The sequence below is a fragment of the Haliotis rufescens genome, unplaced genomic scaffold (assembly GCF_023055435.1).
Source record: "Haliotis rufescens isolate VD_foot unplaced genomic scaffold, xgHalRufe1.0.p SCAF_1, whole genome shotgun sequence".
NCBI lineage: Eukaryota > Metazoa > Mollusca > Gastropoda > Lepetellida > Haliotidae > Haliotis > Haliotis rufescens.
In genome coordinates, this window is record NW_025963779.1 from 72,625,131 (window position 1) to 72,913,488 (window position 288,358).

Genomic DNA, 288,358 nt, shown 5'->3' on the forward strand with positions numbered 1-288,358 from the left:
CGTGCGGCTTTTTTATTTGAAGCGTGGTAAAAGGGATTAATTTCGTCTCTAGGAAATGTCACATGCAGCCTGACTTGCTCGTGGTGGGTACAAGGGATTTATTCGCCCGCGGAAAATTTTATTCCCCTACAAGGTGGGATACGTCCTATTAACAAGATCACGTTGACAATCGGATCACGTCATTCTGACATGGAGGTAGATGATAATAAGTGTGAAATACCGTGATATGACTCATTTAATGCTCACAGCGGGGACAAAACCCTTGGTATGATTGCAGATCTCATACAATGAAATGATAGTTCGGGGTAATCGTCCTTTTATCTTACTCGTATGAAATGGTACAAGGAGGAAATGTCTATGATGTGACATTTTGATACGTGGTAGATTATCAACGACAACATTCGTTCAGACAACACAACGATATCAGATCATAACATGACATTTGATCGGCTGTTCATGATCCTTCGACTTCAGGTCTTCAGCAACCCATTCTTGCCGTAAAAGGCGACTATGCTTGTCGTAAGAGGCGACTAACGGGGTCGGATGGTCAGGCTCGCTGACTTGGTTGATGCATGTCATCGTATCCCAGTTGCGTGGATCGATGCTCATGTTGTCAATCACTGGATTGTCTAGTCCAGACTCGACTATATACAGACCGCCGTCATAAAGATGGAATATTGCTGAGTGCGGCGTTAAACAAAAAAACAACAAATCTTAGAAAAATTCCTTCATCTAATTTTCTAATTTAGGACACATCCCACACCTAACATCATCATGAAAATGTGATGACATATCTTTGATGTAACTTCATCTTGTAAATTTGTAGAATCATACTTTATCTAACATTTTCATGAAAATTTGAAGACATCCTCTATGTAACTTCAGCTTGCAAATCTGAAGACACGTCCTTCCTCGAACTTCATCTTTCTAATTTAGGACATATCCCTCATCTATTACTTTGTTTCTGACATTTGGATAACCATAATGTTTATTTCAACCTTTAGACACAATAGCAAACACCGACATCTGTACCATAAACAGGCTGTCGTTGATTTGATGCGTTTTGCCGCTTAATACTGTAATTTGATTTGGTTCCGTCACCACCCAGACTAATAAGTATGATAATTGACATTACGACTGTAACATATGTCCGAGAAATGATTGACAAACTAATTGGATTTATTAATAGAGATTATTATACAAGCATATGTGTCGTACTGATTTTCCTAAACTCAGAATTCTTGTATTTCCCTAGCCATGGTGAGGTTAATACATCAATTCTTACACGAGTTTCGCAAAATCACATGCGAGTGTAATAATTTCTTTATTACCTATTATTTCTTAATCCTTTTGAGTTCCCCAATAAAAACACGCTGTGATGACAGTGTGCTGTCATTTTCACCTTACATAACAATAATAGTTGAATGACGTCAACAATGCAGTCTGGATGACGGAAACAACAAAACTGTTAAAAATCAAAGTCCATTGTAAGCTTTCGACTATATCTTTGTTTCAGTGTGTTTCAGGGATCCTAGACGAGCACTGTCTGTGTACTCAGCCTGAATACACGTCGGCTACACGTACATTAACTGCACCAAAAACTACGGCTGACATCGATTGTGTTATCAAATTCTCAGCAACACCTGAAGTTGCTTCAACAATTTGCATATGAACTGACATTCGCAGCATATTTCAGAATCCATTGTCCAGAGAAATGCTTACTTGCCAATACGGTATTCACAGCCAACACTGCCTGAACATCTGAGTGATGCCAGAGCAAACTGCTCTGTAGAAAATCCTACACAGATTCAGATAATAGTGATTGTGACAGTGATTCCGACTCTGCATCTGATGAGTATGACACAGAGTAGGATGATGAACTGTGCACTAAAGTAAGGTTAGAAAAGCATTTCTGGACAATGGATTCTGAAATATGCTGCGTTATTGGCCAAGGATCCTGTGACTTTGCTGAAGCATTACAATTCTTCGTGCAGCCAACCATTTCCGATTTTCAAGGTCAAGGTAACCCTTTTTACTTTTAACAGTTGCTTGGTTGAATTTGTCATGTCAGAAAACATATTATTAGACACTAAAATCATGACTATCGGACAATGTTAACTGTGTTAGTGAATTTCACCGACTGCCAAAAGTGCGTTGACCTTTCAACGTTTTTGGCCATAGCTCCCCATTTAAGGTCGAAAATATAACAAACTATATATTTCTAGGTTCCTTATGACTTGACGAGTAATTTGATATGCATATCGACACAATTTTGAATTTTGACCCCTGTTTGACCTTTGTTGACCCTTCCCCACAATGCCCGGGATTTTCAACCGGGCAGCCCAAGTCAAAATTGTTCAGTATACATCAGGAAACTCACAACACTTTCAAACCTTTGTTTCAATGATTTGGTCACGGGACCTACAGGTTGGTCCTTGACTATCCCACATCATCAGCCGCCTCCTCAAACAGCAAGCCAATATTGACACCCACTTCCACAGCTCCAACTCCCTCAACACCCTGCTAAGAGCCAACGGCAGGAACACAACCAGCACCCAAGACACCCAAGGGCCTAAAGATGTAGTCTTCAAAATTGAGTGCAGCTGTGGACAATCTTACGTAGGTGAAAATCCCGCCCCATCAACACCCAGAATCAAAGAGCACAAAACTTCAACCATTAAATCAGACAGTAAATCAGCCATCACGGACCATATCAGCAACTGTCCTAATCACAACATCAACTGGGACAACGCCCAAATTATCTCCAACTACCTCCATGTTTTCACTAAAAGAAAACTAACAGAAGCAGTCCACAATCGCCGCCACAAGCCATCAATCAACAGACATCAAGGCTATTTCATCCCATCCGCCTACTATGAACTCATCAAGCAATAATCACTTATCCTGTTTAATTGGCTTCATGTCCCTATTAGCTTCCCCCTATGTGTTCTCTGTCCATCGTGTTGTGACAGTATATTCCTTCTGTTGTCAACATTTTACTCATGTTATCCCACTCATGTATGCAATTGTTGTTACTGTTAATCCCACTCACGTATGCTGTTGTTGTTACTGTTATCCTCTACCGTTAATCCTTCACCTACTATATATATTCTGTACTTTGTCCCTCATTCAGTCCTGCTTGACAACGGTATAAGGATCTATACGTCGCTTTTTACAGCATTAATGAAGTTGTTATCCATAAAATTGTGTCTACCATGTAGATATTTCCAATGAGGAAGTCCAGCATATTATGCATTGTTTTCTCAGTTATATTCAGATAGCAGTCTGTGTCACTTTAATCTTTACGCATATGATATACTAGTATATATGAAACATTTGAAGCGGCCTCTCTGGTCTTCTTTATTTCCAGTTCAGATGGGTATATCAGTGAAAGGGAATTGGCTATTGGACTGTTATTTAACAATATTTGATCATCCATATACCGGAACCTTAAGTAAAACTTCTTGGCCTTGTTTTGACTTTGCCAATCCGAATCTTCAAAGGCATAAAGAAACAGATCAACAAAAAGAGGAGCACAATTAGTGCTATTGGAGATGCCTACCTCTTGCCTAAATGTCTTACCATCCAATTTTACATAGATGTTTTCAATGAGGAAGTCAAGCATTTCACATGTCCTTTGCTCAGTAAACTTCAGGTGACATTTGCTTTCATGTTTTACAAATTGTCCCGAACCTCTGAAGATAGATATGTAACTTTACCTGTGGTTACTACGTTTGGTCACAAATAATTCTTTTTCTGTAGTATCACCAACCAACTTAAAGGGGGTCTAGATTTATTTTTGTAAATAATCATATTATTATAAGGTTACATTGTAAATAATAATTGTATCATTTTTGTGGTTATCAGATTTCTTTGCCAAAAGTACAGTGACAGGGATACGCTCTTCATACCCGTGTGGCTTAGCGTCATCGGAACGATTGCTCTAATAGCGTTTACTGCATTACTCGAAATAATCAGTTTGGAAGTAATATTGAATCAGAAAAAGAGAAATAATGTGAAGCGAACGAACGGTTTTATATTTCGTTTCCAATTAATATTATTATGAATCCCATTGTGTACAGATTTCTTGCACAATAAATTCGAACCTTAAATTATGTACGCTTTAGTGTTCACGTGTTTGTAATTACGTAGGAGATGGCGACAGATACGGACATAAGAAAAGTAATAAAACCATTCTGTTATTGGCAATAGCACAGCACGGAACATTTCGTGGCTAAAAAGTACCACATCTATTACTTTGATATCGTCTTGGATACAGGGAACAGCGTCTCATGGTTCAATGCAGGTGTAGGCACTGCTTGTGTTTATGTCGTTTATTGTAGTATGTGATATGAAAATACATCGATTTTCAGACTTGAGTGAGCGAGTATGGGTTTACGCAAATTCTATCCATATTCCATCTGTATCACAAGAGAAACACAAGAAATTGGCTTCACACTTTGTACCCACGTAGCAGCCAAACCCGGGCCTTCGGCGTGACGACGAGCGAACACTTAAACCACCAGGCTACCCTCATCGCTCCTTTCGGACTTGCATACAGCCCGCACCCTGTCACCTGTCCTGTTCCATTCATCATGGATAATGTCAAAATTACCTACTAAAAGATGTAATCATATTCCAAAGCAAGCAAATATGTCATAGATATACTGAAATATAAACGTAGTGTATTTTTAAAATGGATGAATGTCCGAGGTACATGGTTAAGAATTTTTGTGTTTAATACCCTGAAGATAAGGAGTTGACAATTTTCCTGTCATGATATTGCCATGGGGTTTGAAAAAAACCCCGACCCACTCCTGAAGCAGGATACAGGATAGAATGGTTCCCCTGTAGCACATGATTGTCGAAAGAGGCTACGAAAATGAATCAGGTCATCAGACTCGTACGTGAACTGGTTGGTTTGGTGTCATTCTCCCCGGTCTCCATGGTGATAACAATAGTACTGGATTGTCAGTCGGGTCAAGACTCGGGTATCGGCAGGGTGCAGTTATATAACAGGAATATTGCTGACTGCAGCCTTAAAGAATATTAAAGCACACTGGTGATGGATTGATACAGTAGACTAAGTGATTGTTGCTTGACAAGGTGTTGATATAGGAATAACATAGGATTGACGTACATGACGATTGACAGTTTTATGTGGGATTGATATAATTTTAACATAGGATTGACATGCACATGGTCGTCATTTATATTTTACGTAGGCTTTATATAGAACATTGGAATGACATAGGCTTGATTTAAGATTGAACTACATGTAGGGTTGATGTGGGATTGGCCTTTGTGTACCTGTAGGATTTTGAATCAAAAGGCGTTAGATTTTTTGTTATCTTTACTAATATTATAAAGCCAAGCTTAGGAGGCATCCTCATAAACATCAGTCTCCCAATGCAATGTGTTTGCGGGTAACTTGTAGATATTTACAGAAGCACTATATAACCTCACAGCACCAACGCTCTGGGAAAGGGAATTTGAAATACCGTCGATGATGTCATGAAGAATAGTTGTATGTAAATGTATACCTGAACCGATACTAGTCCTTAAGGCAGTGACAGATTAATCTATACCTAGTGTTGTTCATACATCTGATTTCCGCATGACAACTGTGTAAATATTCACGATAACTAAAAAGATGCGAATGTTGAATATCTCCATCTATGCAGCGTTCCAGTCGTGAAGTACTAAACATATCTGATGAACAATAAAACATTTAACAACCAACAGCAGGTGGTTATGCTGTAATTGTAATAAACTGATAGTTATTACATAGCAACGTTTTATGGCACATTTTCTAATGTTGTCATAATATATATTTGTCTGTCTATCCATCGAGATGTTTTCTTCGGGAAACTTAGAAAGTGACACTTCTTTGACATATATGTTTTATTACACTTAACAATGTCATATAAATAATACGTTTTATCACAGAATAAATACTTTAACAACGCTACTGAACAGTTTAACGTGACAAACAAGCATAAACTACACAATATCCCCGACACGTTCTCACGTATTGAGATAACGATCAATATTAGAATACTCATTTATTTCTATTCCCGTAACATCTCAGTTGTATAGATAATAGTACCACAGACATGAACGAACAACCTTTCAATTCTGACGAAGCAGATCATAAGTTGCGACAATATTAATAATCAATAACTTAAATAATGAGTGAATTATTTGGGTTTAACGCCGCTTTGAACAGTATTACAGTTACATCACGGCGTGTCAGCTTAATGTGGAAGGAAATCCCGAAGTGATGCAGGTCTTTGACGTTTACAGCTTTGATGAAACCCACGAGCACGGCTTGGTGCTGACAAACCTAGAAATATAATCAGAGCGATTTGGGATTCAAATCCATGATCATAGGTTTCCCTGCACACTAAGTGGCGTCAGTCTGCATAGCAAATTGCGACGGCTTAGAAGACAGCATGTCCCAGTGTTTAATGAAAACAGATGCGTGTACTATAAGGGTAATTTTGCGATTAGTGATACACATGATGTTGGTCAAATGAGTCTATTTAATAAAACTGTACAAACCAAATATCCCAATTGGACGATATGGCATTATTACAACAATGTGACAATTCAGTACTTTTACCATAACCTTTATTTAAAAACTCACATAACCTTACGACATTCATACAAGTAAGTGAAAAAATGTGTTAAAAAATTAACCAACAGACCTGCCGTCGGAGGAACACGTACAACCATAACATAACAGTAGCAATCATACGTATCTCGGATATGTAACACAAATTCATAACATTTATAGGCAAAACATTAGGAGGAAACCTTGGTGGCTATAACTCTTCATATCTTATAGCTGATACTATTTACCAAGCATTAACAATTTCGTGTCAAATATATGTAACATATTTCAGAATAACATGTGTTATGATATTATTAATACACACAATAAAGTACACATTGTATATATATCTACAAGAAATGGCAATTGACATGACACATATTAATTATGGTATGAATTCGAAGAGATAGAGGTTCCATCTATCCAAAATTAACATTTCAATGACACATATTCAAAGTGGAGCAAATGAAACATAAGTGAACCAACGAGGGCTGACTGATAAGTTCTGAACCTCACAAAGAAGGAATTGCGTAATGGTGAATACGCACTTTCCTCATGTTTGTCCATTTTCCAAAGGACACAGACCCTGCTCATTTCACTGACTTGTCACAGCGAAACAATTTGCTCAATTGAATGACTTTTTGTGTAGATGTATATAGCTCTATGACATCCTACAATGCCCACAACAAAAGATTTCACTATTAGGCAAATCCTTCCATGTGAGGCTATGTTACAAATAGTTCACTCACTCGAATAGGGCTTGTGTACGTGTGGCTTAATACGAGGTTCACTCAAATAGCGAGTGAATTTACATTGAAAGAGGGAATGATTGTTGGGATTGTGTATCAGTGACAGATAGTGAGTGAATTTGCTCAAATAAATAAACAACTTAGAGTATATAGGCAGCATTCAACGTGAATGTATTATCATATTCACTATGACGAATCAGCAGTTTGACTATAAGTTTCTCCAACTTGAGGACAGCGTTACAACCCACTAGATTGAGGAAGACCATTCGCTGTCCTCCTGGAATCATTTCGAGACATCCTGTCCAACAAGGGTGAAGGGTGAGATGGGCAACCTTAGAAAGTCCTCGCCAAAGCACATTTAACGTGTTCGAGATGTTAACATACATTCAAGTAATTCGTCCTGTTCAGTACACTGCTGGACGACGCCTACCACCGAAGAAAAGGAAGTTCTTTGATCTGGAACATCGACCCACTGACTTGAAGCAGAATACAGTGGCAGAAGAACGGAGTGTCTTGGAATATGATGACGAAGCGTCATGTGTATTGAAACACAAGTGAAACGTGACAAGATTGTTCTATTGTGTGAATTGTGCTGAAGTATTTGAATTAAGACTATGGTGATGTTTGGGCAGGAATATATTGCTACATTACATTGTGTTAATAAATATAATGGACTATATATCTTCGTTTCACTTTCTTAATGTGCATTGAGAGCGCAATACAAGTTATTATTTTGTTTTTATTATGTATGATCAAATGTTATGTGCATCGATTCACGATATGATGATTCCTGATAGTACTGATGTTCGTCTATTTTACCGTTCACTATTTTAAACTCAGCCAAGCCCTACAAACCTTGTAATCACACTTAACACCTATTATTCTAAAGAGGTAGTCGACAAGAAAATCCGTTTATGCTTCATTGCTTTGTTTTTTTCAAACAGCACAAAGGAATGAATTACCCTATCCCGGTGTTTCAATGAAAAACAAATGACCGGACATACACAGATAACATCTTAACCAAGTCAGGTTGTAGCTGCCACTGATCATGTCAATCGTAATAACTACAACTATTTCTGTTTCCATTTTTGTCAAAACCATCATCTCAGATCCATGTGAATACACAATGTATTGGATACAATACGTGCACACTTATCAACGTCACTGTTATGGGGATATTCATATTCGTTTTTTAAGCATTAAAAAGTAATGATGCAAATAAAAACATGAACAGGTGGATTAAAGAATGACAACTGGAAGAGAAGCATGAACTAATAACTTGATGTGCATTCTATACACATACACAGTTAAACTGATCTGTAAAACAGAAGAAATAGAAGTATATTTCTTTTGAAAACAATGAACTATTCCATGTATGGGAATGGTTCATACTTCGATATTAAGATCTGGTACATATATGGTAAATACATAAATGCAAAACAGTTCACATCCAAAGAAATATTGGAAGATTAATATTTCTCTATTTATTAGAGACAAGAAGCACATTTTGAAGTAGCTTGGGAGTAAGAGAACTTGGGTCAACAGCTCATGTTCGCGACAAACAAGACCGAAAAGAAGCCTTCAATCAGGACTGAAATATTCATATAGGTCTGGATCACTGTCTAAATTAGAGATTTCGAATGACAAATAAGTATTAATGGTTTCCCCAGAGAGGTATAATTAGGACCTTCCCCAAATTCACAAGCCATAAACCTGTGCTGTGTGCTCTTATTACTATACCTAATGTTGTAACTAAAAGAAAAAGATGTAATAAATTAGTATTATTGTAACAATCATGACAACAAACAAATGGAATCGTAGACACACATATGGATTTGAAAAATATCTGATTTAAGTCGCTGCTTCACATGACTTGCTAGTTCACCAGACACAGAACAACTATCAAGTTACCGAAGACGCCAGCATCTTCAATTGCATTAAATATGGAGTCCATCAATCGGCGACTATGCCTTTATTGAGTCCTACAGCGAATGTAGTGAATTATTTATGACCATATCGCAAGTAGAATGTGTAGAAGCGATAATACTCAAAATGCACCCTGCAATAATCTGTGCAATACGAGATCAGAATGTGCTTTAAAGAAAATTAGACAAACCTTTCACAATTCATTTTTTCATCTGAACCATTTTCTTTTCTTTTTTTTATGGTAAATAACAATAAATATGTTTCAACCAAAATAGTTCGTAGAATAAAGACTCGCGTATAAGCATAGTAATTTGAGTCGACTGGATTAAATATTGATCATATACAGGTGAGTAGAAGCGGCACCCCCTCACTGTAACGCGACCTGGGGAGGTGAACGGAATGTCCAAATGACAGTTTTGCTGCATGTACATCGGGAACAGGTTACTTTGAAGAGAAACGAACTGGGCGATCGATGATTAAACAAAATATCATAAATCCTCAGTTATCCAGGCTATCATATCTTATTCTATAAAATAATATACAGCCTGGACCCATTCGCCATCTTAGTTTTGTTTTGGAAGTGACGGACGTACCTCCATCACTGTTATCACTATCTTAACATAGAATTCTTCTCCTCATGAGCATCAAAACAACAACCAATCAAAATACCTCCTCTGAAACTGGGTTCTGTATAGATTTACATTCAAAATAGCGGCATCATACGAACGGACCCTCGATGTTATAAATGACTTTATGCTTGGAAATTGTGTTTTCCTGAATTCTACGTCGGGTGATGTCCTTATGCTACTTTACCTCCCAGTTGTATTCGCTACGACACGCAAGGGTTGAGGGACTATTGGAGAAAGTGCTGCTTGTTTAAATCCCGAAAGAGCAGTGTGATTAGATTGGATGTCTATGTTTAGCTACCTGTAATTCACACTGGCCAAACGAAGATAAGTTGTCAAATGGGTCATGGTTATTAATAATAGAATGGAGATATTCGAGGTTGGTCATAATTGGTCTTCACGATTTCATCCGTGACCCCATCCTACTCCACACCAACTTTCACAGAAGTCCGACCCTTCATCTTTTAACGCACCTGCAGTTTCCCATCCCTTGTGTTTAACGACCCCAAACTATAGTTTTCAAAATATTGTTCTACCCAGTAAACAAAAACATTAACATATTTGCTTTATAAGCGCAAGAAATGGAAACACATGTGTATATTTCTACATATTCGATTGATATACAAGAAACGTTTCAGTGCCAAAGGCGAAGGAAACAGAAAAGATCGCGTCACGTTATACTGATATGTTGCATTATTCCTGTCAAATCATCCAAAAGCACTCCCGAGATAACAATACGCCAATCTTAGTGTCAAGGAAAGTATGACTTAGAATAGGTATGATTCCGCCAAACCATTACTTTTCTGGAATCTAAAATAACAATAAATCGAGTGTACTGAAGTAATTAGTAGATGAGCACTTCCATATGTTCCTAGTGTATTTGGGAAGACAAAAGGATCTTACTTTTTTTCTGCAGATCGGTTGTGATTTGTAAGAGATGCCAGGGATAGACCATTGTGTTATTTGTCCTTGGTGTTCTAAGCATTGTCAACATATCGAATTTAAGTGAGTGGGAGAGTTGGTTTTGACGCTGCTTTGAACAGTATGCTTTAATGTTTGAGGAAACTTATGCAGATTTACAAATAATTTGAAACCCGTGATAAAAGCCCAAAGATCATAACCAGCTAATTCGGGATTCGAACTCATGACTGCGACGCCTTAGACAAGTGGGCCACTTGTACCACTACATTGAATCTTAACTGTTACTTGTATCGTGTAGTTGGATAAAGTGACATGAATTGTAAGATTACAGTTTTTGCATCTCTTTCTGTGGGTAGAAAATATACAACATGTTGTATACAACATATACAATTGGAGGACGTCTCACCAAGTCATTACAATCCGTCGCTTGTAGCAATTGTTGCAATAAAATATCACAATATCACGTGGTATACACAGCATATAAAGCTATACAATTTCCTTTGTTTGCACAACACGAACTGGACGCAAACAAATAGACACTTTGTCAAACCCAAGACTGAGGCGTGGGTGTGTTTGAATTGTTCCGCGAGTATCTCCCATATTCCATGTATCTTTTATTCCTGTAAACGAACAACATCCTCAGTTCTTGTCTGAAGTAGGCTCCAGTTATGCTATACAGGAAGAAGTTAATACAATAGTTCATGTAGAATATGACTCTGGTAATGAGCAGAGATCCTTGGAGTCCTGGAAAGATCACCACTTCCGATGCGGACAATAGGAATTGTTTACACCACACGCAGAAGAAAGGGAGATTAAGCATGATGAAAACAAAAGACACCACAAGCAGGATGATGGTGAACTCTAATCTGATGATACTCTCCTCCGTGATGACATTACACTGCTTGTGGCGGCGATATCGCATGTACAGCTTTCGGATGATCATGGTGTTGAGAACGGTGATGATCATAAATGGCACAAGAGTTATGGAGACTGCAAAGATACTGTCCAGGGTGAAAGATACAAATTTAAGGTTAGGATCAGCCGTGCATCGCTGAACATTGGTCGGTTTCAGTGTGTAAACACCACTTAGAATAGGTTTATACATCATCAGACACATACCGATCACAACGAGGCTCCCAATAACCTTTTGCGCGCATCTACTTCCGCAGATATCCTTCCGCCGCAACGGATGACACACGCCGATGTATCGTTCCACAGTGAACGTGACGATGAACCATGCCGACAAAAATCGACAAACATAGGACAGATACAGAGCTATTTGACAAACGCCATGCGTCTCTAAAAACACCGGTTCATGATTCCCCGAGAAAAACGGAAGTCCCCGTCTCAGCCAATCAACAAGAACGTAAAACACGAGCGCCATGATGTCCGACGTTGATAAGGCAGCAAGGTATGTGCTCGCAGAGAGTTTCCGCATATTTCTGGAGACGAAGACACGGAGGGACAAAATGTTTCCAGTGAGTCCGATGATGAGGATGACGGGGGTGAAGTAGGAGTAGAAGGCCTGGCTGTAGGTGATGAAGCCGGGTTCCTGGCTGTGACAAGATGACCGGTTAAAGGTCACGTTCATTTTCAGGAAGGCCATGACCTCTTCCACCCCTTCTTGGCGGCACGGGTCGTCTGTGGTGTTATCCTGAAAATAAGAAACGCAGCATTACATGATAGTATTATTTTCATACTTCAAATTATTGCATTAGTGACGTGAAAACCGGTAAAGTTCCGTTTTCGTTGCGATTACTATAAGCAAAGATCTAAAATGTTACAGTCAATGTGTAAAATCAATCAATTTGAAAATATTCATATTCGTATTTTAATGCAAGGAAAAATAAATAGAATTAGAGCAGGGGCAGAACGAAATAGAAATGACGAAGTTAAAGGCATGTAAGTAAACATCATTCATACATTCATACATTCATAAATTACTAAAAATGCATAAACTACATAAAGGTATGTTTCAGCAAGTGCTATCTGATTTCTGACAAGTGACCAATCAAATTGCGACCCTACGTCGGTAAAAATGATTCTAACGTTTGAAAAACCTATCAAAGATCGCGATAATTGTATCACTATGCATATAGCTCCAACAAGAACAAGCAATGACGACAAATCATAATGAAAACAAAAATGCCGAAAAATAAATAATCAAAGAAGTGAAGTAATTTTATTTAGCATCTTGAAGCCAGTTAAAATGAAAACAAAAAATAAAAGAAAAAAATCGTTACGACAAAAAATTGTCTGAAAAACTTCATTAGAAATTTAAAGATGGATGTATTCAACGAAGTTAAAATACACCTAGACAGATGTCATTGAAGTGTGGTCATATGTTAAGCTCCTACCATGATGGTGCAGATTTGTCCAAGGCACTCTAGCTGTCATTCATACGTCGACTACCTTCACTAGATTCCACTGCCTACTGTCGCCACTGCTAATGGTCTCGCAATGTAGCGACAGGCCTACACAAGAGTTCCTCAAAACATCCATGATGATGGAAGTCATTGTAGGATGTTACCATGGTAACTAACTCATTGAAACAAGTGTCACATGTCGCTTCTCTCAAAGTGAACAGACTTTGATTGCGTTTGTTCATAAGACACGTGACATGAGGTCGATATAGACAGGTTATGTATGCAGGTGACATGATGTTACTGATAAAGATCATTCCGGTAACTGGAAACATATATTCTGTATAATGCTGTGATCGTAAGGCAGGGTGTAATATTACTTTTCATGAGAGATTCGGCCAGGGAATATATCTCTTTGACATTAGGAGTTAGGATTAGCTCACAAATAGCCACGACGCCGAGGTTTGTCTCAGTCGATACATGAAACATGACAATATCAAACGTATAGGTATTTTCTTTCATTAAACATTCTTAAGACATTAAAGGCTCAATGTACTGTCTGTCTACGTATAGTCTTATTTTGACGTCGCGAGTCTTGATTGCTAATGACAGTGACAGGAATATTCCAAATATCTTTGTTCCCGTTCTGTCATTTGTCATACCAAACATAACCATCCATTATCTTCAATTCTCGCGGATTCCATAAGATAAGATAAGATAAGATAAGATAATATTTATTGCAGAAACGTTCCATTATGGGACAGATGCAATTTTAAAAGACAAGACATTATGATTCATATATACATATATACAGACATACATAATTTACATTCCTGTAGACACATACAAAACAAAACAATCAATATTACATATTTGATGATATTGCAGTTGATATTGACTGCTTCATTATTTGACAGGATGTAGTGAAATAATTAGTCTTCATGACTTTGGACATTTACATTAAATTTTACATTTTGTCTGGATAATTTTTCAAGGAGTATATTTCTTTCTTGAGTGTGTTTAATACAGTGAAGTAAGTAGTGTTTTTCGTCATCAATAGTTGAACATGTAGAGCATAGCCTCTGATGTAGTGAGGTTGGTGGCTTTGTATGTCTTCCAAGTTCAATATTTAATTTATGGTTACTTAATCTTAGTTTAGAAAAGTGCACTCGATATTTTTTTACTTTACAGTGACTGAGATAGGGTTCTTATTTTATTTCATTTTTAACTATCCTGTATGTCCTCAGTTTGTTTCCTGTGCCTCTTGCTGCATTTACATCTTGAAGAGATTCCTTGAAGAGGGAGTTGAATTTAGATTTGATTGTCTCTTTGAATATTGGTGATAGGAAAGCTGAAGTACTCAAATTGTGTTTTCCTAAGAATAGATTGAGCTGGTAAACCCATCCTAATCGTTTTTTCACCAAATATGTACTTTCTGTAAAAGCGTTCTGAAGTATTATGTTTTTGGAAGAACATACATGGTGATAAAAATTTGCTATTTTGATTAATACTGTGTACATAAGAGTCCTAGTTCTAGTTCCATATTCTCGCCACTCTGCTCATTTTCGCTATCCGCACAACCTGATGATTGTAAACCGTGAAATAAGATCAGTAACACATATTTTTCAACATTCATTAACCAATGATGTGACAAGCGACATAACATCATTTGACCTCATGTACCCTCTATTCATCAGTTGTCAACACTTACGAAGGTATGCCGACATTCGTGTTTACCAAGGTCATAAAAGAACATGGAGATCATTACAAAGGATAATGAATAAATAAAAGCGAAAAAAAAAACTTCCCATATTCATTAGAAATCAATGCCAAAAGCAGAGTCGATTTTACGAGTTCGTCTATATCATGACTATATATATATATGAATCACTATGAAACAGTGATGATAAGAGGTGTTCGCGAAAATGGGAGCGTATCCTGCCCCACAGGTGGCACCCGTCACAAACACATGCAAATACAAGTCAAAATAGGGATCACTTCGGACATCATTTTTGTCCTTGATGTAACAAAATGTGAAATGTCCTCCACATGTCTACCATTAAACGTTTGAATGTTGTAACCCTGTTCAAACAACCTTTGTTGACTATTGAGAAGTTGAAGTCATCCTTCTTGTCATACAGTCCTGTGACGAGTCTTTGTCACTTTAATCTTAATAAACGCATATGATATACTAGTATATATGAAACATTTGAAGCGGCCTCTCTGGTCTTCTTTATTTCCTGTTCAGATGGGTATATCAGTGAAAGGGAATTGGCTATCGGACTCAAGTCTGTTATTTAACAATATTTGATCATCGATATACCGGAACCTTAAGTAAAACTTCTTGGCCTTGTTTTGACTTTGCCAGTCCGAATCTTCAAAGGCATAAAGAACAGATCAACAAAAAAAGGAGCACAATTAGTGCTATTGGAGATGCCTACCTCTTGCCTAAATGTCTTACCATCCAATTTTACATAGATGTTTTCAATGAGGAAGTCAAGCATTTCACATGTCCTTTTCTCAGTAAACTTCAGGCGACATTTGCTTTCATGTTTTACTAATTGTCCAGATCCTCTGAAGATAGATATGTAACTATATCTATGGTCACTACTTTGCGTAACATGTATCAAGCATTGAAGCCTTTTCTTATGTTTGTCGTGTGGGATAGTTGTGTACAAAGTTGAAATATCAAATGTTTTGCCAGAATGGGTTCGTATCAAGAACCAACGTTAATCTTTGAGACAGGGATTTTGGAGGTACATCTGCTGGCACCAGGAACATATGTATCTTTGTACGGATGGTTATGGGGTTATGGAATCGACTACAAACGCGGAATGGACAAGTTTTAGAGTCATGTCAATAGTTGATAGTACTGATGCATAATTTTATCAGATTTCTATCTCAGTTAACATGCTGATAGAAAACACTAGTATTTACATAACGAAGAACCACAAGTTTTTACAAAACGCAAAATTCTTCGGTTTCAAAAGTAACGCGAGAACAGTGAATCGAAAGAATCCGATAATTATATATTTTCCCTCCCTCTTTGCGCGTTCCGAATGCATAAATACTTTTGTTTGATTGCTTGTTTAATGTAACTTTATATGTTATTTACATAAAAATATGGAGAATTTGCTTGAATATACATGATGTTACCACTGTTTACACATATAGCTGTAGCTGTACAGCACGACAGGCTGACATTGTCTGGAGCAGACACAGAGAACACTTCAAGAGAGAAGTCTAGAATGACAGAGTAACACATGCGTTGTGGTGTTTAGACCACTCGTTCTCCGCGGACTTGTAGGCGGCGTTATCATTGACATTGATTGATATATGTACTGATAGTGTGTGATTTTGTCGATTCCTTTTCCAGTTACGTGAATGTTCCTATGTGGAAAATAATAAATTGTACATGAAGTTGACGATGAATATACCAACACCAGGAAGTACAATATGATAAATTCTAAGCAGATCTGTTGGTTATGACGGAACTAAGAATTATCTAATGTGTTGTGTTTATATGAGACGGTGGTGCTGACTGGATTAGGGATGAAGATGAGGTTTCTATTACAATATAACACCGTTAATACAGTCGCAAATATCTGGGTTGACGAATCTGGAAGACATCAAATGAACAACTGGCAGACAGACAAACTACTCGTACTGACATCGTCGGTTGCAAGTGAAGTGGTAACACTCTGCTGACCCCTCCCTCTAGATTATCAAGGGTATTTAGTCTGAGCGCAGATTCATTCCGTCTCGTGCAACACACCCTGACCCTCGCTGCCATTGATCATACACGCATTGATCTTACTGCCGAAAACCCATGTTCCAGTTCCACACGGGACGAAGGTTCATATGAAAACACCCATTTATCATAAGTTTGCGCCTATCAGATTCATTGATTTTACGAAGCGTACCACAAAACATTTCCATCCAAGACAAGTATTTTTAACATACATAAATTCAAAACTATTGCACACACAACACGCCTGAAATTTTGAACAGTGATGGCAAACTCTAGAAAAAAACACAACTAAGACTCTGATATATTTCAGGAAATATCACCTGAAAACAAATCTGCTCCGATCCATCCAAAAGTGGCCCTAAATATAAACTCTAAAATATATTGTTCACCTGTATATACGAGGGGCGTTCAATACGTTTTGCAACTTCAATATCGACCATGTCGCAGAATATCTTTTGCACTTTCATTTTTCAATATAATCTCCATTCACCTCAATACACTTATTCCATTTGTCCTTCAAGCTTTTAATAACACTTTTATAGAAATCCGCAGATTGTCCCTCTAACCACGCCTCTGTGGCAGCCCTTATGTCCTCGTCAACCTGGAAACGTCTTCCAGGTAGGGCAGATTTCATTTGCCGGAACAGGAAATAGCCACTGGGGGCTAAGTCTGGGCTGTAGGGTGGGTGATTTAACTGTTCGAATCCACATTCACATATGGCGGCCACATGCGATCATGGATTTCTTTTGCTCCCTCCTTGGTAAAGAACTTTATCACAGCGCGTTGTTCATGTCGAGAGAATCCATGATTGTGACCACCCTTAGGTGAATGAAGCCATTACATCTAACTTATTGTTGTTTCTGGAACTTGTTATGGCACGTGTGAACCTGATGTTATGACTAGTGTCACACCTGCCACAAGTTGACATTGTTTGTTTAAACATAAATGCCCAAGTTGCAAAAATTATTGAACGACCCTCGTACGTCTATCCAAGTCCTAACACTATTCTGAACATAATACACATTTTAAATTTGGAAAGCTATTCCTTTTGTAAAAGAGACGCATCTACGCCAAGTGGTGTCGACATAGAACATAGAACTACCTACATCCATTGATGTAGGAGCAGGCGGGTTTCTGGTTTAAAATGATTATTCCATAAGGAAGAGAATTTATGGATGTCTACTTCTTTATTATGAGGAACACAACGTTTCGGTGTATATGCTTACACCTTCATTAGGACCACTTCTAAATGCCTTTCAAAGACTTGATTACTCCGTAGTCTTCATCAATGTATAAATGTATTTGCATGGACAGCCAACTGGTGTGTTCGTAAGACAGCGTAATGGAACCAGGGTACCAAACAACACACATCCCACTTCTACAATTGACATGTGATGTTTACAGAAATGATCTGAAAATGCGCCTGCCATGTTATAAATCCATACTTCCTCCCAGCCATTTCCCAAATGAGCCAGCATTGAGGGATATCCATAAACAGTCTGCTGAAGCTCTTGAAGACTAACTTTACTGAATGCTTTTTTAACCCGAAATTGTTCCATCCCATACCATTAGCAGTGATGATTAACGTCATCACCGGTATTACCGCCAGTCCTTATAGCTCAGGTATAAGTGAAGGCATATTTGTGGACGTATTATCGGGGAATGTCGCATATCTCAGCTTGGAGATTAGAATAAAGAAATTTTTGGAAGATCATTATCATCAGTCGTTCATGTTAGAGGCAAGGTGATAAGGAACTTCGCGATGTGACATAGGGATGCAACATTCGAGTTCAGCCTGAAAAATGATCAGGATAGATGTCAGCCTTCAACATGTTGCTTTCCATATATAACCGGTCTACACGTCAAATACAACGCACGTTAGAATTATTTAGCTTTATGGGTTTACTATTTTAAAAACTGATTGATCACGAAGAAGAAATAAGAGTATACGTAAACAGATACTTGACAGTGTGGAAATGTTCTCAATGAGAACGCAAGAATTTGTGCCAATGACGCTCTTGAAGGTGTAAGACTTCAAACGCTAAGTAGATCAATAAGTCGACCACAATTAGCGTCCAGACGAAGCGAAGCTCTGGGAAAAAGCTCAATTGAGATAGAAATTGTGAAAAACATGTGGCTTCTCAATGAAGCTGTGTTGTGGCCGTCAATCAGTAGCCGACGTGTCCACCTGCAGGTCGGATCCGTCTAATTTGTTCTGTAGCCAGAAATGGCCAAAGGAGTAAGTGGATTAGCCGTTGTCAAATGTGACGTTAATCGCCCAGCTTGAGATTTATTGTTGATCGAGAACATGGATGGAGAGCTTTAACGCCCTATTTTTTATTTGCAGATCCGTCTTCAGTGGGGCTTCCGTGATTTCCGCGTAAATCCTTGTCTTAAGATTTCCACAACTACGATAAAAACACGTTTAACAATATTTACAACACAATTTCGCTTCAAAAATCCTTGACGTATAGTTTTATGCGGCACGGTAAATACGTAAAAATCCATGTCTGTTATCCCTTTATGTTGATATTAAAATAGAGAGTATGTACGTGTTGTTCGAGTACAGCGATACATGCGTCTTGAAATGCTGTTTGCTATTCAAACCATAGTGATGGGGTTGTATTCGTGAGTTACATGCTGTTATAATGCTTAAAAGTATATATTTCATGTATTCGCTGATCCTTGGTTCGAATCCCGGGTTTAACCAGATTATGATCCTCGGTCTGTCACATGAAATGGGTTTGTCAAGGTGGTAAACCACCATAACATCTGTCATTTCGGTTTTCCCTTCACTTCAATGTGACTCACCGTAATAACACTGAACTACTATTCAAAGCGGCATGAAACCAAATTTACTCCATATAGTAGACAAATATTTGCGTTTACGTACCTAGCACTGAGGATGAACATTAAAATCACGTATTCCTCTGAGTCTTCACTGCCTCTAATTAAAGTCAGTCATGCGCATGGTTTGTGCCATTCCAGAGCAAATAGCTCAACATATGCAAACACGATACCCGTGGCTGTACATAAGATATAGGATATATATGGTGATGCGACATTTGCAATGACAGGGATTCCTATGATCTCCGACACCAGGGAAATGACCTATGTGCGTTACATGACGCTTATTCACGACGATGAACGCAACACGAATACCGCATTCACATAACTCATTCTACGACCTACTTCTGGGTTGTTAATGTAATCATGAATTGGAGAGACATTCAGCTGGCTCATGTTGCACAGTTACGGTGAGATTTTACAACAACCAAACGACGAACACAGACTTTATTATCTATTGTATATGTGACTCACTCTAAACGCGCAGATCAACTGTTGAATATCTTTTCGAGAAGGAGTCAGGACAATCGGTTATGGATCGACATGGCTTTCTGTAATTTTAGTCAAGATAACATGGGAGGGAGCCTTTTTGTATTGTTTGCCATAAGAGGAATGGGCATTTACTGGGTGATCTCGGTGACTTGGTTATTTGCATGTAATCGTATCCCGACGATGTGGAACCTTGCCGGGGCGGTCGGGTAGCCTAGTGGTTAAAGCGTTCGTTCGTCACGCCGAAGACCCGGGTTCGATTGCCGACATGGGTACAATGTGTGAAGCCCATTTCTGGTGTCCTCCGCCGTGATATTGCTGGAATATTGCTAAAAGCGGCGTAAAACCATACTCACTCACACACTCACTCACTGGAACCTTGCCACTGGTTTGTTTGGTAAAGACTCGATTAGTTTCTAAATATCTGGAATATTGATGACAATGGCGTTAAACGGTTTCACATCCACACTTGCAGCCTCATTGCCTGACTGCAGTTATGAGCAAGATTTTTTTGTGGTACCTACTTTGACAACAAACGTAAATGTCAATGCTAACTGTATACGGTGTCTGTGTCGCGCATATTATTGGTTTGATTGTTTGTTTGTTTGTTGTTTAACGCCGCACTCAGCAATATTCCAGCTATATGACGGCGGTCTGTAAATAATCGAGTCTGGACCAGCAGTCCAGTGATTAATATCATGAGCATCGATCCACGCAATGGGATCGATGACATGCATCAACCAAGTCAGCGAGCCTGACCACCCGATCCGGTTAGTCGCTTTTTACGACAAGCATAGTCACCTTTTACGGCAAGCATGGGTTGCTGAAGACCTATTCTACCCCGGCATCCTCACGGGTCGTCGCGCATATTAAGACAGGCAGACGGAGACAGGGATGGTTGTAGATTATTACATAACAATACTTGATATTTACATGTCTAGTACTGTACCTGGTAATGTAACATATTGTGCCGGGTTCAACGACTTACAGGTCACGTGTCAGCGTACGACTGATCCGTGTGGTGCGATGTACCGAATGAAATGAGTTTCCGTTTTTATCAAAAGACAGAATTGACATCGCGTGATTGTGGGAGAGGGTCGGATAGACCGAAAACCGGTCAGAGAAAGTTTAATTAAATACGATATTATCGGTAACGATTTTATCACGTGATCGGGGATTTTACTTTTGACAGTCTGTGGAAGACTCAATTAAGTCGAACATATTAGTCAAGCGTTCTGAAATGACTTCAAGTTGATATCTCTGCGCATAAAACTGTCATTACCTTATCGGACACTGACATGGTGAATTACCCCGATACAGGTTTTAATGAAGAGTCACTCTATCAGAAGAGCAATATGCTAATAATGCTAATTCAACTTATTCATGGTCCTTCTAAACAGCGTCCAGACACGGCGTGTGGCGGAATAGCGATGCAGGGATCCGTCGTGCTGTTTGTTAAACTCGTTCAACGAACCTAATTAGCTTTCTTTGAGGCTTCTCAGAAGCGAACAACATGCTGTTTGTTTCGTGTCCATTGCGGAAGTTAATGATGGACTCAAGGGCGGTCAGACAAACCCTGACCCTCTTGTTTTCTACATGGTCATGTCTCGATGATACAGTTGACAGTGCACAAAGTGACCTGCTCTAATATTTCTGATACGTTAAATGTATACGACTATCTATTTTAATGAACATACCATGAAAACAACCGAAGGCATTCATGGGAGGCCTTAGAAACAGGAGACGTGCTGCGTGGTATTGTGACTGCAATGTAGACTTCACTTTGCCCACCTTGCGGCAATGTCGTATCAGAAATGGTGATGAGGAGAACCAATAGCACACCGAGAAATTGAGAGTACTATTAGAGGGGTTTTTTTATGGCATGAATCGTGGAAGTTCGAACGACTGATAGGAATTAGAATAAAGATGTTTAATTTAAAAATGCAAATACTTAAAATGTGTGCATCTCAAATGACGAGATGTCGACATTCGACAATATATATTAGTTTTAGAGACAGTTAATAGCCATCGAAGCGGCGTTAAACCTTACTCACTCACTCACCCACACGCTCACTAATTTTTATCGTACACAAAAGTGGTTATAAACCTTACGAACAAACAATGTACCAAATATATAGAACGTTAGAACTGCTGTCCATAAGGCACTATCATGGAATTATGACAGATATGGAATTATGACAGATAATAAATACACTGAGGCAAATCTGAAAAAATAACGTGAAACAAATTTTGAATCGAATGAGTGTGATTGTTAAGTGATTGATTGATGAGTGTGATTGATGAGTTAGCGCTGCACGATTGGTTTTCAGACAAACAACTTGAGACAAGGAACAACAGTTATGTAGGTTTACATTCAAGATCTAGGTGCTAAGGCGGTTGTAACTTCCATACTTTGACATATACACGACCTGGATGCTAAGGCTTTTGTAGAATTCGACACTTTGACATGGACAAGATCTGGGTGCTAAGGCGGTTGTAATTTCAACACTTTGACATGAACACGACATGGGTGCTAATGCGGTTGTAATTTCAACACTTTGACATGAACACGACATGGGTGCTAATGCGGTTGTAATTTCAACACTTTGACATGAACACGACATGGGTGCTAATGCGGTTGTAATTTCAACACTTTGACATGAACACGACATGGGTGCTAAGGCGGTTGTAATTTCAACACTTTGACATGAACACGACATGGGTGCTAAGGCGGTTGTAATTTCAACACTTTGACATGAACACGACCTGGGTGCTAATGCGGTTGTAATTTCAACACTTTGACATGAACACGACATGGGTGCTAAGGCGGTTGTAATTTCAACACTTTGACATGAACACGACATGGGTGCTAAGGCGGTTGTAATTTCAACACTTTGACATGAACACGACCTGGGTGCTAAGGCGGTTGTAATTTCAACACTTTGACATGAACACGACATGGGTGCTAATGCGGTTGTAATTTCAACACTTTGACATGAACACGACCTGGGTGCTAATGCGGTTGTAATTTCAACACTTTGACATGAACACGACATGGGTGCTAATGCGGTTGTAATTTCAACACTTTGACATGAACACGACATGGGTGCTAATGCGGTTGTAATTTCAACACTTTGACATGAACACGACATGGGTGCTAATGCGGTTGTAATTTCAACACTTTGACATGAACACGACATGGGTGCTAATGCGGTTGTAATTTCAACACTTTGACATGAACACGACCTGGGTGCTAAGGCGGTTGTAATTTCAACACTTTGACATGAACACGACATGGGTGCTAATGCGGTCGTAATTTCAACACTTTGACATGAACACGACCTGGGTGCTAATGCGGTTGTAATTTCAACACTTTGACATGAACACGACCTGGGTGCTAAGGCGGTTGTAATTTCAACACTTTGACATGAACACGACATGGGTGCTAATGCGGTCGTATCTCTCGTACTTTGACATTGACCAGACCTGGGTGTGAAGGCGGTCGTTACCTCTAAACTTTGACATTGTTTGTCACAGTTTGTTATGGAATGAAAATAAATAACGAAGACATAGCTGCTTAGTTCTTAATATATTCATTTAGTATGAAGTTCTGTTCCACATGCTAGTACCTTTTATTTATTAAGCGCTTGCATGAGACAACTACACTGAACAACAAAAGTTCCTGTGACATTGAATTAGATTTAATGCAAAGTTATGTTTTTTACCAAATCTGAAACAATTTCGGTTTGCAACAGATAAAAGACTCCTGTAAGTGTTCAAATGGTTTAATTTGTCATACTGACTTTAAAAATGCGTGATTTCTTAAATAAAACATGAACGTGCCAACATGTTAATTTACAGATCAATAGCGTGTGTGTCCACCTCTGGTTGCGATGCAAGCAACACATCTTCGTCTCATGGAATGGACCAGGCGTCGCACAAAGTCCTGTGGGATATCTGTCCATATCTGCTGGAGCATGTTTCGAAGTTCCTGGAGTGTCTGTGGAACACGTGGTTGACGTCGAAGGCGCCGATCCATCTCATCCAACATGTGCTCGATTGGTGAGAGATCAGGGGAGCGAGCAGGCCAGGGGATGACATTCACGTTGTTTTGTTGAAGGGAATCCTGAACAAGTCAAGCAATATAAGGCCGGGCGTTGTCATGTTGAAAGGTAATGCCTGGGCCATGACGACGCAAAAACGGTGGAACAACAGGGCCGATGATCTCGTCGCGGTAGCGCTGTCCATTGAGATTTCCCTCTACCACTCTCAAACGGGTCCTCTGTCTTGCTGTAATTCCAACCAATACCATAACGCTGCCGCCCCCGAACCGATCTTCTTCCATGACACAATGATTGAGGTAACGTTCACCTCGACGTCGGTACACTCGAATCCGTCCATCGCTGTGGCTGAGGTGAAAACGAGACTCGTCAGTGAATAGAACGTGTCCCCACTGCATGGCCGTCCAGCGTAGACGCTATCTGCATCACTGTAGACGTGCTTGACGGTGGTTTCCTGTCAAAACGGGACGTCTGTCGGGTCTTCTGGCGACAATCCGTGCACATCTGAGGCGACGACGTACGGTTTGTGAAGATATTCGTCGAAGGCCATGAATGCTTCTTGCAGTCACTGTTGCTGGCTGGAATCGATTTCGTAGGTGTGTTGTTCGAATCAAGTTGTCTTGTCGATTATTAGTTACGCGTGGCCTGCCACTGCGAGGATGGTCTCTGCATTTGTCTCTTGCCAACGTTGCAATAAACACCAAATGGTGTTTCTGTGGACGTTAAATTGTCTTGCAACATCACGTTGACTCGATCCTTCTTCAAGCATACCAATGACTAGCAGGCGCTCATTTTCGGACATGCATGGCATTTCGTAATGTTGAATAATAATTTTATTGTTTTTCTGAGAGGTTGTTGTTAGCAAGATGCTAAACAATACACATGGAATCCCGTTAACGCACATGTTTTTTATACCCATTCTTGGGTAGTGAAATGCATGGGGCTTGCATTAAAGTCAAATTTTGCATGGAATGCATGCTTTTCTGTAGCAGTTGCGTTTTTGTGACTTGATTCCATACATGTACCAAATTTTACTTGTTTGAAAAATACACTTAAATATTGGAGTATCAGGAATCGCCATTACCGAATACGATTTTTGCTCCAAAGTAAAGCAAATTTTTCGGTAAGGTCCGCGATTTTTTCTGAAGACATAATGGTTTGTTATCGCGAAGACCTAATCAGATGCCTGATGTCTTTCAAAATGTTTTTTTACTGATAAATGCATCTCCATAAATATAGGCTTAATTGCACGTTTTTCCCAAACGTTCCACTACCAACGAAGTGTGATTTCCTTAAACATTCACGTTGAGCTTCTACTGTTAATCATTTAAAATATGGACATATATGCCGTCGGCATGATTTATCACTATCTACGAAGCACGACAGAAGAGAAATTGCTTACCCTCGAACCATCCTCCGACAAGGAATCATCCATTTCCCATTCAAGGACGTGTCACAACTGGTGTATTGCAGGACAAGCGTAGTCTCGCGGTTAATAGTGTTCTAGATAGTGACTCATACTCGACAAAAGGGATGTATGTAAACAATGATTTTTCACCTGCGTCATATACAACTCCATCATTGATAAAACTTCCGTGAAAGACTACATTCACATAAATTCGTACTTAAATTTAAAGCAAAAGTGACATCTGGTGTTGTTTTGATAAACATTACAATAACACAGATGACTATGCCCTCCCGACACGTGCCGAGCTAGGGTAAAACAACAATTGTACACAGCTCATTGTTTCCCACTGACCGATAAACCAGCTGTTTCGGAGATAGAGGTTGCTTCAAGGTTAAATCCCCTTGTCATGCTCTATCGCCGTCAGATATTATCACCCATTTTGTGGAAGGGACAACAAACAATAAAACCACGAGGGAGAGGGTGCAGATATACAAAGTATGGGTGTAGGTTAACTGGGACATAAAAGAGCGATTTCGGTTCTCAAAGCGTTTGTTCATACGTGAACAATACGGCACTGGTTGAAGATAACGTGAGGTTCATGTTTGGGAATAGACTTCAGTACCAGTTGAACAAACAGAGAAACGAGCAGGTAGAGCGTTTTAATGACCTATTGTTGAAAGTATTGTGAAAATATTACAATTGAGACCACAAATAACCAAAGTATGTTAAATTTTGGAAATCGAACACTGGCCTTTTACGTGAACTGTTCGAACGCATTCTCCATTAGACTAACGTCCTCCCCATATATTTATTCGTGTTCTGAATTTAAACATATCATTATTTTGAAAGTACAGGAAATTACAAGTTTAATGCCACTGTAAATGATAATAGATGTGTTTTGAAACATCTGGTGACATTCATCTACTCTGCAATACATGTGATAAATATTGATTGTGTATTCACAATATATTGATTGACATTAGCTTATATACTAATGCTAAATAAAGCAGAATAGGGAAATGACATTGGGACTAATACGCATCATTATCAACAAAATGTATTCTCATATTAAGCACAGACAGACATACGGACAGATAATTTATTTGAGTCGCATCTCATATACACATGTAAAAGAACATGAGATTGTAATAATATCATACATGAGCCACTCTGTAAGTGTAATGGGAGCTTGTGTATATATAAGTAGAAGTGTATATACACCACATAAAATACAAGGGTAACATACATGAACATTCAGTAAATATAAAGCGGTATTACCTACAAAGAAGACATCTACGTCTCTTGAGAATATAAAACAGGTTTTTACACATTTACACATTAGGTGATTATTGGTAAACAGTTCTGAGAGCTTGTCAATATCTGACCACGCTTAACAATCTTGACAGGTGGCTCTGGTTTCTTGGTGTAACTCATATGTGAGGTCGTCCTATACAGGACACTGTAGCATTACATGCATCTCGTCTTTGATACATACACAGGGGGCACACGCATTTTTCAAAAGGGAGATCTTCATGCCGGCCTGTTTCCAGTCTCATTGGTGCTACACCACACCGGAACTTCGATAAGGCACTAAGGTAACACCCGGGGGGTCAAGCTGGCCCCCTAGACCTCAGTACTGTGGGTGCGGTAAGTGCGGAATTTCCCTGTGGTATTTGCGACCCGGCGGCTCCAGTCACCTGTAAACGAAGCTTCCAGGTGATCGATAACTGCTCTTGTTGCTGATAGTGGAACTTGATCTTGTGAATAGAGGTGATCACCATTGTTCTCGGGGAATAACCTATGGCCTCTAAGAGTCCAGTTTTTGCAGCGGGGAGATGAAAGGTTGCCATCCCACGTTCACATCTTCTTATTGAGTCTCTGATCATTCATGTTCTTGAATCTGCACCATTGTCGTAAGACTGATTGGCTCTGATTTATGCCATCCCAAATCTCCAAGTACTGCATCAGTGGATGTATATCTTCCAACTCCCAAAAAGAAACGGCATGCTCGATTCTGAACTGCATTGATAGACGAGAACTCTCTTTGACCCTAGACTGCCGCTCTATATGTTATTACTGGTAAAACCAGAATGTCACACAATTTTGTGAATACATTGCAGGCAACACCTCCTATCCCGTTACACCTGGCAATTACAAGACCTAGTGCTCTACCTGTTGCTTGGGCAACAGTTGTAGCCGTAATATTGTAGTCTAGATGGTCATCCAAAAGTAGAGTGAGTGAGTTGGGTTTAACGCCGATTTTATCAGTATTACAAATATATCGCGGTGTGTCAGCTTAATGTGGGAGGAAAGCCCGAAGTGATGCAGGTCTCAGACGTTTACCACTTCAATGAAACCCACGAGCACGGGTATGGTGCTGACAAACCCAGAAACATAACGGGGCGAACCGGGATTCGATCCCACAATGATAGGTTTCTTGCGTGCCCAAGGGACGCAACGCTGCACAGCGAATCGCGGCGCCTAAGACGACTGGGCCACCCGTGCCCCCTCCAGAAGTAGACCCAGGTAATTATATCTGTTAACAGTTTCAATAGGTATATTACCGGCTGTAAAAGTACCTTGGGATCTCGGCTCAGAAGGGTTACTGAAGCGCAGAACTTGGATTTGTCGGCATTGATACCTATATTATTAGTTTTACACCATGAACCTAGGTAGTTGAGATGGTCTTGCAAGCCTTATTCTGTTGCTGCCATCAGGACAATTTCGTCGGCATATAACATGCATACTAGCTCATTGTCAATCTGGACGCCGATATTGAGGCTCATCAACATCAGTTCTAGGTCGTTCATGAATACATTAAACAAAAGAGGAGATAATAGACATCCCTGTTTCACACCGCTGTGCTCGCCTTCTTCTTTTTTCTGTTTTCCACAATGTTACTCAGACTTTTTAAATGATCTATGATGCTTCTCCTCTTTCTGCATCCATTTTGCTCCTCAACAAAGAGATTATTTGCCTCAGCCCAACTGGGGAATCTGCCGTTTAGAACATGTCAATATATTTTAAATACACAGGATGTCAATGTTATACCCCGGTACGCCACAGGGTCTCTCTTGTCCTTGGTATATGGATTGGGTACTCGAGGAATGATACCACGACTCCAGAATTTAGGCATTCGTCCACTGTCATAACACATATTCAAAAACTTGTGAGAAACGGTACAAGACTATGGGGTTTAAGAATTTCAATGGGTAGCTCGTCCTCTCCTACTGATTTACCATTTTTCATAGATCTGACTGAGAATTCAATTTCAGCCCATATTTCATCTCATATACCACAAGCAGACACTGCTGACATCAGTCTACGTTGTTTCACCACAAACTTCAAAATGCAATGAAAACAAAGAAAACAATCGTGACATCCACCTATAAGATGGCACCACAATCTATAATTGTTATCAATCCTTGTACAGATATACGAGGAAGAGATTGAGGTATCCGCCAATACGATGTCACCACAATCTATAATTGTAAGCTATCCTTGTACAGATAAACCAGGAAGAGATTGGGGCATCCACCTATACTACGGCACCACAATCTCTAATTGTTATCAATCCTTGAACAGATAAACCAGGAAGAGATTGAGGCATCCACCTATACTACGGCACCACAATCTATAATTGTTATCAATCCTTGAACAGATAAACCAGGAAGAGATTTTGGCATCCACCTATACGATGTCACCACAATCTATGATTGTTATCAATGCTTGTACAGATAAACCAGGAAGAGATTGAGGTATCCACCTATACGATGTCACCACAATCTATAATTGTTATCAATCCTTGAACAGATAAACCAGGAAGAGATTGAGGCATCAACCTATACTACGGCACCACAGTCTCTAATTGTTATCAATCCTTGAACAGATAAACCAGGAAGAGATTGAGGCATCCACCTATACTACGGCACCACAATCTCTAATTGTTATCAATCCTTGAACAGATAAACCAGGAAGAGATTGGGGCATCCACCTATACTACGGCACCACAATCTCTAATTGTTATCAATCCTTGAACAGATAAACCAGGAAGAGATTGAGGCATCCGCCAATACGATGTCACCAAAATCTCTAATTGTTATCAATTCTTGAACAGAAAAACCAAGGAGACTGAGGCATCCGCCAATACTATGTCACCACAATCAATGCAATGAAATGGCTTATACATCTTGACTCAATGAAACCACCAGTGGCAGGTGTATGACTTTCAGGCTATTCACCGCCAGTTGCTTGTAGTGTTGGTTGTTAGAGTTGGTCCATTGTGTTGGCTACCACAGTTATGTCGATAGAGTTTGCCGGTAAAGTTAGTATATATAGTTCGTTGAAATAACTGGCTGATAGCGTTAGTTAATGGTGTTGGTTGTTAGAGGTGGTTGATAGTGTTGGTTGTTAAGTTGGTTAACTGACTAAGTGTTGGCTCTTAGATGTAGTTTTTAGGGTAGGCTGTTGGAGTTGGTTTGATATAGTTGGTTGATAGTTGTGATTGTAAGAGTTGGTTGACAGTGTTGACTGTAGGAGGTGGTTGATACAGTTTCTACCATGGGCCGTAGCCAGGTGATCAGTTCCAATGCAGTCTGCAATGACTCACATTTTTGCTTCTCAGCGACCAATTTTCGTTTTTGATTATTTATCAAAACAACGGACCCGATAACGTTCCAAGATATTAGGAGGAATATGTCACGTGAAATTAAAAAGTAGAGACCCATCTTTGTATGTTGTTCCACCGCCTACACGAGAGCTGTATGCTGGTCCGTATGGCATTGGTTACCCACACGATGAGGAGACTTGTATAACTGATGTTAAAATATAGGGGCCCAGTCGTCTAAGGCACCGCATTTCGGTGTGTTGTGTTCCGTTGGCACGCCAGAAACCTATGATCGTGTGTTCGAATCCCGGTTAGCACCGATTATGTTTCTAGGTTTGTTAGCACCATAACCGTGCTCGTGGATTTCACCAAAGTGGTTAACGTCTGAGACCTGCATCATTTCGGCCTTTCTCCCACATTATCATTTATTATATGAACTGGAATACTGTAGTAGTAACAGTTCAAATCGACATTAACCCCATCTCACCCACTCCATCAAAGGCATTAGGAGAGCGTGGCTGTGTCCATCCCTTTAGAAAGACATTTTCCAGGGACTATTAAAGCATTTTACATAGTTTTTACATGATAGTAATTAATAAACAAATGCTTATATGGTCGGACTGGTACAGTTCATCTTCTTTGGCAGATATTTCTTATAATTGTGAAAAAGGTTTGGTCGGTTTTCTTGCTATGATCAATTAAGAAACGTATCTTTAAATTTGTATTTCAAACCATCACGAACTCCGGCAAATGTGATGATTGTTTATATTCTCAGAACAAAATATCAAATACATTTCAGTGTCGTATTACGAAGCTGACATTTCAGGTAACGATGAAGATTTGAGCTGCTTTGAGTCAGACATTCTACTCGACTGGCATTTATAAAACGGAACATTACCAGCAATTCCATTATCTTAAAATGCATTCCTTAAATGATTTCATATTCATGGGTGTACTAGAAGGTTTATACTGAAAATATAAGGTTTTATTTTCGAAAGTGACAATAAGTCTTAATTCTTAAAACATAATCGTGACAGTTATATGGATCGTGAATCATGTGACCTTCCATCAACACTGCCCACGTCCAAGTGTAGATACACTTTACAAAATAACCTTGATATATACAGCGAACTCACAAGGACCATCGGATATGTATCGAGTTATTAATATTTCGTGACAAGCTGGGTACCGATATTAGACTATAGGATTCTGTCAGGATAATAAAGTCCCATCGTCCTAAACGATATATGAAAACAAAGGATTTGATTTGAACGAAATCTAATTATAAAAATTTAGAGTGACATAGAATCCTAGCAACAAGACTGTATGACAAGAGGGATTCAACTTTCCCTTTATGAAGAGCAACATGACAGCAGCTCCAGCCGTTTGTGTCTACACTTAGCAACAGTCGCAGTCCGACGCAATTCCTTATTTCGACTTCTACCATATTTTCCCATGTTTTTTGCAGGTGAACAGTTGACTTGCCCCTTAATGTGTTTGTTCATTATATAGTGGGAATCGTACAGTCTACTCTACCTTTTGTAGAGATTTCATGTGAATATGGAAAGGGATCTGAGTAGTAATCGTATGATGCTCTTTGAAATCTTGGCAGAAAGAGCATGCTCAGTTGTACCTCAAAGGTTTTGAAATGTAGAACTGGAGCTGTAGGAATATTGCCCGACCGAAGGGAAAGTTTACTATTGTAAAGCTGAAGTCATCTCTCTTGTCATACAATCATGTGGATAGTGTTTTGTCGCTCCGAATCTTTATGCATTGATCTAAAGATGAAACAGATGAGGCGGCCTCACTGGTCTCCTTTATTCCTAGATCGGGTGGTAAATCAGTGAAAGGGAATTGCTGATGGGAATGGGAAACGCATGCTTAATATGCTTTCAGCCAAGATTTTTTATGAATATGGAAAGGTTGTTGTCACTTGAACCTAACATTTGAACAAAATATTACAAACGTTAAGAAAACGTTACTAGGCTGAAAACAGTTCAAAACACAACTGATACCCGCATAGAAAACATGGCCATGAAAGAACTATTTTCATTTGTAGCCACTATCAAACCTGAGTACATACTTTCTTCTGCCCGGCAGTTTACGATGTCACAGAAGGCGAGCCTGTTCAATTCATATGGCGTGCGTCCAGACAAAAGTGATAATCGTCTTACTCATAGTTAACACAATAATAGCACACATTTAATCACAATATTAAGTTAAACCTGCATATAGTAACGACGCTTATAATGATAATATCCTTTGGTGTGCCATCCTACAGCTGTAAATAGTGAACAACGTTCAAAATATATTAAAGTAACCATGCACAATTCATCTAATTCCTTATTTTGCTGTCGCACACTGAGCGCATAAAAATCGGAACAGAGATAGTAACAGAGGCTAAACTAAAGCGGATGCAAGCTCGAGAAATAAGCCGATTTATCTAGGATTGGGAGCAATAATAGCTCACCAGCTGGTTGTCGACAAAACAGATGCGACAGTGTCAATGTTAAATGTATCAAATGTGTACTGCCAAGGTGCAAATGTCTGCATCGAGACGGCAGAGATGTTGTTGTTTGTTTGTTTGTTTATTGTTTAACGCTGCACTCAACCATATTCCAGCAATATACGGCGTTCTGTAAATAGTATAATCTGGACCAGACAGTCCAGTGACTGACGTCAAGAGCATCACAAGCATCACATAATCAACCATGACGCAGATTTAAATGATCGTATAAAAAACTTTGGTAGCGGTATACAATAATCTTTACATGAAACGTTATACTTCCTGTTTTGTCAGTTTATGTTCACAAACGATTTTTGTGAAAGAACTTTTGACGCTTGTGACATGTTACGATCATAAGTGTCATATCAATTCATGAAAGATAGAAGTTATAAATGCCTCATGAGAGAGAATGAATGTCCGTATAGTGAGTGAGTGAGTTGGGTTTAAACACCGCTTTCCTAGTATTCCAGTTATATCACGGCGTGTCAGCTTGATGTGGGAGGAACGCTCGAAGTGATGACGGTCTCAGACGGGTATCACTTTGGTGAAACCCTCGAACACAGGTATGGTGCTGTCAAACCTGGAAAGATTATCGGGGACAACCCGGATTCGAACCCATATTCATAGGTTTCTGACGTTTCCAATGGACGCAACTCTGCACAGCGAATTGCGGTGCCTCAGACGACTCGGCCACCCGTTCCCCCAAATGTCCGTATATATACTTACATGAAGCCGCATGTAAGGGTTGTTCTGTAGGGTAATACGGACACAAAAAGGGATAACAAGTTATTACGAAGCATGTAGATAGGACATGTAGAGTATGCATGTATTCGAGGCTTAAAATGTCAAAGGGCAACACTGTTGATACTTGTTAAAGACACTGTCATACTTTGTACGCTCATTCAATCACAAACTATCAACATAAAATGTATACAAATACTGTACATTATACACAGTTAGTCCCTTGCAGGAGACAGATGGAATAAATATATATTGATAAGAACTGCCATTATTATATACTATCAATACAACCTGGACCACAAGATGCAGACAATTATCAATTGCGATTCCTGACCATCATGCTCTATCATCATGGACCTGAACAATCAAACACGCCAACACAACAAATCTAGAGTAAACTGTTGACAATGATCAATGACAATGTAAGGACATTTATACAATGGCATGGAGCAAAGTCCATGGCGAATTATGGTAAATAACTTAGATCTGTCCTACTTGTTCGTTCGACAACTGCGTATTTCAACATGCCTGCCTATTTTTATATCTTATTAGTATTGTTAGAAAAATATTAAAAACTTTGGTAGACTGATATATGACGTTTATGACAACCGGCGGTTGATAAGATAGAAATAACTGGGACGTGAGGCAACGAGAAATATTAACCGCAATATCTGTGTTTCTTCTAATATAATATCTACTCAGATTACTTTCTATTGAACCAGTCATCGCTGGCTGTCACAGACACCACAGTAATGTGATCACTTCATGGTGTTTCTGAAATAATGGAAGCTAAGATATATGATTTAGCCAAAGAATGGGTTGTCTGGCGACACTGTGCGGCTTTGTGTTTAGACAAACACTTGTTTAGTCATTTTAGAAACGACGAGAAAAGAATACTGAATGATATTAATACGTGTCTGTTGGGAAATCATAAATATATTGTAATTAAATATTTGATACTACATTCGAAGTCCCTGTAATTATGTCGCTGTGTCAAATGATTTTAATGATATTATTAAGGTTTATAAAATATCTATTAATTCCCTTTAGTCACACAGGCATGAAACATTAAACAAAGTTCTGATGAATTGCGGGGCGGTCGGGTAGCCTAGTGGTTAAAGCGTTCGCTCGTCACGCCGAAGACCCGGGTTCGATTCCCGACATGGGTACAATGTGTGAAGCCCATTTCTGGTGTCCCCTGTCGTGATATTGCTGGAAAATTGCTAAAAGCGGCGTAAAACCATAGTCACTCACTCACTCACTCTGATGAATTGCACTGTAGTAATGTTTGCCATTTGAAAATGCTTGTTTCTCCTCAGGTCGGGTTCATCATAGCAACCTTGACATTTGATACTGCCACCTTTGATGAGCAATAACATCCCTTGTGTGTCATGAAGATACTTATTGTATAGGGAACATATCACGTAAAATTGGTGCCGAAGCACAGCGCAATTTAATGCTGTGGGACTAATGCTGTTATACAGTCCTCAATGTCCCAGTCTCGAGCGGAAGGCAATAGACAGTGCTCTGTTCACACATTTGGCATCTTAACGAGGACATAAAGACTCCCCGCAGGTATGACCCCTGGTACTAGATAAAAGGGGACGGCAAACCGATACCCATCATCGGTCTGATAAGGAGTTTATGCTGTATTTTGTGTTAGTTGGATCAGGTACAGACGCTTTCTGTTTTGTGTTATGAATATACTCTCCAAAAATACGAGGGCGTATTCGAAAATAACTGATGATTACAAAAATACAAAGTGGTATCAGTGATTGTAATGGCTGGATAAGAAAAGAGAAGACTGTGTGTAACATGACAATCAACATACTGAACATGTTGGCGGGGTATTGTAAGTTTGCAAACAACCAAGACAGCTGAAAGGGCTGTGCAGCAAACAATTTAAAGCTTGAGATGGCGTGATAATGGTCATGCCCCAATAACTGTTCAAACATTCGTTTGTACGGCGTGGCATAGTTGGTTGGTTGGTTTGTTGTTTAACTCCTCACTCTTTGACTTTGACACTCAGCAATATTCCAGCTATATGACGGCGGTCTGTAAATAATCGAGTCTGGACCAGACAATCCAGTGACTGACATCATGAACATCGATCCACGCAATTGAGATACGATGACATGCATCAACCAAGTCAGCGAGCCTGACCACCCGATCCCGTTAGTCGCCTCTTACGATAAGCATAGTCGCCTTTTACGGCAAGCATGTGTTGCTGAAGTCCTATTCTACCGCGGATCGTCACGGGTGCGTGTCATGGTCTGAATCAGTCTGCCAATTTGAGGGATTCGTGCCCACTGCTTTTTCAGCGCCTAGTCCAGTTTGGTTAACGTAGCGGGTGGCCTTTGACGTCGGCGTACACGTTCAGTAGGGCTCGGGGCGTTCGGGTAGCCTAGTGGTTGAAGCGTTCGCTCGTCACGCCGAAGACCCGGGTTCGATTCCGACGTGGGTACAATGTGTGGGGCCCATTTTGGGTGTCCCTCGCCGTTATATTGCTGGAATATTGCTAAAAGTGGCGTAAAACCATACTCAATCACTCACTCAGACGGGCTCTATCGGACTAAGGCCAGGATTCATTGCTGGCTATTCTATTCTGGTGGTGTTTTGCTGTTGCAGATAGTCAGTTTCGATACATGAACGGTGAGCACGAGCGTTATCGTCATGAAAACAAGACGTGGACCAGCATGGTTCGCAAACAGCACAACAATTGCCTCCAGTGTGTTGTCTCAATAGTGCTGTGACTGTCATTGTGATCCCTTCCCATATCAATACAGACAAATTCCCAAATGTGTTATGGTGCCTTACGTTGACGTTCACACGACGTTCGTTATGACGCCCAGACACATTACACAAAACAATCGGCCATTCCCCCAGTCTAGACGCTCTAAACGCGATTGGCGTCTGGCATGAATGCAGATTAGCTGCATGCAGACGATTTCTTATCGCCTGGTCAGTAACTTGAACTCCGATGGTATGGCGCAAGTGGTCAGCGACTTGATTGACTGTTTGGGTTCAATTTCTTTATGCCTGGTTTCTGATTAATCGATCCTGGACTTTTTATTGTTGATCTAATGCGCCCTGTTGAGGATCGATCATTAACTTTTTTTTGAGAATGCAGAATCCTTTCCATAGTCTGCAAATCACTGACTGAGAAACATAGAACATAATGCCTACATTTCGCTGAGTTCGACCAGTTTTTGAAGCATGTCAATAACCCCTATGCGTTCATCACGTTGTAGATGACACACTCCCAATCTGATCACAAAGTCTGCATTAAAGCAGGTGCAGGTGTAGAGAGTTCACGTGTCACTGCGGATAATGAAAATGAAAAATACTAATGGCTCGCAGCGATTTGACGACCTTTCACGAAAGTGTCAAAATAGGAATGTCCCCCAACTCACGTGCACGGTGAATTGCATGATCAACGTTCAATGTTTCAGAAGTGTTGGATGTTACATTTTGATCAGAAACCGTTCTCTCCGGCAGTCATCTTTCAAAGCTGATCTTTTTTCTGACGACCGACCTTAACATGTATATTTCATGATCCCCTACATTTTTTGAGAGTATATCTGGATTTAGGTCAGTGGTAACTTGTACAGATAATATAGACTAAATTTAACGTTATCAAGAGATAGAAGGTCGGTGATACTCGTACTTTTAGTTTTGGCGTATGGTTGTCTCAGCTTAATACAGAAAAGGTCAACATAAATATTAAAGGTTATTTCCAACAGTAACCTTTAAAAGAATGAAACTTTGATGTGTAAAATGATTATCATCTTGAGGTAATTTGAATTAGACAACTGTAGTCAGAATGGAGGTGGCGATTAGGGGAAGAGGGTGGTGTGCTCTTCTGAGGTTAGATCGTTTTCCGCCACACATTAATTATAACGATGTTTGACTGCAACTAGGGTTCCATTTCTGGTTGGTTTCAGATAGCATAAATCTGGCCTCGTCGTCATGAACGTGGCTTTAGCTCAATTCTTGCTGTGCGTGAAATTTATATTTGTCAAAATTCGGTCTTAAACTGGATCAGAAAACGATCTCAGCAATATCTCACGTTATGTCTAAGTCTAATATCGTCGTCCCAGGGATACGTGCATTTGGTATTGTGTACCACGCCAATCGCAGAGAGATGCACCAGTTGTAATCAATGTCCTCGCAATGGTCTGCTCGCATCTGTCAACGATGCAGGACAAGAACGGATTTAGGCATCTTTCTCATGCATACATGTACGCACTACAATTCAAAGAAGACTTTGTCTATCGTTAGAATTAACGATGCACTGGATTGGAGAAAAAAGCTTCCGAATTAACTATCATCTATAGATACGTACATATGGATTTTCCAACCTTATTGCTAAATTGTTTGAAACAATGAAAGGACGCTATTTGAATAGACATGTGTGTATAAGATATAGGTGACATTTCAATTGTGAAGGTTTATAAGGCGACTGTGCTATAATCAGTAAGTAGTGCTTGACGCAGCTTTTAGCAATATTGCCATCACTGAAGGGTCAATCAGAACCAGTATCACCGTTAACGAATGGGAAACACTTTAACCATACTTTTACCTACTACCCGGTGGTGCCTTAGAGAAATTACGGTATGGATTGAAAACGAGTTAAAGAGTTGCTTTATTCTATAATTGCACAAGCGCACCGCAACTCCTTGTACGTCCCTCATATATCCGATGAGCCTATAGTTGCCACTTGTCACGGTTCTGATAGCAAGTGGATTTCTCCAATCTTTGTGCTTTAAGCAAACAAGTCGTGATATACTGAAATACTGTTCAAAACACCAATTTATTTAATTTATTTATGACTTTGATTATTGACACTCAGTATCATCATGACTCAAGGCAATCAGATGCACAGTCACACGTTCCTATTTAATACAACACGTACTAGTACGCTGTCCGCCATATTGAATAGCCCTACATTCATTTACTCGGACAGAGCTAAGTCTTCCGAGAGAGCATGATAATCACACTGATGACTTTCCAGATAGTATGATCGACCCATTTCGCCATCCTGGTCTTCCCTAGATCTACATATTTACCTCACCATTACACACATTAATACACAAGTCAAACAGAATACCATAGCTATTTTCTAAACCGTTTCCTGTATTGGTTTCTTAACGTAACACAATTGTTGCTATCTACAGAGTGACATACCAGTATTGAAACACTATACTCAAATCGATTAGTTAATTAAATGTTTTATGTTCACTGCTTTTGCGAATGTCTGGTATCATCACTATTCAGTAGTGATTCAGACCCTTGACGATCCAAGTTAGAATTGGTCTTCAGCAACTCATGCTTGCCTTCAGAGGCGACTAACGGGATCGGGTAGTCAGGCTCGCTGACATGGTTCATACATGTTACCGTATCCCAACTGCCTAGACCGATGCATATGATGTCAGTGACTAAATTGTCTGGTCCAGACTCGATTATTTTCAGATTGCCGTCATATAGGAATATTGCTGAGTGCGGCGATAAACAACAAACGAACAAACAAAAGTGATTCATAACACATGCTCATGATATAGTCGGGATCGCCTCTGCTTTTAGCAGAGATTTTTTATGAATACGTTTAAGGTTCTGTCGCTTTTATTTTTATGTGTTTTACGGTAATAGTTATTTGAATTATTAGAATACCCGATCACCTTCCTCCTCTGCTTCTGTTTCATCTGCTACTCTGCATCATATGCTATGACTTGGTCAGTGTGACCTTTTGAAAGGACATGCAGTCTTATCATGCCAACCTAACAACAGGCATCGGTTGTATTTTAGATAAGATCAGATCAGATAAATGTTATTTGTAGATGCATACAAGCTACAGCTGTTCGGGATATGTGAAAACAATTAATAGTGTTTCACTTTTTTTCCAGGTGTGTTTATACATGAGCTGGTGGCGGTAATAGAAATGTAGTTTATATGTTAACACACATAGGTATTACTTGATATATATATCACCTCACAGCCGTTACCTCTGTAAAGTAGTGTTATCATTTCGATTAGAAAAATGTTTTTTTTGACTGTCATGCGAAACCTATACAACCGATAATGTTACTAAATAATCACCAGTTCTTTGAGAATAGCACGTAGAAGTTGTCCTGACTTCTATTAGTTTTGAAAGTAGGACATTCTATTGTTTTACCATGTTGTCCTCGCAGGGAGTGATGAGTCACTGAGCAAAGTTCGCCACTGCTCTGAAACCAGCGCGTGTATTTCAGATACGTCAAGGCGTGTCAGATGAATATCTCCCAAGGGCAACAGGACAGTCGAAAGGTATCATAATAGTAGTTGCAGGCGTAGGCCTTGTCAGTCACTGTCGGGTTCGCTGATAGTCATACACGACATACCAGAATAAAACATATCCGGTGAATTTGAACAATGAACACGATTTAACAATCATTGAGACAGACATTGTACGGAAGGCGTTTAGTCATAACAAAATACAAAGTAGACGCAATTTATGGATAATAACTTCTTTATCATACTGTAATCGCTATGAAAGTAAAACTAGCTGTTATCCATAAATGTGTCTACTTTGTCACCGGTCTACAAGAAATGCCTTTTAAACAATTCATGACAGAATAGATTTTGATATTTCAATGTTATAATATTCGTGTTTGACTTTGAAACGTAGTAACTTCCAAATTCCTTCGAATCCTCGTGAAAGTTCATTGCCTGGATCCTTAAAATTCAAGGCAGTTTTCTATTTTGATCTATCCCGTTTGTTGTAGATTTAATCTGTGACATTTGCCTCACAGTTAGATGTACACTTGTACCTGCTCTTTTATGCTGTATCGTTTGTTCTCGGTGCAACATGGCTGAAATATTGCCGATGTGACGTGAAGCATTAACTCACTCACCCAATCTCCCACTTGAAACTTGGAACGATGAGCACCATTCTAGAGTCATCAGTGTCACTCTGTTAAGGAAATATACATCCCTTTATCACCACCATCCCGTTACACAAGTAGGTTGTGCTGCTAAGTATGTTATATGGAGCAATAAACCATCAAGAACTTCATGTATATTTCAGACGTAGGGTGGTGGAGAAAGGAAATTGTATGTCTGGCATATGCTGCTGCTAAGTGAAGTCAATTAAGTGTCTTAATGATTGGCCTTTATTGTGAGCCTCCCTTGGCGTCCTAGCTTGCTGAACGTCAATAGCAATAAGCATACATAAGTCTTTCATTCTACTTAGAACGCACACACATTAGAACTATTAGCCTAGGATAATTGTCTGTCAAGCGAATAACACCGTTTAGACTGTTGTTTTCTGGAATGGTGTTCAGTCTGCCACCTCTAGTCTTCGGCAGTTAGATATAATTTAATATTCCTACTCAAATGTCCAAAAACGATTAATCCAAATGTCACTTGATAAAACGAGTAGATCGTATGCGACAAGTGGAGCTTACCAACTTCGACGTAACTTGCACCTGTCACCATTGGCGGAATCAGATACTTGTACGTTTCATTAATGATATATGAATGGCCAAATACCACAGCGGTTCAATGTATCAACCGAACTGTCATAGTGATGGTAGCCTTATTAGGTAGTAGTAACCTTAGAGTGATCAGAATGGCTATTCTGATACCCTGATGGCTTTAGGTAAGCACTCCAGAACACCACTCATGATACGTTTCTGACAAAAAGGTCAAAACGGGATTAAACCTCTTCTTTCGTCAAACAGAGGGATTTATACGACTGAGACTCTAGATGTTTTGCAGGTGTCCATTGGCTAAACATTAATGATAAGGTACTCTATCGATAATTGACACCGGTGACGCACAATAACGCTTGTTTGGGATGAACAAAAAATCGCAAGGATACAAATAAGAGTCACATAATGATACTTTAAAGACATATTAAAATAAGACATCAATGCCAGGGTCTCGATTATCCGACGAAACAGATTCTATTGGGCGTAAAAGGCAAAAAAGCTTGGATGACACCAGGTGTTCACGAAAAGGGTAGGCATGTCCTACCCTACCGGTAGCATCCGCCACTAACACATTATGCATAAAAAAGTTTGTGTTTGTTGCCTGACACCGCATAACAGTACTCCTGCCATGCAAACAATGAAACTCCCCTGTTTGAAAAGACATACAAGTATCCATTTTGAATTTGTAATAATCAGGGTACAACCTCCTTAGAACATACCTAAATATAAAATGTCAACGCCAGAGATTTTCGAGTATCTGCCGAAACAGATTTCACTTGGTGTGAAAGGTAACATAGAAGTGAAAATGTTAGTACTGGTTTTGACGATAGTCACTACAACTGCACCATAGGAAGGTGAAGGTATCGCATCATTGCTGCAATAGGGGTACAATTATTGCAATAGTCATCTTAATTATTGAACTACCATTGCAAGACACGGGATATCCAGTCGTCCATGATGTGTCGAGAATGCTTTGCCCCTGATTTCGAATCCAAGATTGGCCTTTATTAATATTCCTGGTTTGGCCGCACCATATCCTTCCTTGTGGGTTTCACGAAAATGGTTATCGCCTAAGATCTTAATAATTTCGAGGTGTCCGCTCACCTTAAGCTGACACGCCGTTGTGTAAATGAAATAATATTCAACTCAGCTGGTCACAATTGTGGAATTGAGATTTCAATTATGAAGATAAGATGTATATGAATGAGTGAAATGAGTATGGTTTTACGCCGGACACAAGAAATGGGCTTCTCACATTGCATACACTTTGGGATACTAACGCTTTAACCACTGGGCTACCCCCCCCCCCCCCCCCCCCCCCCCCGCCCCGTCAGATGTGTGTACCTATATATATTCGCATGGATGTTTATCACTCTTTTGTCAGTGTCAATGCCACATATCATATTTCCTTACATATCATATTTTGACAAGGATTGGAAACCAGTCTTCGGCTGACACCGACGAACATTGTTCACGTATGATAAAAAAACGTCAATAATGCAGGTATCATGTACAGAGTGTCACTATGACCGACATAAGAGAAAAACATGGACTTACCATAGATAAGAACAACCAGGAGCGACCGTACAGACTGACGTAACAGGGGGACAGTGCATGGGACTCTTCCCGATCTGAACTTCTATATCCCTAGACCAACGCCTAAATGTCATAGGAACATCACACGACTTAAGACTTATCAATATTTAAAGAATTAACGGAGACGAGCGCACGTACTCAAGCCTTCCGATAATGGTATTTTGTGCAACAGCTGTAATGTGTAATGTACAATCCAATCGATCTAGTATTCTAGTCGTTTACTCTAAAGTTACCAATGGTTTCTCAAGTCAGACAATATATCATTTGCGGTATTGTTTAACTGTTAAGCTGATACAATAATATCTGTGCACACATACAATACAATTTATGAAAATGCGCATTATCATTGATTTGAAAACAACTGTATATGATGCATTATGTTGGAGCGGGAAAGGCGGAATGATGCATTGCGTCTATGCATGCAACACACAATGATACATTACGACCGTGCATGCAGTGCACAGAGTCGGGATGAAGCCTGAATGGTAACGTCAACTGTTTTTTCTGAAAACAATTCTGGTCAATGGAGTTATTCAAAATGACTCAGAAGGGTTATACATTTTTAAAGTTCTCTTCAAATCGTCAATAGATTTTACTTAACCTTCTTCTGTCACTGTCAGTAGGGAGCTGTTTACAAATGAGGCTGTCTAGAATCTGGAATATTTAATGCAAACATGGAATCTCTGCAGCAACGGTTGTTGATAAATCATTCTGTCTGGCAAGAAGACGAACATCTTATTTGTAATCATTCCATGTGTTGTGTAATGTTCTTTCGGGGGACATCACCAGGTGTCTATAAGAAGCTTTATATCGTGTGGGAAAAGAATTTATATCTAATTCATACTGCCTTAAAATAATTATGTGGTTCTAAATATTTGCCATTTACGCACCTATCTCTTCTGCATGCATTTGATTAAAATGACACGTAGTATAGTATGCTAGTATATGAAGCACACCTTGTCGACAATGATATATTGCAAAATGGAGTTGCTTTCGACGTAGCGTGGAAACTAAATACCCTTTTAACACATATCAAATCTCTAAATATGCCAAAGATTATATTACAGAAGAACCTAATGTGCCAAAAGGGCGTTTTGATAAGCCTTTAAATCGGAATGTACAACGCCTGCCCCTTTTTATAAGGTATCACATTCGCTTCAGGTATTTTACTTGCCATTGCATGTGTTTGTGACGGGTACCATCAGCGAGTCAGGATGCGCTCTATTCGCGAACACCTGGTATCATCACTAGATGGTAGTCATTCATAAACACATGCTCATGTTACAGTCGGAATCGTATAATTGAATCGTTTTTTTATTAATATGGAAATGTTGTTTTGTTGCTTCATTTTGGCAAAAGTCCCAGTAAGATAACACTATCAAACACGTACAGATTTCATATTTCTTCCAAAATGACTTTCTGATAATTATCAATCTATTTTAATACCAATTAGATTCTGACAAAACGCTTACCAAGATACCCGTGAAGATTCGGAGTAGAATAGGTCTTCAGCAACCAATGCTTGCCGTAAAAGGTGACTTAGCTTGTTGTAAGAGGCGACTAACGGTTGAGGCATGTCATCGTATCCCAACTGCGTGGATAGATGCTCATGAAGTCAATCACTGAATTGTCTGGTCCAGACTGTTTGCTTGTTTGTTGTTTAACGCAGCACTCAGCAATATTCCAGCTATATAACAGCGGTCTGTAAATAATCAAATCTGGACCGGACGATCCAGTGATTGACATCATGAGCATCGATCCACGCAATTGGGATCGATGACATTCATCAACCAAGTCAGCGAGCCTGACCACCCGAGCATGGGTTGCTGACGACAATCCACGTACTCGAGTGTTCAGCTGACATGAACAACTCAGCCCAGGTCAGCCACTAGTTCACACACTGACTGAGGAGCAGGTGCTCATCTGTTGGAACACCTATGCACGTTCAACTGAATACCTGGGCCTGTGCTACATCTATTCTAAGACAGGTGATTCATAGATATGAACACCTGTGACAAACAATAGAGCCAGTGTGTAACCCATGATACAATCTAGTCATCGTGTAGTCGTACGATTGGCCTGCCTTCAGCACAGATGTGTTATGATTATAGGAATGATTTTGTCGCTTTTATATGCATCACTTGGGAAAAATGCAACTTGTAGCAGGAGCCTGGACGACTGATAAGGTGTACCGTGTATGCCAGTCGGTATATCATATATCAACATACACATTAAAGATACGGGGTAGAATAGGTTTTTAAAAACCCATGCTGGCCGTAAAAGGCGACTACGCTTGTCGTAAGAGGCAACTATACTCAACAACAAAAAATCCTATGACACCAATATTTTAGTGTATTTTTCAAACAAGTAAACTTTGGTTTTCAATATTGTAGTACATGTATGACATCAAGTCACAAAAACGCAACTGCTACAGAAAACCATGCATTCCATGCAAAAGTTGACTTTTATGCAAGCCCAATGCATTTTAGTACCCAAGAATGGGTATTAAAACATGTGCGTTAACGGGATTCCATATGCATTGTTTAGCATTGTGCTGACAACAACCACTCAGAAAAACAACAAAATTACGCAATTCTTCAACATTATGAAATGCCACGCCTGTCCGAAAATGAGCGTCTGTGAGTCATTGGTATGCTTGAAGCAGGATCGAGTCACCGTGATGTTGCAAGACAACTTAACGTCCACAAAAACACCATTTGGTGTTTATGGCAACGTTGGCAACGGACGAATGCAGTCAGAGACCATCCTCGGAGTGGCAGGCCACGCGTAACCAAAAATCGACAAGACAACTGGATTCGAACAACACACCTACGAAATCGATTCCAGTCAGCAAAAGTGACTGCAAGAAGCATCCCTGGCCTTCGACGAATATCTTAACAAACCGTCGCCTCAGATATGCAAGGATTGTCGCCAGAAGACCAACCCGGCGTCCCATTTTAGCAGGAAACCACCGTCAAGCACGTCTACAGTGGTGCAGATAGCGTCTACGCTGGACGGCCATGCAGTGGGGACACGTTCTATTCACTGACGAGTCTCGTTCTCACCTCAGCCACAGCGATGGACGGATTCGAGTGTACTGATGTCGAGGTGAACGTTACGTCAATCATTGTGTCAGGGAAGAAGATAGGTTCGGGGGCGGCAGCGTTTGGGTATGGGGTGGGATTGCAGCAAGACAGGGGACCCGTTTGATAGTGGTAGAGGGAAATCTTAATGGACAGCGCTGCCGCGACGAGATCATCGGACCTGTTGTTCTACCGTTTTTGCGTCGTCATGGCCCAGGCATTACCTTTCAACATGACAATATTGCTCGACTTGTTCAGGATTCTCTTCAACAAAACAACGTGAATGTCATCCCCTGGCCTGCTCGCTCCCCTGATCTCTCACCAATCGAGCACATGTTGGATGAGATGGATCGGCGCCTTCGACGTCAACCACGTGTTCCACAGACACTCCAGGAACTTCGAAACATGCTCCAGCAGATATGGACAGATATCCCACAGGACTTTGTGCGACACCTGGTCCATTCCAAGAGACGAACATGTGTTACTTGCATCGCAACCAGAGGTGGACACACACGCTATTGATTTGTAAATTGACATTTTGGCATGTTCATGGTTTTTTTAATGAAATCACGCATTTTCTGATGTTATATGGCAAATTAAACCATTTGAACCATTACAGGAGTCTTTTATCTGTTGCAAACCGAAATTGTTTCAGATTTGGTAAAAAACATAACTTTGCATGAAATCTTATTCAATGTCACAGGAACATTTGTTGTTCAGTATAAATTGCTGAGTGCGACGTTAAACAACAAATAAACAAGCAAAAAAACAAACGTGTGTCTGGTCAAGAAGCGATTGTTTCAAGGGCGCCATCGCATGGCAGGAGTACATTTGTGCGGCGTAAGGCAACAAACAAACACTTCTTTATGCAAATTGTATATCTCGAAATAGAGCTGCTGTGTTTCTATACATGTTTCCATTATTAGATCGGGACAATTTTCCTGAAGGTTGGTTAATTTGAACCCTGGAGAGAAATTCCAAAAACTCGAAAAAATGAACTGTACCGTAATGGGTAGAATGATATAAATGATTAATAACCACGAAACATCATTTATATTGTCCGCCTATCTTGACGAGATCTGCAAGGTGTTCTCCCTGGTTTGGTGTGTACAGACAATGACGTGATGCACGCCTACCTGTCCAGGTCTATGGTTATTGATCGCTCAATGTATCACTGACTCTAAACACAGTTATTTCAATATTTTTAAACGAGCCTGCATATTCTAATAGCACATCCATGACTTTATATGTTGTTTATCCAATTCTAGCTTGTGAACATGTAAATGAATAAAAACCATGATTAATATCTTGCTGAAAGGTTGTTTTCGGTTTTAGAAACGATGCACGTAAAAAGGAAATTTATTACAAAGGTGATCTCAGACACCGCGTCAGGAACTGACATATATCACCGATTAATCTATTGTATGATGTCATGCGCCATAATATGTTTTATGTTTAGTATTTCGTGGGTGATTGTTTCGCTGTACACAAATCCATAAAAAAAATTAAAAAAATTTGTGATGTGCATATATTTCAATCACAGTTTTTACTAAAACATAAATAATATTTAATCAGGATGTTCCATATTTCTGTTTGAGGTTCACACTTGTTGGGCTAGACTAAAGTTCTTGTATTGCTTCGCTGAAAGAGTCGGGATCATGTCCCGATGTCAGCGAGGTGACAGTTTGACAGCGGAACAAAGAGGATAATGGGTTCTCAAAGCCTACAGGACCACACATGTAACAACGAGCGTTTCGCTGGCATGTAAATGCTTCACCATGTAATTGACATCGTTACTTTTAATTAAATCGTATCCGTGTGACCTTTTCAAGAATCCAGTAGCTGTTAAGCTGAAGCTGTACATGATTTTTCAAAACACGTTTCAAATGAGGAAGTTCAGATAATAGTATCAGTTTTCTTGGTTGATATAACCAGAAACAGTTGTACACAATGTATCAACAAATATACATTTTACTTTACAGTGTTATAAAAACAAACAACTTATGTTATATGGTTATGAAAGCGAATGAACTTTGCGCATTGCAGTACTATTTAAACAAACCACAAGAACACATGTGATGCAGGTCTAAGACTTTGATATGGGCCTGACATAGCACAAAATATAATCATGGGGAATCTGGGATTCGAACCCAGGATCCTAGGCTCCTGACGAACCCAAACCTGTACGGTAAATTTCACCGTAGATGACAGGGCCACACGTCCACCCCGCCCTTTCCAAATGTATATTTGTACATTTGTAAACATAGTAAATGAATAATGGAAATATATCTTTGAAAACGCAAGTATATTAATACATGGTTAAGTTAATTGAAATGAAATTACGCATTTCTCATGTTTGTGTTTTTAATTATATTTCAATTGTCGACATTCTTTATATAATTAGGGTTTGATGAAGGGCTTCTAGGGTGAAAAAGGCACAGACGTAAAAGCAGCAAAAATACGCTGAGGCCGTTTGTTTGAAGTGGAACCTTGGCGTTATTACTGAAAGTTCTCATTTCTAGGATGCAACACAATATTGAAAAACAAAAAATCTGCAAGCTGTCGCCACGACGTCATCGCAAACAGTTCCAATCTGTAGTGATAGATCCGTGAAAGCTAGTCACTTTAAAACATTGATCAATCATGTTCTTAGTACAGTGTCAAATTTGAGTCATTTGTCTAAACTAGAAATCTATTAGACATGAGACATCAGGACGAACATGAATGGCGTTCCTTCCACACGACATCCGGCTTGTTGCTATACCAGTAACAGATTCATTACTAGCTACACAGTGGCGCCACTCGCACCCCTTTATTGATATGAACGGGAAAATAATTACAAAATGTATGAAAGACGAGTGTTTTGTCGACAGCCTGTTCTACAGGACTCCAGTGCCAGGTAACGTCGACCATGACTGACGGAGAGAAACCTTCAGGCAGAGCGTATAGATAGCAACTAAATGGTTTCCATCAATCCTCATTACAGACTGTCAGCGGAAATGTTTAATGCCCGAAGTCGTTGGTGTCTACATTTCACTACATTTGAGATACAATCCAGCATGCTCTTTCTACGAAGATTCCAAAGTGCGTCATACGACTCTTTCTCAAATGTTGTTTGATCAAAGTTACAACATTCAAGGCCTCATTAAAACCTTCAAAAGGTTTTATGGTAGACATGGGGAGGACATTTCTAATTTGAAGCATCAGTGACAACAATGATGTCCGATGCAATTCCCTATTTTGACTTGTACCATATGTTCACGCGGTTTTTTTCAGGTGAACAGTTGACTTGTCTTTGCATGTGTTCGTGTCGGGTGCATCCGGAGGGGGAGGATATACTCTGCTCGCCCTTTCGCGAAAACCTGGTATCATCTTTGTTTGATAGTGATTTATAAACACATGCTCACATAGTCGTACAATCGACTCTGCTTTTGTTGCACAATATTTTGGGGATCTAACTACGCATTGTTAACAGCACATACAATGTATATTGATGGATTACAGTGTGTTTATTTGCTGCTTTGGCCAGCATATATTCCAGCTATATGGCGGCGGTCTGTAAATAATCGAATATGCACCAGACAGTCCAGTGATTGACATCATGAGCATCGATCCACGCAATTGGGATACGATGACATGCATCAGCCTTCACACCCACATTGTGATTGCGTCTTCAGACAATGTAATCTATAAGTATGCAAAAACCATTGATGGATGAATATAGAAGAAATAAGAAGAATCGGCAGATCGAAATCACATTAATCAATTAGCTTTCATCGCAACCTGGCACCATGACACGCAATCAATTGAACTATCGGTAGAACTGTCTTAGTTTGTGGGAGTTAAACGGAGGTAAACATTCAACCAGAATATCTTATCTTTATGAAAATATTTTTTGCCTTGAAAAAATCACTATATATGTATTCAAAGAAATGAATACAGTAAACTACGGTTGAAACGAACACGCTTATAACGAGCTGACGGATATAACGAACTTACTTTTTGGTCCCGACTATTTGCTGTAGTTATGCTGTATATATGTTTATAACGAACTACGGTTATAACGAACTAAAATTAGTAGTCCCTTTGAGCTCGTTATAACCGTAGTTTACTGTACTTTTAGCTAGATACGAGGGCTGGCTGAAAAGTTCTAAGCCTAACTGTGAAAGACCCGTACCAAGTCGATGGTTTTCATTTATTTCTCCACATAGTCCCCTTCCAGGTTTACATACTTTTGCAAGCGATGCTGTAAGGCCTGGATGCCGGTCAAGAAGAAATTTTCTTTAGCCACCCTAAAAAAGTCATTCACAGCGGAAATGACGTCACTATACTAGGAAAATGGCGACCTGCTAGTTCCTTTTTCATTTTGGGAAACAGGTGGAAGTCTGACGGGGCCAAATCGGGTGAATAAGGGTCAATGAGTTCGAAGCCACAATCATGGATCGCTGACATGGCAACCACCGATTTGTGAACAGGAGTATTGTCTTGGTGGAACAGGACTCCTTTAGTGAGCATTCCCCGTCGCTTTGCTTTGATAGCTTTACGCAACTGTCTCAGTAGGTCAGCATAATATCTTCCATTGATAGTCTGGCCTTTCTCAAGATAGTCAATCAGCAGAATACCCTTGGAATCCCAAAAGACTGAAGCCATCACCTTTCCAGCAGAAGGAACCGACTTGGCTTTTTTGGTAGCTGGTGATTCCGGATGCTTCTATTGATTAGGCTGAATTTTGGTTTCTGGTTGAAAGTGATGAATCCAGGTCTCATCCATGGTTATAAATCGGGCCCAAATATCATCGGGATCTGCTTCAAAACGGTATAAATTGTCACGGGACGTCAGGAATCTGACACGTTTCTGATCCGCTGTCAAGAGCTTTGGCACCCATCTTGCAGAAACTTTTGTCATTCCCAACTCGTTGGTGATAATGTGCTCAACCCTCTCACGAGAGATGCCCACAACACTGGCAATATGTCGAGTGGTCAATCGTCGATCAGCCATCACCATGTCATGCACCCGGGTAATGTTTTCCGGAATGGTTGCTGTGGAAGGCCTTCCTGGACGCAGGTCATCGTCAAGGCTCTCTCTGCCACGCTTGAATTCCGCAGCCCCCTTCTTTACAGTGGAAAAGGAAGGGGCATCATCCCCTAAGGTGGAGACCATGTCAGCATGTATCTGTGTTGGGGTAAGCCCTTTCAGTTGCAAGTACTTGATGACTGCCCTATAGCCAGTTTTGTCCATTTCTGGTGATTTCAATGGGTAGGTTCACCAGATGATCTGGTACAAAGACAATAATAACACTACAGTTGCAGTTCTTATGTCTATGATTCATTAAATGATTGTACTTGTTGGTGGCAAAAGTTTGTTTCAATCCGATTGAGATATCCCACTTAGGCTTAGAACTTTTAAGCCAGCCCTCGTAGGTATCATCTAGGTGAAGATGCGTGTTCGTCCTAGGTTGACAGACACGCATGGGGACGCAGAGACAGACAGGACATTACAGAGAGAGAGAGAGAGAGAGAGAGAGAGAGAGAGAGAGAGAGAGAGAGAGAGAGAGAGAGAGAGAGAGCGATACATTATGCCTGTCTAAAGGATACAGTCAACGTTAGACAAACAGAGAGACAAAACAACTAACATTATCATACCTCCATGTCAAAACGATAAGATCTGATTTGTCCAAATGATCTTGATTCATTGGTTAGGGGGGAGGGGATAAATTTCTCAGCGGTGGAATAAATCTCTTATACCCCGCCTCGAGCAAATCAGGCTGCACTTGGATGCCTGAGAGACAGAATAAATCCCTTATACCCCGCTTCAATGCAAAATACACCGCAAGGTACCCTCAGCTCATTCAAACAGCTGTTTTCTATCAATTTTGAAATTATTTGAGTTGTTTTACAGTGTCATATTAAAACATGTCGGTAAGATAAATTCGTTGTAGCAGGTTGTATCCGACCCTCGTTAGGTTTAATGCCACTCGCCTCCGGTTCGTGGAATAAGAACCTAACGCGGGACGCATAAAACTCCCTGTAACCCTCGTAATCCTGCTACAACTTATAGTGTCCACTGCACTCCACGAGAAGTAATTAATGGCCGTGCCTACTCAAGCCAAACCGATGTACATTCATGAGTACCACACACGTTCCCTGCTACCATCGATTCAACATAAAGGCGGATCATGGTCCGTGGAGCTGGAGAAGAAACAGCCATAATCAATATGCGGGTGTGATCGAATACGACAGGGTCTAGCTATCAGATGCTGCCTGGAACATCCTTGCGGTAAATCAAAGTAGCACTTGAGACTCGGTAAGCCCATGCACAGATACTGCCACTGACTTACCGGAGTCAGCAATATCATCCCACTGAATCGTGTCATTGTGTAACTTGTAATATTAACTACGATGTTAATTTGCCACTTCAGTTAGTGTCCAAATACTTTTATCCAAACCTTCTTAGGTGCTTCTTAGGTTACAGTCAATAAATGGTAGGAAACGTTACTGTCTAACAACTGTCTTGGATCGCTGTGATTTCCTTCTGAAATTGTTTCAATGTTACCTATATTAATGATCGGGGGCACGGGTGGCCCATTCGTCTAATGCGCCGCGATTCGCTGTGCAGAGTTGCGTCCCTTGGGGACGCCAGAAACCTTTGATTGTGGGTTCCAATCCCGGTTCGCCCCGATTATGTTTCTAGGTTTGTCAGCACCATATCCGTGCTCGTGGGTTTCACCGAAGTGGTAAACGTCTGAGACCTGCATCACTTCGGGCTTTCCTCCCACATTAAGCTGACACGCCGCGATATAACTGGAATACTGTTAAAAGCGGCGTTAAACCCAACTCACTCACTCACTCACTATAATAATGATGACGGGTTTGACATTGGGACTTAAGATTAAAGCAAATGACGACATAAACCACAAACCTTCCAACAAGACCCATGTAGACTAACATTTAGTCTCTGAAATCTTACATTACACAATATCCTTCTTGACTCTAAAAATAAAAATAATCCCTCTGCGGATTTCAGAGAGCTAGCTTGAGCTGGCTAGACATGCTGTTTATGCGTTTCTAGATATTTGTTTTATAAAATAAATATATTCCGCGGTCATGGTGTAGGACTAAGACCCATGTAACTCAGAAATATACGTGTATTTTAACATATACATGTATATGTATAAATTACGTGTATTTTAATTAACTACTGTTGGTACATGTACCAAACTAAACGGGCATGAAGTGGGTGGTAAAGCGACTTAACGGTATGCACGTATGTTAAACTGTCACCATGTGCACGTGCACTCAACTGCAAAAGTGACTACACCCAGTTAACGTGTGTTCTTAAGATCACATATTTGTTTGGTTATTATTTACAGTTTATTCACTTAATGATAGAGTTTACCTTATTAAAACAAAACATTAAAACAGTACCAATTTCAACTGCGTGCTTTGGGCTGAACAATTACCTGCCCTTTGCGTGAAATGAGCAAGCTGGTTGTCCATATTGTGAAATATTTGGAGAATTATTTTTCATTCACAACTATTGCCCATTGCATGCAATGAGCGACTACACTCGGTAACGGTATGCACGTGCACTTTACTGTCACGGTGTTCATATAGCACAGTGATAACACTCAGGTAACACGCATATGTATTCAACTGTCACGGTGACCACAGTCAGGTAACACGTGCACACACAGAGTGTATTCAACTGTCGCTGTGACTACTCTCTGGTAGCGGTATGCATATGTATTCAACTGTCACGGTGACCACAGTCAGGTAACACGTGCACACACAGAGTGTATTCAACTGTCGCTGTGACTACTCTCTGGTAGCGGTATGCATTATGTATTCAACTGTCACGGTGACCACAGGCAGGTAACACGTGCACACACAGAGTGTATTCAACTGTCGCTGTGACTACTCTCTGGTAGCGGTATGCATATGTATTCAACTGTCACGGTGACCACAGGCAGGTAACACGTGCACACACAGAGTGTATTCAACTGTCGCTGTGACTACTCTCTGGTAGCGGTATGCATATGTATTCAACTGTCACGGTGACAACAGGCAGGTAACACGTGCACACACAGAGTATTCAACTGTCGCTGTGACTACTCTCTGGTAGCGGTATGCATATGTATTCAACTGTCACGGTGACCACAGGCAGGTAACACGTGCACACACAGAGTGTATTCAACTCTCATGGTGACCACAGTTAGGTAACGTATGTAAATGTGGTCAAATGTGTGACTGCTTCTAGACAGGTAACACTGCGCGTGTGTTCTAGTCGTCTGTAACATTACAACAACCACATAACGATACAGGCTCTACTGTTACAGAGACGATAGTCAAGGACTACAATAATAGACATGCAATGCGGTTGGGGAAAGATAGCGTCTTCTGCCTATGAGCACGAAAGACTCCTGTGATCAAGGGTTCGAATCCCAGATTCATCTTTGTTTTTCGGTATCATACTGTTCAAAGGGTTGTCATAGCGACTGATTAGGGACAACCATTGCCTGAAGAACATTTGATTCCAAAGGCTAATTACCCTGAAGCAATACTCCATAACTTAATTGTCATTACTTAGTAGGCGCTAATCCCGTTGTTAATCCTCACCAACATTTCATTGTATATTGACTGTCAACCAACCTGGGCTATTATATCGCTTCCCGTCCATAACTGTTATTTATAGCATGACATTTATTGCCTTAATGGTTCATTCCCTGAGCTGTGTCGGTTCCTCATCCCCATAAGTCACATGTCCAGAGCAACGTCATTGTATCTTTGTCTGTCCATTGTTGTCCATTACTATATCAAGTATGCCTGAGCTGGAAGGTCCGCCCATCGCTGTGTTTGTGTTGTCAAAGCAGGTATTCCGCTCATTGTGTATTTGTTGTTTATAGTTTATATGTGCATAAAACGTTCCGGGACAGTGATGCCAATTTTGTCTTTGATTCCCCCAAGAGCCAATACTCCGTTAACATGCACGTTGACATCGTTATTGAACCTTATTCCAGTACTTGACTGCCCAGATATATCTGCATTAGTTGTAACAAGATCGGCATATCGTGAGTTCGAATCCAAGATTCAAGTCTAATATGATTACTAGCTCTTGGCTTTCCCCTAACAAATTCATCCCACATTGAACTGACACTCCATAATTATGCATGTCAAACTGACTCACTCACTCCATTGTGTTTCTCATAGCGTATTTGTGTAGTTGAGTTTGAATTAAGCAAGCGGAAACCTGCGCATGGCACCTAGTGGAGGTGGTTGTTAGTGAAAGGCCCTGCTGGTAGATAAAGTAGTTTCGCCCACCTGTTTCAATTATCAAGTCTCTAGAGGAATGCTTATAAGCTTATCAAGCTAGGATTTCATGGCAAGAGATTCTGTAAATATAGCTACTCCAAACAGGAACAGCTGCTAGAGGTCAACATGGTCCCGTTCATCAGTTTGTAAACTTTCAAACTCATTTCTAAACATTACAATTTGTTTGATGATCTCCAATGCCAACTGGTGTCAGTATGTGCAATACATCGATAAGCAGGATGATGACGATGATGAAAGTTACTGTGATATATATAGCGTATAATTCCTACATGTTAAATGAGATGTAATTCATGATACCTTAATGTCTGATGAGGACTAAGTTCTGATACCTGCATGAGGATTAAATAGTATAAATGACACCAGCGTGTAGGATTAAATAGTATTAATGATACCTGCATGTAGGATTAAATAGTATTATTGAAACCTGCATCTGAGATTAAATAGTATAAATGACACCAGCGTTTTGGATTATATAGTATTAATGACACCAGCGTGTAGGATTATATAGTATTAATGACACCAGCGTGTAGGATTATATAGTATTAATGACACCAGCGTGTAGGATTATATAGTATTAATGACACCAGCGTGTAGGATTATATAGTATTAATGACACCAGCGTGAAGGATTATATAGCATTTATGATACTTGCATGTAGGATTAAATAGTATTAATGACACCAGCTTGTAGGATTTAATGGCATTAATTATACTTGCATGTTGGATTAAATGGTTGGAATGCATGTGTATGAACAAAATGATGAAGGGATTTTACCGAAGCACAACTTGTACCAACGATGGCACTGTGCAACTCCTATGGCTTCCATACTTGAAAATAATCATGAAAATGAGAACTGTCGAATGTGCGTTGTTTTAACAATGATCGGATGAGCGATAACATGTATACAAAGGAATAATATGCTTGAAAACCTCAATATACCTTAAATATGAACCCCCAGATTATCGGATATAAGAGCCCGTCTTGGTTTACAGTAATGTCAAGTTGTAATGTTGGGCTGTCACATCAAGAAATCAGGATACATTGTATAATATCCCGCTGTGACGCGGATGGCGGTTCTTCGGTATAGTATAACACTACTGTCGAAGCAAATGCCACTCAGACATTTGCAGTAACGACTGAAAGGAAAGAGACAGCTGTTGTTTTCATTTCTGAGAAAGAGTGTGATATTTAATCGATAGATATCGTGTCAGTTTCTCCTTCAAGAATCCTTGTCTGACAACACTAGGCTGTTAAGCATATGTTGTCCCTGCAGAAGCTAATGGCTACAAATAGGTACAAGGTTTACATTGTTCAGTAACATATCAGCACCATTTGTACTCCTTTCCTTGCTGACCTGGTGCATATTAAAATTCGGGATTCAAAACATTGGGAATTGTCCATACGAGAAGACCCAAAAGTTTCCCCATTGGTTAATTTGCCAATTCGTTAATATTTATGAGATTCTTGGTTGGAAAGGTATTCCCAGTTGAAATTACAACATGTGATTGGGGTTACTTTAGGGATATGCCATTTAGGCAAGAAGTGGGCATCCCCTTGGAAACCAATTGTGCTTCCCTCCTTGTTGATCTGTTTCTGTATGCATTGGAGTCAGAGTTTCTGCTCGCATTGGCAACATTATAACAACTACAAGGCCACCGGTGGGGCACCGGTGGGGCAGGATACGCTCATCTCGTCATCACATGCTTATGATATACATATAGTCGGAATCGTGCAGTGGACTCGAGACCAGATATATATTACCATTATGGAAATGGTTCGTCGCTCTTACACTTGTTCCATCAAACTCATTTGGCATTTAGAAAGAACTTCTGGAAACACTGATACTTGATATTTGTTGAAGGACATTTCAGTGTTCACGTGTTCTTGCGACACGAGGCTGGCAGTCACATAACAGTTTCACTCTAGCTATAGAAAGGCTATAACTTTCTTTATATCGCCTTTACGAAAGGTTATTTCATAGTTTATATTTCCATTATGGATAGATAACTGTTTTGGTCGTATACGGAAATATTATTACACTTTTTCTATCATCATTATAGAGGAATTATTGAGATTATCTATCAACCTTAGAGAAAGGTTATAAGTTGTTTATGTGAACGATGAAAAGGCGTATTACCTTTTGAACGGCACCATAGCAGGCGGTTTTACATTACAGATTGTTTTTGTCCCCACTGTAGACAGATGGTTCAGGGAATCTAAACCTTTACAGACGGGCCACTACATTGTTTCCATCACCATAAGAGGATTATTACAGTTTAATAATACCATCACTGAAGGGGAATTACACAGTTCATACCACCATTACAGAGTGGTTGTGTAGCATGTTTGACTTACATAAGGGACATCACGTTGGTTCTGTACCATTAGACGAACTATTGTCGTCCACTAATCTAACTTTGAGGTTGGGATTTTCGTTATCGTGGAACATGCGATGAAATTTGACAATAACATACGTCACATCGTTGGTGGGAAAACTACCAGAGCGGGTGATTCGATTGCTTCGCGAGTGGTTTTGTTTGGTCACGTAAGAGAAAGTATATAAACTTTATGCTGAAAATTGTGCAGCATTCGCCAGCTACAGGAACATATTCACGTGCCATCGTCGAGAATCAAACGTTAGAAAAAATGGAGTTAACTGTCAAAATACTTTTGTAAGAAGGCAAAGTTAAAGCCATAATGAGTATCGTGGGTCAAATGAGAAATGTATTCATGATATACAAGTCTAAAGCTTGAAGTCTTGACTTGGCATTTAGAAGTTGAAAAGAAAATTTTAATGAAAGCTTGTGACGACAAATGTGTGTTTACTTTAAACTAATAAGGACGGAAAATACTCATAGCTCTTTCAACAGATGATCAAATGGCGAAGAGCAGCAGTGACATGTCAAAAGAAAAGAACCTCCATAACGCTGCCTGTCGTATCTATTGATCCATTCTGCGACAACTCAGCGATGGTAATCGCATCACGTTTTGAACAGTGGAATGGTTTCATGTTTGGTAAACATACGCACCTAGAGGCGGCTGGTTGATATATTTACTTTAAAGAAATACAAGTAACAGTCGTCATAACAGCTACCAATATGTATTGGTAGCCATACCTCACCTAGTGTATCAGGTGTGATGTAGCCTCAAGAAGCTTCTAGATATTGACAGTAGAGAAAGAACCACTCCCCCTTATATAGTTAATGCTAAATACCGAGTGTGCATTATGACTGTGAAAATCATTTTAAAGACATGTTATTGCAACAGTATTGAGGTGAGGTGAGGTGAGGTGAGGTGAAATGGGGTTTAGCGTCGCGTTTCAAGATTATTGCACTTATGTAGCGACGTGCAATATGTGGATACTTTTTCAAATTGCAGCGTTATCAATAAGATTTCGGATACCTCTTATTTCGTCAAATACAGAACAATATCATACCTGAGTAAACTGGGAAAGCTAACAAGTGTTTTCGTCAGCTTCGGCTTGTTGAAACAAAGAGAGTTCGTTGTTGTTGACGTATGGATAATAGCGATATTATTTGCTAAATATAAAGATAAAAATTAACAACCATTCAATATTTAATAGAAGTTTGAACGTCATATCAAACGTTAAAATCGTAATAGAATAATATTTCGGACTGGAATATGTACACCACGTAATAAAATCAGTTATGGATTCTCTGTTTTCCTTTCCCTATTGTCTCCCACCAGCTTGGACCAAAGCATGGGTAGGGGACGCAACTCTCCATGGCAAATGGCAGCACCTTAGACCACTAGGCCATCTGTGAACATTAGACCATCCGACAACACATTCATACGCTGACCAAATAGAACAATAGGACCTGTCCTACAGTCACAAAACTAAACTATCTAAGCAAAGCGAATGGCATTCGCCGATGCAGAGCGCTTGATCAGCATAAAATTGATATGCGAAGACATATAGTTTACCTTCGTCCGTCATTTTTTGGTTGCGATGAAGTCCGACAGAGGACGACATTCCTGCTGGTAAGACGTTTTGTAACGTGCGCGATAATCTCGTTCACGGATATTGTTCGTCATGTGATATTCATTGGAAAACCTATTCTCAATGTTGCAGTGTTTCCAACCTTCCTAAAAATACTAAACTATTTTTATAAAACAGCCTTGCACAGACACAATGGTTGTAAAATGCAGAGGCGTGCAGAGGTGACTCTGTATTGAGGTAAACATGAACGCAACATCCGAGTGTACTGACATCACCTACAACACCTCCTTGTGCGTATCAAACGTTGGCTCAGCTTTTGTGAGAAGCCATTATGTCATTGGAAAATCATAAAAGTACACCTGAAATAACTAGTTGGCCTTAGAATGCCACAATCCGTTCATATTTGTATCTCCGTGTCAGGTATTTAATTTCACCACCTCTTGTCGTGCATGACTCCATTCCATGTTATGTATTTTCGATGTCATTATTTCCACTTCTACCCCTTGCTGTGTGGCATTATGGAATATCTCGTGCCACTCGGGACCCCTACGAGGGACATGGAAAGGGTGCTGAACTCGCTTTGATGTTTGCTGTAGAGATGGCGTGAGTGACTTCCGGTCTGGGAATAAAGGGATTAACTGTACTACCGGAGGTTCTCCTTGCAGCACAAAAGCACGCACTCTAATTGATAAGGTTATATGGTGTTTTAGCCCCAAGATATTAGAGATGTTTTACATTGGGGCAACTTGTTTCTTTGTTCATGACAACGAAACAGCAGAATCCGTGTTCATGTGTAATGTACTTTTTTTCATGAATGCGAAAGCTCTCCTACTTAATTAGTAGTATTTTACAAGCTTATAGCCCTAGGCTAGTATGTTTAATCAACACGAAACGAGAGTTAAGTGATTTAACTGCTTTTCATTCTCGGGAATCAAATTAACATATTTGTTTTATTTGGGGGGTTTACCTCAACGTGTGCCTTCAAATATAGGCAATAAAGTAAATATGTCTATTCAAAATGAGATAATTGTAATCATCATTCCATAGATAAAAATCTAGTTTGGTAAATGTTTCAAAAATGTTGATAAAAATTAATTTGTGATTATTTCAATTAGATGACTGGAAGATTATTTCGGTCAACATAAAAATATATATTTCTTACGAAGGCAATTCCATATCTATACACTATTCAATCTGAAATCTATGCTAACGTTTATGTTCAATTGTATGTTATTAGGAAATATTTATTTGAACAAAAAATATTTCTAATAAATGACAGATTTCAACGCTGCAAAACAATGTACGTCCAAATATTCTACAATACCATGTTCATGAATATATATAGAATATTAATAGAATATTTTTATACTTACATCCTATTCACTGCACGATCAGATTTAAATTGAAGCATACAAATGCTGGTAAGGTCATTCAGTATTTGTCAAACACACGGTCTTCCAACATAAGTAAATAGAATACAGTCGTACATTTCTACTTTCCACTACTTTCAGTGAAAAGCTCAAGGATGTTAATAAGTGGAAGGTCTTAGTCAAGCCTAGCCAGCTAATTAATTTGCTGCACTCCCTCAGGCCCATTATGACAGTCGGTTGCTGTCGGGATGAACACTCTATGTCTCCAAATGGAGTCGACATTACTTGACACAGTGAATGTTGACCCACAATGACTGTCAACCGACACTTCTACGACTATTGTTAATGGTGTGCCTGTTCCTTGACTATTAAATTATACTCTTTTTGTTAATTTAAAAAAATGGTTCCATTTTACACTTTTAGGTAAAAGGTTGGAAAAAAGAGTCAAGAAAAAAGTAAGTAGCACTCATTTTGACATCCCTTTGATGTAAGTGTGCATGTGCTGTTCACAAAATCCTATTACATTGTGAATGGTAAATCAAAGGCACCCAGACATAGCTGTTCCTGTTGGGAGACATCTGGTGGCAAGACGAGTGAAACAAGCCGTCATTAACGGAACGATTATATGACATCAGCTTCAGGCTGTTCGAGGTGGATGGGGAGAAATTGTCATACATCCCTCCTCACCTTACAAGAATCAGAGATGGATACGACTGTCATTTATCCAGTGATGTACATATTATCTTACAGCACATAAGAATATTTATTACTTGCCCGTGAAGAGATCACCCGTTTAATAAACATACAGCTGTATTACACATTGTGTAATACCAAAACGCGTGCTTATGTACTCTCGGAACACGTTTCCCAAACAAATATTGAAAGCTCTCAACATACCTTGGCTTATTCAACGACATTGTGTGTGGAGATGATAGATCACTGAGAGGAGCTTATGCACGCTCGATGACCCCAGCAACCTTGTTGCTAGGCTGACGTCACATGACATTGTTTCGCCGAAGGATCTTGCAACAAAATTCCACAAATTACGTCATCGGGTATTGTGACGTGATTGTAAACTTTGAGGTGCAAGGCCCCGTTCCACAAGGCGATCGTACTGTAGCGCAACGACAGTCGTTGGTCTAAGTTAAAGTTTGTGAGTTGCGATAACCTTAAGGCTACGATAATTTTGTGGAACGGACGCCTGAATTCTAAAGGTGGACCGTTGTATGGTATTAAAGTCATACGTTTCAACTTTTGACGTGTTTGAAGTATTACTCAACTCAATCCTCCTCAATTGGATTATGCCGTGGATCGTGTAGGTGTCAGCCTATTCACATTCGACAGTATAATTCTAAAAACGTTATAAATGGTAAGTAATAAATAAAATACTAAACTCGCTCCCGTGTAAAACCAGTTTTATGAAACTCGTGAATAGTTGTGGTATCTAACGAAGGTATGCTTGTGGCAACTATTGAGTATGTTTAGGCATACATTAGGATTATTCAATATGCGAGAATCATATCCATCCAACTAACCAAACTGATTCTGGCACCGGTAATCATTATGATGTATCCTTCGCGGTGTAATTGCTACTATATGCAGCAGGCGCGTGTTATTCACTGCAGTCGGACTCTGTTTAATGGAATCTGTTTGGGCGGATAATCAAGACTGGTTAATTACAACATTTTATACTTATATGTTTTAAAGCATACTTCACTCTCAACTGAATATTTCTGCTATTATTTCCGGCAGCTCTTAATACCTGAAACTGAATCACAGATTAGGATATGGGTGTCGTTTGATTGCCATCCGCCATCCATCGCTCTGTTCGCTTCATTTTCTGTTACGTTCTTGAGTACAGTGTCGAAGAACGTTTCTTTACATGTAGGTTCGTAGTGCGACAATTGTTTCAACTTTCTATTTAATCAACTTGCTGCTTAAATACGCTGTACGTTGTCAGTCACATAGTTTACATAAGTTCTTAAGGACCAATATGTCACGTTTGCTATGTAATAACAAAATATGGCACGTTCGTACCAAAGTGACATACGCTACCCTGGTAAATAATTCGTGTCTAATGTATTCCTTCATTGGTCCTGAGTCTTCACAGGCAAAGCACTAGAGTGTCACTGGCCACGGAGACAGTTTTATGGGGCAGTATATATTGTCAGGTTATAGTGGGTATGGGTAGCCCAGTCGTTTAATGCGCCACAATTCGCTGCGCATAGTTGCTGTCCCTTGGGAACGCAGGAAACCTATAACACGTCCTATTTTAATTCTGGAAACCCAAAAGTCCAGAAACTCTACGGTCTTTGCCCAGTCTCGGTTAAAGGTATTTACAAAATTAAAGATGCTGTTTTCATGGGAACATACCAAGGAAGAAAAAATGAAAAAAAAATTGTTAAAAAACTCAATATTTAGACTATGTCGCCCATGGGCCTGCCCATGGGCAAGTCTGGCCCATGGGTAGGCCCATGGGCGAGAATATGTTCCTTTACTTAAAACTCATGTTTTTGTTTCGCAAATACATTTAATGTATTCATTCAAGTATCATGACACAAAATTTAACTCATTTTAACTTAATTCAACTATTTTATAGCGATTTTGAAATATTTCGCCCATGGGCGAGAAAAAGGTTTGGCCCATGGGCAGACCCATGGGCGAGATTATGTTCCTTTACTCAGAACTCATTTTTTTGTTTCGCAAATACATTTAATAAGTATGATTATGGGATCGAATCCTGGTTCACTCCGATTATGTTTCCAGGTTTACTAGCACCATACCCGTGCTCGTGGGTTTCACTAAAGTGGTAAATGTCTGAGACATGTTTCACTTCAGGCTTTCCTCCCACATGAAGCTCACACGCCGTGATATAATTGGAATACAGTTAAAAGCGGTGTTAAACCCAACTCACTCACATATGATTGTTAATGGCATCATTTATGACGAGCGCATAAAATATCGAGCCTTGATTCCGGTATCCTACACCCAGAATACGGCCAGTTAATCGCCTTTGAAATAAATTCCACGAACTGACTACATCATTCGAGCTGTTTCGCAAAGTAACGGTTTCTAGAAGGGTGGTTGTATATATTAGAGCCAGACGAGGATGACTGGGCACCTTCCACGGGTCTGACTTTAGACTTATCTGCTTGTCCAATGTGGTCGTTTACCGATTTCACAATTGAGTTCTAGGTTAAACATCGTGTTTCAACTTCGGAATCAACTCTTAACACAATATACATGTATATCGCTTTCAACTGACCCGCAAGAATTACACGATCTGAAAGAAGTCACTCCGATCAACGATCTCCGAGTGAACGTCTTTAAAAGCTTACTGCATAATTATGTGAGTAATGAATAAATTCCTCATATCACGGCCAATCGACTCGTAAGAATTACACGATCGGAAAGTATCCAAAAAACAAACTTTAAGACCTTTAAGTGTTTCCTACATAAAGATGCTCTTGTCAGTTAACAATGAGTTCCTCATCCTTTTAAAGCTAGTCCGATTACATTCTCTGACAAGAACACAATGTATTACAATGGGGCTGTACTAACAACAGAACCTACTCAATAAGATTGCCATTCCACTTCCTGGCGCAGCACTGCGTCTTCGGTATAAATACCTAGATGGCCGCACTGTAACAATGGCATGTTGGCCTTAATATCAGGAAATTCAGCACCTGAGTGTAACGACAAATGACAGCTTGAATCACCTCTAATATTCAGGGTATAGAATACTCGTGTTATCATTCAAGGTTTTCACAAATAGTCTTATCTGTCAAAACGGGTCATCTCGGGGAACATCAGATCCCCATGACAGGCACTTGGGTGATCATAGGCCAGGGTTCTAATCTAAATGCTAAAGAGTCAGTTTCTTCTGTAGCAATTATGTTTAAGGTTAGCCTGTATTCATTTTGATGTTGGCTTACTTCTTTCGGCAAAAAATATTGCTGAGGAGCGATAAGGAAATTGTCGAAAGTCTTACCATGAAGGCGTCCAGTAATTAGGAGCGTTGTCAAAATATTTCAATATTTTTAATGACTTTCCTGGCTTTTGATTTACATTGAACCGTGCATGATATGACATACATAGTGTGTCATGCGTCTGTACGAACTACCTTCTAACGTGACTTGTAATTCTCCTGCGTCCGTACTTGACACAACGTTCATGCATCTTTGTGACTTAAGATTGACATCAATTGACAACAAATGGCGTTACAACGTGTGTTGCAATGGTTTGAATATCATTAAACGTTACTTTGTGTCTCCCTTAGCTCGGAGCAAATATTTCTGATGACAAACGGTGTTCCCTCCAGCGATGTAATGTTGCCAGCAGAACGCGCCATGACTGTTTGTGGTCTGTTAATTAATATCGGTTTCTGCTTGTCTTAAGCAAATATTTTGACCAGTATTTTGTATTGAGAGCTATAACGTTTCGCAAACCAATATTGAGAACCCAGTAGAGAATATTTACAGAACCCAGATTGATATTAAATATTGTTGGAAATTAATAATAATACGTATGCTTGTTTGTTGTTTAACGCCACACTCACCAACATTCCAGCTCTGTGACGGCAGTTTGTAAATAATCGAGTCTGAACAAGACAAACCAGTGATTGGCATCAACGAGCCTGACCAACGATCCCGTTAATCGTCCTTTAAAATAAGCAACGGCTGCTTAAGACCTATTCCAGCCCTGAGCGTCATGGCTCTAATAATATGTAAATAAATGCATTTGGGAAAGATTTCAAACAAACAACATATACCCGTGGGAACATAAAATGGATTGTTACTTATTCACATTTCAAAAGTCATGTCAGTCATTTTCGTAGATATGACTGATAACGAATACTTTTCTAACAACTATTACACACTTAGAAATCCATGAAAACGACATAGGCTCAATAATACCCTTCCTTTCAGAAACTGGTGCGTATTGTCATATATGTACATATGTGTATGGTCCAAAAACATTTCCATAATCATAAGAAATCTCTACAAGAACAAAGTTCATTGTACGAACCCGAGTGAGTGAGTGAGTGAGTGAGTACGGTTTTACGCCGCTTTTAGCAATATTCCAGCAATATCACGGCGGGGGACACCAGAAATGGGCTTCACACATTGTACCCAGGTCTTCGGCGTGACGAGCGAACGCTTTAACCACTAGGCTACCCGACCGCCCCTGTACGATTCCGACTATAGCATGTACATGTACTATCACATAGTGAGGATACCAGGTGTTCATTGCAAGGTTGGTTGGTTGGTTGGTTGGTTGGTTTCTTGTTTAACGCCGCACTCAGCAATATTCCAGCTATATGACGGCGGTCTGTAAATAATCGAGTCTGGACCAGACAATCCAGTGATTGATATCATGAGCATCGATCCACGCAATTGGGATCGATGACATGCATCAACCAAGTCAGCGAGCCTGACCACCCGATCCGGTTAGTCGCCTTTTACGACAAGCATAGTCACCTTTTACGACAAGCATGGGTTGCTGAAGACCTATTCTACCCCGGAATCTTCACGGGTCTCATTACAAGGTAAAATGTGGTAAAGGTAAAAGCTGTTCACCGGAACAAACACGAGAGCATATAGGACAAATAAAAAGAAATACAGGAATGGCATCGGGCATCACTGTAATAATCCTCTTTTGGTGATGAAAACAATGCAGCGGCCCGTTCTGTAAAGTCTACGAATCTATGCACTTTGATTATAATCTGCCTGTAATGGTGCCGTTCAAATAGATGATTGTTTGTTGTTTAATGCCGAACATGACGGCGGACTATAAAAAATCGAGTCTGGACCAGACAATCCAGTGATTGATATTATGAGCATCGATCTACGCAAATGGGATCGATGACATGCATCAACCGAGTCAGCGAGACTGACCACCCGATCCCGTTAGTCGCCTCTTACGACAAGCATGGTCGCCTTTTACGGCAAGCATGGGTTGCTGAAGACCTATTCTACCCCGGATCGTCACGGGTCGTGCCGTTCAAAAAACTTATAACACTTCTCTAAGGATGATAGATAGTTCTAATAATTCCCCTATAAGGATGATAGAAACAGTGTAATAATAGTTCCGTATACGACCAAAATAGTTATCTATCCATAATGGAAATATAAACTATGACATAACCTTTCGAAAAGGCGATATAAAGAATGTTATACCCTTACTGCAGTTAGAGTGAAACTGTTTAATGACTGTCAGCCTCGTGTCGCACGAACACGTGAACATTGTAATGTCCTTAAACAAATATCAAGTATCAGTGTTTCCAGAAGTTCTTTCTAAATGCCAGTTGAGTCTGACGGAACAAGTGTAAGAGCGACGATCCCATTCCATAATTGTAAAATATCTCTGACGCCGTCCGTGTCATACCAAAAGACGTTAAATGAGTATACTTGTTGTTACCCTGCCTCACGTGGCTGTATAAACGCAATAGCAGTAAGTGTTTGCTGCCTAGCGCCGCACCCAACAATATTCCTGTCGAATAACGACGGCCTGTTAACAATTGAGTCTAGATAAGGCAATCGAGTGATCAGTATCATGAGCAATGATCCACGTTGTTGGGTTACGACATCACGATGTCAACCAAGTCACCAAACACTACCACTCATTTTATTGGAGTAAGTGCTAGTGAGTAAAGTGGCCTCAACACTCCCTGTATAGGTCATAAAACATGAACATATATGTCATTTAAATTTCAGTTTTTAGGTTGCAAAGGGGCGCGGGTGTCCCTGACGCCTAAGTTGATGCAATATGCCGTACAGAGTTGGGTCCCCTAATTGTTCCAGGATCCGTTGATTGCAGGTTCGAATCCAGATTCGTCTTGATTATAATTGATTTGTCGGTATCATAACTGTGCCCTTGGTTTTCACCTAAGCTTTAGACGTCGACAACCTCAGTCACCTTCGGCTTTCCTGTCACAGTGAGCGAAATAAAAGCAACAAAAAACATTCCCGTAATCGTAAGATGCGTCAAATTCAAACATGTCATCCACATGTCTAACAAACTTGCACTTGAAAGTTTTACTAAGGCTTTGAATTTTGTAACCTTGATGAAATCGTCCTCCAGCATAAACATGCTCTTGTACACAGTGGAAGTGACAGCTGGTCAAGACAGGAAGTCAGGGGCCCTGATCAGCCAGTTGATGAGCCGTCAACATCCTCTCGACATTTCAAGTTGTATTATGACCAAAGAAAGCACCACCAAACTGTGAGTACCCAAGATTCATGGCAAGTAAACCCATTCACCTGCCGATTTAGAGACCTTCTTTTAAAACAAGCTTATTTTATTGCCTCGTTCACCGTAGCCGCTCGCGATAATGTATTCTTTCGGGCGAACTTTAGTATTCGTTTCAATGTTCTTCTGTCGCTAGAAAGGATTTGCCTGCAATAATGTGGAACAAGTCAATAAACATTTATCGAAAAATTGTATTAAGCTTATTAGATACGGCCATTCCCAGCTACAGCGTAGATTATGTGCTGCAAAATGAGATTTCTTGTTTAAAACCGTGAAACGTTCTTTTCGATTGGAACCGTCGGCCATAGACGGTGTTCATCTAAAACGTGAAGTTTACACTCTTATGTGATGTTATCGCGTATCTTGGGCACTGATGGCATCGTGTGCAGGAGATTCGCAACGATTGTCAACTAAATGGCTCCTCGCACAACGTTACCGTGGCAGCCAGTCTGATTTGGTGTTCTTATCTAACCAATGTGAACCTACAATTACTAGAATGGCAATAATATTAAAATGAAATGTAGGATGGGTAACTCTGTGGTCGTTGAATATAAATATTTATCATAAGTTAGACTTAAATACTTATCTTTATATGACGTAATAATTAGATTTCCCCGTGTGTATACCTGATAAGGGTTAGCGAGATTCAAAACGTCTCGTTTATATGCCGAAACAGATTCCATTGGGCGTAAAAGGCAAAATAGTGATGACAAGTATATGAATGGATCATAGAAAATCAGTGATGGCACTATGTTTATACCAAAAGGTCCTGCTCTACCGGTAGCACCCGGCCCAATTTGTCTGTTACCTAAAACCGCACTCCTGCCATACGACGACGACCTGTTGACAATAGAGGCACGATCCTGTCACAGTACGCTAAATAAAAGCATTAAAAAACTTTCCCGTAAACATAAGTTGCGTCAAATCTTGAAATGTCCTCCACAATTACATTTGAAAGCTTTACTGAAGCCTTGAATGTAACCCTGATCAAAAAACTTTAAGCAAGGGTGTATGAGGCTTTGTAAATCGTCGTATGAGGCTCAAGAAGCATGCTCGATTTACCTCGAACGTTGTGAAACGTAGACACATAGAGCTGCTATAATATTGCTTAACATAAAGGGATAGTTGACTACTGGAAAGTTGAAATCATCCCTTCTGTCATCATCATGAAATACCTGGCATACTGTTAAACGTAACGTACTCAGGCATGAGCATACACGGCACGACCTCTATATTTACAGCCTCTCTATGAAAAACAGAAATTCATGTTGTCCATTTTCTATTCTAGAAAATTTGTAATAGTCCCAGTTACCAGGCGTAGTCAGGCAGTATTATTTGATTCGAGTGACATCTATGTTGGAAATGTGTCACAAACACCAGGATCAGACATGGTCCGAACAGGAAAATAGACTTCAGATTGTTACAATCCAGCAATACATCCCTGCAGTACAACGTAATAGGACGAGACTAACACAACAGCGGGACATGTCCACTTCTGTCGTATGGAAGCTTTAAGGTTGGGTTTTCTTACTTCGGAATGGAAACTTCAACACCTGGCACCTCTATTTAATACGATCACATTCTCCGCCACGATCATGAAGTTGATGTGTTTTACTCTTAATAAGGAATTATGATTTTTGTCTGACATCGAACTTTTGAACTGTTCCTTTATTTAGAGACGTGCACGTGTGTGTGTAGTTGCTTGTTCTAGCTCTGACTAATGCCGGTTTTATTGTTCTGGTCTACTGAGATACCATTCCACAGTTTAACATGGATACCCTACTTAGACACAGAAATACCAGCTCTTAACGTCTTTTAGTATCGTGCGACTGGGGACTGAACTATCGACCTTCCACACATCTTTAGCAGTTTAGGCTGACCATGATGACATACAGACCAAATCAATGTTTCATTATTCATTGCCTTTATTGCACATCCATCATGAGGAAAAATGTTCGATCATGGATAGGAAATATGTTATGGAAGTGTGAATGCAGCAAGCATCCGAATCCTGATATGGATCTGAGTCTTATATATATATATATATATATATATATGTGAACCTTGGCTGTATATGTCTACATTATTCTACTCTCATGAACATGGCCTTGGACTAGGACTTTCCACAAGATCATCTTGACACATACACATGAATACAGCGTATTGTTCATGTATAACAATGTATGGTGATGTAGGCTTTATTGGTTTGTTATAACGATTGTCATTAAGAAGATATTTCAAATTCAAAGCATTTGAGAGAGACAAGTAAAAGTGCTTGTCATTCGTTCGTGTGATTTTGTCACTCAATAGGGACCAATTTCATAACGTTTTAAAGAAAAAAATACCCCTACGTCAATCAAGATTCTTTTCGAAAATACATTGTCAACACCCTGTGATGTGTTACAATAGAATCTGATAATGACGTTTACATCAAACGCACAACTAATCGCATTCCCACACTCAAAACACTTCTCCCCTTCAGTGAAGCAATGACAAGGAGAGTAGTTTATCAAAATAACAAATAAACCAAGTAGAAAAATGCGTTCAGTTTTTTTTTATCACAAGCTGTCTCAACTTCATGTACAATTATAATGAGTGAAGCGCATTTTTGGTGCCCCCCTAAGTGATACTGATAGACTATTACTAAAAGTGAAAGAAAACCTTACTCATCCTCCCACCTATCCTCTCACTCACTCACTCACTCACTCACTCACTCACTCACTCACTCACACATTAACAAGTACTCATTCAAGCAGATAAGCACTCACTCAAGCCCCCCACGCAAGCAAGCAAGAAATATTAAACGTAAAATCAGGTCCATTTTCTACAGTAACAGTTGACTTCACACCTCTGCATCATTTTTGTCCATGTTATAGACACGTCAGTATTTAATGTAGGTGAAAAGTGCCAGGGTTTCACTTGGCTTAAAATGTGTACTTTATGACTTTATCAAAGCAGAGTAAAGTTATATAGATGTGGTATGAATTAAAGAAATGATGCTGTGAAGTAGTAATGGATGTCTCTGAGGGTTGTGTTTTTGGAAACCTGGTAAACAAATTCAAGTGTTTATTAGGTAAATATTGAAGCGTCATATCAGGGATGGAGAGCTATTACTCACATTATTCAAGTGACTTTTAACTCATGTATTTCATACACGCGAAGTTGTGAATAACATGTAGTCAAGTAGGATTAAGGCATTAAGCAATGAATTGTAACCCTTGGAGCCTGTAAGACAGCGAAGGCTTCATTGAGGCCCTGCGTCAGCTCTACACGAGGACCATGTGGCCCGCATCGAGAAAAACGCACTGATAATGACGGGCATCTATCGTCTCTGATAGATATCCGCTCCTCACTACACAGAAGCATCATTCAAGCTGCTGGGTGTTTACGAGTAGTGAGCTTTAAATACAGGTTTCACACAAAGACGTTTAACAAGTGCAAAGGGGAATATGTATAAAGCCATTTAGTGCCCAGAATAAAGAGTTCAAAGAAGAGTCTAGTGTTTGAAGGTATGTGCTTACTGGGAGACAGAAACAATTATATTGCCAGCGTCTGCGATGCTGGATTACCATGGGCTATAAATGTACTCATATAGGTACCAGAGCAACGAAGATGTGCCCAGAAGATGAACAATGATTTCAATGGAAACGTTTTTTTTTAGTTGTTTGGTGTGAACTGGAGATGACAACAGAGGACCACGTAGAGGTCGCTGAGAAATATGACCACGACGATGGCACAAGCACATCTGATATAGACACCCACAAATTAATAAATAACCTCAAACTATGTATCACCATATATATTATTCATGCTGTGTTAATGTCCTGACGACACCCAACTTCGTGTTTGTTTACAAATTGACATACCCATATTGATATACGGAGACCGAAATCAAATGTGTTATTTATATGGATATTTCGAAACTAATCTAAGGCAATAGATGTTTAACCATCCTTTCAAAAGGTTCCTCTGCTCCTTTGTATTATATGGTATGCCCCAGTTCTTGGAACCATGTTGAGGAAGATGCAGGTTTCTAACACCAACGTTTAAACAAGTATCTTAGACAAAATGTAGTCAACGTTCTGTTAATGTTTCCACCTCGGAATATATAAAAATAAAGCAGAGATGTAGTGTTAGTATTGTTTCTCCTAATATTGTCGCGGCGATGTAGCTTGGAGATTTAAGCACTTACACGTCACGCCGAGTTCTCCAATTGTGAACAATTTCTGAAGACTTTGATTAGCGACCTGGTGCTAAACGTGGTGTTACAAAATCACTCACTCACCTGCTCTCATCTTATTCAGCGTCCGGTCGCCTGCAGACCACACAGCACATAAACACCTGCTTTCAGCAAAGGAGGTAGTGAGCTGCTGTGGTACATTCTCCGCGATTAATATTTACCGGAACAACATTATTTTACTTTGCATTCTGCTTACCAGACGGTCCTGTTGTCTTGGTCCCCAACCCCTTATGAAATGACATCACGTCTGTCAAAAATAGTGGCACCATTATCTTAAATCGTGTTGATAAAAAAATGCTTTTCGCCTCATCACATATGTGGCAGACAAGTCTGACAATCAACATGAAAAACATAGCTCATCATTCATATTCATCATTGGCTTTTTTATTAACTTTGTAATATCAAAAACACCATGACAACCTATCATCCATCAATAAAAATAATGGTGTTTTCCATTTCTGTACATAAAAGAACAATCCATCATTGATTTAGAAAAGGCCAAGTAATGCATAATGTATAAGCTGTTGGGTGAGATACAATAATATCACAAAATATCCTGGGTATACATATTGCTGACGGAGGCTGTCCTGGAATGGCAAATACCGCCACACAACGGTGTGCGAGTGATCAGCTATGCAGGGTGAAAACAGGAGTCGGCTTGAAAAGAAATACCTTGAATGTCAGAACGGAACACGGTGATCAGTCTACATTATATCACAGAAATCTAAATGTTACTCCAGCCACGATTTGACATCAGCTGGCACCGGATAAAGTCACGTTGTACGCAGCTTGACGAGTGTCGACTGTGAGGACACGGGAATATAGTATCTAAATACATTAGTTTTTTGCATTTGACAATTACTTTTGTTCAAATTCTTCATAACGTCTTACACACATGAACACATAGTTGTCAATTTACTTATGCTTATATACGACGTTTCGGTGAGAATGCGAGTAAGATTACCAAGCCATCAAGGCAGACCCAGTTGTTGGACAATTGCTTACTAGCATCTGTACCGAAACTTCACATTAAAGAATACAAATACTGAAATCCCAAAGTCAACTCAACCAAGTTTTCATTGGTACTTATGCTTATACTTCCAAAATTGCCATCTAAAGATTTTGTCTTCCACAGAACACTTTGCCCTGGATTTCAGTTGTCATTTAAGAAACATCACAGTTTAGTATGTCTTCAGTATCGACAGGATCCAGATTAACAGGACGTTTGTGCAGAGAAGAAAAGTGTCATGACATTAGAAGTATCGTAGTGCCCTGTTTGAGGTACATTCTCCGACAGACAGACACTGATTCTCAGTGATTACACACTGACACAGAACAATAGATCATAGAGTAGTAAAACCTACACCAAAACCATCCAATTCCAAAAGCCTGCTGCATTGGGTATTAGCTTGTATGTTGAATGGGTTAGAGATGACTTCACTAATCTGTTTGTAATTGTGAAATTCTGTCTAGCAATGAATCAAGGTTCTCTAAACCGCTTTCGCCAGCATCTGTTTCCTCACATGAAGCCGTTATCTCTCCTTTCAGAGCACCGGAGCAATGCTATTGTAGCAGTCTGTTTGTGTCATGGTGTGCTAAAATATTGACAGTAATTATGTATCAACATTGAGTATAAATTAACCGAACGAAACATCGTCTATCGTTAAACAAAGATAAAGTGAAGAGTTAAATCATAATTGAAAGGTAAAATCATTCTGGCGGCAGTTGAATATGAGGCTGAACACTTACATGTAATTGCTTCATGAATATTTACAAATGTACGTTTCTATATGTATGTACACAGTTGGTAAATGCACGCTCTAATGTGTACATACATGGAATTGGAACCAACACGAAAAGTTATAATTCCTTTATATAAATGGGTTGTGTTAATGCCGAATAAGTGTAACAGTTAATGTTATATATACATATTTACAGGTTCAGCATTACATACTTAGGATCGGACTTGTTGGAGCTCAGGGAAATGTGCTTCTATGACTTAAAACATTTTTTTATGCCATAAGACATTCACATCTACTTAAAGGGACGTATGGGCACCAGGCCCGAAGGGAAGCTATAGGTATTAGCATCTTACTACTTTATCACTTATGCAATATACATTTATACGTCAAGAAAACAGATGCAATTTTTTTCTGAAGTAAGGCAAGTACATATGTCGTTAAATGACAGTTTATGACCATGTGGCAAATAGCTTCTGGAGTAGGCTTAACGTGCCCGCCACTTGAGGTTGTAGTTAAGTGGACCGGAAGTTTTTCTCTTCATACCTGAGCGGATGAGAGGACTTGCTTGCTAAACAGCCGGTTTACATGAAGACGCTCCTATCCTGACTCCTTCATTAAGGGGAGTGGTGATGTTTACATGCATTCTGTAATTTAAGATCATTCCAGGTTACGGCGTCGTAAACATTCAGAGTTATTTGCCTCTGGTGCTACATCATCGTTATCTGGCCCACTTCATAAATCCATTCTGGTGTTGTGTAGCAGTACCACAAGTAGCATCAGTATAATGTCACTTTAAAAGGGAGTGAAGACTCCCCATTTGCAACGGAACACAGTTCAAAATGTTGATATTTTTATCCCTCAAACGTCCAGGGAACTATCACCAAGAAACATTACCAGTTTTACAGATTTGATTGGTAAACTCAAGTGAATTCGATCAGTTACAGACAGGTCATGAATACAATTTACAGTGCAATTTCACACTATTCTTACTTTCATATAGCGGAATATTCATGTATACATGCATCAGTGCCCACTCTCAATGACGCGATCACAAGTCTGTTGATCAAAATTGATTGTATGTATTTTATTTATCCGCGTCCGTGGTTTCATCAAAGAGGCAAACGTACAAACTGCACCACGTTGGGTCTTCATCCCACATAAAGGTCATACGCCTATGTACACTGAATAGTGTTCAAACCAGTGTTGAGTCAAAATCACTCCCTCACTCCACACGAACCAACTTTCCCCAGTGGAATGTAGGCTAACACTGAATGTATTATGATTTAGGTGTGCTCCTTTCGGTATAAAAGCGTAGATTATTAAAAATGAAGAGACTCATTGTTCTAACACATATCTACTGTAAACATAAATGTGTTATTCTAGAATGAAAAAATCAACCAACCGACCAACTAACCAATAAACCAACCAACCAACCAACCAACCGATTAACCAACCAACCAATAAACCAACCAACCAACCAACCAACCGACCGACCAACCAACCAACAAACCAACCAACAAACCAACCAACAAACCAACCAACCAACCAACCGACCAACCAACTAATTAACAAGCCAACCAACCAATTAACCAGCCAACCAACCAATTAACCAACCAGCCAACCAACCAAGGATCATTGTATATGTTATGTACTGTCAAGGGCAAAGAAATATCAGTCATATGCAAACTGTACAGTTCCCCATAGGATACAAGTTAAGATATATTCATTGTGAACAGATTATCGTGGTAAGAAAAGCGCTGATCCTCGTACTGCGTCAAGTGGCCTGTCGTCACTGGGTAAGTAATGTACATATAACATGCACGTTGTGCGTGCTTCTGTAAATAGTGAATGAATACTTGCTTGCTCTTGTCCTATGTAATAGAAACAAGTTAACTGTTTTTGCCTTTACAGTAGCCATCTCAGTACACGACACGACTCTCTCGATAGGCAAACGCGATCCTACAGTGAGGTGAAGACTGACTCTTTGTATTACCATAAACTCTATGTGTGAAGAAACTATTCTAAACTACAGGCGTTCGATTTTAAACTACAGTAAACTACTTTATAACGAACATGTACGTACACGAACGAACTGACGCATAGAACAAACATATAATGTGTCCCGGCCATCTGCTGTATATATGCTTACAACGAACTACGGTTATAACGAAATAACGTTTGTGGTCCCTTTTAGTTCGTAATATGAATGAAAATCATGATTACCTCTTTTCAAATTAATTGTGTTGCACGCAAATAACAGTCGAAAAACGATTAAGCCGAAGAATCATCTTACAGTATTGTCAACCTCTCCATCATTGTGCGCGAAGGTCTAGTTCCTGCAGCATTAGTTCAAACGTACTTGTATCTCGATCTGTACTATCGATTCATTTTGGATAAATTAACCCAAACAAATGCAAAGTATACTTAACCAGATGGTCGCCGTGGATACACGCCATGGTCTAGCATGTGCATGTAAGAGATCTAGCAATCCTCCAGTGTCCTCAACCAGTCAGTCAGATGACAGTTGGCTATGTCGTTGTCATGCTCATGTTAGACTTAATATTGTAATGAGAGGCACGGAGGGGATACACATGCATGACTAATCCCTCAGTGAGGTTCTATCACACTCAGTTTATCACAAATAATTCCACCGACTAAACGGCGGAGGTTTGCAAACAGGGTGGTGAAGAAGCCCGACGAATTTCTGTTCCAGCTGAATAGCCATCTGTCCACATTGTCCATTGATATTGACTCAAGTATTACTTGTATGACGCGCTTTTACATGATTGTTGTCAGCTGGGACTGAAATATACCCAAGTTGTTTTTTGGGGAATGTGGGGAAGGAACAAGCAGTCAAATAACGTTTCAGTAATGGCAAGGGATCGAGCGTCCTTCAGTGTGCAACACTATAATTTGTTCCAGATAATGCTGGAAACATATAGTTTCAGGTATAAATACCAGTGGTCACTGGGTGCACTGTTGTGCTTACATGGTGCCACCATCCTCTCATCATCATCCACATCCTTCCATGTATATATTGAAAGTGACTGGTCATTTACTGGATTAAATATTTAGAAGGTCGACGTGTGGAGGACATTTCGAAATTTGACACATCGATCAATGACAAAAATGGTTTCTCGATTTTGACATTTACCAGTTGTATGGCCCAGTTGTGTTTTTCAGGTGAACAATTGACTTCGCTTTGAAGACCAAGTATCCTCACGCGCGATGGCGCGCATTGATGTCACCTGGCATCTAAGTCGGCAGGGGAGACATTATCTAAATCGATGTGATTGATATGTTATATGATGCGCCTGCGTTCAGTAGTCAAACATGATGTCATGTTTCTAAAATAACTTGAAAAATTCCTGATGATCATGATCGTGATCCTTACCAATCCCTATTGTGATCCTTCTTGAACAAATAAAGCCAAACGTCAAACGAAACGTAACATCATATTTCTACTATTTGATAGTGATTCAAACGTCAAACGAAACGTAACATCATATTTCTACTATTTGATAGTGATTCATTAACACCTACTTATGATGGTATGTTTCCAAAATATATTTAAGGTGTTGAACTATTTAGTAATGCTTAATGCTGATTCCAAAATCATTTGGTATGCCGTACCCTCATAACAGATACCGATCTCCGTGTGCCTCTTTCCATACTCACACTGCCATTAAAGACTTCACACAACATTGCTTGTTTTAACCTTCTTGGAATGTGACCCGCTTTTCCTGGCACCATTTCATTATCTTAATGCCGAGTGTGAAATATTAAATAATTTAGCAATCTGAATCCGGAGTTACTCCCATTTCCCTCGACGTGATTTTACCCCACTGAGATGTGTCCCATATTAATGAGATTATGTTCATACCCGCAGACGCTTATATCCGTAGCAAAATAAAGCTTGAGATCCCAGTTATACTTGCGTCCAAGCTCAAGGTGATGTGAAATACTCTTTGTAACACATGACCAGTGGCTATCGCATCATATTCCTTACATCCGCCCAACAGATGTAGCTAAGTGGATCGGAAAAGCCTGCTTACACAACGGCTGCTAGATTCGTAATTCTTGGTTTTCTTTTTCCTATATACATCACGAATGTTTACGAACAGATATCATTCTAGAAAAGAACGTTCAGCACAGGGCCCCTATCCACGAAGCGAGCGATCTTAGCGCTACTATTCGCGAGACTATGGCAGTTGCGATCATCTTAGCGCTGAGTAAGAGTGATTATTCCTTAACGCCGCATCAGCAATTTTGCAGCTATTCGCGGCGATCTTAGCGCTTAGATCACTTTGTGAAACAGATCTTAAGTGGGCTTTTGACTCTGTTACACATGTTGCAAAAGGAGGTTTATCGAAGTTCTTGTGGTTCGACACATGAGACACCTGTACCTCTACTGGAGATTAAATGTACAGTAAACTACGGTTCCAACAAACTCAAAGGGTCCACTAATTTTAATTCCTTATACCCGAGGTTCGTTATAAGTCATACACAGCATATATGCAGCAAATGGACGGGACCAAAACAGTTCGTTATATCCGTCAGTTCATTATAAGGGTGTTCGTTATAAACGTAGTTTATTGTTGTCTAACACCACAACAGCGATATTGTAGCATCGCAGCGGCGAGTAAACATATCAGTTAGAGCCAGAAAAAACAGTGACTAAAAGCATCAACAACAATCCACTCCGTAGGGGCGCGATGGCGCGCATTGATGTCACCTGGCATCTAAGTCGGCAAGGGAGACATTATCTAAATCGATGTGATATGTTATATGATGCGCCTGCGTTCAGTAGTCAAACATGATGTACTGTTTCTAAAATAACTTGAAAAATTCCTGTAAACTCCATGTACAGTTTGTGTACAGTGTAAACTCCATGTACAGTTTGTGTACAGTGTAAACTTCATGTACTGTTTGTGTACAGTGTAAACTTCATGTACTGTTTGTGTACAGTGTAAACTTCATGTACTGTTTGTGTACAGTGTAAACTTCATGTACTGTTTGTGTACAGTGTAAACTTCATGTACTGTTTGTGTACAGTGTAAACTCCATGTGCAGTTTGTGTACAGTGTAAACTTCATGTACAGTTTGTGTACAGTGTAAACTTCATGTACTGTTTGTGTACAGTGTAAACTCCATGTACTGTTTGTGTACAGTGTAAACTCTATATACAGTTTGTGTACAGTGTAAACTTCATGTACTGTTTGTGTACAGTGTAAACTTCATGTACTGTTTGTGTACAGTGTAAACTTCATGTACTGTTTGTGTACAGTGTAAACTTCATGTACTGTTTGTGTACAGTGTAAACTTCATGTACTGTTTGTGTACAGTGTAAACTCCATGTGCAGTTTGTGTACAGTGTAAACTTCATGTACTGTTTGTGTACAGTGTAAACTTCATGTACTGTTTGTGTACAGTGTAAACTTCATGTTCTGTTTGTGTACAGTGTAAACTTCATGTACTGTTTGTGTACAGTGTAAACTTCATGTACAGTTTGTGTACAGTGTAAACTTCATGTTCTGTTTGTGTACAGTGTAAACTTCATGTACTGTTTGTGTACAGTGTAAACTTCATGTACTGTTTGTGTACAGTGTAACCTTCATGTACTGTTTGTGTACAGTGTAAACTTTATGTACTGTTTGTGTACAGTGTAAACTTCATGTACTGTTTGTGTACAGTGTAAACTTCATGTTCTTTTTGTGAACAGTGTAAACTTCATGTACAGTTTGTGTACAGTGTAAACTTCATGTTCTGTTTGTGTACAGTGTAAACTTCATGTATGTACAGTCTAAACTTCACAACTTCATGTACAGTTTGTGTACAGTGTAAACTTCATGTTCTTTTTGTGTACAGTGTAAACTTCATGTATGTACAGTCTAAACTTCACAACTTCATGTACAGTTTGTGTACAGTGTAAACTTCATGTTCTGTTTGTGTACAGTGTAAACTTCATGTATGTACAGTCTAAACTTCACAACTTCATGTACAGTTTGTGTACAGTGTAAACTCCATGTACAGTTTGTGTACAGTGTTAACTTCATGTACTGTTTGTGTACAGTGTAAACTTCATGTTCTGTTTGTGTACAGTGTAAACTTCATGTATGTACAGTCTAAACTTCACAACTTCATGTTCTGTTTGTGTACAGTGTAAACTTCATGTTCTGTTTGTGTACAGTGTAAACTTCATGTATGTACAGTCTAAACTTCACAACTTCATGTTCTGTTTGTGTACAGTGTAAACTTCATGTTCTGTTTGTGTACAGTGTAAACTTCATGTATGTACAGTCTAAACTTCACAACTTCATGTAAAGTTTGTGTACAGTGTAAACTCCATGTACAGTTTGTGTACAGTGTAAACTTCATGTACTGTTTGTGTACAGTGTAAACTTCATGTTCTTTTTGTGTACAGTGTAAACTTCATGTATGTACAGTCTAAACTTCACAACTTCATGTTCTGTTTGTGTACAGTGTAAACTTCATGTTCTGTTTGTGTACAGTGTAAACTTCATGTATGTACAGTCTAAACTTCACAACTTCATGTACTGTTTGTGTACAGTGTAAACTCCATGTACAGTTTGTGTACAGTGTAAACTTCATGTACTGTCTGTGTACAGTGTAAACTTCATGTTCTGTTTGTGTACAGTGTAAACTTCATGTATGTACAGTCTAAACTTCACAACTTCATGTACTGTTTGTGTACAGTGTAAACTCCATGTACAGTTTGTGTACAGTGTAAACTTCATGTACTGTTTGTGTACAGTGTAAACTTCATGTTCTGTTTGTGTACAGTGTAAACTTCATGTATGTACAGTCTAAACTTCACAACTTCATGTACTGTTTGTGTACAGTGTAAACTCCATGTACAGTTTGTGTACAGTGTAAACTTCATGTACTGTTTGTGTACAGTGTAAACTTCATGTTCTGTTTGTGTACAGTGTAAACTTCATGTATGTACAGTCTAAACTTCACAACTTCATGTTCTGTTTGTGTACAGTATAAACTTCATGTTCTGTTTGTGTACAGTGTAAACTTCATGTATGTACAGTCTAAACTTCACAACTTCATGTACTGTTTGTGCACTGTATAAACTTCATGTTCTGTTTGTGTACAGTGTAAACTTCATGTATGTACAGTCTAAACTTCACAACTTCATGTACAGTTTGTGTACAGTGTAAACTTGATAATCTCATGCACAGTTTGTGTAAACATCGTGTATCCTGGTACACAAACTTCACAATAATTGGTCACACTATAAATCAAATTCTCTGCTCAAAGAGAACGTCATTGTTTTTTCATTCCGTATTTGTGTGACAAAATAACCATGTACGTCGATCAATATCAGTGAGGCAGCAGAAGTCATTTTTTTAAGGTATTTGATATTTAAGGAATTGAAAGGTAGACATATATCAATAGACGACTTCATAGCAGAACGGTAAAATATGTACATAAATTATTGATCAGTATAAGAAAACAAGAACATCGTTATAAAAGAACATGCGAATTTCGTAACAAAGTAAACCTCGCACGTCTCCAATACAACTATTGTCACTGCATAGCATTATAACCACCTATGCTAACATTCCGGCTAATAAAAATCGGATATAAGTAAGCAGTAAACGTCACTGTCATATGTATATGTGAGTCGAAATACAGTAAACTACGGTTAAAACGAACTCAAAGGGACTACTAATTTTAGTTCGTTATAACCGTAATTCGTTATGAACATATATACAGCATAACTACAGCATAAAGTAGGGACTAAAAAGTTAGTTCGTTATATCCGTTAGTTCGTTATAAGCGGGTTCGTTATAACCGTAGTTTACTGTAAGTATAACATTTGTCATACAACACAGCTATGTCATGAACATTTCTCTTTTCAGGAAATCAATGAAAATTAATCCCATAACATCAGTATCTGCTAGGGATATTGGTGAAGGAGATCATTTTAAATGTTAGATGAACACACGTGGGCGAAATCAAGACTACTTTAACCTTTATTGTCTTTGCGATCATATATCTCCCATTTCTGCTTCAGGTGATCAAATGTCCGGCTCTGGTCATCTGAGCGTCGACCAAAATAATGCGTGTGGTCACCTTGTCTGACCAGATGCACTGTAACACTGAGATTCGGTACTGTTAAGAGTAACGGCGTGGTCGCGTTATCTGACAAGGTCATCTGGAACAAGAAGAATGGGTTCCGTAACGGTTGACGCGTCGTCACCTTGTCCAACTAAGAGTTTTGTAACCAGGAAAATGGGTACCGTAATGTGGTGACGCGTCGTCACCTTGTCTGACTAAGTGGTCTGTAACACGGAGAATGGGTACCTTTACGGTAGACGCGTCGTCACCTTGTCTGACTAAGTGGTCTGTAACACGGAGAATGGGTACCTTTACGGTAGACGCGTCGTCACCTTGTCTGACTAAGTGGTCTGTAACACGGAGAATGGGTACCGTAATGTGGTGATACGTCGTCACCTTGTCTGACTAAGTGGTCTGTAACAAGGAGAATGGGTGCCGTAATGTGGTGATACGTCGTCACCTTGCCTAACTAAGTGTTCTGTAACAAGGAGAATGGGTACCGTAACGGCAGACGCGTCGTCACCTTGTCTAACTAAGTGTTCTGTAACAAGGAGAATGGGTACCGCAACGGTAGACGCGTCGTCACCTTGTCTAACTAAGTGGTCTGCAACAAGGAGAATGGATTCCGTAACGGTTGAAGGGTCGTCACCTTGTCTAACTAAGTGGCCTGCAACAAGGAGAATGGATTCCGTAACGGTTGAAGGGTCGTCACCTTGTCTAACTAAGAGTTCTGTAACAAGGAGAATGGGTACCGTAACGGTTTGACGCGTCGTCACCTTCTGTAACTAAGTGTTTGTAACAAGGAGAATGGGTACCGTAACGGTTGACGCGTCGTCACCTTGTCTAACTAAGTGTTCAGTAACAAGGAGAATGGGTACCGTAACGGTTTGACGCGTCGTCACCTTGTCTAACTAAGTGTTCAGTAACAAGGAGAATGGATACCGTAACGGTAGACGCGTCGTCACCTTCTGTAACTAAGTGTTCAGTAACAAGGAGAATGGATTCCGTAACGGTTGAAGGGTCGTCACCTTGTCTAACTAAGTGTTCTGTAACAAGGAGAATGGGTACCGCAACGGTAGACGCGTCGTCACCTTGTCTAACTAAGTGGTCTGCAACAAGGAGAATGGATTCCGTAACGGTTGAAGGGTCGTCACCTTGTCTAACTAAGTGGCCTGCAACAAGGAGAATGGATTCCGTAACGGTTGAAGGGTCGTCACCTTGTCTAACTAAGAGTTCTGTAACAAGGAGAATGGGTACCGTAACGGTTTGACGCGTCGTCACCTTCTGTAACTAAGTGTTCTGTAACAAGGAGAATGGGTACCGTAACGGTTGACGCGTCGTCACCTTGTCTGACTAAGTGGTCTGTAACACGGAGAATGGGTACCTTTACGGTAGACGCGTCGTCACCTTGTCTGACTAAGTGGTCTGTAACACGGAGAATGGGTACCTTTACGGTAGACGCGTCGTCACCTTGTCTGACTAAGTGGTCTGTAACACGGAGAATGGGTACCGTAATGTGGTGATACGTCGTCACCTTGTCTGACTAAGTGGTCTGTAACAAGGAGAATGGGTGCCGTAATGTGGTGATACGTCGTCACCTTGCCTAACTAAGTGTTCTGTAACCAGGAGAATGGGTACCGTAACGGCAGACGCGTCGTCACCTTGTCTAACTAAGTGTTCTGTAACAAGGAGAATGGGTACCGCAACGGTAGACGCGTCGTCACCTTGTCTAACTAAGTGGTCTGCAACAAGGAGAATGGATTCCGTAACGGTTGAAGGGTCGTCACCTTGTCTAACTAAGTGGCCTGCAACAAGGAGAATGGATTCCGTAACGGTTGAAGGGTCGTCACCTTGTCTAACTAAGAGTTCTGTAACAAGGAGAATGGGTACCGTAACGGTTTGACGCGTCGTCACCTTCTGTAACTAAGTGTTCTGTAACAAGGAGAATGGGTACCGTAACGGTTGACGCGTCGTCACCTTGTCTAACTAAGTGTTCAGTAACAAGGAGAATGGGTACCGTAACGGTTTGACGCGTCGTCACCTTGTCTAACTAAGTGTTCAGTAACAAGGAGAATGGATACCGTAACGGTAGACGCGTCGTCACCTTCTGTAACTAAGTGTTCAGTAACAAGGAGAATGGATTCCGTAACGGTTGAAGGGTCGTCACCTTGTCTAACTAAGTGTTCTGTAACAAGGAGAATGGGTACCGCAACGGTAGACGCGTCGTCACCTTGTCTAACTAAGTGGTCTGCAACAAGGAGAATGGATTCCGTAACGGTTGAAGGGTCGTCACCTTGTCTAACTAAGTGGCCTGCAACAAGGAGAATGGATTCCGTAACGGTTGAAGGGTCGTCACCTTGTCTAACTAAGAGTTCTGTAACAAGGAGAATGGGTACCGTAACGGTTTGACGCGTCGTCACCTTCTGTAACTAAGTGTTCTGTAACAAGGAGAATGGGTACCGTAACGGTTGACGCGTCGTCACCTTGTCTAACTAAGTGGCCTGCAACAAGGAGAATGGGTACCGTAACGGTTTGACGCGTCGTCACCTTGTCTAACTAAGTGGTCTGCAACAAGGAGAATGGATTCCGTAACGGTTGAAGGGTCGTCACCTTGTCTAACTAAGTGGCCTGCAACAAGGAGAATGGATTCCGTAACGGTTGAAGGGTCGTCACCTTGTCTAACTAAGAGTTCTGTAACAAGGAGAATGGGTACCGTAACGGTTTGACGCGTCGTCACCTTCTGTAACTAAGTGTTCTGTAACAAGGAGAATGGGTACCGTAACGGTTGACGCGTCGTCACCTTGTCTAACTAAGTGGCCTGCAACAAGGAGAATGGGTACCGTAACGGTTTGACGCGTCGTCACCTTGTCTAACTAAGTGTTCAGTAACAAGGAGAATGGGTACCGTAACGGTAGACGCGTCGTCACCTTCTGTAACTAAGTGTTCAGTAACAAGGAGAATGGATTCCGTAACGGTTGACGCGTCGTCACCTTGTCTAACTAAGTGTTCAGTAACAAGGAGAATGGGTACCGTAACGGTAGACGCGTCGTCACCTTCTGTAACTAAGTGTTCAGTAACAAGGAGAATGGATTCCGTAACGGTTGACGCGTCGTCACCTTGTCTAACTAAGTGGTCTGCAACAAGGAGAATGTGTGCCGTAACGGTTGACGCGTTGTCACCTTGTGTAACTAAGTGTTCTGTCACCAGGAAAATGGGTACCGTAACGGTAGACGCGTTGTCACCTTCTGTAACTAAGTGTTCAGTAACAAGGAGAATGGGTTCCGTAACGGTAGACGCGTCGTCACCTTCCGTAACTAAGTGTTCAGTTACAAGGAGAATGGGTACCGTAACGGGTTTACACGTTGTCACCTTTCTTAAATTCCACGTGTCCTGTAACTAGGAGACTGGGTAATTTGTATCGGGTTTACTCTGGTCACTTTGTGATGGGCTGTTCTGCCCTTTAAATAGAATCGCTTTGGTAATGATAGGTTAATGTTAGTATACCAATACAGAGCATCGCGTCATCAACAGTTACTGTGTGCTAGCTTGGTGTCAGTATTCTGCACAGAGGAAACAAATAGCCACATATCGTGCAAGTCAGGTCCAGATTCAAATATCTAATGAAACAAAGACATTCATGGCGTCCCATCATCGTCAGCGATACAGAAAGAGAATGTGTATAAATAACGATGCAAATTTAAATATCTTAAAAAATAGGCATACACAAAAAGATAGTTTAAAACACAAAATGTTTAAAAAGCATTTTCTGCGTTTTCTTAAGAGTTATTCTTTCACCTTATCATATACCTGATAATTTTGTCGTAGAGAGGAAAGTTAACGGGATTTAGGATGAACCATCCCTGTCTACGGGTGTCATTTTCATATAAATCTCCAGCACACAAGTATAAACGGCGGTCCTATTTATTCAAATATACTCAGACCTTCAGTCTGATCAGTTACTCTGAACATTACTAAGGATGAACCAAAATCCATAACATTCATAATGACAAAATTAGAAATGAAGGTGGAGTTTAAGAACAAACTTGATCCAGTTTTAAACACAAAGAAAGTTGTATTTCTCTACCTTCAGAGGAGCCATCATTAGTTGTGCCAGGTCCTGTTCTCCGATATATTCCTCCGCCATGGTTCCACTAACTAGATGGAATCCGGTACGTGAATTCTGCAAGAGAGGCTACCTCCAGTTGGCGAGAGATCGTTAAAAGCGATTGTCAGTTGTGAGAGAGTATGTCCCTGGCATCAGACTCGCTCGTACAACTGGAACCACTCATCCTCGCCGATTCTACTCTCTCTTTCGTGACGTCATTGACTCTGATTTTTGGAACCAATCAAATCGCCAAACAAATAAACAATATTTCAGCTGTCATTATATTATATTATGTTGTATTATGCCAGTCGGATTTTGATATTGTGTTTTTGATTTTATATGAAATACTCTGTGGTGAACAGCATAAGTAGGAGCTGGCATGTGCCGCGAGTGTACGCCGATCACACGGAGAAAGCATTAGTCAGTTATTTTAGGTGCAAATCATTTGTCTGTGATATTTATACAACGCATCTTGTTGCGGAGTCAGTTATTTATCCTCATGGGCCTGGCTTTGGCTCTATTTCCCGCCAATCCCGATAACTATGACCGATATGGTAATAATCAGGAAATTAATGTTGTAACGGTACACCTAATAATGGTAAGAATGGTACCTGAATCAACAAACATTTATTTCAACATAAAAATTATTCCAAAAGGAGGGATTTGTACAAGTTGTTTACGTGTGAATATGGTTTTACGCCCTTTTAGCAATATCACAGAAATTTCACGACGGGGGACACCAGAAATTGTCTACACAAATTGTACTCATGTGGGGAATCGAACCGGGTCTTCGGCGTGACGAACGAACGCTTTAACATCTAGGCTACCCCACCGCCCCAGCTGAAAATGAACGTAAAACATATTCCAGTGTGTGTGTGTGTGGTGGGAGTGAGTGTCTGATGTATCTCCAAACAGCATTATTGTTATATATTTCATGACGTGTCAGCTACACTGTGGAAGGGAAGCCCATAGTTAAGCAAACCGTACACGTTTTTGCTTTGGTAAATCTCAAAATACCCGTGAAGAGCAGGTGTGGAATAGGTCTTAGGCTACCCAGACTTGTCGTAAAAGGCGACTAACGGGATCGGGTGGACAGGCTTACTGACTTGGTTGATGCATGTCATCGATCCCAATTGCGTGGATCGATGTTCATGATGTCAGTCATTCTATTGTCTGGTCCAGACTCGACTTTTTACAGGCCACCGTCACATAGTTGGAATATCGCGGCGGAGTTAAACAACAAACAAACAAACAAACAAAAATCTGAAATCATGACACGGTGTTGATGAAGGATCCTAATCGGCGCAAATATATTGGATGACCCCATTCATCTATTGAATATGCAGTAACTGTCGCAATTGGCGTCATGTTCTTTAATAGTTGTTTTATTTGTTTGTTTTACGCCACAGTCAGGAATACTTCATTTATAACCAGCTTTATCACGGAGACTTTTCCATGCGTGAGTCTTGGCCAGGCAAATCTCGTGTAATGCCTCTTCGAACAGAATTTCAGTTATACCACGGCATGTCAGAAAGCCCGAAGTGATGGGCGCGTATACCATTTCGGCGAAATTGGCGAGGACGGTTTTGATGCTGACAAATTTGCAACATAATCGGCGCGAACTGGAATCCGAACCCGCAATCCTACGTTTCTGCACGCCTGAGGGAGGTAACTCTGCACAGCGAATTGTGGCGCCTCTGACAACAGGGCCACCCGTGACCCCTCAAGGGTCAGGGTGTCGGGGACGCATTCTCGACCAGCTATTCACGAGGACATAGTTGCTTAAATACCAAGGACAAAGAGAGAGCTGCCAAACATTACCAATAACATGTATACAACTTCGGTTCTGTGTAATTAAGAGTTGGATGTCAGGGAAATGTATTTCGACACGTTTTCCTGAATGCTAATATGTTTTACAACAATTGAGCTCGTTTATCTCTTAAACACATACAATAAATAGACCTCTGGTGGTCTTTCTTTGCCGACAGGCAACAGTTTATTATTGCCTCAATGTATTTCGTACAACAAAGAATACATAACAATTATATTTGATACGAATATTTTTAAGATATACTAGTACTTAGCAATAGCTACAGCCAGATTATTGTAACTGCACGTATACTTCTAAAAGGTACTCTTAGTTTCAAATAGCGTGACTGCACGTAAACGTCTAAAAAGGACTCTTCGCTTCAAATGGGGGACACAGTCGTCACCTGTGGCGCCGCAGACTTGATCAGAGTTGAGTACCTTACGGGTGCCAGAAACCTATGATGGTGGGTTTGAATGCCAGCTTTGGCCCTCCGTATGTTTCTAGTTTTGCCACACCTACCAGTGATTTCCACCATAACGTCTTACACCTGCAACACTACGGCCTGACTTTCAACAGGGCTGGCAAGTTGTGAAATAATTGAAATACTTTTCCAAGCGGAGTTGAACAAAATTCATCACGCATTCGTTTATTAAAACGTATTCCTTCTGTATAAAACGTATGTCAGGACTCAGGTTGTGGGAGTTGTCTGTACAACAACAAGTACAGTAGAACATGGATATAACGAACTACAAGGGACCAGAGAAATCAGTTCGTTATATCCGTTGTTCGTTATATACGTTTTCGCTCGGAAACGTCCGCCATCTTGAATACAACAAAACACAATACACGTAATTGCAGCATAACCCCCCTGGTCCATCGGGGGGATCTTCGAAATTGTGTTGGGTGGCAGAAACACAAGTTTACCGTCACCGCGATTGTGTTGATTCACCTCTGATTGCGTACAGCCAAGAGTCAGTGAGTGACATTTCTCAGTTCGCTATACACGTCACTAGTTAGTGAGTGAGTATGGTTTTACGCCGCTTTTAGCAATTTTCCAGCAATATCCCGGCGGGGGACACCAGAAATGGGCTTCACACATTGTACCCATGTCGGGAATCGAACCCGGCACTAATTAGTGGTAGACGGGCTTGTCGGGGATCAGATATCAGTTCGCTATATACGTTAGATCGCTGTGGAGAGTTCGTTATGTACGTAAATTTATAATAATATTATCTAGGAAATAAATCGGGGATTTTGTACAGTTTGTTGTGTCCGTTTGTTCGCTCAGTCCGTGTTCTACTGTACCATCTTTTAACGCGTTCGGGGGATCGAACCACCGACTTTCTACTCCCCGGGTAGATACTTTATCCACTAGGCCATGGAAGTGGGCATCACCACTAGACATCATATGCCAATTAATTAGCTAATAGAAATACGCATTTCAACAATCCAAATATACTAGAACTGTTTATAGTATGTACCGAATTTACTTGTTCATTTCCTGAAATATAAATATTTATAATTGTTCTTGACGGGAGTCTTTTTCCTGCTCCTGACAGCGCCGACATCTGCTTTTTGTTGACAAGTAACAGAATGTTGTTTCACGCCGCACAAACAATCTTCCAGCTATATCACGGTGGGGTAGCCTAGTGGTCACGCCGGGCCCTGGTACATTAGGCCTATTGTATGAAGCCCATTTCGGGTGTTCCCCGTCGTTATATTACTGGAATATTGCTAAAAGTGGCGTCAAACCATGCTCACTCACTCACTCACACATTCAAGCTATTTTTACGGAGGCGTGTAAATAATCCATTTAATTCATCTACTTCTACTACGTGACAGAGAACACCCAGAAATACAAATTGTCTACAACCATTACACGAAACATAAAACATTGATAAAAAGGAATATCATCTTCATTCTGTAAAGATTTTTTGTGTAATATGATAACCTGCTTGCTTTTTTTTTCCCTTGTGGTTCATGCTCCGTCAATAGTAAGAATCGTCTTGTTTGTGTTAATTATACACCAAACGTAGGGCTCATTACCGTTTATGTACAAGAACCGCGTTTATATGCATAAGATTCTTAAGATCAATTAAACGAAACCTTGTTAGGACTAAAAATCAATGCATGGTTATGAGGCGTGTGCCGAAATCTGAGAATAATTGGTTACATCCAAATATTGAATATTTACAGCAAGAGTGAAGAAGAAAAGTTTTTATCAGCTCTGACCCTAACAGAATCGATCTGATTCGGGGTGTAGAAAGCCGCCATTTTTTCCGATGTCAATTATTCTCAAATCCTGTCAGGTTTTGTTGTCCTACATGGCGGTTTGTTCTAATAATGTTGTTTTTTTTCAATTAACTGAAATTCTCACATATAGTTAAATAAACATTGTTGGTGGATTCGTGTATGAGATGACTATTATAGGGAAACAACAAAAACAGTGATCAAATCTGTCACTGTGATGTACCTGTTTTTCTCCACACCAATACAGTAAACTACGTTTATAACGAACACGCTTATAACGAACTGACCGATATAACGAATTCCCTTTTTAGTCCCAGCCATTTAATGAATATATGCTGTATATATGCATATAACGAACTACGGTTATTACGAACTAAAATTAGTGGTCCCTTTGAGTTCGTTATAACCGTAGTTTACTGTACATTAAAATGTGTCGTCTCCAACTGTTATCTGCTTAGTGTTATCCAGACTATTTTCCACAGAGGACCTCGACAAGGAATGGCTGGTGTTACACAACTGAGGCTTCTTTTTAGTGGAAAGAGTTAGCTGTAGTAAACTGTTCACATATGCCGCCTTCGCGTTCGGCATTCCACACCCAGAGGATTCCACAGGCGGTCTATGGTGATGTTTAATACTACTTGTGACGCTAGCGCACCATAACAACAACGTGATGGCAATATGATAACATGACATAAACTAGTCAATATTCATACAATTGGCAAATGGTTTTTATCATTCACCGAATTCTTGGTTGAACAACGTTAGGATATCTTTTACAAAAAGGTGATAGATTAATACAGGGTATTACTCGAATTGTTTGCTTGAAGAGCCTCTGAACTATTTTAAACTTTGTGATTGACAAATTGATTGTCAAAGTGAGTGTGAATTACATTTGTGAAAGAACATGACCTATAGAAATCGTTAAAATAGAAAGCAAAACGGTTTTGGACAATAACTGTCAGAAGCAAACCATGAAACCATGGTTGTAATTACGACGTACGCTGCTTGAGATTCAATCATGTTTCACAGGGATTTAATTAGCTTATTTACACTTTCCAATCAGTGGCAAGCCCGATAGCGTTGCCCACTATAGAATGGAGCGCCATCGATTAAAGGGTCAACTGTAGCTGTGTTCATCTTTCAGCCATCCAATAGTTCTTGTGCAACAGTGTGTCGGGGGGTCTTGGATTATTAACACTGCTTCCCGACTTGATTGTCCCTTGATGTCAGTTAACTGTGCCAATATTTGTTACCATTGACGTGTTTCGTGGTGAGTTGTGTTTCCTAGTAACCTCCATACTGAGACATGTTTCTTGTTATAATTCTAACCGAATACGTTTCTAATTAAACGATTCTTTGAACTGCCTTTACCAGAAGGAAATCAACAAACCGCGCGAGAGGGAAACACATGGGTGTTTTCAGTTGTCACATTGCTAGGTTTAATGTCACTGATAATTGAATGGGGGCGTTTGAAAAAAACGTTCCTATGAGAGGGCGTAACGCTGAGTTAAATGTCAGCATGGGCCTGTAAGATAGGGGACAATCATTGGAACTGGAGTTGTTCCAGCAATGGTAGATTGGCACGGGTGCGTATCGTACATGGGTTTTTCTCTTCAGACATGTTCAAAAAGATGGGAAAAGAAAAACATAATTTGCTCTATCTGATATTCTCAAGTTTTTCCACGCGACAAGAGTAGATGTTAAGAGCGAAATGTTGGTGCATTTGGAGTAAACAGAATAATTGTTTTGAAACATAATTATTTCGGTAAACGGTACGAGTAGTTGATAACTTGATGAAGAACAGGACCTGCGAGTTAACCTTCGGAAGGATCATACATAAGTCATCCAAAAACTAAAGTTCATGGAAATGAAACCGATCGAGATTACATTCCTATTCTCGGAACAACAATGTCCAGTTGGACTATCAAGTATATACCTAATGACATCGAATTAAGTACAGTGCTTCGTACATCTATAATCAGATCACATGGACACAGACGGGAACCATGGTAACGTCCATACACAGGTGTGTTCGACACATCGGGTAGCTAGAGTCACGAAAAGCGTAGGTAGCCGACATAGTGGCTACTGTATAGCGCTGATGTAGTAAACATAGAGGCTGCTAGTATCTCTATATGGCGCTGATATAGTCGACATAGGACTGCGAGTGTCAATATGGCGCTGATGTAGTCGACATAGAGCTGCTAGTGTCAATATGGCGCTGATGTAGCCTATATAGTGCTGCTAGTGTCTATATGCGCAGATGTAGTCGATATAGAGACTGCTAGTGTCAATATGGCGCTGATGTAGTCGACGTAGGACTGCGAGTGCCAATATGGCGCTGATATAGTCGACATAGGACTGCGAGTGTCAATATGGCGCTGATGTAGTCGACATAGAGCGGCTAGTGTCAATATGGCGCTGATGTAGTCCATATAGTGCTGCTAGTGTCTATATGCGCTGATGTAGTCGATATAGAGACTGCTAGTGTCAATATGGCGCCAATGTAGTCGACATAGGACTGCGAGTGCCAATATGGCGCTGATGTAGTCGACATAGGACTGCGAGTGTCAATATGGCGCTGATGTAGTCGACATAGAGCGGCTAGTGTCAATATGGCGCTGATGTAGTCCATATAGTGCTGCTAGTGTCTATATGCGCTGATGTAGTCGATATAGAGACTGCTAGTGTCAACATGGCGCTGATGTAGTCGATATAGAGACTGCTAGTGTCAACTTGGCGCTGATGTAGTCGATATAGAGACTGCTAGTGTCAACATGGCGCTGATGTAGTCGATATAGAGACTGCTAATGTCTATGTGGCGCTGATGTAGTCGATATATAGACTGCTAATGTCTATGTGGCGCTGATGTAGTCGATATATAGACTGCTAGTGTCTATGTGGCGCTGATGTAGTGGATATATAGACTGCTAGTGTCTATGTGGCGCTGATGTAGTCGATATAGAGACTGCTAATGTCTATGTGGCGCTGATGTAGTCGATATGGAGACTGCTAATGTCTATGTGGCGCTGATGTAGTCGATATATAGACTGCTAATGTCTATGTGGCGCTGATGTAGTCGATATATAGACTGCTAATGTCTATGTGGCGATGATGTAGTGGATATAGAGCTGCTCGTGTCAACATGGCGCTGATGTAGTCGATATATAGACTGCTAATGTCTATGTGGCGCTGATGTAGTCGATATATAGACTGCTAATGTCTATGTGGCGCTGATGTAGTGGATATAGAGCTGCTCGTGTCAATATGACGCTGCTAGTGTCTATACGCGCTGATGTAGTCGACGTAGTTGCAGCTAGAGGCTATGTATGGAGCTTGTGTAGTTGACATAAATGTAGAGGCCGCTTGTGTCTATATGGCCTTACAGGGGTTTGTTAGTCGACAGGGGTGGCACTGCATTTGAATTCTTTGCAACAGTTAAGCAAATGTATTGCTCTCTCTGCACATAAAGATAGTTATCAGTAAACTGGTGTTGGTGTATTGGCTGTTTATGAGATGGACGCGCCGATGAGCAGTCAATGAACCGCCAGGAAATGCGAACCATAATCTGTACCGACTGGGCCAGGAGATCGAAGCCAATGTTCATAAACACACAGCCTCATAGACCATTCCCACCACGGGCATTTAAATTTGTATTTATTGGGAATATTTGTAGTGAACTCTGGTTAAAAGAGTTGCTCAGTGTCTGGCTGATATATCGGTTTGTGATATAAAACATCGCAGCCACAAAGTGGCGGGCGTACAGGTTCAACTTTTAGGTTGCAGTTAGAACACACACTGATATGTTTCTGTTGGTATGACTGAGACTGTAATTGTAATACATGAACATGAATGTTTGTAATTGGCAACACGTATAGGTATGATCATCCTACAGAAGTCCATCCTACAGGGATCCCCCGGCATGCGAGAAGTCCATCCTACAGGGATCTCCCGCCATGCGAGAAGTCCATCCTACAGGGATCTCCCGCCATGCGAGAAGTCCATCCTACAGGGATCTTCCGCCATGCGAGCAGTACATCCTACAGGGATCTCCCGCCATGCGAAAAGTCTATCCTACAGGGATATCCCGCCATGCGAGAAGTACATCCTACAGGGATCTCCCGCCATGCGAGCAGTCCATCCTACAGGCATTTTCCGCCATGCGAGAAGTACATCAAACAGGGATCTCCCGCCATGCGAGAAGTACATCAAAGATGGCTCCCGTCATGCGAGAAGTACGTCCTACAGGGATCTCCCGCGGAGAGAGCACGTCCATCCTTCAGGGATATTGTGTATTATCCTACATGGATGTGTTACCAGGTTGTGTTAGCATGTTCATCCTGAAGAGAGGTCATGTCTATCGAAGATGTACAATGAACGCTTGTCATAGTGTATTCTACAATTATAATTCACTCTTCTCTACAGTCATTGACCATTCACCATACGTTCTCAATTCACTCTACATGGGTTTCCATACAATCGCCGTTCTACCCTCGTTATTCACTCTCACGATCATTAGTTTCCATGTGCTGAGGGTTCACGTTATTGTCACAGTTCACTCTTCAGACACTATTTACCGCCATTATTAGCACCATCGTCACTATTTAAAAACACCACTACTATTTACACCTACGTCACTATTTACACAATCGTCACCATTTAAAACCACCGTTACTATATCATCGTCAATATTTACCGAAATGTCATTGTCCAACATAACGCCTTTATAACATTCAATATTCAAAGAACTATAACGATATTTGCCATGGCTCGGAGAATTGGACAGGCTTTACTGTGTCCGACATTGCACTGGCAGAAAGATCGTAGGATTTTGAGAGCAGTTAAAATCCTCTCATAAGCAATGTGTTATTCTAGTATGTATCTAAATGACGTACGTCAAAAAATCGTATTACTAACATACAGACAACTACATATGTTCTTCAATAGCGACGTGTCAGGATTGCGGTTTCATCTTTTTTTGTGGGCGACGTGCCAATATTGTCTGGCTACTGTTGTAAATGCGATTATGCCGGGATACCTTGACAACAAGATGAATTTAAAGGTGTCCCTGCTGGCTGAAACCCTCTGCAGATTCAGCCTGCTCATGGCATTGATGGACGGTGGGAGTGGCACAGTGGTTGAAGCATTTTCTCGTCTCGCCGAATGGAAAAGGTTCGCTTCTCCACATCCGGTGTCTTTAGCAGTAATATTGCCGGAATATCGTTAGAAAAACGTAAAATACCACACACTCACTGACTCACTCACTCACTTACTCATCGTAAAATATCCTTCTTGACCTTTCATATTTTTCAATCATTATGGGATTAAATACTCTCTCTTAATGTTATTTGCATCCGCTTACATACATAAATATATACTTATACCACGCAAATGTTTTCAACAAACGTGAATAAAAAGATAAAATAAAAAGTTTTGATATTCTCATGTGTACGTCCTCGAGGAAACAATAATAATCCTGACGACAATGTTAAAGTATGACGTCATCTGTCTTGTGATGCAATTAACCCTACCAAGCGATACACAACTCGATATACTAAACTTGAGATCCTATTTAGAACCAAACCAACACCAATGTTCTTATTTGTTTCAGTTCAACTGTACTGAACTCTGTAAACCATTTCAGATCTGAAGTGACACAGTTTTGTGTTTTATTTAGACGCATTGTGTATAGAATTTCAAGGAATTTCTAACGTGAGGGGACAGGCTCCCCACAGTTGCACGATATCGATTGTTGAAACGGCTATCATCCAACGCAGTTACTGTGTATATAAATAAACTGCTCTCAACGCGCATCATAGTTCTATTAATTTGATAGTTTCATGTGGCAATTGTTGAAATGGAAATTTCAATTATAACCGAGGGAGAAGGATCTGTGTCCAGCGTATGGCTTAATTATAGGTGGAATGGATCTGACTTCACCAAATGGCAATTCTCTGTTTGGAGTGTTTTAACAATGAAATGGATATGGCTAATATATAAACGGTATCAGTTGTGTTGGAAGCTCTTGAACCTGATGTTGTAGATTTGTCTTCAAATCAGTACAACATTGACCTTTGTGTTGTGTACCGTATATAGAGCCGAGTGACGTCTAAGTGACTCCTGGTTGAAACCGGATACAAGCGGATCATATATCCGTTTAGAGATTCCCTTAAGTACTAGGATGTAGTTTAGAATTAGAACGTGGATCACATATGGTATTTTTCCATCCTGCGAGTGATATAACAATTTATATACCCTTACTCCGCAGAAGTAACATTTTCCCCAACAATTCTCGAAATGCTCGTCCTCTGCGAAGTTGCGTTCCTTTGGCTTTGCAGAAATCAGAAATTATTTTGGTTTCAAATCCCGATGTCCCTCCTGTCTCCAGGTGTGTGAGTACGACAGCCCATTGACCCATGCGCCAAATTCCACTTATAGTGAATGATCATGGTGCTACATTATCATTAGCCCGGTCATTGGATCAGCGTACACACGTTGTATCCATTCTCATCTCCCTGGGGAGTATAACTGCAATACTGTCCTAAGCGGCATTAAACCAAACTGACTCACTACCTCCCTCATAATGAGACGTTTCCTTCAGTCCCTTTTAGATGTCTTGAACATTCCATCGTATCCTCCTGTGATGGTTCCAAATCATGCATAATATTTAACCCAGTTTCGAAAGAAATTAGAGGTGTAATATAAACAAACCAACATGTCATTTCGATGATATGTCGGTATCATAATCTGTAAGACTTTTACACATCTAAGGGTCACTGACCCGTGTGAACTATCCTTTGTCATTACTACATACTAAGTGGTTATTTCTGTAATCCTACACTAATGGTCACTAACAGTAAGCCTAATTAGTCCCTGTTGGGGTAATTCAGCATCTCTGACTGACGACCTTCAAAGTCCTTATTACTTGGGGGAGTGTCTTTGGAAGAGAGTCAAGTAGTTCGTTACTGTATGTGCCTTGTCTATCTCTGCGTGCTTATAATGTACCATAGCTCTAGGACAGTGGGAGTTGGTGCTGGTCTGGCAGGGAAGGGAAGAGAAGGGAAAGTCAAGCCCTACAACGGGGCCTCCGGGATGTTTCAACTTACTGCGCACCATTTTCATGCTGGATTTCACCCTCAGCTGAAGGTCTATTAGTCTGCTAATGCAAGTCACCATGGGGACGTGGCTGCATGACATGCATGACACAGTGAGTGAGTGAGTGAGTATGGTTTTACGCCGCTTTAGCAATATTCCAGCAATATCACGGAAATGGGCTTCACGCATTGTTGCATGACACAGGGCAACAATGGTCGAGGGGGGTGTGATGAGAGCGCAGGATGTTCACATCTCATGTCATGCTATTGTAGAGCTTTAAACAACAATATTTGGTAAATGTATGAACATATATTAAAAACATACGTTTTTGTTTCAAAGTACTGCACGCATCCAGTGCTATTGCAAAGACGTCTTAATACACAATATTTGATAAACGTATGTAGACATACTATATACATGGTATATGGTGAGTGAGTATGGCCGCTTTTAGCAATATTTGAGTAATATCACAGCAGGGGACACCAGAAATAGGCTTCACACATTATACCCATGTAGGGAATCGAACCCGGGTCTTCGGCGTGATGAACCAACCCTTTAACCACTCGGCTACCTCACCGTCCCTACATGGTGTATGTATTTTTAAAACAAGAGTCATCAGAAAGATGACATATGCCCCGGCATCTGTCTCTAAAGTAACCACAAGTACATGTGCAATTCTGTATGTAATGAGTCAAGAGTTGAATGTTCTTGAAGAAGCATACATTGTTTACCCACAAAAAAATCCACCATGGTCGCATCCATATGAAATGGAAAGTAAAACATGTGTGTTTCTGTGGGTCTTTTTTAGGCAAACAAATGACAAATTACAAGAAACAATAACTAAACAAGCGTTTAGTCAACGAAGTCATCTATATCCCCCGCCCAGTTTAACACGTTATGGTAACTGACCCAATATTTCTCTTAGCCCATGTCAAAAGAGCTGCAATGGAAATTCTAAAATAACCATTTCTAAAACTCCTTAATATCAAATGGCACCAGTTCAGTATGTGCTTAATATGTAGACATGCAATGTTTGGCAAGGAAATATTTGGCAGTTTATTTGTTATACTCCATAAGTGAACCCACCCTATATTAAAACTTAAATCCAACTTGTTGCCATGGAAACGTTCAAAAATAAAAAATATAAAATTCCTAAATAGCAAAAGGCACCAGTTCAGTATGTGCCTGGTAGACATGCAAAGTTTTGTTAGAAAGTATTTAACGTTTTTTGAGTTACGCTCCGGAAACGAACACCACCCTTTTAGAACTTAAGTCCAACTTGTTGCCATGGAAACGTAAAAAATAAAAAATTATAAAATTCCTAAATAGCAAAAGGCACCAGTTCAGTATGTAGTTTAAACCTATGAAAAGTAACATGGAGAAATATTCAACAGTTTTTGTGTTCTAATTCGGAAACTAACATCACTCACAAAGTGAGCCTATGTCCAGCATGCTTTCATGAAAATTGGAAAATAAAAAAATGGAAATATGCCAACATAGGAAAAGGCACAACTTCGCCACTTAAGTGATATAAATGCAAAGTTTGATGAAGAAATATTTAACGGTTTTCGAGTTCTGCTCCGGAAACGATTCAGACAGACGGACAGACTGACTGACGGACGGACGGACATGCCCATAGCTATATCCCCCCGCATTATATGCCGGGGGGGATAAAAAACATATAAGTTTTTATTTTAACGTATTGCCAAATAAACGTGAGGGGAGTCAGAAAAGTCCCCGCTACATCATGCCAACCCGTACTGCCATGGCTAGGATCAAAGCACATGATCGGTTAAAGGTTTGGCTGGTTCACCACGACTATTCAAAGGCCGTAGTGATGACCCGTATAATATAACCTGTAGCAAGGACACGTCGAGGTTTAGGGAGTATCAATGTGGCAATGACAAATGTGGTGAGGTATAATGCGGCGTAAAATAACAATCACTTATTCACTAGTACCAAAGTTATTAAATCAAACAAAGAAAATTTGGACATCTCCACTGATGGCCCATCTCCATTGATCCTCTGCTGTAAACACAAGGGTTTGAATAAGCTGGTATACGTGTATCAAGGGACAGAAATATACAAACGTCTCGTAAAACATTATCATTTGTTGAAGGGAGAAAACAACTCCTTCACAATATCTTTCATTCCACGTGGGCAGCAACTGTGCACGCAGAGTTGATATACTAGCTGGATGCTAAGGAACGTATAATAGGCTCCGTCGGGAAATCACACTTCTCGCCCACTTACACGTTCACTGCCATCGAAATAACAGGGCACAAAAATGCATCCTTCTACGTCAACCCATTTTTGTCATGCATTTAACTCGTCCAGGTTGGCACTAAATAGTGTCCTTCATACAAACAGGCGCCTATGGTTGTACGATTGCTATGAATTTGTTACCATAAGAGGGTAAGCAATAGTGTATGTATTTTCTACGGCAGAATTTTGACATTAAATAGTTATAAATTTACACAGTTGAGCATTTAGTTCGGGTATTATTTTAGTGACCATCAGTCGGAGAGTTCACCAACGACAATTTGGTTCGTTTCATGTCACAGGGACAATTAGGGATGACGTCGGTGGCAGTATGTAGCCAGACAAACTTGGTTTCTTCAATATCACAGTGACAATCACGGGTGTGGTAGGTGTCAATCTCGGGAGGTTCAGTTCAGAGAGTATCACATTGCTCCATTTAGCAATTATGACGTTGTTTCGTAACAAAAATCAAGAGACATATTGCTGGGTCCAGCAAATGTACCACCAAATACCTGTTTCAAAGGTTAACCATAGTCCTTAATACAATCAATGAAGGATTTTCCTAACATTCACAGAATCTGTGAGACACATAGAATTAATGCCATGTGGATTCTCAAACACTCAAAGCATTTGTTAGAATATTTGTAGTAGTTCAGTGTCAATTCAATATCACCTTTGTATACTTCCATAGCTGCCACGTGGCTGCTTACAGTGATATTTTAATGCCTTTATATTTGACATATTTGTTACTGCAATGCGTTAACTTTATTACCTCTCTTTAATGGCAATCGCGATGAATGACAATTACTCCTGTTTCTTGCTGATATGAAAAAGGATCTACCACAAAGGCCAGTCAATGTCAAGCATCATCTCCAGAATAATGATACTCTGTGGTTATGCCCAGCAGAAAGCACTCTTACATCAAGGCTTATCAGATACCGAGAGACTATCAATTAATCAACTTCCACATTGCAAACAGTGGAAGCGAATTACCAAGATTGATTGATAAGTTCTGCGCCTCACATAGAAAGAATTGCGTAATAGTGAAATCTTTGAAGCTGATCCAGAAAGGTTCTTGACTATTGATGGAACCAAAACCAATGGATGCATTTGACATCACCACCAGCATTCGCAGGAGGGTGGACTTCAGGGTGGACTGTGTTTCCAAAGACGAGACAATAAACGGAACATATCATACTGCACTTAAGAATCAATTAGGGAATATGGAATGGAGACCTGAAGCGCTTTAAAGCAAGAAATATGTGCTGCCTATAACAGGGTACACAAATATGCCTTGTTTTCTGTTATGAAATTGTTATGAATAATATATTTGTCTTGCCAAGATATATAGTTTTGTCCCTGAGCTCTTGTGACCACACTAGCTTTGGACTGTACAAACGATACATATATTTTCGTAACCAATTAGTTACTGAAAGGACCAGTATAGGATGATGCACAATACTGCAGATAGTCTTGCTCTCTTTAGCTGTTGAGACATTGGGGAATGAAATGGAGACCTGAGAAGTTGGAAGCTGTAAAAAGGAATGCTCTTCCATCAGGACAATGCGCCAGTGCATGCACACATCGGTCTTTGCCATGGCTACAATCCCACCAACATCGCTGGCTAAAGTGTATCAATGTGGAAGGGGATTGTCTGGAAATCGATGATTTAAATGTGTTTTGGTCAAGTCTTCCTTCAAGGCTCAGAACTTATCATTAAATCGTCGTACGTTCATATTGAAAAGACCCTGCAGATTTGTACATTCATAATTTAAGGAATAATATAAAGATAGAAGTCAAATATGTTTAAATTATTTATTTTATTTATTGGGATGAATTGTTCACAATCAAGTTTAAACTCAAAGGTCCAAGAGTACACTCCATTGTTTTCAAAATTATCATTTTAATAAACCTAATTTAAAATGCATATATATAGCATATAGTGATTAATAGAGCTGTATTAGAACCATACAGTGACATGCTTGCAATTGCATGCCACTGTTCGGGCGCTTTAAAGCCGGAAACATGTGCTCCCTATCACAGGGTACACAAATATTCCTTGTTTTCCGTTATGAAATTGTTATGAATAATATATTTGTCTTGCTAAGATATATAGTTTTGTCCCTGAACTCTTGTGACCACACTAGCTTTGGACTATACAAACGATACATATATTTTCGTTACCAATTAGTTACTGAAAGGACCAGTATAGGATGATGCACAATACTGCAGATATTCTTGCTCTCTTTAGCAGTTGAGACATTCGATTGGTATCTGGAGTATGTATAGTTAACATCATTTATAACAACAAAATTATCACAAGACTGTAACAATGATCTATATTATCTCAAATTACAAGAATCTATCAATGCAGACTAATAGATTATGATTATGTAATAATATATGGTTTCTCCTAACTAGATGTATCTGTGCATTGTCATTGATGTGAAGTAGCCTTGAAATACTATGTTCAATAATATAGAAGTTGGAGTGGTTTCTCTATCTCCCAATATTCAAAGATAGTGTTGTGTCTTCATCTATTCAAAACTGAAAACATGCCACAGTAATGTGTTTGATACCGTTCGTGTGTTTAATGTCGCTTTGGGAAATAGTTCCATTTCGCGGAGTACGGAGTGTCAACACAGTGTATGAAAAAGTAACACAAGTGACAGGCGTGGACCACTTTGTGAACCCCACGTGCACCACGAATATGTTGCAGACAAAGAATTTATGATCAGACAAATTTGAACCAAAAAGCAGCGGATCATGGCACAACAAGGGGAAGAAGCTCTGCATAATTATGTAAGAGCGGCGCCAATGGCCACAGGCCGGTCGGTGCTAGAGGTCTAGTGAAGCCGGATACTGTGGCCCGGTAATGTGCAAAGACGAAACACGCACCTTCCACATTCACGCAGAGCGTGGTATATTGCCAGTCATTGCAAAGAACATTTAGTGCCTCAAACAGTATGTACTTACGTCACATTCTAAACGTGTAATCCATTCAGTATTGAATATTCACATTCAACTGTCCATTCACATGTATGGTAACAAGGTTACCTCTACGCTTTGTTTCTCTCTAGATAGTGATCACCTTCATGCGTCAAAACTCCCGGTCTTAATCTACAGAATTCCGTTTACGTGTGCATTCATTGATAAAATTAAATGTATAAATTTCAACCCCTTTTCTTTATCGAATTATCTCAATGATTACAAACTTTACGTAAAGTAAGGCGATTTGAATAATTGCCTACCAAATATCTTTATGTATTGTCTGGAATTAATCATAACCAAAGATTGCCTTTGGGGTACTTCATATTACCAATACTAAACAGCATTTTGCATTAGCATCTTGCCTAATATGACTAATACATGTATAATAGTTTAATCAATGTTGCTCTCATTACGTCACGCAGAATATTTCCGCATTAAGGAAATTGATATTGTAAGACAACGACATATAGCATTAAAGTTTAAATGAAAAGAGACAAATTATACTCCCTGAAATGCTGGCTTTTATTTTTCCCAGTGATCAAGCCTGTTGTTGCTCTCCCCACTGTAACGTTGCAGTGCAGATGCAGTTACGTTATTATTCAATTTAGCTGCTGGAGAGTACGTTCTTGATAAGGCATTATGATGTATCTGATTGATGCAGGAGGAATGCATAAAGCAATGCAGGTCGTAGACGCTTGCCATTTAGGTGAGACCCACGCATGATGTGGTGCTGACAAACGAAGGAACATCATCAGGACGAACCTACGATTCGAACCCACGATAATGGGATCCTGCTGTGCCTAAGGGACGCAATTTCGTACATCTAATTGCGGCATTGTAGGCCAAGCGAGGTCCATAACAATCTTAACGGATAACAAGATCTTGTGCACTTCAATCAATACACGTGTTTGTGATTGACATCACGGATTTAATTTTTGATGTCGAATATACGTCACGTCGTCTTTCATACTTTTAGAATGTTTATCCTATAATTAAATTTGTAGTTCATCCGTACTTCGCTCAAGATACAATTGCCCCAGTTGCTCTAAAAAGCCATTCACACAATCAATACAAATGCACGGTGCTCATTTGAAGACTGAAAACGTATGTAATTATGTGATCACCCGGGGAATGTATGTAGAGAATCTTACCAGCATTTATTTTGATATATCAACAACCGGTTTGCATATTATGTCGGAGACACTCGTTATATAAGGTTGGGGAGAATTGGCCCCCGAACAGATATTGTTTTATCTGCATCCTTTTTTTATCTGCATGTATGCCTATTTATTTATCATAAACCTGGAATATTGCGGTGGCGAGGATCAATAGTCTCAAGTGCTCGTCAACATGAGCGGTGTTCGATGCACCGGCCTCACTGGCCCGTGACACATGTATGTTTGATCCATTCACAGAAAAACACTGCCAATAACTAATTTGTCGTAAGACAGTGAGACACTCTTGTCAGATGGTTTTGTTTGTACCACAAAGGAATAAGAAAGTTTTATCATTCCATGTCCTCATCTGGAGAGTAGACGTTCTCCTATTCTCTTGTTCACTGTGAAATGCCAAGAGTTTATAGTTTTACATGCAGCTGAATTCAACAATTATTGGCAATTATGCAGTATGCATTTTTGTCATGCATTTAACTCGTCCATGTTGTCACTAAATAGTGTCCTTCTTACAAACAGGCGCCTGTGGTTGTACGATTGCTATGAATTTGTTACCATAAGAGGGTAAGCAATAGTATATGTATTTTCTACGCCAGAATTTTGACATTAAATAGTTATTAATTTACAGAGTGGCGCATTTAGTTCGGGTATTATTTTAGTGACCATCAGTCGGAGAGTTCACCAACGGCAATTTGGTTTGTTCCATGTCACAGGGACAATTAGGGATGACGTCGGTGGCAGTATGTAGCCAGACAAACTTGGTGATTATGTGATCACCCGGGGAATCTCACCAGCATTTATTTTGATATATCAACAACCGGTTTGCATATTATGTCGGAGACACTCGTTATATAAGGTTGGGGAGAATGAACCTCTGAACAGATATTGTTTTATCTGCATCCTTTTTTTTATCTGCATTTATGCCTATTTATTTATTACAATCCTGGAATATTGCGGTGGCGAGGAACAAGAGTCTCAAATGCTCGTCAACATGAGCGGTGTTCGATGCACCGGCCTCACTGGCCCGTGACACATGTATGTTTGATCCATTCACAGAAAAACACTGCCAATAACTAATTTGTCGTAAGACAGTGAGACACTCTTGTCAGATGGTTTTGTTTGTACCACAACGGAATAAGAAAGTTTTATCATTCCATGTCCTCATCTGGAGAGAAGACGTTCTCCTATTCTCTTGTTCACTGTGAAATGCCAAGTGTTTATAGTTTCACATGTAGCTGAATTCAACAATTATTGGCAAGTATGCAGCTTTGGTATTGATCCGATGAAGACTGTGAGCTTGCTTTGATATTTTGTACTCTATTTTTAGACGACCTTTCAAGAGTGTTCTGATACCAGTTAAAACAACCGCTTAAACTCTATTATCCTGTGGACCCGTGGAGATTCCGGGATAGAATAGGTCTTCAGCAACCCATGCTTGCCATAAAAGGTGACTATGCTTGTCGTAAAAGGCGACTAACGGGATCGGGTGGTCAGGCTCGCTGACTTGGTTGATGCATGTCATCGATCCCAATTGCGTGGACCGATGCTCATGATATCAATCACTGGATTGTCTGGTCCAGACTCGATTATTTACAGACCGCCGTCATATAGCTGGAATATTGCTGAGTGCGGCGTTAAACAACCAAACAACCAAACAACAACTAACATGCAATTCCTCGCATATTCCTAACTATTATCCTGTGGGCAATTTTGTGATGGTGCGCGCGTGGGCCTTGGTGTTACATTATTATATTGTCTTCTACACAGATTTGTAAAATCGAAACATGAGAATATGATCTTTATACCGTTGTCAAGCATTTATACTTCGTCAGTCAAACTAGAAGTTGAGTTAACAGACAACTCATATCAAACTGCTAATTTGCCCGAACATAGGTACGTCCGGGCCTATCATATATGATTCTCCCCTAAGCCATGGCACCATCCCCTCCAAGAAGATCACCATTCTTGACACCGGTAACGACACACCTACACCTCTATACTCAGCACACCTATCTACGGGGAGCATCGTAAGAAGCTGCTGAAGACAACAATCCTTCAACGTGCTTAAGGCTCCATTCGGCCATGTTGGAACCACTCTCGTAACGACGGTAGTGTCTACTTGGCCTAAGGTCGCATTTCTCTGAAATCTCTGTGGAACGGATCCTTCAAATGCGGGTCCCAGAAACAAATCCTGAAGTGGCAATCTCACTGTAGGTCGTCCTGGTCAGACTGGTATTTCCACATTTGGGCAGATTCTACCGGTTACCAAGGCTCTGAACGGAGTCTAGGTTCGCTAGCCCGCACTTATAAAGCACATCATTGGTGCCGACTTCCGTGACATGGCTTGTTTACTGCTCGGAGCGACGTTAAACGCCATTCCATCACTCACCCACTCATTAAATCATGGAAACACCCTGCTCAGAGTCGTTCCTGAAAATCCCATGTGCCTTGAACATACCCAAGGCGTCATAGCGTTAAGCCGAACAGCCGGGCGTAGTTACTGCCTTACTTGGGTGCAGTCACTATCTGCTAAACTTGGAACCTGCAAGTACGCACAGGTATAGAGAATGGAGAATATGTACTGCGTCCCGAGTGACGCACGGTAATATTCATTGTACCTGCATAGCAACAAGAGCAGTTATGGGTGTCTGTTATTTTGTCCATCAATCATGATCACTGTCCACATCATCTTTGACGCATCCCAGACTCTAAAGTAATTATCAAAACGTAAAGTACACAACACCATTTGGTTACTATATAGGACCCTCATATAGCCTGCAAGGACCCTTAAAAGTAATTCATAGAAGTCCCATGGACCCTTTCTTTTGTACGTTAAGATAAAACGCTGACATTCCTTTCTGAACTATATTGAGAGAAGGCTGTTGCTAATGTTCTTGTTGTGAGGTGAGGTGAAATTGCCTTTAACGTCGCGTCCAAGATTATTGCACTTATATAGCGACGTGCATGTACGTGTATGTGTTTGTGTGGCTGCTTGTACTAGTCCGGACTGATGCCGATTTATAGTGCTAGCTCACTGAGAAACCATGCCGCAGTTTAACATGAATACCCCACTCAGACACAGTATACTGAACTCCGAGCCGACCAGTCCTTGTTTTAGCCTCTTAATGCCGAGCGCCAGACAGGGTAACAACAAGTACCATCTTTTAACGTCTTTTGGTATGAACCCCGGACCTTCCCCTCTCCGGGCGGACGCTCTACCACTAGACCACGGAGGCGGTCTAATGTTCTTGTGAATTGAGGTTGCTGGAAACGCTTTAGGGATCAGAAAACATTCTATTTTGTTTGAGAGTCGATTTCTGTAATTAAGAATCGAGAACTTCATCCTTTGGCGTTAACGTTCTTATGCACACATAAACGTTTCCTTTATTGAATAGTTCGTATCTTTATGAGGAATTGGCTCAGTATTGCTAACTAAATGACATAACTGTCAACTGTAAAATCATCGGATATTACGTAATATTGGTCAAGAACGAATACGTGAGACGATAATAAACTCATCATCAATCATATTGTCAAACTGATCCTAAATACAACTTCGTTGTCTGGCGGTATCCGGATGATATAGATCATCCCTGCAATGAAGAACTGTTCACGCTGTCAACACCGGCCGTCACTGTTACAGTTATTACAGGAACATGGCGGAAATAGCATCTTTCACAACATCAGCGTCTTAATGGTCATGTCTCAGGTACCAAATATTTCGCATTGTAACACTACAATCTTTTTCTGCTAATATTCTTTAAAATAAAATCTCGGTTGTAGTTAGATCTTTCTGTTCGTCGGATCTCAAATTGTAAGCAAACTATTGAAGAAACGTAAGTTTGGCCAATTTTTAGCAAGTCACAGTAACTTGTCCCCTAGGCGATCTTGAAGCTGTTTGCACCAAATCCAATCTTCGATCTATTTTTTTGCGTGTCGCTCATGTGCAGATAGCCCGGACCGTGTAGGCTTCTGTTTGTTAAGCTATTGTGCAACACCATTTGCGGTGTTTTGTTGCCACAAGCCCCATCGTCAACGCAACGTTAATTCTCTGACAATTCATCACGACAGTGCCCCGTAGAATGTTTCGTAGTGTGGAAGTGATTGGGTGGGACGGTGAGAGAGTACGCGTGTGTGTCCACGTACTGCGGCAGTGATTGTATGGGTCTATCACTGCAGGGGAAAGCAGAAATGGCCTTTACGCATTGTACCAAATGGAGAATCGAACCCGTGCCTTAGGCGCGATGAGCGAACGCTTCCACCACAAGGCTCAACCTTACATGTGATAGAACATGCCTAGATGCAGACCCCGCTTTATAACATTGAATACATTAATGTAAACTGTGTTCTCTCCAAATTATTCTAATGAATGCCATCTTAATGGGAATAATACTAATAAAATAGATGACACCTGATTAATACAGGTCCATCTCAGTCCCGTGGGGGTTACGGATTAATATAAGAGCTAATGCTGGTTGTTAGAGTCAACATAACCTGTCGAACGAAAGAGAGGACACACTCATGTTTCATGATGGCTTAAAATGAAACGAAATGGAATTCGATTGTGATGTATTCGATACGCGATATTACATGCATCATATAGACGATTATCGCACAACAAATCAGACCTAGTAACGTTTTGAAAACGTTTGTAATGTGTGATTTTCAAGTGTATACATTTGCTAGTTACTTGATCAAATGTCAGTTCTAGGCTTTGTTTCTCTCTAGATAGTGATCACCTTCATGCGTCAAAACTCCCGGTCTTAATCAACAGAATTCAGTTGTTCGTGATTGGATATTCCCGACGGTGTATAACATCCCAGTTCTCTTCATGTGTGGTTGCCACGGGTGATAATGGCAATCAGAGAAGCGCGTATGATGTTCAGGCAGAGGGGCATTACTGTGTTGCGCGGGCGTGACGCACTTACACAAAGAGATTCTAGGGCCGCGATACTCCCATACTTCGACATTGACTTACACAAATCGTGACACATTATTTTGTGCTAGCGGGCCTGATGTGGGCATTATACGGGTGCTTCTAGTTGTCTTCTTGAACATTGATTAAACAGATTAAAAGTCTAGATCTCGTCCAACAACACAATGAAAAGAACTAAATACCGTAGATATAAAGATATTTTCAGTTCTTTTCATTGTGTTGTGGGACGAGATCCATAGTTTTAATCTGTATCAGGCTTTGAGAATGTCACTGTGACATTATGAAACATTGATGAACAAGTGATCAGAATCAGTGATATACGTGTCATGCATACGCCAAAGACTTCTCCAGGTAATGTCCGCAATCTCCTTTCATCAACCTAACTCGTCAATAATAAAGGCAAGGGATGTCTCCATCACCGATAAGTTATCAAATGTAATACAAAACATTATAGCCCAACATGTACCAGTGCTGACTGAGGTAATCCGCAGTGTCTACTTGCGTGGGGGTCGGTGTATGCGGGGGTGGGATCGGTGTGTGTGGGTGGGGGCGCGGTTTTGTTTCATGTGATGGAGTCAGTATCCCTGGTTCTCTCTGATTCATCAATCACTCTGATACAGGTAACAGAACACGCGACATTTTGACGCAGACATGTCTCTCGCTGGTTGGACAAACATACTCACACCACATCATTTTGACATGCTATTCTTTCGGAATTTGGGTCACTACCGTGACATTAAAAAGTGATACCACCAAAAGAATATCGCAAGGATCATAAGGTATATTACGAGTATTACATTGGATTCGCCTGCAATGTTTTAATATAGGAAACATCTGCCAAGTATTAACGTCATTAACTGTTCATATTTCAAACGACAGTTATAATTATAGATCTCTGATTATCATATAAATTTGAATGTTTTCATTGGTAATGACCCTGAAGTAATTTTTGAGCTGACTTTGAACTATGTGTGTCTTTCATGGTACGCTGTCTAATGCATCCACTATGGGGATGCTCTATTGTCTATACAGCTACGTCACTGCATGACTTTACCCTCCCACTTTTGTTTTGGATGGGAGTATGTCGTGATATCTGAGGGACGTGTTTGTAACGGCAAAATTTTGAGACGCAAACATATTTGTTTCATAACATTCATTTGTATTGAGGAGAGGCGAGACCAAATGAAATTTAACGTAGCTTTCGGGTGTTGTTTCATCAACCCGGGGACTCTACTCAGAATCTTGGTATTTGTTTCCTAATCAGGATGATAAGGATTTCTAATGATTATGGAAAGGGTTTTGTTTCATCAACCCGGGACTCTACTCTGAATCTTGGTATTTGTTTCCTAATCAGGATGATAAGGATTTCTAGTGATTATGGAAAGGGTTTTGTTTCATCAACCCGGGACTCTACTCAGAATATTGGTATTTGTTTCCTAATCAGGATGATAAGGATTTCTAATGATTATGGAAAGAGTTTTGTTACATCAACCCTGGGACTCTACTCAGAATCTTGGTATTTGTTTCCTAATCAGGATGATAAAGATTTCTAATGATTATGGAAAGGGTTTTGTTACATCAACCCGGGACTCTACTCAGAATCTTGGTATTTGTTTCCTAATCAGGATGATAAGGATTTCTAATGATTATGGAAAGGGTTTTGTTACATCAACCCTGGGACTCTACTCAGAATCTTGGTATTTGTTTCCTAATCAGGATGATAAGGATTTCTAATGATTATGGAAAGGGTTTTGTTACATCAACCCGGGACTCTACTCAGAATCTTGGTATTTGTTTCCTAATCAGGATGATAAGGATTTCTAGTGATTATGGAAAGGGTGTTGTTTCATCAACCCGGGGACTCTACTCAGAATCTTGGTATTTGTTTCCTAATCAGGATGATAAGGATTTCTAATGATTATGGAAAGGGTTTTGTTACATCAACCCGGGACTCTACTCGTAATCTTGGTATTTGTTTCCTTATCAGGATGATAAGGATTTCTAGTGATTATGGAAAGGGTTTTGTTTCATCAACCCGGGGACTCGACTTGAAATTTCAAACTCTTTGATCCAGTTCCTCAAAATAACTGAGATTCCAACCATGTGGAACAACCTGTTGATGTTTTCTCACACTGAATACTGCTGATGGGGATATGCACAAGGGGAACCACTACACAATGAGAAGCCTGTGGATAGTAGTCTCTAACCAGGCATCTCTTGTTGCTGGTATACAGCTGCTACAGAGCTTAGTCTCCTGTGAAGCTGCAACACAACTAGGTGCTCATTAACAGCCTGATCTAACAAACTATCCACATCTTTCATATTACCGTAAATTACCTTTATAACGAACACACTTATAACAAACTGACCAATAAAATGAACTTATTTTTTAGCCCTGACCATTTGTTGCATACATGCTGTATATATGCTTATAACAAACTACGGTTATTACGAACTAAAATTAGTGGTCCCTTCGAGTTTGTAATAACCGTAGTTTACTGTACTATAGTTATGTACATGGCATGACAGATTAAGTATAGTCCTATGAAAGAATCGGGTGGTCGTTAACTTCTTTTGAGTAGTAAACTTGTATTGTGCACATTCATTACATAGGTATCTTGGAGCTGATAGAGAGGGGGCCAGGTAAGTACCCTATTTTAACATCATTTGGTATGACATGGTCAGGGACCGAACCACTGACTTCCCGCTCTCCGGGCAGATGTTTGATCCACCACACTACAGAGTCAGTCTGCTGCTTGAGATCAAACAATAACAAAGGGTATCATATAAAGGCATTTATTGCACTCAATGTCTCTTATAGATCAGATATACAGCATTAATTGTTCTGTTATGTATTTACCGGTCATAAGATTACCTTCCATAATAATCCTTCAAGACCAACAGTATTTGTGCACATCTTACAACTCAAATCAGTCTTGATGATAAATCTCGAATTCTGAGGTAATATTCCACAGAGCCACATATTTTTTTTTTGCTCACAGGGTTGGATGTGTGTATACAATTACTTATATATGTAACACTTATTTTTCCATTTCAACCCCCAAACAATTATACAGTCTGTCCATGCCAGCTTCATTGCAAAGCTTGAAGGTATATTCGCTTGATACGAATCTACCTGATAATAGCACCACACAACTTGTTATAATTGAATACAACTATTCTTAACAAGTTTATTATGTTGAAACCACTATATGTTAAGTTTAAAACAAGACACCATCAATGCCAAACACAGAAAGTCTCCATATTTCTCCTCATGATCTTTGTCCAAGTCACAGAGCAACTTTCTCCTGCCGAAACATGTCTCACAGTTATTCTGATCAGAGATGCATGCTGGTCAACAAACCTGTGCCCTGATGAACACACCTTCTCTCCCAGTGGATACACCTTCTGTCCCAGTGGATACACGTCCTGTCCCAGTGGATACACGTCCTGTCCCAGTGGATACACCTTCTGTCCAAGTGGATACACGTCCTGTCCCAGTGGATACACCTCTTGTCCCCGTGGATACACCTCCTGTCCCAGTGGATACACCTCCTGTCCCAGTGGATACACCTCCTGTCCCAGTGCACACATCTCCTGTCCCAGTGGATACACCTCCTGTCCCAGTGGATACACCTCCTGTCCCAGAGGATACACCTCCTGTCCCAGTGGATACGCCTCCTGTCCCAGTGGACATATCTCCTGTCCCAGTGGATACACCTCCTGTCCCAGTGGATACACCTCCTGTCCCAGTGGACATTTCTCCGGTCCCAGTGGATACACCTCCTGTCCCAGTGGATACACCTCCTGTCCCAGTGGATACACCTCCTGTCCCAGTGGATACACCTCCTGTCCCAGTGGATACACCTCCTGTCCCAGTGGACATATCTCCTGTCCCAGTGGATACACCTCCTGTCCCAGTGGATACACCTCCTGTCCCAGTGGACATATCTCCTGTCCCAGTGGATACACCTCCTGTCCTTGTGGATACACCTCCTGTCCCAGTGGATACACCTCCTGTCCAAGTGGATACACCTCCTGTCCCAGTGCACACATCTCCTGTCCCAGTGGACATATCTCCTATTCCACAGGATACACCTCCTGTCCAAGTGCTAACACATCCTGTTCCAGTTGATATGATGTTCATGATGTCAACCACTGGACTGTCTGGTCCACACTCGATTATTTACAGACTGTTGTCATGTCGATGGAATACTGTTGAGTGTGGCATTAAACAAAAAACAACAAGGGTACACTTCCTGCCCTGCTGTCTTGGGCAAATCATTTCCTCTAGTGTTTCAGAAGATGCATTCACCCCATCATCTGTTCATCTAGCAGATACACAACATGGAAACCATAACTAATGATTGGATTGTAAGAATTAGCAGTAACATGAAGCATAGACATCTGTAAATGACACCATTTACTGCCTGTCAGAAAGATTTAAACCTTCATCCACTCTGATCAATTTCACATGCATGATTTGATGAAAAACACAACAGGAACTAAATACATGTACATGTAACTCACAAGTCTTTGAATGGCCTTTCGAAGTGATACAAATAATGAAGAAGAATTTATGTATGTCAACTTCTTTATTATGAGGAACACAACATTTCGAAGTATATCGGGTGATGAAGAAGTAAGTATATCCCCCAAAAGGTGGAGGTCCTCATATAAAGTTGAGATACATAAATGCTCTTTCTTATGTAGTTTAGTTCTTACAAAAATCTAAATCAAGATGATAGAAGTTCTTCCATAAACTACAAATGTTGTCAAATAATTTAGAAATAAGAAACACACTACAATCGACCAGCATGAAACTCATTTTCTGTAGAGATAGTTCAGTTGAAAAAAGTGCACCAGGTCACCTTGGCATTTTGGATATCAAAGGATCTCTGCTGACAAATGTGTATGGGCATTAATACTTCAATGCAGAGTATTTCAGTGTGCAGTATGGCCTTCAAAGAGACTGGTAAGGGACAGAATAATCATGGTTCCTATAAACATTTAATACACATTAGCATTTCAACTTGTTCATTCTTTTTTAGGGGAAGGGGGTCAGTCTCATAACAACGAAATATCTCTGTACATGTGTTTGTAAAATATTGTTTTTGTATTTTCTTCTTGTACTTTCCTGTCTGACCCGCATAAAAACAACCTAATCTGTACAAAATAATCTTACTATACAAATGATAACATAATATAACAATGTATCCATCACTCATGTTGATGCCATCACTTGGCTCCCCCAAGGGGGTCTTCAAATATGTCAACATCATCATCACTGGGCTTTCCTGTATCTTTTGTCTTTTTCTTGGTATCCTTCTTAGACTTGGTCGACACTGGGGAGGAGTCTGCAAAGATGTCATCTGAAACAGGAAGGAGAGCAGTTGCCGAGGACTGATGTGTTATTAAGGACTAATGACTGATGGGTTATTGAAGACTGATAGGTTACCGTATATCGCTGTGTATAAGGCGAGTTTTTCGTACCTAAAATAAGGGGGCTAAGAAGGGGGGTCGTCTTATACACGGAGTCGAAGATCTCACATTTTTTCCCACTGGCGATGTCAACCGGCGTCCGATAGCCAGCCCAGCATTTGACAATAAAACTTCGCATTTCGTCCTCAATAACTGTTCCAATAACTATTTCCATACATAAACATGATTTGTATCTCTTTTCCTTGAATAAAGTTTAATAATTTCTGCAAATAAAGTTGAAATGACCCTCGCCTCGATGCAGATTGACACGGTAAAACAATCAACATCCGCGAGTAGAGAGCCGGAAGTACCGGTAAGCATTTGCATATTGCACATGTGACCTAACATGTGATAACCGGTGAAGCTGAAATCAATTCCCGCTGTTTTTACAGTTGTATTAACAAGTGTTGGAGACGGTGTGTACAAGTGATTGTGGAATAAACACGCTGAATGTGAAGCAAACATAAGCCTAGTTAGTTACAACATAGTTAATTGGCGATTAAATTACTCACCATTGTCTCTTATATGTTATTACTTCATAAATGAATTTTATTTTACGGGCCCCAATTTGGTGTCGTACCGTGTAAACACAAAATGGCGACGTGTGCTGGAGTTACACACGCGACCTATCGTTGTAGAAAAAAAACAACGCAAGATAAACATATTTTTATTGCATATATAAGGTTTGTGTGCGCACTTGTGATGTGTGCGAAATACGCATCAGTCGGAAAGCGCATGTTAAATCTCCAAAGTAACTAACTAACTTCTGATGTCCGTGTGCGAAATACGCTACAGTCCGAAAGCGCACGTTAATCTTCTATATCAGTCAGACTTGTGATATGTTTCATTCCCGGTCGCCTTATACACGGAGTATAGGATTTTGGGTTGATTTTTAAGGCGTGTACAGGGGGGTCGTCTTATACGTGGGGTCGCCTTATACACAGCGATATACGGTACTATGGGCTGACGGATATTGAGGATTGATGGGTTACTGAAGACTGATGGGTTACTGAAGACTGATGGGTTACCGAGGTATCAGCTGTTACTGAAGACTGATGGGTTACCAAGGACTGATGGGTTACCGAGGTATCAGCTGTTACTGAAGTCTGATGGGTTACTGAAGACTGATGGGTTACCAAGGACTGTTGGGTAACTGAAGACTGATGGGTTACCGAGGTATGAGCTGTTACTGAAGACTGATGAGTTACTGAAGACTGATGGGTTACCGAGGTATCAGCTGTTACTGAAGACTGATGAGTTACTGAAGACTGATTGGTTACCAAGGACTGATGGGTTCCTAAAGACTAATGGGTTCCTGAAGACTAATGGGTTCCTGAAGACTGATGGGTTACTGAGGACTGATGGGCTACTGAGGACTGATGGGTTGTTAAAGACTGATGTGTTACCGAGGTATGAGCTGTTACTGAGATGTGTTTGAATACTGTTCAATGAGGACCGATAGGTTTCAGAGGACTGATATCCTTCTCACCTATATCATCCTTGAATATGCTCTTCTTCTCGGTCGTCTTCTTCTTCTTCTTGGGCTCCTTGGGCTTGGAGGCGGGAATGTCAGCAAAGATGTCGGTCTCATCCTTGAATAGGGCCTCGTCCTTCACACTGGCTTTTTTCGGCCTCCTCTTCTCTGCTGGTGCTGATGTAGCAAAGATGTCTTCCTCATTCTAGCATAACACACAAACACATTAGTTGTTAGGTAAATAACATTTGTTCTTTAGAATAATCCACATACCGTATATGACCGCGGATAAGCCGATCCCGTAGATAAGCCGAGGTGCTAACTTGACCATTGAAATACGAGAGAAAATGATATGACCCGCAGATAAGCCGAACCAGGAAGTGAAAGGCAAAAAACACTGTGAAGTCGGACTGCAAGACATGTGCCGGTACTCGCAGATATTAAAATGTATAACATGGAAAACGTTGTAATATATTGAAAAAGTCATTATTATTTCTAATAAAGATTTAACAAACCAGTCATCCACTTGTGGGAAGCTGTTCCTCTTGGGTTTTTTTAATCTCATAATGATCGTTATATGTTGCCATCAACAACGAATCGGTCTATATAGAATTATGAACCCGTGAGAAAATATGTCAGCTAGAGCGAAGACTCGCAGTTTGAATTCAGCATCGTAAGCATGGCGTTTTCGTTTTAAAACTCGTGATGAGATTGTCAGTCAGTTAAAATATACCAACTTTTATAACCCCCTTTACACCACTATTGTATGTTAATCCAATTGAATTAAATAAACTATCATACTATGAACACATTGAATGACCATCACTTACTCACAGGCTTCTCCAGTTTATTAAACTAATCTCTCGAAAACAAAGGAATTAAGCCCCTACTCCCAACACGATCGCTAAGCACCCACAACTTGAAAATGTTTGTGTAAACAACATGACAATACCAATCGGCCCGTTATTATCAGTGCTCATTTCCTTGTGTACCGTGTTGCTTTTTAAACAACAGGAAGCAATCACAGTGGTCACCGTTTGTGACGTCACAGGAAACAGCTGATCACATGTTTTTGCAAATGGCTAACGGAATAACTCGCCGATACAGTTGTTTATTTGCCTCTTTCAATAAAGGTAGACATTTGTTCACTATCAATTTATGAACTTTGCAAAACGTACGTAATAGCTACTGGCGATTTCATCTGTAGATTATATATTATAGCTGTGAATTACATACATTGTTACATGTAAAGATTGTGGAGTTCATGAAGAACGATAAACTTTGAACATTCAATTGAAAACTTATTATCGGAAGTAGTAACATGCATAACATTTTTTTAATAATGACAACATTGGTGTATAATAATAACTTTATTGATAATTTATAACAATAATGGCTCTAGTCGTGGCAACTTCCAAACTTTCGGGAAGTTGTAATCTATCGGACCGTCATTCAGGCGATGTTTCTGACAGATCACTATCTGAAAAATACTATCATGAAAGTGTATCCCGTGGATAAGCAGACCCCTTTCTACAGAATCTTTTTTCTGGTCCTCAAAATTCGGCATGTACGCGTTCATATACGGTACCATCTCATGATTCAATCCATTAAACACACATGGGTAGAATGTACTTTTTCAACATCCATTTATTAAAGTATTCTAGGGATAAATTAACATTGGATACCAAGGGTAGTAAACAAGGTAAGACACCAGCATGTCTACCAACATACACAATTTCTAAATTTCCCTTAAAAACCTTTTGGTGTTTAAGCCACTGTGCAGAGAATGCCTATCAGGTAATTATTTGTCAGTAGTTATTAAAGACAGTGGTCATGTGGAATATGTTGGCCAAGCTCCACTCACCCCCGGAGCCGGTTTCTGGGAGGGTTTCTTGGATGCTGAACTGTCTCCAAATATGTCATCACTGGACTCAGCAGGAGGTTTCTTTGATTCTTAAAGGAGAAGATTAACCTCATGTCACACAGTGTGTAGGTGAAGTAGTGAGTGAGTTGCAGTAAGATGCTTACCACTTTGGTGAAACCCATGGGTATGACACATCAGTGATCATGAAACAATCTGGGATTTGAAACTACACCCAACTTATCCTGACATGGTTGTTTGTTGTTTAACGTCACACTCAGCAATATTCCAGCTATATGACAGCAGCCTTTAAAATAACTGTCTGGTCCAGACAATCAAGTGACTGATATTAAGAACAACGTTGATGACATGCAATCAACCAAGTCACCAAATCTGACCACCTGATCCATTTGATCGCCTCTTACGACCACCATAGGTTTTCTGTGGACCTACTCCAACCCGGAATCCCCACAGGGTCCTGACATGGTTGACTGGATTAGGGACATATCATGGCCCTAATGACGAATATAAGACGAGACAGAGTCATGAATTCTATACCCACATTTCTAAAAAGATAAATAAATCTGTGATTGAGAGTGATGAAACTTCCTAGATGTGCCCTATGTACAGCTAAGTGACAACAATCATTACATTAAACATGTGAACCTAATCTACCTTTTTTCTTGTTAATACTGGCATCAGCAAAGATGTCGTCGTCATCCACAACCTTGGCTTTCTTCTCTTCCTTCTTGCTACTACTGTCGGTCTTGGATTCTTTATCTGCTGGCTTAGATGGCTTAGGTGTTGATGCGAACAAGTCTTCCTCATTATCAACTGGTGTCACCTTCTTTTCCTGTCCACTCACTGATGAAGGCTTGGAGGGAAACAGATCAGCAGCAGCTACAGGGGCCTTCTTCTCACTTTTCCCTGAAGACTCAAAGAGTCCATCTACAGAGTCTGATGGCTTTGTGCTACCACTCTTGGTAAATAGTCCATCACTAAACAAATCCTTATCACCAGATTTGTCCTCCGTTAACACTGGAGCTGATTTGGAGGAGTCTCCAAGAATGTCATCATTTCCAAATAAATCTGATCGAGTCTCAGTTTTTGGAGGGCTGGAATCCTTGCCATCAATTTGAGCAATGGGGTTGGGTTCTGTTGGGGATGTTGGTGACATAGTTGGGGAGAAGTCATCAAAAACACCTGAGAGGGCGGCAGAGTGCCGAGCCTTTCGACTCTGGGGCCTGCGTCTGGTGATAATCCTCACTCGGTCCTAAAGAAGAAGTTTGACACAGCTTAATTCATACAACCTAATAACACACTGTACCCATGTGGGGAAATGAACAAGGGCTTTCAGCAAGACAAGCCAACGCTTTAACCATGAGGCTACCCCACCTCCCCTTGAACCATTTATAAATATGTCTAGTTGAAAAGATAATGCACTCAATACCATTCATCAAATTTTAACATCCACAGGGACTTATTTATCCTAAACCTAAAGAATAAAAACACGTATTGAATCCTTAACCTATTCAAGGCAAGAAAAAGGATATCATATAAGTTAATACGACTGTCAATATTATGAACTGACACATTAAATCACAATGTCAAACTACCAATTTGGCTTCACATGAAGACTGATTTGTTTGTTGTTTCAAGACACAGTCAGCAAAATTCCAACTTTATAACAGCTGCCTGTAAATAATCAAGTCTGGACCACAAAAACCAATGATTGATATTATGAGCACAGCACCATGACGATCAGGCAAGTCACAGAGCCTGACCCCCTAATCCCATTTAGTTGCCTGTTATGGCATACAATTGTAAGCTGAGGACCTGTTCTATCCACCAGGGTTCTATTACCTTTGAAGCACTAGGTAGCACTGTAGTCTCCGGTGGTTCGCTGAAGCCCACAGCTAGTTGATTCTCTGCTGCCCGAGGCGGCGCTGCCCCCGGAAGTAACGCAGCGGGGTTGATACCGAGACCTCCCTGCCATACCAAACATATACATGACACGCACCTCATCTGTTATAGACATACAAAACACGTGGAGCTACACAGATCAGCTCATATATACACCCTGCATATATCATATCAATACATACTGCACACATCATTCAAAAATATAAACTTCATACAGAATTCATAAACACACCCAGAACATATATTCTGATAAATATATCCAGCAAATGTCATTCACAAATACACACTGCACATGCATCGTCTCTGTAATGCACCCTGCACATATCAATCATAAATATGAATAATACAATTGTATAATCACTGTGCCCTGTGTCTATTGAAGGAAATGAAAACAAACTACACCTTGTACATCATTCATTAATACACCCTTCACACATCACTCACAAGATGTACAGCAGTTGGAAGAAAATTTAGCTATGACTTGTTTCTTTACCCCAATATGCATGGAAAAGGCTTCTATGGTGTGTATTGACCTGTGATGTGCTGTCAATAGTCAGAGTATTGATCAACCAGTCCATATAATCATCATTACCAATATTCAGTCATAAATATATTCATATGATCACAATGTTTCTATCCAACACAGTTAATGTAGGCAGGAATGGTATTTAAAGCAACATAGAAGAGTTTCTTAGCTTACAGGCTTACCAAAGAAAACCAGCAGAGAGCAACCAAACTATGGAATCTGCATGAACTAGAAATGGCCACACAAGACACAATCCCCATAAAGTGTGCATCATAATGATTAAACTCTACCACATTTCCATTGGAGACTGCAATGCACCGAGTGCATGCGCACTCAGTTTCAGTAATCTGCACAATTTGCATGGTTTCATTGAAAATATGTCAGGTTTTAATCATTACCTCACACACTTTATTGGGATTGGGTCTTTCTTGTAATTTGTGTGGCTATTTCTATTTAAAGTGTGTACAGATTCAATAATTTGCTTGCTCTCAGCTGGTTTTCTTGGTAGGCCTGGCTTAGAGTCCACTGAATCCTATATCAATTAAAGGTTGTACAGACTGGAACTAAAACTCACATCAAAGGAACACCTACCTGAAGTTTCCCTATTTTTCCAGGACGTTTTTTACCAGGAGCTGAACTAGAGGCTGCAGGCTACAGACAGAGGGACAAATGTGACACCAGATACCAAGCCAGGCTACCAAGCAGCCAACAGTATCAGTCTGGCAATTGTCTAGCAGTGAACCACAAGCAGATGCCACAACACAGCATACAGAAAGTCATTCTAATTTACTGCAATATCTGAGATGGACCACACTGATTGTCCTGATGCCTATTCCAGGTCCAGACAATAGTGCAATCTGTGAATCTGACATTATCTCTGGGTAATTAATGTGATTATAAATTGTTGGAGAAATATGCACAATAAAATGTGAGGTGGTGAATCAAAGTGACGTTTGAATCGTTAGAATCGTTAGAATAGTTTGAATCGTTTGAATCGGACTTGCTCGGCTGCCAACTGGTCTGTATCGAGTCCTGCTTTCAGGTTCAGCTATTAAACATGGTCGATATGGTGCAAATTTGGTATCATTTTAAACATGAACACTAGGGAATAGATGTTTCAGATTTTAGTAAATATCTTGTCATTAAATCCTGAAGCTTCAAGTGACTGGTATGGGGCAATCTAAATGTATTTCTTAAAATGTCTAATAAATTATCTCTTTGTATAAAATGTAACAAGAGTCCCTTTAATTTGTTGACTAAATATGCAATGCACTTCAAACACTTCTCCTCAAATTCCTATCACATCACATCACGGCACATGCAAAACAAGCCTCAAGCTAAACATCAAATGACTTTCTTACTATAAATTTAGTATTTAAGCTAAAGCCTGACGCCAAAAAATTAATCAATAAATGTTGCTGCCAGTATTTTAGAGTCGACTCCCGTCTGAAAGCATGGAAAGCTGTCTAAATACTTTTTTTAAAGAAGCAACAGAAATAACTACAATTAAAACAAACTCAGCAGAAGCATGGAACATGACTGAAGCTCACCTGGTCGACGTCAGGAAGATCTGGAGGCAGTGGCACTTTGTTATCTGGAAGAAAGGGAGATAACTCACTTGGATTACTGAATTAGTGAGTGCATTTTATCTTAATTTCTAAGACTGCCCTGAATGAATTTTAATTATTGGAGCAACTTAATTACTAATCGCGACATCTTCATTAGCAACATTAATGATTTTTACAAAACAAAACAAATATGTTTGCATCTAAATTGTTTAAAGTTGGTACAAAAAGGCCCCTGGCCTGCAAGTACTGTATAAAGTGTTATTTGAGTTAAAAAGGATCTGTCAAGTATTGAACATTATCATTTTGTCGATCATTGTCTTACAAATATTAATTAACAAATTCAAATGTATTTAAAAATAAAACAGTTTCTTGCAACAACTACTAAGAGTGTGAGAGTTTGTTGGCAAGTGTCTCTATGTGGAACCTGTGTGACATTCAGGTGTGAGAAGTTTTCTACTTCTCTAGACCTTCTCTAGATGTCCTCCTCTCACCCTCAGAGATCTGCCTGGTGGGCATCATCTTCTTCTGACCAGACCAACCTCCTGGGTCCATCCCTCCAAACATGGACACCGCACCAGCCAGCTTAGGACGGGTGGGCTTGGGAGCCTCCTGGAAGGTCATTTACAACACTCTCAAGCTAGGTCGGAGAAACCACAGACAATCAATGGTAAATGGAATGTGGTAAACTGCACTCTGTCTAACCTGGCATCACTTTAACATTGTGTATATTGTCTCACAGCTACTGGTAGACACACTTCTCACCACAGAGCTGACACAGACCTATATTTCTAACTGATACCTTCTCTCCTGTTATAACTGATAACATCTCTCCTGTTATAACTGATAACATCTCTCTTGTTAAAACTGATAACATCTCTCTTGTTGAGACACAGAAAACAATGAATGTACATATATTTCTGTCTCTGTTGGGTGTATACAGAAATTTTCATTGTCTGTCCCTGCAGACGTTTAGATAGTCATGTACAATACGATATGCAGTTGGTTGAATCTGTCCGTCTGTCTAAATCTGTAATTATTCTATTATGTGTTATGTTTATAAATTTGTTGCGATTGTACTATTTCCATGAGGAAGCTTTATGCAATGGTTAAACTAAGTCCACTGACATCCAGTTTGTCAAGAACACTTACTGATGGGAACCTCTATCTGTAAATTTATAGGTCATTACTGCTGACTTCTGATTTGTTAATCCAGACAGTTTGTAATCACCTGGAATGCTACCATCAGGATCTACAGTGTCTTACTGTATCTTCTTGTTACAGCTTGTCTTAATTATGAGCATATATTAAAGGATGAATATGGCGCTATAATAAATATTCACTCAAAATAAACACAATTCAAACTTGCACCGAAAGCCAACATCCACTGGTGTTAAAATTTGTTTTATCCTTTTCGTCATTAGGCTAAAAAAAATAAAAGTCTTGGCTCTCAGTCATCACCCGAATCATCACAAAGTCTTCCACACATTTCATTTTTATTTCAATTTTCAAAATAATAAAAAATCCTAATACTTAAAAACAATGTGATCCAATATTGCACACAGTTACTTCCCTTTACATTCGCACTGCTTTACTGCGCATCTTGAGTTATGGTCATGGCAGCAATAGGAGTCTATGCTTGTCTATGTAGAGAGGCCATTTCCAAGGTTAATGGTACACAACTGTATATTCGGTTACATACTAGTTTGAACAAGCAAAACACACACAAAAAAAACAACAGCCCGCCCGTACTATATTTTCAAAAGTCATTGCCTGGGAACCAATTCTTTTATTTTTTTAAGCCTCAGTAGCTTTTTTCTTTTTTTTTCTACATTCAAAGCAACTACAGACCTGCTGGGCCTTTGAATCCTCTTCTGACTTGTCCTCATCTTGAGATGCTGCTGGCTTGGGTGCTGCAGCAGGAGGCTTGGGCTTCGGGGCAACCACAGTGAAGATGTCAGCTCCACCTTTGCCATCATCGGCATCGCCAAACAGAGGGTCAGCTGCAACAGTGTTGGAGAGAACGTGATGGTAAGGGTCCGACCATATGATATCAAGGGGGATGGGGGCCTGGGGTTTTATAAAAAGAACTAAATTGTCCCCCAAAATGCTTGAAAAAATTGAAACAATACATGGTTTTGGAGCTGAAGCTGAAAAAATATCTAGTTTCCATACAAAATCCCACCTCCCCTCTATAACAAACTGTCAGTCCCAGATATCAATTGCAACATGTTATCCCATGTGGTGGGTACACATTTAGGGGAAAAACACATTTTTTGTGATTTCAGAGTGTTATTGAGGATTCCATGCCCAAAAATATCATTCTGCAGAATTTCAATGGCACACAAACCCATTCATTTTATTACAGTCAGGTTTTGAATACACAGGATTACACCATGTGTAAGATATACATCCTTATTGCAATCTTTTAGGAATAGTGATACCGAGGCAAGGTCATTGCCACATTGCATGGTAACTATACTATCAACAGACAAATATCAACAATAATAATTACAGAGAGGGTGCTATGTCAAATTTCTAAAACACATTTTCGCACATTATTCTGAATACCTTTTTTCTTCTCCTCTGGTTTCTTTTCTTGCTCTGCTGGTTTGTCTTCTTCCTCTTCCACAGGTTTCTTCTTCTTCTTGAGCAGAGCTGAAGGGTCCATTCCTCCAAACATGGACACTGCCCCTGCTGGTTTCCTGGGCTTGGTGACGGCTGGGGGTGCTGCTGGCTTGGCCTCCTGGGTCATGCAAACTTCAATTATGTTTCATGCATAACTTGCAGTCAAATTTCAAGTTATTATTCATCTAGAACACAAAATCTGTCAGTGAATTTCGTCAATATAAGGCTAAAAAAAATAATAGTCTTGGTTCTCAGACACCGCCCGCATCATCATAAAGTCTTCCGCTTGTTTCGTTTTTATTTTCATTTAAAACAAAATATCATCCAAATCTCTAAATATTCTGCGTCTCGAACATACCACCTGCCTGCAGTTAAATGCTACAATACTTAAGAACAAATGAGCCATTGCCAGAGAACCAATTCCATTATTTTTTTAAGCCTTACTGGCACTGCCATCTATGTAACTTTTTGGGTGTAGGCGATCATATGGCTGTCATTTTGAGTGATGTTTTAGTTTTGACACATTTCATTCCTATAAAAGGGACTGCATACAAGCAATGACAAGTTTGTAGTCCCTCTCCCAAATCATTATGTCAGCACCTGCTTACAGACAGATCAATGATTTAATATATTGTTCCTATCTCTAAGAGAAACATTTCTTCAGTCTACCGAGTTACCAAAATCTGGCACCCCACCCATAAGCCTGTCTAGAGCCTGGGCACCTTGTCCCCTCGCCCTGGTGTACAACCCACCTCCTCAGCAGCTGGTGGTCCTGCATCAGATGACTCTGTTGTAGTGGCCCCAGCTACCTCCACCTTCTCCTTGGGCTGGGGGGAAACACAGGAGAGTTAGAGCAGGTTCCTGCCTTGTCTACTATACCATCTTACATGGATTTTGCTCATAATATCAACCACTGGTTTGTCTGGTTGAAACATGATTCTCAACAGTCTACCGTGATATAGGTGGACTATTTCTGACTGCAGTGTTAAACATCTATCTATGTGAATGAGGGTATACAGTATCACAAATTTACATTCAATGACGATTGACCCTTGCCATGTCCATACTTTTGCAATGTAAACATACCTTGTCTTTCTTGGTGTCAAATAAGCCATCATCATCATCATCAAACAGGTCTGTGGAGCTAGACTTGGTTGTGGCCCCTCCAACTTTCACTGATGGCTTAGCAGAAGGGGCTGCTGTAGCTGGTTCAGCTTTAGACTGCAACACATCACCCGTAGCAGGATTATATGCAATGCTGTTCAGTTATTATATCATAGTTTTGCCTCCCTGCCCGCATTCACAGAAAAGTTAGATAATTGGATGACTGCGTGGATCCAGTGTTTAATTATACACACTGTCAACCATTTCATTCTTATGAAGCTTTTGTGTACACATGGAAACAATGCTTGGTGGAATACTAACTTCCAAAGGTGTTTTAAAGGGGACTGCATGTATAGCTGCTCAGGATATGCTGAGTTATTCTCTGAGCCTCCAAATGATCTCTGTTTACTGAGGCAATCAGACCCAGTGCCTGCTTAGTGATACTTGCAGAACCTTCCTGAGGTCCCTGTTTACTGAACTGATCCAACCCTCTGCTCATTGACACTCACGGAGCCTCTCAGAGGTCTCTTACTGAATTGATCCAACCCAGTGCCTGTTAATTGTTACTCACCAAGCCTCCCAGTCTCTAACTGATTAGATTTAACCCAGTGCCTGGTAATTGTTACTCACCAAGCCTCCCAGTCTCTAACTGATTAGATTTAACCCAGTGCCTGGTAATTGTTACTCACCAAGCCTCCCAGTCTCTAACTGATTAGATTTAACCCAGTGCCTGTTAATTGTTACTCACCAAGCCTCCCAGTCTCTAACTGATTAGATTTAACCCAGTGCCTGGTAATTGTTACTCACCGAGCCTCCCAGTCTCTAACTGATTAGATTTAACCCAGTGCCTGTTAATTGTTACTCACCGAGCCTCCCAGTCTCTAACTAATTAGATTTAACCCAGTGCCTGGTAATTGTTACTCACCAAGCCTCCCAGTCTCTAACTGATTAGATTTAACCCAGTGCCTGGTAATTGTTACTCACCAAGCCTCCCAGTCTCTAACTGATTAGATTTAACCCAGTGCCTGTTAATTGTTACTCACCGAGCCTCCCAGTCTCTAACTGATTAGATTTAACCCAGTGCCTGTTAATTGTTACTCACCGAGCCTCCCAGTCTCTAACTAATTAGATTTAACCCAGTGCCTGGTAATTGTTACTCACCAAGCCTCCCAGTCTCTAACTGATTAGATTTAACCCAGTGCCTGTTAATTGTTACTCACCGAGCCTCCCAGTCTCTAACTGATTAGATTTAACCCAGTGCCTGGTAATTGTTACTCACCAAGCCTCCCAGTCTCTAACTGATTAGATTTAACCCAGTGCCTGTTAATTGTTACTCACCGAGCCTCCCAGTCTCTAACTGATTGGATCCAACCCAGTGCCTGTTAACTGTTACTCACCGAGCCTCCCAGTCTCTAACTGATTGGATTTAATCCAGTGCCTGTTAATTGTTACTCACCGAGCCTCCCAGTCTCTAACTGATTGGATTTAATCCAGTGCCTGTTAATTGTTACTCACCAAGCCTCCCAGTCTCTAACTGATTAGATTTAACCCAGTGCCTGTTAATTGTTACTCACCGAGCCTCCCAGAGGTCCCTGTTTACTGAAGAGGTCCACTCCTGGTGCCTCCTCACTGGCCCCACCAAACAGAACATCCTCATCCTCAAACAGGCTCTTGCCACCAGCCTTGGGCTTGCTCTGCTGTAGGATAGATTACAAAATATTTTCTTAGCAGTTAAACAAAAGTTTATTCTCTATTTCAACTAAATCAGCCTATATCATCTATAATGCAGAAAGAAATTTAAACAATGCTACAATGTTTCAGAAGTACAACAAATTGGCCCACAGTGTGGTGACATCACTTCCCCTCAAGACGTGTGCTTTGGGTTAAGTTAGACATCCTCTCTCATTTCACCTTTGTGTCTGTATTGTAAGTATGTGCACTTGCAATATTCAAAGCAAATCATGACAGAGAACATCAAGGACAAGCTTCACAAAGTTCACATAACGGGACTCAGATCTTCAGCACACCAGCCAAAGACTCAAGCAATAGACTGCACACTGGCCCCATAACTGTAATTGAGTGAGTTATTATTTAGAGCCACATCAGACATCTGACTATCACACCGATTCACAAGTATTGTTCTCTAGGAAGACGAATATTTTTGCAGGTCCGAGTGACACAGCTACTGGCATGAAAACCCCTAAGCCTGCTTGGCTCTGATGTTTTACATCCATAATGCACGTACCCCTAGTTCCCTCATTTTTACACAGTCACATTTTAACTTTGCTACAAAGAGCTCAGGTATATGTGCATAAAATACACAAAATAAATCACCATTACCCAGTTAATATGTGTGTGTACAAATATGCAAGAAACATTAAAAAACAAAAACAAATACCATCCCTCTGCTTAATTACCTAATATATCCTTTTCAACTTGGAAACCTTTTCAGATCTATATTTACTGATCATGTACAGGCATCACACACCTTACTGCAGTGAATAATACATAAAAATACCACTACGTCTGGCCTGTTGTCAATTAGACATGTATATCACTGTTGTGAGTTGATGCAACATGCGACATACTTCAGGCAGCACACATACAGATAGAAACTGGAAGCCCCCTGAAACAGCATCTTAAGCAGAATAACTTAACAAAAAGGATATCGTATTCGACGATATAAGCACCCAGGGCGCTCTCAAAATTAGAAATAGGGGGCTCTTATTAGAATGTTATTTTGGTGAAAAAAACTGAGTTGAAGGATAATATTGTTATTTATGCTGAAATATTTATGTACGACAGATATATTTTTCCATAGTTTAATTGACCATAATTAAGGGTGCATATAACACATGAGTGCGTATTATACACGAATAAATAAGTCTTGTGTACGTTGATCAATCGGAAGGGGTGCTAATTGGAATTGTTCACCAGCCAATATCTTAGCAAATGTCACCGTGGGCGCTTATTAGAGCGGGGGTGCTTATTACGTTGAATATTGTACTCTTTTGTGGAAGAATACCAATAATACTGGACCGACAGGAGTAAAAACATATTGAATACCCAAATAACCCGATGTGAATGATAGCGTGCGTAAATAATCAATGGCTCCACAGATGACCTGGAGCCCTGCACTTTACCCCTACTCACTCCACCCAAAAAGTCTCAGAAGAAACTGGACAGAACCACGGTACCTCTTTCTTGGCAGTGCTGGCTGCTGGTTTAGGTTTTGGTGCTGCACCAAACAAATCTGCATCTTCGACATCCTCATCAAACAATGACAGTGTGGACTTGCGGGGTATGGGTTTCACATCCGGCTTCTCTTCCTCAGGGGTGGCCTGACACAAGTACACAAACATTTCACTTCTCAAATCCACAAGTAGACAAACATTTCACTTCTCAAATCCACAAGTAGACAAACATTTCACTTCTCAACTCCACCAGTACACAAACATGCACTTCTCAAATCCACCAGTACACAAACATTTCACTTCTCAAATCCACCAGTACACAAACATTTCACTTCTCAAATCCACCAGTACACAAACATGCACTTCTCAAATCCACTATACACAAACATTTCACTTCTCAAATCCAACCGTACACAAACATTTAACTCTATTGTTACTGACACTAAATAGATAACATACAAATAGTTTTCTATGAACATTATTACAGGTAGAAAGAGGGATTCTTAAAACTTAAAAAGCTATTTTTTGGTAATTTAATTCAGATGGGAATAGGTAAGAAACATTCATGGAACACTATAAGTTCCATGACCTTGTCAAGACAGACCTAAAAATTCAAGGTGTTTTCAAATAGATGTGCACCCTGAACACTGTCCTCACCTTGGCAGGCTCCTCTGCAGGGGTTTCGGTCTTCTTCTTCAGAATGTCAGCACCCCCAAACAGTGCCACCCCACCAACAGGCTTCTTCTTGCCTCCACTGCTACGATTACAACACATCTCATACAACATGTACAACATCTCATAGGTGAATCGGAGGTGATGATTGTTTCTGATAACAATTTAATGTGTGACACAGGCAACCATGGCCAGAGACTCTTTCATAATGCTGTAATGGATAAAATATGTAGATGTAAAATAAGTATTACGTTATGTGTTTCACATGAAGAATACCATAAAACTCACCTGTCTTTGGGTTTTGACTTGAACGAGAACATATCTTCTTCGTCTTCTAAATCATCATCAAACAGGCTGCTGGACCTCGGCTTTGCTTTGTCTCCCTTCTGTAACAAATAGCACAAAAAAGTTGTATCTAGGTTTTGTTTTGATAATACTACAAATATTACTGGTCGTATCCTATGTCTTTAGTGGATCTCGACTTCTTGCCATATTACTGCTTACTGGTCAATAGCATTCAAATAATGTTAACATGCCACCTACCTACAACAGTTAGCCTTGCAATGAAACAGAACACATACTTGTAACCAGTATTGTACACACGCCAAAAGCAGTTCAAATCAATAACTATATTAAATATAAATATATTCCAAGTACAATCATTATTTTCGTAATATCATCTCTGCTCATACCCCAGTGATTCCACCTACTGGTATTTGAGTGTAAGAAATACCTTGGAATAGCATTTTCAGTCCCTGACGATCCCAGTGTTAAGTATAGATATCATTGAAATAATATTGACAACATAACTCTGTTCTCTTCCATATAAAATGTGCAACTTTCAGTATCTGTGAATACAAACGCAACAAATGTTATATTTGGGATAGCACTTTCTGAGTAAAGTACAGATTCTCATACTCTTTTGGGTTGAGTCCTGTCCGGGATTCGAACCCACACTGCCAGAGTGAGGCACCTCTACCAGGTGTCAGACTATCATTTTTGTGGAAGCCTCGATGGCTGAGTGGGTTAGATCGCTGACTTTGTGTGCTGGCGATTAGGTGCCTCACTCTGGCAGTGTGGGTTCGAATCCCGGATGGGACCCAACCCAAAAAAGTATGAGAATCTGTACTTTACTCAGAAAGTGCTATTCCAAAAATAACATTTGTTAGATTTGACCTCTTTCTAAATGGCATTGTGTGTTCATATAAATACCAACATTTCTTGTCATTGGCTTATAAATATATAAATCCTAGGACCAACTGATTTGGGAGAGTATCCAAAACATGTTAAAATGGTGGGGATATCTTCAGTTGCATAAGCACAGAAAGGCATTAGTGATGAATAGGGTAAGTTTAATACAGTTATTCTTGTTGTTTTCATAAATTGCATGTTCTGATATGTTTCATTAATGTAAAAAAATATCATTGAAAAGAACAACACTGTACCTTATCTTGTGTAGGTTTGGCTGTGGGCTTGCTTGCTGCACCAAACAGATCGTCTTGTTTCTCCTCATCATCCAGGAAGAGACCTGAGGCAGCGGCAGTAGTCTTTGGCTTGCTGGCTTTACTGCTGCAAGAGAAGCATTTTGGTTAGCGTTTACAATGATTATGGTGCCATATTAAACACTTTTTGGTTTGCTTGCTCCACTGCTGGAAAAAGTGATATTCTTGTTGCCATGTTTACGGTGCCATATTCAAAACTTTTGGTTTGCTGGCACTAGTGCAGGAAGAAGTGATATTCTGGTTGCCAAGGTTAGGGTGCCATATCCAAAACGATTGGGTTTACTAGTTCTACTGCTGACAGAAGACATATTCTGGTTGCCATGGTCATAGTGCCATATTCAACACTTTTTGGTTAACTAGCTCTACTGCTGGCAGAAGACATATTCTGGTTGCCATGGACATAGTGTCGTATTCAACATCTTTTGGTTTACTAGATCTACTGCTGGAGGAAGACATATTCTGGTTGCCATGGTCATAGTGTCGTATTCAACACTTTTTGGTTTACTAGATCTACTGCTGGAGGAAGACATATTCCTGTTGCCATGGACATAGTGTCATATTCAACATCTTTTGGTTTACTAGATCTACTGCTGGAGGAAGACATATTCTGGTTGCCATGGGCATAGTGTCATATTCAACACCTTTTGGTTTACTAGATCTACTGCTGGCAGAAGACATATTCTGGTTGCCATGAACATAGTGTCATATTCAACATCTTTTGGTTTACTAGATCTACTGCTGGCAGAAGACATATTCTGGTTGTCATGGACATAGTGTCATATTCAACATCTTTTGGTTTACTAGATCTACTGCTCGCAGAAGACATATTCTGGTTGCCATGGACATAGTGTCATATTCAACATCTTTTGGTTTACTAGATCTACTGCTGGCAGAAGACATATTCTGGTTGCCATGGGCATAGTGTCGTATTCAACATCTTTTGGTTTACTAGATCTACTGCTGGAGGAAGACATATTCTGGTTGCCATGGTCATAGTGTCGTATTCATCACTTTTTGGTTTACTAGATCTACTGCTGGAGGAAGACATATTCCTGTTGCCATGGACATAGTGTATTATTCAACATCTTTTGGTTTACTAGATCTACTGCTGGAGGAAGACATATTCTGGTTGTCATAGACATAGTGCCGTATTCAACACTTTTTGGTTTGCTGAAAGAAGTGATATTTTGGTTGCCGAGGTTAGGGTGCCATATTCAAACATTTTGGTTTACTAGATCTACTGCTGGAGGAAGAGATATTCTGGTTGCTATAGTCATATCGCCATATTCAACACTTTTTTCTTACTAGCTCTACTGCTGGAAGAAGTGATATTTTGGTTGCCATGGTGCCATATTCAACAATTTTTGGTTTGCTGGCTCTACTGCTGTAAGAAGAAACATTCTGGTCACCATGGTTACACTGCCAAAATAGCAAGCACAACACCTTACAAATACACAAAACTAAATAATTAAGAACATCAAGAAGTCTAATTTAGATTTTGGGGGGAGATATTTACAAATAAACACACTTCAATCAAATGTATTTCCTATGTGTGTCAACACACAATATTGTTTGTGTGTGTGGCAGTCACTGACACAGCGCATGAAACAATGAATCAGTAACAGTTAATGTGTATGTTGGAACGCAGGAAACTTGGAGAAGAACGTAAAGATACAGAGATAACCATGTTGCCTCCGAGCTGCACCATAAGCCATGGCCAAGTCAGTTATTGTAATAATGTTTTCTTTACACTGCATTGTGAAAGAGAACCTTCTCGATTTGATGGAAGCCGTAAACATTCTTCAAGAAAGGCTTGAGGCTCTGACTGATTCTACTGTACAGACATTTAGCTTACAGTCTGTGACACTAACACAGGATCTGCTTCTCTAACGGCAGCTATGAATAATTCCAGCACTAGTGTCCCATTGGCTAGCAGGTCATAAGGCATGGTACATTTGCCTGATGGTAGCTGTACTCCCTTCCCCTACCACATGGCAGGGCGTGCTTCAGCTGCCCGGACCATGTAGAGATGTGCACTTACAAAGTGATTACATCATTACAGCTCCGTAACATATACACAGTGAAACCTCATTAATCCGGACCCTGGTAGTCTGGAAACACAGCTTCTGGGAGATATTTGAAATGTCAACAGATATTTGAAGGACAGTACTCTGTACCCATGATTCATTAAACTGGAAAGTTGTTAATGTGTTACTGTCCTGATTCATCAGGTTTTACTGTAGAGAGATCAACATGTTACATACTGTCAAAGGCATGGTTAAGCATATATATATATTGAATTGTCCTACAAAACTTCCCATTACATCATAATATTACAGAGGACTAGTTAACACATGCACTGTGTTACATCATAACATGTCTGTATCCAAAGCTACACACGAGGGTGTGTTATGTCCACTGTTACAGCGGCTGTTATCTTTGTAACCAAGTAACCGGTATGTGCATGTGTCGAGGTTGGATGATTTGATTTAGATGAGAGGGGAGTAAGCCTTGGTTCAGGGTTTGCATCATTGTGTAATAGCGTTTCTTGTTCATAGCCCACGTGTTGTGGGTTAGTGCCCTACCCTGCTGGTGATATGGATTCAATGCTGTCCGCTAATACCTCGAGTTTTGACATTCATGTCACCCTATCGGGCATGGGAGAAGCTCGCTAGTGTTTAATAAAAAATATGTTCATTGAACTTTGGCTGTCAACCTATAACATTTCATACCTAACTGTAGGAGCTCGCTAAATACAATATTTATTCCTAATACATGTACTATCCCCAAACACACTTGTGTGATAACCTCCTGAGATATGGAGCTAAAGTACTTGACAGTGATTGACACTGATTGTACATGCAGATCCCATTTTCTTCATACTTTAGTAAATATTACTCAACATGGTCAGGAGCTGCCATTTTGTAGTCATGGATACCAAAAATCACTTTCGCACACGTGTTGGGTGGAGATTTAGATAATCACCTTGTATCTTATTTGTTCCTAAATATGCATATTAGAACATAACACATCCATGGATATAAAGTCATGGATGAGGAGTGCCAATGTGATACATATTTTATATTGGTTATTGAATATGCTATTAAGTATAATTTTCTTATTTTTCTTTTTAAGATGTAATTGTTGCTATATAAGTGCAATAATGGTGGACTCGACATTAAACCCCATTTCACCTCACCTCACCTCACCTCACCTAAGATGTAATTTGTTCACATATTCATCAAAAGCCAGAATAAGACCAGTAGTAGACTTTTTAAAGGATTAACATCCCTCGAGTTGAAGGAGCTAGTTAACACTGGTACACGAAATGAAAATGATCAAGGGCTTCCTGCTTATGATTAAACTGATAACAGTTAGATATAGATGTTCACAAGTTAAACCGTGGAGGCTAGTCTGTCTTACAGACCCTGATACAAATATATATCAAATACAGCCCATGCAATTCTATAATGTTTTGCAAGTCTAAATGAAGAGAGTCACTGGGCTCCTTTTTATTATATTTTTATTAAGATAACTGAACAACTGTTTTTTTTATGTAGGATATGTTCATTTCAGAGACTAGATTTTAGTCTACATGGAGGCCTGTAAGAACATTTTACCTCTGAAACATTACAAAACATACGAGATGGTAATAAAAAAGGATCTGTATTTTTTCCACTTACAACTAAAAGTTCATACAGTGACCGTGACATTAACACTTATGCTTCCTGCAGTGGGACTCAAGAGGTATGTGTTCCCTCTCTAATTGAGGATTTCCTGTCACACAGCGAGTCTTATCAGGTTCAAACCTTTCCTTGCTCTCTGGAACCAGAACATAGACAGGACTTGTGTAGCTGCTGCTGCTGTTGCCCTATGTCTTATCTGCTTGTTAACTTGAGCTAGCTGTGTAGCCAGCCTCTATCTTCATTACCAGGCTACAGAAAAATTATCTCAGCTACTGAAAGTTTGTAGTGATATAGTTACAAGTGGTACCACATGATCAGCTGATAATTCTGAAATGTGAATCCTATATCAAAGCATCCGGGTGATATACATGTATATCCTTTTTAACAGCATCAATTTGATATAACCTTATATCACAGCATCTATGTGATATATATGTATATCCTTATATCACTGTGTCAGGATGATGTATGCTTATTTGAAACAGTATCACAATTATACTGAAGTTATTTAGTATTATTTCATATCCTAACACAATACCAATTAAAAAGTAATTGTTCTGAAAATAATGTCATGGCCTACTTGATTACTAATTGGTTACTTAGAAAATTAAAAATTAAGAAAATACTGTGAACAACGCTAGATCCTGATGGGACATTTCAAGTAAAACAGAGAGCATGGAGAGGTTCCCAACAATATGTGTTCTGAAAGGCTGGGATTCTTGACAAACAGGATGTCACTTAATTTAACAAGTGTAATAATATACCTATTTTTACAGCATTAGTACATTGAACAAATTCAAAAACATAACACATGAAAGTATAATTACAGATTCAGACAGACAGACAGATTCAACAAACCGCAGGCCTTATTGTACATGACTATGTAAACCTCTCAAGTGAAAGACAATGTAAACTTATACACCAAACACAAATACATAAGATCCAGCACACTTATTTACAATACATACAGCCAAGAGAACGATAACATAAACCAGCAAATGGTGCATCGATGTTTGCATAAGCTCTGACAGTGTGTTAATGTGGCTACTTCCCACAGGCCTGCCAGCACACAGATGGTTCAATCATGGACACCTGTGAGGGAACATTCCACATACACCCTAGGACAACTGCAGCTTGGCTATAATCATCTTTTCCCCCTCATTCACTCAGTCTGTACTGCATAGGAAACGTAGGACCTCTCGCGCAATTCATTCCCATATTTTTTACACACACAGAGTGAAGCTGCACTTGCCATTGATAAGTGCAATACTACATGAATATCTGACAGCAAAATATGCAAGTTGGATGCAACGATTAGCATGATGGAAAAAACAAGTCATATTTGACAGAGTAAGTACGCTATCTATATCAATAAACAAATAATCCTGTTCATGAGCATGATCAGCTAAAGAAATCCCTCTTTCTTACAAGTAATATACTATATGAAAACATTCCACTCATCTCACCTTCAGACATCTTGAACTGTCTACATACCACCCAGAACATGGCCCAGCTCCTTCTGGGAACTGGTTACCTGCAGAGTATTGGACTCTGACAAAACACAGATAGTAACAAGTCAATTACGAACTTAGCTGATGAACATCCCTAGCATCCTTGACCCCGTGTGTATAAATCTCGGCTGACATTCCTACACTTGGGGCAGGTACAGACATCTTCACATTCATTTACCCACACAAAGCATCAGCAGAAAAACTATAGGATATTCTACAGGTACTTCCACACCTGTTAGCTACTGCCATCCATTCATTCCATCATTCTCTCACTCCTTGTATTCTTCCTACCTAGTCCTGTCTGTCCATCCAGTTCCAGACAAGATCACAGAATGATATAAATAGTGTGAGAGAGGGCCTAGTTCCCACCTCCCTCTACCTCATCCTCCATACACCCAGTACATGGCCATACAGTGCCTCCACTCATTGCTGCCTAGGGAGGGGGAGGGGGCACACTCGCCTTTCTACATGCTATATTTAGATTGCTGGGAGGCAGGAGCAAGGGTAGACTTGCTGAGGCTCCATATGGATATGGCATATAAAGGTACAGTTTCAGTTGCTTATTGGACCATTATTACTATTATTATTATTATGCATCTATGTGATTGTAATGTTTGATTATATATGCAGTGAGCAGACACATGGCTTCATTTGGATTCTATTGATTGATAAATGGATTAAGCACTATCTGTTGCATGGGATGATAGATTTCTAAATCAGTCTCAAAACAGTTTATTAGTCAACAATTTCTTTAAAAATTGGTTTAGAGATCTTTAAAACAGGAAAAGTGTAAATCACGCCAAAAGAATAACATTAAGTCTCTCAAATCAAAATATTGGTATTCTTCAGACATTTTTGTTGGTGAAAGAGTCCAGAGAATCTCTTCAATTCTAGAAAGAACCGAATAAATCATGACTAGACAAAGTAATGGAGACTTTTCGAATATTTCTCTATCAGGGTGTGTATGAGAGACTGAAACCCCCAAGAATAGGCATACAATACATATAGCTGAAAGACAGACGACACAAGCTTAACAAACATAGCACACATGGCAAACAAATCAGGTACTTCTCTGAAGATGTGAAAGAAAGAAATTCTGAACTGACTTTTTCATTTTAATTGTTTCTCCACCTACTGACCAGAATTGTGTCATGATAATCGGAAAATCAAGAAAGATGGGCCTTACATATGTTTATGTTTCATAAGGACGTACTGAATCAATACACCATAAGGAAATTATGACATGCATACAATACTTTTCATATTACATATTTCAGAGATGAAGTGAGTGCATGTACTGTTTGATATAAAATAGAAAATCTGATTCCAAAACAAAATTATAACCATGATAACAGTAATAATAGACAATATGCCATGAAACCAAAATATCTGAAACAGTTTACAGATTATCTGATAATATGCAGATAATTACAACAATTTGTGACATAACAAGTACCGGTACAATCTAAGCATATCGTTTTTATACGTTTATATGTTTATGAATACGTTTATTTAGCTAAGATACTGTGGTACTCTGATCATGTCAAACTTTACAATGTTTCACTGATACAGAAACATTTTTATTTGATATCCTTGGAACCCATTTCCTTGGAACCACCTCCACGGTGTAGTGGCATAGCGTCCGCCCGGAGAGCAGAAGGTCCAGGGTTCAATCCCCGGCCGCATCATACAAAAAAACATTAAAAGATGGTACTTGTTGTTACCCTGCCTGCTGCTCACCACTAAGGGGTTAAACGAGGACTGGCTGGCTCGGGGTCAGTATGCTGTGTCTGAGTTGAGTATTCATGTTAAACTGTGGCCTGGTGTCTCAGTGGGCTAGCACCATGAATTCAGCATTAGTCTGGCCTAGTACAAGCAGCCACACTCACATGCATGCACATTACTATATAAGTACAATAATCTTGGAGGCGACGTTAAACACCGTTAAACACCATTTCACATCACATCACCTCACCTTTCCTTTAAAAGTTCAGTTTCTTTTCAAGCACTATCTTCATATTCAAATCTTATTGTGGGTTTTGTTACATGAAGGCTTTTTCAAATTGTTGCATCAGAATTCAAGGCCTTTTCAAAATATGTGTGAACTTTGTCATGTTTTTCTGACATAACATACACCTGTATTTGGAGTTAGCCTTTAAAACTGTGACAATGGAACTTGTTCTCATTAACTGTGCCTAAAAAACAAAACACAAAACATCTCTGCACAGCATATAACTTTTAATTGCATTTTAAATGCAAAGATGTGTGAGAAAGACTAGTTTTGATGGTAAAGTTGTTTGTTACTGCATTGTAACATTCTGGAAAATGTTATTTATTTGTTTTTATAAATAATTTTATTTATTACAATGATATATTTTCAATTTTCTCAGTCTTTTGAGTAAGCGGATTCCTAAACCAAACAGAAAAAGTTAAAAAAGCTTTAACATGCTAAAGATACAACAGAGCTTGAGATAAGCTGCATATTGGTGTAAAATGTGCATTAAATACACTGAAATACAGAGATAAATCTAATCCTAGCATATCAAATACGCAACAAAAACTATAAATACGCTATTGAAATAAAACTAATGCGTATATGATTGTGTATCAGCCGATCACGGAAAAGATTGTGCGACAAACAAACTTGAATACCGATACATTCCATTTGAAAAGCACATCATGCCTAGTCAATACATCTTAAACAAGTCATTGATTGGAGATAAAAAAATAGTGACTTTCTTATATTTCTAGGTTTTGCAAACAAAAATGGCTTCCCTTAGAGGGAGCATCTTCCAAAGGCAAGGGAGTTAACTGACTCTAAAAGTCAAGTTTCCACCCTTGCCAAACATGCCAAACTAGGCTGGTATTATGTAATTATAATTTGGCTGGATTAACAAGTCTATGCATAGTCCAAACAAAATTGCGTAATCAAATCGACATCCGGTTCATAAACTGTCATGCAGATTTCAGTCAATTGCAGGATTTGTAAAGCTTGTGCACCGACAACTCAGCATCTACAGATATTTTCCAAATATTTTTAATCAAGCTGCCCACATGATTTGATGCACTTCCATTGTAAGACCCATTTTATCACAATATAGATCTTGATTATAGATCAGATTGTCTTGACTGGGCGCTGCCATTTTGTTTGAAACATGTACAAGTGATATAAGAGGTGGAATCTGATTGGTCAAGAGGGGCATAGAAGGGACATAGCTCATGATAGCCACTGGTGTCGCTACGATTGAGGCCAGAAATTCCCGCCTGGTTTGGCAAGGGTGGCAACTTGACTTTTATAGTCAGTTAACTCCCTTGCCTCAGGAAGATGGGGAGGGAGCTGCAAGCAGACACAAAGGGGTATGCAACAATTCATTTAGTTTTAAATGATTTACAGGGACTGTTACAAAACAGGTTGAAATGCTTAATGTCAAGAAACAGATGGGTAAAAATACCCTGTAAAAATTGTGCATATCCAATTCAAAATCAAACCCCTGAATAAACAACTCTAAAAACAAAAAGCTTATCTAGAGCTCTGATCCAAAATAATAAGTAGGTTCAATGGTTCATTCTTACAAACATAACATCTGATAACATTATTGGGACCGTCCTGTGCCCGTAAACATGACAAACTGAAGAAAAAGAAAATATGAACTGAGGATGAAGATGTGGTAACCAGAAAAACCATACTATCCAACACCTGGATCAGATGAACTTGAGTTCTCCATCAAGGTGGGATATTGTGACCTTCATTCATGGGATCAACAAAACGTACTAGACATGGCCTTGTTGACCCTCCATACAGAAAGGATGTACAAGCCACTTATGTCATACGTCATTCAGAAGCTGCCTTCAATAGTTATACTGATTATATCTGATCGCTCTCAAAACTAATGGTGGCAAGTAGCAAATAGTCACTGGTAAATTTGTTTTGTACCTGAAAAATACATGGTGCAGATGGCTGGCTACTAACGATGCGTGTGACTCAAACGACACAGGTCACTCTGACAGAATACTGGTGTGACTCAGCGGCCATCAAATACCCAGTCCATATCCAATGTCAACAACACTCATAGCAATGCAAAGTGGAAGACTCCTTCCTTAGACTAAAAAAACACTGCCATATTTTCAAATTACATTGCTTGAGAGCCAATTCTTTTATCTTTTTAAGCCTAAAGAAGGACATTCACCTGGAATGAAGGTCACTCAACATTCTCAATCAATAGTAATAAGACTTCAAGCATCATTAAGTGGCTATTTTTTCCTGCAACCCTCCTTCTGTGTCAAGGTTCCCCCCGATATCCTTCACCAGTGTGATGCTGTACAACGTCAAGGTATTGACCTCCAGGACCACAGCAGGGCAGAGAGTGACTGCATCACACATCATAATGTGCAACCAGTACATGTTCTGTGTGGCTCTCCTTGTAATCTTATATCTCTGTGCAGTTGTGGAAGCGTTAGGAGTGTATCCATTCCAGTATGTAGCGCATTGATCTCACTACATGTAATCTCTCCCTTGCAGCCACATGTCTGAGGTCTATTTACTATGAAAAACTTGAACCTTGTCTTGACATGGGCCACAGCAGCGTGCAAGTAGCAGTGGTATCTTTAAGGAAGTCTGCTGGTCTGTGTTAGCAGCATTCAACTAAGATAGATTAAATAGCAAATATTTTAGAAAAAGCTAACTGTCCCCAAAATAAAAGAAGGTGGCTTGTGTGAGTGAATAGGTGTCTTGTTAACTGCAGCACAAAACCTCACTGTCTCACTGTCACAGAAGCGTAGAGGGAAATCTCTCACCACCACTTTTGCACATAAGTTTGATTGATATATTTAATTTTGAAAAAACAACAATTAACACACTTCATCTACTAGTCCACGGAGGTGGTGCTATCCATTGTAGAAATCTCGCTTATGTTGTACTTGGTGTAAGAAATAACATCACACATGTTAAGATTTCTCATAAAATGAGATTTGAGTTGGCTATGGCAGATGGGCGAGTATCAGAGACCCCAAGTCATGTAGATTATCAGTTCATCTTCACATTCTATATTGTGATATGCACATACAGGTACCAGCAAAAACATATTACTCTACTTGATAAACACGGAGAAGTTAGGAGGGAAACAGACATTCAAATAAAAATGAGGGCGGTGAGGTAGCCTAGTGATTAAAGCGTTCACTCGTCACGCTGAGGACCGGGGTTCGATTTCCCACATGGGTACGATGTTTGAAGCCCATTTAAGGTGTGCCCTGCTGTGATATTGGTGGAATATTGCTACGTAAAACCATACTCACTCACTCAAATAAAAATGCATGCAGTTGACTAATTGACAAGGTAGAATCCATGTTTGCCCAACTGGATGTGCATAATTTAAGAAGTCAGGAAGACTTGTTATGATTTTGTTTTGTTTGTTTGTTGTTTTACGCCACACTCAGCAATTATCCAGCTATATGACGTCGATCTGTAAATAATCGAGTCTGGATCAGACAATCCAGTGATTGACATCATGAGCATCGATCTACACAATTGGGATACAATGACATGCCTTAACCAAGTCTGTGAGCCTGACCACCTGATCTTGTTAGTCGCCTCTTACGACAAGCATAGTCACCTTTTACGGCAAGCATGGGTTACTTAAAACCCATTCTAATCTGAATCTTCTCGGGTCGCAGTGTCAATATACATCTGCTGACATCTGTTATCTAAAGCGTAAGTCTTGTTTAATGTCACAGTTATCTGATCACAGCGGTCAGGACATAGCTTCATATATGACACAAGCAGTTAGATCAGATAGCAATGAATTTCTAGGTAAGTTGAAACATTTCATGGATTACGCAGTGGAATGTGACTTTAACATGTCGTGATGATGTCATTTCATCAGTGCAACATCCACACTGAAACCAAAACTGTTGAGTGAGTGAGTGAGTTGGGCTTGAAAAGTATTTTAGTTACATCATGGCATGTCAGCTTAATGTGGAAGGATGTTCACCAAACGTAGAAACATAAGTGGGTGAACTGGGATTCGAATCCACAATCAAAGGTTCCTGGCAAGGCTAAGGGACGCAACTCTGCACAGCAAAGTGCAGATGATAGGGAAGCGCTGCTTGAATGTCTTGATAAAAACTTGATATAAGTCTTGAGCCCAACCCTGGCCCATCCCTAGGCAAACTGAAGACTCACCATGGAGAGGGATATAACTATAGGCTTCACAAATTGTGTGAAATGAAACCATATCAATTAACGTGCCAAGCAATGTGCCCAATAATGTAGCAAGTAACTCACCTGTCTGTCTTTGGTTTGGAAGAAAAGAGATCCTCATCGATGTCATCTGCAAACAAACTGTTGCTGGATGCAGAGCCACTTCGCGATGTTTTCTTCACATCAGTTGACCCACGTAGCGAGGAGCTGGATGCTGACTGGCTGGACTTCACGCTGCCACTTCGAGACTTTTCTTCATCTTCTCTCTCTTCATCTTCCTAAAATGTTACAATCAGTTCAGTTTGTCGAGAAATTCATTGTTACAAATCCAAAGCTTGTGACATACTCTCTATGCATAACAACATGTGTGGTTGTTATCTTTTGTTTGTTTGTTGTATAACGCCTCACTCAGCAATATTCCAGCTATATGATGGCGGTCTATAAATAATTGAGTCTGGACCCAGCAATCCAGTGATTGACATCATGAGCATCAATCCATGCAATTGGGATACGATGACATGCATCAATCAAGTCAGCAGGCCTGACCACCCGAACCCGTTAGTCACCTCTTACAACAAGCATAGTCAGCCTTCTGTTTAATAACAACAACCATCAAAGTCATCATCATCATCATCATCATCATCATCATCATCATCATCAAGAGAAGGGGATACACTACAGGGAGAAGGGACATGGTCTGATGATGCTCTAGAGGACATTGTGCACTAAACCAGTGCATCAGTCTTTGTAAACAAAGTATTTCATGGTCGTCTAGATGTATTTCCTTTTCTTGTTTAACAGATGTTTTTGTGAAATATTTGGTGGTAAGTGAAAGACAGAAAATAAAGAAATGAAAAGAAGTGAAGACAATGAACATCTCCTACTCCCTATCCAAGTGAAGACAATGAACATCTCCTACTCCCTATCCAAGTGAAGACAATGAACATCTAACATTCACTTTTTCCTTATCCAAAGTCCACTCCGTATCCAAGTGAGGACGGTGAACATCTACTACTCCCTATCCAAGTGAAGACAGTGAACATCTACTACTCCCTATCCAAGTCCACTCCGTATCCAAGTGAAGACAGTAAACATCTACTACTCCCTATCCAAGTCCACTCCGTAGCCAAGTGAAGACAGTAAACATCTACTACTCCCTATCCAAGTCCACTCCGTATCCAAGTGAAGACAGTAAACATCTACTACTCCCTATCCAAGCGAAGACAGTGAACATCTACTACTCCCTATCCAAGTGAAGACAGTGGACATCTACTACTCCCTATCCAAGTGAAGACAGTGGACATCTACTACTCCCTATCCAAGTGAAGACAGTGGACATCTACTACTCCCTATCCAAGTGAAGACAGTGAACATTTACCTCTCCCTATTCCCTAACCAAGTCGACTCCGTATTTAAGTGAAGATAGTGAACATCTACTACTCCCTATCCAAGTCCACTCCGTATCCAAGTGAAGACAGTGAACATCTACCTCTCCCTATTCCCTAACCAAGTCGACTCCGTATCCAAGTGAAGACAGTAAACATCTACTACTCCCTATCCAAGCGAAGACAGTGGACATCTACTACTCCCTATCCAAGTGAAGACAGTGGACATCTACTACTCCCTATCCAAGTGAAGACAGTGGACATCTACTACTCCCTATCCAAGTGAAGACAGTGGACATCTACTACTCCCTATCCAAGTGAAGACAGTGGACATCTACTACTCCCTATCCAAGCGAAGACAGTGGACATCTACTACTCCCTATCCAAGCGAAGACAGTGGACATCTACTACTCCCTATCCAAGTGAAGACAGTGGACATCTACTACTCCCTATCCAAGTGAAGACAGTGGACATCTACTACTCCCTATACAAGTGAAGACAGTGAACATTTACCACTCGCTATTCCCTAACCAAGTCGACTCCGTATCCAAGTGAAGACTGTGAACATCTACTACTCCCTTTCCCAGTCCACTCCATATCCAAGTGGAAACAGTAAACATCTACTACTCCCTATCCAAGTCCACTCCATATCCATGCTTACCTCGCTATCTGAAGCTGGTCGTTGTTTCTTGATGGCTGCAGCGAGGGGATTTGGAGCTCCCCCAAACATGGATACCGCCCCTGCTGGCAACTGCAACATTACAAGCAAACCTTATAGTGCCTATAGCATGTATAGATAGTGGTCATTGTCTTCCTATAATTCATCAACAGCAGACAGTTAACCAGACATCCATCTGATTTTGTGCATAAATGGTGATTTGTATTAAAGCTGTCACATCAGTTCATTTCAAATTGGTCTGAACATTCATTTGTGAGTCAGTTTCATAGTTACTAAATCTCTGCATGACTTCTCACCTGATCAATACCTACTGATTTGGTTGGCCATCAAACTTGACCACTGGTTTACATGTAACATTTCTACAAGTTGTGGAAATCTGTATGTCTTTGAAACCACTGCACACAGATATTGACAAGTGTTACCTTCTTTTCTGTCTTCTTGGCCTTGGGTTTAACCTCCTCTGCTTTGGGTCCAGACATTTTACGTGTACTAGCGGCCGACTGACCCATAAACAGATCCCCCTCTTCGTCCTCGTCCTGGTCAGCAAACAGGTCACTCGATGCCTTGGAAACCTTCGGCGCTGATGTTGTCTTTGCTATTTTTTCTACAATAACATTTTATGATGCGATTCGACGAATGAGTAATGTTTATGCCATTTTGATCAATATTCAAGAAAAATATTTAGCAGACAAAATGATGTAACATAGTCTAAGTGTTCTCCACTTGACAAAAAATACGATCCAATGGTGTGGACAATATTCCTCTATGTGAACACATTAAGGTGGTAACTATCAGAAAACAAAAAAGTAACAATGCAAACTTTCATGCTTTTAAAATACTACTATTGATGGAGACTTTTAACAGATGTCTCTACCTTTCTTTGGCTGTGTCTTGTTGGAGGGAACTGCAGCAAACAGATCCCCCCCTTCGTCTTCCTCCTCATCAAACAGCCCTCCTCCTACACTGGCTGCCGCTGCTGCAGGTTTCGACTTGGAGGGTTTCCTTGGTGCCGGGGCCTCGTCCTCCTCCTTGATGGAACTGCCGAACAGTCCCGAGTCACCATCTGAAGATGGAAGATGACAGAACCAGACAGTAATAAATCACAGCTCATAATCAAGTTAGTGAGTGAATGTTGTTTAATGCTGCGGCCAGCAACATTCCAGCGGCACCAAACACTACAATCAAGTCTGGACCAGTCATCTTCCTGAAGCAAGGTGGTTAACTGACTGTAGGTCCAGTTGGCTCTTACGACACGAATGGGATACTGGGTACCTACTGTAACCCAGATTCCTCAAGGCCCATCACTTGTTGAGAAATCAACCATGAATACTTGTACCATTTATTGATGATACGCTAACACTTGTAAGTATGTTATATGCCATCACGCCCTGACCTCACCTCCAAATATGGACACAGCTCCTCTGGGCAGTCTCTTCCCACTCGCTGTCCGTGGTCTGGTGTCTGGCAAACAATTCAACTTGAATCAACCACTTATAATTTAAACAAATGTTCTTTCACTATCATGTTTCTGAGCATGTATAATCAAAACTGACCAGAAACTTAAAATCAGTCACACTAGAACATTTCAAACAAAAATCCGGTAATGCTCCAAAAGGTTTCTTTCCATAAAATCATTTCCCAAGAGAGCATATCCATTACAAAGTGGACTGAAGAATTGTTCATGGATTGTCTGGTGTGTAGTTCAAATACAAGAACAATGCAATTTACTTCGCAGATTGACCTTTACGCTGCACATGATTTCAATGTGTATCGGAGGAACATTTAGGTTAACTGTTTCGTGACTGTTTGCATATTTACTTTCAGGAAATGAACTGTGTTGTAAATACATTCAGTTTCACGGAAAGAACATTAAAATGCACATGCTTTGCCCAAATGTTTGTATTATATAAGCATGTTGGTTGATCTTTAAAGTGAGTGAGTGAGTGAGTTTGGTTTTACGCCGCTTTTAGTAATATTCCAGCAATATCACGGCGGGGGACACCAGAAATGGGCTTCACACATTGTACCCATGTCGGGATTCGAACAAGGGTCTTCGGCGTGATGAGCGAACGCTTTATCCACTAGGGTACCCGACCGCCCCGATCTTTAAAGAAGTCTACCTTAAACCATAGTGGTGACTAGACATTAGAATGTATCATTATACAGACGGTGCTCATTATAGTCAGCATGACGTTGTTAATATTTTAACCTTCAGTCATATTGGGACTGATTTCAGAAAGGAAATACTCCTATATTCGTGTGGTGTTTTGCTTTCAATTGTTTTGGTTTTTGTATGTAAATATGTAATCATGTGATATTAAAAGGTGAACAGAAAACTTTACCGTTTATTTTTATTCCACTTCGAAACACAAAGCATGTGACCTGAAACCTACTCCTACCTTTAACTGGTTCTTCCTCCTCCTCTTCCTCTTCTTCTTCTTCCTCAGACTCCTGCACCACCTTCTTGGACTGTCTCCTGGCTGGCTTCTCCACATCATCAAACAGGCCACCCTGAAACACACAGCGGCCATGTCACACATGGTCTAACAAACAGGGAAACTACACTTTGGTCCTGCCCCACCCTGAAACACACAGCAGCCATGTCACACATGGTCTAACAAACAGGGAAACTACACTTTGGTCCTGCCCCACCCTGAAACACAGCAGCCATGTCACACATGGTCTAACAAACAGGGAAACTACACTTTGGTCCTGCCCCACACTGAAACACACAGCGGCCATGTCACACATGGTCTAACAAACAGGGAAACTACACTTTGGTCCTGCCCCACCCTGAAACACACAGCAGCCATGTCACACATGGTCTAACAAACAGGGAAACTACACTTTGGTCCTGCCCCACCCTGAAACACACAGCAGCCATGTCACACATGGTCTAACAAACAGGGAAACTACACTTTGGTCCTGCCCGACACTGAAACACAGCAGCCATGTCACACATGGTCTAACAAACAGGGAAACTACACTTTGGTCCTGCCCCACACTGAAACACACAACGGCCATTTCACACATGGTCTAACAAACAGGGAAACTACACTTTGGTCCTGCCCCACCCTGAAACACACAGCAGCCATGTCACACATGGTCTAACAAACAGGGAAACTACACTTTGGTCCTGCCCCACCCTGAAACACAGCAGCCATGTCACACATGGTCTAACAAACAGGGAAACTACACTTTGGTCCTGCCCCACACTGAAACACACAGCGGCCATGTCACACATGGTCTAACAAACAGGGAAACTACACTTTGGTCCTGCCCGACACTGAAACACACAGCGGCCATGTCACACATGGTCTAACAAACAGGGAAACTACACTTTGGTCCTGCCCGACACTGAAACACACAGCGGCCATGTCACACATGGTCTAACAAACAGGGAAACTACACTTTGGTCCTGCTCCGACACTGAAACACACAGCGGCCATGTCACACATGGTCTAACAAACAGGGAAACTACACTTTGGTCCTACCCCACCCTGAAACACACAGCGGCCATGTCACACATGGTCTAACAAACAGGGAAACTACACTTTGGTCCTGCCCGACACTGAAACACACAGCGGCCATGTCACACATCGTCTAACAAACAGGGAAACTACACTTTGGTCCTGCCCGACACTGAAACACACAGCGGCCATGTCACACATCGTCTAACAAACAGGGAAACTTTTACAAACCTGTAGAGGTTATGAATTCTCTGATGAAATCCTCCTTGGGGCACTTATTGCATTTTCCTTGCTCAAGAAAATCTATATGACATAGTTGTAACCATTTTCCTTAATAAAAAATGTTACCACACAAAAAACTTCGTTTTTGTATGATATACGACCACCCTTACGGGGCCTCACCCCCAACGGCGCCTCACGCCAGGGGGAGCAACTCTCACCCAAATCACTTTCCATATGTCAAATGCTGACGGAATGTGGGGAGGTGGGTGGCCGTGCCCCAAGGAGGATTTCATCAGAGAATTCATAACCTCTACAGGTTTGTAAAATTCTCTTTCTGATTAAATCCTCCTTGGGGCACTTATTGCATCAAGACAGACTCCCAAAGATAATCTAGGAAGTGGCATCCGTCAGCAACAGGCGTAAATAAATACATCGTATTTGATTATTCAACAGAATAAAATATTGAGTTCAATAAATGGAACCAACCTTATCGTGAGGCAGGCTAGAGACAGGGCGTGGTCGACCATATATTATGATAAAGCCTGTTTTTGCGGCTTGTCATAAGTTGAGAACTCGAAACACCTCCCACCCCCCCACACTTTTTTGAACAAGTGATATAAGGGCGTAGATCACGAGAGACCATAACCAGCGCTGAGCCAGGCCAGAGGGTCCCCGAGGATCGAAGGAGTGCGTGCGCAAAATACGAGTATTATCGAGTAGTAAGGACTGATATTTATCGACCGCAGAAGATAAAATCCGGACCATTACTGAGCAGTATAACCGGAAGACTGTCTAAAATCTCGAATGCTCAATCAGCTAGAGATTAGAACTTTGCCCAGTTCGGAGAACTGACTGACCAAACCGAGTACGCTCGCTTGAGTGTTTGTCGAGTTGGTAAGGTTTGATGAATCGTGCTCGGCTGGCTCCAAATAGCCGCGGAGCAGATCTGCTCAATGGGCAGAGCCGCGGCGTACGCTTTTGACGCAGCCACTGCTCTAACCTAATGAGCCTTCAACCTGGTAGGGGGGTCCCTGCCTGTAAGCGTATACGCTGTACAAATGTTTGAAACTATCCACCTCGAGATAGATTGTTTACTCGCAGGTGAGCCAACCTTCCTACCGCAGTAACAGCAAAATAGTTGGTTATCCTTACGGACACCCATATTTCCGCTGATATAGGCCTTGAGAGTCGTGCGGACATCCAAGACATGAGCATGTCTTGCAGTGGTCCCCGACGAGGAAGGCTGTGAAAGAGCGGGTAGCTCAATAGGAGCCGTTCACGTGGAATCGTGTGCGACCCTAGGACGGTAATAGTCCGGTAGACGAAAACTGACTGTCCCGGTGATATTTATCGACCCCATGGAAGACAGTTATTTTGGGATCGGCTGACATAACACGAATGTCGCCTACCCGTCTGCCGGACGTTACCACCACAAGGAACGCCGTCTCCCAGCTCAACAGCTGAAGAGAGAGAGACGACAGATCCCGAAAGGAAGGACCGGACAGCCAATCTAGAATGATTGACAAGTCCCAAGGGGGACTGATCCGCCGGACTGGCGGTCGGATCCTGTCCACACCTGCTAAAAAGCGCTGCACTAATGGGTGTGCACCCAGAAGTGCCCCGTCGACAGGGACGTGAAAAGCTGCGATAGCTGTAGAGTACCCTCGGACTGTTGATGCGGCCAGGCCGTCATCTAGTCGCGACTGGAGAAACTCAAGCACGGATACGAGATCTGCAGAAAAAAGATCTGCAATCCCTCTATCGACACACCTGGGCGCATAGCAGGCCTATCTATCGTACTGAACGTTTGTCGAATCCCTCCGCGAAGCCAGTATTGTGTCTGCAACTCGTGCAGGAATACCGCTCTTCTGGAGGCGATTCCTGACAGTGGCCAAGCCACCCATTGAATCCTGAGATTCGGGTGGAGGGCCCCGTTCTGGGATAGGAGGTCCGGTCGTAAAGGTAATATAACAGGAGGCTGAGCCAGAAACCTGAGTATTACTGGAAACCCACTCTGCGCCGACTAAAGAGGTGCCAGGAGCACAATTAGTCGCGCAGGCTGAGTGCCTAGCTGAGACAGGACCTTGGAAATCAGAGGTACTGGGGAGAATGCCAACAGAACTGTCCGTCCAATCTAGCTGAAAGGCGTCCGGTGCCACCGACCTCGGGTCGTGGACTCGGGAGCAGAACGTTGGTGTCTGGTTATTTAACCCAGACGCAAACAGATCCACCTGTAACGACCTGTATAACAGGGAGAAAATCCCGAATATCCCCGGGTCGAGCCTCCACTCGTGAGGAGCGAGGATCCGGCAAGACAGAGCGTCCGCACGGACGTTGTCCACCCCCGGGAGATAAACAGGTAGCACCCTGATATCGTGAGAGTCGCACTATAGTAGGAACTGCCACGTCTTTCGTCGAAGCGACGGAGACGCCGTTCCCCCCTGCTTCCGGATGTAAGTCATCGCCGTTTGGTTGTCCATCTCTAGACGAACCACTTGGCCACAAAGCAGATCCGGGAAGCGTTGGAACACCAACCTGACCGCTCTCAGTTCTAGCACATTGATATGCAGTTTGATCTCCTGCTGGGACCATAGTCCCGAGGCAGTGTGATCATTCAGAACGCCTCCCCAGCCGGAGAGTGACGCGTCTGTTTGAACTGTGAGAGACGGAACGGGAGTGATTCCCGACCTCGGTCCACCACTGGAGGTGTGTAATGAGCCACTACGGAGTCTCGAGCACAGTCTCGAGATCTTCCGAGTTCGCCCAAAGTCGACGGAGTGCTTGTTGAATGGGACTCATTCTCAAGCGCGCCCGCCAGACCAAATCCACTGTCGCCGCCATGTTGTCCAGTAACTGGAGCCATGTACGAGCAGTGTGACTTGCGCTTAAGGGACTTGATATCTTGTGACAGAGATACACGTCCTCTCACCGTGTTGAAATTAGCCACTAGGAAGACTAGATTCTGAGTGGGGCTCAGATCTGACTTCTTGAGATTGACCATCCACCCTAGAGTGATCAGAATATCTATCACTTGTTGTGTAGCTATCTGACTCAGGGATTGCAATAGAGCTCTTAGTAACCTAGTCGTCGAGGTACGGATGGCAGAACCGACCTTTTGACCTGGCCACTTGGGCGGGAATCAACATCAGCTTGGTGAACACCCTCGGGGCCGTGGAGATCCCGAATGGTAGAACCCTGAACTGATAACACCTCCCGTCGAAAGAAAACCTCAGGTATTTCTTGAACTCTGGATGTATTGGTATGTGGAGATAGGCGTATTTTAAGTCTATTGACGTTAGCCATTCTCCTGTCTCGACAGTTGAGATCACTGTTTGGTGACTAGGAAACAAGTCGAGTAGAAGCCCTCGCTTTCCTGTCCCTCGGGACCCGGTTCGATCGCAGCTTTCATAAGAAGTGCGTCGACCTCGGCACGGAGGAATTCCGCCTTCTCTCGGGTAGCAGGCACCGGTGTGTGCTTTATCCCGGAAAAGTGGAGGAGCGGATGAGTTTTCCCGATAACTTGCGACTATGGGTTCACCCGGGGCTCTTCGGGCGCTAATGGGAACCCATCGTTCCCAGCCCCGCGAAAAAGCTGTTGGCCTCGACCAGCTGCCTTGCCCCGGCCCGTGCCTCTCTTGCTCCTCACGGCGCCCTTATACCTGAAGGAAGCGGCGGCTTCCAAGCAGGTGTGGACGTCTGACCCGTGCGTTAGCGTAGGAGGGGACAATTGGAGAGGCCCGCTTACGCGGTTTTAACGCTTGGTACCTCCAACAAGGCCTTATGAGTCTTTGATGGAAGTATACAATTGAGCAGCCTCTCGGACCGCCTGCTGAGCCCCAGGGAAGAGGGTGGCACCCTCTTATACGGCAAAGCAAGTAGGTCTTGGCGTGTGTAAGTCGAGTATTTAGATACCGACATCCACCGCCTGCGCATGCACATAACAGCGCACATCATCTGCGATGCACAGCTACGAATAGCGTCTCGCGCAAGATAATGTTAGTTGCGCGGCCAACTCCGAAGAGTCGGCCGGCCCCTCTCCCGCTAACTCCCTCTGTACAGCCGACAGATACGCGGAGTGTACGGACACACGGAGCTGTTGGCATGCATTATGATATTGCTCCTCGAAGCATATGTAAGCAGCCTTCAACTCCGCACCGCACACGGGAAAGGGGGGGCAACCGCCGGCCCTGCTTGACCTTAGTCAAGTTGGGTGTCTCCGACTCTGGCATGGGCGCAGCAACCTGAGGCAGTACATGGACAATCCTGTCCCGCACGTGTCTCTGCACCCGGCCCGAGGCCGAGTCCCGGTGCCGAGGTGCCGGAGGTTCAAGGGAACCCACCTGGCACTGGGCTAGGTATCCACTAGTGAAAGCCTTGGCCTCGGAAGAGGCGTCTGGCTCCGCTAGGGTAAATTGTGCGTCGGTAGTGCACGGGCCGGTGCCCGCCACCACTACGCTGGGGAGCGACCTCGAGCCGGAGCCGAAGCTCGGTCTCGGATCGTCCCCGAGACAAAGGGAACCAACCTGGCTCCGGGCTAGGTATCCACTAGTGGACGCCTTGGCCTCGGAAGAGGCGTCTGGCTCCGCTAGGGAAAATTGTGCGTCGGTAGTGCACGGGCCGGTGCCCGCCACCACTACGCTGGGGAGCGACCTCGAGCCGGAGCCGAAGCTCGGTCTCGGATCGTCCCCGAGACAAAGGGAACCAACCTGGCTCCGGGCTAGGTATCCACTAGTGGACGCCTCGGCCTCGGAAGAGGCGTCTGGCTCCGCTAGGGAAAATTGTGCGTCGGTAGTGCACGGGCCGGTGCCCGCCACCACTACGCTGGGGAGCGACCTCGAGCCGGAGCCGAAGCTCGGTCTCGGATCGTCCCCGAGACCAAGGGAACCCCCCTGGCTCCGGGCTACGAATCCACTAGTGAAAGCCTCGGCCTCGGAAGAGGCGTCTGGCTCCGCTAGGGAAAAATTGTGCGTCGGTAGTGCACGGGCCGGCGCCCGCCACCCCTCCGCTGGGGAGCGACCTCGAGCCAGCGCCGAAGCCCGGTCTGAGATCGTCCCCGAGACCAAGTTGCCTGCCTCGGCCGACGCCGGGCATATCACAAGGTCTCGAAGCCGCGTCCGGCGCCGACAACGGGGAAGGCTCGGTCCGCATCTCCTCTCGGAGCTGAGACTTTACCTCCTCCATCATCGACGCCATCTGCGACTTAAGTAACGCAGAAAAGTCTGCCAAAGACAGTGCAGGAGAGGGTGCAGTGCTTACTACGGGGACCCTCGAGCCTTCTCCCCCGGCCCCCGGAGAGGGAGCGGGGGAGACAATCTCGGCAGCTTTTTTACCCTTTTTAGATGGGGAGGGGGGGATGTCTTAGTAGATCTGATATCTACCCCCGCCTTTAATAGACCTCTTTAAAGTGGAACAAGTCAACTTGTCTCTTTTGGGGGCCCCGGGGGGTAAAGGCAATGTCCTCCGCCAGACATATTCGGCAGCGTTCGTGCCTGTCTTAGAACAACCCGTACACAGTTTGAAGGTCTTGTAAACAAGACCGTAATTTCTGAGGTGGGCGGGAAGGGTATCAACGTGTATCAGTGCGATATAAAGATCGGAAAGAAACGTGCATAAATTGTGAAACTAGAAGCAAAGGCGTAATGTAGAATGCGATTTGTAACGCGATACTAATAGCCAATGTGTAGTATAATTATAACACCAAAGGGGCGTGTTACGCGCTAAGGTGTAAAAACCCGTAAAAAAGGTAAGTGTAGTTTATGAATTAACACACCACCTTGGGTTTTGTAAAGGAAAAAATTGTAGACCAATGCTGTATGATATAACAAAACCCCAAGCCGTTTCTTAATGGCCTTGGTGTTACATGTATCAGCCCGTGGAACTACAATATGGACGCCATTACGGCCATTTGAATTCAAAGGTACCGTGCACGTGGCGTATTATTACAACTCTATAACTTCACAATGCGAGGTATTACGCCTTTGCAAAGAAAGAAATGTACCATACATACAGTTTGGTCAGCCATGGTTCTTGTCGAACGATAGATTTCTCTTATTTTTGTCTTGTGTGAAAAATCAACACGTCTGTCTCTTACAGATGACATAAGGAAAGTGATTTGGGTGAGAGTTGCTCCCCCTGGCGTGAGGCGCCGTTGGGGGTGAGGCCCCGTAAGGGTGGTCGTATATCATACAAAAACGAAGTTTTTTGTGTGGTAACATTTTTTATTAAGGAAAATGGTTACAACTATGTCATATAGATTTTCTTGAGCAAGGAAAATGCAATAAGTGCCCCAAGGAGGATTTAATCAGAAAGAGAATACACTTTGGTCCTGCCCGACACTGAAACACACAGCGGCCATGTCACACATCGTCTAACAAACAGGGAAACTACACTTTGGTCCAGCTCCAACACTGAAACACACAGCGGCCATGTCACACATGGTCTAACAAACAGGGAAACTACACTTTGGTCCTGCCCCACCCTGAAACACACAGCGGCCATGTCACACATGGTCTAACAAACAGGGAAACTACACTTTGGTCCTGCTCCGACACTGAAACACACAGCGGCCATGTCACACATGGTCTAACAAACAGGGAAACTACACTTTGGTCCTGCCCGACACTGAAACACACAGCGGCCATGTCACACATGGTCTAACAAACAGGGAAACTACACTTTGGTCCTGCCCGACACTGAAACACACAGCGGCCATGTCACACATGGTCTAACAAACAGGTAAAACTACACTTTGGTCCTGCCCCGACACTGAAACACACAGCAGCCATGTCACACATGGTCTAACAAACAGGGAAACTACACTTTGGTCCTGCCCCGACACTGAAACACACAGCAGCCATGTCACACATCGTCTAACAAACAGGGAAACTACACTTTGGTCCTGCCCCACCCTGAAACACACAGCGGCCATTTCACACATGGTCTAACAAACAGGTAAAACTACACTTTGGTCCTGCCCCACCCTGAAACACACAGCGGCCATTTCACACATGGTCTAACAAACAGGGAAACTACACTTTGGTCTTGCCCGACACTGAAACACAGATTACATGTGGGGTCTTCTAAGGCAAGAGACTTTATCAGAAATAACCTTTGTTCACCCAGCTTGAGTGGATACCACTGTAAACCTTCTAGCGTTTCATAAGGCAGCATGGTTTGAACATTCCTAAGGCAGCTGAGAATGAAATTTGAGTGCACACTGACCCATTGATGAGGGTAACAATAATGTTTGTTTGTTGTTTAATGCCACACTTAACAATATTACAGATATTGGACGGTCTGTAAGTAATTGGGTCTGGACCAGACAATCCAGTGATTAACATCGTGAGTATTGATCCACGCAACTGGGATACGATGACATGCATCAACAAGTCAGCGGGTCTGACCTCCCGGTCCTGTTAGTCGCGTCTTACAAGCATAGTTGCCTTTGACAGCAAGCGTGGGAGGCTGAAGATCTATTCTAACAGGATCTTCAAACGTGAATAATAATGTAGCACCATGAGCAATTACTTTGTGAATAGAATGGCACATTATAAATGGACAAATATTATCACATATACATTCCTACTCACGGAGTCTTCCTGCTCGTCATCATCAAACAGACCCTTGCTGCTGGTGAACAATCCACCAGACTTCCCGAACGGTGTGTTCTCATCCTCCTCACCACCAGCAGGGGCACTGAACAGATCTGAAATACATCACCCAGAATAAACACTTGTTCATTTCTTGCAGTTTATTCTTCTATACTGCAAAGAAACAGTTGCAATATTCAAGCTCTGGCCGAAGTATTCCAATGATCACCGTAGCACTAACTCATGTCAGCCTGGAGTGATGTCGTATATATATTGTATATTTGTTGTATAACGCTGCACTCAGCAATATGCCAGCTATATGATGACAGTCTGTACATAATCGAGTCTGGACCAGACAATCCAGTGACTGACATCATAAGCATCAATTCACGCAATTGGGATAGGATGACATGCATCAACAAAGTCATCGAGCCTGACCACCCGCTGCCTCTTACAACAAGCATAGTCGCCTTTTACGGCAAGCATGGGTTGCTAAAGACCTATTCTACCCCGGATCTTCACAGGTCTGGTGGGATGTCCTCAGCGAGATGCTATGGAGCATCCTGTCTCCTAATGACCACAGGGTGTGATTGTGAAAAACAGCTGATGATCTTCACTCAAAAGTGTCCAGTTTTTAATGACCTTTCTCTTTCTCTGAATCTCAACTCACCGACCCCACCCATTCCTGTCTTAGGGCTGACAAACACTCCCAGCTAACATCCTACTCCAGCCCTCAATAGACGGTGAAAACAACCAAGCTCACAAAAAAGTATCTTTACTGTAACATTCATACATCTGAAAGGGGCTGTAAGGGATAACTAGCAGTGTGTCCTACTGACATTATTTCACATGTTGGACTGCACAAACCTTCATCATCAGCCTTGACTTGCTTCGCTTTTGTCTTGTGTTTCTTTTCTTTCTTACCAGTCTTTTTCCTAGCTGCAATGAAAACATGTCTGCAGCAGGAACCTAAAGGATAGAGACTCGCTGTGTAGCACTGAGACAGACATTTGACCTAAAGGATAGAGACATCGCTGTGTGTCACTGGGACAGACATTTGGCCTTCCCACTTCATTTTGTTTTCTTGGTGTACAGATCAACCAACCTTAGACATTGAAAATTCAGAAAAGAAAAGAAATCATTATGATAAAGTATTTTTAACACTGCCAACGGTAAAGACCACTTTGACATTACAAATGAAAATGAATGCCGCTGTCAGATTTTACTATATATAAAGACCCAAACCAGGACTATATTTATTTTTATCACCTACAGATCCAAATCAAACTTTTAAACACCACATTTTTTAACGACCAAATCTTTCACGGTCAAAATCTGTACCCCCCCAAAAAACAGTCTGGCCTTACTGCACTGTGTACACTAGGCGCAGCAGGTAACCTGACACACATGGTTACCCTGGTACCATTGTTACATAGGTACTCATAAACACACCAGTCTGTTTGGGTTGTTCTTCAACCTCCCGCTCTGCATCATCATCGTCGTCGGCAGCAGCAGCAGGAGAGGGTTTGGGAACAGCAGCTCCTATCCTGGCAGCCAACTCAGAAGCAAAGTCCCGCCCTCCACCCCCCTGGAAAATTCATAACACATTCTTACACATCCTGCCTCATCCAGCAATAGACAGCATGACTGAGCAATACTCATAATATTGGATGATGAACTGCCATGTGGCAAAGTGATAAAGTTTAATCTGGCCTTAATAAATCAATATTTGGCAAATGAATCATCTCAAGCAATTGGAGTGTGACACAACCACTGACCTCATCAAGACACACCAATTTGGTTTTCCATCAAATGTTATCTGTTTTTAAAGGAAACATGTTTTTAGGTTGAATTTGAGTCAAATAGACAAATGTATCTGTCTACATATCATGTGAGTGACCTTAATACTGACCATATTCCATGGCTATTACCGTATTCGACGTAATCAGCGCCCATGGTGCTCTCAAAATTAGAAATAGGGGGCTCTTATTAGAGTATAAATTTGGTGAGAAAAAAACAACAGAGTTCAAAGATTGTAAATTTCATGGTATTTGCTGACAGCCTGAAATGATACAAAAGAAAGTCTGTGCATATTATACATGACAGATATATTTTCCAGAATTTAATTGCCCATAATTAAAGGTGCATATAACACACAAGTGCGTAGTATACACGAATAAATAAGTCTTGTGTACATTGATAAACTTGGAAGGGGTGCTTATTGGGATTGTTCCCTAGCCAATATATTAGCAAATATCGCCCTGGGCGCTTATTTGAGCAGGATGCTTATTACGTCGAATACGGTAATCTTGACTTGTTATTCATGAAGGACTATTTCTGTTCATCCTGCAGAGTTCATCCCTGAGATGCTTGATACTCACAGCAGGAGCACCAGGCTTCTCTGTGTCTTCCTCGTCACCCTTCTCCTCCTCCGAGCTGGTTGCCTCCTCACTCCCGTCGCCATCGTCATCGCTGTCATCATCGACATGCTTCTTGTGTTTGGTGCTGAACATGTCTTCATCACTCTCCTCATCATCATCCTCACTCTGACGACAATACACAACACCTGGTATAGACCTCTAGCGAACATGAAAAGCCTGATATACACTCCAATGAAAACTGAAACACTTGAACTATACTCATCTCACACATATCTGTTCCTAGCAAATATGCAACACCTTTTTTCGTCACTATCAAACATATAACACCCAATATATACTCTTATCAAATATGGACCAATTGGTAAATATTCTGATCAAACATGAAACACTTGATATATACTTCTATCAAAAGTGAAACAGTGATTATATACTTTTATTAAACACATGAAGTGAACTTATACAAAATAGGAAACACCTTATAGGTACTCCTATAAGATATGGAATACCTGATATAGAACACTTGATATACAATATATATATATTTTCATATATAATTCATGTAATCATGAAACTGACCACTTGCAAGAAACTTGTTTAAAACATGAAATACTAGTACTCTACTTTGCTCACATGAAACATGAAACACAAGACAAATACCAAAATCAACCATGAAACAGCGTACATCGAGTTCTATCACACATGAAAGAATTGTCAAGTTTTTATATAAAATATAAAACACTCAATAATATGAATCATCTGATATATTCCAATCAAACGTGAAACACATTTAAAATAGCTACCAAACATAGTACACAAAATAAATATTACTCAAACCTAATAAACCTAAATCAAACAAGAAAAACTTGAAACATCATGCAATTGTTCCTGTCCAACATTATGAACATGAAACACTTAAAGTATGATCTTATCGTACTCGAAACACAATCTGTTGACATGTACACCACATAGGACATTCAATCATTCTACACCTAGTTGATCTTCCAAAGAAGAGGAGCATTCCCTAGAAGCAATGTTAGATGTTTGGATGAACTCATTCAAGCCACAGCCATTGTTGAGTTGGGTTCTGTGAGCGAACAGATCAACGCACCCACACCTGACATGGCATGCACTGACATCCCATCATCCACTGTAGACCAGGCCCATATGCAGCTATAGCAGGAAGTTGACAGCATGTTTCAGATACCATCATCTTACATCATCAACAAAGCAGTTCATGCACAACATTGAGAACATGCTGCAATAATATCTAAAATGAAACCCAATTAGTCCTAACCAAGTCGGCCCTGAAACTCCATTAGTCTGAACCAAGTCGGCCCTGAAACCCCATTAGTCTGAAACACATCAACTCAAAAACCCAATAAGTCCAAACAAAGTCAGCCCTGAAACCCCATTAGTCCAAACCTAGTCAGCCCTGAAACCCCATTAGTCCAAACCTAGTCAGCCCTGAAACCCCATTAGTCTGAACCAAGTCGGCCCTGAAACCCCATTAGTCTGAACCAAGTCAGCCCCGAAACCCAATTAGTCAGAACCATAATGGCCCTGAAACCTCATTAGTCAGAACCAAGTCGACCATGAAACCTCATAAGACCGAACCAAGACGGCCCTGAAATCCCATTAGTCCAAACCTAGTCGGCCCTGAAACTCCATTTGTCCGAGCCACATCAGCCTTGAAACCCTATAAGTTTTTTAAAAAAACCAGTCCCCCTTATTAACACTAATAATCCAAACTCTAACCCAGAAGTGTTGCATTTGGATTGGCATGCAAACGCTGCAAAGTGCAAAAATATCCTAGAAACCTAGAACCTCACTATTTGCCTAATCAAAGAAACACCTGCTGTCAACTGAGTGATCAATTATCAGAACTTCAATGAAGTAAGTCATTTCTAAAAGCTGCATCCAAGTTATTTAAAATATGCATTTCATCTAATTTTTCTCTTACTTTGGTTAAGATCTCCATTGGTCTGATTCCATGAATTAAATAACTGAAAGACTAAAGCTCCCTATTATCATAGAGTGTAAGTTAGGAAACCATATGACTGCATTATCATTTTATTAACATCCATATTTATATTCTATATAGCAAGGCCACAATCCATGAGTGGCTAGTCTATGGACAAAAGTACCCTCCGGATTAATAAGGTGTCACTGTATTCAGACGTGTGTAGAGTATCAGGGGAAGACACTATTCTAGCCATGCTAACTAACTCTAGTTGTGTTAATCAAAGAGACGAGAAATGAAAGACAACAAAGGAACAAAATCTACCATCAACATCTGAAATTATTGAAAAAAAAATGGTTCTTAAAATTGTCCCATAACTAGTTAAGAAAATTACAAAGACAAGTTCTACCTCTGTCTCATCAGAGTCGTCCGATACACGGGTGGCACGACGGGCCTTGCTTCTCTTCCTCTCCTCAACCTCAGAGTCGGACTACACAAGTAAAACATGCACAAACTGAGATACAACAGCAGGTCAGGCCATCAACAGGGAGGGAGCTCGCTTAGTGTGGCCGTTTTACAAACCTTGACAAGACTCAGTGTAGTGGTAGGCAACTTGGGAAATATGACTTCAATATTTCCATATTGAAAGAAATTTTGATCGCATATTATTTAATTAACTTAATTTTTAGGTGCTATTTGTTGGTGGATTGTTCCCTGGCATTCTGGTTTTCCACAAAGCAATCTCAGTGCTATGACTAACCCCCTCCCAAAATACTGCATACAATAACAGTAACAGTCCACATCTCTAAGACTGACCTTTATCACTGATTGACAATAATCACAGCCTAATGTCTGTCCTAGCTCCCAAACCATAGCATTCATTTCTGATAATCACAGCCTAATATCTGTCCTAGCTCCCAAACCATAGCATTCATTTTTGATAATCACAGCCTAATGTCTGTCCTAGATCCCAAACCATAGCATTCATTTCTAAAAATCACAGACCAATGTCTGTCCTAGCTCCCAAACCATAGCATTCATTTCGAATAATCACAGACCAATGTCTGTTCTAGCTCCCAAACCATAACATTCATTTCGGATAATCACAGCCCGATGACTGTCCTAGCTCCCAAATCATAGCATAGGCTTACGACTGTCCTAGCTATAGTATAGACTTATACTGCTCTTATAGCTGTTCTATAGCAGTTTTCATTCCCATACAACAGCACAGTCACTGCACTAAGTTGCTTGTGGCACACAGGCCAACCATCTGCCATGAAGTGGTAAGTAGACACTAAATCAAGAGCATTTAGTTCCATGTTACAGTGGTTAAATCTCCTAGATGATGCTAAAGGTCATGAGTACAGTGATATGTCCCATAATACTGTATTAATTATTAATACTGTAACAAATAACACATAGACATCCATGCAACTATGTACACTGATTACAGACAGCACGTTTGGAGTTAAGGAGTAGAACATTAGTGATAAAACATCCGATTACCATTATATATATAGACCAAATGTTACATTTTCACATTCTCCTTTGAAGCAACATGCAAATATTATCATTATAAGTCATAGCTACATCCAACAAATCAGCTCCAGACGACATTAACACAGCTTCATGCACCTTGCAATGATATGCCTTAAAATAAGCATAAGCTGGTTTTAAACATTTCATCTGAATGATTATACCCTAACCATTTTAAATATCCAGTGGAATCTGTGAAAATCAGTCTCTGACTAATCCTCATATCAAGAAATGCCAGTTCAAATTTATAGTTCTGAATTATATAGTTCAGACAATCTAACCCCTCTGGACCACACATTTTGGATTCTTTAAATTTTGTGACAAACGACCAATTTATCATGAAACTGACCTTACCCTAATCCGGATTTAGTTTTCACACATCTCAGTCATAGTCAGCTGTTCTCAGCAATAATCTGCTAAATATTACATTATTGGGGGCTGATGATTTGTAAAGATCCAGGCAACAATGTAATATTTTTCAGAAATAATGTGTTGCACATGTGTCTTCAATTGCGCATGTTCTAAACAAATCATGGCATGACATAAAAACAAGGTAGACACAATTTTATGGATAACAACTTCTTTAATACTGTAAAAAGTGACGTTTCGGTATAGATCCTTATACCATTGTCAAGCAAGACAGTCTTGAAACACCGCTTTTTACAGTATTAAAGAAGTTGTTATCCATAACATTGTGTCTACCTTGTCATCCGTCAACTTCTAAGTAATGCCTATCAAACAATTTATGACATGACATTTATGAGATGCAACATAATCTCACAAATTTTAAAACAGAGTAAACTTTCAGCCCCACATGTCCGGTTGACCCAGATTCCACTGTATAGACATTATCATGATTACGTCATGTCTACCTAGATGCTACAAGGGTCATATCTACCTACTCACTATGACGTTATACTCTAGCTACATGAGATAAGCTTGGTGCATCTCACCTCTGTCTCGGACCTCTCAGCCTCACTCTCGCTGATGCTGCCATGATCTGTCTCCTCTCCTCCTGCAGTTGCCAGATAAAAATACATGGAGGCGAAAAACAAAAACATGTTTAATCCAAAGATACCTTTTTGTAAATGACATCTTTTTTGTTGAATATTTTGAATCATCAAGTGTGTTTGTTGTTCAATGCTGTATGCAGCAATATTCAAGCTATATGAAGCCAGCCTGTATGTAACCGGGTCCAGACAATCAAGTGATTGAGATTCTGAGCAACAATCCACACTGTCAAGGTAGAGGTGAGGTGAAATTGGGTTTAACGTCGCGTCCAAGATTATTGCACTTATATAGCGACGTGCATGCACGTGTATGTGTGTGTGTGGCTGCTTGTACTAGTCCGGACTGATGCCGATTTATAGTGCTAGCTCACTGAGATACCATGCCGCAGTTTAACATGAATACCCCACTCAGACACAGTATACTGACTCCGAGCCGACCAGTCCTTGTTTTAGCCCCTTAATGCCGAGCGCCAGACAGGGTAACAACAAGTACAATCTTTTAACGTCTTTTTGTATGACGCGGCCCGGGATCGAACCCTGGACCTTCCGCTCTCCGGGCGGACGCTCTACCACAAGACCACGGAGGCGGTCCTGTCAAGGTAGAATGACACGCCATCAACCAAGTCACCAGTCTGATCCATTAAGTGGCCTCTTACAACCAGCATAGGTTGTTATGATGCAATTCTAAGCCTGAATCTCCACGGGGGCAAATCATCTTCTTCAAGAGTTATTTCAGCTTACTAATATTGTTTGTAGGGCTGGGACGAGTCCAAATTTACTACCCGGGTAGCCACCCCCCTATTACCCAAGCCTACCTGGGTACCCGCTGTAGGTCTCAAGAGATAGGTACAAAATGTCCGATTGGGAAACTTTGACCGTACTCCTGTCACAATAAATTTAGATACACGTATAAACAGATCTGGTCACGCATACACTGAAGTTGACTGAAGTTTTATCATTATGCAAACATATAAAGTTAGGAGGAATGTGTGCATATTCAGAAAGAAATGTGAACATTTGTCACTTATAGTGTAACCATAGAGTTCTAGATAATTTTTGCCATTAAACAATCTATCACATAACTAACTACGGGTCCAGGTAGTCCTGTGGGTACCCAGGTCCTACTCAGTACCCACCCAACCTGAGTACCCGAGTTACCCGTCCCAGCCCTAATAGTTTGTGTTCCATACCTTATTGGGCTGGACACATCTGTTGTAATGAGGTGAGGTGAAATGAAACGGGCTTGAATGTCGCGTCCAAGATTATTGTTTGTTTGTTGTTTAATGCCATACTCAGCAATATTCAAGCTATATGACAGCAGTCCGTAGATAATCGAGTCAGGACCAGAAAATCCAGTGATTGATTATATGAGCATTGATCCACGAAATTGGGATACGATGACATGTATCAATCAAGTCAGCGAGCCTGAACACCCGATCCCGTTAGTCGCCTCTTACGACAAGCAGAGTCACCTCTTACGGCAAGAAAGGGTTGCTGGAGACCCCGGATCTTCATGGGTTGCACGTACGTGTATGTGTGTGTCCGGACTAATATAGTCGTTTTTCATAGCCGTTTTATAGTGCTAGCCAACTGAGATACCATTCCGCAGTTTAACAAGAATACCCCACTCAGACACAGTGTACCGACTCTGAGCCGAACAGTCCTTGTTTTAGCCCCTTAATGCCGGGTGCCAGACAGGGCAACAACAAGTACGATCTATTAACATATTTTGGTATGACGCGGGCTGGGATCGAACCCCTGCCCTTCCGCTCTCTGGGAGGACGCTCTACAACAGATGTGGTCTCTGTTGTCATGACCTCTATGTGTAGCACTCACCTGAGACATCCTCCACAAGGCCGACATTATCATCCTCCAAGAATCCCGGACTGCCGATCAACAAAGGCAAGTAGCGGGTCACGTATGGATCCTGTGTGGGATTTTCACAAATGATTATGGAAACATTCACTCACTGTTTTACCCATCTTCCCGAGGCAAGAGAGTTAACAGACTTTAAAAGTCAAGTTTCCACCCTTGCCGAATTAGGCTGGAATTCCTTGGCTCGATCGTAGCACCACCAGTGGCTATTACGAGTTCTGTCCCTTCTATGCCTCTCCTATGGACCAATCAGATTCAACCTCTCGTATCACATGCACTTGCTTCAAACAAAATGGCGACGCCCAGTCAAGAAGATCTGGTCGATAATCAAGATCTATATTGTGATAATACGGGTCTTACATCGCGAGTGCATCAAACTACGTGAGCACCTTGATTAAAAATACGAAAAGATTTGGAAAATATCTGTTGACATGTTTTCAGTGCACATGCTTTGCAAATCCTGCAATCGACTGAAATCTGCATGACAGTTTACGAACTGGATTTCGATTTCATTGTGCAAATTTGATTGGACTATATATAGACTCGTTAGTCCAGTTAAAACGTAACTCCATAATACCAGCCTAGGTCGGCAAGGGTGGAAACTGGAATTTTACAGTCAGTTAACTCTCTTGCCTCAGGAAGATGTGTTTTACCAAAAGGAATAAAACTTTCCCCCTTCACAAACATCAGTTAACAATAGTCATGGAATATGATTTGTTTTATTTGTTGTTTAACGCCTCACTCAGCAATATTCCAGGTATATGACAGCCGTCTGTAAATAATCGACCAAACAATCCAGTGATTGACATCATAAACTTCGATCCACGCAATTAGGATATGATGACACGCATCAACCAAGTCAGTGAGCCTGACCACCCGATCCCGTTAGTTGCCTCTTACGACAAGCATAGTCAGTCTCCTTTTACAGCAAGCATGGGTTCATAAATAATGAATGCCATGGAAGATAAAACAAGGCTAATTTAAAGAAACGAATACATCCTATCTTCCCAACACATCAGTTCACCTGGTGTCCTGATTGCGTCCACCTGTCTCACCTTGGCCTCCAGGATGGGGTCCGCACGGTATCCCCCCTCCTCATCCTCCGAGTCAGAGTCACCAATGTTGGTGTCCAGTCTCTCAAATGCCTCATCTATGACATTTGTGCCATATCGAAGAGCCTCAGTGACTTTGGGTATCAGCGCTGCTTCACGCTGTTCTCTGGTCTTCTCCTTGAATAAAATGCACATTAATACATATATGTGGTACACACAACACATACAGTACATAATGTGTATCAACACAAAAACAAAACACGAATCAGGAGGGGTAAGAAGTGGGGACAAAGTTCTAAGCTCACTTTAGGTGTGAACTTTACATTTCTATATTTTAAATATGTTGCTTAAGGCAACAAGTCTTATTAAGTCCTGTAATTGAGAGAAACTTTTGACACATGTTGTCACATTGACAATTCATATGTAATGCAGAAATGTGCATAGAGTGCATATAATATTCATTGTAACTGCAGCGTATCTATGACTTTGCAAAGCGGATATTTGTTTGGAAAAGTATCTTCACTTTTTTACCACAGACTGAAATTACGCCTAAATTCAGTCTGTTATGCACAGCTGGAAATGTAGTCTTGTTTGCATCTTATTTGTTTTCCCCTCAAACATGTTAACTACAATAACCAGAACAGCTCTGAGCATATGCCTTGACATCAATCTGGCCTAGCAGTGATATCGAACTGCAGACATGTGCACTGTTTTCAGTGGCTGAGTGAATCTATCCTCTTGACAATGAATAAGTCTGGGAAAGTCAGTGGTCTATGAAAAGTTTATGATCAGGGTACGTAGTTGTAGCCCTATTACAAGTAACTGTGTCGTCTGGGAAACTGATACAACTATGTCTATGAGGGTAGACACTGAGATTGGCTCGGCACGGCACGTGCCAGAAAACATTGTCGCAAATATCCATGGCTAAATCTGCCAAATTCAGACTGTGGACAGCTATGTGATATTTGTTTACGAGCTATAGCCTCCAAACACTTCACAAGCAGCAAAGGTATAGCTTACATTCAGAATTCTGCATTAGCTCGACACCAAGTTGGAAAAACTCACATTGACAGTACTCATTAGTTGCAGCTTACTTCACAACTTGAGAGATTGAATCAGATTACTCTACTACAGTACGCTAGGCCATTTGGTGGTATGTGGTCCTCTGCACAGCGTACGTCTCAAATCAGGCAAAGTTAAGCAACGTCGGTCGCGGAGAGTCCTTGGATGGGTGACTGCATTTCAGCAGCTTGGCTCCTGAGAGTTTCTAGGGCTTCAGTCCTGCCCTACACTGAAGCACATGTAACACATGTAGCGTCTCCTTGGGCAAGTGACTTTGTTCGAAATGTGCTTCTGTTCACCCAGCAGTGAATGGGTACCCGGTAGGATGAGATGGCAATGTGTTTGTTAACCTTCTAGTGCCTAACAGGCAGCTTGGGCTCTTTAGTGCACACTAGTCCAGCAACCGGGGCAATAATAGCGCTTGGAGCATGCCCCTGAGTGGTGTGGAAATATGCGCAATATAAATAGCCTATTATTATCATATTTCAGTACTTATCAGTAAGCCATCTTGGGTGCATGTTACGTCTGCGACTGCGTTCAGGACCCTCATATTTCCTGGACCCTTGAAATAAATTTTGGGATGCCCTGGACCCCAATCTTTCAAGTCAGGGTAAAACTCTGACAATCATAGCTCAGCTCCAAACTACACACAATTATGAGTATCGGAACATTCTACATGCAAGACATTCCTAATCTTGCAGTCTAATTACACACAGTATTACCATGATTACAGCATGTTGTTCTGTCCAGTGGCACTTATTTATCTCATTCCTCTCACCACCATCTTCACCCCCCACCATCTTCAAGGTCAAACTAGACCGTAACTCCCAGATTGCCAACTGACCTCTTGGTCTGGCTTCCTTTCCTCTTCCTGGTTCGCATGACTAACATCCTCGTCATACACTCTCTGCAGCAGATGGAAATTCAGAATAAATACACAAGTCTGTCATCATAGCCATAGGCATTTAGAAGTAGGAAGAACATGAAGACATTAATTATTTTCAAGAATAATTTCTTTATTGTTTATAATCCTGATAATGATATACATCTCAGGGCTGCTTCTTGCCCTTTGATTACGTGAAGCAAGAATTAGCCATGAAACATCCTTACAAGCAGAAAAGATGATCTTCATCAAACGTTTTATGTCTTTATATAAATACAGTAGGCATAAATACACAGTATATATACACAGATAGTACACATACATATAATACATGGAAAGCATACATACACACACAAACAGCGCGATTTGAGTTAAACACTGCTATGAAAAACTATTTCAGCTATTTCTCAGCCTATCACTATCAGCCAAATGGGCTAGGAAACATAATTGGTGAACATGTATCACCTAAGTGAAACCCGTGAATAACCAAGGGTCATAATCAGGATTTCAAACCATACAGTAGATCCTTGTAGACTAAGGGACACAACTCTGCATAGTGAATTGTAACACCTTATTTGAGAATGAGTGATTTGTTTGTTTGTTTGTTGTTTAAAGCTGCACTCAGCGAAATTCCAGCTATATAACAGCGGTCTGTAATTAATCAAGTCAATCCAGTGATTGACATCATGAGCATCGCTCCATGCAACTGGGATACGATGACATGCATCAACCAAGTCAGAGAGCCTGACCACCTGATCCCATTAGTCGCCTCTTACGACAAGCACAGTTGCCTTTTACCGCAAGCATGGGTTGCTGAAGAACTATTCTCTACCCGGATCATCACGGGTTGAGAATGACTGATCCTGGGTCGTATCAGCCATTTGTATGTCAGCATACATACCAAGGATGCAAGGAGCAACACTTCAGATAAGTCTAACAATAACACATTATTTAATAAAGAACAATATTCCTTTGTTTTTCCAACACTTTTGATTACAAACAAACTTACATTTTCCACAAACTGAGTATTTGCCAGCATGATGAAGTCATTGAAGACATTGTTGACTCGAACCCCAGTCAACTGTGGAAAACAAGTGTTTCAGTTTCTTGTCATCAAATATGATCATGAAATGATTCATATCTGGTCCATGTTTTATATTCTTGAGATGGAAATGAATAATGATACAAATAAAGTTGGACTGACGGTGGCACCATGTTTTCAATATGCATTTCATCCTGAACATCGCAAAACAGATACTTTGTCCACAAATACTTCAGATAAACAAATAAACAAAGACTTTGATTGTTAAATGCAGAACTAAAGACAATAGCTCAGTTCACATTCCAAGTAACAGTACACAGTAGATTGATGTGGAAATAATTTATAGATAACATCAGCAGTGATCAGTAGTCCAGTTATAGATTCCATTTTTACAATGAATTTGGGACTATGTATGTTTGGTTCCAAACACAGTCAAGCTCAGTTACATCTGCAGGTTATGAAAACTACACCGTAAAAACAGTATAGTTTATCTACTTGGAAACCTTGGCAACACCAGCCATGATATCCTTACTCGGCATGTTCCTTACTCGACAAAGGTCCTTATTACTGAATATGTTTGAGTGAGTGAGTGAGTTTGGTTTTACGCCGCTTTTAGCAATATTCCAGCAATATCACGGCGGGGGACACCAGAAATGGGCTTCACACATTGTACCCATGTCGGGAATCAAACCCGGGTCTTCGGCGTGACGAACGAATGCTTTAACCACTAGGCTACCCCACCGCCCCTGAATATGTTTGATATTATCACACTTCTGATGAACCTGTGATGGAGTACCTACCTTGGCCTCATGTACAAGGCCATCCACTTCCTTCCCGATCTCATGTGTCCGGGATATCACCCTCTGAGAGAACTCCTGCAGGTACTGAAGCAGCTACAACATGGGACAGGAATTGGTAATCCTCTGTCAGCATTGTTAGAATAAACATGGAAACACAGCAACAACATATAATACTCACTCAATGGACCAGATCACACTATGTTGGCTCCTTGCATATGAAGCTGACGTTCATTCTGTATCTTCTCAACATTCTCAAATTACTCTTTTAACATTTTAAAAGTATTTTCTAATTAATCTTGATCATGAAGCTCTTAGATAAGTTAACATGGTTGAAATGGTGAAAATGGATTATTCTACTTGTAACCAAGTACAAGAATGACAACATTGGTGATATAACTGAAGTGCAAATCACAGGAAAGCTCTTAGCATGGCCATCATCATTCAACTCTTACTCCTGCATCCCCAGCCAGTGACCAGTTGTTGGCCTCCTTCCTGATCTCTCCCACAGTCCAAGGCCGCTCCCATGACTGGACACCACCCTCAGCTGCTGGTACACTCGCAGTCTGTAATAACATATTTCCTCATTGTTGGCAGTTTGAGATTGAATCAAATTAGATACAGCATGTGATTTGATGTTAGGCTGTGTAGTAAAACAATTTTGTGGAAAAAAACAAGCATGTGAATCCTCTAACGTGACAGGCAGCAATATCCTGCCATATCAGCCAAGTCACACAGCACTTGACAGTCTGATCCTAATATACCGTATATGACAGACAAGAAAAAAAAATCTGTAGGAAGGTGTCGGCCCATGTTAAGGTCACACTTTAGTTAAAAACTACATCGTATTGCTTCAGGTGAATGAACAAGAGAGAACAAATATTATCAATGAAAATGTGAAATTTGTGATTGATTGTCACTAGATATAATAGTTTACCATTTCATTTGTATTTCTTGTCACGCCAGGCATTGTTTTGTATGCATGGATTAAGATTACCATGTGTATTTGTCCTGTAAACTAAGACTGAAATAGCAGTAAGTTGTACACATGTTTTCTCCAAATCTATCAGTGATTATGGTGATTAAGTTAAAACATACCCAATAATATAACGAAAAAGAATTTTGATGCAATGATCGAACAAAATTAGTATCTGAAACTATTATTTTACCAGGAATGATATATTCTAATATTGTGTTATACTAACTGCAGGGTTTACTATATATATTTACCATAACGAGGGTTATGTGGTAGCACTTTGGAACATTGTGGGATATTTTTTTTTACATATAGAACAATTTGACCAGTCATCATTGAGGTTTCACAGTCTAGCTATTTCCATCACAAAAACAACATGCTGCCATACAATAGTCAAACTACACTAAACATGACATTTAGCAAGTCAAAATATCATGAATATGGCAGTTATGATATATGTATCCATTCTCTGATAGCTAAGGTTCATTTCAAGGTGTCCATCGCAGTAATTTGAGCGTGGTTGCTATGAATGACATGCATGAGTTGTTGGTTTTGTCACAGTACACATGGTACATGGTAAAGCTGAGCCTATGGAAGTTGTAGGTATCAGAGGGACACATGATTTTGATGATATTAATGTAAACATTATTGAATGAAACTTCAAACAGAATTAATAAAATTGATTACAAACATATGTCCAGATATACAATGAACACCTTTTATTACCAGATAGTGTAGCAACAGGATTACCTTGGGTAATTCAATACTTGGCTTACTATGAGATCGGCTTAGCTACAATTATTTATGGAAATAAAAATGTTGAGGAATTGTATATTGTTTTTTGTTTTTATTCTTTGATCGCAGTAGTTTAACTGTTTCCTTCAACTTTGACTTATGTCCACAAATACTAAAATTTGTTGGTCCTGATAGTAGACTGGCAATATTCTTATTCCACACACTGTCAAGAAGCAAACACTGTTCAATACACGCTACATTTATAATACACAGGAACTTGATGATAGCATATATAGCATAATATATTTGTACAGAAAAAAAATCACACCCCTCTACATACAGACTATATGTTGGTTGGTTTGTTGTTTAACGCCGCACTCAGCAATATTCCAGCTATATGACGGCGGTCTGTAAATAATCGAGTCAGTACCAGACAATCCAGTGACTGATATGATGAGCATCGATCCACGCAATTGGAATCGATGACATGCTTCAACCAAGTCAGCGAGCCAGGCCACCCGACCCGGTCGCCTCTCAGTGAGTCTCACGACAATGGGTTGCTGAAGATCTATTCTATCCCGGATCTTCTCGGGTCATGTCTGTACGTATATAGAGGGGGTGATTTTTTCTATACGAATTTATTATGTTATACACGCTATCATCGAGTTCCTGTGATATAATATTTAAATACGTGTTTGTTTGGCAAGAATGACAGGACAGGTCGACTGGGACTCTCCACCTCCTCCTGACAACTAGCATACCGGCACGTCATGAGTACGGTGTGATTGTGATCAAGGCGCATTCTCAAAATATTGTCACCTCCCCAACACCATCTATTTCACCCCCTAGTGTTTACCTGCGCCGCTGTTCCCTCTGTGTACTCCCCTTCGCCTGTGGGAGGTGCGGGCGGCGCCATTTTGAATTAAGTGTCATGTGATTCTACCTAAACTTCCGGTTTTCTTGTCGTTAACGTCTTACAAGGTGGAGAAAACAGGTTCGAATCCGACTGTTGACTTTGAAAAAATTATATATGTATATATAATAATATTTTGCACTTATATTGCAGCTGCTATAATTCATGCGTAATATAATGGTTTATGGACTTTTTAAGAAATGTTACAACCACGGACGTAACGTCTTTGGTTACAACTGAAATATATATGGAATGTATACTGTCTTTGAAGCAGAATTAGTAGTTGTAGAACAATTTGAATATTATTTTACCAAAATAGAACGTGATAAGGAAATAAGATTTAAACTTAGAATATGCGAAACCACCAACACCAAACAATAACACTCGAGAAAATGACGCCAAGGGACACAACTCATGCATGTTTCAACTCTGAATGTATGCCGGTATATGTGTAAAACACTTGAACGTGTGCATGTTCAGTGTAATAGATGGAGTCGCCAAACCTGGTCTCGTCTCATTTAAGTTTCCATTCGTTATTTCATATTACCATCTCAAGAGAAACAAAAGATGTTACGCACTTTCTTTCACTCGAGGTGATGGGGGTTCTTAGAATAATTGTGCATTGCTGACATGGTTTAATGTTGATTGCCTGGATACATGTAGGTACTGGATACATGGATACATGTGGGTACTGGATACATGGATACAAGTGGGTATTGGATACATGGATACATGTGGGTACTGGATACCTGATACATATGGGTACTGGAAACATAGCTACATGTGGGTACTGGATACATGGATACACGTGGGTATTGGATACCTGGATACATGATGGTACTGGATACCTGGATACATGATGGTACTGGATACCTGGATACACATGGATACTGGATACCTGGATACATGATGGTACTGGATACATGGATACACGTGGATACTGGATACCTGGATACATGTAGGTACTGGATACCTGGAAACATGTAGGTACTGGCTGCCCGGAAACATGTAGGTACTGGCTGCCCGGAAACATGTAGGTACTGGATACACGTGGGTACTGTATACCTGGATACATGTAGGTACTGGATACACGTGGGTATTGTATACCTGGATACATGTAGGTAATGGATACCTGGATACACGTGGGTAGATGTAGGAACAGGATACCTGGATACATGTGGGTACTGCATACACGTGGATACTGGATACCTGGATACATGTAGGTACTGGATACATGAATACACGTGGGTAGATGTAGGAACAGGATACCTGGATACATGTGGGTACTGGATACCTGGATACATGTGGGTACTGGTTACTTGGATACATGCATGTAGTAGATGCTTGGATATATGTAGGTACTGGATACTAACTTACGTGAACATACGTTAACTTTCTGGTGTACTCTTAAGTCTCAGGGTTGCCCAGATACCCCGTCGACTGTTGTGTTACATGTACATAGTTCAGTAGGCCTCCGCGAGTTTTGCGTTAATGTACGTAGTTCAGTAGGCCATGTCGACTGTTGTGTTACATGTACATAGTTCAGTAGGCCCCCGAGACTGTTGTGTTACATGCACATAGTTCAGCAGGCCATGTCGACTGTTGTGTTACATGTACAAAGTCCAGTAGGCCATGTCGACTGTTGTGTTACATGCACATAGTTCAGCAGGTCATGTCGACTGTTGTGTTACATGTACATAATAGTTCAGTAGGCCCCCGAGAATGTTGTGTTACATGTACATAGTCCAGTAGGCTATGTCGACTTTTGTGATACATGTACATAGTCCAGTAGGCCAAGTCGACTGTTGTGCTACATGTACATAGTCAGGTAGGCCCCCGAGAATGTTGTGTTACATGTACATAGTTCAGTAGGCCCCGGAGACGGTCGTGTTACATGTACATAGTCCAGTAGGCCATGTCGACTGTTGTGTTACATGCACATAGTTCAGCAGGCCATGTCGACTGTTGTGTTACATGTACATAGTCCAGTAGGCCATGTCGACTGTTGTGTTACATGTACATAGTCCAGTAGGCCATGTCGACTGTTGTGTTACATGCACATAGTTCAGTAGGCCATGTCGATTGTTGTGTTACATGTTCATAGTTCAGTAGGCCCCCGAGACTGTTGTGTTACATGCACATAGTTCAGTAGGCCATGTCGACTGTTGTGTTACATGTACATAGTTCAGTAGGCCCTCGAGACTGTCGTGTTACAAGAACATAGTCCAGTAGGCTATGTCGACTGTTGTGATACATGTACATAGTCCAGTAGGCCATGTCGACTGTTGTGCTACATGTACATAGTCCAGTAGGCCCCCGAGAATGTTGTGTTACATGTACATAGTTCAGTAGGCCCCGGAGACTGTAGTATTACATGTACATAGTCCAGTAGGCAATGTCGACTGTTATATTACATGTACATAGTTCAGTAGGCTATGTCGACTGTTGTGTTACATGTACATAGTTCAGTAGTCCCCCGAGAATGTTGTGTTACATGAACATAGTTCAGTAGGCCCCGGAGACTGTAGTGTTACATGCACATAGTTCAGTAGGACATGTCGACTGTTGTGTTACATGTACATAGTTCAGCAGGCCATGTCGACTGTTGTGTTACATGTACATAGTCCAGTAGGCCATGTCAACTGTTGTGTTACATGTACATAGTTCAGTAGGCCCCCGAGACTGTTGTGTTACATGTACATAGTCCAGTAGGCCATGTCGACTGTTGTGTTACATTCACATAGTTCAGTAGGCCATGTCGACTGTTGTGTTACATGTACATAGTTCAGTAGGCCCCCGAGACTGTTGTGTTACATGAACATAGGTCAGTAGGCCATGTCGACTGTTGTGTTACATGTACATAGTTCAGTGGGCCATGTCGACTGTTGTGTTACATGTACATAGTCCAGTAGGCCATGTCGACTGTTGTGTTACATGTACATAGTTCAGTAGGCCATGTCGACTGTTGTGTTACATGTACATAGTCCAGTAGGCCATGTCGACTGTTGTGTTACATGTACATACTCCAGTAGGCCATGTCGACTGTTGTCCATGTAAACGGAGAGTGGCCCTCCCGAACGTCCCGCACTTCCAGAACGTCACGCGCTTGTAGAGTGTCACTCGTCTCCAGTCACGCACCTCCAGAACGTCACGCGCCTCAAGAGAGTCACGCACGTCCAGAGTGTCACGCATGGTGTGGACTATCCGCCAGTGCTCACCTGTCTTTAAATAAAATTACCTGAGTGTATAAATTGATGCAGAACGATCAACTTTTACCAACAACTTCATCCGTACAACATAACACAGCATTCTCAGAACAGTTTATTTACAGGTAACAATGGTAACGATATCTAACAAATCATGCAGTAAAAGCACTATAAATCTATAACCAAAAAAATTAAACAGTATAAGCTAAAGTAGCTACTGTGATATATGTTTTCCATCAACAATAGCAGTGAAAAGCGAAACAAAACATATCTATCAAAGAAAACAATTTCTAAAATTAACAACGAAATTACCTTGCCTTTATACCAAATACAACATCATCGACAGACCATTTAGGCCTCCCTCCTCCATTCAAATCCAATCCTAAAAGGATTACGATTCTTGTCCAAAACAATTTTATCCCGAATTAAATAATTACTACAAGAAAGACTATGATATTACCTATTACAAAAATAGTATTACCTAGTGTACATAACCACGTGTGGACATGATTTCTCTATGATGAACATGTTCAACCTTACGCGGCAAAGGTCACTTTGGTTATAAGTTAATACCTTCTACTGAGAAACGTAATATACACTGAATCTATGCTAAAGCTTAAAAATGGAGTTTGTAAAATAAACATCTTAATGTCTCAAATCACAATGACAAACAATGCTAGACAATATAAAAATACAATTTACAATAAAATATTAGTATCTGTAGCAACATATACATAATATGATAGTTTTTTTTCTAATGACAAATCATGTCTATGATAAGGCCTTCTATGTTCTAGCTCCGAACGGGAACAAGGAAGCACAACGCTGCTTGGAGTATACATCATGTAAACTTTTTGACCCTTCTGTTCACCCATGTGCAATCATTCTAACGCTGGTGGCGCAGTCACAAACACGGGGTACTCAATGGGGCTAACATGGACCGTCTGCGTCGCAAGAGAACACACCTTCGTCTTGACAACGCAGACGTTGCATCCCCCAAGGTCATCCTCATTACAGGTATAAATATTGCATATTTAATCTAACACTCCTGCTTTCACCGCGTTTTAAGGCCGATTCCGTGGTCTAGTGGTAGAGCGTCCGCTCGGAGAGCAGAAGGTCCGGGTTTCGATCCCCGGCCGCGTCATACCTATAGACGTTACTTTACTGTTACTGTACTTGTTGCTGCCCTGTCTGGCGCTCGGCATTAAGGGGCTTAAACAAGGACTGGTCGGCCTGGAGTCAGCATACTGTGTCTGAGTGGGGTATTCCTGTTAAACTGTGGCGTGGTATCTCAGTGGGCTAGCACTATAAATCGGCATCAATCCGGACTAGTACAAGCAGCCACACACACACGTCCATGCACGTCGCTAGATAAGTGCAATACTCTTGGACGCGACGTTAAACCCCATTTCACCTCACCTTCATACCATTTTAACATTTATATATAACGATTATCACTTTGTTACACTTTGTTATGTTATTGGCACCACAAAAAACGTATTCCTCCAAAAGGCAACTTTGTGTATTTAATTTATTAAATATAAGTACGTAACAGAGAGTACACAAGCACACTGACTACATTAACAGCTGGTGATATGGTAGTGGCACAGCGCCAGGTCTCCCTGCTAGCGTGTCAGGGCGGTATGACATCCTGTATGGTATCTCTCGCTCTGTCATTTGCTATGATTACACACGGTATGTAATTGAATAAAAGCTGGTTATTAATAATCAATATACAGCATGCACAATTTAGTTCTGATGACCGGTCGTATGCAGCTTGTAAACAGATTGTAATAAAGGATTGCGTTTTACATGGCTGGTTCCTGCAAGTAAACATCAATGAACGTCAAGCATTCGTTCACTGTAGTGAATATAATACACTGAAGGCAAAAAAACCTGTGGTCATGTTGTTATATATAATAATGTGATTACTTTAAAAACAACAACTATAACTAAACATTCACCTCCTTTGCTTTGAAAAAGTATACTCATATTTTTTGTGTTGAATATTTAAAGTGTACTGGTATTTATTTGGGTTGAAGATTTAAAGTGTACTGGTATTTATTTGGATTGAAGATTTAAAGTGTACTGGTATTTATTTGGATTGAAGATTTAAAGTGAACTGGTATTTGTTTGGGTTGAAGATTTAAAGTGTACTGGTATTTCTTGTCTGTCTTGGCAATGTTAATATGTATAGCCATATTGTCAATGTCATCAAAATTATATTTAGTTTTCAGTTATAAAATATATTGATCTAATGACATATCACTTAAGTGCCAGGTACAACCTGAACAGTATCGCTCAACCATGGTTAGACTCAGCTAGGTCACTACGAATACATTCAAGAGAATGTCTCTTCTGTACCTGCTATATAGAAGATGAATTTCATATTGTACACGTGTATCGATCATAAATAGATTCGAGGAAAAATACATCCCTGCTAATTACTTGTACACTTACGGTAGGAAATGGCTTGTGAGACAGTTATGGGCAGGTAATTCCCCTACTCAATTTAAACTTTCCATATACAGTTTGCATTGTCTGCTAGTGAGAGAACAGAAATCTGTGTTTTTATGTTGGGTACAGAAACATGCACAAAACATACTCAAGTCATTGTAATTATCGCCCTGGTGAATCCACAGCGGCGAATACATGTACAACTCAGTCGATATGCATCGTACGCCGCGTCAGCCTTTACCGTCACACCACGCTTAATACTGCCTTGGCTATATAGATGTGTTTTTAATAACGTACCGTCACACCATGCATGATCTCCTGCAGTAAACACCGTGTCCAAATCAGTTGTAGTCAGACAACATTTAGGGCAACTGACCCTGGTCACTCGTGCCCCTTTCACTGTATACCCGTTCATCAATGCAGCGTTCACGTGCAGCATATTGCACAGAGGAACACGAAGCCGAATGCGTTCCACAAACACGCTGCTATCGTCTCCAATACGAAGCCCGTCCTGAACTTCCACCGGATTGTGGTGAGGGTGTACTCGGAGCCGATGCTGCGACGAGGGACTTCGCGTTCCCTAGGGGGCAAGCTGGCTCCGTAGATGATGATGGTGACGAGCATACAGAAGCCTGCAGATGAGATGAATCTGGTTACATGGCATACAATTACAAATCAGAACGAAACATATCGCTTTGGCTTACACGTACAAGGAACATATACCATTTATTCTCATTTCCCCTCAAAACATGCATGGGCGAGTCGAGTTAAAGAACAAATAAGCGTATGTGACCATAACATAATTCATGCAGAGATTCATTCAAGAGAAAACCTAAAACGATACTCTCTTATACGATCACCTAAGGTACACAGACTTTGGTTACTAACAATTGAAAGGCCGGAACACTTCTATGATTTAGCATATTTATTATGCCTTAGCACCTACAGTATGCAATCTGATGAATGTTTATGCGGCACATTTGCTTTTGATATTATCAAACATGTGTTTATGTATTGTAAAAAGACTCAACAACAAAGAAATATTCTTGTTGAGTCTATTATTGATTTACTAGATGTGACAACTTTTTCTAGTATCTGGAACGATGATGACGAAACCTTTTTGTCCTTTTTACTTGGCGGTTTGCCAACAGAAAGTACTATGGCAATTGAATACAATCTATGGGCGAATATAATGCTTCGTGTATGTAAAACTGTTAAAATGTGGAAAAACCTACTAAGAAACATTATTTGACAACGATGTAAAACTGTCTGTACATGCAATATATCAGCTGTTATATATATATACATTTATATCTCATATCAATGTATCTTCATCAACTGGAGGAAATAAAGATGATCTATCTATCGCTTTGGTTTACACGTACAATGTGAATAGTGCTCTTGCACCCACAACACATCATATGAGTATTATGCACGTGGTGAACAGACCGAGCATGGTGTACGCACAACACACTTTGTGAACATAGTGCACGTAGGTAATAAAGCTATAATATATTGCATACACAACACAGCGTGTGAACATAGGGCACGTGTTAATAAAGCTATTGCATACACAACACAGCGTGTGAACATAGGGCACGTGTTAATAAAGCTATTGCATACACAACACAGCGTGTGAACATAGGGCACGTGGTAATAAAGCTATTGCATACACAACACAGCGTGTGAACATAGGGCACGTGGTAATAAAGCTATTGCATACACAACACAGCGTGTGAACATAGTGCACGTGTTAATAAAGCTATTGCATACAAAACAAAGCGTGTGAACATAGGGCACGTGGTAATAAAGCTATTGCATAAACAACACAGCGTGTGAACATAGGGCACGTGGTAATACAGCTATTGCACACACAACACAGCGTGTGAACATAGTGCACGTAGGTAATAAAGCTATTGCATACACAACACAGCGTGTGAACATAGTGCACGTGTTAATAAAGCTATTGCATACACAACACAGCGTGTGAACGTATAGCACGTGGAAATACAGCTATTGCACAGACAACACAGCGTGTGAACATATATAGTGCATGTAGGTAATAAAGCTATTGCATACACAACACAGCGTGTGAATATAGTGCACGTGTTAATAAAGCTATTGCATACACAACACAGCGTGTGAATATAGTGCACGTGTTAATAAAGCTATTGCATACACAACACAGCGTGTGAACATAGTGCACGCGGGCAGTGACGTTATTGCATACACAACACAGTGTGTGAACATAGTGCACGTGGATAATATAGCTCATGGACACGCTGGGAGTGGATCTAGGAGCCACAATACGGAATGTGAACATTAGTATTACACCTGAAGAGCACACCGACATTGAGAGCTGCCAGTCACAGTCACAAGCTGGTCTGCTACCTGGGATAGAATACATGTGGATGGACGATCATTGCTACACTCACCCCCGATATACCAGATTGGCAGGAACACCTTGAAGATGGTATCCTCGTCCCAGGGCCCGAGCGCCATCACAAGGGAGAGAACTACGCACACCACACCGAAAAACAGACCCAGGACAGCGAATGCCTGTGTTGCCCGTACCCATCCTGCAGACAGACGAAATAACAAATACAATTTGCAAAAATTTAAATATTTGAAAAACACATTAGAGTATGTAAACAAAACAACACCTCGTACACCAAATAACCTGATAATCAGTGGTGCAACTGCACCTGGATGTACTTCATTAGATGGGCATCGTACCCCATATTTGATCAACTAGATAAGATCGCTTTGTTTTGATTAATATAAGCATCTAGTTTAAATGTGAACACGAATACTTATGCTGATATGGCGTTTTTTTTAAATCTAAGTGATAACAAAACTACTTCACTACATTGCCAGTTACCTGGGACGCCCACTTCGAGCAGTGAGATACATTCGTCCTGGTAGAAGTCCCCAGCCAGAAGGTCAATGTCGTGACTGAATCCACACGCTGACCAGATCCCCATGGACGCTCGACCAACCTCTCTCCAGGTGTCCTCGGTCACCACTGTCCAGCTCGGCAGAATGAACCCAACAAAATAGGTGGTCAAGATGGCCACCTCGATAACAACAAACGCCAGGGCAGCACGTTTCTCGGACAGGACGGCCATAGTACGAGGTTGAGGATCACTTCGGATAGCGGGATTTGCCACTTGTTATACAACGCAGTGGAGACAACGAAGTTTGTTCCGATGTTACGTTCTGTCCTTCGTCACCTTGTAAACATCTCGTATTCCTGTAAACAAGCAAATCAGTATGTGTTTGAATGTTCGCCAATATAACTTTCCGCTGACGACCATGTGCTGGAACTGTGTTGTTGGGCGGGGCGGGGCTGCACATCCAGCACGTACAAATTATCCCCGTCCTTCGCCGAGAATATGAATTGGTGGTTGCCGAAGACAGAACGATTCCATCGTGTTGCAGCTGGTTGTCCCGGCAGAGCTAGGAAAGTTATTATTAGACCAAGGACTCCACAGATTGGGTATTGTGTACCATCAAGGTGTACAATAAATAATGTAAGAATTAAGCACTTAATGTTCAGACGACATATTCACGAATGTATATTAACCACAGTAACCTAGCTGTGCTTGTTGAAATGAGCGACCAAAAATCTGGGGGTTAGACTCGGTCACTCGTTTCGTAGATTTCGTTTCATCGTACACCGACGTCGTGGATTGCTCCTAGAAGCAATCACTGGATTATCTGGACCAGACCAGACATATTTACGCGCCTCCGTCCCATAACTAGAATATTGCTGGTTGCCGGGTTAAACAAAAGTGTATACAATACTATTACTAGTTATGCACTAAGGTAACTATGACAGTGCGTCTGGCAGGAAGAAATCCCGTGGTTTTGCTACAAATCGCTATCAGATCTCCTCATTAAAGACACCAGTATGTCCAGAGCAATGATTAGATTTTGACACCGTCGTTCCAGGTGTAATGAAGCGATGTCGAACGACCAACGTTTGTTTATGTCTAATGGGCTAAACGAACAGATATTACGTGCAACGTCACTCACTCACCCACTCACCCCTCAAGCAAGGTATACCTGTAAAGTTAGCCGCTTACTTCAATGTTCAGCACTACTCCAGCCCGACAAAAGGCATATTTTAACTCGGACATCGGATTAAATTGACCAATTGGAATGCCGTCTTAATTGTCCGGCGCATAAAGCTTATCTGACCATACGTTCCCTAAACTTGTTTAAGACAGCTATAACCTTCTCTCAACGTACACAACACTCTCCCCAGAACTGTACCAGGAGAAGATCGTGATCTATTTATAAACAGCCTGCTAGCATCAAGGTGTAGGTAACGTTGTAAAATCCCAGAGAGTAAGAAAAACTTACGCTACAGATATTATCAAACCATGTGTTGAAAGCAAACGCTACCGTTATCCATAACACTTCGCATGTGATTATAAACAGAAGCGGACAGAGGGTATCTTCTACACTACCTTCTTCGTATATTCTGGCTCCGTGCCCTTGGGTTCCGTCCTTGATCCAATGCTGCTAAATCCAGTACAATTTACAGTAATCCGGCGGACGCCGCCTCGCTTGGCAGTAGGTGAGTTAGCGCGGCGTTACGGCAGATGAGTAGCTCTTCAAACCCCCCTCCGTTGCAGCTACCCCCTCCACCTCTCGCCCCCAGACACACTCGTGTCTCCTGACATACTCGCATAAGTCTAAAAAACGTTGATTATCACAGGTGGAAATATATGAAATTGTCGTTTATGAAATACGTCCAGATCAATGTTGATTCTCCATCACGTGATGTAAAAGTATTACATTGTCGGTTATCACATACGTCCATCCCGATGTTGATTCACATACACGTGATGGACATCTATTACAATACTGATTAATTATCACATACGTCCAGACCAATATATGTTAATTCTCACATATGTACTCAGTAATACTCCAGCCATGTGAACATTGTTGAACCCCACATGGAAGTTAAACTATGATTATTTTCACATATTCTACCCAACACAATGTGAATTCACACATGCATATCTTGAACAATGTTAATTCTTATTTAGTGCATTATCAGAATCTGTCCAAGGAACCTTCATCATCAAGGCGTTTTGTCACATCAACAATACTGATGTCGTGTGGCACCTTGTTTGATCCGCAATTCAAAACCAAGGCCTGTGATATTATCAGCACAGGAACTACGTCTAAAGTTATATAATCATGTGTACAAAATACGTTTTCGGCAAAACACCTACTTTTACAGATGTATGTGGTCTGCGACGATGAAAAATGCCCCTGGTTTCCAAAGTTTTAAAGGGGATCTACTTTGAACACACAAACAACCCTGTGCATGCTTCATATGCTCACTTGAATCTCTTTCAGTGTATACCTGTTGGAGGTCAGTTCTGCACAGTAAAACTGTGGTAAATAGTGATAAGATGTCTAGTTATAGAACACACAGATGACCTTCGCTTGGAGTATATGTCATGTATTGTTTCTCGTTGGAGACAGAGAGCTGTTGGTTGCGCTGTACCATGTCATGATCCCTGGATCTCGTATGCAGTAACATGATGTCTAGTTGTAGTATAAAGGGAAATGCTCCCTATCCAGTTGCAGGATATATAGAAAATTATGTTTACGAACACACAATGCCTTTTAGAAAGTGATCAAATGTAACAAATGTTATATTTGGGATAGCACTTTCTGATTAAAGTACAGATTGTCGTACTTTTTTTGGTTGAGTCCCGTCCGGGATTCGAACCCACACTGCCAGAGTGAGGCACCTAATCGCCAGCACACACAGTCAGTGATCTCACCCACTCAACCACCGAGGCTTCCACAAAAATGAAAGTCCGACAACTGGTAGTGTAGATCACGTACTTTGTGTACCCCTCTGACAAGTGTAAATTGGCACGGCTCCCATGGCCGAAAGCTATGAACACACAATTCGGACGGGACTCAACCCAAAAAAGAAGGATAATCTGTAATTTACTCAGAAAGTGGTATCCCAGTTATAACAATTGTTAAATTATGTTTATGGTTGTAATATATACGTATGGGGGTCTCTGGTTGTAGAATAAAAAGATGGTGTGTAATTGCAGTATGTAAAAGTTGTGGTCTCTGGCTGTGCTATGTGTTGGGTGTCTCAATCTGTAGTGTGTAGAGGTCTCTAGTTGTAGTTTCAATAGATCCATGTACATATATTCTAAAACTTTACAAATGTGGTTATAATGTACAAAGCGTGTGGCGGAATCACGGAATCATTATACGTTGCAGCCATTGCTAGACTCCTGTTACTGTGACTATAGAAGTGGAGCTACGCCATACACTGAATGCTTCCCCCTTATCACACAGCTGGAATTCGACTCCATTTTGTCACTCATCCAAACATTTCAAGAATTTACACTTTTAAAAATGGGCGTCTAAAATAGGACTGCACCACACTGAAAGCTCTTCGTGGGCCTTGCTTTAGACAGTGAAATGATAAAAAGTCAATTATTATCAAGTGGTTGATGTACTGCCGTACACGGTGGAATGATATAACGTCATTTATACCAAGTGGTTAATGTACTGCTTTACACGGCATGCGTTCAACGGCTAACAAGACAGGCGGTAACAACGCTTACCACCTGTGTTTGATGAGCTAGAGATATAGACCTACTAGTGAGGTCCAAGGTCAAGACCATGAGATGTCTACTCTACGAGAGGATATGTCCCACTCTCAGAGCTCCTTGTCAGCTGAAGGAAAGTGTAAAAACAATTATCACGTAACGATTTCTTTCAGGTCACACTTAAAGTGCGAGCGAGAGGCAATTGTTTGTTTTTGAATACGAGTCTGCCCACAACCTACAAGGGCCTTGCAGCATGTGGCGTCATATGAAGCGATAGGAAATAGAACATGCGTTTATAATTTCACACGGAAGTACTTTAACGGGGGTTACAGATGCTTTCAAATGTCGCGTACAGCGTTGTGCATCCCGCTCGGACCCTGTGTATCAGTGGGACTTCCACGCCTAAGAACCATGTTAAAAACATGGCGCCGGTAAAATAAACTTGTTGACGATTCGACTACACAGTATTTTCACACAAAATAGAGTACAGATGTCAAGTTTCTAATCTCAACAGCGAGCTGCTATTGTAAACGATCGCGTATATTATTTAACACAATAACGGAATCCTTTTTTCGAGTTTCTGAAAATCCACGAAACAGACATTGCTAGACTTGCACAAGTCCCTAAGACAATAATTATTAGTTGTAATAATAATTTCAATATTATATGAATAATAAGAACAAGTTTTCCCCATAAAAGACCAGTGAACTGTCCGCTTGTCTTGACCTCCTTATCATAAGAACAGAATTACTACACATCCATCCATGGTCTTATCTTTCAGTACAGCCTTGGAGCAAGGCTAAGCCATTGCTCGCTCGCATTTGTTATAACAGTGTGTGTTATACTATGGCGTGTTGTACAAAGGACACACGTCTCTAATGCGTTCAGTTACACATCTATCACTACGTAATCGGGGAGAATTTTGTCCAAGTTCCCTTCTCTGCAAACTAGAAATCCCACATCGTACGATTATTTAAATTAACTGACAACAATTACAGTAATATAAAAAAAATCCTTTAATATATTTAAGTACGTGCAATCAGTACGTTTTATTAAATTTGAATAATGTGTGTAGATTTGACTTAATGATGTACAGTGGTTGAGAGTGGTTCAATAGGTATTCCTCATAGGGTTCTAACTTATCGATCCTTGTATTATCACGCCGTCATACATTAGTAAGTAATGTTGTTTATGGAGGCTCAAAAGCCCCAGTCTCTTCATGTCCCATCACGTCTCCTCACCTCTGACACCATATTGCAAATGTGACGGGAGAGCAGCATCCTCAATACTCCGCACATTAATCATATAGTACATGTACGTCATCAACTCATGATAAACATAAACCTCTATGCATCTTGTAAACAAAACTATGCTATATCTTTCTGTATAACGTACAGTGTGCGAATATTTAGTATATCTTCTATGCTTGAAATTGCATTCTCTCCAAAATGTAGCTCGTTTTTACTCAGCCCTGTGGGAGCGTTTTGTACAATATAATTCTTGATTCTTGTTGTGCTTCATGTGTATTGTCTATGGGTTCAGTCATGATTCCTTTGCATGGAAATGAAACACATAGTTGCTGCAATATGATAAGGTTTTCAAGTAGGAAGAACGCATTGAGTTCCATCCTCATCTATAACTGTAACCGAAGCACGACCAGTACATGCCTTGTAGCATCCTGCCTTCAATAAAGGGGTGCCGTGTTGAAAGGTTAAAGGTCAAATAACCCCCGCAGCTCATTCGTAATTTAATATCCGTTATCAGAAGAGACGGTTCTAAATGTTCAAATTAATCTTTAAGATATGGCCACTGACGCGAAGAATTCAAATTTCAGAAAAAGAAATATTTTGATTACTTTCTCGATATTCGATGTTACTGAATCGTAATTGTGAAATGATTGTAACATATGATCAGTTTATATATAAAAAAGTATTTCATATACACACCGCGGCTTCCGGGATGAAAATTGGAGTGAAAAATACATTCATGAAAAGTTAGTCCACAACCCAGTACACGGCATCAATGAAGTATATGCTTAAATGCTACAGTTACATAAAGTAGCTGCAGAACAGAACACACAATCCTATCACTCAGTGTGAGATAATTCTAAGAATGTAATTGGTAGTACTGCATGGAGTAGCGAGTACATTCTGGAGCTGCACTAATGTCTGAATGGAGCCGTCAGGCAACGCGCAGTGTGGAATTCCGATGTTTCTGAAAGTTATTTATGGAAACGAGCTTTCCGATATCTTGAGCAATGCAAATGCATGCAAATACAGAGTATTGACTTACGATCGACAATCAGGACGTGGATGCCTAGCTGGTGTAACGCCCTGTAATACTTGGAGAAATCACAGCCCCGCTCTGTGAATCACAGTTTCTCAGTTGACTATTTTTGGTGTGTCTGTTTACTGGCGGGGCGGTGTCTACCCAAATTGTTCCCCGTGAGGTTTATTTATACCAGGCAGGTGCTTGAGAAAATAGCTCTTCTAACAACAGTGGGGTTATTTTTAGATTGGTATGACTAGTGAGCTGTCAGAATTATGAAGCTTTAAATACACTTGTTGTCTTGTGTATATTTGATCTTGCCAGTCTAGTGATTGTAAACTACTGGTTTCAGTGACGAAGATTTCCTTTAACTTGACTGTGTGTCCTTCAAATTGCATAGATACAATATGTTGCATTTAAATGTACGCTATTATTTAGGTATATGGTCATGTGGTATGAGCTTAAACTGTTCCGGTCGTACAAAGAATTTCTTTCCCGCATTTGACATCAAAAGCCGACAGTGAAGATCCGGGGTAGAATCAGAGGTCTTCAGCAACCCACGCGTGCCGTAAGAGGCGACTATGCTTGTCGTAAGAGACGACTAACGGGATCAGATGGTCAGTCTAGCTGTCTTGGTTGATAAATGTCATCGTATCCCAACTCCGTGGATTGATGTTCATGATGTCAATCACTGGATTGTCTGGTCCAGACTTATTTACAGATCGCCGTCATATAGCAGGAATATTGCTGAGTGCGGCGTTAAACAACAAACAAACAAACAAAACATCAAAAGCCACAAGAATACATAGAAACAATACATGACTGTTCATGAAATAAGAGGATGAATGCATATAACACATTTACGTCTTGTGACCTTCACACCATTATCATCTTTGTAACAGGCACACTACTGACATGCCGGGCAGAAAGAATACACCCGTGTTTGATGGTGGCTAAAATGAAACAAACAGGAAGGTATTTCACTGGTGATGTATTAGATATGGGTGAAATTGTTGTGTTTCAGACATTCAGTTAAGCTACTTTTTGGAAGATGGTACACCTATAAGACGAACCTAAGTCATGTATTAAATGACTTACAGTATTTAACCACATTACTGTAGTTACTTAATATACAACCATTTGAATCACGATCTTTTTGACTTGTGTTTAAGAATTCGAAAAACGAGAAACTACAATACGACCCGATGCTAACTTCAGGCTGCTGTCTTAACAAGCACAGTCTAGCGTTATCATTGTAGCATTTTTCCCCGGCGTGTCTAGACCAGACTTCCCAGGCCTAACTGGGTTAATTAGTGAATGTTCCAAGATCTTCATAAGTCATCATTCCATTTAGTAAAACTAAACATCACTTATCTAGAAGAACGTCCGTAGTGTTATCGTACACCGCAGGTATGTGATTTTGTGCTGCCCCGTTTGTCTGTAATGTCGTAGTGCCCCTTCTGTCTGTAATGGCGTAGTGCCCCTTTTCTCTGTAATGTCGTAGCGCCCCTTTTGTCTGTAATGTCGTAGTGCCCCTTCTGTCTGTAATGGCGTAGTGCCCCTTTTGTCTGTATTGTCGTAGCGCCCCTTTTGTCTGTTATGTCGTAGTGCCCCTTTTGTCTGTTATGTCGTAGTGCCTCTTTTGTCTGTAATGTCGTAGTGCCCCTTTTGTCTGTAATGCCTCTTTTGTCTGTTATGTCGTAGTGCCCCTTTTGTCTATTATGTCGTAGTGCCTCTTTTGTCTGTAATGTCGTAGTGCCTCTTTTGTCTGTAATGTCGTAGTGCCGCTTTTGTCTCTTATGTCTTATTGCCCCTTTTGTCTGTAATGTCGTAGTGCCCCTTTTGTCTGTAATGTCGTAGTGCCCCTTTTGTCTGTAATGTCGTAGTGCCTCTTTTGTCTGTAATGTCATAGCGCCCCTTTTGTCTGTAATGCCCCTTTTGTCTGTAATGTCGTAGTGCCCCTTTTGTCTGTTATGTCGTAGTGCCTCTTTTTTCTGTAATGTCGTAGTGCCCCTTTTGTCTGTAATGTCGTAGTGCCCCTTTTTTCTGTTATGTCGTAGTGCCTCTTTTGTCTGTTATGACGTAGTGCCTCTTTTGTCTGTAATGTCCTAGCGCCCCTTTTGACAGTAATGTCGTAGTGCCCCTTTTGACTGTTATGTCGTGGTGCCTCTTTTGTCTGTAATGTCCTAGCGCCCCTTTTCTCTCAAATGTCGTAGTGCCCCTTTTGTCTATTATGTCATAGCACACCTTTTGTCTGCAATGCCCCTTTTGTCTGTAATGTCGTAGTGCCCCTTGTGTCTGTTATGTCGTAGTGCCCCTATTTTCTGTTATGTCGTAGTGCCCCTTTTGTCTGTTATGTCGAAGTGCCCCTTTTGTCTGTAATGTCGTAGTGCCCCTTTTGTCTGTTATGTCGTAGTGCCTCTTTTGTCTGTAATGTCCCTTTTGTCTGTAATGTCGTAGTGCCCCTTTTGTCTGTTATGTCGTAGTGCCTCTTTTGTCTGTAATGTCCCTTTTATCTGTAATGTCGTAGTGCCCCTTTTTTCTGCAATGTCGTAGTGCCTCTTTTGTCTGTAATGGCGTAGTGCCCATTTTGTCTGTAATGTCGTAGTGCCCCTTTGTCTGTTATGTCGTAGTGCCTCTTTTGTCTGTAATGTCATAACGCCCCTTTTGTCTGTAATGCCCCTTTTGTCTGTCATGTCGTAGTGCCCCTTTTGTCTGTTATGTCGTAGCGCCCCTTTTGTCTGTAATGTCGTAGTGCCCCTTCTGTCTGTAATGGCGTAGTGCCCCTTTTGTCTGTAATGTCGTAGCGCCCCTTTTGTCTGTTATGTCGTAGTGCCCCTTTTGTCTGTTATGTCGTAGTGCCTCTTTTGTCTGTAATGTCGTAGTGCCCCTTTTGTCTGTAATGCCTCTTTTGTCTGTTATGTCGTAGTGCCCCTTTTGTCCCTTATGTCGTAGTGCCTCTTTTGTCTGTAATGTCGTAGTGCCCCTTTTGTCTCTTATGTCTTAGTGCCTCTTTTGTCTGTAATGTCGTAGTGCCCCTTTGTCTGTTATGTCGTAGTGCCTCTTTTGTCTGTAATGTCATAGTGCCCTTTTGTCTGTAATGCCCCTTTTGTCTGTAATGTCGTAGTGCCCCTTTTGTCTGTAATGTCGTAGTGCCCCTTTTGTCTGTTATGTCGTAGTGCCCCTTTTGTCTGAAATGTCGTAGTGCCCCTTTTGTCTGTTATGTCGTAGTGCCTCTTTTGTCTGTAATGTCATAGCGCCCCTTTTGTCTTTAATGCCCCTTTTGTCTGTAATTTCGTAGTCCCCCTTTTGTCTGTAATGTTTTAGTGCCCCTTTTGTCTGTAATATCGTAGTGCCTCTTTTGTCTGTAATGTCGTAGTGCCCCTTTTGTCTGTAATGTAGTAGTGCCCCTTTTGTCTGTAATGTCGTAGTGCCCCTTTTGTCCATTATGTCGTAGTGCCTCGTTTGTCTGTAATGTCGTAGTGCCCTTTTTGTCTGTAATATCGTAGTGCCCCTTTTGTCTGTAATGTCGTAGTGCCCCTTTGTCTGTTATGTCATAGTGCCTCTTTTGTCTGTAATGTCATAGTGCCCCTTTTGTCTGTAATGCCCCTTTTGTCTGTAATGTCGTAGTGCCCCTTTTGTCTGTTATGTCGTAGTGCCCCTTTTTACTGTAATGTCGTAGTGCCCCTTTTGTCTGTAATGTCGTAGTGCCCCTATTTTTCTGTTATGTCGTAGTGCCTCTTTTGTCTTTTATGACGTAGTGCCTCTTTTGTCTGTAATGTTATAGTGCCCCTTTTGTCTTTAATGCCCCCTTTGTCTGTAATTTCGTAGTGCCCCTTTTGTCTGTAATGTTTTAGTGCCCCTTTTGTCTGTAACGTCGTAGTGCCTCTTTTGTCTGTAATGTCGTAGTGTCCTTTTTGTCTGTTATGTCGTTGTGCCTCTTTTGTCTGTTATGTCGTAGTGCCTCTTTTGTCTGTAATGTCATAGTGCCCCTTTTGTCTGAAATGTCTTAGTGCCCCTTTTGTCTGTAATGCCCCTTTTGTCTGTAATGTCGTAGTGCCCCTTTGTCTGTTATATCGTAGTGCCTCTTTTGTCTGTAATGGCATAGCGCCCCTTTTGTCTGTAATGTCGTAGTGCCCCTTTTGTCTGTAATGTCATAGCGCCTCTTTTTTCTGTAATGCCCCTTTTGCCTGTAATGTCGCAGTGCCCCTTTTGTCTGTAATGTCGTAGTGCCCCTTTTGTCTGTAATGTCGTAGTGCCCCTTTCGTCTGTAATGTCGTAGTGCCCCTTTTGTCTGTTATGTCGTAGTGCCCCTTTTGTCTGTAATGTCGTAGTGCCCCTTTTGTCTGTTATGTCGTAGTGCCTCTTTTGTCTGTAATGTAGTAGTGCCCCTTTTGTCTGTTATGTCGTAGCGCCCCTTTTGTCTGTAATGTCGTAGTGCCCCTTTCGTCTGTAATGTCGTAGTCCCTTTTTTGCCTGTAATGTCGTAGTGTCCCTTTTGTTTGTAACGTTTTAGTGCCCCTGTTGTCTGTAATGTTGTAGTGCCCCTTCTGTCTGTAATGTTGTAATGCTCAATTTGTCTGTAATGTCATATTCATCCGTAGTGTTTCAATTCCCTGTAGTATGTCCTATTAAACGGTAGATGTTGTGCCTATCTCCAATAAGTTGTTGCAGCTATCTGTTCATCTGTTGTGTCCATTCTGTCTTGACTGTTGTAATTACTGCCCCGGAGCTCGGAACGTTAAAACGACCTAAAGGGGGCTTCTTCCAGCTGTCTAGACTAACATCTAGTTTCTGAAATGAACATATTTTACAGAAAAAAGCAGTTGTTAAGTAATAAAAATAACTAAGCATTTCTTAAGCGCTGGTATCCAGGTAAGAAAACTGCTCAAAAGCGCTGGCAGGAAACTCTAACACAGATGGGGTTCTACTACAAGCTAAGTGTTCCTGAAGAGGTAGGTCTTCAGTCTGCTCTGGTAGTTATAAATATATTAAAAAGGAGCCAGAGACTTTCTTCATTTTCAGATGATACTGCAGAAATATAGACTTGACAAAAATGGGCTGTATTGGATATATTTGTTTCAGGGTCTGTATGACACACTACAGGCTGTCTAACACTGTCCGCTGGAGTCCCCAGCCGCCCTGAGTCGATTGGCTCGCTAACGCAACTGAGTGGGACAAGAGACTGGGCTACCATCTGTAAGGACAACGTAAACATACTTACAGGCAATATCTATACGCATTTCTGAACACTGATTGTTAACCCGTGATCTTTGAAGATTTCGATATTACGAAGGGAGCATGTTAATTAATTTATTCAACCTAAACAAACAGACAAAAGGAATGATGGAAGCTCATCGGATGTCGTCATTGGGAAATACCTTTGGTGGTTATTGTTTAATAAAAACAAGCATCCCTGCAGAGAACGCATTTTCGGATTTCGGATTGCGTGGATAATACTACTAATAATTGCTACTCTATTGTTGGCATCTATAGTTCCTGGTATAACCCTACACCTTTTGTATTCGACGTCTTGATGCTTGAGGGGCGGTCGGGTAGCCTAGTGGTTAAAGCGTTCGCTCGTCACGCCGAAGACCCGGGTTCGATTCCCGACATGGGTACAATGTGTGAAGCCCATTTCTGGTGTCCCCCGCCGTGATATTGCTGGAAGCGGCGTAAAACCATACTCACTCACTCACTTAAAGCTTGATTTCACCTTATGCTCAGTTGATGAGTTTATTACAGGTATAATTAATGGTAGCACCACTCAGATTACCTAACAGAGGTTCCTATTTGGCTTTCCTGTGTCTGGGGTAATTATTCAATCTAAATCCAGGCTTGAAGTGGGTGAAGTGTATGTCATGTAATATGCACGTGACAGCGCAGCAAGAGAGGAATGATCACCTGAGTTGCACAAAACGCACGTAAAAGGATTAACAGATACTCCGTTGATTGATTAATCACTGTTATCTTGCATCGTGGATTTGTCAAAAGTAAGTGTTTACATGTGTAGGTTTTAAAAAGCAGATGGAATACACCCATATGTGGGCGTGAAGTGATGATGTAAAAACAACATACTTTGTTCAAAGGATGAACCGATAATACGTTTATTGATTTCTGATTGTTATCTAATTCAATGGAGTTTTTTAAAGAACAGTGGACATCATGAAAATAGTTGCCACGTGAGCCATCTCAGCTGACCAATCTATGTGAAACACCTGAGACAAATTTACGTGGTCAGCGATATATATATATATATATATATATATATATATATATATATATATATATATACACATATATATATTAAAATATCAGATTGTTACAAAGACACGTGACATCTGACGAGTTTCTCTGTACAGCTTCAGATGTATGGGATACTGTTCCTTTATGATGATATATGCGGACACATTCCTCGAACAAGGTAACAGCCGGATATACATATAACACTTGTCGGTTGTAATTACAATATTTGCATTTTGTTTTCATTTATTTGCTGAAGCAAGAACGCGAGAGGCCTCAACAGTGACTGATCAAAATGTTCCATACGTAAAAATATGTCCGGCAACAGCAATCACTTGTTCAAAAGTGCTACGCTTATGGTTATTATTATTTTACACAGATATAGCAAAGCTGCAACTAAAATAACTCGATAGCGGAATATTTTATATCTGGTAAAATACTAGTGTCAGATACTATTCACCCGATCATTGCATCATTCTATATTCTCTATATTGTGCATTTTATAACCGAATCGGTAGAATGGTAGACACATTTCAGATTAGTTTACGAGAAAATAAACACGGTAATCTTTATTTCTGCATATGATACAATGCCTAGCAGAGCAGACAATTCAATTTAAAAGGGAAATCATCATGGTTAGTGATAATTTATCTGAATTTCACATTTTTATTGATCAAGTTTGTTATCCCCTGTTCGTTTACCTGAATTCTCTGAAGGGAACTATGTAGTTTTTATTGCACGATGTTGACCGAAAACTTGAACCTTGCATGCCGTACGTGCATTATTCAACAACAAAACATATGTCAGTTTGGCCGCTGCTCATAATTGTATCCCTTCGATCCTCCGATAGGTGTCACTTTGCGCAGCGCACCGAGAATTTAGCGCCGAACACAAGTCGAACCTGTCGAAATTATAGCCGGACCACCCCATCTCGTTGATTGCCTCTTAACGACAAGCATGAGTTGGAACGTCGCTGCAGTGGACGGATGAATATACGAGTGAGTGAGTTTGGTTAAACACCGTTTTGAACAGTATTCCAGTTATATCATGGCTTATCAGGTTAATGTTGGAGGAAAGCCCGAAGTGATGCAGGTCTCAGAATTTTACCACTTTGGCGAAACCCACGAGCATAGGTATGGTGCCGACAGACCTAGAAACATAATCGGGGCGAACCGGGATTAGAACCCACAATCAAAGTCAACTTCCTCGGCTTTAATTGTCTTTTTTCCAAAGGTCAAAACCTAAATGTAGGGATCGTTAAAAGGATGCGATGCTTGCTCGTAGTTGTTCTCCTACATGTTTACCTCCTTGATCTTACCAAGTTCCATCTGAGTATACATTCAAAATACCGCTTGGCTGGAAGTTAACCAAATATTTCAGTTGAAATGTATTTTGCCAAAGGTAATAAGCCAGAACCAACGAACACATTTATCCCTGCCTCAACGTTTGCTATTTTTAACCGCTTCAGAACTTTTGATAATAAACGTTTTCATTCGGATACAATTATTGCACGTAAAGCCAGGGGTCCGTTATGTATTATGTAAGGTCTCCAGGGTAAAGGTAAATGGTATGGGATCTAAGATCTATAAACATATGAGAGCACGTTAATTGTTAATGCAAGCTCTCACGGAGCGTATGAAGGCTCGCATCGGAATCTATAGGTACGCAACTCTGCATTAAGGGGATAAAACAAAGACTTGTAGACTCGTAGTCAGTACGTCGTGTTAAACTGCCGCATGTGATCAAGTGAACAAGTTTCCAGGCTAGTAAGGCAGCCACACACACACATGCATACAAGTCGCTAAAAAGTGAAATAATCTTGACCTCAACATTAAACCCCGTCTCACTGTCGATAGCAGCTCAGTCGATCGATGCGAGCCCACACACTTTCTCATCGTCGCACTTGATCCAAGTTGCCTGTTGAACGTCCGCGTTCTACCAAAGCAGAGAAAGCTGACACTTCCGCGTTCTCAGCGAACTGTATGTTGTCAGCTCACCAACGTTACGGTTCTCCTTCATGAAATCCTTCACCCGCATCTGAACAGGTTACAATAACCTCGCCCCATCTGCGTAGCTATGAAGTTGCCAATTGTCAACATTTTCAAGCGATTTGCTGTCGAGCCGGTGACAGTGGAAACTGTAACCCATGGTATTTGAGATACTAGCATGACGTCACGTATAAAGCAAAGCTGCGAGGTCTTGATGTTTGAAACGATCATAGTTAAGATTAAAGATGTGAAAGAAAGAGCGTGTTTATTCATTAAAAGAGGCCACAGGTATATACACTTACCTATCTACAGATCACTGTATTGTCTGGTCCAGACTCGATTATTTACAGACCGCCGCCATATAGCTGGAATATTGTTGTGTGCGGCGTTAAGCAACAAACAAACAAACAAATATCTACTGAACCGCAAAACCGTCACCATGCAAACATACTTTGAGACATATTAAAAAGATGAAACTTGGCAAAACTGATCATCAAGGTTGAAATTAAAGTGTCAAATGTTCTTAAAGTGAAACACAACACTAGTCTCTAAAAAAATTGCATCACAAGTCAGTATCTCGTGTTTCTGCCATGTGCATTGATGACTGCCGTGCAACGTCGACACATGGAATGGATGAGGCGGTTGATGAAGGCCAAAGGCACTTGAGCCCACACTCTGAGGAACGCCTGACGCAGTTCAGCTGCAGTTGTCGATCTTGGTCGGACGTTATTCAGCCGTCTTTGAATCTCGTCCCACAGGTGCTCAATGGGATTTAAATACGGACCGAGGGCAAGACACTGCATGGTTCTGATGCCATTCTGCTGGAGGAAGTCTCTCGTTGCTCTCGCAGTGTGGACACGGGCGTTATCATTCTGAAACTCGTGGTTGCGGCGACGTGCCAAATGAGGTATGGCGTGTGGTCTCAAGACTTGATCAATGTACCGAGCTGCTGTGACACCATTGCCTCTCCCTGGACCGATGTTCTGGAAGACTACAGGGCCGACCCTATCTGCAAGACCAATTCCACCCCACACCATGATGCTCGGACCACCCCCGAGTCTCTCTCAACAACACAAGCATCCGAATAACGTTACCCACGGCATTGCCAGACCCTCTCTTTGCCATCTGCTGTTGACATACAGTAACGGCTCTCGTCTGAGGAGAGGACTCTTCTTCACTGCTGGTGGCGCCAATGCTGGTGCTGTGTTGCCCACTGAAGACGGTCCCGGCGATGATGTGGTGCCAGAATGGGTCCTCGGTGTGGCCTGTGACAGTGGATGTGTCTGCTCGTCAATCGTCGACGCACGGTGTCCGCACTAATGTGCCCATGGTCTGTCGAGCAGTTTCCGCAGCAGTAACAAAGCGATCTTGAAGATGCTTTCGCACAATCTGACGATCCTGACGTCGGGTGGTGACCCTTGCTGTTCCACAACGTGGTCGGTCATCTGTAGTGTTAGTGGTCTGGTACTGCTGCTGGAACCTGTATATGGCATTTACGTGGACTTGAAATGCATAGGCTACTTACCGGGCGGTTTGTCCAGCTTGAAATCCAAGGGCTTGGTATCGCTGATTTCTTGTCAATCTTGGCATGTGGTAGCAATTCAATAACGAATGAATGTTATCCGATCTGTGTGGATTTTTATAGGGCAAGAAATGGGGGAACGCATGTGCATTTCAATTTACCATGGCCGTTGCCGTGATGCGTTTCGGCGATCGGTTATATTGTCATCTGCTTTGTTTTTTATCATCAAATTTCATTTTTCCGGACAAGGTAATGTTAAATTTTAGAAACTTTGACAAACATTACCCACATATTAAAGTGACAACTTTTCATGCAATGTTACATGGGGTGACGTTTCTTTTGCGGTTCAGTATATTTATGAATACATGAACATTTATTGTTACAAATGAGAAGGATTTATATCAGGCAAAATATCAAATAATATTTCTAAGAATAAACTATTCGAAGTACTCATATGAAATGAATAAACATTTGTTTATCTGGGTTTACTCTGAAAAACTGCAGGTATATATTTATGTCTTAAAAAACATATGTTGGACAGTCTGAAAGGTAGTGGTTTTCATTTACATATTTTCTTTTATTTGCAAAATATACAAAGACGTAAGTTTTTGTTTATACTTTCCCATCCCTTCTAACATTAAGTTTTGCACAGAGCATCTAGAACGACGAAGAGAGATATGATATCTGTAAGGTATTGAAAGAGACAGATATTTAAGGTTGAAGTAGAGATTCAAATTGACTGTATGTGCAAAGTTTAGAAGAATTATTTATATCTGAAAACCATTCTGGGCACCAACAATCTCGCAACAATCTTAAGTTTACATTTTCGAAACAATTTTAAATTTGTCGCGCTTCGTACACAAGGCTAATTTAAGATACTTATCGTACCTGTGACAGAGAAGAGACTAATTTGCGTTTCCCTATGACGTCACGGTGATTTCCGAGCAGCAGACGACAGCAACTACATAATCGACCCACCCCCCACCCCCCACCCCGAGATTGTTTAGAATCTCTAATAAGATAATGTTGTTTTTAAATAAGTCATGGCACCTTTTTTTATAAGATGATAAAATGATTTTTACAGCCATATAGGAAGATATCGAACAGTTCAGGACACATTCAGCGATTTAAGTTTACATGTGGCAAATGCAGTCATTACATGGGATTTGTCTACATGGCACTTTTTATGAACTTCTTTTATTCTTTGTACGACGTGTCAGAGCTACTTCTTGCTCCTTCATCAGGCGAATGCTTAGAAGTGCATAGAGTACTATATGTACACATATACATACACATATCATGATGTTTGCACAACAAATTTTGGGATGAATGTTAATAAATAACAACATAATGACACAGCCAATGACATAGGATTAATGTACAAAGATAACAATATAAGGACGAAGCCAATGAACAAGGATGACGATAACATTATAAATGACGACGCTAAGGAGGAAACAGATGAATTTATCACTGGCATAGAAAATGGACAACAACTAGCACCGAATGGCAACGTAGATTATCTCAGACAACAGATCATCTCTAAATTTAAGAAACCCGCCTGAACAAACCACAACCTCACCCGTGACGAGTCGTTCACCATCACAGAGGCTGACAAGGGCAAAGCTGCACTCATCATGGATACACCCGAAGTCGCGCAGGTTGGTAACAAATCAGTAGAAGACCCCACCACCTACAAAATCCTACGCAGTCGCTTTCTTCCAACTAAAATCTTTTGATGTGACACAAAATTATGTTTTATGATACCATTCGCAGCTGTTCCACAAATTCATTCTTTTGATAACACTGGCATTGCACAAAAGTGAACAAGTCTCGCTGAAGTAGTAAAGTATCAGGTCTGTCTATGGCTAAGTCTCCATAACCTATGTTCACGTCCAGATCTTATCGTTAGATATCTAGATAGAGATAATCTGCTCAGAAGCGCATTATTGCGACATCATTAACTCTGCACTATTAACGCTGTTAGCAGATATCTCTTATGAACATGGAAAGGGTATTGTCGCTGTGAACTATCAGTATCATTCCAGGGAGACTATACAAAGACTTGATAGACTCCCTGATAAATCTTTTCATATAGGTATCGCTTCCTTCACCAGCTGTGACCACAACCGTATTTTGATGTAGTTTGAACATTTGCTTGAAAATTCATATTAAACTTTCCATTACGTCAGGAGCAAAAATGTTTGTTAATCAAAGTATCTTTGTACGGATTTACACAAATTGTATCTCTCACTATTTCATTAGGAATACTGTACGCGTATTAACAGCCTGGATTTGTCTTACCAAAATACTGTGACGTGGTTTCCAGCATATCATTTTTCATGAAAGACAGTTTTCCCCATACATCACATCCATATACGTTACAGGCAATAACACTCGTTGCCAGGTGCCCGGCTATGGGAATAGGTCCACCAAAGTACAATCCTGAATCATGAATAAGATTTATCTATTTTCTGTTTGACATACAAACCTGGTACTTTCTACAGGAGATACTTATGTGCACTCCTGCATGAACAAATGACTGTTTGAGTTATGTTACAAATGTACATATGTTCATAGGGCTCGGTCATTTAGTACCCTTTCGGTCTTTGGACTTCAGGTTGTCGTATTTCTGCATTAAAAATCCTATCACCTATACTGTGTTACTACCTGTTTGTAGACTTACTATGTATTATAATATATTATTAATGTATTATAACGGATACCATACACCAATCGCCTTTACGTATGAAGGTGAGGTGAGGTGAAACTGGGTTTAACGTCGCGTCCAAGATTATTGCACTTATATAGCGACGTGGATGCACGTGAGTGTGTGGCTGCTTGTACTAGTCCGAACTGATGCCGATTAATAGTGCTAGCACACTGAGATACCATGTCGCAGTTTAACATGAATACCTCACTCAGACACAGTATACTGACTCCGAGCCGACCAGTCCTTGATTTAGCCCCTTAATGCCGAGCGCCAGACAGGGTAACAACAAGTACCTTCTTTTAACGTCTTTTGGTATGGCGCGGCCGGGGATTGAACCCCGGACCTTCCACTCTCCGGGCGGACGCTCTACCTCTAGACCACGGAGGCGGTTCCTTACGTATGAAGGGTTACTATACCACCTGACCCTCGCTAAGGAGTACAGGCAAAACTGCTTTCATTTTTGCAGTAAACATTAATATTATCATGCATAGTGTTAATGAACGGTAAATTTTGTTCACTTAACCGGTTACAAAGAACAAATCTGAACAAATCATACGTTGGGTTAACGTCGGCCTCGACCTTGGCAGGTTGCCCCAGATAGATACTCCACTGGGACGTCAGAATCATGAGGTTGAAGGATTCAGTTTGGGGGTAATGTACGACCTCTCCTCAATCAGGGTGACCCGTATAAAGGCAGCCCTGGAAAATACAGTCATGAGGTTGAGGAACGCACTTTAGGGGTAACTTACCTCTACTCTAGGAGGGTGCCAAATATATAGAACACACTGGGAAACACATAATCATAGGAAACTCGCTTGGGGGATAACTCACTTCTCCCCAAGCAGCGAGACGTATAAATGCAACACTGGAAAATAAAGAGTCATGATCCTGAGGAACGGATGTTGATATTTTACAACTTCTCTTGAAGAGAGCACCGCGTCATCGTTCTACAAGTATTTTATTAGACACAGGCAGCACAGTGCCATTAGAGTCATAAGGTTGATGAAAGCAGCTGCCACACAGTGCAGATAGAAGGCCCCCCAGAAGAAGGTGAACCGATACTGCAGTTTATGGCCCTGATCTTCCATCACCAGATCACCAGGGCGCATGTTGTAAGCGAAGATTATCGGATGGATTATCGACAGAAGACCTGGAAGAAAAATAATGGGTGAGAGAGTCGGATTTAACGCCGCATTGAACAGTGTTTCAGGCATATTAAGGGATGTCAGCGTGATGTAGGACGACAGCACGAAGTGTATTGGACATTTATCACTTTTTAAACTGGGGGTTCGAACCAACAATGAAAGAATTCTGGCACGCCTTAGCGACGGAAGTGAAACTTACATAATTTAACAGATTGCTTGATGTACATGTAGAACATGTACGATAAAAAGGGAGGAAAAGCTCCTTTTGGTGCTCTCCATCTACAATCAAGACATTGTAGTTAGTGTAATGCTAAATATTATTAATGACGTCAATCATTACTTGCTGGTTTGATCTAGACTAAACCGTTACGTTCATATGAACATTTTGTTTGAATGTCTTGATTTAAGATCCCGATATTGTCAATCGGCCTGAAGCTGCGCATGATCTTCACGCTAAAAACGTGGGATAATATCCATGTGGAAGGAAGGGGGTTTACCTGTAGTGGTCCACAAAACAAGGAACGGTCCCATATATCTCATTTCGCCCAGCTTCCCTAGGAAGATAATGCAACCCCACATGATTGATGCAAAACACAGCAGAGTCAGACACAAGATGGCAAAGAACTGCACTGCACGCACCCACCCTGTAAAGGACAAACATTTAGAGAGTCAGATAGATCCCCATGTATGGAATACAGAATATTTCAATACCTTGTCACAAGACTATGCCGCACTTGCGTGGATTTTAGTCTCCTTCATAAAAAAATATAAAAGTCATATAAGTTTTCATGACATTTGCGGTATCATGTGCGAGATGCATGCCTACCCGTATAAAAATGCAAACCTAGCAATTGCATGCAATAATTAACATGTTTGCATATTCCGTTTGGGAATGTAATGTGCCATTGTCAGCATGCATGCGGAAATTTACCTGGCACACCGGCATGGAGCAAACTGAAACAATCGTTAGGGCTTGCCTCATGGTCTACCTGAAACATAGATTTAAGAAGTGCTGTAAATGCATATGGAACCTTCAAAGCCTGCAACTTCGTTCCTTGGTCCAACTAGCTTCTGTTACAATTGCCAAAATTGAAAGCAAATACCAACTGAAGTTTACTGAGAAAACTATGTGAAATGCTGGACTTCCTCATTGATAACATCTATGTAAAATTTGGGGGTAAATAATTTAGGTAAGAGGTAGGCACCCCAATGGGCACCAACTGTGCAGTTCTGTTTCTTTATGGATATGAATTGGAATTTCTGCTCACCTTTTCGCGAACACCTGGTATCATCAAAATTTGATTGTGATTCATAAACATATACATGCTCATGATACAGTCGGAATCGTACAATCGACCCTGCTTTTAGCAGAGGTTTCTATTGAATTTGGAAAGGGTTCTGTCGCTTTTATTCATTAGTATGAGATGCCAACGACGACATTATAGTAATGCAGAGCATCGACAGCTAGCTTCAATATCAAATATTTTCAGATTAAAACTGAAAGGTTTCAATATAAGTTTAGCATTAGACACCCAACTCCACGCCCAGCTGACGTTTCTGCCAGGCAGGCCGTTAAAGATGTGATGCAGGTATCAGACGCTTACCATTTTGGTGAAACCATCGAGCACGGTATGATACTGACAAACCTAAAAATATAACCCGGTTGTCTCATTGGTGCGAATACGTTTGTGAAGCTACAGCTTCATTGTTCCAGAGGGTACCTAGGGTATGATGGTTACAGTGAGAGAAAGTACATTTTCAGCGTATTTATGAGCTTGCCATTGGTCAAAGTGCAAAACTCCCTTCAGCAACACCAGCATGTTGTGAGATGCGACTTACGATATCGGGTGGCCAGGCTCGCTAGCATGGTTGATACATGTCATTGTATCCCAATTGGGTAGATCGATGGTCACGCATGATATCAAACACTGAACAGTCAGGTCCAAACTTGGTTATTTACATAAAACAGTCAAATAGCTGAATATTGCTGAGTGCTCATCTGAACAGAAAATATGAAAAAGGGGTAAAACAAGGATAAACGTAATCACTGAAAAGATAACATTGTATGTTTCACCCCACTGCTGCCGACGCATGTACATGTCATTACATTTGTAACGAAAATGTCTGAGTGATGTCCATAAGAGGTTTCAGCTTCAAGTATGGTCAAAACACATTGGTGAAATCAAAGTAAAAGTTGATGATATCGCAAAAAACGGATCACATGCATTGAGGCTCACTATTAAAAACAAATAACTCAAATTTCAATACATTTTGAACAAGGAAGCTGTGTAATGTCCTTGACAGGCACTAAAATATTGGTACCGTTCACAAATATGTGAAGTTTCAGCTTCATTGGTTCAGTGGTTTCGTCGGAGAAGATGATTAAGATGCACTAAGGCAAGACTGACGCCGGACAAAAAGGCCATGACTTTCAGCATGGTATCAAAAGAGTGGGTGAGTGAGAAACCAACGGACATATATCTCATCATAATTCAAATTTTAATGCTCGCTACCCCTAAAGAAAGATCTGAGCACATCCCATCACGAGTCACGTCAAAACAACTTTTATCCGACCCATCTCAGAACGTCGCTTACCGGATCGGGAAAGTGAGAGTCCGAATGTGTTTTCTAACCATGCAACCTCGGGGTACTCCGAACGACAGTCACGGGATGAAGGAGTGATTCCGTCAAAATCATCGTCTACTCTCGCTTCAATGGGATAAACATTTCAAACAGAAGGACTTTCAATAGCACGTGGAAAGTACTGTCCTACTGCCATAATTGATTTTTGTTCAGGTTTCAAATTTCGAATCGAGAACTTTGGCAAAATGTTTTTCAAAGCCAGTTTGAAACTAGTCCCACAAGGTTTGAGAGAGCTGCCTTGTGATTGGTTAATGTCGTCTTCTTCTTTGTTTCTTTGGTCGATCAAAGGAGGCGCAGCGTCGCGTCCCTTGGACACGCCAGAAACCTATGATTGTGGGTTCGAATCCCGGTTCGCCAAGATTATGTTTCTAGGTCAGCATCATATCCGTGCTCGTGGGTTTCACCGAAGTGGTAAGCGCGTACGACCTGCATCAATTTGGGCCTTCCTCCCACATTAAGCTGACACGCCGCAATATAACTGGAATACTGTCAAAAGCGACGTCAAACCCAACTCACTCACTCATGTGACGAGATGCTACTAGATAATAGATACAACAATGATGAACAATAACTGAGCCCAAGATCAACACAACGAGTACGTTCTTACCTGAAGATTAAAGTCATAACCACATGCACTGAATATTCCCGCTTTAGCTATGACATGTCCACGTACGTAGCGCTTTTTCTCATATGCAACCATCCACGTATCGTAGCCGAGGCCGACGCAGTAGATGATGAGGAGGATGGCCCCTGATCCAGCCACGGACGCCTTCCCGGGTCGCACGCGCCCTGTTGGACTGATGTCAGGCTGGCTCGGCATCCTTCAATCTCCACAATTTCAGAAGTAAATTCTAAACAAAATCAAAATTGTGTATGAGCTAGAAGTGCACTTGTTCGACAGTTTGACAATCATACCTAAGATTTGTGACATTCATTCTTTGATTAATCTGTTAAGCAAGTAAAAAATTCCAGTTCGGTCACTGTGCCAATGTCGACAGCGGCTTGTCAACAAGAAATGATGTTAGGAGACTGGGGAAAATCTACGTAATAATATAAATAAAATAAAATATTAAAATTTAAAGTACAGAAAAAAACCCGCTAGTCTATCTTCCCGAAGCAAAGGACTAAACTGACTACATGAACTTTTACAGTCAGTTAACTCCCTTGCCTCGGGAAGATGTCGCTTTTCTTGATCCCGTTCTTTCGAGAAATTCCGTTTTCCGGGTGATATTGCCTGGCCATATCTTGAGTAATTTAAAGCTGGGCACAGGATGCTTTCGTCCGGAATTGTTGTCATACAGACGATGCAACCAGGAACGGTGACGGCTGGATTAAAAAAATCGATGTTTAACGTAAAATACACACATAGAAGGCCTATAAATGTCTCTTTAGGATTTTGTAAAAAAGATCTTCGCGGGTTATAAGTAATACACCGGCCCAAAAAGATAATGTTAACAGCATTTATGACTTTGCAATGGTGCATGTTTGTTGTTGCTTAGCGCCGCACTCAGCAATATTCCAGGTATATGACGGCGGTCCGTAAATAATCGAGTCTGGGCCAGACAATGCAGTGATTGACATCATGACCATTGATCTAAGCAATTAGGATTTAATGATATGAATCAACCAAGTCAGCGAGCCTGACCACACGATCCCGGTAGTCGCCTCTGAAGACAAGCATGAGTTACAACGTCGCTACAGTGGACGGATGAGTATACGAGTGTGTGAGTTGGGCTTACCGCCGCTTTTATAAAACGACTAACGGGACTTTCCGAAGGTCACAGACCTCTGCTTATCTTACTGATCTGCCAAGCACCGTGGAACAATGTTCTCAAATGGATCACTTTGTGTGTATTTTCCTGTATGCAATCATGTAATTTCCACTACAAAAGATTTCACCATAACGCAATTCCTTGTATGTGAGACTAAGAACTCATCAATCAACCCTCGTTGATCATGGCATATCAGGTTAATTACCAAAAGTCTGAAATGAGACGCGGGCCATAGTTATTCGCCGATCTGACAAAAGACATAATCTTGGCCATAATGAGGACGAACGTTTGCTTGGATCGGCCAACCTGGAATGGCTGATAATACACGGCCCCTTCCTGACCGTTACAGTGATGCATTGTATTTTGAGGTGAGGTGAAATTGGGTTTAACGTCGCGTCCATGATTATTGCACTTATAAAGGGCTGCTTGAAATTGTCCGGACTGATGCCGATTAATAATGCTAGGTCACTGAGATACCATGCAGCAGTTTAACATGGATACCCCCCTCAGACACAATATACTGACTCCGAGCCGACAAGTCTTTGTCTTTCTCCCATTAATGCCGACCCTCAGACAGTGTTACAAGTACCATCTTTTAACGTCTTTTGGTATGACGCGTCCGGGGGTCGAGCCGCTCTCCGGACGGATGCTCTACCACTAGACCGCGGAGGCCAGATAATAATTCAAACCAGGATTGAGACCTTTCTAGTATTAGATAGAGCGGCTGCAAAATGTCACCACTCACAATAGTCTTTTCCAGACGTCATTTGGTGAAAAGGGTAGGTCGTCGTTCATTCATATGAATCAATCAGATATTGTTTTCTAATCCAAGAAAACAATAACCTGGTGTGTTAAAAAACAAAACATAAAGAAGCGTATCTTATTCTAATAGAGGACTCAACAGTAATCGATGCTTGCTCCGAACTCGTAGCTGTACTGCTCCTTAAGCTTGTTATCGTCCTTGTGCTTTCCTGAACTGAACTGATCTCAGGCCGTTATCAGCGGCATCAGAGGTACAGAATTATTTCAACAACATAATACATATTAATATCGAATAGATACAAAAACATATTTGCCAAGCATACATGCATGGTTATACAGATGCACTAGGGTAGCAATATATGTGCAATTCAAAAAGAGGTAAGGTTACTTGGTAGGTTTAAACAATGACATGATGATTTTACAGAATTTGGACAGTTTTCTCAATGTTCCTTATCGTGAATTATTGAAAGGTAAATTCATTTTATATGCATTTTGAGTTCCATCTGAGTACACATTCAAAATACCGCTTACCTGGGAGGGAGTTAAAGGAAAAAAAACAGGACAAACGAACACATCTATCCCTGCCTCAAACACCAGCTTTTCTTAACCAAGCTGGTTTCCGGATAATAACTTTTGACCGTTTTCATTCATTGATTCATTTCCATTTATTGCACATAAAGGCACGGGGGTCTTATGTAGTCTCCCTGGTAAAGGTAAATGGTATGGCTAAGATCTATATATATAAACATATGCAACACGATAATTATTAATGCAAGTTATGATTTTATCTGGCAGGGTGATTATTGTGTAGCCAAAGTCATTTGAGCAAACTGGATTTTTCTCTGATCGTCGGCGGGCGGTCGGGTAGCCTAGTTGTTAAAGCGTTCACTTGTCACGCCAAAGACCCGGGTTCGATTCCCGACATGGGTACAATGTGTGAAGCCCATTTGTGGTGTCCCCTGTCGTGATATTGTTTGAATATTACTAAACGCGGCGTAAAACCTCACTCACTCACTCTGATCGTCGGCGATCTGGACAACCAGATAACGTTATTAGTAATTAGTCACAGCCTTTCAATGAGATGAGTGATCCAGTTACAGCCATAGGATCACATTGCATGGCTGAGGATATATTCAACGATTCAAGTATACGTGTAGGAAATGCAGTCATTACATGGGATTTGTTGTCTAAAGTGCACATGCCATCGTCTATCTCCGTGGTAAAGGTAAATGGTATGGGAACTTATATCTAAAAACATATGAAAACACGATAATTGTTAATGCAGGCTCTCGCGGAGCTTAAGAAGGCTAATTTTCGACTCTGCATTTAGGGGATAAAACAAAGACTAGTAGACTCGGAGTCAGTACACCGTGTCTGAATGAGGTATCCATGTTAGACTGACGCATATTGTCAGGTTATTAAGTTATCAAATTTCTAAAACGGCGGCAGTATTCCGGAGTAGTAAAAGCAGCCTCACACACATGAATACAACTCACTGTATAAGTGCAATAGTTGCGACATCTTACCGTCACCACAGTCGTAGCTCGATCGATCGATCGCTGCGAGCCCACAGACTTTCTCACTGTGGCACTTGTTCCTGGTCTGTTGAACGTCCGCGTTCTACCAAAGCAGAGGAAGCTGACACTTCCGCGTTCTCAGCGAATTGTATGTTGTCAGTTCACCACTGTTACAGTTCCCCTTCTCCATATACATCACCCGCATCTGAACAGGCGACAATAACCTGGATCCATCTGCGTAGATATGAGGTTAAATGCAGAGCCAAATGTCATCATATTCGAGCGATTTGCAGGCGACTCGCGGACCGGTGATAGTGTAAGCTGTAACCCATGGTATTTGAGACACGGGCATGATGTATTAAGCAAAGCCGCTGGGGTCTTGCTTTTCGAAACGACCAAAGCTAAGATTAAAGATATCAGAGATAGAGCTTGTTTCTTCATTGAAAGAGGACACAGGCCGATATATATATATATATATATATATATATATATATATATATATATATATATATATGTTACAGGAAACAAGTATAATCAGTGATTAAGTCTAATAACTGGAAATTTCAGTGATTATGTCTAATAACTGATTCACTCGGTGGTTATGTCTAATTACTGAAATCTTCAGTAATTAGACATAATCACTGAAATGAACCAAGGGATTTTATACATAAACTTGTTTACTGAAAGCATATCCCTGCCTTTTTATAATAACTTGTGAGAAGGCTTCATAATCCTGTCCTAATACCGATCGAACACTCTCTTTGCGTCAAGCGGTTCAACTTGACTCAGTCTGTGGTGGTCAAGGCTTTGTAAGGTACACCGGTGTAATTGTGTTGGAACTAAACGGTGTCAGACAAATCGCTGCAAATGTTTTAAGGCCAAGATGCAATGTAATTCTAGATGTCATTCAAGTCTTTCATGTGCAAACAAACATTCCTGAGTGTCCATCTGACTGCTATTTGTCATACCATTCATGTCATACCATTCACGTCATACCATTTTATGAAATAAAAGATTGAACTGTTTAAGCTTATTTCTGTGATTTTTGTGTAAGGTATCTGGTTACAAGAGGTTGTATTTACTTTGATAGCTAATCTAATTTCAAAACTAGCACACATTATAAAAACAAGGCAGGGATATGCTTTCAGTAAACAAGTATAAAATCCCTTGGTTCATTTCAGTGATTATGTCTAATTACTGAAGATTTCAGTAATTAGACATAACCACCGAGTGAATCAGTTATTAGACATAATCACTGAAATTTTCAGTCATTAGACTTAATCACTGATTATACTTGTTTCCTGTAACATAATATATATATATGGATCACTGATATTTATGGATCACTGATATTTATGGTTCACTGATATTTATGGATCACTGTATTGTTTGGTCCAATAGTACACAAACATATTTATTAATTCATGAATATTTATTGTTACACATGAGAATTATTAATATCACGCGAAAAAATGATATCAAACGTATTCCAATGTAAAGGAGAATCAGACATACATGTATTTTGATCACATTTCTAAGACTAAACTATTGAAAGTACTCATGAGATTAATAAACATTTGTTTATCTGGATTTACTCTGAAAATTTCAGGTATATATTTATGTCTTCACAATTTCGAGATGTTAATGGACTGTTTGTACAAAGTTTTGAAGAATTATTCATATCTGAAAAACACCTCGCAACAATTTTAATTCTACCATGACTACGTGAAATACTGAAATTTGATTGGACAATCAATTTGGATTGAAAAAAAACAATGCATAATCTTATGGTCGCAGATATATTCAAACCATTTGTCGTGGAATCAGACGATGTTAGGATAGAGTGTATCACAATGACTCATTCGGAATCCAGAGATAATATAAGGGTCAGGCGAAAACCCGAATTTAGGCCACTCATACTCCCTCGGGCCCCGTTGTATCGTTCAAAGAGTGCATGTCAATACTGAACAACCGGAATCCCGCTTTCTACTAGTTACCCACAAAACTGTCACTGCTCGTGATCCATGTTGGTACACTTCAAAACCGCTTGGCCTCAATCCTCTGTCCCAGATGGTGAAAACAATTGCCAGGGAATCCCAAGTTAGTCGCATTTACACACATCATTGAGTCAGGGCCACCACTTTCAGTCTTATGTCGCACGCCGGGGAAGAGGCACGTGGAATCAATCATCAAATTCCCTGGTAATAAAAATCAACAGTCCTTGATGAGTTACAACACCGACTCTCCGGCCGATCAGACAAAAATACTATTCTTCGATTCTGCAGGGTTCAGTTCTTCTAATTTCAATCTTGCACAAAATGTAAAAGAAAAATCAAATTGTTGCGTAACTGTCAACAACTTCTTCCCAGAAAATAAGCAGGTAAGGCCTTTTCATGTAGTGTGGGCAGGGGGTACAGTACTACCACACACCAAACATTAAGCTCATTTCTGTCGTGTTTGGAAGGTTTATATAACAAAGCTGTTGCTTATTTACTACGTAAAAACATGTATAATGGAACAGATAGTTGTTTGTTTTATTTTGACGAATATTATTGTAAAAACACAACGAAAGACACCTTCAACCTTTTTTTAAAGACGAGTTCAATTGGCCTCTCACGCCAAGCAGGATTACGTCGTCTTCCGCGGAAAGAAGGAGTTCGATCCTAACTCGTTCATGGTAGAATGGAGATGAACGTACTGTGTTTGAAAATTAGATTAAAGTCAACGCTACCAGTTCGGTTTCAAATGAAATTTAGAGACAATCAATTTGGTCTGATATTAATCTTATGTTCAAATACAGTAAGTTTATTTCCTAGGTATACGACTTTTTCGAAACTATCTTAAACTTGTCCCACATCGTACACAAGGCTAATTTAAGATACTTATCGTACCTGTGACAGAGAAGTGAGTAATGTGTGTTTCCCAATGACGTCACGGTGATTTCCGAGCAGCAGACGACAGCAACTACATAATCGACCCCATGAGATGGTTTATAAATTCTAGAGCCAGATTGCGGAAGCAGACACGACTATAAGTGTCGGTTGCTGTGCCGATTGTCAGCCCATCTGTTATACCCATAGGATATAAAATGTATTGAGGACGCTATAATTTAATAATGCGTTACCATTTTCATGTTTACCGAAGACAGTTTTCCCCATACACCACATCCATAAACGTCGTCGTCAGATGCCCAGCTATGGGAATAGGTCCACCAAAGTACAAGCCAGAATTATGATTTACATTTATACATTTTCTCTGTTTTAACATACAAACCTCGTTCTTTCTACAAGAGATGTATCGATATTTATGCACACTTCAGCGCAACCAATTTTCTTATTAACAGGGAAAATTATGTTACCAGTGTACATATGTTCAGGCGACATTGATTTGTTATTTTATCCGAAAGTTAGGACGTCACTTTTGATTAAATTGTAAGCTGCCACTCGTTACTTGATTTGAAGACAATCATTTGTCATACATAGAAGGTTAGCAAATGGTCAGCGGCAGTATAGGGTAAATCAGTATCGATGGTACAACCAATATGTTATGCAGATAATCAACACTTACAAGCATATTGTCTTTCAGTGCTCTCACATCTTTCCATTTGTTTATACACGTCGTATACTTGTTTATATTATGTAATGGGGCATCTGATCATGATTAGAGGGTTCACTGTGTACCCTTGGAAGAAAATGAGATATCGGTCTTTTGAGAGAAGATGGTCGTGTTTCTACATAAGAGTTCCTATCGCCTATACTGTGTTACTACCTACTTGTAGACCTACTCCGATTATATTTTAACTTTGTAATGTATTATAACGGATACCCTACACCAATCGTCTTCATATATGAAGGTTACTATACCACCTGACCGTCGCTAAGAAGTACAGGCAAAACTGCATTAATATTTGTAGTAAATATTAAAATAATCATTTAAAATGTTAATGGACGGTATATTTTTTACTTAACCAATATGCGGTAAACCTGTGAAGATCTGGGGTAGAATAGGTCTTCAGTAACCCATTCCTGCCGTAAAAGGCGACGATGCTTGTCGTAAGAGGCGACGAACGGGATCGGGTGTTCATGCTCGCTGACTAGATTGATGCATGTCATTGTATTCCAGTTGCGTCGATGCTCATGACCGCCGTCAAAAAGCTGGAATATATTGCTGACTGCGACGTTAAAACAACAAACAAACAAACATCACAAAGAACAAATCTGTGCTGTGTATTATTAGCCTGGTAAATGAAGCCGCAATGTTCCAAGTTGCAAGTGAGAATTTTACGAGAAGTAGGTGAGCACTATGTGTATTGTTCATTTATAGCATGACATTTCATTCTCAGATACTGAATTGTCATATGCATACAGACTGAATGATTATCTTCACTGGACCTTTCATATGTGTTTGATTGTTTGTTTGTTGCCTAACGCCGCACTCAGCAATATTATGTGATGGTGAGAGAAATGTCATCGCTCGTGTGGTTACACTCGTTTCTGGACGTGAGTGTCCCGCATTGTTTGGTTATGTCCATGATCTCAGCTTGTTGGGTTTGTTGATAAATATATTATAGCCAAGCTACTGTCGTTGATATTGGGTAAAAAAATAGTCCATTTTTATTAATTAAATTGATGAGTTCACTGTATTAATGAGAGTATGCCTGACGTTGAAGAACTTAAACCGGAAAATAAACTCACTTATCATATATATGCAGTCGCACATACGGAAAGAGGCAATTCGTTTCACTTCTTCCTCAATATGTAAATCCGTACAGGGGGCTGGACCCTGTGGGCGTACGCCTCTTAACTCATCTCTGTAACTGTCACTGGGGCATGTTTGGTGTGCCCGTGTTGACACAACGGCCGTATGTGTGCCCACTAGGTGGGATGGAGCTGACGTGTGTGTACTGCCTCTGTCTCCTCGCTGCCACACTAGGACCAGTCGGTATGTACCCGATACAGAATTACTGTCCCTGTTGAGATTGTATGTGTTATGTGTGCGGTCATCTTATGTACATCGACATTGACATTCGAAGTAATTTAGATATGGTTAGAGTAAGTGAGTTTATATATTTTTGCAGCATTTCATATCATGGCGTGTCCGCCTAATGTAGGAGGAAAGCGTAAAGTAACGTAGGGCGTTACCGATCTGGTGAAAACAACGAATATTGATATGACTTTGAGAGACCCAGTGTAAATATTACATAACTGCTCGGGAATATACATATATGAATAACATGTGACGTATTATGTGCCATAACAAGTCAGGCACATGGTTTCAGCATAAATGCTTAATTAGCCTCGCTTGTACTGGTATGGTCGATGTGGGCAGTTTGACAGCGAACACAGTCAGGTAACGGAAGAAGCGTGTTAAACTGTCACATTCGCTACAGTGAGGTACATAAGTGTAAACGCGTGTTTCACACTGACTTGCTACATCTAACGGAAAGTACGTGGGTTCAGCTGTCACTATGACTACATCCTGATCACGGAAGATATCTACTGATTTAAGTGAAACCAGGTGAACACTCGTGTCTATCATTATCTGGATTAAGTAATAGTGACAATTGTGCAGTTGTGTCTACCGTCATTTAGATGTAGTCATAGTGACAGGTGAACACTCGTGTCGATCATTATCTGGATGAAGTAATAGTGACAATTGTACAGTTGTGTCTACCGTCATTTAGATGTAGTCATAGTGACAGGCGAACACTGGTGTCTACAGTGATTTAGATGCAGTAATAGTGACAATTGTACAGTTGTGTCTACCGTCATCTAGATGTAGTCATAGTGACAGGCGAACACTGGTGTCTACAGTGATTTAGATGCAGTAATAGTGACAATTGTACAGTTGTGTCTACCGTCATCTAGATGTAGTCATAGTGACAGGTGAACACCCGTGTCTACCGTTATCTGGATGAAGTAATAGTGACAATTGTACAGTTGTGTCACGTTACCATCATCTAGATGTAGTCATAGTGACAAGTGAACAGTCATGTCTACCGTTATCTGGATGAAGTAATAGTAACAGTTGCAGACTTGTGTCTACCGTAGTCATAGTGATAGCAGAACCCAGGTTTACTTGTGTCGACTACTCTCTCTCTATTTCCTCAACTATGATTTATTTAGTAACATAATGTTTGCTTCTCCGTGCTGTCAGCCGTGTCTGTCAACCAGTCAGTCAGCACCTATGTTATGAATAATGTAATAACAAGCTGTGTCTGTAAGTGCATGAATAGTGTTCAAAGATCTAGACTACTGGGATGTCAACTGAGTTCCAGTGTTCCACAGCATCGCTACTTCGGGGTGTTTTCATCCAGCTCAATACTGAAATTCTAGTGGATTAAGGGCATTAAGGATGGAGCTCGAGGATAATAGTCTGTTCTTGAACTGTGTTCACCTTGACTTGTGTTCACTTCGAGGGATATAATTATTTTATTTTATTCATGTTTGACTATCAACAGTGTACCATGCTTTGCAAAATATTGAGAGTGGAGCAGGTGGGGCAAAGACATTGATTGTTGGTGACAACAGGCGACTCATTAGTATTTGGTGTCTAACAACAGAGGCATGAGCATAGAAAATATTAGGCATACAATGGTTGATACAAACAGTTCATGTTACCATAAGAACGCAATTGCATGCAATGGATTGGCAGAATTCACGAGGAATTCTATAGATCTATCACAACTCCTAAAACCAGGACAGCAAGAACGACGTTTGAACTGGTATTTTGAGCTCAGATAATTCACTTGGGACAATGTTATATTCTGAGATTAAACTTTAGTGTGGCTATATCCAAACTGCATAAGAAATGTGAACCAGGAGTACAAGAAACCAATTCTCCAGCGTCCAAAGTAAAATCCTACATTTGATGTGTTGCGTGGGGTGTGTGTTGGGTGCCACACCATTATGTGTATTTTTAGGTAACATTACTAGTGAAGTGTACACTGGTATTCTACGGGCATATCTCCTTCTAATAGCACAAGTATGGAAACGGTTGGGTACCCCAGCAAGGCAATGATCCAAAACATAGAGCGAAGCATTCTTAGGAATGGTTGAACGAGCAATATGGTACACTCCTGGAATGGCCCAGCTACAGTCCGGACCTGAACCCAATTGAAACATATTTGCGGAGCCATGATGGACATTCATATCAATAAAAAATCTCATAAATATATGTGATATTAAAGCAGAGGTGGTGAGATATTTTCTAACGTTCTTGAAAGGCAGAATGCTTCGCCGCATAGAAGCATATATTCGGATAAGAAGAGGTGTGACAAAATATTGAACAGTTTGCTGTTTTGTTCTTTTTGGTAAGCAGTGTTGGACAAACTTATCTTTTGAGATAAACTTCATATACTCATACTGACCATCATAATGTAATATACTATTAAAATAACATGTCCTATCTGTTCCCAAGGAAATTAGTGATAAAAACGCACAAACAACAACAACAACAACAACAACAACAACAACAACAACAACAAACAATTAATCTCTTGGTCTATAACTTAATAGATCTATAATTTACGATGTTCTCATTCTCAATAATTTCTTTTCAAACTATGCTATGCTTCCTTAAGCTAACTAACTATGTCACATGAAGTATAGAAAACTTGACCATGAACTCAAGACAGAGTAAGGCAGAATATGCCGCAGGGTGAGGGGGCCCATGTCCTTTGTAGACACAGTATCTCACGTCGTACTACTTGAGCAGTTTGTGTGATATATGATTTTATGCGAGAGATATTTGACAACATGACACTTTTTATGGATAACGACTTCTTATATTCTTTATCACGACATTTCGGAAAGCTACTTCTTGCTCCTTCATTAGGTTTATACTGAATGAGTGCGTAGGGTTAATCTATATATACAGGATAATATGTTTACACAACACACGGTGGGGTGAGTGTCCAAGATAACAATATAATGATAAAGCCAATGATATAAGATTAATGTACACAGATAACAATATAATGACGACGCCAGTGAGATTAACGGGAAAGACAAAAATGAGCACACCGAAGGTGTAGTGATTTGGCTAAGTGTTATAACGCGGAGCGGAGTGCAGATGTTTTTGATGAAATAATGACCCTCCCCAAATGCTTGTCAAATTTTAGATGACTCTTTCCATGACCCTGTACATTGTTTTTTGACCCCCGAAAAGTCAAAATGCAAATGAACTTTCTGTCTAATTATAAACATGACATGACCCCCTAAAACATTTGGTAATGATATGTATTTAGTATAATGAGTATTTAGCAATATTACAACATTATCAAGGCGGGGGACACCAGAAATGGGCTTCACACATTCTTTTGGGGAATCGAACGTGGGTCTTCGGCGTGACGAGCTAATACTTTAACCACTAGGCTATCCCACCGGCCCTCCAATGTGATGAGAGAGGGCGAGTGGTAGCTATTGTATTCTACAACCGGTAGTACGACGGTGGTATTACAACGTTCCGCGCCGTTTGGACACAATAAAACACAATCAGCAAAGTCACTACCCCCTCTCGTCCAATGCGATTAGCATGGGACACTCCTATTTTATTCTGCCCCCCGAATCCCCAAAGGATTCATCTTACAAAGACTGATCATGTGTACTGCTTTCATATAAGTGTGATTATTTTGAGTAGGCATGTGAAGGATAGAAACTCTAGTTTGTGGGAATGTACCATTCGAGTAGTATCAACAAGTCACGTGTCTTCGGAATATCGTAAAACTTCTAACATGTCTGACGTGTGTGGGACGGTGGGTAGCCTAGTGGTTAAAGTGTTCGCTCTTTCCGTCGAGAGCCCGTGATGGAGTCCCACAGAGGTACAATGTGTGAAGCCCATCTCTGGTGTCCCCGCTGTGATGTTTCTGGAATATTGCTGAAAGCGACATAATGCCACACTTGCTCACTCACCTACGTGAATCAGTATGGGTTGATGTCCATTCAATGTATGAATTTATTAATTCATTTATGACATGATGGAAGTCTAAGTTGCTAATATATTTCTCTTTTAACCTTACAGTGGATGGTGCAAGTAATTGCTTTCAAAGCACCTTAACCAACGACGTTGCCTTAGCAGCGTTCTGGGAGTACATGTGGCGGTGTGTACCTTAAAGATATGTCATGAGCCTACTTTGTTCTAGTTGCTGTTTCGTGTAGCGGCCGTTGTAACGCTGGGAAAGTCGGAGACTGCTTCTGCAACAACCGTTGCCGTCGACATGGAGACTGTTGTCATGACTACCAAGATGCATGTACTACCCAGATTTCACAAAGGATAGGTCAGTCACCTTCATCCATTAATAGTGACCCTACTTCGACCAATCTCGACTCAATATCCCTCGGTGTCGTAAGAGCAGACAATAAAGGAGATCATGTGGTCAAGTTCTGTGAATTGAGTCTTTATGTGACATCTTACCCTTGTTAATTGTTGTTGAATTAAGAAATAAACGACTCGTTGACTCGTACAAAAAACACTATAGGGAGAATTAACCATAAGGGGCGAGTGGCTTATTCTCCCTTCAGTGTTTTATTGTACGATAAATAACGACCACGAGTCGTCTATTTCTTTTTGAGATATCAACATAATGTACAGCCTCTTTAAGGATGTCGATAAAATGTACAAGCTTTCAAAACATTAACCCCTAATGATGACTCCCTCTATAGAATACGACCTCGGCAACGTCTGACAAGTCTATTTTATGCACATGTGGGTATTTTCCGCATATTCTCACAATCCTCACGTCGATTTCCTGTACATATCTTCCAATACCGATTGCCATATCTCTCCCGGTTTTGGATGCGATCGTTCGGCCATCGCGTTTATCTGCGTTGCCCTGCTACATATATGGGGAACAACTCACCAGACACTTCCCCCTTAAAAATAACGTGTTCGAATCTCCAGAAATTATGTCATGATAGAACAATGTTTTGTCGTGAAACAAACCACGCTTCGTTCTTCATTGCTCTTTGCGACTTAGCTATCTGATATTGTCGCATTCAGCACTATTCCAGCTGTAAGACGGCGGTCTTTAATTAATTGCGTCAGGATCAGACAATGAAGCGATTGACATCATGGGCATCCACCTACGCACTTGAGATACAGTGGCATGCAGGTAGGCGAGTCTGACCTCCCGATCCCTTTGACCGCCGATTACCACAAATATGGGCTGCTGGAGACCAATTCTCGAGTCCTCGTACTCGGAAGGCGTGGTGTGTTGATCACATTTACTGGTTTGCCTGGTCCTGGAGCAACTGGAGCATTGCTGATTTTCCGAAATAACCGCAATGAAATGCACACATTACAAGACACACTCCGTCGCAGTGGTGACTCAGCATAACACCACTGCCACAGGCTAATTTGCATATCACGTGACCGGACTTTTCTCTTGTTTGTAAACAAACGCGCTTTTTCAGAAATCAGTATAGAACGGACTAATGCAAGTATTTGGGGGCGCTTTACATATTGTTTTGCATAACTATATAGATAGGTTACTACAACTGCGACAGTGAGTTGCATGACAATATATATTTATGCATCAAAGGGACCGTGTCGCTAGCTCTCCGTTGGGCTTCGATGACTGCACGTGGAGCCGTACAACCAATGTAAACATAGGATAACTACGCAAAAACAAGTAGATTTTTACGTATTTGCATACTTTCTCAATGAAAGTTAACCATTCTTTGACATTTGTTTATGAAAATATGTAGACTTGTCAAACATGAAACGGATGAAAAGCATAATTATGCAATATCTTGAATGGACTGTGAAAGATGTGACGAATCGTCACATGGCGCTGACCTGTGGCAGAGGTACTATGCTAGCTGGCTGCCGGCCGCATGGAACTCTGGGTAGGAGAGTGATTACAAGAGACTCAGTTTGGGGTACGACGAGGCATTTATACAGGGAGCTATGGCTGTATTGGGGTTGTTCACGCGGTTTTGACACATGATTTGTTGCAGCCACACCTCCGACATTGGGTTCGTGTTCTGGTCGATGTACCGTTGGCAGAGTCGGAACCTGCTTCTGTAATGACCAGTGTCAGCGAAATGGAGACTGTTGTCATGACTACGTGGATGTCTGTTCAAGTGGAGTTGTACCTGTAGCAACGCCAAACAGCCGATCACTTGTCACCATGCGTTCTAACGGTAAGTCCCCTGAGTGAGTGAGTCAAGTTCTACGCTGTTAGCGACTTTATCCACGAGGCTACCCTTCCGGCCCTAGACGTGAGTGAGATGGATTAGAGTTTAACGCTGATTCAAACAATATTTGTGAACACCATGCTTGTAAACGCCTGTATCACTTATCACTTACAGTTGCATTACCACACCGTGATATAACTGAAATATTGTTCAAAGCGGCGTTAAACCACTAATTCTATTGGCGGGAGTGAGAGAGTGGGGGGCATAAGAAATGCGCTTTACGCATTGCCTCCATCTTGCAAATCGAGCCCAGGCCTACGGAGTGGCGAGCGAACGCTTCAACCATTATGCTACAACATCTCCCTTGACGTATTGGAAGGCTTTTCATTTGTTTGAATCGTTTAACATACATTACCTACGGTTTAGTTTCACCTAGTACCTGTAACGGTATTTCAGCTACCCTGACGGAAGTGGTGGCCGGACTGTGGGCGTCCGACGTGAACCGCCTCCCCCTCTCCGAGTTCAGCCTCAACTTCCAGAATCACACTACTACCCGTGACACCAGCGACAGAGCAGTGTATCCGTAAGTGCGCGTCCACGTTACCTTAGCCAACAAAGACTTGTCTTTCCCCATACACATTTAATACACATTATTTAGAAAGAATATACCGTTTTGGTGGCACTAACTGCAAATATTACAGGTTTAGTAATTCGGTAATTAGTAATGAGTAAGTGAGATTGGTTTAATCCCGCTTTTAACAGCATTCCAGTTATATCGCGGGATGAAAGTCCGAAGTGATGCAGGTCTCAGACGTTTACTATATTGGTGAAACCACCGAACACGGGTATGATGTTGACAAATCTAGAAACATAATCGGGGCGAACAGGAATTCGAACCTGCAATCATAGGTTTCGCTGCTGAGCATATTGCGGCGCCTTAGACTGACTAGCCACTCATGCCCCACACCAGCCATTAATGTAGTGTTGTCGTGCAACTATTCGGAAAGAGACATTCTCGTATATTAAGCCCTCTGTGATTATTGTGTTTCAGTCTGTTCAACAATATCAGCCATGAGTTCTTCAACAGAAACACATACAGACTATTCATCAACCTCCTTGACAACTACGACCCCAACGTCCGTGTGCCCGAGACTCTGACGGCTAGCGAGAGACATGAAACCGAAGCTTTCCTAGATGGCGTCGTAGCTACGGACACAATGTCCTTCCTCCGTCATTATCTAGCGCAGCAAGGCGAGTAAACAGTGCCGTAGCAAGCCGGGGAGGACAACCAGGATTTCTTTTCATAGAAATAGGTTACTTGCGCAATCCCCCACCCCCACCCGTCAAAAAAAGTTAACTACGACCTTGGTAAACGTTGTCCATAACTACAGCCAGCAATAATCGAGCAATTATCCAGCTATATCACGACAGTATAGGGCAGTTATAGTGATTGAGTTGTGTTTTGAGCAATACGGTTGTAATATCACATATCACGGCGGGGGACACCCGAACTGAGCTTTACACATTGTACCAATATGGGGATTTGATCCGGGGCCTTCGGTGTGACGAGCGAACGCTTTAACCAGTGGACTACCCCGCCTCCCCTAACCAGATATTGACAGCACGGGCAGCGAGCCACGCCGTCGGGGAGAGATGATACGCAAAGACCCAGGCCAGCAATTCTTGACCACTCGATTTTAAGTGTTTTCCACTAACGGTATTTGATATTAACTACACATATTCAAATTAATCCCAAGGCATTTGATTGGATAACCATGCACATTTTTGCGTTTATGTTTCTATACACCGGAAAGAAATTAGGCCACACCCACTTCCGCTTAACTGTTTCCTGATTGGCTGATAATAGGTTGGGCGGGGCTTGTCTTGCATTATTGCGCTGAACATGTCACTAATTTCGTATCTTTCACGCCAGTGTTTTGTATTTATGCTAAGAAAATTCTTTGATGAGCTTTTTGTTATCTTAGTTATTAACAAAAATTAATTGACTTCAATATGAATGTTGAAAACGATGTGCACAATTTGTGTGAAGCCGCTACGAGGATTTACAGAGTATGCACACGGGATTTCACGTTTTTACCTCAATATACGCAAAACTATTAAAATCAATTCTTCTTTACAAGTAACAATATTTACACCTGATGCTTCAGGAGTGATTCAAGACACGACCATCGATTTAAGGAATCTGCTGAAAACTCTTTGGTTTGACCTTTACCCTCGGACGTCACGTGGTGTGGTCAGCAGCAGCGGGTTTGAGCACGTGATGGTTGGAGAACTAAGAGGGAGCAGAGTGACAGGCTTCCACAACTGGATTCAGTTTTATCTGGAGGAACAACAGGGGCGGTTGAGCTATGAAGGATATGTGACCAAGTTGGAGGTAAAGTGTGATATGTGACTTATATCTGTACACTTACATGCAATACTAGCATAGGGTTACCGGCTGATTTTGTGTCATTAACAACGTTCACACACTGATACATACAGATGGTCGCAAGTTATTGAAATGAACGTTTATCATTGAACTAATACAATAGATCATTGAAATATATCAAGAAATTAATTTTATTTGACTTTAAGCATTGGCAATATTGTAGCTTCTAACCACGTAGTGTAAATACTAGTAATGTGTGTAATATTGATTATCGGATTTAACCTGCCGGTATAGATGAGTTTTCTTCAACTTTCCGATTGCCAACATTGTCTTTATGTCTAGCAATGTTCAAGCAGCTCTAGAGTGAGTGAGTGAGTGAGTATGGTTTTACGCCGCTTTTAGCAATATTCCAGCAATATCACGGCGGGGGACACCAGAAATGGGCTTCACACATTGTACCCATGTCGGGAATCGAACCCGGGTCTTCGGCGTGACGAGCGAACGCTTTAACCACTAGGCTACCCGACCGCCCCCAAGCAGCTCTAGAAGACTTGAAAGAGCGTCATACGACTCTTTGCTCAAACTTTGTTTAATCACGATGACAGCATTCAGTGCCGAAGTAATGCTTCAAAAGTTTATGGTAGATATGTGGAAGACAATGCAATTCCCTGTTTTGACTTGTATCATATGTTCCTGTGATTGTTCGGGTGAACACTTGACTTGTGTTTGCATGTGTTTGTGACGGCGCCACCGGTGGGTTAGGATATTATTATACTCATATTTTCGCGAAAACCTTGTACCATCGCCATTTGATACATGCTGATAACGCATGCTTATAATATATTCGGAATTTACAAGGACATTTCTTATGCTTTTGTTGGGTAGCCTAATGGTTAAATCGTCATGCCGAAGACCCAGGCTCGATTTCCCGCATGGCTACAATGTGTGAAGTCCATTTCTGGTGTCTCCCGCCGTGATACTTCTGGAATATTGCTAAAATCGGCGAAAAACCCAACTCACTCACACATTCACTCATTTTTATAATTTTGGAAAACGCTTTGTCACATGTCGCTGAAGCTACACGTCCGCGAGCATACATTAGAATCTAGTAATCACCAGGGAAGAGGTTCTTCATGGAAAGGATTTCATGTTTGACCAATCTGTCAGGTCTGATTATGTTGCTGTTTTGTTAAGTCTAAACAACATCTCAAACAAGAAAAAAACAACTCTGCTATTGAATGTGTTAATCTGTATAACAGTGCAGTGTAGAACGTAGACTTGATTAACTATTCATACTACTTGTAGCAGAGATTTCTTATGATTAGGAGAAGAGTTTTGTTTTAAAGTGTAGTATAATATGCCTGTTTCAGCCGTATATTCTCGGGGCCCGGTTCACGTGGAAAGGAGGGCGGAAGCAAGTCGGCAGTATGTTTGTGGGCGTGTCCCCGGAGTTCGACATGGCTGTATACACCTTGTGCATTGCAATACATCCCGGGGGTCTCTGTCAGTTCGACTTCAGGGGACACCATATAACAATCAAGACCTATGACAATGCAAATGTTCAAGGAGTCCAAGTTGCAACAGCCTTCATTAGAATGTAACTGTTATATTTTTGCTTCTTGTTTTACGTCGAAGTCAGCTTAACTTTAGCTGAACGGCCGGACTAAAAAGTATACGCTTGAAAACTGTATTCAACGACAAATATACAAACGTTATCAAAACATTACGTGGCTAGCAACAGAGGCCGAAACACTACAAACCTAACGTCCAAAGCACAACTATGATACCATCAACTAACCATGTCTTGTGTTTCATTTGGGTTGAACCAACCAGTTTCATTCACAGATTTCTATCATATTAAAGGAGAATTTTGTATCGAGAGTAGATGCTTTTTCAGAAACAATTACAAAAGCAGATTATTTTTTTAATTTAAAATTATGAGCCTGAAGTTTTTAAAAGAAAGCACCTTGCAACAATGTCATTTTCTTTGTTTCGACAGTTTGAAGCATAATAATGTTTGTCCAGAACTGTCGGGGAGAATTTTTTTTTTTCGATAGAACCATCTTGTACCACTACCTGGATACCATTCAGATACACGAATCGTTTGAATGTCTTGTTGCTTAAACCTACAGCTGCTTGTCAGGTGAATGTATTGCCATTAAATGGGTAGCGTCTATTCGGGTGCATGTGTTGTTTGAATGTCTAACCACTAGACCAGGTAATGTGTGGCTTGAATGTCTAACCACTCGATCACCTAATATGTTGCTTGGATGTCTAGCCACTAGACTAGAAAATGTACTGCCCTAATGTCTAGACACTTGACCGGGTGCATGTATTTTTTTATTTCTAGCAAATAGACCAGGTGCATGTATTGTTTGAATGTCTCACCACTAGACCAGGTAATGTAATGTTTGTAAATCTTGCCCCTAGACCCGATATTGTATTGTTTAAATTGCCATTAGACCAGATAAACGAACGAACGAACGAACGAACGAACATGTTTCCTCCAGAATATATATCCGAAGATTTACAATATCTCTGATATTTTTCAGAGCCAATGCATAGTGCTAGCATTTACATGAATATGTGCATTATTAACACAAGAGCTGTTGCTATACAACACATGTAAAGAAGGGTTAATCTAACATATTTTTTCAAATTTAAGATATACTGACGTAATATTAGTGTTATGTTTTCCCAAGTACGCTGGTTTATGATCATATTTCCAGATTGTATTTAAACTGTCCCCAGAATCGGACAAGCATATCATTCTCTTCCAGAAGTTCAATTTGACATCCAGTTGTCAACATCCAGTTGTTAATTAGTCAGCCATATATGTATTGTTAAAATGTCTTTCTCCCTATGCTCATCACATTTCTTGTAAATAGTAACATGAAGACTTGTCAAAACCCAGAGGATAAATAAACCGTGTAAAAGGAGGAATTTTACGTTGATAGAAGACGATCACCACTTTGTTCTCATTTGCCCATTCGCATAACGTCTACGTTGTGCATAGCTACTTCAAATTCTGTACCTCCAGTTATCTTTAAGTTTGAAGAATTAATGTCTTCTGTAAATACCAATTGTATTAAAGTCCATTGCAGCTTATATATTCCTTGCAAAAAAGTTACGGATAAGATAAGTGGTATCAACAATTTTGGATATATTCTGTACATATGATATCCACACATATTTGCACTATAGGCATATAGCCTGTTAGTTTTCCTTGCAATAAAGATATATTGATTCTGTATTGTTTGGACGTCCAGTTCCTTGCCACATACATGTATTGTTTGAATGTTTTGTTACTATTCACATACATGTAGTTTTACAGACCATGTAAAGTCGGTCACACGTGCTGTATTGTTTCATACGAGGGTGGCTTACATGCACCACGTGACTCTTCTCTGTCACGTGATATCTCACAGAAAATGGAGTCATACGATGGAGGAAGAGCTGTCGCGCGATAATCTGGCAGAAGTACTCTTCTGTTTTGAGCGTTATCGCCTCTTTCTCGTAATTCCACAGACTCTTCTATCGTGGAAGAAGTATATGCTGGAGGAGCGTCTCGCTCTTCGTGCGTCACGCCGACGGTTGGTTGTCTCCATCTCTTCTGCGCCCGGCAGATGTAGCATGTAACACAGAGTGTCAGCAAGGTCACGCCTAGCAGCAAACCTACCCCAGTGAAAATCGCTGTCAGCACGCCATAGCTGCTGGTTGGTTTGTCTGCTTTGTGAGAGTCTGAAATACCCATTGAAATACATGTGAACAAATAAGATAAGTAGATAGATCTGCTTCTGAGAAGAAAAGTACCAGTATCAGTGTCAACTAACCTTGAAGTTTACAGTTATGCCCTGCGAAGCCTGTCCGGCATCGGATGCAAGACGCCTGCACACAATAACAGTTGGCTGGACACTCTGCAAAGGAATTGCGTCCGTTTGATTGAGGCGAAGCATTTGTTTGTTGTTTGATGCCGCACTCAGCAATATACCAGTGACGTGACGGCGGTCTGCAAAAAAATCTAGTCTGGACCAGAAAGTCCAGCGATTGTCATCATGGGCATCGACGTACACGAGCCTGACCACCCGATCATATTACTCGCCTCTTACCACAAGCAGAATCGCCTCGTACGACAAGCATGGGTTGCTGAAGACCAGTTCTAAGCCGGATCGTCACTGGTAGCTTACCACTGGAGTTGCATTATAGTTCTTTGTCGTAAAACATGCTAAATTGTGAAAGTATCATATTGCACTTATATGTAATGTATTGATGTATGGATGTTATACGTATCAACATGCGCTGGAAATTGTACTCACTCAACTTGAAGGCATATTATACCAGAGGCCTAGAATCATTTCTGACATGAACTACATTAAATGGGAAACTGGAAAGGATTATGGAGGTAAAATAAAGATCCACGATGCACCCGCATCCCACCTTCGGTAACCCTGCCATGAATTAGCATTTCTGCGCTTCCCACCGAGGAATCGTGTAACATGAAGGAAAATGCTATGAATTCCAACAGAGGGTCTGTCTAATACTTTATACTTACAGGATGACTACAGGAATCGGAAGTTCCATTCAAATACAGATATCATGTGCCCTTTGTACGAACAAACAACCCTCCTAAGATATAAATACACCGGGAGTGAAATCCAAATTTCACACATCACTCCCTGGACTAACGTCATAGATACTTGAACAAGGAAGATAATGTACAACTCTCGTGCGTACAACTCTCGTGTCATTTTAACCAGAACGTCAGATTCCTATATTGTATGACCTACCATTGTGTAGGGGCGGTGCGTCAGTTCGGGTACACCGGGCGGTGTTCTTGTCACATACAGGACAACCGTCTGGGCACCGGGTGTTACACCTGGACCCATGCCAGCCGTCTCGACACCCTCCGTTGCAGTAGCCGTGCGCACACACCAGCCGTTCCTCACAGTTAGTAGGACAGGACTGAGAACAATCCCTCCCGTAGAGGCCGGGTTCGCAAACAGTGCATGTTCCCTCTCGACATCTGAGGCAGTTCCGTACCGGACAATCTGAAACACAGGTTACCTCCTTATAAAAAATCGGGAACCGGTCTTCGGCGCGACAGGCGAACAGAGCCCCTTCCCAGCATTGGCTATCCTTATTGTTTGTTCACGCAATGCCTCGAAATCTTGGAGTCGATCTGATTTCGGAATTTATTTAAAAACATTGTATTCATTAATAATATTATAAACGAACGACGCAAGGAGAACAATGGGTCTGACCCCGCTTGTGCCGAGAGACATTGAGAGGGCCCACCGTATTTCCTAAAAAAACTCCAATAAAACCAGGCCTATAATCTTGCGCATGTGCCACTGGGAAGACACGTGACACTCAGTGAAACTTAGGAGTGTACTGAAACAGAATGGGATAGGAATCGCTAATGACCTGTCAAACCAACAGAGACAGGAACTGTAGAAGGTTCATAGTGAGAACCCTAACACTAGATACTACTACAAAGGGAATAAGCTCGTCGAGGAACCTAAGGAGGTCAGTGTACAGAATTCACAGGAAAATATCACCCAGCAGAACAAACCTCCCAGGCGACAGCTTAGATCCTACTCTCATGCTGCCTCTAGGGGACAGTCGAGCTAGGGGTGTGGTCAGGGCCGAGTAAGAGACAATGTACATACTTCTAGTGATTGTAGGACGCTTCATCAAGAATCTGTGGACCTATTTGACAATCAACCTGTCAGTAAGGAAAATCTTGTGAAATTTATATTTTGGAATATGGAGTAAATTAAGTGACTCTGACTCCTGTACCTATGTACAGAACTTTGACATCATTGGAATTACAGAAACATGGTGTAAGGATCTCAATTTAGGTAATGTTTTTTCAAAATTATGAAATCATTAACAAAGAGGCAGATAAATTATCATCTTATGGCAGACTTTCTGGTGACATTTTAGTTATGGCTAGGACAGAATTGTCTAAATATGTAAAATGGACAAAAAATTCTGAAAATGCAATTTTCCTACTATTTGACAAACAACGTGTGCGTACATACACCCAGCGAGTTCCTCATGGTATGGTAAGTTTAGTTCTAATTGTAAAAATGGTGTCACTCTTTTTCAAGAGAAACTACTTGCAATATTATCAGAATTTGATGATGTACATGTATTATGTGGTGGTGATTTCAATGCCAGAACTGGAACTAAATCTGACTTTGTTGAAGATGACATAATAGAGTATACTGAAAACCATAAATACTTCATGTCTGATCTTATATCGGATTACTTCAATCTTGAACGCTTTTCTCTAGATAGAGTTTTAAACAGCTTTGGAAAACGTTATGTTCAGTTCTGAATATTCATATCATGAATGGAAGATGTGGTAGAGATAAAAATGTCGGTGACGTTACTTTTATTGGTGTAAATGGTACCAGTGTAATTGACTATATTATAGCCTCTTCTCCATTATTTGACAATGTTGCAGACTTTGGTGTAGAATCTCGCACAGATTCAGTTCACCTTCCAGTTACTATGACATTAAGAGTACCTGAAACACACCAACCCTCAAAACAAAGGAATGATCAGGCTACTAAATCTTTCAAGTTTGTCTGGGATAATGACAAATCACAAAATTTTAGAGATCAGCTCTTTTCTGACCAAGTTCAAGATTTACTTGATAAATCAGTAAATACAGCATTGTCCAATATTGAGGTAAGTATTAATTACTTAGTGGATGCCTTGAAATTAGCGGGCTCAGACATGCAAAAAAGGGTTAGAAATCCAAAGCTAAATCTATTGTTTAAATGTTATAATGCAGAATGTGAGGGTCTTAAAAAGAAAAGATGTAGGGCACTCAATAAATTCAGGAGATGTAAAGATAAGGACTCACTTAGAGAATATCATAACATAAGAAACAAATATATAGCTGTGTGCAAAGAAAAGAAACAAGAATATTTACATGATAAGCAACAATCCTTAGAAAATAACATTCATGACCCTAAACTATTTTGGTCAGAACTGAGAAGTCTAAGCAAACATCAAAAGGCAAATAATATCAACATTAAGGATTGGTACATTTACTTTAAAGAATTATTTACTTTCACAGATACTGATCAGATCCCTGAAAATCAGTTCCAGGAGTCACAAGATAATACTCAGACTCAAACAGATACTCAGTTTGCAAATGATATACTGGATTCCCCTATTACCAGAGATGAGATTTTAGAGAGTATACACCATCTTAAATGCAACAAATCACCTGGAATGGATCAGATTATTCCTGAGTTTCTTAAACACTCCTTAGATATCATTGTACCGTACCTTGAACTTATATTTAATGTTATATTAGAAAATGGAACATTTCCAGATGCATGGTCAATAGAGATACTTGTGCCAATACATAAACAAGGTGATCTAAATAATATAAACAATTACAGAGGTATTTCACTGCTAAGTATATTTGGTAAACTATTCACAAACATAATAAATAAAAGGTTAGTGGTTTGGGCAGATACCCTCAACAAAATCAATGAAGAACAAGCTGGATTTAGAGAGGGCTATTCAACTATTGACAACATTTTTATCCTTCAAGTTTTAGTTAACAAATACCTCAGTGTCAAGGGTGGGAAACTTTATGTCAAGGCATTTGACTCAGTGCAGAGACATAAACTATGGAACCTTTTAAGATCACATGGCCTCAGCTTTAAGATGAACAAACTATTAGGTAGCATTTACGAGAATATTAAGGTGTGTGTGCGAAACAATAATGAGATTTCAGAAACATTTATTAGTCAGTTAGGAGTAAGACAAGGATGCATCTTAAGCCCATTTCTCTTTACTTTTTTCATAAATGAATTGGCTGTACAAATAAATACCAACTGTAATTATGGTGTTCAGCTCCATCCAGATATTACACAGATATGTTTACTTTTATTTGCAGATGATACTGCTCTCTTTTCATCAACAATCAAAGGACTGCAGTGTCAAATTAATGAACTTGAAAGTTACTGCAATAAATGGAAGCTAACAGTAAACATGAGTAAAACAAAAGTTTTGGTATTTAAGAATGGAGGTCATTCAGCAAGTAAAGAATATTGGTCCTTTAAAGGACAAAAAATAGAAAATACAGGATTTTATAAATAACTTGTCATGGCATAAATATAGAATACTAAACGAGCTCCCGTGTAATACCAATTTTATGAAACGAGTGAATAGTTCTGGTATCTGGCGAGCGAAAGCGATTCAGATACCACAACTATTCACGAGTTTCATAAAATTGCTTTTACACGGTAGCGAGTTTATTATTTTATTTATTACTTGCCATTTAAAACGTTTTTAGAATTATACTGTCGAGTGTGAATAGGTTGACACCTGCACGATCCACGGCATAATACAATTGAGTTTAACAGAATACTTCAAACAAGACAAAAGTTGAAACGTATGAATTTAATACCATACAAGGGTCTACCTTTAGAATTCAGGCGTCCGTTCCACAAAATAATCGCAGCATTAAGGTTATCGCAACTCACATACTTAAACTTAGACCAACGACTGTCGTTGCGCTACAGCACGATCGCCTTTTGGAACGGGGCCTTGCAACTCAAAGTTTACAATCACGTCACAATATCCGATGACGTAATTTGTGGAATTTTGTTGCAAGATCCTTCGGCGAAACAATGCCATGTGACGTCAGCCTAGCAACAAGGTTGCTGGGGTCATCGAGTGTGCATAAGCTCCTCTCAGTGATCTATCATCTCCACACGCAATGTCGTTGAATAAGCCAAGGGATGTTGAGCGCTTTCAATATTTTTTACATGCCCTCATGTAGATTGCCAAAAAAGTGTTATAATATGATGACATGGGACAGAAGTCTGGGGTTTACAGCACTTTGATGCCATAGAAAAGATTCATTTATATGTTTGCAAAAAGTATCTAGGTGTTAAAATAAACACTTCCAGCTTGGTGGTGTATTGAGAATGTGGAAGATTCCCTCTCTATGTATATTCAAATATAAAAGTTATTAAATACTGGCTGAGACTTATTGACATGCCCTCATATAGATTGCCAAAAAAGTGTTATAATATGATGATAGTTTATGATAATAATGGGAATAGAAACTGGGTTACAGGTGTTAGAGAATTACTTTTCAGTTGTGGCTTTGGAGATATTTGGCAAAACCAAAATGTGTATTCCAAATCAATGTTTATACTTTCATTAACCCAGAGATTAAAGGATATTTATTTACAATCTTGGACTGCATCATTGACTCTAACAAACAAGTGCTCTTATTACAAAATGTTTAAATCAGAAAAAATTATGGAAGATTATTTATCAAAAGTTAATGTTAAAAAATTTCAAACGGCTCTTTCACGTTTCAGATGTTCTTCTCACGACCTTTTAATAGAAACAGGGCGCTATGCAAACATTCCTCGTGAAGAAAGAATCTGTAATCTATGTAGTTTAAACTCAGTAGAAGATGAATTTTATTTCTTACTTGTATGTCCAGTGTATTTACACCTTAGAGAAAAATACCTGCAAGCTTATTATTACAGGTACCTTAATATTATTAAATTTGTTACACTGCTGTCAAACAAAAAAAGAAGTATCTTACAAAATGTTTCCATGTATATATATTATGCCTCTTTATACCGACAGAAACTCATGAAAGAATAATCTCTGCTGCTTGGTATTAGGAAACTATTGTGTATATACATTAAGTACACTTTTATAGATATTTGCCATTTGAATAAACTACAAACAAAAGAGTTAGAAATGGTATTAAACTATTAAGCTGTCATATGATATTGTGGGACGTGATATTACAAATGGTTTAGTACAGTTATATGTATATGAAATGATATGATGTGACATGACATGATGTGATATGATATGACAAGTGTTGTGGTATGATATGATACATGAGGGGATATGATGCAATATGTTATGTGTATTATAGAAATTTGGTAAATTCTGTTTTTTAGTGTACATATTACATGGCCTGCGGTCTTCCAGTTTTGAATAAATATTGATTGATTGATATGATATAAATTGGCATGGAATGACATGGCATTATAGGGTATGATATGATAAGATATGATGGGACAAACTATGAAATTGCTAATGTGTTGTGTGATATGACATGTTGAAATGTGATATAATTTAGGTGTGATATATGGAACGATGGTATGTATGGTATGTTATGATATGATAATAGTATATGAAATAATACTATATAGTATGATCTTATAATAATGATACAATATGATATGATGTTATAGAATATGTTGTATGATATAACAAGTTGTGATATGGTAAAATAGAAATTATGAAATGACAGGGTATGGTATTGTACTGTTTGTGTGAAATTATGTGACTGTGTTGAGATGCGATGTGCAATGACGTGAGGTGATTTGGTGAGATATGTACATAAATTGTATAAAATTGTAAATTCTTCAAATTGTACTATAGGCCTATGGCCTCTACAGTACATGAAATAAAGATTAACTCCCTTGCCTCGAATATTATAAAGAAGTTACATTTAACAATGAAGGCATATCTGTAACCCAAATATGACTAATTGGCCACAAAAGGCCAGCCAATGTAGACAATAACACGCATTCACGATGGCAATGATCGATGTATTGATGACTGAATATGTAAAGATAGTTAGGATGATATGAACTGTTTCCCTGCAGATGGAGCAACCATTTCATTGTTTACACAGCGAGCCGCATAACACCACAGACCACGGTAGTTCGATGCCGTTTTGTTATGTTTTGGTTTGTAAAAGAAAACAACTTCTGTCAATTTATTTCCATTTCAAAGTGTTGTATATTTCTTATGGCGAAGAAAATAGCACTTCATAACTTGTGTAAAGTAGACAGAAACAAACAAACAAATACTCAAACATTAAAAGCCTTTGAAGTTAAAACTCCAGTACGCTTTAATAATCTAGTCCACTATTAGAACGTGTCGCCAGTGTCGCCAGAGACTAGTTCCGTTTGCGGACAAATAAACTTGTTCTGCTTGACTTAAGCACAATAGGTATCTTTGTTGTGATGGTTTTATGTACTGTAACAAATAGAAGACATTTAATGATTCATTACAGACGCACCTGTATCCAGTGTTATAGCTGTTCGGGATGCACCAAGCAACAGGATCCCCAGCAACGTAATGGCTGACATCTCTGGGGAGTGTTATCTTCTTTGAACCGCATCAGTATCCTCAGACACGTGTCGGCTCGGCTTGTAGTGACTCTTGAACATCCAAGGCTATCGTATGAACATCTTCGATAAGTCTTTAAAATGTCATGTTATTCTACGTGTTTCTTCTCCGTACGGTATAAATCTGAGGAAAGCAACGGCTATCACAAGCATCACTTACAACGTACTATTCCAATATCAATGACATAAATTATGAATAGAGGAATACTGTCTCACTGAGTATATCAATGAATGAGTGCTTGAACAAATGTGACAATTTTTCGATAAGAACGGCCTTGACATCCTGTCAACCATGAATCCATCACATTACACACCTTATGCCTTATATCAACTGAAGCAACCCTACATTGAGCATAATACCCCTGAAATGCTAACAACACTACAACAGATGAAAAGCACAGTGCATCGGAAGCCGTCTTCGTCACGTTTTGTGGATCGCCAAAGGTCAACATGCACTTTGTTAAGTGTTGATTGCCATGCAGTGAATCATTAATGCATCATCAGCAATGCAAGTTGACCGTATATTTTCGGTTGCTTGTAAGAACTATTGTTTGTACCTGTTTGTAGTTGTTCAGGTGGTCAATGCAATTGTGTCGTGACGAGTCTACGAAAAATAGGTCAATGTGTCAAAAATGATGTCCAAAATATCTATGAACGAGGATTCTTGTAAATATATAGGTATCAAGAAATATCGTTGTACAAGTATGATGTAAGGTTGAACATGCGTATGTACCACCACCACCACCACGACTACTACTACTACTACTACCACTACTACTACTACTACTACTACAACTACTACTTTCTTCCAATACAATTATTATCATTACTACGACTACTACTGCTACTACTACCACCACCACCACGACTACTACTACTGCTACGTACTACTAATATTACTACTACTGCTATTTTCTACTACTACTGCTGCTGCTACTACTACTGTTACTACTTCTATTACCACTACTACTACTACTACTTCTACCTCTAATTCTACTCTACTATAACTATTTCTTATGAGACCCAGAAGGAAATATTGTTGACAAAGAAAGAGATCCAGACAACACAAAATGGAAAAAGTTCACGTTACTTACAAAAACACAATAATACAATCGTTATTTAATTTTAAAACTGTATGACGAATGACGTGAAATTCTGTGCCAATAATATTACAAACATCAGTTGAATATGGTGTGACTACCCTGTGGATTCGAACTTGAGTGCAAACAAATCCCGATAGAAGTTTCGATTTGTATTTATCGAGAGAAACATTGACATATGCTCGACAGATAGACAGCGCTCCAATTAGCCTCAACATCGGTCGTAAATTGTTAACACTTATATGTCAAATATTTTGGCATGTTATCTCAATCGGTTAAGTCAGTATAGCTGTGGTAAATATGGATTGTAGTCACCATTGTCGACCATCTTGAGTATAACCTAGACACGTCTACGACGATCGATAACATATAAATAATTTATACGGATTGAAACACACAACCTGTATAGCGATCTTACGTTGCAGTTTTAAATGTGTGTTGAAGTTTTCTACACAAACTAAAGCAATCGTATAGCGAGTGCCTTGTAACGCCGGTTTAGCGTGGCTTTGAACTGTATTTCAATAATATCACAGGTCGGTAGTACAAAGTGAAACAGGTCTTCGACGTTCATCGCTTTGGTGAAGCCTATGCGCATGGGTATTGTGCTGATAATCCTTGAAACATAATCACGTCAGGCATTTGAACCCGCGATCATAGGTTCTACACAGCGAAATGCGTCGCTTTGGACGACTGGGACCATACTGACCCCAGATGTCTTGTCTCACAGGTTGTGAAGTTATATAATTCTGTCTAGGCATGCGACATATACGTAAATGTTGATACCCCTTATTAGTTCCGAGTTTGTTCCCTTTAACACATTAAATCTATTTGAACAACTTTGTCATATCCCTGTTTAATGTACTCGAAAATGTTAGGAATTTAGCCCATATGTGTACAGTTCAATACCAGGCTTAGACAACTTTGTATTTGTTCGTCGGAACTTCTTGCTGGCACAGAAAAGGAGCGACACATTCCTGGCGATACCAGGGCCCACTTGCACAAAGCGATCTTAGCGCTAAGATGATCGTAACACCCATACTTCAGCATAGGCTTACAATAGTTTTAGCGCTAAGATGATCGTAACTCCCATACTTTAGCATAGGCTTAAAATAATCTTAGCGCTAAGATCATTTTGTGCAAATGGGCCCTGAGCATATATTCATGAATATTCACTTTTGTGTGACCTTCATCATTGAGCAAAGTTTGCGAAACATAAATATACCACTTATGATAATTGTTGATATTCCTTCAGTTGATGAGATCTTTACATACCGAAAATGAAACTATTAGATTTGTACCCTCCACGTGCCAATGTAAGCCGTTATTAGAATAACATCGCTCATCTTAATCGTCACTTGGTAAACAAACGCGATAAAACCCGTTCCGTTATCATACGTCTCTACTGAAAAAGGGTCCGTTGTACTATTCCGGCTATATCATGCGTATGTATTTATGAATCACTATTTCAATTTAACGTGGACCCATCAACTATTCCATAGAACATATCCATTGGACATATCCGAGTTACACACACACACACACACTCACTGTCGGTAATATGGGGCATTAATGGTTGCACAAATCGAGGAACTCTACCTCAATACAGCACGAGTGTAACCAACCAGACTGTTTCATGTTCAGTAGAGTTTTATAATGGTAGTTCACGCTGCACAACAATGTCCCAGCTGTTTTATCTCAGGCTTAAAATAATAAAATCTGAGCCAGTTAAACCAGTGATGGAGGGCGTGAACAATGAACAACGACATCGAGGTACGGTAAGAACCAATCGACCAAGTCACTCAGCCTCATCATCATTTCTTGGACAGGCTTCTTGGGACTTATTCTCACACGGAATCTCCACAGGTCCCACGCTTTCAACAGTCTTGTCTATCGCAATGGTAAATATCGAAATCATTACAAGCAGATCAAGAGATGATTCAGTCCAAGTACTTACAAACAATTCATCACGGTCCCGATGGTTTCAGGTAAAACATGGACACCAGCATACATGAGAGACCAATGAGAAGAAATATGTGTTACAAACGAAGATTCACCGTAGTTACAAACATCATTCAAAGCATATATATATATAAATGTAGTTTCATCTTACCTGCCCCAATGTCAGTGCACATTGTTTAAGGGTTGGAGACGCTTTACAAAGACAACGGTTTACCCATGACTCTAAGGAGAGCTCGTTAATAATGCATCATTTGTAAGCAAATCCTTAACGATGCATATACGGCCTGTGTATGTGTCCATACCACACGGTGGTGCTGCTACACTTCATCAAGGTTCACCTAGTGGAGTTAATCGATTTCCGATAATCATACTGATCAGTCCTACATAACGGCAAACCTAGGAGTTTGGAACAAATATGAAAATGAATGGTTTAAAGCAATAAAATACCGTTACGAGTTTGTTTGAATATGAAATATGGAGTGAGCACTCCACCTTTGATCTTGATATTGTGACTAATTAAAATAACAATTGACAATCTGTAACAAACAATGTATTACAAGCATCCTGCTGGGTACCATAACGGCGACCTCCTACTTGTCCCGCCGCTGGCCAAGGGATAATCCCCACCGTGTTTGTTTAAGCTGCGGAAGGGGGGTGTGGGGTGGGTTGTCATTTCAAACACTGCGTGACGTGTAACAAATGGATAACGATTTGCTGCAAAACAATACACAATAGATACGTGTTAACTTCACAGTTCAAAGTTACATAACTCAAAGTCGACATAAACGCGAAACAGCATTGTGATAATCATCAACTGGTTTCTGGTTGTCTTGAAGTTGTTTCTTCTCATTCTCATGGGCAGACCAGTGAAGATCCGGGATAGAATACGTCTTCAAAAACCTATTTTTCTCGTAAGGAATTCTCGAGGGAATAATAATAATTATGCTTGACGGTACAGAAACGAGTGTCAACCAAGCGAAGTGCCATATCAAATCGGCTCTGACTCAGTTTGTTTGGTACCTCCCAATCTGTTGACTGACATTGTGAGAGTACCTGGGTTGCTACCAGGAATACAGCACTTTTGACAATCTGGGAAATGCAGAAGGCTGCAGTGTTGGGGAGCCCTCACATTCTCCGAAAAGTTCTGGGTGGCCTCGATGAGGCACTGCTTCCTGGGAGAAGTCCCATTCGCTGTCTGGGCTGCGTGAAGAAAGGGACAAGGGCCCTGAGCTGACGATGATCCTAACCATCCTGACTGTGCCAGGATCACCCAAATTCTCTTTGCTGCATTTTTTATATTTTAATCTGTAAATAATAATAATCATAATAATAATCTTGGCTGCTTGTCGAGGGGACAAGGCCCCTGAGCTGATGAATAGTTTAACCAGCGTGACTTTACCAAACCTCTTTGATGCATTTTATATTTTTTATCTGTATATAATTTTCCGTTCAAATAATAGGGACAAAAACATTTCACTAATTAGAAGAAATCTCTGTATTAAACAGACTCCGTACGATTCCGACTATATAATAAACATGTGTATATGAATCACTATCAAATATACAGGTGAGGGTAGTCTGCCCCACCGGTAGCATCCACAATAAAGACATGTAAAATCAACTTCGTTCATTTCATTTGAAGGTTTCACAGTGTGAAGAGTAATGCTTTTTGGAACCTATATTTCTTAGGAACAGTAAATCGCCACAATGTGAGTGAGTGAGTATGGTTTTACGCCGAATTTAGCAATATTCCAGCAATATCACGGCGGGAATCGAACCCGGGCTTTCGGCGTGACGAGTGAACGCTTAAACCACTAGGCTACCCGACCGCCCCCACCACAATGTATTACATAAGGTCACAAATGCCAGACATATGAACGTGTCATAAAGTCTGTAAGCTTTAGTTTCCAAGCTGTGTTCAACTATGAAACTACTGACGGATATGTCACAGTCCTTTGGTAGTACTCACACTTCAAAAACATAATTGTAATCAGACATTAGAACATGTTTGTAACTCATGCAAACAGAGTTGTTGCTTTGTTTTTATTCAGACATGTGAATAAGCGATAAGGAATTCCAGAGATAAACAGGAACATTTCAAAGGATGTAGTTTAATTTGACGAATTTGTAGATGAACATATCTTGAACAATCCATCCAGCACTAGCTTCATTCTAATGTGTTCAAAGAGTATCACAAGTTCTACCAAGACACCTTGTTCAATATGCCTCTATTGACTTCAAACCAAACCATTATAACCTCAGTGCATGTACTAGTAGCAGCATTCTTATTGATTGTCAACATTGTCGACAAGAAAGCCAGTGTGCTAATTCATTAAAACCAATATTTTAACATCCTACTTACAATACGTCCATATATATATATATATATATATATATATATATATATATATATATATATATATATATATATATATATATATATATATTAGCACTCGGTTGACGAATCAACTTAAAATAATATAACGCAGTATGTGTGCAAAATTTCAAATACATTTATTAAAATGTTTCATTAAGAACCAAGTTAATCCACACATATAGCAATGCTTATTATTGTTCCCGTGGATGAAAATATATTGAAATTCTAAACTGCCAAATGCAAAAATAGACAAGATCAAAGGGTCAATATAAGTGTCATGAATATAATTATTATCCTGAATGGTTTCTGATTTAGGATCCGAAAGAATGCTTTCCAAACAAATGAAACCGCTTAACATATTTGAATAGTTTTTTTCCAAACTTCTTACTATATTATGGGTCACATGAGGCCTTAGAACATGATCTAACAAACTTACTTTTTTGCCCTTCAGATAGACGTAGGACGTTGAAAACTTGATTATCTTTGATTCGTATAGTTTAGTTAAGATAGGAACAGCGTTTCCTTAATTACGTGGCTTGCTGATTTATGTTTTCAGTAATGATTCATAACGCATGCTCATGATATAGTCGGAATCGTACAATTAAGCAGAGATTTCTTATGGAAACGGAACGAGTTTTCTGCTTTTATTTACATTGCATATTGTCCTATTTTAAAATTCGGGGGCACGGGTGGCCCAGTCGTCTAAGTCGCCGTGATTCGCTGTGCAGAGTTGCGTCCCTTGGGCACGCCAGAATCCTATGATTGTGGGTTCGAATCCCGTTTCGCCCCGATTAGGTTTCTAGGTTTGTCAGCACTATACCCGTGCTCGTGGGTTTCACCGAAGTGGTAAACATCTGAGATCTGCATCACTTCGGGCTTTCCTCCCACATTAAGCTGACACGCCGTGACATGACTGGAATACTGTTAAAAGCGGCGTTAAACCTAACTCACTCACTCACTTTTAAATTCACCGCGGATCAAATCCTCCTCACAATTGTTATTTTATTTTTTGTCTTACCACCACCCATACAGTTTACATAAAATGTCTGTTAAGCAAGTATTACAAGAAGAAATTGAAACGGTTTGCAATTGGCTTGCGTCAGGTTGTACAACAGAAGCTTTCAGCATCGGTATTTGACATTATCATGATCCTATCTCTCAAATTCATCCCTTAATGACTGAAACTTTATCTTTCTGAGATAGAGTCATTGTTATCATCAACAATTCATTTGACTCCAAGTTTGACATAAATGATTTTTCTTGGATTAACAGAATCATCCCAACAGGAATATATTTCTCTTAAAACGAATATATAATTTATGTTAACTGACATTTGATAGTTCCCAGTGTCTCCGCTAATCATTCTGTGATAACAATCCCAAATAAAAAGCATATGTAAAAATATCAGATGCGAAAATGAAGTTAAGTATATCTTTTTCTATAGCTGACCTGATTCATCACATTTGGCAGTTATTGCAATGTTGTTAAGACGAATTGGTATTGTAAGGTACATGGTAATATAAGATAAATTTAACATCTGTCACATTATACAAAGCATATATTATTTCTTACTCTCTATATCCAGCACTGGTAGTGCAGTGGCAGCACATATCATATGTTGACATAGAACTGTCACTTTTCACACATGTTAGTTCAACAACTGTACAAAACCTACAGAGAACTATTATGATGTTTTTTTTCAAATTTATATAAATGTACCACTTATATTCGCGTGATATCACATTTAATGTCACAATCACAGGAAGAAAAAATATAATGTTTGTTTGTTTGTTGTTTAACGCCGCACTCAGCAATACTCCAGCTGTGACGGCGGTCTGTAAATAATCGAGTCTGGACCAGACAATCCAGTGATTGACATCATGAGCATCGATCCACGCATTTGGGATACGATGACATGCATCAACCAAGTCAGCGAGCCTGACCACTCGATCCCGTTAGTGGCCTTTTACGACAAGCATAGTCGTATTTTACGGCAAGCATGGGTTGCTGAAGAACTATTCTACCCGGCTGTTCACGGGTCAAACCAAATATAAGGAATACACTGTAAGTACTCTGTTTGGCCACCTTAGAATCCATTATTTTATTGCCTAAATTGCCATACCATAACATATATCGTGTAGTTTACTTGTGAACAGTTGCTTGGTAATAACGTGTTGTGACTTGTTGTCACGTGTTGGCCATACACCGGGATAACTCCATTTAGTCGAACCAGGTGAGCTCAGCTTGGCTTGATGACAGTATGTATGAGCTTTAAACTACACATGACAAAACAGTTAGTTCCATTGCCTGTTCCGACATATTGGGAAATTGTCACGGCATCCAAGGATGAGGTTGTTCTTTTTAATACTTTTGTATCCAACTCAGACGTGTGAGTACATACAATAGCACATATCTTGAAATTTAGTTATGCTGTGTAAAACTAAATGTCCATACATCATATTGGTTTATTTGAGAGAACACTATAGATTCTGCTGGTTTACATGGCAACAGTACGAACAGTATTAATAACGTTTGCCAGAACAGTATATCTTGCGTCAGGACCACTGATGTGTTAACACAAGTTTGATTATCCTGTGTGGGTGATACAACGGTGGCAATGTATTCGAGCTCTATTCCTTTTCACTGTCTGATAATGTGCCTTGTGATAATTACAACAAAGCTGTCAAGCTGTTTTCTGACTCAAAGAACGATATACCTATTGCTCTTTGTAGGTGACATTTGACTGTTTTCAAATATTATGTATATATTGGCCTGGTCAATCAAGCGTTTTACACGATTTCACTGTGTATCAGAAAGCTGTTTGTGAATGGCTAATCTCGTCCTACTCTACGTTCTACGCAATAGGGGGGCGGTCGGGTAGCCTAGTGGTTAAAGCGTTCGCTCGTCACGCCGAAGACCCGTGTTCGCCGTGATATAGCTTGAATATTGCTAAAAGCGGCGTAAAACCATACTCACTCACTCTACGCAATAGGTCTACTCTGGTTTTAACGCCAATAGTTGTTCAAGAGGATTTTGGCGTTATAACCAGGATGGCCTTATAACCAGGGAAGCCATGGTAGTCAGCCAAAACGAAGTTTTACATGAATACATGTACATTTAATTAAACTCAGTGTAGATAGATCTTTATTCATTCAACAAGTACATACATACATCTCATTTTCTGTTCAGACGCAACAAAACAGTAAAATTATCAGACTTGGCAGACTGATCAAACTTGATATCTTAGATTCTAAAATATGCCCGTGGATATGGGTACAGTAGTAGATTCAGCGACATGATGCGTTAAGAAAAGCGACAAAACCACTTCAAAAATGATAAGTAATATCTGCTAAGAGAAGAGTCTATTGTGCGACTCCGACTATATCTTTAGTAATCACTATTCAATAGTGATTATATCAGCTGTTGGCGAAAAGGTGGGCGTATCCTGCTCTATCGGTGTCACCTGTCACAAACACATGTGAATTGTTCATCTGGATCCTCCACATGTCCACCATAAACCATTTCCACCATAAACCATTTATACGTGATTCAGTTTTACTCCATCCTTATTTTGTGACTACTACTACTACTACTACTACTACTACTACTACTATTAAAAATAACAATAATAATAATAATCAGTGGATGCCAAGCTTTGGCACAAACACAGTATCCTAGGCGACGTGATGGAGCGGCTCGGTCAATTTAATCATGCATTTTGAAGTAAATAGGCCTTTCAAGTTGTTTCTTGAAAACAGCTGTTTCGGGAGGACTTGATCGAAATGGGAAAGTTGTTCCATTTGATTGCAGCTGCATATCGGAAGGATCTTTGCCCCAAAGTGGGGACGTTTTGGACATGCAGGAGCATTAGGTCTTGTGATCTGAGTAAGTGTTTTGGGCATTAACTCTGCGAGATAGACGCGATTATAGCATTTAAAAGCAGTAATTAATACTCTAAAGTCAATTCTTGAAAGTACTGGTGGCCAATGGAGATTTTCAAGACAGGGTGATGTGATCGAACTTTCTTGTTCTTGTGACTATTCTAGCTGCAGTGTTTTGTATTTGTGGAAGGCTTTGGAGTTACTATTGGCTGATGTTAATCAGGGACTTCGCAGAAGTGGTGGTTGGAGGTCATGGGTGCTGTAACAAGTTTGATTTCTGCATCTTGACTGAGATGATCTTTCTGACATATTTGGGATATTGGACATTTTGAGGTTCTTGTCTGGCATCGTTCTAAAATTCCTGACTTTTGATACTGATGGTATTTTAATATGTCCCACAGTTACTGTGGTAGTTGACTTTTCTAGTGCTGATATATTCTTTTGAGGGCCAAAGGGAATATAATCGGTTTTGATATCATTTAACTTCAGTAAGTGAGACATCATCCATATTTGAAGATCACTGCTGCGGTTTTCAATTTTCTTCAGACATGATGGTAACGCATCCACAGAACATGATACATAGGTAACATATTTGGGATAACACTCTCTGAGTAAAGCACTGATTCTCATACTTTTTTGGGTTGAGTCCCGTCCAGGATTCGAACCCACACTGCTTGAGTGAGGCACCTAATCGCCAGCACACAAAGTCAGCGATCTAACCCACTCAGCCACCGAATCTGTACTTTACCAAGAACGTTTTTTCCCAAATATAATATTTGTTACATTTGACAACTTTCTAAATGGCATTGTGTGTTCATGATTCATACATGTAGGGCTGATTGTCATAGGCATATTGGTGCTGATTTATCCCACTGGGTGGTTTCGTATAGGCAGGCTAGAGCTGATGTGTTGCCTTTGTCTGCCTCAATCATTACATCGTTTGTATCCTTCAAGAAGGTTATCTGTATTGTGCCTCACTCCGTGGGCTGATTGATTATTTTCCTGAACGTTGTGAGATACCAGGTCTTCTGACAAATGGGCTACAGCCTTCACTATTTGTGACAGAAATGGACGGTTTGCAAAGTTAACAAGCCTGTCGTTGGATTTTCATTCTTTAAATGTGGCTTCACTATTGCTTTCTTTAGAGCTGCCGGCATCCTTCCCGTCTTCACCGAGAGGTTTAAGATATTAGTGATGGACTGTATCAAGATGCACATGCACTCTCTCAGCAGATTTGTTGGAACTGTGTCCAACTCGCTGTTGCTGGTAATGCATTGATGACCATACCAATTTCTTCCTCAGTGAAGGGTTTGGCGTCTGACAGAACGTGGCCTATGAAGCAATCATCTGTGATTTCTTGCTGAGATGTAGATAATTGGGAGTTAAGGTGTTGATGGATTGCCTAATTATTTTCTTGAAAAAACAGCAACAAATTGTTGGCCGTGTCTTATTTGTTAAGCTGGATGTCCTTTTGAACACCTGTTTTGCATACGAGCAACATTTGGCAACCCTGGAGTTGATAAAGTCAACTTTCGCCTTTCTTATTAATGTGCTTCTTTGAGCTCTATACATTTGTTGGTGAATCTCAGGTGAGTTTATCCAGTTCATCAGGTGAGTTCTCCACCTCCAAGATGGTGACGAACAGCCTTTCTTTCTTAATCAAGTCATTGTACCGTGGTGTCAACGGCGTGACAGTAAATCTTTGCTCCCGCTCTAGTGCATGCTTATTGAGGATTGGTATGAGGACAATGTTGTACAAAGGCCCATAGTGGTTAAGGTTTTCCGGACATGATATTAACATGGGGAGATTCTTTGATGTCTTGCTCATATTTATCTCTTTTAATTCATCTGAAGTTTCTCGAAGCTATTTTCTATAGCTTTGGCTGGGATTTCAGGATGCTCAATGTTACAGATATTGGGAAATCATTTGACATTTGAAGATCTTCTGCAATACTGCTCAGCGTGTTATCTTCAGTGTGGGAGATCACCCAGTCAAGCGTGTGACCACCAGAATTGGTAGAGGTGGTTATATGTTGCGTCATGCCGAGTATATCAATTTTATGGTATCTGCATTCGACTGGTTTTCAAAATGTATATTTATATTTAAATCAACAAATATAAGTTCACTGTAAGAAGCTGATTGTAGTTTGCGAATGCCTCATGAAATGTTGATATTTTGGTCTTGCTCGTCTTGGAACTTAGGAGGTCCGTATAGACAGGCAACATGAATCACTCCATGTTTCACTGTTTTTTTCTTCAATGGATTCAAACAAATCGGTCTTGTCTATAGCACGTAAGTGTGACAATTCCGCATCCAGCTTGACCGTTATTCTTTGGTATGTGTAGTAGTGCACATTCAGCCTTCACAACACCATCTCCTGTCTCCTTTATCCAGGATTCTCTGATGACGAAAATGTCATTTTCTCTGGTGATTGTTATGTCCGTTATTTCTGTCTGTTTTTGTAGCACTTCTTGTATGCCATATACAAGTGTTCAGGTTTTACCTTTTGAAGATGGTTGATGAATTTGCGTAGCTACAGTTTCTGAGATTGTATTGGACATCGTGGTGCCTGTCAGAGATAGAGACTTGATTTTTTGCTTTCAATGATTCTGTTGTCCAGATGTCTAACACGGAAAGCTTGAAAATACTATCCCTCAAAAGAACAATAAAATTCAATCACATAAAGATTTCCCGTAAGTGCATGATCAGCGGTGGCGTGGCTGATGTCCTCATTTTGTTGTTTCTTCTACCAAGCCCACTGTATGACTTTTCCATGAAATAATGAAAACAGAGATATAGAATATCTGCATATCCTATGTTTAAAAATTGTCAAAACGTTCATGCATTCCTTCTGATGAGAAACTGATGAAACCTCAGAGCGGTTTACAGAGTTTGGTGCCTCTGTGGCGCTCCTAACTTTCAACATGACTGAAATCCCCACATGGCAATAGCTTGTAGGGCATAATCAATGAATGAAATTTATTGTGGAATATGTAGACTATTATGAGAGTAATAGATCGTTGGTCGACATCTAGTGTAATTGGGAGGACTTCCAGACATTCACTGTTGAACATTACAACGAGAATTAATCAGATTTTAATGAGTGAGTGAGTGAGTGAGTGAGTGAGTGAGTGAGTGAGTGAGTGAGTGAGTGAAGAGTTAATATTTAAAGTCACATCGGCAATATTTCAGCCATATCCTGATTTGAACAAGTTATGCATATATATATATATATATATATATATAAACTATCGTCGAAGGACATGACAACAACCAGCAATATATGACAGATTATTATTGTAAAACTAGTTTTAGAACAATAAAATGATGAGATTATGACAGACGACTTATTAGAAAAACAGGCTAGAGATCACCAAGAACTGAAGTTAGGCCACCATACCAGAGACCATGGGTACTTACAGTATCCTTGCTATCTGCATGATTCCTAATCTGATTCTAAAACTAGGAATCAGGTGAATCACATGGTCTCTTGATAAGTAATCAATCATTTTTATGTTTCTTTCAGTTTCACAGTGTGTGTCCGCCCGTGTCACGAAAAGGCGAACACAGAACGAACCATTCTCTAGGAATATACTGGAGTGTATAAACTATGGGTTTACAAATTGGAAAATAGAGTCTGTTTATTGGGATTTCAAGACGCGTGGGTGCACACTATACCGCAGTTATAGAAGCAAGCCCACTCAGGTCATCGAATTTACTTACCGATTGTGCGAGACAGCAACAGGTAATTCACATGGTTTTGGTGTCAGGATGAATGTCTAACTGCATTTCTGATATTTAAATAAGGAAACAAATGATGAATTGAAATAAAAAAAATATCAGGGTCCAAATGAGTAACCAGAGATAATATAGCCTGATATCATTGTTGCCATTGCAGTCAAGTGTTTAACCGTATAGGGAGCACAATGCACTTTCATGGCAGTGATATATACATGAAAAGATTTTTTTATTAAATAATACCGCGGAAGGCGTTGAACAAGTGTCCAAGGTGAAATCTATTAATTATAATTTCTTCTCGTTTCATGGGATTGCGTTGACGAATGTTCCCATTGGATTTTGAAGAATATGAGAGTAGCCGCCTTTTAGACCGGCTGGACAGTCATTAACCTCTTTATAAACAGATTGTTACACGAGCATATGACCTTATTTAAGATATATAATATCTACAGTATATTAGGTAATTACCATGCTTAAGATAAACCACACTAGAAACAAGCTCATGTCTGTACCTGTCTGTATTTGTTCTGATATTTCAATATCCTTTTGGTAAATTGATCACATATGTGGATGTAAACATGGGTCGTTTGACCCCAATTAAACGATTCATTATAAATGTAGAGTCTACGCTCATTCCATTTACGACCCTCTAAGATCCGGGTTAGAATAGAACTTTAGCAACCCATGCTTGCCGTAAAAGGCGACTAACGGGATCACGTGGTCAGGCAAGTTGATTTGGTTGATGCATGTCATCGTATCCCAGTTGCGTAGGTCGATACTCATGATGTCAATTATTACAGACCGAGTATTTACAGACAGCCGTCATATAGCTGGAAAATTGCCGAGTGCGGCGTTAAACAACAAACAAGCAAACAAAATCATTCCATTTACGTTGTTCCAGAGCCTCACTGTATGACTGTGAGCGAAGGGGCGGCTGGAGAAGGAGTGGAATTATCTGGAGCGTTGACCCTCTCCGAGTGTCGGGAACTGTGCCGAGTAGTAACCACGTGTACAACAGCAACGTGGACAAACAACACCTGCACCATTCACAAACGCAGCAAAAACAAAAAGGGGAACGGGACGAAGGTTATTTTAAAAGATTCAAGCTGTAAAGGTATCAGTATTAATGTTAGAGGAATGGCATTGTGACACTCGGACAACGGTATATAACAATAACCACAATAACCTATAATAAGTATTAACTGTCATATACAAATTATGAAATACTCCGGAATAATGAGTGATGGCCATATACCTTTCAATGAAAATGCATTTTATTTTCTTCTTCTATTTTAAAATAAAGCTTACTCAACAGCGCTTTTTTTAGAAACAGGGATATTAGTACTTAACCAATAATTTTCTCTCGTCGAGTCATATATGAATTAATTATTAGAGTTCAATGTCATGGTGCTTTTTTGAGTACATTTAGTAGGCTATGGGGGGAATCGGTTATACAATTTGCACCAAAGTGCAAGAAATCCCCGTAACAAGATTAACTGGGCTTCACAGGTACAATACCTTTATTTCGACTAGGCCTAGATTATGCGTTGATACTGTAAAGGCTGGGCAATGAACACAGGTTTTCATCTTTAGGTGTACAAAAAGGAAGATGCAAACGTTTGCGTTCAAAACGACTGGAACGCCAAAGCTTCAAATTAGATCCTGCATATACAGATAATTTTGTTTAAACTTGTCGGTGAAACGTGCCTACATTGTATTAACGTTCAGCAAACATCAGCTGATATAAGCTACTTAAGCAACCCCCCCCCCCCCCCCCCCCCAAAAAAAAAAAAAGTATACACATTTGCCATGTTGAAATAAACTAGTTTTATTGTCATGAACCACTAATACTAGTTTACTTGTAATAATTATTGTTTATTAAAATTCTCTTTTTTATCACGCTAAGGTGAACAGAAGCCCACTCTGTTGAAGCCTATGCCTCTATTTCTAATGAATAAATATTATAATGAATCAGTCATAATTATTCATAACTAAATTACAATTGGATGGCTGGTTTGTTAGAGAACCATTGTATTTATTATATTTTTGTAAAATCTGAGGCAAAATATCCAAGGTCACCTGTCAGAGGGATTTTAGACGGGCGTTCCGAAGGCCGCATTTCATGCCAACATAGCACAGCACAACCACAATAGGTCTTGGCCGATAGCTCCCAAAGGTGGATCTCGATTTAACTTGAAATTGTTTGCATGACAGTATTATCCTTGCGATCACAGGTCGTCGTCCGACGGTGATGAGGGTGAACCGTAACGTAGATAGGGGGAACAGAATTGTTGGTGTTCAAGACGTGTCTGCGTGCATGTTGACACGAAGCAAACTCGGCTATTCCTTAGTCGACTTTGATTTTCGTGATGGTTCGTGCTGGTACCGTCAAGACCCCATAGCAGAGAAGGACATGCATGTACATCAGTCAGCAGTTGAGTTTGCTCCACAAAAGGACGCCCAATATAAAGGTATTTTCAACTTTCCACGTTGTTATTGGGACAAACGCTGCTCCCGCTAGCAATGCTGAGCTCAAATCCGTTTTGCCCTTTGTCTCATATATAACCGTGTTCATATATGTTCACTATCATCAACAGTTTTAACTGACATGAACTACGAATTCTAATTTATGAATAAACACAAAATGTCGACGCCAGACAATAACCAATCTCAATTATCCGCTGAAACAGATTCAGTTGGGCGTTGAGGCAAAATAGCGCTGAAATTTATAAAACAATGAAAGTACGTGTCTTTTCTCTCTCTCTCTGGATATGAAATAAAGGAAGGAAATGCCATGTCTCAAAAGTCCAATCTACTGTGTCGTTTCAATGAGTGAGTGAGTTTGGTTTATCGCCGCTTTTAACAGTATTCCAGTTATATCACGGCGTGTCAGCTTAATGTGGGAGGAAAGCCCGAAATTATGCAGGTCTCTTACGTTTACCTCTTCGGTGAAACACACGAGCACCGGTATGGTGCTGCCAAACCTGGAAACATAATCGGGACGAACCGGGATTCGAACCCACAATCATCGGTTTCTGGCATGACCAAGGGACGCAACTCTGCACAGCGAATCGCCACCCTTACCCCCGTGTCTTTTCAATGAAAAATAGAATAGCAATTAGCAGTTGCACTAAACCAAATCCCTTCCGGCTGTAGGTCTCTTTTGAACGATGTTTTGCGCAATACTCGCTCGATTTATCTCTTGAACAAGAATTCATGGCCAAAATCAACTTATGTTGTGGCCCCTTTGTAAACGTTTACATTTTGGACAACTGTAAAAAGCAGAAAGCGTTTTATACCGATACTTAGCTTGGCGGACAACATGTAATATATTTGAAGGACATATCATAAATTGTTATCCTATGTTATTTTTCACCTTCCCAGGATCCCATTTATCCAAATTTACTACCATTTAGAGACCCATGAAGATTCGGGGTAGAATAGGTCTTCAGCAACCCATACTTGCCGTGAAAGGCGACTATGCTTGTCGTAAGAGGCGACTAACGGGATCGGGTGGTCAGGCTCGCTGTCGTGGTTGATGCATACCATCGATTCCAATTGCGTGGATCGATGCTCATGGTGTCAATCACTGGATTGTCTGGTCCAGACTCGATTATTTACAGACCGCCGTCATATAGCTGGAATATTGCTGAGTGCGGCGTCAAACAACAAACCAAACCAAAAACAACCATTTAGACGTTCCATCTTAATGAAGTTATTTGTATGGATTTCATGCGTTTTGCATGCATCTTTATGAAATTTAGTGTAATTTTAGTGTATTTTGTACATTTTGACTCCATGATGTGTACTTACAATTAAGAAATAGTCGTGCTGTTTTCATGAAGCGAAACTTCAGTGTATATATTTACACATTATATTATATTTAACACATACATGTACATGATTGGTTGATATGCGGTCAATGCGTTCGGGTTTTTTAGCAATGTATACGGAGTGTAACTTAACATTGCTTTTTCAAACAGCAGCAGTACTAGTGTCACATGGTTCACGGCCGAGAACTTAGTTCTGTTGTGCATGTGGATAAGGAGTAGTGCGTTCTTAAACATGTAGACATGTTTCAAATGTTGACAATCAAGTGAAGAATTGATTTTCTCTGTGTTTCTCTGTTGCGTTGGTATTTGCCTGATCAAGCGCACATGCGCTAGGCATATGCATGTTTTTTTAATACTATAATAATGTCTATAGGTAGAGTGAGTGAGTGAGTGAGTGAGTTGGGTTTAACGCCGCTTTTAACAGTATTCCAGTTATATCACGGCGTGTCAGCTTAATGTGGGAGGAAAGCCCGAAGTGACGCAGGTCTCAGACGTTTATCACTTCAGTGAAACCCACGAACACGGGTATGTCTATAGGTAGAACACACGTACACTATTTCTAAAATCACTGACTTGATGATAGTTCAATAAAGCATATTTAGCATTGAAGAGACACAGGTTTACAATCCATGGGTAATGTGCTTATTAAGGGACTAAATCCGGTATTTGATTAAGTAACCATATGAATTCTGGCAGCAATGGTGCGAAATGTAAATTTAGTTGCAGCGCCAGATATCTCTTGGTACCACTTTCCCCTTTCAAACTGTAAACAAGTTATAACCTACATTAATGACGCCGTTGTTTTGTTATAAAGCATACATATATTCAAGTCAATGCTTCATCATACAGTGTTAATGTTTGGCAGGTGAGGTCACGTATAATAACGGGAAGACCGGCAGTTTGAGGTGTGGTTTCGAAATATCGTCTACGCTGTCGGAGGAGTCCTGCCGTACTCTGTGTTCGGGCGTCAGCAACTGCATCGCCTACAGCTACCACAGCGAGAGACAGGCGTGTGTCATTCACTTCTTTGCGTGTTCCATGGAAGCTACATCTGGATTCACTCTCTACGTAGTGCAGTTTGATGGCACGTTACACAAAGACCCAAGTAAGCAAAAAGGCTAATGTTAAACACACGACTTGCTGCCACATATTTGTTAGTTTGTTGTTTAACGTCGCACTCGGCAATATTCCAGCAATAGGACGTCAGTCTGTAAATAATCGACTCTAGACCAAACGATTAAGTGATTAATATCATGAGCATCCATCTACACAATTGGGATACGATGACAAGCATCATCCAAGTCAGAGAGTCAGACCATCCGATCCCGTTCGTCGCACCTCACGACAAGCAAGGGATGCTGAAGACCAATTCTTATCCCAAGAAACGGGAGGAATGAGCTGATAACATGCTACATTCCTGGACACAAGACCAGGTGGTAAAATCAAATCTTTATTCAACGACAAGCAAGGGTTGCTGAAGACCAATTCTGACCTGGATCTTCACGTGCTGCAACATATGAGATCAGGTTACGCCATTCAAGACGTACAACGACAGGCAAGGGTTGCTGAAGACCAATACTGACCTGGATCTTCACGTGCTGCAACATATGAGATCAGGTTATGCCATTCAAGACGTACAACGACAGGCAAGGGTTGCTGAAGACCAATTCTGACCTGGATCTTCACGTGCTGCAACATATGAGATCAGGTGTATGCCATTCAAGACGTACAACGACAGGCAAGGGTTGCTGAAGACTAATACTGACCTGGATCTTCACGTGCTGCAACATATGAGATCAGGTTACGCCATTCAAGACGTACACCTGCATTCATAAGAATATACAGAGATGAATAGAACCCACTGTGAGAATTAGTCGCTCTTAAGTGTCCAATCAGAGATTTCAAATCACAACTTCTTCTGACTGAAAGTGATGATTTTATGGCTGTATCTCCGCGGAGACATACTATATGTGGGAATGTACTTTCCCAAACCGTGGTCGGTATGTAGTATGAAAATGTGATTATGCACTACATGATAAGGCTTTAACTACAATACTCACATTTATGTGGTGACATAAAGAATTTGTAGCGCGGCGGGAGCTGGAAAATATGGCTTAATCTTTGACTGTCCACTTAATGTTTGATAACAATTACGAACTAATATTAATTGTGCTCCAACATCAATGTTAAGTTTAATGATGTAAAAGAACCAAACCGTGAATATGTGTTGAAGGGTTGTTACCCGAATAGTTTAGAAAGCACAATTCGTCTCCAAAAATACAGAGATATTTTTCGAGGTTTTGACGATGACAATTATTTGATTAATATCCATGTTCTAATCTAAATAGATTAGATGTCTTTGTCATGTTGGTAGAATAATTATCTGTATTGTAATATTATCTTGACCGTCTACCCATTATGCTAAATAACCAATTTCGTTACACTTGGGTTCATGTAGTGACTTTACATTAAATCAAAATATAAACACTAAATAAAAACACTCATCATTTCTCACAATAAGTGTTTCAAATCTTTCCCCATCGACCAGTAAAAATAACAACATAAATAATCTTCTATACAAAATGAGAAACAATATACTATCAATAAATAATAGAGTTACTATACTCAATATTAATTAACGGCAGATATAATTCATTCGAACACATTTTAGAGGTCTATTGGTTTCGCCTATGTTTTTATCCATACACCTTTCACAAGTGATACCGTCGTCATGACATTCATTTCAACTACAACACAGGAGAAACAAAAACGATATGAAGTAGTTCCATGTATTTATCTCCCCGATACATATTATCGACTCATTGCAAATTCGTTCGAGACAAAGAGGCACGGCATTACATGTACGTCATTAAATGTATTTAAACCAGACTCTATACTAGTTACATATATTGGTGCATGCCAGTGCCATAGACGCAACCGTGTCAAGAAGCCAACATGTCACGTCTACTTTACAACATGTTTTACAACAAAACGTTGTCTATATTACCTCAACTTCGTAATGCTATAATAATGCACGTGAGTCGGCACTCAACGTGTGCTTCGTATGTCTTTAAAACCCGAATCCCGAGGAATATGATAAATTCAAATTTGTTTGTTTTCCAGCCAAATTTTCCTGTTTCGCCAAGACCAAAAGAAGCACTACCTCAGATAAGGCTTTAGCAATTACATCCAACACTGTTCGTCTGCATGTGACATCTAAACTGGCGTGTGCAGTCGCCTGCAGTGGTAAAGAAGCCTGTCGTGGGTTCACGTACACCAGTAACAATCAGAACAGCTTATGTACCAATTCATTCAATGCAGGTGAAGCTTATGAAACCAGGGCATGCTAATTCTACATGCATATATGCATATGCAATGCTCATCTGTTTAGAACAATACTGAAGAAACTAAAAACAAGGATATTAAAATATGTTAAGGTTCCATCTTTGTTATGTTATTTCTTTGGTTGTTCTTGGAGGTACTTATATATGTTAGTAGTATCTACTTCATAGCATTTATTCACCTGATAAAAGAGTAAGTATATACCCCGAAACGTAACCCACACAGGGTAAGATTGCTGACTTCGTGTGCTGGCGATTAGGTGCCTCACTCTGGCAGTGTGGGTTCCCATCCCGGATTGGACGCCACCCCAAAAAGGTACTAGAATCTGTACTTTACTCAAAAAGTGTTATCCCAAATATAACATTTGTTACATCTGACCACTTTCTAAATGGCATTGTGTATTCAAAGCTTTCGACCATGGGAGCCGTGCTAATTTTGTACTTGTCAGAGTAGTACAAAGAGCACGTGATCTAGACTACCAGTTGTCGGACTTTTTTTGTGGAAGCCTTGGTGGCTGGGAGGGCTAGATAGCTGACTTTGTGTGTTGGCGATTAGGTGCCTCACACTGGGGGTTCGAACTCCACATGGGGCGATGGGACTCATCCCAAAAAGGTACTAGAATCTGTACTTTACTTAGAAAGTGTTATCCCAAATATAACACTTGATGTAAGTTTTAACAGATAATGCCGCATTGATCTGAACATTAAAAAAATATAAAGACGTCGTCTCTTCCAAAGCCATTCGTGCATACGTACAACTGTATAAGAATAAGGTTTTTACTTGTTGGTGAATACAGCAAATGAGAAAACATATCAGTAAACATAATTTACAGTGTATGTACATGTTTAAGAAACATGTGTGCACACCCCCCTGTAAGAGGAGACGGTTTCATCAGTACAGTTGATCTTGTTTTAAAAATCCCATGACCCAAAGGAGACCACTACTACTGAGATGATGGCATTAGGATGACATTACATTAGTATCACGACACTGTACTCTCAATGCCATCCCCAAGAGAATTCTGTTTTATCTTTATATGAAATGTGGAAACGTGAACCCCTCTGGTTGTTTCAAGACACTGTAAGTTAGGTATTGAGACGCCTCTTGTGTCAGCACAAGAACCCTGAAATACAACTCTAGTCTGTGTTTTACGTTTGTAAAATATATTATTAATGAATGTTCATATCGGATTTCCTCATTTGAATTTAAGACAGAAAGCGACAAGATGAACATTACCTTTGAACGCAAGTATTTGAAATATAATTCTTTCGTTGATCTCTCCTCCAGCAAATTGGACTGTTAGCAAACATGAAAATTAAGTCCCCATAGCTTATCTGATCATGCATATGGCCACACTGTTCGATTTGGTCTCGACGTTACAGATACAAATCTAGCCATTGAGGGGTTAGGCGTGATGATGCTACTTGTGTACATATCAGTCTGTTCAGTTCCAAAAAAATAATAGCTTTCGTGTGTATGTGTGTTTTGTGTGTTGCCCTATGTTTTCGAGATTATGTTGACATGTTATTGTCAAGTGTTTTTTTCAGGTGAACAATTGACTTGCCTTTACATGTGTTGTAGCGGGTTCCACCGCTGGGGCAGGATTCGCACACCTTTTCAGGTGGTACCATTACTATTTTTGTTCCCTGTTTTGCTTAAACGCCGCACTCAGCAATATTGCAGCTATATGACGGCGGCCTGTAAATAGTGAAGTCTATCCTGTGACGGACATCATGAGTATTGATCTATATAACTGGGAGACGATGACATGCACCAACCAAGTCAGCGAGTCTGACCACTCGCTGCCGGCAGTCTTCTATGACGAGAAGCATGGATTGCTGAAGACCAATTCTTGACCTGCTCTCTGCGGGTGCTATTTGATAGTGATTCATAAACACATGCTTATGATACAGTCGGAATCGTACAATGGACACCAACTTGCAAATATGAAACAATGTCTTAAACAACTATTCGTGAGTAAGGCTGCCATAACAATACGAAATCCCAATCATTGACTATATCTACAAATTCTTTAAAAAAACATTTAACTGGTAACAAACTTAGCATAAACTATTTTTGTAACGCTGTGAGATTGTATACGATTTGTGACTGCTATACTCCGAACTATAAAGAAAACAGCCCCTGGGGAAGTCACAAGACTCTAATCAATTCCCTTTTCTCTGTATCCTGCCGAAGTAGTGTTACAAGGATTGTTGTTTAAAAGCGTGAAGGGGCCACCGGCCTATGATACACTTTCAAAGCATGTAAAACAATTTTCGTATAGATCTTAATCAAATGTCTTTGACATACTTAAGGATAGCTTCATAACCAACAAGCACCAAGCCATAAATAAGATGACAGAATAAATTTGGCGTTTGCAATCGCCTGGAATGACTCATGTGGGCAAAACATAAAAATAAATGTTCAACAATTCACAAACACAATCGTGTCAGCTCAGGGGTTCCCGTAGCAATGAACACGTATATAATGTCACAATGGCTAGACTGGACCCTAATGGAATGGTTCACTGATTATAAGTCCAGCAACAGAACACAAATTAAGACGTGTTTTGTTTTATCTCACTGTTCATTTGATCTGTTTGTCAAATTCTACTGAAACCCAGTCCCGTGTTACAAACATGGCAGTCGTTGTACACACGTGCTCAACGAACATATTGCGTGAATGTCGATGCTACAGGTAGGGCAGGACATGCTTACCCTTTTCGCTTACCTAGTGTCATCAGTGATTTAACGTACATTATTATATTATTATCACCGCTATTTTGCACTTGACATCAATTGTTTTATCTGTTTCGGTGGACAATCTCGACCGGCTATCACTTTGCATTTACTTTGGTTGTTTGTTGTTTAACAAGCCAGTGATTGACATCCTGCAATTGAGATACGATGACATGCATCAACCAAGTCAGCGAGCCTGAACACCCGCTGCCGATAGCCCCGTCTTACGACAAGCATAGTCGCCTTTTACAGTAAGCATGGGTTGCTGAAGACCTCTTCTATCCCGGGTTCTTGCACTTACAGTTTATATTGAAATTTGACGGTGCCGAGCTAGCGCGTGATAATAGTGCCCGGGTTTGCTACCAGGAATACAGCCCTTCTGACAATCTGGGTAATGCAGAAGGCTGCAGTGGCTTCGACTAAGCAGCGCGTCCTGGGAGAAGTCCCATTCGCTGTCTGGGCTGCGTGTAGGGGGGCAAGGGCCCTGAGCTGATGATGAGCCTAAACAGCCTGACTGTGCCAGGATCAACCAAACCCTCTTTGCTGCATTTTGTACTTTAATCCGTAAATAATAATAATAATAATAATAATAATAATAATAATAGTAATAATAATAATCATCATCATCAGCATCATCATCATCATCATCATAGTCATCATAGTCATCATCAAAATCATCATCATAGTCATCATAAAACATCTAATCCACAAAAACAAATCAATTAGAGAAAATTCTAGGTGTGCATTATTGGAAAACAACACAATGTCGCTGCTTTTGTTTTGTCAACAATGTTTTCATGATACATAGCCATAGAACATGACGTCGAGTCGCTAGAAAGAAATGTCCACAAGTTCGCTACACTTGGGAGAGATAGAGGGACACTACCTATTTATTTTGATAGTGTGTATAACTGAACTGCCCAAACTACGGGGTTTTCATACTCACGAATCTACGATATAATAAATAAAACAAAGAAGGCAGGGGTCTTTCAAAAACAACCGGGACGTAAAGGATATTAGACAGCTTTGAACAGTGTACAAGCTTATTAATTTATGAGCAGAGGGTAGTAGAAGAATTCGGGAGGAAATTAAAGACACAATTAATTGGGGTCATCACGTTGGGACAGGTGTTAGGTATTTACCTCAGGCTACAGGACGCTGCATACATGTATTACAAGACACGAATATTTTCTAAGTAATGTAATAATTTTAGCTGTAAAAGTACCTTTTTGTCAGTAAGGTCAGGCCAAAGAATGTGACGTGAGATATTTTGATATATGTTATTTTCATAGGTCTATGATTCGTATGTATTAAATGAAGCCAGAAAGCCGTTTTTTCTAGCAGTTCCGACATTACTTTAATTTCATTTTTTTAGATAATGTCGAATAGATCATTTGGGATTATACAAAGAAGGCGTGCATTTCCAAGCATTCGTGCATACAACTGTATAAGTATTTAGTTTTTTACTTGATATGTGAGTGAATGCAGAGAAAATATATCAGTAAACATACACGGGTACGTGTTTGAGGGCAATTGTCTATTTTCACACAAGAGGTACGAACTCCACCTATAAGAGAAGACCTTTTTATCAGTACAATTGATCTTGTGTTAACAAAACAACATAGTTTGGAAATTTTATATCACAAACGACACCACAACTGTTGCATTATTATTATGAGTGAGTATGTGGGTGAGTTGGGTTTAACGCCGCTTTTAACAGTATCCCAGTTATATTACGGCGTGTCAGCTTAATGTGGGAGGAAAGCCCGAAGTGTTGCAGGTCTCAGACGTTTACCACCTCGGTGAAACCCACGAGCACTGGTATGGTGCTGACAAACCTAGAAACATAATCGGGGCGAACCGGGATTCGAACCCACAATCAAAGTTTTCTGGCGTGCCCAAGGGACGCAACTCTGCACAGCGAATCGCGGGGCCTTAGACGACTGGGCCACCAGCGGCTCCTTTTTATTATGAATGACATTATGATATTATCATGAAACTACTCTCAATGGCATGCCCCAAAGAATCCCGTTTTATCTTTGTGTGAAATGTGGAAACCTTAAACCCTTTGGTTATATCGCAGCGACACTTACCTCGTTACTATGACTCAAACGACACTGGGGGTTAGGCATTGAGAGGTCTCTTATGTTAACACGACACCCCGAATTAGAACTCCAGCCTGTATTATACTTTCAGGCAATATATCATAAATGAAAGTTCATATCGGATTCTTCCCATTTGAATTAAAGACAGAAACAGACAACCTTATCGTTCCCTCTGAATATTAGTATTTGAAATATAATTCTTTCTTTGTTCTTTCACCCAGGAATTTGGACTGTTATCACATATGAAGATTAAGTCTTCGTAGCTTACCTGGTCATTCACGAAATTCGATTTGGCTTTTTACATATACAAATGGTGCCATTGAGAGGTAATGATATCACTTTTGTAAATATCAGTCTGTTTAATTCCCTAACACCATAAACTTTTGTGTGTGTGTGTGTGTGTGTGTGTGTGTGTGTGTGTGTGTGTGTGTGTGTGTGTGTGTGTGTGTGTGTGTGTGTGTGTGTGTGTGTGTGTGTGCTACCTTATATTTTCAAGATTATGTTGACATGATGTATCCCGTGTTTTAGGTTAACAATTGACTTGCCTTTGCATGTCTTTGTGGCGGGTCCCACCGTTGGGGCGGGATACGCTAACCTTGTCAGGTGGTATCCTCACTTTTTGACAGTTTTGTTTGTTGTTTTACGCCGCACTCAGCAACATTGCAGCTATATGACGGCGTGCTGTACATAATCGAGTCTGGACATGAAAACCCAGTGATTGACATCATGAGCATCGATCTGTGCAATTGAGATGCCATGCATCAACCAGACTAACCGATCCCGTTCGACGCCTCTTACTTCGCACATGGGTTGCTGAACAGCAACTCTGACCCTAATCTTCACGGGTGCTATTTGACAGAGATTCATAAACACATGCTTATGATACAGTCGAAATCGCAAATATGAAACAAAGTCCGTGTGTAAGGCTGTCTTAACAATACGAAATCCCAATTATTGACTTAATCAAGAAACTTCTTTAAAACAAATTTAACCAGTAGCATACACACTTCGCATTAAATATATTTGTAACGCTATGAGATTTTATACCATTTGTGACTGTTATACTTCGATAGATGCAAGAAATATATATATATAAAAAACAATTCCCGAGTTAGTCACAAGATACTAATCAATTCCCATTTCTCTGTATTCTGCATATTTAAACGCGAAGGTTAACTGAACTTCCCGGCAAAGAAATTATAGGTTGATGATGTTCTTTTTACGAAAGAAAAACATAATTAATGGAAAGTGAGTTTTCTGAAAGCGAAGCACATGTAAAAGAAATCACATCACCCGAACGCGTTACACATGACAGTGCCGTCCTTGCAAGCGAAAATGGTTAATGTATTTAGACATGAAGCACATAACAATCCCTTTCGAAACGTGTTAGATCAACAATGTTGATGAAACCAAAACTTTGAAACATTGAACTTCAGGCCGGAAAGGGACAATGAAACATTTTTTATTTTGGCTGACACAAAAAGCAGTATTGTATTGCTTGATTAACCATGTGACATAATACATTCTTATCTAGAATTACTTGTGCGAGATGTTAGGTACTTATGCATGACAACCAACTTATGCTTGAAAGTGGAAAGTTTGAATATCATATGGGACCATGGTATATAATCCAACGTGTTGTGCCAGGTGAGCTTCATCTTGGCACGATTGACGAATGTATCAGCCTTCAGCTGTATATCACTAGCCATTTCAACGGCCTTTCCAAATAACACTTAAGACAGGGACAAGATAGGAGATAGAAGCTTAAGCCTCTTCACAATATCTCAGAATGATATTTCTACTCCTGCTTATTCTGTATCCAAGTCAGACAAGTAAGTACTTCGAGAATATGTTAGATATGATAATATGAAATAGTTATGTTTGATTGATTTCGAAACTATACGATTTACCACTGTCAGGGGCACTACGTTAACGCGCTTAAATAGTTATACCTGTACTAACAAATGATATTCATACACTCATATACATGTTTATATTTATGAACAGGAAAAGAGGCAATACCGAAATCTTTAGTTTGCGTTCCAACGTTCTATCAAAACCATTGGTTTCTCTTAGATTTTAAAGAATGTTTTGTACAGTTTTATAATACATTAAATGATATTTAAGAGGGAAGAGAAATAGGTATACGCTTTTTCGTCTATGTTACTCATTGCTATATTTATACTTATATTTGTGTATACTCTTAATCTATTTTCATTGACGTGTATATGGAAAGCTACACCCTAATTCTATCTGTCTAATTTTTAAAATAGACATGCAATTAAAAATTGATGAGCTTTCACTTGGGTTGGTACATGGGCAGTTTGAGTGAGTGAGTTGGGTTTCATATCAGGCCGTGTCAGCTTAATGTGGGAGGAAAGCCCGAAGTGATGCAGGTCTCAGGCGTTTACCACTTAGGTGGAACCCACGAGCATGGGTATGGTGCTGACAAACCAAGAAACATAATCGGTATTCGAACCCACAATCATAGGTTTCTGGCGTGCCGAAGGGACGCAACTCTGCACAGCAAGTCTCGGCGCCTTAGACGGCTTGGCCACCCGCATAGGTACACCTTCATTCCCGGCGTTTGGAGAAATTATTGCATAAAATTTACGTGACGTTTCTTCGTTTAATCGGGGTTCGGCGTTTAATCAAGGACATACGATAATGTTCACATGAAAAACAGGAGAGACATTTCAGGAAAGACATAAACTTGATAGAAAATGGGAACGACTTCGTATTTTTTAATCAATACTTAAATAACATTGCATTAATGTTGCAACAACATGAGTGGAAGGCAGTGCTACCGCTGGGGCACGACATGCTTACTTTTTTCGCGAACACCTTGTGTCATCAGTGATTTTCAGTAGTCAATTCAAATAATCTCACAGCTATTTTGACCTTTACGCCAAATATTAATTTGTTTCGGCTGATAATCTAGACTGGTTATTCTCTTGCATTGACAATTTATATATTGTATTGCATTATTCAGTGATTTCTTATTGTTGTCTATAGTTTCGTGTGTTAATGGAAAAAAAACAAGAAGTCTGTGAAGTTTTTATTGTTGAAGTATTTATCAATGAGAACTGAAATCAATACTTAACGGACAAACACACTGACATACTGACGACTATATTTACCCCCGTCGTTATATGTTTCCAACTTTGTTTTTTGTTGCGCTGACGAATGCCGACAACATGTGCAGTGAACCCCGGCATTTATTGTCGCCTGCTACAATATGTGACGTGAACGTTGGCATATGTTGTCGCCGGTGACAATATGTGCCCTGCGATAATATATGCCGTAACAGTCCCTAAAATTGAAAAGGAAAATATCCTACGATGTTAAAATTATATAATTCACTTTAAATCAAGGTTACTTGGCACGCCCCCGCTGGCCATACTCCTGACATACATGGTAATACCCAATCAGCTTGAAGGCCTAGCCGGCCATGCTAGTTAAGCCACGCCTCCTCGTTAGCACTTTTAAGATTCGTTTGGGTTGTGACAAATACAGACCTTAAATGCGTACTTTTAATAAAGCGCAGCAGCGCTAACTTTACGCTTTAAGACTTTTTTCTCGGCCACCGTATTGTACTGGCTACATAATGAATTAAGAACTCTATTATTATATTTCATGATACTTTCACTTTAAATGTGAAAATTACAATTCTTGTTTACATTTGAAAACAAAATTGTGAATCATTAGAAAGGTCAAAAGATGGGTATCAACCAATCAATGTCCATGCAACACACGTGTTTCATATCAGTGTTCTGAGGTGATTTCCAAATTGAAACACAAAGGTAAACGGAACTTCCCGACACAGAATCTGTAGGTTGATGTTGTTCATTTTGTTCAAAAAAAATACAATTAAAGTGTGTTTTCTGAAAGAGATGGTCTAGAAATCACCCTGACGCGGAACATATGACAGCGCCGCCCTTGCACTTGGTAAAACAAGTGTTCATCCTATAGCAGGAAATCCACGTGTATAAATGCAATAAGCTGAAAGCTTAGGAACACACTTGATAAAACTACGCCAAAGAAATGCCACGACTGACGCTGGAACAGAGATCGAGCAACGGCTGAAATGGGAGCTCAATTTAGAAGCACACACTCGTGATATGAATCCTCTTATAGTATATGCAATAAGCGGGATAAAAGAATACCAACCTGGGATGTTACTATTGAACTGGATGGAGTGTTTCCAGTAAGCTTGATATTTGCTTGAGCGAATCAGGATTATGTAACACATGATATTCACAGAAGAAATGAACTTGGCCATGGGTCGTGCATGGTCAAAATAGAAAAACAATTTCTCCATTTTAAGAGATAATTCAAAAGGCTTGGAAGTGCATGATGGTAGCAGGAACAGTGGCACCCGGGCCAGGCTACTTCCTCACAGTGGGTACCGGTAACATGAACAGGGGCACCCGAACCAGCCTACTTCCTCACAGTGGGTACCGGTAACATGAACAGTGGCACCCGAGCCAGCCTACTTCCTCACAGTGGGTACCGGTAACATAAACAGGGGCTCCCGAACCAGCCTACTTCCTCACAGTGGGTACCGGTAACATGAACAGGGGCACCCGGGCCAGCCTTCTTCCTCACAGTGGGTCCGGTAACATGAACAGGGGCACCCGAACCAGCCTACTTCCTCACAGTGGGTACCGGTAACATGAACAGGGGCACCCGGGCCAGCCTACTTCCTCACAGTGGGTACCGAAACATGAACAGGGGCACCCGAGCCAGCCTACTTCCTCACAGTGGGTACCGGTAACATGAACAGGGGCACCCGAGCCAGCCTACTTCCTTACAGTGGGTACCGGAACATGAACAGGGGCACCCGAACCAGCCTACTTCCTCACAGTGGGTACCGGTAACATGAACAGGGGCACCCGAACCAGCCTACTTCCTAGCAGTGGGTACCGGAACATGAACAGGGGCACCCGAGCCAGCCTACTTCCTCGCAGTGGGTACCGAAACATGAACAGTGGCACCCGGAACCAGCCTACTTCCTCACAGCGGGTACCGGTAACATGAACAGGGGCACCCGGAACCAGCCTACTTCCTCACAGCGGGTACCGGTAACATGAACAGGGGCACCCGGGCCAGCCTACTTCCTCACAGTGGGTACCGGTAACATGAACAGGGGCACCCGAGCCAGCCTACTTCCTCACAGTGGGTACCGGAACATGAACAGGGGCACCCGAGCCAGCCTACTTCCTTACAGTGGGTACCGGAACATGAACAGGGGCACCCGAACCAGCCTACTTCCTAGCAGTGCATACCGGTAACATGAACAGTGTCATTTGAACCAGGGTACCAGTAACATTAATCGTGTCGCCCGAACCAGCCTTCTCCCTCGCCGTGCATGCCGGTAACATAAACATGGGCACGCGAACCAGCCTACTTCCTCGCAGTGTAAGTTTGTTGGTGTACTTGATGTTTTGTGTTCCACAGAAACACACATCAATCATCACAGCGAAAGAGACCTGCCGGGATATCAAGTCTATCCAGGAGACACTGCACATGGTATTTCTGTGTACGTTTCAACAAGTTTCAAGAACAGTGTCAAGCTATGTGATATGATGTCATCTCGCAGCATTGAATACATTCCTTTCTTGTTGGCAAGTTTTGCATTGCTTGTGTGTATGTTCCTCCAACACGATTGTCACATTCACTTATTCATTTCATGCAGAAACTTCAGGATCTCTCCAAGCAGCTTGAATGTGAACATGTCCTAGTTATTGGGCATTTTAACTGTGAGCTGAGTAAAAAGCTAAAACTTGAAGATTTCTTTAGGGTGCCGAAAATAACTCAACTCATTCACTCTCCAACTCACTGATCATGCTAGTGCTGTAGCATTCCAGACTCCAGTCTACTACTCAGATCATGAGATGATTGGTGCTGTACTTCTCAGTAAACCTCATGGAAACCCCTGCTCCCATTAATCTTAAAGTAGGAACTCCCTTACTTCTCTGGTTATTGTTTAAGTAATAACACAATTCATTACAAATACAGTTACATAATCCATCAATAAACTGCATATGGCAAAACAACACCAATAATATTTTTTTAGTGCTGCAATTGGGCCATTTACAAAAAGGTCCAGTGAACATAGTTCACAGGAGCTAATGCATTGCACACAACCGGACATGTAATATTGGCGGGGAATATGAGTATTTCATTCTTGTTTACAATTAAAATGTGTTGTATTTTTCAGCCACGCAATGCGTGACAATGCAAATAGCTCGCAAGCCCATACATCCGTTTCTGATGAACGTCAGCTCGCTTGAGTGTATATCCCTCGGGTTTGACCAGAGGACATCTTCTGAAGTCTATTGGGATGCCACGAAGAGGGCGTGCGCCTCCCCAACGGAGAGTTTCCGTAGAAAAATGACGTCGGTCCTCGTTTTTAAATTCCCACTTTGCAAGAAAGTAACAGGTATTGTGAATAACCACCGATGTCTGTGAAGTCATAGCACAGATACTGAAGTTCAGTTACGTATTCTTGCAAGATGGTACAAGGGACGCATACAACCCCCTTAACGCATATTTTGTACAAAGACAAATGTAGGGTGCTCACTGATCAAAGAACAGATGGGAATTCGTTTAGTTAAACTCGGGGACGAGAATCTTTGAAGCTGTTTATACAGTAGAATACACGCACACGCACACGCACACGCACACGCACACGCACACACACACGCACATACACACACTCATACACACACATGCACACACAAATACACACACATATATATTTCTGCTAACACATGGATGGTCATTCATTACATGCAAGTTAAATGTAGTTGCACACAATGATTAATCACATGCCGTAACAGACAGGAAGTTCACAAACAGCAGCCGATGCATTATCGATACATACGATTATTCTGTAGAACAATTATCATCAGATTAAGCTTAAAATGTGCATCAGTGAAAATGTAAGTCTTCAGGTATGTCTTCATTACTTATCAAATATCTTTCCTCGTGTTGCTTAACTGGCAACATAACTTCGGCGATTTTGACACTTGAAAGAAACATGAAAATCGCTCTGAGCAATTGGTATTGTTGATCATCATACTGGGAATGCGTCGTTAACAAGGTCTTTTGGCATGCTTCGAACTGGTAGAACTCAGCAAGAGTTTGCCATTATGTTAAATGTGTCTCAGTCTTTGATGTGCAGACTTTGGTTTCTGCAGACACAAAGTGCCAATGATCGGTTCACATCACATTGATGTTCACATGCGCCATACCACCGGAATTTAAGTTTAACTTATAATTACTGACCACACCATTAGAAATCGTCTGCATGCAGCTAAACTGCAAGCTCGGCGACAACGTGTTGTACCACTGTTAAGTCGACACATTCTAGCCAGACCCCAGCGGTGTTTTGAGCTTATACATTGGGGTAATCACCAGTGCTCTCCTGTAATGTTGTCAGAGGAGTCCAACGTCCGGCATGCGAACCTCAGCGTAAGGGAACATGACTGATTTGGGTGTGTGTCTGTGATGATATGGTTTTGGTTTGTTGTTTTACGCCGCACTCAGCAATATTCCAGCTATATGACGGCGGTCTGTAAATAATCGTGTCTCGACCAGACAATACAGTGATAAATATCATGAGCATCGATCCACTCAATTGGGATCGATGACATGCATCAACCAAGTCAGCGAGCCTGACCGTCCGATCCCGTTAGTCGCCTCTTACGACAAGCATAGTCGCTTTTTACGGCAAGAATGGGTTGCTGAAGACCTATTCTACCCCGGATCTTCACGGGTCTGTAATGATATGGGACTTGATCACTATGATACTTTATAAACCACTGCATATTATCCATGGAAGGGTCGTTGGACAGTATAACCGAGACAACATGTACTAGCACCACTGGTTGTACCGCCACACAAAGACATCCGGGGAGTTGGATATCTGGGATTAAACTCATGGGTAATATTAATGTCGTAGGGTCAAATATAAAGCTGATTGTGATATATGTAATTTTAAATTACCACGGAGCAAACTGTTCCTTGCAAACACCTCACAATCATTTTTTTGCAGAATCCCACTGTATGTCTGTGACGGATGGGACGATGGAAGAGGGGGAGAACTTACTTGGCCCTGTCAGCTTTTCGGAGTGTCAGGAACTGTGCAGAGTAGTAGACACGTGTACAACAGCAACGTGGACAGACAACAACTGCACCATTCACAAACACAGCAAATACAAAAAAGGAAAAGGGACGAAGGTTATCCTCAAAGATCCCAACTGTAAAGGTATTGTCAGGGCACTGTCATTGATGTTAGTCATAATCTAACATAATCCTAATTATGATTAGAAACGACAGAAAACTGTTAGCGAGGCCTTGTATGTACCAATCAATATGGACAGACAACTGGGGCAGCTGAGAGCAGCATCAAAACATTGACTTTATTACTATATCAGTATCACCTATAACAAGAGTTACGGTTATGTTTTGTCAGCATCATAGTACTAAACCTGCTAATATATCAGATGTTTGGTTTATGGCTTCCGAACCGCAATCTTATCTCACCCATGTTTGATAATCTATAGCAATATTTGCCATCACAGGTCGCCGTCCGACGGTGATGAGGCTGTACCGCAACGTACAAGGAGGAGATAAAGAAGATGGTGTGAGTAATATACACATGTGTTTGAGGTTACAAAGCAAACGTGTGTGTTCTTTAGTTGACTTTGATTCATCCGACCAATCATGCTGGTGCCGCAAGGGCTATGTTGAAGAGAAAGATCTCCATATGCATAACTCTGCGGTGCAGTTTGCAGCACAGGAGGATTTCCAAGACAAAGGTACGACCTTAAAACAATCATTTCGTTTTGTTTGTCATCTCAGTTCTGAGGTCCTGAGAGAGAGAGAGAGAGAGAGAGAGAGAGAGAGAGAGAGAGAGAGAGAGAGAGAGATGTGTACCCCAGATAATTGACATAATACCGTCTTGAGAGTAGTAAACTCACATTTCCTCCACTTCCTGTTGAAATGGTTTTTCAACAGTACCTGAAACGACGAGTAATACACTCGAGTAATTCAAACAAGCCAAGGAAAGCCATCAATTTCCCCTCCTTGGGGAATTACCTGCAAGAGTTATGTCCGTGTCATGTTCTTATTTCAAAAATAATAGGCACACTACAATCATTTGTTTGTTATGAAGTATGATTATTCGGCAGGTGAGGTCACATATAATAGTCAGAAGTCCGGCAGTTTGAAGTGTGGCTACACGTTAAATAAATGTAAAGAGACGTCATGTCAATCCACCTGTTCAAGGCTGGCTAACTGCATCGCCTACAGCCACAATAGCAAGAGGCAGTCGTGTATTATTCACTTCTTTCACTGTGAGTGGAAAGCTTATCCTGGATTTTCTCTTCACCTGGTGGAGTTCAACAGCAAGTTACACCATGGTTCAAGTAAGTATATACGCTTTCTTGGCGTAAGAACAGAATGACATCTGTGACTTGGCTTACTGCATGTCACCGTGTCCAAAATCTGTAGATCGTTTTAATTCATTTTTTGCTTTGACCACTCATGAAGATTTACTGACCGACGTGATATATCTAAGATAATGGTAACTGTGACGTTAAAACGTATTCGCTACGGTGAGTTAAATCAGTATCAGTGGCCTTTAAAAGTATCACTGTTTGTTTTCAGTTACGTTTTCCTGCTTCATCAACACGGGACGAAGACCACACTTGGTGGGCATGTCGAGAGTCCCTCCTGTTGTATCTAAAATGGCATGTGCAATCGCCTGCAGCCGTCAAAGGTCCTGTCTTGGATTTACATACAACAAGATCAATCACAAATGTGCGACTTCATTGAAAGCAAAAGAAACCTACACTATCAGGGATTGCTAGTTGTAGACATGCATGTCTATGGCCATTATTCATCACTGTCTGTTGAATATATTAGTAACCTCCCTTTATAGCATCTATGGAGTTGCTACAAATTTAGAATTAGACAAGGTCTCAAAGGGCAAGTGCATACAAAACTTGGAACATTTTATCAAATTAAACGAAAACCTGATTTCTTTCATGTCGTATGATCATTAAAAGTTACATTGTGCATCCACCTAAACTCGTAACCGAATAAATCCAGAACATAATTACAATAAAACAAAGTGTTTGCCAAACAACAAAAGCTGTGGTGGTTGTCGTGGTTTATCGTTCGGGGGACTTGCACCAGAAATAAAGTTTATTTGCGCACATCAAGTGATGTTTTACAATCAAAAATACTAGGAGAGTAACTGCACCACAAGAATTAATTTACCATGTATTTCAACTTTATTACATTGTACACGATTACTCTGATGAAATGACAGGATTAATGAAGCTTAATGAAATGGATTGTAAGATTAACAGAAAAGGAATGTTAAAATGATTTAAAAGCGATATATATGTTTCGTTTTAATGTTTATTTCCACCAGACAATATATTATGATGATATCAAACTTGGCTGTTGCAGTCACATACTGTAGTGTTGTCCTTTGACTTGAACCATCTTACAGGTAATGTTAAACGAGACGAGCATAATCTGTGCAAATGTCGTCCAGTAGAACTAACATTCCACAAATGTTGCCATTATATGGAGACCGACTTCGCAAAGGTATATTCAAAATCACTTTGGCAAGGCCTGAATTCAGAATTATAAACCTCATCCTTTTGCAATCCCGACCTAGCAAGATTATCTGCTATTTCATTACCCTTCAAACCGACATAAGCTGGAACCCATACAAAGTTGCATGAGATATAATTAGTATTCAAAAAATGTGTCCGGTTTCACAATTTCGTACATAATCTCATTTATGGATACATTAACTGCAGCCTCAAAAAGCCTCAATGACTAATGAATCAGTAAAACTGTTTGCTTCATGGTCATGTTTATCCACCCATGTCAATGTTTCAAATATCAAATGTAGTCATGAAGCCTGAACACGCCGGAGATAGTGTAAACAGGGATCAAGAAAGCTCTAGCAGCAAGAACCATTGGAAAATCCTTGGCGACGTCAGTATAAATGTCTTTAAAGTCTGTATATCGTTCTTGCAGAAAATCCTCACAAATTGCTCTCACTATATTTGGACTATTTTTCTTAACAATGGAATTGAGTTTATAACACAATCCTGGCTTTAGGAGAAGCCAAAGAACAGTTTTAGAAGGTGCTGATGGATCCATTGGATTCAAGTGACCAACTCCATGTTGTGCTGCCTATTTCTGAATGTTCAAGCCAGACGATATCTTGCCGTGAGACCGGTCACACATGATATACTCGACACAGTCACTAGCTCCCCAGTGAGTTTTGGACACACACTTCAATAGACTAATGACACTGTTTCAATGGCTGCAAGGATGGGATATATGACTTGACCATGTAAGTATCTAATCAAAATATATAGCCTGAAGTTAGAACACTGGGTCATGTTATGGTCCCCAAGAGATATAGAGATTACCACACGAATGTCTGTCAGATACCATTTATCTTACATCGAGTTGTTTTTAAAACATATCTAACGAGCGAAAGCAAGTTACATACGATTTGTTGTTGTTTGTTTGTTGTTTAACGCCGCACTCAGCAATATTCCAGCTATATGACGGCGGTCTGTAAATAATCAAGTCTGGACCAGACAATCCAATGACTGACTAGATACGCTTTGAAACATCGAGTTGTAAAATATATGGTATCTGACAGGCACGAGTAAAGTAATCTCTTTCTTACACACCCTAAATCGCACATTTTTAGTATCGAATCGATATATTTTGTCATACATGATCGCTGTGGCGCATTAATACATATAACACCACGGTCATGAGTGACGTCATCCGACGTACTGCTTACTACGCATAAATAATGTGACCCGTGACACAAAAAGGTTTCCGCCATATCTGTGGATTATCAAGGCGATGATGATAATGCAAACTAGACAAAATCAAAGAACCCACTGGATGCCGAGTAAAAGGTTTGAACCTCAAACAAATTACCAAATATGTACAGCAACGTTTACTTCCGTATGACATCACTAATGCATATGGTGACCGACCTTTACAAAATAGCTTGTTCGCTGACAACAGTATGCGGGATTTCCAGAGGAGGATTTTTCTTTATTGAGAGATCATAAATACATAAACGTGTCATGTAAGTAACCGGATTATTGTAATGTATGTATTTGTTATTCTATAATTCGTGCTACGATGTAAAATCAGTGTAAAATCTGAATTTTACTTTGTTTGCATTTCAACAAGTACAGTTTTGCGAGCCTAGTGTTCGTTGCAACTTTTCACACCTAATTTATTTCGCTTGATTTCATCTAGATAATTTGCATTGGTGACAAAGATCATTTGTCATTTGATTCCAAAATGTATAAGGAATTCATGGATGCATGTGTCACAGCTGAGTTAAATGTGATTTAAAAAACACAATCCTATATGGCGGAACGAAGACTTCGGCGTTCGTGTTTGCGTATTTTCCAAAACATATTAAACGATTCTAGGCTTATCGGCGACGTTTCAGAGTGAGTGAGTGCTGTTGCAAAACAGGGAGCACCTTAAGAATACAGTACCACAACTTCCCGTGAAGTGGATGTATCCATCTAAACATATGCTACCTTTTATACAAAGCTTTTGCAGTTTCAAATGTAACCCATATCGCCAAATCATATCTTAAACCATTTTCAATATCAAGGAATACGCACATCATGTGGTCCTGATTGCAAATTACTTCCTGAGCTCCTGTCTGTAGTCTTACATGCTGATCAGTTCATGAGCGACGTTTTCAAACCTTCATTGAATTCGGGATAAGTACTATTGTTTCTCAAAATAATACGTGAAGCGGTTAGTAACTATTCTTTCCATAATTTTACATAAATTAGAGGTAAGGGAAATTAGCCTTAAGGATGCTGGTAATGAGGTGTCTTTACCTGGTTTAGCTACAGGTAAAATTAAGGCGTGTCTCAAAGCCTTTGGCATAGATCAAGAATCATTTTATGCAAGTACATATTCAAAAGCTCGCGAATCACTTCAAGAGAAGTATCAGGCATATTCTTAAACATTTCATAACACAAGTTATCTGCCCCAGGAGATGAGTTGAGAGCTTTAGAAATTGCCCCCGTCAGCTCATCATGTGTTAATCTGAATTAACATCAACCATAGTCGATGAAATATCTATCATAAAGTGTGTTTCGTATGATTCCATAACATCTTTCAAGGCTGTTTTCAGACGTTTTCAGAACTGTTCTACCAACCTTTCAGTTTTCGACTATTCGTCACTGTGTTGCCAGTTATGCCCATAGCAGGAATAGGACATCTTCTATTTGTACCACAAATCATCTTTACTCTGGACGAAATGGACTTAAATGGGGCAATCCTATTCATTGAAGTGATGAACATACGCCAACTTGAAAGTTTTGTACTCCTAACAATGTGTTGAAACTCTGCACGTTTTTTCCTGGACACAGTCAAATCACATGGGACTGAGGTATATCTACCTTATTGTAAGCGTTTCTCCTTGTCCTATTGGCTTTTTTCCACTAAGGCTTGCTGTTTATTTGATGCATTCACAGACGACATGGATTCCTCCATTATTGCAACAATCTGTTTGGTAATATTTCCTTTGGAGGTATCAATATCATCATTGATCAAGTCAAGAGTGATATATGTTCATTACACAGAGAGGAACATTCAGCCTAATTCACCTTTTTAAACTTCCATCTAGGTTCATGATCATTACATGACCTTAGTGGACTCACCTGAATATCTGCCAACACTGGCAAATGATCACTGCCGAGAACATCCTCCCAGTTGCACTTATTTCCCAATGAAGAGGAAACCATTATAGATAGCTCTAAAGGAGAAAAGGTCCATCTTCTATGATCCATTCTGGTAATTTTTCCGTTATTCAGGATAACTAGATCAGCTTCATCCAAAAAAGCTTCAAGGACTGTTCCGCTGAAATCTGGTTGATCACTGCCCCATAATTCATTTTGTCTGTTGGAATCACCACAAATGAAGTATGGACCATCAGATGCTTCAACAATTTCGTGTAATCATTCACACTTGGTTTTCCAGTGTTGTATATATTAATGACTATGATTTTCCTTTTATGACAATAATATATTTCTACCGCATTACTTCAAAAACTGTTCTTGGAAATATGTGTTCCTTTAAATATACATAATAAAGATAGAGCAACCTCCTCGACGGGTAGTTTCTACATTTGGATTACTAATTATTTTGTCATGACGTAAACTAGTCTAATCATTAATGTTTAAGGTTATATCCCTGGGCCACAAGACTTTGAGTATTCGCAGTACCAAATGGTAAGGAAACCGAAAGCTTTTTCCATTATTCCTTATCAAAATATACATTATTCAAGATATCTCTTGACACATCAAAACAATAAATTACTTTTTGCAGCAGATACCATTTGATCTATTTGCTCTTCTTTGCTAGTTGTTACCCTGTCTGGTGCTCGGCACTAGGTCGGTCGGCTTGAAGTCAGTATACTGTGTCTGAGTGGGGTATTGGGTTAAGTTGCGGCATGGTATCTCAGTGGGCTAGCACTATAAATCGGCATCAGTCCGGACTAGTACAAGCACACACACACACACACACACACACACGGTATCTCAGTGGGCTAGCACTATAAATCGGCATGAGTCCGGACTAGTACAAGCACACACACACACACACACACACACACACACACACACACACACATGCGCGTCGCTATACAAGTGCAATAATCTGGGACGCGCCGTTAAACCCCAATTCACCTCACCTTTTGCTAGTTCTGTTGAAACAACCGGAATGAAACTTTGATGGGAGCTACATGTACTTAGAAACGGAGTTTGAGCCAAAGGAATAGTATGAGTTGATGCTGATTTAGTTGATCGTGCTTCGTCTACATTTAAACCATGTACAGAGTATTTGCCAGAAACAACCTAGGAGAGCATTTGGTACAGAGGTGGTTTCGCTTCACTTGTGTTAACAACTGCTGTTGTCTTGTTTACTCATGGAGAAACATGGCTAGTCACAGCAGATGCATAGAAGGGTGAAGGATTGACCTTGGCGATTCGAGCAACTTCGTCATGGGACACCTTCTTTTCTACTCTCATGTTTTTCCTGAATTCTATTTTCTAGGTGATGTCCCTTTGGTTATGCTTTCACTACAGGACACATCAGACTTTATTACTAAATGGCATGGAAACAATAACACGAGTTTCTGAATCTGACAATTGTACATAATAGATACACATTGTTTTGCCCGTTCTTCACAAGCCAAGTCATACATTGTGCACTACTAACATATTTTCATCACATATAATGAGGTTTACATATACTACTGTCGAAATTATCAGAAATGTATTTCACTTATTGTGGTTATTGTAGTTATATTGTAGTTTTGAGAACGAAAGAGACCTTGTTAAACCATGAGTAACAATTACATGGTTGACATTTTGAGCTTTCATTTGGCCCTCCTTAGTATGTACCAATGAAAACATGTTAAATTTTGTAAATGCCTCAGGACCAAAGAAAAAGACTTCTGTACTTCTGATATCTTACAACGCGTGTATAAGGATCACGACTGCAGCCAATTTGGGTTGTGTGATATGATACTATGTTGAATACCTCGGTCAGATATCATGCCAACTCGGTTGTTTTACTTCTTTACTCAATAAAGAGTGTAATGCATGCTACATGTATGTGTTTTTGTATGTATCAGGCTATTCGCCTCATCCTGATATGTGCTCGGTTTCACTCGAAACATAGACTAATGTATCAATTTACCAAGAAATTGCTCTGAAATATAGCGCCTGAGAAAATATATTATATTCGTATTTGCAAAACATTAATGGAGTGTTCTTAGTAATAATAAATATCAGCACTCCACAATTTTGGGATATGACTCATAGTACCCAATACACCGGTTAGTATGATTGTCATGATCAATGCTGACACCATTCAGGAATAAGGAAGTCAAACATCAATGAAAGGAGGCAAACGTCTGAAAGTTTCGGACAGTGTAGTTTTAAAAAAAAAACACTGCAAGTTTAAGCAAAGACTCTCCCTTACATCTGGTTACTTGGTTATTCTTAGTTTTTATATACCTAAAACGAGATAGTAAACTCAGACCAGCTTTCCCTGAACCATTTTGGGTTGGGGGCACGGGTGGCCCTGTCGTCTAAGGCGCCGCGATTTGCTGTGCAGAGTTGCGTCCCTTGGGTACGCCAGAAACCTATGATTAGTTCGATTAGTTCGAATTATGTTTCTAGGTTTGTCAGCACCATACCCGTGGTCGTGGGTTTCCCCGAAGTGGTAAACGTCTGAGACCTGCACCCCTTCGGGCTTTCCTCCCACATTAAGCGGACACGCAGTGATATCACTGGAATACTGTTAAAAGCGGCGTTAAACCAAAATCACTCACTCACCCTAACGTAAGGATATCATCTAATAGATGCGAACTTCAGTATCTATACTACTGATTACAAATCATGGTGTAGTATTACTCAAACAGTATGCTAAAACACATCATAACTTGACCAATAAGCAAATGGATTAATTCGGTCAATATGTTTCAATACACGTGTCCGTGCAACGTGGACGTACACATTGATAGCCATACAGCCACATGTAGTGAACTGTACGGCAAATGGTGGTAGTTTTAACTGCGGATATGTGTTTATATATACATACCTGAATAGTCGCCTGACTATGTCGGGAGTGAGTGTGATTCAGGTCTATGTATAGCATAATGAAGACATGTCGGCCTTTGACGCAGTCGCAATGTCGCGTCTGTCTGGACTTGCAGGTGTGATCAGTGATGACATAAGTGAGTAGAACTCTTGTCTTGACCCCAGCAGTGACAATTCACAGGACGTAATTAGTGTTTGAATGACATTGTTTATATACTTTATATGCAAGCGCTGCTCAATAAACAGTGGTGTGGAATACATCAGCGTATGTCTGAGTTGGTATTTTTGCTATCCAACAATGTCTTATTGTTGATATAAATGCGATGTTTAAAAATGCGAGCAAAGACCACTCGCATTTTTCGCATTTAATTCGCGCTCGCGTTAATTTCAAGATTTACAGTATCACGACGGAGAGAACAAAGAATGGCCTTCATAGTTTTATTAGATGTTTAGGCATGACAGAAATGTTGGGAAATGAAAAAGCAACGGTTAACCGATACACCAAAATATTGCTGCCATATTATTCATACACAGTGTTACATTAATACAACACAACAGTGCGAAAATTAGCAAAATATGTTCGTAGATCAAGGTATGAACATTTTGAAGAAAATAGATCTGAAGAGTGGCCTTGGTGAGTTTATTTCAGGATCATGATTAAGTCTTTGAATGGCATTTAGGAGTGATACACACGAGGAAGGGAATCTATGGATGTCAACTTCTTTATAAGGAGGAACACAACGTTTCGGAGTATATACTTACTCCTTCATCTACCTCCGAATCTTTGTGTTCCTCATAAAAAAGTTGACACCCATGTCTCTACCTTGTGATCATTATTGGTTTGAATACAAGTCCTGTGTAAGACATTTAAATTAATACACTATACGGATAAGTGTAAAAACGTAAATGCGTAAATTGCGAACAAATGAAATAATTATTACAATTCATAATAAAACATAATAAATATACAAACTAATGGTATATGCTTAAATAAGATTTGACTAACAGTAATAATTAAGCAAATATGTCAGCAAATGTGACGTCCCATCTCCCGATACTGGAATGAGTTAGTTTCAATCTTTGTGGTACGACTTTGTCGGAATGGCTATAAAGGGGTTCCTATTGTAATTAGTTCTATGCGGGGTTAGGCATCTCTCCCGTCGTCTACGTCTTCTTCCTTGCCAGTTATAGTCGAACGACCTTTTCAGCCTCTGATACATAGATATGGACTAAAGCAAATTACCTGAAATAACAAAGCAACATTTATCAAAGAAGAGTGAGTGAGTATGGTTTTACGCCGCTTTTTGCAATATTCCATCAAAATGACAGCGGGGGATACCAGAAATGGACTTCACACAGTGTACCCACATCGGGAATCGAACCCGGGTCATCGGCGTGACGAGCGAACGTTTCAACCACTAGGCTACTCGATCGCCCCGATATCAATGAAGAAGACATGATGGATCATGGCTGTGAATGAGCAAACCGAGGTTCATTTGACGGTTGATTGATAATTTGTATTTTGCATGTTCCTTTAGTCAATAACATCATCTGAAGAACACATTACTGATTTCAACGAACAAATCTAGAAAACATGAAACATTTTTTAAGTCAGTCAGTAAACATATCGCTAAATGCCAGTCAGAAGATGTCGGTGACATAAATGTTCTGGCATTAGCTGCAAATGTTATGTGGCTATAAAACGCAAAGTGAATCTGTCAAAACAGTTTACTGCCGTTGATGGATCACAAGAAAGCATACGAAGAGTGAGTGGGTATGGTTCTACACCGCTTTTAGCAATATTCCAGCACGAAGTTTTTCGGAGGCAAGTTCACACAGGTAGTAACGAGTGTGTCCACCTTGTGCAATGATGCAGGTCTGATACGTTCGGCCCCACAGACGCCACTAAGCGCCGAGGAAAAGACTGGGCAATGGCATTCCTTATTTGAGGAAGAGTAATCCGGAGTTGTTGGAGGCTTTCCTCCCATTTCCTCCCAAACATCACCTGTCCTGCCATCGGATCGTTGAAGTGTGACTCTTCGGTGAAGAGAGCCCTTCTTCTCCACAGCAAGTTTTGTCAGCAGCATTGGGCATGTCGCATTGATGTCCTGCCGTTTGGCTGGGCGCCTCATAGAGGTGCTGCAGATGACTCAGTCTGACTGCAGATACGACTCGGAGATGGTACGGGATGTGAAAGTTGCTGTATGGCACATATGCCGAAGATGCATGGTTCGAATTCATATGTCTTGGCGAGGGTTTGTTACGTCTGGGGTTGTAACGGGGATGGTCTCTTACGGTGTTGTAGATTCAAGCATTCCTAAGGCTTGCCATGAGATATTTTCACTTATGTGTAGCATGGTGTAGTCTCATCAAAACGATAAAACGTGTTGTCATTACCGAGCTCGGAACTTCTGAAGATTGCAAATTTACGATTGTATACGATTAAATACCTGCTTCTAATAACGTTTGAAGTAAGTTTCTCTCAGATATCCATTATTTCTTGTAAAAGCATGTAATACCAGTGACATTTGGTTGGTTGGGTATGTTCTGTCCTTTTCAATCCACGTCGCAAACAATTTTTCTTTTGTGTATATTGTAGAATATATTCATCAGACACTTATGAACTTTCAACCAATAAACTGCTTTTTGGACACACCTATAAGAAGACCCCAAAGTAATATTATTACAAGGAAAGGATGAATTGAAATATGATTTTGCATAGTGAGTGAATATTGTTATACACAATACTCCAGCTATTTTCCGACAGTCTTCACAAATCAAATCTCTGATAGGCAAACAAGTGATTGATAGCATGGACATTGTAAAAACAATCATTGGGTACTGAGAAACTTGAGAAAAAACAAATTAGATTGCATAATCTTTCATGAGAAACAATCAACAAGGAAATGCATACATGTAAGCGTTTTAAAATAGCAACATATAAAAATGTATCCTCACGGGCGCCATGATCCAGATAGTGCTTAGTGCCATTGCGTATTCGTATCCAAAATATTCAGTCAGCACCCCGCCAAGCAACGGACCACAGAACGTACTGAAACACGTCGGATAAGACATAGATAGAAGAGTATAATACTAGTACATCATTTACACGATACTGAGTATACTTCTTAAGTTGCAAGTATCTGAGGCAGATGGGAACCTGTTGGGGGAAGGTGCATTTGAGTCAATATGTGTTGACCAATTATAAATGTAATTCACATTTTTTGACCGATGACGCTCGTGTAGTGTGTTTTGGATTTACAGTGCTGCTCACACGCAGTGTGGTAAGACCATTGTGATCAAACCATATCATTAACCTTACACATTGCTGATGATGGATATGAATATCTCTCACCCTAAACTGGTGGCAGAACACACAATGCCCGAGACAATACTGGCTTGTTTACGGTCATCTTTAAAGCCCAACTCCCTGAAATAAATCGGAAGACATGATGTGTCTAATTAGGGCGGAGGGGTTGACAAGTGATAAAAGCGTTGGTCCATCACGACGATCCGGGTAAGAAGTCCACTCTGAGTAAGAAGCCCACTCGCGACGTGATGTTGAAGTTAGATAAACAATCGAATACGTCCAAAATGTACGCTAAAGCCGCGCAGCCGAAGTGTACAATGCAATAAGGTCAAGGTTAGAAACTATTTGACACACTGGCAGGTGAGTTTACCCTTCAACAATTGAACACCTATGCGTGTGCAAATGAATACCTGGTCACGTGCAACTTATATTGTAAGATATTGTTATATTGCATGAATATAGTCAAGAACGATAAATCTTTCAACCTTTACTCATCAATTTCTAGTACATTATAGTATGATAGCGTGACATTTCGGACAGTCTTTGTTGGAACGTATTATATGGCTGTATTAGCATTCTTTTCTTATGATCATGCCAACTCATTTATCTCTGTGAAAAGCTGAAGTAGAGAGTGGGAAGTGTACAACTGATTAGATGAAATGTTGATACAAATCACATCTGATATGTTACATAATATATGCAAAGGACATGTGCACAGGATTTTCATTATCTAATGATCCACAACACTCACCTGGCGCCAATAACGATGCACTTCATAGAACTAACGATAACTGGCCCCAAGGATAAGGCAAGGCACGCCTGGGTTGTGATGGTCAGCCAGAAGGATCTGAAACAATTTGGTCATATTACAAAATGAGCATTATTCAGCATAACTTATGTTGGAATAAACATAAATATCGTTCCGAACATTGACAAGGAGTTTTACCTTTTTAAAAACTTAAGCTACACTTTACAAATGAATGTTACTCTGAGTTTATAACCTTAGGTGGTTTCTAAAATAGTTTCCAGTTTGTGATTGTACTTACGGAGTAACAGTTGGAATAAAAGGTGCAGGTCCAAAGAACAGCAATGTAATTCCGCTACAAGTCAGACCCGCCAACATCAAAGGAATTACCGGTACCTGCTAATAGAGGCAACTCTCTAATAGAAAATACGTACAGAGTATAGAGGTTTTCGTATTTTAAACAGAATGACATAATATGAAAACAAAATCGATCGGACAGACACATAGTTTATGCAACATTGGTAACAGGAATACGCCCAGACTACGTAAGATCACATAACTACATATAATTCATGGTTTATACTTTAATGTAGGACATGTTGAATAAAACTTACTTTTTTATCAAGCAGCAATCCCCAAAAAGGCGTTGTGAACGAATAGATTGCTGGACAAATAATAAAGATCAGAGCGATGACACCATGGCTGAGCTTGAACTGAAAAAGTGAAACATCATTGTGGAGACAATGTGCGCGCAGTTGTGCACACGTGCAGAAAGAGCATGTATGTTTGTTTCTTATTTAACGCCGCACCCTGCAATATTCCAGCTTTATGACGCGGGTCTGTAATTAGTCTGCACCAGACAATCCTGTGATTGACATCATTAGCATCAATCCACGCATTTGGGATACGATGACATGCATCAACCAAGTCAGCAAGCCTGACAACCCGATCCCTTTACTCGCCTCTTACGACAGGCATAGTCGCCTTTTATGGCAATCATTGGCTGCTGAAGACCTATTCTGTCCCGGATATTCACAGGTCCGAAACAGCATGTACAAGTGCATACCTCAAGCAGGCAAAACGCTGTTGCAGAGTCACTGAGTTGGGTTTAGCATGGCTTTTGACCTCATTGTGAATATATCATGATGTGTCTACTTAATGTGTGAGTAAAGCCCAAAGGAACACGGTTTACAAGTTTGCTGAAATCCACGGGCATGGGTATGGTGATGACATACCAAATGGTCACAATTGGATCGAATATGGGAATCGAACCAACAACCCGTAGATTCGGTCAGCGTAATGACACTTTAGACCGTTGGACCACCTATTCCTACCAGCTGACAAGAAAATACCCAGGTGTTTGTTTGTCACATATGTAGCTACAATCAGACATCGTGTTATTCTTAAAGACACGGCGAATGTAAATATGTCATGCATATTTTACCCTCACCAAAATACATTAGAAAGCACATACATATAAACATCAGTAGATCAGTCTTCTAACCTTATCGCTTGAATGTTAGATTAATAAAATACTTCTAATACTACTCAACTAAGTTGAGCTGAGTTAGTTGGCCTTGAAGAATATTTCATTTATTTCACGGCGTTTCAGCTTGGTGTTGGAGCGTTGGGACGTCTACATGTACGAACCTGGGTAAGATGATCAGCAAAGACAGGGTTCCAAACGGTGAAACAGATGAGAGCACTTTCAATACCAAAACCCCCAAACCATACCAGGGGACTTCGGAGTAACGTCATGATGGACAGACATTTACCTTTGTCTTCTGTCACTTCATCTGGGAATTATATATTTTAACACAACCCATTTAAATTTTGGAAACCCATTTGTCCAGAAACTCTCCATGCCTCGGCCAGTCTCTGTCAAAGGTATTTACAAAATTGAACATGCTGAACAATATGTAAATATTTAGTTTTTGAACAACTTGTTTTTCATTTTTCTTCCTTAGTATGTTCCCATGAAAAGTAACATGTTTAATTTTGTAAATACATTTGACCGAGACTGGGCAAAGATCGTAGAGTTTCTTGACAAATGGATTTCCAGAATTAAAATGGGACGTGTTTTCTGGTAAATTGTTATTCATAAAAAAAAGTAATGATCTCAATACATATAAAACACATAGTTAGACCGAAACCGGTAATGTCAACAAGTTATGGTTTGATTATTGGTCATCCTTAGCTGTAGAAATACATTTCTTAAAACTCACACTTTTGGGATGGCACGAGAGCCAATGAGACAGCCCCACAAGCAAAGGCACATCCACCAAGTACACAAAAGGGGAGACTGTACCCTCCAAGCTGAAACATGTACTGTTAGTCTGAGAAATACTCCGTTGGGAATTCCGAAGCTAATTAACTTGGTCTTCAGTATTCACTCTTTATCGTAAGAGTCCACTTAAGTGGACATATAGACAGGACAAACAAGTATTCAACCTAACTGCATGTCTTCATGTGTAAATGTTTTCTGTCAAACTCAAGCCAGTAAGGCATAAAGATACGGCCTTAGGGTGAATCCATCGGCACCTGATAGAGTCCTCCTCCTATAGCCGGGCCCAGCATGAATCCACACCCCGTCACTGTCTCCAAGATACCCTAAGATTAACAAGAGTTATACTTAAATCTTGTCAACGCATTATCAAGAACATTTACTTCATTAGACTAAAACTTTAGCTATATCATCTTTCATACATTTACGTACATAGATTGTCCCCACGTTGTCGGGGAAGTTAATGGTGGCGATGGCGAAGCTGGCCGTGAGAAGAGACGCTGTTCCAAATGCCTCAAGAACCCTCACTGCGAAACAGATGGCAATGAACGGAATTCCATCTGGCGCATGGTTTATCCACCTAAAAAGTTGTGCCTTATATTAGAACAACAGATTGATGCGAAATGTTCAGAACATTAACCTTTTGGTAATTGCTATGTCGACGAAAGTTTCATTTGTGGCTTGTATTGTGTATTAATTCTATTTATCACACAGTGCTAAATTGCTTTGCACTTGTGAATTGGGATGCATTGTTGATGGACAGATCATCATGTGTTGATCAGGTCTCACTGCACTTAAATTGCAGAAAATACGAGACTTCCTAAGGTAAAAACAATTATTTCTAAGCAGTGTGAATTGCTTATTTGTCGAACAAAATGATTTATAATCACAATTGGCGATTTCAAAGAGCGTTATAGGACTCTTGTTCAATAGTTGTTTGATCAGCGTCACAACATTCAGGGCATCAAAAGCTTTGTTGGACATTTCCAAATTTGACAAAAATGATGTCCGATGCAATTCCAAATTTAGATTTGAACCATATGATCCCGTGTTTTCTTTTAGGTGAAAAATTGTCTTTGCATGTGTTTGTGATGGGTAAAACCGGTACGCAAGATACGCTCACCTTATCTTTGACCACTCGTTTCATTCATTACTACTTCTATTTACTACTTACTACTAGTGATTCTTAAACACATGCTTTTGATACAGTCGGAATCATGCACTGGACTCTGCCTTCAGCAGGGATGTACGATGATAATGTTAATGGTTTATTTATTGAAATATTCTGCTTATGATAACAACGCCACAGTATAATCATAATATATGAGTTTCCAAAGGTGTAGGGGTTGTCGGTTAAAAAAGACATAGTGCTCCTACCCAAACAATATGATGCAGATGCCGACTATGCACAATCCAGAGATGTAGAAGTATCGAGGGCAAGAGGCAGACATCTGAAGTAAATGTGAGATGGACAGTTAAACTACTGTACATACATTTAAACTATTTCAAGTAAGGGTTATTGTATGGTAATGTTTGCGAATACTGGAGGATAGCAACCACACACTGTGTCAAACATGTAAATTACATGTGTTGTGATATGACTGAATTGATTTTAGAGCGGTGATAAAACCCAAGGCCAATCATTTGCACTCAACGAACAACTTTTAAGTCAGAGGACGTGTAAACTAACATGGAGATCATGTACATAATTCCCATAGCGCACGAGACGTCGCACGGTACACGCTTTTACCATATATACCACAAATGTCCGATATGATTTCACCATTTTTCATGACGTTTGAAAATTCTTGGTCAAACAGTTTTCAATCGGAATCGGATAAATACCTACACTTGTGAATGGCGTGGCTTCCGACCGCTGGCGATATTTACAACACAATAGGAAAAACAACACCTGTTTCAAATAAATGAGTGATTCCATGAAACAGTCGAGCGCCGTGAAGGGAAGAGTGTTCACCTGTGGTAAGCTATTGTAGGAATCATGCCTAAAAAACGTCATTGTATCAGAACTAAAAAAATAGAACAACTGATTATGATTATTTATGCCGAATTACGTCTCAAAAACCTTTTAATCGTGGGTTCGAATCCCATATTCGCCCTGAAAAGGTTACTAGGTTTGTCGCAACCATGCCTTTGCTGTTGTTGTTGTAAAGACCTGGATCTTCCAACATCAAGATGATATATCGTGATATTACTTAATACTGCTGGAATCGGCGTTACAACGCTCGCTCTGCGAGTTGCGTGGAAGGCATACACTGTGTACATAATAAATTATGGTTTTGGTTTGGTTTGTTGTGTAACGCCGCACTCAGCAATATTCCAGCTATATGACGGCGGTTTGTAAATAATAGAGTCTGGACCAGACAATCCAGTGATTTACATCATGAACATTGATCCACACAATTGGGATCGATGACATGCATCAACCAAGTCAGCGAGCCCGACCACCCGATCCCGTTTGTCGCCATTTACCAGAAGCATAGTCGCCTTTTACGGCAAGCACGGTTTGCTGAAGACCTATTCTACCCCGGATCGAATAAATTATGACTGGGGCATGTTACCAAACGTCCGAACAGCGGCGACACAAGGAAGATGACCAGTTCAGAACAGGAACTTATAAGGCCTATGATTGTCCAGCTTGCTCCTTTTTTCTGCGCCTGTTCATAAATATAAAATATAGTACAGCCAGTACTTTCATCATTCTGAAATCGTGAGCAAAATGAACATATCATTTCTGAAACATCAATTGCATTTCAAGATGTTTCTGCAATCATAGAAGATCAAAGTTATGCTTATAGTTACAGAGAAATGCAAGCATGAGTGGCATGCAGACATCAAGGCTCTTGTACTGACCAGCGAACCATTACTTGAAGATCATGGATGTAACTGACGCATACAAGTAATTTTCCATTGTTTTAAACTTTTGTGTTGAAGATAGAAAAACAGACTCCTTGTATTTGTTGTAGAGTACGTCTATGAACATGCTCTTGTATGGACTGAATAAAATGACAAGAAAAAAGATTTACAATCTGTGATAATATTTAAGAAAATAAACGATGATGGGGTGTTGTATATTTCTCATATGAGATATCACTGTTATTGACAGCGTCCACGAGGACGTTAATACTATTTACAAGCTTTAAAAATATTTACCCGTATTTATTCTGCACATTGCTCCCAATACAGATTGCCATATCTCACCCACTTTTGGATGCGATCGTTCGGCCATTGCGTTTATCTGCTACACATACGAGGAACAACTCTCTACCCTCTAAAAATTAACGTCGTTCAATTTACGACGTTTTCGAATCTCTAGAATGACGTGATGATAGAACAATGTTTTATCGTGAAATAAAGCAATCATCGTTCTTTGTTGTGATTTATGACGTAAGTAGTAGAGAGCCGACTCTGGTAACAAAGCCAGCAGGAATTATCTCCCCTACCGGAAGTGCCGCCATCTTGGATTGGCAAAGAGGGGCATGCTGGGTCATGCGTGCGCATAAGAAATAAGAAGCGCTCGTAAAATGAAAGGAACAGAAGCGCACGTAAAATCCTCCACTTTCATTAAAAAAAGCGAAAACAAAGTGGCGGCGGTGGTTGTGTTGGAGGAGGGAGGGAGGGAGGAGGAGGAACCAACAAAACAAAAGCCACAGGATGAGGGGCGTCCCTGTGATTTTTGTGAACAGGAAACTTTGTCACTAGGAGTGAACAAGACTCTCGGCTCTTCTCTTCCATGCTTCTTCGGACAACAGGCGCCTGTTTTTATTCACAGGGGACTTGGGCGTGCTTCAGATGTTCTTTCCAGGGTTTGTCTGTGGTTTCCAAATTGGCAGAGTGTCACACCGCAGCAATAACAGATAACATGATCACCTCGACCATGATAGAAATAGCCCGCCATGGCCATGTCATAAGGGGTCTGGACCATCTGTTAAGGCCACGTTTAGAAGACCTCAGATGTTGTTGAAATGAATCATAGCCAGGATGACTCAAGGTGTAAGATGGAGAAGGTCGTGCCTCCAGAATGTCATCGAGGTGACACGCGTCATCCATAAAGAGTGTGTTTTTCTCGCTTGTTCTCTAACCTTTTCAGACACCCACTCGGTATCGGGGACATCTTGGGATGGTGGCATGGCATTCACAGAACGTCTTTGCCCCATGATGGCTGTGGCTCCACTGAATGAAGGTCAGTGAGTTCGCATGCTTTTATGAAGTCTCTCCTCATCTCATAGGATCGACACATACACGATGGACATCTCTGATCTCAAAAACAGGTGGGCACGTACTCGATGGTCTTGCAAATTTGCTGGGTTTCAAATCATCAGCAAATCATCAGCAAATCATCGATGAGGAGCCAATGCGGGGCCTCCCCTTTTTCTGGCAAGGCACGATCCACTTCTTTCATGCTCTGCACAAACTCAAGAATGACCCCAAAGCGGTCTGCCATCTCTTCCAACTCATGATGAAGCGGTTGCCATTCACTGTACACCCACACGATGCAATGGGGTGGCGTATCCAACACCTCGGGGCGATGCATCTGCTCCATACATGATTTCACAAAGGAACCTTTTCCTGATCCTGTGTTTAAGCAATGAACATCATAAAAGGGTGGCGTAGGGTGAGATAAATCAAGAGACAAAGAGTCAGTTCAATCAATCACTGTTTAAGGATGAACAACAACATCAATCCAGATACATAGGAAATACGAAAGACAACTGAGGAGGGAGTGTTTCAAATGTCCCTCAAAGAACGCGAAAACCTTTCATCTTCCATCTTCACTCTTCAAGCTCTTCGAGTGAAGATGGGGTCACCATAAGATGTGGTCCTTCATCATACTGTCCGAAACAGGTCACAACAATGTTTGGGACCCCTCAGTAAAACAGGTAGACTATGGCCTCCCTAAAACAGACATGACACATCACTTGACCACTGTTGCAGCTTATGTATTTCAACATGTTGTTGTGTCGGCATTCACACTGTTTGGAAGTGAGTTGAGCTTCTCCATAAGGATCGTCCTCATTGTCATCGTCGCAAACCACTGGCATACCTGTGGAGAAGACATCCTCCGGTGATGATGGTGACCAAGAAGCATCAAACAGGGTGGGTGTGTACAGCTCCATGGAAGGGAGTGCTGCCAACTTGTGTGCTTCATTATCATCGTCACTGATCATCATCACAGGCGGATTAGGCGAATGGGTTGGTTTCCGAGGGATTTGTTCCCACCACTGTCCAGCTCCATGGAAGGGAGTGCTGCCAACTTGTGTGCTTCATTATCATCGTCAGTGATCATCATCACAGGCAGATTAGGCGAATAGGTGGGTTTCCGAGGGGTTTGTTCCCACCACTGTTCCAACACGGTCTGCGTTGAACTGACATCGGGGGAAGGATGGGTGTCCTGTCAATCCAACAAGAAAAGAGCCCTTAAGTATACCCATGATCATAGTCATACATTCTTGATACTCATGATAATAACGGCATACACATCCCAAAGAATAGCATGGTACTTACAATTGTTCTTGATGAGGGATCTTCAGAGACAACTTCTGTGGCCGCCTTTTTGTAGGTGTAGTAGGTTTAAAAAATTCTGTCACTTTTGTTTTGTAGTCTGCTGCTGCTGTTGTTGTTGCTGCTGCTGCTGCTGCTGTTGCTTGTTTGTTTTCTTCTGGGTCTTCTTTATCTTCTTTTTTGGTTCTACTGTCTTGGGTTCAGTCTGTTTCCTTATCTTCGAACGTATCATGTCGCATATCACTTCGTCGGCCTTCGCACGTAACTTGGCGTACACGTCGTCGACCCTTATCTTCGCACACATCACCTCGTACACTTCACCCCACAGTTCAGCGGTCATTTCACCGCTCCCTTCACCCCCCCTTCACCACTCCCTTTACCACCCATGTCTTGGCATTCATAAGTTTGGACATGCTGTTGCCGATTCACTTTCACAGGCCTGTTCCATGGGTGAGAAAGCACAACCTACTTTTCGACCAATCAGAGACCCGCACAGGGCGTGTGCGGCCTCTGATTGGTCGAAAACCCTAGCTTCTGATTGGTCAGATTTCGATCCACTTTCGGACCGTTATTTTTCATCCATGGCTTCACAGATGGAAGTGAACAGTGCATGGTACTCTTTCCGAACGCGTCTGTCTTCAAGATAAAACGCCAACAGCCAACACAACGTTAGGAACATCATAAAAAAAATGTCTAGTCTCTGTACCCAAAGGGGACCGTGTCTACAGGCAGACCTGTGTTTGTACTGTAGAGGATGCGTCCCTTGGTGTAGACGATGCGGTAGTCTTTGTGGTGGCTTGGGTCAGAAGATAGTTCCCTTGGTGAAGTCCTTCACATATGTTCCGATGCGGGTGTCGCACCCTGATGATATCATCTCCAGACCGTTGTCCAACAATCAGGTCTTTCATGGTGTCAAAGTTGAGGTGTGGACGGGCTCTGTAATTTAAGGTGAAACCGCGCACATTGCAGGACATGCTGCGCGTTCCATCGGGTCTTGGGTGCATGAACTCATAGGCATAGTTTTTGGGACCCCCTGACACAAACGTCTTGATGGTGTTTCCGCCTAGCTCATCTGTTAAATCACCCAACGTATCCCCCAAGGGTGGATTCCATTCCTCTGTGCGATGGACTTAAATGACACTGTCCGTGTCGAAGTACAAGACCCTGCTATCCAGCTGCTTGAGGATGCTGTACAACTTGAGACGCGCTTTTGTGGTGACCCAAGCAGCCACGGCGACATTGGAATTAGGATGTGGCGTGTGGAATTCTTTCTTGGGGGTAGAGTTCACCAATACTATATGTTCGTTGATGACAATGACATCGTTGATTGTATTTCTTTCATCTCTCAACAGAGCAAAATACTTGGCAGGATCACTGATATATGTTGTCTGACCATAGCCTAAGCACTGACCAAACTTGCCCCATTGCGAAATAAGACAGTCCTTGCCAAGAGTGCGAAGTCCTGGGTTCTTCTTGATGTTGGCCTTGTTCAGGACGATGTCTTCGATGTAAGCATCGGGATCGGTACAACCCTCGGGGTATCTGCTGGCTTTGGTCTTCAACTTGGAAAAATGGTCAACATAACGGGAAAAGAGTCCCCCTTCCTGGGTCTCAGGGTCATACGGGTCAAAGGTGTCGAAATGCCAAGCTTCATACTTCTGAATCACTTTGTAGCCACACTGCTTCACGGCTTCTTGGACTTCTAGGGTTGTGTACGTGCCCACCCAGGCCCTCTCTTCGTCCGTGAGTAGGACACTGCATTGGATAAGGCCGTGCAGATCAAACAAGGTCTCCACAGGAGGATGGTCGCGGAGGGTAGGGTGTACTGTCGGAAAGGTACCGTACTTGCAAATTTAGGGATAAAGCAAACAGACATCGACATACCGGATGGTTTCACCTTCTTGGGCCTTGTAGTAATATTGGGTGGCATTGGTTCGTCCACCATAGAAGGCCTCACTAGGGTCACGTAAGTCGTCACAGTGTGCTCCATGCAAGGAAGCACTGAAAGGTGGATCTGTCCGTTGCTGGGCTTTAAAGTCGCATTCCAACAAGGTGACGATACGTTTCACATCAGGGTGTTGGTTCAAGAGGGACAGGCGATACTAGGTGTGGCCATAGTGTGCACTCATAGACATGCCTAGGACGGGATGAGGTGCTCCACATTCGGTCTTGTAACGGGTGGGGCACCCATGCCAGAAACAGCCCAAGAATTCAAAGATGGTGCCTGTCGCAGGATCGTATCCATCCACACTGTAATGATATCTACCCTATGCACACGTGAAAGTCACTTCACCCCCATTTCTGGCATGCTGTATGTGCAGATCCGGAGTGGTCTTCATGAGATAGCATAACCAGTGCAAATAGGCCAGGGAATAGCCTCTCTCGGGTCGGTAGCCTTGAGGTTGGAGGATGACAATGGTTTGGGGTTTCAGAAAGAGTTTATTGTAGGTTTTCGCGCATGCCGAAGGGAGTGTCACTGCCTCTGCAAAGGGATCCACATCCCACTGCTCCATGAAGAACTGTCTGAAGGAAGCACATCCATGCCTCAAAATATCGACATCACTCTGACAGTAGGTTTAGAGTTCTTCTTGCAAGTCAAACAAGGCTCCTTCTTGAACTTTCTTGGGAGACATGCCTTCAGGATCGGACATGGCTGCTGGCGGATAGGGACGTCTGTAGTTCTGGTTGGCCTGGGCATTGAAAATGTGAGGAAAATACCCTTTCTTCAGTTCAGTCAGTGCAAAGGTCTCTGGAAATGCTTTCAGCGGCATGGTCAGGAAATTCAAACTGACTTTGAAACACACTGTCATCTGTAAAATCTGTTACCCTCTCAGGATCACGTCTGGGGTTTTAACCAGATGCAGGTGCATCATCATCATCATCATCATCATCATCATCATCATCACAGGCTTCACTGGGTCCTCCCCCTGGGGGTGACTGGACATGACGGGTGTTACAGCGCTGATTTCGGAACCATTTTTGATGACAAGTAAGTCATCCCATGATGTTCCTTGGGTCAACAAGGTGTGGGGTGGTGGCATGCATGGCAGCAGTATTGCTTGGTGCAGGGTTGGCGCTCACAGAAATGGTTAGATCCTCAAAAGGATCGCATGGCAGTGATCACATCAAAGTGGTCATGATGATGGTATAAATGCAACACGGTGGCGCCGGATGGCGCCTCATCACTCTTGTACAACAGTCTGTTGAACATTTCTTGACTTTAGACTTTCAGCTGATAGTTCCTTTGGGCCAAGGCACATCCCACACGTTCTAGGGTGTCAAGGCCCTGACAGCGGCCTTCAGGGATGCCAAGGCGCCGAAAAATTGCCTGTGCCAGTTTTCCTTGAACGTCGGCTTGCCCCGTTGTTCTCATCAGTCTCACTCTCTTGCATGACCATTCTTGGGTCGTGGGGTCGGTCTTCTGTGCATAATGTTGTGCCATAACAATGGCCCTTGCCAAACAGGATCGATCTTTGTTCTTGATCCGTACAATGCACTTTTTGCGTTCTAAAAATGCTTCCAGTCCAACCACATTATTAAGACGCCCACTGCCTGATCCTAGCCCGTCGGAATCTGCCACATGTAATAATTTCACATCCTTGGTGTCCATGCCGATATTATAGTGCCAGCCCACTGAGATACCATGCCGCAATTTATCAGACACAGTATACTGACTTCTAGCTGAGTAGTCCTTGTTTTAGCCCCTTAATGCCGAGCACCAGACAGGGAAACAAACACATAATTATATGATAAAGTATGTGACTTTGGACAGCTATACTTCATTTCGAGCATATATCGTTCCAGACTAAACAACTACTCTGGAGTATAGTCGTCGAAATAACATCCATGTGCACCATACAAATCACAGTAAAATATGAT

General features: G+C 40.6%; 8 protein-coding genes across 24 annotated transcripts in view; 2 read left to right on the top strand and 6 right to left on the bottom strand.

Moving 5' to 3' along the window:
• Positions 1 to 5,842: 5,842 nt before the first annotated feature.
• LOC124139734 (thyrotropin-releasing hormone receptor-like) lies at positions 5,843 to 86,007 on the bottom strand. 2 transcript variants are annotated; one of them, XM_046507032.2, is made up of 2 exons: positions 85,830 to 86,007; positions 5,843 to 12,492 (listed from the first exon to the last, which is right to left on the bottom strand). In XM_046507032.2, exons 1-2 carry the CDS (start codon positions 85,887 to 85,889, stop codon positions 11,383 to 11,385), a joined length of 1,170 nt encoding a protein of 389 aa, XP_046362988.1. In that variant the 5' UTR covers positions 85,890 to 86,007; the 3' UTR covers positions 5,843 to 11,382. The 2 variants fall into 2 exon arrangements, with proteins under 2 accessions (XP_046362988.1, XP_046362990.1); XM_046507034.2 differs by lacking the exon at positions 85,830 to 86,007 and adding an exon at positions 25,752 to 25,936.
• Positions 86,008 to 111,146: 25,139 nt separating this feature from the next.
• Positions 111,147 to 171,293, bottom strand: LOC124139735 (WASH complex subunit 2A-like). 13 transcript variants are annotated; one of them, XR_007222472.1, is made up of 38 exons: positions 171,200 to 171,293; positions 169,088 to 169,198; positions 168,636 to 168,728; positions 167,803 to 167,874; positions 166,755 to 166,817; positions 164,852 to 165,025; positions 163,758 to 163,848; positions 161,865 to 161,926; positions 159,785 to 159,865; positions 157,416 to 157,580; positions 156,487 to 156,622; positions 155,902 to 155,973; positions 155,035 to 155,150; positions 146,153 to 146,264; positions 145,152 to 145,214; positions 144,628 to 144,816; positions 144,176 to 144,357; positions 143,736 to 143,825; positions 141,774 to 141,967; positions 130,240 to 130,363; positions 129,083 to 129,180; positions 128,780 to 128,879; positions 128,126 to 128,269; positions 126,503 to 126,625; positions 124,911 to 125,045; positions 124,577 to 124,651; positions 123,768 to 123,942; positions 123,048 to 123,199; positions 121,691 to 121,808; positions 121,182 to 121,225; positions 120,223 to 120,282; positions 119,046 to 119,171; positions 117,858 to 118,455; positions 117,186 to 117,274; positions 115,337 to 115,526; positions 112,276 to 113,738; positions 112,150 to 112,233; positions 111,147 to 112,107 (listed from the first exon to the last, which is right to left on the bottom strand). XR_007222472.1 is itself a non-coding variant. In XM_046507038.2 (36 exons), the coding sequence occupies exons 1-36, from the start codon at positions 171,257 to 171,259 to the stop codon at positions 113,605 to 113,607; spliced, it is 4,608 nt and encodes a 1,535-aa protein (XP_046362994.2). In that variant the 5' UTR covers positions 171,260 to 171,293; the 3' UTR covers positions 111,147 to 113,604. The 13 variants fall into 13 exon arrangements, 6 of the variants coding, with proteins under 6 accessions (XP_046362994.2, XP_046362992.2, XP_046362993.2 ...); XR_007222483.1 differs by lacking the exon at positions 112,150 to 112,233 and having other exon boundaries at positions 112,360 to 113,738; XR_007222466.1 differs by having other exon boundaries at positions 111,147 to 112,233; positions 112,360 to 113,738.
• On the top strand, positions 111,711 to 112,730 carry LOC124139736 (proline-rich extensin-like protein EPR1). Its single transcript, XM_046507041.2, has one exon. The coding sequence runs from the start codon at positions 111,711 to 111,713 to the stop codon at positions 112,728 to 112,730; it is 1,020 nt and encodes a 339-aa protein (XP_046362997.2).
• A 3,271-nt stretch (positions 171,294 to 174,564) lies between the features above and the next one.
• LOC124139737 lies at positions 174,565 to 185,955 on the bottom strand. Of its 2 annotated transcripts, none has more exons than XM_046507044.2 (4): positions 185,820 to 185,955; positions 179,801 to 180,172; positions 179,355 to 179,498; positions 174,565 to 177,551 (listed from the first exon to the last, which is right to left on the bottom strand). In XM_046507044.2, the coding sequence occupies exons 2-4, from the start codon at positions 180,045 to 180,047 to the stop codon at positions 177,346 to 177,348; spliced, it is 597 nt and encodes a 198-aa protein (XP_046363000.1). In that variant the 5' UTR covers positions 180,048 to 180,172; positions 185,820 to 185,955; the 3' UTR covers positions 174,565 to 177,345. The 2 variants fall into 2 exon arrangements, with proteins under 2 accessions (XP_046363000.1, XP_046362998.1); XM_046507042.2 differs by lacking the exon at positions 185,820 to 185,955 and adding an exon at positions 181,395 to 181,530.
• A 12,573-nt stretch (positions 185,956 to 198,528) lies between these two features.
• LOC124139738 lies at positions 198,529 to 206,397 on the bottom strand. Its single transcript, XM_046507046.2, has 5 exons — positions 206,110 to 206,397; positions 202,657 to 202,900; positions 200,338 to 200,395; positions 199,904 to 200,050; positions 198,529 to 199,411 (listed from the first exon to the last, which is right to left on the bottom strand). The coding sequence occupies exons 2-5, from the start codon at positions 202,867 to 202,869 to the stop codon at positions 199,209 to 199,211; spliced, it is 621 nt and encodes a 206-aa protein (XP_046363002.2). The 5' UTR covers positions 202,870 to 202,900; positions 206,110 to 206,397; the 3' UTR covers positions 198,529 to 199,208.
• A 4,519-nt stretch (positions 206,398 to 210,916) lies between these two features.
• On the top strand, positions 210,917 to 222,312 carry LOC124139739 (uridylate-specific endoribonuclease B-like). Its single transcript, XM_046507047.2, has 7 exons — positions 210,917 to 211,041; positions 215,243 to 215,377; positions 217,059 to 217,244; positions 217,695 to 217,821; positions 218,290 to 218,489; positions 219,407 to 219,633; positions 220,998 to 222,312. The coding sequence occupies exons 1-7, from the start codon at positions 210,930 to 210,932 to the stop codon at positions 221,226 to 221,228; spliced, it is 1,218 nt and encodes a 405-aa protein (XP_046363003.2). The 5' UTR covers positions 210,917 to 210,929; the 3' UTR covers positions 221,229 to 222,312.
• Positions 222,313 to 222,860: 548 nt separating this feature from the next.
• LOC124139740 (tenascin-like) lies at positions 222,861 to 234,189 on the bottom strand. 2 transcript variants are annotated; one of them, XM_046507048.2, is made up of 5 exons: positions 234,048 to 234,189; positions 230,729 to 230,870; positions 224,415 to 224,675; positions 223,461 to 223,544; positions 222,861 to 223,368 (listed from the first exon to the last, which is right to left on the bottom strand). In XM_046507048.2, exons 2-5 carry the CDS (start codon positions 230,796 to 230,798, stop codon positions 222,977 to 222,979), a joined length of 807 nt encoding a protein of 268 aa, XP_046363004.2. In that variant the 5' UTR covers positions 230,799 to 230,870; positions 234,048 to 234,189; the 3' UTR covers positions 222,861 to 222,976. The 2 variants fall into 2 exon arrangements, with proteins under 2 accessions (XP_046363004.2, XP_048256642.1); XM_048400685.1 differs by lacking the exon at positions 223,461 to 223,544.
• A 38,691-nt stretch (positions 234,190 to 272,880) lies between these two features.
• The window catches only part of LOC124139741 (MFS-type transporter SLC18B1-like), a 16,918-nt gene continuing 1,440 nt past the window's right edge, over positions 272,881 to 288,358 (bottom strand). The window contains exons 2-13 of one of the 2 annotated variants that reach the window (XM_046507050.2): positions 281,539 to 281,634; positions 280,337 to 280,410; positions 279,392 to 279,539; positions 279,217 to 279,285; positions 278,901 to 278,991; positions 278,326 to 278,465; positions 277,290 to 277,388; positions 276,977 to 277,074; positions 276,682 to 276,777; positions 275,976 to 276,050; positions 275,579 to 275,672; positions 272,881 to 273,863 (exon numbers count right to left, since the gene is read on the bottom strand). In XM_046507050.2, coding sequence (XP_046363006.1) covers positions 273,825 to 273,863; positions 275,579 to 275,672; positions 275,976 to 276,050; positions 276,682 to 276,777; positions 276,977 to 277,074; positions 277,290 to 277,388; positions 278,326 to 278,465; positions 278,901 to 278,991; positions 279,217 to 279,285; positions 279,392 to 279,539; positions 280,337 to 280,410; positions 281,539 to 281,634 — 1,119 coding nt within the window. In that variant the 3' untranslated portion in view covers positions 272,881 to 273,824. Of the gene's footprint in view, positions 273,864 to 275,578; positions 275,673 to 275,975; positions 276,051 to 276,681; positions 276,778 to 276,976; positions 277,075 to 277,289; positions 277,389 to 278,325; positions 278,472 to 278,900; positions 278,992 to 279,216; positions 279,286 to 279,391; positions 279,540 to 280,336; positions 280,411 to 281,538; positions 281,635 to 288,358 lie in introns of both variants that reach the window. The other variant, XM_046507049.2, reaches the window with a different exon arrangement.

Excerpts from the sequence above, each read along its gene's own strand:
- LOC124139738 (XM_046507046.2), bottom strand. The coding sequence starts at position 202,869 with ATGCCGAGCCAGCCTGACATCAGTCCAACAGGGCGCGTGCGACCCGGG. Across the intron at positions 200,396-202,656 it reads GTTATGACTTTAATCTTCAG|GTAGACCATGAGGCAAGCCC; the intron begins GTAAGAACGTAC and ends TCTATGTTTCAG. Across the intron at positions 199,412-199,903 it reads TGTTTTGTGGACCACTACAG|GTCTTCTGTCGATAATCCAT; the intron begins GTAAACCCCCTT and ends TTTTTCTTCCAG.
- LOC124139734 (XM_046507032.2), bottom strand. The coding sequence starts at position 85,889 with ATGGCGGAGGAATATATCGGAGAACAGGACCTGGCACAACTAATGATG. Across the intron at positions 12,493-85,829 it reads TAATGATGGCTCCTCTGAAG|GATAACACCACAGACGACCC; the intron begins GTAGAGAAATAC and ends TCTTATTTTCAG.
- LOC124139740 (XM_046507048.2), bottom strand. The coding sequence starts at position 230,798 with ATGTCAGCCATTACGTTGCTGGGGATCCTGTTGCTTGGTGCATCCCGA. Across the intron at positions 223,545-224,414 it reads CGCACCGCCCCTACACAATG|AGTGTCCAGCCAACTGTTAT; the intron begins GTAGGTCATACA and ends ATTCCTTTGCAG. Across the intron at positions 223,369-223,460 it reads GCATAACTGTAAACTTCAAG|ACTCTCACAAAGCAGACAAA; the intron begins GTTAGTTGACAC and ends TGGGTATTTCAG.
- LOC124139739 (XM_046507047.2), top strand. The coding sequence starts at position 210,930 with ATGTTTGGTGTGCCCGTGTTGACACAACGGCCGTATGTGTGCCCACTA. Across the intron at positions 211,042-215,242 it reads TGCCACACTAGGACCAGTCG|TTGCTGTTTCGTGTAGCGGC; the intron begins GTATGTACCCGA and ends ACTTTGTTCTAG. Across the intron at positions 218,490-219,406 it reads TCATTATCTAGCGCAGCAAG|GAGTGATTCAAGACACGACC; the intron begins GCGAGTAAACAG and ends CTGATGCTTCAG.
- LOC124139735 (XM_046507035.2), bottom strand. The coding sequence starts at position 171,259 with ATGGCGCCGCCCGCACCTCCCACAGGCGAAGGGGAGTACACAGAGGGA. Across the intron at positions 143,826-144,175 it reads CCAAGAAGACAGAAAAGAAG|TTGCCAGCAGGGGCGGTATC; the intron begins GTAACACTTGTC and ends GTAATGTTGCAG. Across the intron at positions 119,172-120,222 it reads GAAAAATAGGGAAACTTCAG|GGAGGTCTCGGTATCAACCC; the intron begins GTAGGTGTTCCT and ends TTGGTATGGCAG.
- LOC124139736 (XM_046507041.2), top strand. The coding sequence starts at position 111,711 with ATGCATGCTGGTCAACAAACCTGTGCCCTGATGAACACACCTTCTCTC.
- LOC124139737 (XM_046507044.2), bottom strand. The coding sequence starts at position 180,047 with ATGGCCGTCCTGTCCGAGAAACGTGCTGCCCTGGCGTTTGTTGTTATC. Across the intron at positions 179,499-179,800 it reads GCTCGAAGTGGGCGTCCCAG|GATGGGTACGGGCAACACAG; the intron begins GTAACTGGCAAT and ends GTCTGTCTGCAG. Across the intron at positions 177,552-179,354 it reads GCCAATCTGGTATATCGGGG|GCTTCTGTATGCTCGTCACC; the intron begins GTGAGTGTAGCA and ends TCTCATCTGCAG.